At 39.7% G+C, this 288,358-nt stretch overlaps 7 protein-coding genes across 12 annotated transcripts in view; 4 read left to right on the top strand and 3 right to left on the bottom strand.

Annotated features, from left to right (window-relative positions):
• The window catches only part of FUT10 (fucosyltransferase 10), an 18,726-nt gene extending 14,375 nt beyond the window's left edge, over window positions 1-4,351 (bottom strand). The window contains exons 1-3 of one of the 3 annotated variants that reach the window (XM_067463978.1): window positions 4,197-4,351; window positions 1,267-1,320; window positions 760-1,056 (exon numbers count right to left, since the gene is read on the bottom strand). In XM_067463978.1, coding sequence (XP_067320079.1) covers window positions 760-840 — 81 coding nt within the window. In that variant the 5' untranslated portion in view covers window positions 841-1,056; window positions 1,267-1,320; window positions 4,197-4,351. The remainder of the gene's footprint in view (window positions 1-759; window positions 1,057-1,266; window positions 1,321-4,196) is intronic. The other 2 variants (XM_067463977.1, XM_060763683.2) reach the window with 2 other exon arrangements.
• A 9,377-nt stretch (window positions 4,352-13,728) lies between these two features.
• On the top strand, window positions 13,729-32,493 carry FNTA (farnesyltransferase, CAAX box, subunit alpha). The gene is made up of 9 exons (XM_060763684.2): window positions 13,729-13,917; window positions 18,073-18,158; window positions 18,814-18,928; window positions 19,167-19,271; window positions 20,680-20,806; window positions 21,370-21,518; window positions 22,945-23,007; window positions 28,661-28,832; window positions 31,769-32,493. Exons 1-9 carry the CDS (start codon window positions 13,784-13,786, stop codon window positions 31,898-31,900), a joined length of 1,083 nt encoding a protein of 360 aa, XP_060619667.2. The 5' UTR covers window positions 13,729-13,783; the 3' UTR covers window positions 31,901-32,493.
• A 12,962-nt stretch (window positions 32,494-45,455) lies between these two features.
• KCMF1 (potassium channel modulatory factor 1) lies at window positions 45,456-94,872 on the top strand. Its single transcript, XM_067463976.1, has 7 exons — window positions 45,456-45,986; window positions 75,210-75,377; window positions 82,385-82,524; window positions 89,127-89,227; window positions 90,182-90,357; window positions 91,366-91,648; window positions 94,236-94,872. Exons 1-7 carry the CDS (start codon window positions 45,971-45,973, stop codon window positions 94,495-94,497), a joined length of 1,146 nt encoding a protein of 381 aa, XP_067320077.1. The 5' UTR covers window positions 45,456-45,970; the 3' UTR covers window positions 94,498-94,872.
• Window positions 94,873-110,890: 16,018 nt separating this feature from the next.
• Window positions 110,891-180,446, bottom strand: HOOK3 (hook microtubule tethering protein 3). Of its 2 annotated transcripts, XM_060763686.2 has the most exons (22): window positions 180,139-180,445; window positions 165,608-165,693; window positions 154,579-154,651; window positions 151,609-151,659; window positions 149,973-150,105; window positions 146,052-146,119; window positions 141,622-141,684; window positions 139,298-139,381; window positions 136,642-136,805; window positions 135,686-135,826; window positions 129,293-129,494; window positions 126,542-126,652; window positions 125,434-125,521; window positions 123,789-123,858; window positions 122,543-122,683; window positions 120,587-120,674; window positions 117,416-117,450; window positions 116,380-116,462; window positions 115,086-115,186; window positions 113,973-114,077; window positions 112,819-112,890; window positions 110,891-111,206 (listed from the first exon to the last, which is right to left on the bottom strand). In XM_060763686.2, exons 1-22 carry the CDS (start codon window positions 180,193-180,195, stop codon window positions 111,066-111,068), a joined length of 2,157 nt encoding a protein of 718 aa, XP_060619669.2. In that variant the 5' UTR covers window positions 180,196-180,445; the 3' UTR covers window positions 110,891-111,065. The 2 variants fall into 2 exon arrangements, with proteins under 2 accessions (XP_060619669.2, XP_060619670.2); XM_060763687.2 differs by lacking the exon at window positions 141,622-141,684 and having other exon boundaries at window positions 180,139-180,446.
• Window positions 180,447-180,504: 58 nt separating this feature from the next.
• Window positions 180,505-210,512, top strand: RNF170 (ring finger protein 170). Of its 2 annotated transcripts, XM_060763688.2 has the most exons (9): window positions 180,505-180,660; window positions 185,398-185,473; window positions 193,145-193,250; window positions 193,914-194,057; window positions 194,837-194,912; window positions 196,931-197,039; window positions 197,824-197,897; window positions 202,085-202,189; window positions 203,375-210,512. In XM_060763688.2, the coding sequence occupies exons 4-9, from the start codon at window positions 193,921-193,923 to the stop codon at window positions 203,642-203,644; spliced, it is 771 nt and encodes a 256-aa protein (XP_060619671.1). In that variant the 5' UTR covers window positions 180,505-180,660; window positions 185,398-185,473; window positions 193,145-193,250; window positions 193,914-193,920; the 3' UTR covers window positions 203,645-210,512. The 2 variants fall into 2 exon arrangements, with proteins under 2 accessions (XP_060619671.1, XP_067320076.1); XM_067463975.1 differs by lacking the exon at window positions 185,398-185,473.
• A 36,423-nt stretch (window positions 210,513-246,935) lies between these two features.
• LOC132768087 (transcription factor Jun-like) lies at window positions 246,936-249,032 on the bottom strand. Its single transcript, XM_060763689.2, has one exon. The coding sequence runs from the start codon at window positions 248,842-248,844 to the stop codon at window positions 247,771-247,773; it is 1,074 nt and encodes a 357-aa protein (XP_060619672.2). The 5' UTR covers window positions 248,845-249,032; the 3' UTR covers window positions 246,936-247,770.
• Window positions 249,033-259,002: 9,970 nt separating this feature from the next.
• On the top strand, window positions 259,003-267,989 carry THAP1 (THAP domain containing 1). Of its 2 annotated transcripts, XM_060763690.2 has the most exons (4): window positions 259,003-259,312; window positions 264,186-264,381; window positions 265,977-266,015; window positions 267,427-267,989. In XM_060763690.2, the coding sequence occupies exons 1-4, from the start codon at window positions 259,242-259,244 to the stop codon at window positions 267,820-267,822; spliced, it is 702 nt and encodes a 233-aa protein (XP_060619673.1). In that variant the 5' UTR covers window positions 259,003-259,241; the 3' UTR covers window positions 267,823-267,989. The 2 variants fall into 2 exon arrangements, with proteins under 2 accessions (XP_060619673.1, XP_060619675.1); XM_060763692.2 differs by lacking the exon at window positions 265,977-266,015 and having other exon boundaries at window positions 259,008-259,312.
• The last annotated feature ends 20,369 nt before the right edge of the window (window positions 267,990-288,358 follow it).

Below are 288,358 nucleotides of genomic sequence, written 5' to 3'. Positions count from 1 at the left end.
ATAACACTTCAGATTGGAAAACTCAAATTTTTCCCACCTGGTAATTTAGAAAAGCTCATAAAAAGGATAACCTCTGAAAAGTTTGTCCTATCTTATTGCATCAGCTCATCTCTTAATGAAATTCAGAATGTGACAAGAAAGAACAATTCAGAATTGCAGATCTATAATCAAGGATTGAAGAGTTGGCAATTTCTGGCTTTTGTGGGATTGTAACTCCTATGATACCTTACCGCTAGATATGTTAGCTAGGATTAGTGGCCCTCCAACAAGATGTAGGGGATCGCAAGTTGTTTCCATCTGGTGTAAATGCCCCAGTCTTCCCACATAAAGGAAAATGAAACCCTCTATTGATATTTTCAGTGTAGACATTGCATCAATGTTATTTAACACTAAAACCCAATTGTAAGGGAAGACCTTCAAAAGGAAACAGATACCTGAGGGCAGTGGCTGAAGAACCAATATTCGGATTTAAAAAACCACCATCCTGTAGCCACATTAGCTAGGGTATCTGGGAGCTGTCGTCCAAAAAAAGTACTAGTCCCAATTTATGAGATAAGAGAAACCACCATAAATTCTGGCATGCCAAAAGAGGATATATTGGAGAAGAAAGGGAAATCTCTGATTTCTTCTTGTGTGTTTTGAGAGGCCATATGCAGAAACCTTTCCCTTAATGTCAAGGATTATATACTGCAATCCTCACCCTCCCCTTCCCTCTGATAGTACTTAACTCATATTTGTTGCTCTAAGAATCTATAGTACCTGGAGAGTAACCAGAAGAAAAAAGATGGCCATCAGGCAGAAACAGGATGCCCAAAATCTCTTCTTCCGGATGGCATTCATGCCTGCTCTTCCAGCATACAAGGCACATGCTGCTTCTTTGGGTTATTTAACATATTCCACAAATGGTTCCATAGATGTTCTGGTCCTTCCCAATTGTGATCAGTGATCGGGGGGGGGGGGGGTCATCAGGGACAGTGAGCCAGGCTTAGATCAATTTCTCAGCTTGCAGTAGCATGGTTCCTTGAGCCAAAGACTTCTTGGTGGTGAATGCATCTACTAAATCAAAACACATAGTTCAGAAGTAGGTTTTAGAGACACAGTTGAGATACCTCTACTTCATATGAAGGAGACAGATTAGATAAGGCTATTAATAAACATATACGGTAAATAGAGGAAGCCTAATTGATGTCTGGAACAGGTACAAGTTATGCATGGAAACAAAACACCTCTATGGCTAAGAACAATAGACGCTATTGTGAGACTCACCTGTACAGATGATGTAGGAACATACAGTTAAGTATTTTCCAGGTTCAATGGACACTGAGGGGGAAAGATGAACTGGGTATAAAGACTGGTTTCACTATCACCAATTATACAAAAGTTTTTAAAAGGACAGAAAGAGGGGATTTGCCTAAAAAAAATCAGAACTAGAAATTATACTAGGCTAACCATCCCCTGCCATGCATTGCTGTGATCCAGTCTGTGTATATGTGTTTTGTGTGTGTATATATTTGTGTATATGTGTGTTTGCGTATATATGTGTGGTTTTGTGCATTCATTGTAATGTATTTTGTTTTTTAGCTTTTTAAGTCTCTTCTGCTGTGTTTTTCAGTGTTTTTATGAGTGATGGTCACTTGTTGGCCTGATATGTGTATTATCTCCAAATTTGGTGTCAATTCGTCCAGTGGTTTTTGACTTATGTTAATCCCACAAACAAACATTACATTTTTATTTATAGAGATAAAGGGAAAAAATTTAATAGCCAAATTGTACAAAGATATCCTATGTTACAACCTGAAAGATAATCAAGTAAAAACTTCCATGATTTTATGGGCAAAAGATCTAAGGAGAGGTATAGATTTTGACATTTGGGAAGACCTGTGAAACAAAATTTACAGTGGCAACTTCAATTAGAGATTACTTGTATAAAATGTTCTACAATGTTATACAACCCCAGCTCTCCTAGCCAAAATAAGATAACTCAAAATCTGGATCATGTTGGGAGGTGTAAAATTAAGAAAGAGACCTTTTTCACGTATGGTGATCTTGTGAGTTGGTGCAGGTCTATTGAAAAAGAATTATAAAGGTAACAAATAAAATGATCCATAACAAAGTTAAAAAAATCTTTCTGAAATTTTCACCACCAGAACTTTAGCAACACTTTAGGAGCAAATTGGTGGTGATGTGCCAATTAGAGATATTCATAGATAGATTAGAGTAGCCGGAAAGAGAAATGTGCCTATTAGGCATGGGTAATCCATGGTTCTAACTGGTTCTAAAGTATTTACAAAACTGGGGGTGCTGGTGCTTTGCTTCTAAAGTGTTGCTAAAGTTCTGGTGGTGAAAATTTCAGAACTCTAACAAAACTTTCAAAATGTCGTTCTAAATGGCAGTTCCTAATTAGTTCTGTCATAAAAATTGCCAACAACGAAATAATAATGAAATGCTGCCGCCTGTTGTACCAATTGAAATTTCCGGGCCGTTTTCAAGGGCAGCCCCACGTAGAGTGCATTACAGTACTCCAATCTGGAGGTAACTAAGGCATGGACCACCCTGGCCAGATCCGACTTCACAAGGTACGGGTGCACGAGTCTTAGTTGTGCAAAAGGTATATTGTGTCCAAATTTGGTGGCAATTTGTCCAGTAGTTTTTGAATTATGTTAACCCTACAAACGAACATTACATTTTTATTTGTGTAGACATATATAAACTAGCCGTCCCCTGTCACGTGTTGCTGTGGCCCAGTCTGGTGATCTGGAAAATAAAGTAATCAGAAAGTGTTGGTTTCTAATATATGTAATTTCTTTCTGCTTGTGGGTAAACAGTATTTCTTGCTGTTTCTTTGTCAGTGTTGATGTGGAGATTGTCTGGTTTGCCTACTCTGGAACATGCAACATATCATTGTCCTTCTTTAAGGGTCCTTTTCAAATCTATGATACTATATCCCTCTGTGTGTGAATCATATCTATCTATATCTATTTTTTGTTGGTCATGGGGGTTCTGTGTGGGAAGTTTGCCCCAATTCTATCATTGGTGGGGTTCAGAATGCTCTTTGATTGTAGGTGAACTATACATCCCAGCAACTACACTCCCAAATGTCAAGGTCTATTTCCCTTAAACTCCATCTGTGTTCATATTTGGACATATGGAGTATTCGTGCCAAGTTTGGTCCAGATCCATCATTGTTTGAGTCCACAGTGCTCTCCGGATGTGGGTGAACTACAACTCCCAAACTCAAGGTCAATGCCCACCAAACCCTTCCACTGTGTTGTGTTGGTCATGGAAGTCCTGTATGCCATGTTTGGTTGAATTCCATCTTTGGTGGAGTTCAGAATGCTCTTTGATTGTAGGTGAACTATAAATCCCAGTAAGTACAAATTCCAAATGTCAGGGTCTATTTCCCTTAAACTCCATCTGTGTTCATATTTGAGCATATGGAATTTTTGTGCCAAGTTTGGTCCATATCCATCATTGTTTGAGTCCGCAGTGCTCTCTGGATGGAGGTGAACTACAACTCCCAAACTCAAGGACCCTGCCCACCAAACCTTTCTAGTGTTTTCTGTTGGTCATGGGAGTCCTGGATGCCTCGGTTGGTTCAATTCTATCATGCTATTTGATTGTAGGTGAACTATAAATCCCAGCAAGTACAACTCCCAAAAGAAAAAAATCAAGTTTTTGAGTGAAGGACATACATTGAGTTGTTAGGTGAGTGCTGTCCAAATTTGGTGTCAATTTGTCCAGTGGTTTATGAGTTATGTTAGTCCCACAAATGAACATTATATTATCTATATCTATATCTATAAACACACAGAGATGTATGTATGTATGGATGGATGGATGGATAGATAGATAGATAAGAGATATATATAGATATATAGATATAGATATGGATGGTATCCTTGAAGTGATATACACACACAGATATATCTATATCTCTGCATCACCCCCCTCCTCTTGTATCCCTGCTGTTAATGTAATCTCTGCTGGGTTTCAGACCTGAATGGACCTTTCATAAAGGTCGCCTTTGGGGAATTTTAAAGGAACAGGCACACACTTCAGGATAGTGGGGACTCTCTCGCCTTCCTCTCTGTCTCTCTCTCTCTCCATCAAACATGCAAAAACCGTATCTTGCAACGTCCTAAAAGGAGACTTATTGATACCTGATTATTAATGGATTAGGGGGAAAACATACTCACCCCAAAGCCCTGTTCTTCTTCTCTTGTTGTTGCTAAGAGGGGGCTTCTTTCCTTCTTTATTTATTTTTTACTTTCAGTTTGTACTTATTTTTTTCAAGATCGGGATAAAAGCCGGAGCGGATTCCCCAGCTTCTGGGTCAAAAGCATCCCAGCTAGAGGAGCCATTCCCATATTCCTCTTTCCACGTTTTCACGCATCCCACTTCCGAAAGGAACAGAGGAGCCAATAATTTAGGGAGGAGGGATGCCCAAAAAGGGTGAGGAGGGGGGTTAGGAAAGGAGGTATTTTGAAAGAAAGTTAGTCTAATGCGGTTGGGAATGCCTTTTGGAAAGTCCAGGGCGGGTGGGTCTGAATCAAAACAAGGGCACAAGGGGAGAGGGAAGCAGATGCAGTGAAGGAAATCTTCATCTCCAGGCTCCTTCCCCCTTAAAGGGCGCCTTAAGAGAAGCCTGTGGCTTTAGGCAGGGCGCCTGCTGCATTATGCTAAAGAGGGCTGCCAAATTGGGAAGGAGCTGCGTCAGAAACTTCAGCCTTCCCAAGCTATCAGCTGGATCAGGAAGAAGTAGATCATCACCCTATTCCAGATCATCTTTATCCTTAAGATACACTGATTTCAAATATCTTGCTCAGTTTGCAATATACCTAATACAGACAGATTTATTTATTTATCGAGTCGTCAGCAACCAGTCAATTATATTACATTTCTAACAGAACAAAGCAAACAAACAAACAAAATACAAAATACAGAATACAAAAGAGTTTGGTAGTTGATTAGATGTCCTTTGACCAGTATCTGGCCACTTGGAGTGCCTCTGGTGTTGCTGCAAGAAGGTCCTCCATTGTGCATGTGGCAGGGGTCAGGTTGCATTGCAGCAGGTGGACAGTGGTTTGCTCCTCTCCACACTCGCATGTCGAGGATTCCACTTTGTAGCCCCATTTCCGAAGGTTGGCTCTGCATCTCGTGCCAGAGCGCAGTCTGTTCAGCGCCTTCCAAGTCACCCAGTTTTATCTGTGCCCAGGAGGGAGTCTCTCATTTGGTATCAGCCACTGATTGAGGCTCTGGATATGAGCCTGCCACTTTTGGACTCTCGCTTGCTGAGGTGTTCCAGCAAGTGTCTCTGTAGATCTTAGAAAACTATTTCTAGATTTAAGTCGTTGACATGCTGGCTGATACCCAAACAGATGTCTCTGCCTTGGTCCTTTCACGATTGGCTGCTACTTCCCGGCGGATGTCAGGTGGTGCAATACCGGCTAAGCAGTGTAATTTCTCCAGTGGTGTAGGGCGCAGACACCCCGTGATAATGCAGCATGTCTCATTAAGATCACCTGGGAAGGAACCCCACTGTTTTAGTGTGATGAGATGTGTTCCACACTGGGCATGCATACTCAGCAGCAGAGTAGCACAGCGCAAGGGCAGATGTCTTCACTGTATCTGGTTGTGATCCCCAGGTTGTGCCAGTCAGCTTTCATATGATATTGTTTCTAGCACCCACTTTTTGCTTGATGTTTAGGCAATGCTTCTTGTAGGTAAGAGCACGGTCTAGAGTGACTCCCAGGTATTTGGGTGTGCTGCAATGCTCCAGTGGGGTTCCTTCCCAGGTGATCTTCAGAGCTTGGGATGCTTCTCTGTTCTTAAGATGAAAGGCACATGTCTGTGTTTTAGATGGGCTGGGGATCAGCTGGTTTTCCCTGCAATAGGCAGTAAGAGCACCTAGAGCTTCGGAAAGCTTCTGTTCTACCATCCCAAAGCTCCTAGCTTGAGCAGTGATGGCACGGTCATCAGCATAGATGAAACTCTCTGTCCCTTCTGGCAGTGGCTGGTCATTTGTGTAGATGTTGAACATGGATGGAGCAAGCACACTCCCCTGAGGCAGGCCGTTCTTCTGTTTCCGCCATCTGCTTCTCTGGCCCTGGAACTCAACATAAGTCAACATAAGATCAACACCAATCAAGAAGATCAACATCTGGCCAGGAAACTAAGATGGATCCAGGATGGAAGACGTATCATTAATTTACAACTTTGGGACTACATCAGCAGAATCTACATAAATAAAAATGTAAAGTGGGATTAACATAACTCAAAAATCACCAGATGAATTGACACCAAATTTGGACAAAAATGGCAGGCTAAAACCCGGAACCTCAGTCCATGGCTGATACTGCATGAGAAACCCCTCTCTGGGCACACAGAAAACTGGGCAACTTGAAAGGCTTTGAACAGACTGCACGCTAGCACCACAAGATGCAGAGCCAACCTTCTGAAATGGGGCCACAAAGTGGAGTCCACAACATGCGAGTGTGGAGAAGAGCAAACCACAGACCACTTACTACAATGCAGCCTGAGTCCTGCCACATGCACAGTGGAGGACCTTATTACAGCGACACCAGAGGCACTCCAAGTGGCCAGCTTCTGGTCAAAAGAAATTTAGTATAATGCCAAGTTTTTAACTTTGTTTGTGTTTTTTATATACATTATAATGGTATTCTCAGCTTCTGACACAATAAATAAATAAATAACCCAGTGGGTTTCGGTGGCTGAACTGGGATTTGAACCCTGGTCTTCAAGAGCAACTGCATTATGATATTGACAGAATTTATTTTAAATGTCTTTCCCAAAACTTTGCAAAATCCTATGAATTTCTAACCAGAGTCAGTCCTGCTGTCATCAACAGGATGAATGGTTACACAAGAATATTTAGGCTCACACAGAGTTTGGGGGGTTATATTAAAAGTGTTTAATTGTGCTATAGTTTCGCTCCCAATTAGTTACCATTGCAGTTGCCTTTTAAAAGGAAGAAACGTTTTTTTCCTTGTTATTTAAAATCACTTTGGAAAGGTACTGTGAAAGACCTTGTTGCTCCATAGCTTGAACAGTTGGGCTCCTGTATTTTCAAGCAAGCTTTTACAGAGGAAAGTTTTTAAGATCGAGTCAGGGGCCTTGCGTATTTTAAATTGATTTTAATTCTTTAATTGTTTTAATTATTTTAAAATAGTACTAGGTTACATTGCATTTTAATGTTTATAGTTAGGTTTTTAGTTAGTGTTTAAATATTGCTTTGAGTGTCTTTTAGAGAAAAAAGTGGTATATAATAATAATAATAATAATAATAATAATAATAATAATAATTCACCTTCCCTGTTGAGATGCTTCCCTGGATCTCTACTTGAGCCTCAAAGCAATCCCTATGTGGATAATTTGATGTATTATTCTGTATGTTTGCTTTGGAAAGCATGGCCAGACTCTCTATAAAAACTTAATAGGAAGAGCCAGATACAGTTGTAAAGATACACAAATAGGGCTGTATTAATACACAATTAGATTGCTCATTAACCCCTGAACAATATAATTATTCATTGCTTTCTAAGATTGTATTCAGTTTTTTCCCTCTAGCTGCCTGTCCTATCAATATTACAACTTTCCCCCTATCACTCTGCAATCTTTTTCTTATCTCTAGGCCATCTTTCTCCATTTGCCTTCTGTCAGAGACAAACCTCAATTTATTTATCCTTTCTCCCTTCCTGGCATTCCTTGAGCTGTGATTGGCTGGCACCAACCAAGCTTGCCCAGGTCCTCCCTTCACAGGGACGCCTCTTAATGAGGTCACACACTACTCAGTAGTAGTTAACTAGCTAAAACAATTAAATCCAGGCATCTATGTGTCATATTGTTATTCTAATTTGCATTCTAATTATGCACATTTATCTCCTCTCTCTCTCTCTCTCTCTCTCTCTTTCTCTCTCTCTCTATATATATATAATCTATGGAGCCACCAGTAATGCAGCAGGTTAAACTGCTGAGCTGCTGAACTTGCTGACCAAAAAGTCAGTGGTTCAGATCTGGGGAGTGGGGTGAGCTCCCGCTGTTAGCCCCAGCTTCTTCCAACCTATTTATTTATTTACTTCATTTGTATACCGCTCCTCTCAGCCCTTAGGCGACTCGGAGTGGTTTACAACAATTCAACAGTATACATAATACAGTTAATAAGCATTTAAAACAATAGCATCACAATAAAAAAAATAGCATCAATACAAAATTACATCAGTATAGCAAATCCATCAGGTCTCATCACTAGAATCAGTATCCAATCTCGTTATCCATTATTCCGTGTTCCAATAATCAATCCGTCACACTGCTTAGCCAAATGCCTGTTCGAACATCCAGGTCTTCAGTTTCCTCCGGAATACCAGCAAGGAGGGGCCCGATCTAATATCTGCAGGGAGAGCATTCCTCAGCCGGGGGGCCACCGTTGAAAAGGCCCTATCTCTCGTCCCCGCCAGGCGCACTTGTGAGGCCGGCGGGACCGAGAGCAGGGCCTCCCCAGACGATCTTAACGTCCTAACTGGTTCATAGGAGGAGATGCATTTGGACAGGTAAGTCGGGCCAGAACCGTTTACGGCTTTAAAGGCCAATGCCAGCACTTTGAATTGTGCTCGGTAGCAAATTGGCAGCCAGTGGAGCTGGCGCAACAGAGGAGTTGTATGCTCCCTGAGTGCTGCTCCTGTTAGCATCCTGGCTGCCGAGCGTTGGACCAGTTGAAGCTTCCGAGCAATCTTCAGAGGCAACCCCACGTAGAGAGCGTTGCAGTAGTCTATACGGGATGTGACTAGAGCGTGGACTACCGTGGCCAAGTCAGACTTCCCAAGGTACAAAAACATGCAAATGTGAGTAGATCAATAGGTACTGCTCCGGCAAGAAGGTAACGATACTTCTTGTAGTCATGCCGGCCACATGACCTAGGAGGAGTCTACGGACAATGCCAGCTCTCCAGCTTAGAAATGGAGATGAGCACTACCCCCCAGAGCCAGACACTCTTAGACTGACATTAAGGGAAACCTTTACCTTTATATCTCAAATCTATTTCTCCATGTCTTCAAAACCAACCTCAGCTAAGTATAGCATGTCTCCTTTGAATAAATGCTTGGAGGAGGTAATGGGCTAATGAGGAAAAACAAATTGAGACTGAACCCAGACAGAGGTGCTCGCCACTAAGGGTCCTAATCTGGGAGTGGAAGCATGTCAACCAGTTCTAGATGGGGTTACACTCTCCCTAAAATACACTTCGCAGCTTGAGAGTGTTCCTGGATCCATCTCTCCAAATATCAATCCAGATAGATATGACGGTCAGGAGTGCTTACTACCAGCTTTGACTGACATGTTAGTTGTGCCACTTCCTAGATTTGGAGGACCTAAAGATGATGGTGGATGCACTGGTAACCTCAAGGTTGGACTCCAGCAATGTGCTTTACATTGGGCTACTTCTGTACCAAGTTTGAAAACTCAAATTAGTCCTGCTTTATATTCTGGGATTTAGGTCTGTGTGGAAGGGCCCTAAATTTGTGTTATTAAAAGCGAATAGAAAACTATGTAAAAGAGAACATATGGGTCCCTAATATAGCACCATAATCATAACACAATTTAACAGAGGTTGGGAAATTTTTGCAGTTAATTGCTGTTACTTTTACAGTGTTATAATTTACACAAAGTAAATAGCCACATTATCAGATGTGCGCATTGACTTTGGATGCAGCATCGATGAGAAGATATACACCTTGGAAATTTTTATTACAGGTACCTCTAAAATATATTTTAAAAATAAACAAAATCATTGCTTGCTACATCAGTGAAGTAACTTAGTCCCCACTTGTTAATTATTGAGATGCAACATAATTCTCTTTGTTACTTAAAAGTTAACATGTAACAAGAGAATAGATTATTAAATTGCTTACTTCAGTGTTAAGTATCTTAGTTATTGCAATAGTTATTGTATCCATGGATCCTCCACAAGTAACTAATTCTTTTATAATGAGTTACTTTAGCACTCTGGGGTTTCCAACCCTGAAGATTCAATTACTATGACTGTGGGCCCTTCCACACAGCTATATAACCCGGGATATCAAGGCAGAAAATCCCATAATCTCTGCTTTGAACTGGGTTATCTGAGTCCACACTGCCATATATTCCAGTTCAAAGAAGAAAACATGGGATTTTATTCAGCTGTGTGGAAGGGGCCTAGAACTGTGGATCACTATGCAGTTAGATATCTGTGTTGCTTATTCAAAATATATGTTACCTTTAGATTGTGGAATGGATTATCCTTGAAATTATGATCACTTAGCATGTTTGATGCTTTTAACAAGAATATGAAAACACAAACACATTTTTCATTTGGTGTTTTGATTTTTATAACAGTTGTAATGGCTTTACTGTTTTAAATGGTTCAATATTGCTTTGTAGCTGCCTTGATCACTATTTCTCAGTGGAAAATGAGACAGAATATCATCAACAAATGTACTGTATACCATTTTATTGTCTGTCATACTGAAGAGAGTACCTGGGATCCTATCATCCTAAATGTGTCATCCACAATCATGCATCTGTACAGTTAACCTTTACTTCTAAATCATATATGGATAAGTCAAAAGTTTTGGTTCCCATAGAGAATAAAGAACTTTCTGTAAAGAAAAGAAATAAGAAAAAAAACCCGAGATAATTATTATTGTTGAAGATAATTTACTTTTATTTTTTATTTTACATTATATCATTTGCTATTTGATATTACATCGGTGGTGTGATTTTTAAATGGGATATAAACCAAGTGACTTGAGCTGCTGTGCCATCCAAAGGAATCAAGTGGTTACTACAATTCTACTATGGTGGTGGTGGAATTATAATAAAATATTATTCATGCAGAAGGTGTTGTAGTCTGTAAACAGTGAGCTCTTCCCCATTGTACTGCTGAGGGAAATATGTATCTGTAAAATGCATTGTCACAATGGACAGTCAGGTATGTTAAATATTAAACACTGGTTCCTTTAAGACTTCAAAGACGGAGGTGGCTCAGAAAAGGGGGAAACAATTCAAAGGTTTTTTTGGCTCAGGTGCCAAACTCATGCCCCATCTAGACTACCATATAATGCAGTTTGAAACTGCATCATGTGATCCATTTAAACTCATAATGCAGTTCAGTGCAAACTGCATTATATAAGACTACACTAACCATATAATGTCGTTTCCAACTGCATTATATGTTACTATAGATGGGGCCTAACTTGAACAGAAATTAGTGCTATACCTGGGCTTTCAGGAGGGAGGATTAGGAGTGTGATTTCCTGCTCTGGACTCACGTATTAAAGTCCATTTATTACTCTTGTTCTTATTCTATATTTTAAAGAGGTGAGCCTAAATGCCCAATTTTCTGTGACTTTTCTTTGTCCCATATGTCTGAGGAGGGACAAATTTAGCAAAGATAGCTCAGATAAATCCTGTCATTCCACATACATTTAAGCTACATGTATGGGACCTGTATAAATAGGGGATAGGCACCAGACTTTGGACTTCACAGTCTAGGGGCGTGTTTCTGCATCACTAACCCATTGCCATTGGAAGTTGGAACATGCTGGTATAGCACATTTTCACATTACAGGGTTCCCCCTGAAAGCACTGAAAAAACACAGATTACACTTTCACCTCATTGCACCAACCCATGCTTTGTCTTCCATACATAAACATTCCCTCAGGGTAACAATTATGCCATTGTGTTGTTGAAGCTTTCATGGCCACAATCACTGGGTTGCTGTGAGATTTGGGGGCTGTATGGCCATGTTCCAATAGCAATTTAACATAGTTTGGGGCAGTCACAAAAATTAACCTGATCCCAGGTTTTCTGCTTTAAACCGGGTAATATGAGTCCACACTGCCAGATAATCTGGGATAAACAGAAAACTTGAGATCAGATCCTAGGATATAGGGCCTGATGAGGGGCCTTTCCACACTGCCCTATATCCCAGAATATCAAGACATAAAATTCCACAATATCTCCTTTAAACTGGGATTTATTTATTTATTTACTGTATTTTTACCCCGCTCTATCTCAGTCCCGAAAGGGACTCAGAGGGGCTTCCAAATAATTCAAAGCCACATTAACATAAAACAAACAAAATACAATATACATTGAGTATTAAAAGCATGGAAATCATAAAGCACTGTCTGGAAAGGCCTGTCTGGAAGGGCCTGCAGTTCAACAGGAAATAACACTTTCTAACCAGGAACAGAAAATATTTCAAATTTTGTTACATAGTGTTATATGGCAGTGTAGCTGAGACTTCTCTCTGCTTCCAATTTAAATAATAAATAATTGTTGTACCAACAGAGGTATCTCTGTTATTACTTATGATGCTTGTTTATTATTGTTTATAATGACGCTGTTCTTATGTTGTTTTAATATTTTATTGTTGTGTTTTTAATTGTATGTTGCCTTGGGCTTGGCCCCATGTAAGCCGCCCTGAGTCCCTTTGGGGAGATGGAGGCAGGGGAGAAAAATAAAGTTCTTCATTTTAAATATAAAAATATGTTAATTTAAAAATTTCTGAGTTCACGTCCCTGTTTAGCGATGGAAACGTAGTAGGTGACCTTAAGGGTGTCACACTCTCTCAGCCTCAGAAGGCAAGACTCTTCTGAACAAATTGTGGCAGAACTGAAATCACGTTTTGTGTACAAATTGGAAAAAAAACCCACTTGGTTCTCATTTGAGCTATTTGTTGTCCCCAGAGAACCTCTAAGGGCCTTTCCACAAAGCCATATAACCCAGAATATAAAGGCAGATAATCCACATTATCTGCTTTGAACTGGATTATCTGAGTCCACACTGCCACATCATCCAGTTCATTTTGGAATTTATACAGCTGTGTGGAAGGGGCCTGAAAAGCCCTTCGAACAGAGAAGGAAACGGTTAAACTGAACTGGATTAAATGGCAGTGTGGACTCAGGGCCCTTCTGCACAGCCATATAACCCAGAATATCAGAGGTCCTACTGGTCAGTCGTAAGGCCGAACAGGGTATAGGGTTACAGCCTGTGTTAGACGGGGTTACACTCCCCCTGAAGACGCAGGTTCGCAGCTTGGGAGTGATCCTGGACTCATCACTGAGCCTGGAACCCCTTGTTACAGCCAAGGATAAATAAATAAAATAAATAAATAAATATCAAGGCAGATAAACATAGAATCATAGATTTGGAAGAGACCTCATGGGCCATCCAGTCCAACCCCCTGCCAAGATGCAGGAATATTGCATTCAAAGCACCCCTGACAGATGGCCATCCAGCCTCTGTTTAAAAGCTTCCAAAGAAGGAGCCTCCACCACACTCCGGGGCAGAGAGTTCCACTGCTGAACAGCTCTCACAGTCAGGAAGTTCTTCCTCATGTTCTGATGGAATCTCCTTTCTTGTAGTTTGAATCCACAATATCTGCTTTGAACCGAGTTATCTGAGTTGTCATGCTGTCTGCCAGTTCAAAGCAGATAATGTGGGGTGATATAGCTGTGTGGAAATATATCCTTAAAACTTGACAGTAAGGAGAAAAGGATTCAGCTGGGAGCCGGAAATGGTTTCTACGGTCTCTCGCTAGAGCGCAGTAGGCGGGGCTTAGGCGGAAGCGCCAATTCCACCTTTAGGGCCGCGCTCGACTTCCGTATCTGTCTTCTGCAGCGGGAGGCGGGGTTTGCTTTCTGTCCTCCCATAGGCCGGCGGTGGCTGTCTGTCTGTTTCTCCGTCTTCCGGGTTGGGCAGGGCCAAGGCCGAGGAGGGGCGACCATGATGGCGGACGAGGAGGACCAGCGGGAGACGGACCCTCGGCGGGAGACGGACCCTGAGGCCGGCGGGGACAGCGAGCTGCTGGAGGCCGGGGATTGCCTGCCCCTTGAAAGCGACGGCTACCTGCTCTACAGGTACCCCCGACGGCGTGGGTGTCTCTGTGGTGTTTTGTGGAGTTGCCTCCCCTCTTCCTGAGAGAATGAATGCAGTTTGAACACTGTTTAACTGCCCTGGTTCAAGGGATGCTGGGATCTGTAGCTTGCTTACTTACTATTTACTTAGGCCACCCAGGGATAGTCTTCCAAGGTCGGTGTCCTGGCGGTGGGTCCGTAGGTGACTCTGGAGCCCTATTCTTGATCTGCATCTTCTCCCACAGTGAGGGCATTGGTTTCCAGGTGGAAGGCGGTCTCGGTCAGGGTTGGCTTGATGCGCCTTCTTCTTGGCATGTTTCTGTCTTTCGCCCTCCATTCATGCCTCTTCAAATTCTACAGCACTGCTGGTCACAGCTGACCTCCATCTGGAGCACTCAAGGGCCAGGGCTTCCCAGTTCTCAGTGTCTATGCCAGAGTTTTTAAGGTTGGCTTTGAGCCCATCTTTAAATCTCTTTTCCTGCCCACCAACGCTCTGTTTTCCGTTCTTGAGTTCAGAGTACAGCAACTGCTTGGGGAGATGGTGGTCGGGCATCTGGACAATGTGGCTGTTGGACAACATGGAGTTGATGGTGGAGGACCATCGCTTCAATGCTGGTGGTCTTTGGTTCTTCCAGCACGCTGACGTTTGTCCGCCTGTCTACCCCAGATATTTGCATGATTTTCTGGAGGCAGCACTGATGAAATCGTTCCAGGAATTGCATGTGATGTCTGTAGACCAGGGGTCCTCAAACTTTTTAAACAGAGGACCAGATCACAGTCCATCAAACCATTGGAGGGCCGGATTATAATTTGAATAAACTATTAATGAATTGTCGAAGGATTTCATGGCCGGAATCACTCAGTTCTTGTGGGTTTTTTCGGGCTATATGGCCATGTTCTAGAGGCATTTCTCCTGACGTTTCGCCTGCATCTATGGCAAGCATCCTCAGAGGTGAGACCTCACCTCTGAGGATGCTTGCCATAGATGCAGGCGAAACGTCAGGAGAAATGCCTCTAGAACATGGCCATATAGCCCGAAAAAACCCACAAGAACTGAGTATTAATTAATTCCTATGCACACTACACATATCTTATTTGTAGTGCAAATCCCACATAAAAGCAATACAATGGCACCACGAGATGCAGAGCCAGTCTTAAGAAATGGGGCTACAGGGTGGAATCCACTGCATGCGAGTGCGGAGAAGAACAAACCACTGACCACCTGCTGCAATGCACCCTGAGCCCTGCCACATGCACCATGGAGGACCTCCTTGCAGCAACACCAGAAGCACTCCAAGTGGCCAGATACTGGTCAAAGGACATTTAATCAACTACCAAGTTTGCAAAATCTGTGTTGTTTTTTTTTGATCTGTTTGTTTTGTTTTGTTAGAAATGTAATACAATGGTATGGTTGCTGATGACACGATTAATAAATACAATGACTAAAATGAAGAACAATTTAAAATATATATAAATTTATTAGTATTTCAATGGGAAGTGTGGACCTGCTTTTGGCTGATGTTGTGTGCTTTCAAGTCGTTTCAGACTTAGGTTGACACTGAGCGAGGGCTGGGTAAATGACCTTGGAGGGCCACATCTGGCCCCCGGGCCTTAGTTTGAGGACCCCTGCTGTAGACTGTCCACGTCTCGCAGGCGAATAGCAGGGTTGGGAGGACAGTAGCTTTATAAACATCCCTACTGATGTCCTGGTCCTCAAACACTCTCTGCTTCATTTGGAAAAATGTTGCACTCACAGAGCTCAGGCGGTGTTGTATTTCAGTGTCAATGTTGACTTTTGTGGAGAGGTGACTGCCAAGGTAGCAGAAATGGTCAACGTTTTCTAATGTTACACCATTAAACTGTATTTCTGGCATTGGAAAGGGATTGGCTGGTGACTGCTGGAACAGCACTTTGGTTTTCTCAATGTTCAGTGACAGGCTGAGCTTTTCGTATGCTTCTGTGAAGGTGTTTAGAGTGGCTTGTATGTCTTCTTCTGAGTGTGCACAGACAACGTTGTCATCAGCATATTGGAGTTCTATATCAGATGTTGTTGTAACTTTGGTTTTGGCTTTCAGTCTGCTGAGGTTAAATAGCTTACCGTCTGTCCAATAGATGATTTCCACTTCAGTGGAATAATAATAATCTTCCTCATTTCATCCTGTTCACATATTTATACATGGCTATCATGTCTCCTCTCAATCTTCTCTTCTGCAGGCTAAATAGACTCAGTTCTTTAAGATGCTCCTCATAGGGATTCATGGTCTCCAGACCTTTGATCATTTTAGTAGTGCTCCTCTAGACACCTTCCAGCTTGTCAATATCTCTTTTGAACTGTAGTGCCTAGAACTGGACACCATATTCCAACTGAGGTCTAACCAAAGCAGAATAGAGAGGCACCATGACTTCCCTCGATCTAGACACTATACTCCTGTTGATGAAGCTCAAAATCCCATTGGCTTTTTTAACTGCCAGATTACACTATTGGCTCGTGTTCAACTTGTCCACAAAGACTGCAAGATCTCTTTCGCATGCACTGTTGTCAAGCCAGGTGTCCCTTGTTCTGTATCTTTGCATTTCATTTTTTCCGCCTAAGTAGAGTATCTTACATTTGTCCTTGTTGAAATTCATTTTGTTAGTTTTGGCCCAGCTCTCTAATCTGTTAAGACCATTTTGAATTCTGATCTTGTCCTCTGGAGTATTAGCTATTCCTCCTAATTTGGTGCAATCTGCAACTTGATAAGCATGCCCTCTAAACCTTCATCCAAGTCATTCATAAAGATGTTAAACAGTCCTGGGCCTAGGACTGAACCCTGTGGCACTCCACTAGTCACTTCTTTCCAGGATAAAGAGGAAGCATTGGTGAACACTTATGGAAGAAAAATGGTAAATAAAACCAAGCACTTTGAGTACGCTCAAGGAATGTACATTTTTATAACTTTCATTGTGCTTGAAAAGCAAAAACCAGTGTTGAAAATGGGCACAGTTAGAACAGAATTCTGGTTTTTGAAAGTAAAGTAGACTGAGGAAATTTGGGAGGTCAGGAATGCATCTATGCTATACAATCGATTCAGTTTGACAGAATTTTGACTGCCATGGTACAGTGCTATGCTGTTTTGGGATTCGTGGTTTATGAGGCACCAGCACTTTGGCAGAAGAAGCTAAATACCTGGTAAAACTATAGCTCCCGTGATTCCATAGCATTGAGCCAGGGAAAGTGGTGTCAAAATGAATTCATTCTACAATGTAGTTTCATACTGGATCATAAGACAGGAATTTGCTGGAAAAAAACACAAAAGCTGAAGCATGGAGTTTTGGGGCACTTCTACACTGTAGAAAAATTACAGTTTGACACCACTTTTACTGCTGTGGATGAGAGCTATAGGATCATGGCATATGCAGTTTTACAGGGCCTTCTCTGTAAGTAGCCATATCTTTGGAAGAGCCTTCTCTGAGGTGGGAGCTCTTCCTCTTAATCCCAGATATGTTTACCAGGATGGGAAAATCACATGCAGGTAAAAACCACTTCAGCCGGTATAACTGGTAGCAATCAATGCTATCTGCCAAAGGGTTTGCCAACATTGTGTGTCAGGTTTGGGCTGTCTTCTTCCAAATTATACATCTGAGATTTTTCAAAACTAATTTTCGAAAAAGCATTTACCAGTTTTATTAGCATGTTAAACTTTATCAGCCTGGTCCACATCTCAGTCTTATAGGTTGTTTCTGAAAACTTATAATGTAAAAAAAACAGGAGACAAGAGATTGCTACTGCTACTACTAATACTAATGGTAATAACAATAAGTCACCTTTCACAAACCAATGTTTTATCAGGCGAGGATCAATGTTGATGTTTTATACTTTTTTTTTTATCGATTACATTGAATTGTTGACAAAACTGTGAACTGCCCTGAGTCCCCTTTGGGGTTGAGAAGGGTGGTATATAAATACTGCAAATAAATAAATATTGTCTGTGATAGGGGTTTCTTATAAGGACCATAAGGTCAATCTATGACAGGCTCACTTTAAGATCACCATGAGTTAGAAATTATTTGAAGGCACACAAAAACAGCAACAAAAAATTTAGCTGTGAAACAGATCTAAGTTTCTACTCAGTAGTCTCTTCTTCCATTAATATTTTGTTAAACTGTGTTTTTTTACAGAGACAGGAAGGAATGGGCTGACATTGAACCAGTTCCTCAAGATGACGGACCACATCCAGTAGTTCAGATAATATATAGTGAAAAATGTAAGTTGTGCAGTTTGCAGTAAACATGGAATAAATTTGAACAAATACAGTCCTCAACTTACAGGGCAAGAGAGTTAAACTGTCCTTAGCGGAGGCTTGAAGGAAGTGAGGCAGAAGTGGCATTGTGTGTTTAAAAAGACTTCCAGGCAGATAATGAGAATGGACAGAGTTGTTCTAAAAACCTCTCAACTTTAAAATAACTTAGGGTGGAAGGATTAGAGAAGCAAAGATTACCACAAGACATAAGAGCAGACCTAGGATGCCTCTACACTGTGGAATTAATGCCGTTTGACACAACTTTAACTGCCATGACTCAATGCTATGGACTCCTGGGAACTGTGATGTTAGAAGATCTTTAGCCTTCTCTGCCAAAGAGTGCTGGGGCCTAACCTCATTACGACTCCCAGGATTACATGGCACAAGTGAGGTCAAAGTGCATTGATGCCATAGTGCAGATGCATCCACAGTAGGCCAAAACTTTATTTCTAAAGTTAGAAAGACAGTGAGCATGTACTAAGGAAACAGAACAAAGACAAAGTCTGGTGACTAAAGATGTCAGTGAATTTAGCTGTAGTTTAGGACAGAAATTTAACAGCCAAGATGTGATAGAGAAAGGCCAGAGAATGTTTGCTGTAATGCCATTTTCTTTATCTAGTTAAAGATGTATACGACTACTTCCGAGCTGTTCTGCAACACGATGAGAGAAGTGAAAGAGCTTTCAAGTTGACAGGGGATGCTATTGATCTTAATGCGGCCAACTACACAGTATGGTATGTTCTCATATTATGTTGTGCCTTTTTAATATTATTTTTAAGAATTCCTTAATCTGTATGTGCCTTTAAAACAGGAAATCGCCAGTACTAATAAGGCAAGCAGAAACTTTCCTGTTGTAATATTTTGCTTGAATTTATATTATCTGCAGAATTTTGTCCTGTGCCGATACATGAAGAAATTGTGATGTAGCTAAGCGTAATGTGGGACACTCCCTCTCTTCTCTATTATCTGTAGGCATTTCCGTAGGGTTCTTCTGCAATCCTTGAAGAAAGATCTACATGACGAACTCAATTACATTACAGCTATCATTGAAGATCAACCAAAGAATTATCAAGTCTGGTAAAGTCTGGCTTCTCTTGATGACACAAGATATTCTTGTAAGGAAATCCATAATGCTTTGGGATGATGATGCTCTTGTATTTATGGGAACATTGAAGTAGGTTGAGTCTCCTTCATCCGGTATTCCAAAATACTCCAAAAATTGAAACTTTTTGCCAGCAGCCATCCATTTCCACATTTGGTGAAAGGTGGCTATTCATAAGTCTAGTGCCAGCTGTGTTTTTCCCAAAAGAGCACTGATGCAGGAGAAGAGAGAGGAGGGGAAGAGAACCCAGTTTACAGCAGATCCCTGTAAAAAGCAAATTTCCCATACATTTCCACACTCGGCATCTGCCCAGCCAATGACACTACATGATGGAGCCCAGAAACCAGCCACAAGGATTAGTACGAAATTGTCCCAGTGGCTGTTGCTGGGATCCAGTCCAGAGGAAATGAAAGAGACTCATGCTGCTTTGCTAAAAGGGCAGAAAGTATTCTGTCAGCTGGGATACTGTCTAGGGCACCTGGTTTTTGCCAGGGCCTTGTGTAAGTAGTGTCCTCCCTCTGTCCCCCTTTGACTCCACTTAGTTCTCCTTGAGGAAAAACTCAGTGGAAGCTGGACACATGAATAGCTCCTTTTCCCTCATCCACCTATATGCAAATACAGGAATTCCAGAATTAAAAAAAAATCCAGGCACCAAGTATTTTGGATAAAGGAGAGTCTACCTGTATTCAAATGAACGTTAAAAGAGTGCAGTATTACATTCCTGTTAGGAAAAGCAACAAAGAGGGGAAACTGAGAGAGGACAGTTGAATATGGGTATGAACAGTGGTAAAACCTTCAATAAATAGGACCTTTCAGTGAAGCACTTGAGCATTGCCACGAGATATGAGATTAAAATGATAGAGCGACAGTGGGCAATGATCAGCCTTTCAGGCCAACAATATATGAGAAGGGAACAATGTACAGTGGAGTAAGAGGCAGAAGAGTCAGACATTTCCTTTATTTCTTTATCTATTCATCTATATTTACTACCAGCCTCCCCTTGCAGCTCGAGGTGAGGTACAACTTAGTTAAAACCATGAGGTAAAAAAACACTGTTAAAATATGTATAATAAATGCACACAGGTAAAATGCAGAGTAAAACTTACCAATAAAATGCAGTTTAAATTCACAAGTTAAAATTGACTGGGTAGGGCTGCTGGAAAAGAGCAGTTTTCTCTTAAATTCTGACAGCTGATTTAGCTGTTAAATCTCTCTACAATTACCGGTAGCATCACTCTTCAAGTATAATTTCTTGAACGTTTTCATTTTCTGGCAAATATAGTCATATCCTCCTTAGGAGAGTATGCCAATGTTTTTTTAAAGAGCAAAACAGATAAGCATGGACAGAATATGTTTTTAATGAGTATTTTCTTAATTTTTTAGGCATCACAGACGGGTGCTGGTGGAATGGCTGAAGGACCCATCTCAAGAACTGGAATTTATAGCAGACATTCTGAACCAGGATGCCAAGAACTACCATGCGTGGCAGCATAGGCAGTGGGTGATTCAGGTATGTTGATGCTGCTCTTAGCAGGGAAATGGTTGCCATTGTATGGATGGGATGCATTTATGGAAGGAAGGAAGGCTTTTGCACTGCCAGGAGCTCTGAGAAAAGCAAGTGATAAGGCTGAGAAAGGATGAGGTTGGGATAATATGGTAGGTAATCCGGTTACCAAAAATGTCAGTCCCAGTTGTGTCACATTTTCTGAGAGGGATGAATGGCAAACATTCAAGTTGCATGCTAAGAAAGGAAACTGCTTGAACGCTGTCTGTCACCCAGGTTCTAATGTTGGGAATTAAAGTTTATTATTTCATAATACTTCATACAGGTCAGCTTGTTTGTCATTTCACATTGTCTTATGTATGGCCCCCAAGACGCTGCTTCATGTGCTTCTCTCATTTCCTTTTAGTTACTTCTCATGCATTTCATCTCCAGCTTCAAAATATGGATTTGTTTTCTGTTTTCACGCTCTTGCTGTAATTTCAGTTATAGTTAGCATGTGAAAAATGAGGCAATTTTCGTAATGTAATGTACTTCCTCTTATAGCATTTCCTCTTATTTTGGGTGTCTAGGAATTTAAGCTATGGGATGATGAACTGGAGTATGTTGAACAGCTCCTGAAAGAAGATGTCAGAAATAATTCTGTGTGGAACCAAAGATACTTCGTCATTTCCAACACAACTGGATACAATGATCCTTCTATTCTCGAGAGAGAAGTCCAGTAAGTAACCTTCTACTTGGCTTTGTCTACTGCTGTTTACTCTTTCCGAAACAAAAAGAAATGCATCATGGATCTTCTTCTGCCTCTTGGTAACCTGAAAGCTAGGCGGAGGTGCTGCATACTGTGCTCTTGCGTAATAGTCAGTTTTCAATCCTTAATTGGCACCAATAGAAGAGGTATCAGAAGACATAGAGAAACCACAAATTTAGCTTTTAGTTTTCTTTTATGGCCTTACGTTTTTGGTACAGAATCAGCTATCCTAAAATGACTTGTTTGACTCCAAAGTCAATGTGGCCAACTGTTGAAGGTCCTTTAAAATGAGTATCCCCCAAAATTCAGCTGGTTTTATTTTGGTCCTCATGGGAACAATTCTTCATATACAAACACAATAAATGAACACCACACTGAGACAAAATTGTTTATTTAAATCAGGGGTCCTCAAACTTTTTAAACAAAGGGTCAGGTCACAATCCCTCATAGTGTTCTAGGGCCAGATTATAATTTGAAAAAAACATGACTGAGTTCCTATGCACACTGCACATATCTTATTTGTAGTGCAAAAACACTTAAAAACAATACAATAATTAAAATGAAGAACAATTTTAATAAATATAAACTAATTAGTATTTCAATAGGAAGTATGGGCCTGCTTTTGGCTGATGAGATAGGATTGTTGTTGTGTGCTTTCAAGTAGTTTCAGACTTAGGTTGACCCTGAGCGAGGGCCGGGTAAATGACCTTGGAGGGCCGTATTTGGCCCCCGGGCCTTAGTTTGAGGATTTAAATATTAGTTTTCCACATAGCATACCTTATTAGCCTGCATTCCTGGAGTTCCAGGTCTCTTTTCTCTTGTCAGCTGTCAGCCATGTTGAGATTGGTTTTTTACACTGTAGTGATGTGTTGGGGATTGTGGGAACTATAGACCAAAACATGAACTTTCTGTAAGGGGGAGCAGCGCTTGGTAGACATAGCAGTCTTCCAAAACATCCTATGCCTATGGAGCACATGCAGTGGAAAGCCAAAACTGACCTTCTGTTGCACTCGATTAGATGGGGAAAAAGAAAGAATGGAATCATAAATAGAAGTGCTCTGAACTATATTATAGTCTTAACTGTTTATTTCTCTTTTTTGTTTTAGTATATCAACATAGCAGTATAATTCGACAAAAGCATACAATGCATAGCTCTAATTTTTATTTTGAAAAACTAGAACATTTCTAGTGTATTTGCTTTGGGTTTGGCCCACATAAACTATATTTAGGAAGAATTTGTTCCATTATGGAAATTGATCTATTACATTTTTCAAATCTATTGAGTCTACTGCTTTTGATGGCTATCCTATCTGGCAGTCATTTGAAACTGGGAATATTTTGACCCATGTAGAATATGGGCTATTTCTTCATCAAACACTTTGTTCTCCTTTTTCAGATACACTCTAGAAATGATCAAGATGGTGCCTCATAATGAAAGTGCTTGGAACTATTTGAAAGGGTAAGAGGCCATGTGTTAGCAGCTCTAAAGCACAGAAGATAGTGCAGAATGAGGTACTGGGAATAAAAGTCAACTTCTAGATACCGGTTTTAAACTTTCAAACAAGTTTCTGGTTCATTGAATTTTTAAAAGATTTGTTTCAAAGTATGCGAGTTGAATTTACCTGAAGCCATAGAGAGCAAATGGGATTATTAACCAAAGACTCTCCTCATAAATGCACAGCAGAATAACTCAGCAGCGGCAGCATGACCCAGTACCAGTAGCCCAAAGATATAAAAAGAACAAAAACATGCAGACCAGTGTTATCTCTTCCTTAGGAGGCTTTTCTTTGTAGTAGAATAATATGGTTGCACTATTTACAAGATTTCCGTAAGACAAATAAACAAATACATAGTAGTTTTACACGCAGCAACCTTCGCACTGGAGCTTTCTCATATGAGTCTTCTCTCATGCAGAGGTTTACGTACAGGCTTCGGCTTACGCATTCTCCTCAGGACGACACTAGCTATGGTCCACTGATTCTAACAGGCTTCAGCCTACTAACCCTTTCAGTGCTTGACTCGCATTTTTGTAATTAAAAATACCTAGTTAATTTTTAATATTTCTGACAGTCAGCATGGAAGTTGAATAGGGTTTTCTGTGGTTTGGGTGCCATGTCTTCCTTAATGACCCAGGGTGGTATTATGTAAAACATGAGGAATTAGTTACTAGTGTTACATTGATTCCTTACATTTTCTCCCATGCACTCAAGGAGGCATATATGGCTCTTTTCCTCTCTACTTTGTTGTCACAATAGCTCTTTGAGGTAGGCCAGAGTCAATGACCGGCCCAAGTTCACTCAGTGAAATTCATGGATTAGTAAAGACTACAGCCCAGGTTTTTGAAGTATCAGTTCAGCCCTAAGACTACTCAGGGCCCTTCCACACAGCTAAATAACCCAGAATAGCAAGGCAGAAAACCGCACAATCTCTGCTTTGAAGTGGGTTATCTGAGGGCACTTCCATACAGCCCTATATCCCAGAATATCAAGGCAGGAAATCCCACAATCTCTGCTTTGGAGTGGGTTATCTGAGTCCACACTGCCATATATATGTTCAAAGCATATATTGTGGCATTTTATTCATCTGTGTGGAAGGGGCCTAAGATAATTTATAAGATACAGACCTTTTCTTTTTTTTTACATTTTAGGACTCTTTTATTTGGAAAAAAAAACATCTGGGAAAATTCATTAATTTCTCTTCAGTTCTGTTCACTTTTTGTGTCATACTTTATTTTATGATGAACATACCTTTGCTCCTTTTGCTATATAGGAACTGTGTAAATTACTAATAGTATGTAAATTGCCGTGACCCACAGAACACAAAAAGTCTAAAACAGCAGTTGAAGTACAAACTGAAGGTATTTTAATGTAAAACAAACTTAATATGGCACTTAAAAGTCAGTGCAAGCAGTTCAAGGAGCGTTATCAAACAGGAACACAAAACGCTAGATAAGCAGGCTTGAGTTGAGCCAAAAAATAACAGAAGATACGAAGAGCAAGAAGCAAAATACAAAACAAACAGTCTTTAGACGTTGCAAGGCATGAAGTTGAATCCAGGAATACAAACGCGTAGTCAATCAGTCCAGATGGTCAAGAAGCCAGAAGTACACTCACGAACGAAGGTTCCAAGGTCCGAAGCACGGCAGGGAAGCAGGATACTGGAATCCAAAACAAGATTAACGGCAGACAAGAACACCCAAACAACGCTTTGTCGTCTGCAAAGGAGTAGGTCCCAGAGAGCTTGTTTTATTCACTATCCGAAGAATGAGATTCATTGCTCGCATCTGATTCTGCTCCCGCAGCTGAAGCATCTATACCACGCCAAGCCTGCCACCTTTGATCTAGTGCCTGATCCTGCCAGTCAGTACCCTCATTCCCATTATCCCTAAAACCTTCAAAGTCATCGCTTGATGTTGCTTCATTACAAATGTCTCTGATGTTCTGAACTAAGGTCCAGTCCACAGCCTCCTCCATCTCATCCTCACTGTCACTGGAGTTATCTGCTGTGTCCCTAAGTCTCTTGGACATAGTGTCACTCTCACTGCCAGAGTCACTAGCCACTCTCTTCATTCCCCTGTAATCTACTTGCAAAGCCTCCTCTGGCCTGAACCCTGCGAAGCTTTCTTCATCAGAGGAAGCCAGAAAGATGTCTCGAATACGTTTCAGCTGGCGCTGATTCTCCTCTGATTCTGCCTCACTCCTTCTTCTCCTTCTACTATCAGTAGTAGGTAAGGTCTCAGAAAGCTGACTCACCACATAAATGGTTAGTTACAAAAACAGCTGCTCAATTAAAGGTTTGTGTGCACCACTGCAAGTATCTTCATTGTAAATTAATTATTTTGTTTCTTTTTTTAATGTTAAAAGTAGCACAGGCACTCAGAAGTTTTGGAAATCTTACTGTTTGAACTGAATAATATAATAATAAAAAACCTTTATTTATATTCTACCCTATCTCTCCTAAGGGAATCAGAGCTTATTCCAATCACAGAAAGGCAATCATTCAGTGCCTGAAAAGGCTCAAGGCTTAACTTCTCCAGCTTAAAATATATCCCCAAACTTTGGATATCTTATCATAAGTCTGCATTGGTTACCAGTTCAAGTTGGAAAAAAAAAGATTCCGCACAAGTAGTTGAACATTTTATTTCACTTAAAGAAGTATGGGAGTCTGTAGACACGGGTCAACTTACAACATTTTGTCTTCACTGTTCATACTTGTGACTGATTGAGAAGCATGAGATTGTGTGAAATTGAAATAAGCTTAGTAATGAGTTCATCTGCTAGTGTGATACTCTGTGCTAGAAAGTCTCAGCACTCGTCTCCTTACTTATATATACTTCACTTACATATAAATACACACACACACATATACATGCATGTATATGATGTGGAAACATTTCTGAAAAACTATAGCATGAAAAGGGACTTTTTATTGATGACGTACGGTTGGAAAACCAGCCTTTGTAGGACAGACTTCTACAAAGGTTAGACGCTATCACACATAAGGTTATCTTGTAAAAATATGCAGGAAGATCACAACATGGGATAAATCTCTGGCCCTGCTCTTTGTGTGCAAGTTGTGAATATATGCTATTTATCACCAGATACTTTTCTTTCACCTTTCCTGGTTGCCTTCAGAAACTCAGGGTGCAACTACACTGTAGAATTAATGCAAGTTTGACACTTTAACAACCATGGCTCAGTGGTATGGAATAATGGGAGATGTAGTTTACTGAGGCACCAGCACTTCCAGCACTTTTGGGCAGAGAACACTAAAAACTTTGTCAAACTATAATTCCATGATTTGATAGCATGGTAGCATTGAACCATTGCAGTAAAACTGGGGTCAAACTACATTAATTCTCCTGCATCACCATAGTACAGCAGAATTATATCCTATTTAGCTTCTCGGTCCCGTTTTGCTGTTATTGCTTTTCTTTGTTATCATTCAGACAAGAGGATATTCAAGGATCAAAGATATCCTGGCTGAAATGTAGCGTGGGCTTATAGATAAAATTGTACTTAGTGCCGCAATATTTGCCACACAGTTTTAACTGCAGAAATTGTAGGGAAAACTCTAACTGTTTTAATAAACAAGACTCTAATTCTATTGATTTCAAGGGTCAAAAAGAGGATTCCAGAATTTACCATGACAAATTATCTAGATGGAAAAAACCAAATATTAATCCAAACAACAAATTTGTGTAATTTGTTTATTGTCAAAAGCATTGCATAAATTAAGATAAAGCTGATAAAAATAGAAATAACACAAGTGGCTAAATATATTTTGACCAAAAACAGGCAACAGCGACAGCTTTCTCTGTAGCCTCAAGCAACTCTTCCTCTGTACATGTGGCAGGACATTGCCGACAAGCATACAGATGTGGAGCTGTCTGTTCTGCTCCACAGTCACACAAGGTGGAGGATTCTTCTAGGTAGTGCCATTTTGCCAGGTTGCCTTTTGATCTGCTAACTCCACTTCTGAGTCAGTTCAGGGACTTCCAAGTTGCCCATTTTTGGTTTGCCCCTAGAGGCAGACCCTCATGGGGAGCCATCCAATTGGGATTTCCTGGTTTAGCTGCCCAGAGGGATAATCTTGCTGTTGCTGGGGGAACGTTAAGAGGAGTGGTAGTTTTTATGAAGCTTTCCCTTCATCTGAGTCTACTGGGCAAAGGCTGGTAGCCATGCAGTGGGTGACTTTCACAGTGTTCAACCTTATTTCTCTCACAGTTGGCAGCAACTTCCCATTACACATTTGGGGGGGGGGGGGGCAATGCCAGCTAGCTTGTAGAGTTTATTAACAGATGTAGGTTTAAAACATCCTGTGATTATTCTGCATGCTTTGTTCAATGCTATGTTCACTTGCTTCACGTGGGCAGACCAGTGGTAAACAGGGCAGCCATACTCAGCAGTTGAGTTAGACAAGGCCACGGCTGATGTTCTTATTAGTTTTTGGTCTGCACCCCATGTGCTGCCAGTAAGTTTCCACTGGATGTTATTGCGTGCGGCTACTTTGTGCTTGGTGTTCATGCAAAGTTTGCTATATGTTAGTGTTCTATCTAAGGTGACACTGAGATATTTAGGATGGAAATAATTTTGAAGCTCATGACCTTCCCAAGTAACTTTCAATTTTCTGTTGGCTTCATGGTTCCGTATGTGCAATGGTATGTGGCAAGATTTGGGACCCAAACCTGCCCTAATTGGAGGCTACGAGAACAATGCATTTGATTTTTGAAAATATTTTGGAGATGTTAAGTAAACGGATTCCACATTATAGCCTAGAGAATTCTGGGTTTAATGTTCATTATATTAACCTTACCTCCACTTTAAACCTGCCCACCTGTACAAATCTTGTTCAATATTTTATTAACATGGGTATATATTTAGTTTAATCTCTAGGAAAAGAGTTTAGACAATATTGAAACTACAATTTGGAAAAAAGCTGAAATCTACTTTATCTGCAATCATCATTTCTGATTCTGTTTCACAATTATAAACTTTCTCACATTATTTTATGATTTTTGATATTTCAGTGAACGTGTGTATGTTAATACTGCTCAGCATAAATGGATATAGGATTTGTAGCTCTCAAATTCCCATTTTTATCTTATTACCAGTGGTTTTGGAAAGGGGATCCTTAATCAATGCTTTGACTTTTCAGCACTGATTTTCTGGTCGCAATTGAGGATTTTCAGGCTATAATGAATGCATTCTGCTATCCTTCTGGCACATGAAGGCTTGTATTTCCTTCCTTGTCATTTTATCTATAAAACAAAGCCCCCAGTGGTGCAGTGGGTTAAACCCTTGTGCCAGCAGGACTGTTGACTGAAAACTCAGCAGTTCGAATCTGAGGAGCAGGGTGAGCTCCCATCCATCAGCTCCAGCTTCTCAAGCAGGGATATGAGAGAAGCCTCCCATAGGATGGTAAAACATCCAGGTGTCACCTGGGCAACGTCCTTGAAGACAACCAATCCTCACACCAGAAGCAACTTGCAAAAAAAATCTATGATTATAGGAGATCTCCATCTCCTATCAAAAATGTTGAGTTTATAAGCATAGGGACATGGAGTGTTGAAAGTATGCACATTCATTGTTCATAGCTGTGTTTTGTTTTAGGATTCTGCAAGATCGTGGCCTTTCAAAATACCCAAGTCTTTTAGAACAGCTGTTGGAATTGCAACCAAGTCACAGTTCTCCCTACCTGATTGCCTTCTTGGTGGATATATATGAAGATATGCTAGAAAACCAGTGTGAAAACAAGGAAGAAACTCTCAACAAAGCATTAGAGGTTAGTTGTTTTACAAGTTGCATAGCAGGCCTGTTCTCCTTTATAGTTTGCTTGGTGCTTAACTCATTCTCTGTTCTTTTATAGAATTAAATGGCAGAAATTGAGAAATGGGCAGCCTGTTTACTGTGATTTACAGGAAATTGTGATATATCAGACAAATATGCCATTTTAAAAATAATATCACCAAATGTTAACTCTCACTGAATCTATAATTATAAGAGGATGTCTATGAAACTTGAAATGTATTGTGCTTACTAAGGATGCTCTAGGAATTTGTATCTTACAATTATTTGGGCTTTTGGAAGCATACTAATTCATTTAAATGTGTCTTGTGTTTGAAATTTGCAGACATATCTTCAAGTCACTGTGAGAAAAATTACTTTGCTTACACATAACATTGCCCTTAATAGTCTGAAGCTGGGGAAGGTTTTTTTTTGTTTTTGTTTTTTGTAAGCCTGCTATAGCTTATTACCCCTTTTTATGACTATGATGGGAATCTTAACCATCATGGCTTTACTCAAACAGGGAAGTGTGTTCAACTCTGATTGCTTCATAACTTTAATGTATCAGACTAAAGGCTATTCAACCATCGCAGAGCCATTTTTTATGTCACAAAAGAAGAATGAAGAGAAATAACTTCAGCCCAAAATGCTTTAAGATGAGAGTTACAGGTCTGAAGGAAATGATGTCATCCTGAATACTTATGTATAAGTCTAGACATTTTTGTCAAAAATCAACACACACAAAAAAAAACCTGAAACAGCATTATGTTTAGCTGTTCAGCTCAAGGGCATTATTGCTGCATGCATTTCTCTCTCTTTTTCAGTATGTCATTTCATGTACTTTGAGTTGCATCTGATTTTCATATTATGCATAATATAATCTCCACAACCTCAAGTCAGTCAATGTCTGCATTAGCACATAAGTAGCAAGGTTTTCAAAGTAATCTTCCAACATAGTTATCTTCCTTAGATTGAGAGCCTTGTGTTTGCTAATCAATACTAAAATCAATACAATGCTAAAAAAAATTGAAGTATTGATTTTTGAGTATTGACAATAGATAATAAACAAACCTTTGCTGAAGAACTGAATCATTCAGGATACGTTAGAAAGCTGTATTTATTTAGTGCCCATTAAGAGGATTAGGTTTGCCTTTTATCCTTCTATGCAGATAATTCTGTATTTCAGTTGCTTTGCCAAATCTTAAAAGCCAGGCAGAGCTACTCTGATCTATTTAACAGAAGGAGGAAAGCCTTGTTACATGTTGATATAACTCTGAACCAACTTACCTTGTACTCTACAAGTATAATTCCTTGTCTCCATGTACATGTAATGAAAGGACAGCTTCCTGACTCCAAGGGACTTACAGTCTAGTAATCAACAAAACAGATATAAGAAGAGGAATGGATATGGAGTCAAGCTTTCAATTAGGAAAGAGCACAGTTATTCCAAATACATATGCTTAAATTTATTTATACATTTAAGTAGATGTAATACTAAAATTTGCTGACTGTAATAGGTGTGAGATAGGAGGTAACTTTTTTAAAAAAAATACTAGCCCATATAAAAACTTCTTCCTGGTTCAACTAATACATCGGAACTATGGTAAACTGGGCATTTGTCTCTGATGTGCTAGTTTATTAACATGCATTGGTTTTTACGGGAAGAGTTTTCAAAAATATGAGCCTAAGTTCGTCACTCTGTCCATTCATTAATGCCGTTTCCCCAACCTGGCACCTTCCAGATGTACTGGAGTACCATTCCCATTATTCCTAGCCATCTTATCTAGGGATGAGAGTAAGAGCGCAGCACCTTTTGGAAGGCATTAGAGGGAGAAACTGTCATACTGCAGGTTTAGTAGTTTTCGGGATGATTTAGAGGCAGCTTTAGTTCAGTTAACATATACTAAGTACTACAGTTATAGTAGTAAGTACTATAACTATTGCAGCAACCTACCTGAGGACACTATTGTGTACTGTCCAAAGGATTCATTTCTACAAATTGTGGTATAGTAAAAGAAGTGTACACAAGTTTAACCATTAAATTGTATATGCTTTCACTGAAAGGCTTAACTTGGGTTCTGCTACTGGAAAATTAAAATACAGAGGCTGTGTGACTGCCAGTAATTACTCTAGCCCAGTGGTTCCCAACCTTTTTTTGACCAGGGACCACTTTGACCAGGGACACTCTCCAACATTAATACCAAAAGTGTTACAAATTCATTTTTGGTCAACTTTAGATTCGGTTTGGCTATTTGGGGTGCTGACTCAGAAAATTGCATTGGATAGACCACATCAGCTCTAGTTTCCGATACAGAGTATATGCCATCCAGTAGTCACCATCTGCTTCCCCACAGAAAACCATATGTAATAATCTACAGCTGATGGGGACTATCCAGTGAAATTTTCTGAATCAGCACCCCAAATAATCCCAGGAACAGGCCAAAAAATGAAGACACCAAGGCACCCCCACTTCCATGGAACTGATGGAGGAGGAGAAGCAGCAGTCAGGAGGCTTGTTGTTGTGCCTTTTGTGGGTAGTCAGCCTCTCCCCTCCCAACATCCCCATTGCCTTGGTGCTATAAGAGGGTTTTATGAGACCAGTCACTCTCATTGGAATGGTTTAATGGTGAGGCCGCAGACCATATTTTAGTTCTTGGGGACCACTGGTGATCCACAGACCACAAGTTGGAAACCACCGGTCTAGCCAGTGCCATTTGTTGTAACTTCCTTGTAACATGAACCTGTGTTCTTTTAAAAGTTTGGTACACCATCCAGAAATGAATTTCCCAAAATTAAAAACCTACATCACTTGTAAAACGTCACTGGTATATAGAGAGCACTATGTACCAAAAGTAGTATGACTGTGTATGTACAGAACTCTATAGTACATATATGAAAACTACAGTGTTTTAAATGTTTACTCTTTTTCTACAGTTATGTGAAATCTTGGCTAAAGAAAAGGACATAATACGGAAGGAATACTGGCGATACATTGGAAGATCCCTTAAGAGTAAACACAGCCCAAATGAGGAACAGAATGTGCCAACTGAAGGCGATCAGCAGTAACTTCATATTAAGAAGAAAGAACATGGCATACAGTTCTGTGTATATTACACAAACTTTGAGTGGGGGTTCTGAGGCAGACAGTTAAACAGTGTTGTCCCCTTCTCCCAAAACATGTTGTATTTATACATTACCGCAGAGGTATTGCTCCTAACTACAGAGAATGCAAAGCGTTCTATATAACATACTGACCTGTGGTTACTGCTGCTATAAAGGTTACCTATGGGGTGGTCCAAAGCACTGTGCATTTGACAAACACTTAGCAATTACTTGAACTGTACCAAATAAAGGAATTGTTTCTCAACATTATATAAATAATGCTGTACTAGCAAATTAATGCCCTAAATCAGTTCCCGGCCTTGGCCTCCATAGAGTGGCCCCTGTCCTCATGAAGCAAGCGCATGTAAGATTCTGAATGTATTTGAGTTGGATTGTAGAGACCTTGTGTACAGTGGATACATAGAGTAACTTAATTTTAGTTACTGTAAGGAAGGTATGTAGTTGTGTACTGGAGCAGCTATGCAACACTGTGTTTCATTGAACCCAACTAATGCTACCAATAATTTGTAATAAAGACATAGATACTTGTACAAGGACCGGATGTATGTTTTGGTACTGAACTTTCTAAAAATCTTAAAGCAGGTTGGCTATTGTACAACTCATGGGCATGTGGCCCTCTGAAGGTTCTCATGTGGCACTTACCCAGCACTTGAATTCCCAGTTTTTTAAAGTTTGCTTTCCTTGTTGGAAAAAGATACAGTTAGATACTCCTGGCCACAGCAATATTAGGTACAGAAATGTCTCCAAGCCTTTTGAGGGAATGCAGCACCACCCAAAATATTTTTAATTCTTTTCTGCTCTTTAAAAATTGGTCTAAAGCCGTGGTTCCAGATGTTTTGGACTTTCAACTCCCAGAATTCCCTGCCAGCTTAGCAGCTGTTAGGAATCATGGGAGCTGAAGTCCAAAGCACCTGAAGGACCAAAGGGTGGGAACCACTAGTCAAGACTAAGCCTCAGTTTCTTAATCCTTATCCAGACCCTTTCTGATCCAGCTATTAAAAATTTCTACAAATGTTTATGGTATCACTTAATCAAGAAATGCTGTGTATCATCAGCATACCCCATAACTTCATGCAAAAAAAATATATGGGGGAAATAATGAGTCTGAGGAACTCTGTAAACTAATGACCAGAAATCCAAACAACACATGAAACACAAAACAAGATCATTGAACCCAATAGCAACTATTGCCCATGGGGACAGCATGATCAAAATCAAATGCCACTAAGATATCAAACAGAATCAAGTGAAATATATTCTCCCTGTCCAATTCCTGACATAGGTGATATGGGCTGAACCTGTCATATTACCACCAGTTTCTCCAAGATCTTACTTTAAAAAGGAAGCCCATAGTTATCAGCTGAGTTATCTATGCTAGCTGCTTCTAGTGAAGGTTTCTTCAACAGAGGTCTTGAATATATATATCAGAGGCATTAAAACATCAATCAGTTGGCTAGCCTTCCCACGTAGATCTTACCAATCAAGATGGATTTGGGAGTGATACGCTAGTGGTTGGTCTCAAGCTATCCATGGATAAACAAACTGAAACCCATTAATCAAAAATGGACAATATGCTGTACGGTTCTGTCATGGGCACGGTGTTGTGTAATAACCAATAGATAGCTAACCAGAACTCAAGGAACCAGAACTCTCAAGCATCCAGCAAAAAAAGAGGAAATAAATACTGTTCATATAATAGAGTAAACCGAAAAACTATTACAGTTATTTTTCTTCATTTGCTTTCATTTGTTTTTAATGACTATTTCAGTATTAATATGTCAATACAACGTTTATGGTATGGTATAGTATGGGGCTTAGTATTAGTTTGGCCTAGTCTTAGTAACTCTCAAGCAACAAGAAACTACATTATTCTGGCATCTACCAATCCCCATGTGTTGGTTAACTGAGAGTAAACTATCACGAGGAGAGGCGGATAAAAAATAAAATTATTATCTATATAAATAAAAATGTAAATGTTAGTTCGTTCAAAATCTTAAATCTCCTATAATGTAGCATTCAAATAGGCACATGTTTATACCTACTATTATATAGATGTCACACCTGTGACAGGTTATTTATTTATCGTGTCAGGAGCGAACCAAAACAGAACCAAAAACAGACAAACAAACAAACAAAACACAAAATTTGCAGACTTTGTATTCTATTAAATGTCCTTTGACCAGTAGCTGGCCACTTGGAGTGCCTCTGGTGTTGTGGCAAGAAAATCCTCCATTGTGCATGTGGCAGGGCTCAGGTTGCATTGCAGTAGGTGGTCAGTGGTTTGCCCTTCTCCACACTCGCATGTCGTGGACGCCACTTTGTAGCTCCATTTCCTGTGACAGGTAAAAATATGCTTTAAAAAAAAAAAAAAACCAGCGCCATTTGTTGGACATCAAAGCAACACAGGCTGTACTACATATTTTACAATTCTATTTCAATCTTACCGAATTTAATCAAAATGAAACTAAATCGAAATCTATGAAAATTCAATGTAGTAATCTACATTGAAATGAAACTAAATCGAAATCTATGAAAATTCAATGTAGTAATCTACATTGAATTTTCATAAATTTCGATTTAGTTTCATTTTGATTTAATTGTGTTGGAATTGAGATGTGTCATTTACCATAGTGTTTCTTTCGCCAAGATTTACTGCAGCAGGCAATTAATCTGCTGTGCTAAAGCCCGGTTTGACAACCTCAACGGTATAAATCTAAGCCATTTATAAAGATGCTTTTAGTCCCCTTTGGGAAGATAAAGGTGGGGTATAAATAAAAATAATTAAAATATCAGCTAAAAGCAGGAGTACACTTCCCATTGAAATACTGCTTTGATTATTTTGGTTGAAATTGTTCTACATTTTAAATATTGTATTGTTCTCTTTGGGATTTCTTGCACTACAAATAAGATGTGTGCTGTGTACATATGAATTCGTTTTGTGTTTTCCTCACACTATAGTCCAGCCTTGCAACAGTCTGGGGGACTGTGAATCGGCCCTCATCTTAAAAGGTTTGAGGACCCCTGCTTTAGACACTTTTACTGGAAAGATTTTTTAAAAACAGGCTAAATTATAGCCACCTCTCCGGGATGCTTCAGTTGTGGGTTCCTATTCAAGCAGTGGGCCTTCGGGATCCCTTTCAATATTATGATTTTGTGCATAGCATTGTAATATTATCTTGAACTATAATGCTTTCTCAGCAGGGTCATTTTATGCATTCAGATGGCTGCCCAACCAAGAAAAATTTGGTGGTGCATATATGGAGCAGGTTTAGCAGAGTTTAGCAATGTATATTGGTTCTGTGCATTTTAATATGCATGAGACATTCCAGTATTCAATTTTGCTTTAAGTATTGTGATCCAGGAGAGTTTTCTTCTGTTATCAGCATACAGAAAAGCTTTGAATTATGCGCAGGAGAAGGAGGCATAACTTACGACTTCATAAAAATGTTGGACCATATCAGAATGCATCACCAAATCATGTTCCGGGGGCAGGTGGGTGGGTCGGTGGGTGGGAGTTAAACTCAAAATAGGCTTGCCAACCTCAATGGTATCCATGTATAATCCTGCATACAATTCCTTTCTTAATCTTAGCAAGCAGCATGAAGGTGTAAACAGGTTGTCTCTCGGTTCCTACTTCTACACAGTTGTATAAAATCCAGATTATCTGCTTTGAACTGTATTATATGACTGTGTAGACTCAGATAATCCAGTTCAAAGCAGGCAATGTGGATTATCTGACTTGATATTCTGAATTATATAGCAGCGTAGAAGGGTCCTAGGCAGGCCTGTAGCCAGGATTTTGATTTTTGGGGGGGGGGGGGGGCTGAGTCTGAGTGAAAGAGGGTCTACCCTAGCAAACCTTTTGTATTGTTACCCAATACCCCCATGCATATGGGATATATTGAGTATGGTGATCTGATCATGATATGAATAAACATAACAGTTTAAATAATGTACCAGTAAGGCCTTCTCGTGGAGAATTTCGGGGGGGGGGGGTGAAGCCCCTCGATGTTGCATGTTCCAAAGTAGGCAAACCAGACAATCTCCACATCAACACTGACAAAGAAACAACAAGAAGTACTGTTTACCCACAAGCATAAAGAATATACATATATTAGAAACCAACAGTTTCTCATTACTTTATTTACCAGATCACCAGACTGGGCCACAGCAACGCATAGCAGGGTATTTATTTATTTATCGTGTCATCCGCAACCAGAACATTGTATTACATTTTTAACAGAACAAAACAAACAAACAGATAAAAAAACCCACAAATTTTGGAAACTTGGTAGCTGATTAAATGTCCTTTGCCCAGTATCTGGCCACTTGGAGTGCCTCTGGTGTTGCCGCAAGAAGGTCCTCCATTGTGCATGTAGCAGGGCTCGGGTTGCATTGCAACAGATGGTCTGTGGTTTGCTCTTCTCCACACTCGCATGTCATGGATTCAACTTTGTAGCCCCATTTCTTAAGATTGGCTCTGCATCTCGTGGTGCCAGAGCGCAGTCTGTTCAGCGCCTTCCAAGTCGCCCAGTCCTCTGTGTGCCCAGGGGGGAGTCTCTCATCTGGTATCACCCATGGATTGAGGTGCTGGGTTTGAGCCTGCCACTTTTGAACTCTCGCTTGCTGAGGTGTTCCAGCGAGTGTCTCTGTAGATCTAAGAAAACTATTTCTTGATTTAAGTCGTTGACGTGCTGGCTGATACCCAAACAAGGGATGAGCTGGAGATGTCTCTGCCTTGGTCCTTTCACTATTGGCTGCAACTTCCCAGCGGATGTCAGGTGGTGCAATACCGGCTAGACAGTGTAATTTCTCCAGTGGTGTAGGGCGCAGACACCCCGTGATAATGCGGCATGTCTCATTAAGAGTCACATCCACTGTTTTAGTGTGGTGAGATGTGTTCCACACTGGGCATGCATACTCAGCAGCGGAGTAGCAAGGTATGTGTTGTATATAATATAATATTATATATAATATAATATATAACATTATATTATTATATTAATATAATTATATTATATTATTAAATTATGTTTTATAATAATATACTAACATTATAGTATTATACAATATAATAAAAAGATCCCTACCACTTATGTGAATAAAATTATGGGACATAAAATAATTGATTTGGGAAAAGAGACAACTCTCTGGGACGCCCTCTTAACTTTGTCCTTCAAAGTGAGGGCTCTCTCTACAGCCTTTTCCATTGCAGTTGAAGCCACGCCACTTCCCTTAGTACAAATGGTGACGCTGTCCTGATACGCTTCGGATGAGGTCACACTGCCAGGACTAAAGATGGCCACTTGTTTGTGCTTCGAAAGGGACTGAAGCAAAACATGCCTGCAGAAAAGATGGCAGCCCCCATCGCTCTATGGTTGGCAAAACTGAGCAGAGAGTCACTGTAGGGAAGTGAAAACAACGGAAGGAAGAGGAGAAAGGAGCTGTGAGCAGATTGGATAGTATTTATGCAGAGTCTACATTAAGAGAGATGGAGGAAAGTATGCGGTTTAGAGGAACTGGAGGAGGGAAAAGGGCATGTATTGTTAATCTGAGGCCCCTTCTATACTGCCATCTAAAATCCAGATTATCTACTTTGAACCGGATTAGATGGTGGTGTAGACGCATATAATCCAATTGAAAGCAGATAATGTGGATTATCTGATTTGATAATCTGGATTATATGGAAGTGTAGACGGGACCTGAGAAGCATGAAGAAACTGAAGCGTTGTATAAAGATTTCAGTATAATAAGGGAAGGAAGCATTAAAATTTAAAAAGAAAAGAAAAGGAGCCTAGGAAGAATCATAGAATCAAAGAGTTGGAAGAGACCTCATGGGCCATCCAGTCCAACCCCCTGCCAAGAAGCAGGAATATTGCATTCAAATCACCCCTAACAGATGGCCACCCAGCCTCTGTTTAAAAGCTTCCAAAGAAGGAGCCTCCACCACACTCCGGGGCAGAGAGTTCCACTGCTGAACGGCTCTCACAGTCAGGAAGTTCTTCCTCATGTTCAGATGGAATCTCCTCTCTTGTAGCCATTGCTCCACGTCCTAGTCTCCAAGGAAGCAGAAAACAAGCTTGCTCCCTCCTCCCTGTGGCTTCCTCTCACATATTTATACATGGCCTTCATCATATCTCCTCTCATCCTTCTCTTCTTCAGGCTAAACATGCCCAGCTCCTTAAGCCGTTCCTCATAGGGTTTGTTCTCCAGACCCTTGATCATTTTAGTCGCCCTCCTCTGGACACATTCCAGTTTGTCAATATCTCCCTTCAATTGTGGTGCCCAGAATTGGACACAATATTCCAGGTGTGGTCTAACCAAAGCAGAATAGAGGGGTAGCATGACTTCCCTAGATCTAGACACTATGCTCCTATTGATGCAGGCCAAAATCCCATTGGCTTTTTTTGCTGCCACATCACATTGTTGGCTCATGTTTAACTTGTTGTCCACGAGGACTCCAAGATCTTTTTCACACATACTGCTCTCGAGCCAGGCATTGTCCCCCATTTTCTTATTATCTTAGTATCTTATTACTGCTGCACAATAAATTAGTTACAATACAATAAATTAGTTCGGTCCTGTTAAATATCTTTTGGGATTCTTTAGTCCAAAACACCCGGAGAACCAAAGGTTTCTAACATGATCCTAGGCCCTTTCTACACTGCCAGATTATCAAAGCAGATAATCCATACTATTTGTTTTGAACTGGATTGTATGAGTCTACATGGCAATATAATCTAGTTCAAAGCTGATAATCTTGATTTTATATGGCAGTATAGAAGGGTTCCTAGAAGTTGGAAGAAATGAACATTTCACATACTATTTTATCTTTGAAAGGAAAACAGCTGTAGGTTTGGGTTACACTTTCCTGATATTTGCATGATAAAAACATGGCATAGACCAGTGGTTCTTAACCTGTGTGTCCCCAGGTGTTTTGGCCTACAACTCCCAGAAATCCCAGCCAGTTTACCAGCTGTTAGGCTTTCTGGGAGTTGAAGGCCAAAACATCTGGGGACCCGCAGGTTGAGAACCACTGCTCTTGACACTGAAGTGTACACTTTTACAATTTGGAATGTATGACTCATAAACTTTAGATTGTAAAACATAGGTTGCATTTTATAAAGCAACATTGTTAATTTTTATAAAATTGCAGAGGCCAGTATGGTATGACAATTTGAGAGGTTGGCTATAACTCTGAACCCTGTTTGCCCATAGATGCTCACTGGGTGACTTCTCTCAGCCTTAGAGGAAAGCAAAGGCAAACCTTCACCATCTCCTCCTCCTTCGAGACAACCCCCCTCTAAACAAATCTTGCCAAGTAAATCCCACAAGAAGATCTCCTTACAATTGCCATATGTCAGAAATGTTTTCAAAGCACATCATAACAACAAATAATATAATGCAATTTTATCATTCTTTATCATTCTTATGGGGAGGGGGGGGGATAATCCCAGCAATAATCAACTGGCTATCTTATATGACAGTAGGAAAGGGTAATATAAAATAATTGGAATGGGAGAAAGGCATTTTGATTTGCACATAATTCTGATTTGCAAAGTTTAAGTAAAATAAATATAAAAATAACATTAAAACACAGACTTCATGGGATACCATTGGTGTAGGCTTCCTCCCCTGACCTAAGTGTAAATATACGTAATTTCATACCAATTTCATACAGGGTTATTCACACCATTGTATTTCCATGTATGGTTGTGAAAGGTGGATAGTGAAGAAAGTTGACAAGTGAATAATAAACAAATGGAAATGTGAAGGGGAACTTTATGGATACCGTGAATTGTAAAGACAAATACATGTGTCTTAGAGTAAATCAACACTGAACTCTCCCTAGAAGCCAAAATGACCAAACTGAGGCTATTATACTTTGGCCATATTATGAAATGACGCAACTTTGTGAGTTGCAATAGGAAAAGAGGAATATTGCTTTACAGCTGGATAGGCTAATTCAAGGAAACCACAGCTCTGAGTTTATTGAACTAAGAAGGGCCATTGATGGCAAGGTATCTTGAAAATCTCTTATTCATATTGTTGTCATAAGTTGAAGCTAATTTGATGTCGTATAAGAACAAATCCTAAAATCAAGAGAAAACAAGAAATGCAATTCAAAGTAAGTAGATTTACCTACCAGTAATATGCAGATTTCATCTGGTATGTGTGTGTGTGAAATCAAGTGGAATCTTTAAGACTAGGCAATTTATTTTTGTATAAGCATTTGTGGTTTTCAAAAGCTAGTACAATGTTTTGTAACTAATTGTCAGTGAGAGTACATGGGTCTTCCCTTATAAGGCCTTCAGTCCATGGAGAGATCACCTGGTAGTATAACATCTGCATTCTAGAGTATTTTTCAGCAATCCAGTTTATCTGGAGAGAGGATGCAAGGGACTTTCTCCTAATGGAGATATGGCACAAGTAGAACTCTGTACTTGGAATGGAAGGAAATCCAGAAGACAAGCCTCTAACAATTTTATTCACTCTCTGTAAAACAACAGCAATTTAAACATTCATTTCCAGAAATTTATGTAAACTATAGCAGTAGTACTGATCAATTATCAGTGTTCTGTTTCAAATGCTGAAAGAACATCTTTGCCAACATCGAATTAAAATGTACTTGTTCAATCTGTGTTCTATGTGGTCAAATGTGTTACTCTGCTAAGTGATGTTATTATATATTTATCGTGTCAGCAAATTGAGAATTCTGTATCAGAAGCAGAAAAGACAGTTTGGAAATGTTTTCCAAGTTTCTGGGTCACTAAGGGATCCAGGATCTTCTCTTGGAACACACTAAGAAACTGAGAAACTTGCTTCTTCATGTAACCTTTTCCTTTATATTTATTCCTTCCTCGGAGAGTCTAGCAAAAGTAGGCATTGCTTCCTTTGTATAAAAAAATGTATTAAAAAACCACAAAGTTAAAAACTTGGCATTGTGCTAAATTTCCTTTGACCAGAAGCTGGCTGCTTCAAGTGTCTCTGGTGTCGCTGTAAGAAGGTCCTCCATTGTGCATGTGACAGGGTTCAGACTGCATTGTAGTAAGTGGTTTGTGGTTTGCTCTACACACTCACATGTCATGGACTCCACTTTGTAGCCCCATTTCTTAAGATTGGCCCTGCATCTCATGGTGCCAGGGGGCAGTCTGTTCAGTGCCTTCCAAGTCGCCCAATCTTCTTTGTGCCCAGGAGGGAGTTTCTCATCCAGTATCAGCCACTGATTGAGGTTTCGGGTTTTAACCTTCCACTTTTGGACTCTCGCTTGCTGAGATGTTCCCGCAAGTATCTCTGTAGATCTTAGGAAGCTGTTTCTTGATTTAAGACATTAGCGTGCTGACTTATATCCATACAGAGGCTGGGCCGGAGATGTCAATGCCTTGGTCCTTTCATTACTGGCTGCTACTTCCAGACAGATGTTGGTGGATGCATAAATGAAATATGGTAATATAAAACAAAACTAGAAATTGCCGTGGAAAAATAAGATTAATAATTATGGCATTGAGAATATTTTGTCCATGCTATTATACACATGTATTTTCTCTGTAGTTTTATCACTTCAGGGAAGTTCGAACTAAGGATTTCTCATATCATGTCTCTGCTCTAATGCTACTTATATTCACCCCGTTTCTCAATCTAGTGCTCTTCAAATGTGTTGAATTACAGCATCCATCATTATGTGCTGAAGAAATGTTTTATCCTGTCACCTTTGTATAAGATGGACGGGCAATTTGTGCCTGGCATTATTTCTATACGAACTACATTTCTCAGCATACATTCCAGGTATCCTCATTAAATCTAATGGGCACTGCAGTCCAGATCTGGAGAGACAAAAGTTGCCCATTCCTGCTTTATAACAAGGATCTTGGGGGACAGGCAGACAACCTGTTTATGTGGGCTGCATCCACTCCTCTAAGATATCCCTCCAGAAAGTTATTTTGCCACAGATTTATGCCCAGATCTTTTGTGGTGATGCTGCTGGCTATTATGGGGGAAAATCTGGACCCAGAGCCTCAGATTAGTGCCTTTGGGCATACGCAAAATAATTAGAATATATGTGTCTTGTTCTTCCCAATAAGTCGGCACTTTAATCTTTAGCTCATTCAATAAAGTCTTAATTGATTACAAATAATAAAAAAATGGAAAAACAAATTTCTCAATGGAGCCCCTTCCCACTTTATTCTTATCTCTTGTCTGAGAATGACAACTAGCTCGATTGCTGGTTGAGATTGTGTCAGGAACAAAGAAGTGCACAGCATCTTCTGTGGCTGCAATTTTCCCTACCTGGATAACTTTATACATAATGTCCCTCTTTTTAACTGTTGTCCAATAAACGTATACTAATCATTACAATGTTTGGAAATGAACAAGAGATTCTGGGCCACATATACGTGTAGTCTAGAGAAGAATATCCAAGAATGAGGCGTCTGGTTTGTTAGCTCAGATGAACCCACTGGGACTTGAATATAACTTTGGGGAGTCCTTCCCTCCTGAGGATACAGATATTTCTAGTTTAGCTCTCAGTCATAAGATAAGATTTTGTGAGTTTAAACACATTATCCTATTCCCAGTGTGGGAGATTCTGGTAAGAGAATTCGAGGACAGAAATGCCTGTGGTTTTGTGGGTGGGAGTGGGGGGAGCAGAAACAATTTCAGAATAATATGAGTTTGAGAGGGAAAGCACACAGCCCTACATCCCAGGATATCAAGGCAGGAAATCTCATATTATCTGAGTGTGGACTCAGATAACCCAGTTCAAAGCAGGTATCGTGGGATACTCTGCCTTGATATTCTGGGATATGGGACTATGTGGAAGGGCCCCCAGAAGCCCAAGCCTTTCTGCATCTTGACTTGAAAATCATAATCCCCACTGCCTTCCTCATACTTCTGTGCTATTCTCACTATTGTATAATTGGGATGTGTGAGGCCAAAACTATCGCCTGGAGAATTCAAAGACTTAGCCATCTAAATCTGGAATATCAGTACACAAAGTGATCTTTGAGTTGAGGCGGAGACAAAGAATTTGGCAAAATAAGGTTTTATGAAGAATTGCGTACTTGCATCAAAAATTGAGGTCCCATCTACACTGCCATATGATCCAGTTTCTTGATGCAGATGGTCTGCTTTAAACAGGACCATATGGCAGTGTAAACTTATATAATCCACTTTACAGCAGATAATCTGCACTCAGAAACCGCGGCCCCTTCTACACAGCTGTATAAAATCCACATTGAACTGGAATAAATGGCAGTGTGGACAGATAACCTAGTTCAAAGCAGATATTGTGGATTATCTGCCTTGATCTTCTGGTTTATATGGCGGTGTGGAAGGGCCCTGGATAATATGGCCTAAGCCAGAATCCACAAGACAGAATGATAGCAATTTGATACATTAGCCATCAATGGATTCTGGGATGTGTTGTGTGAGGCACTGAACACTTCTCTATCAGAGGGCCCCTGGTGCCACCAAAACCACAAACCCGATTATCCGATAGAACGGAGCTGTGGCAGTTAGTTGAAAAGTGGCGCCTTCCACCCTGCAGTGTGAATGATCAACTACTTCTTCAGGCTCCTTCTACACAACTGTATAAAATCCACATTAAACTGGATTGTATGGCAGCGTGGATTAGCTGCCTTGATCTTTTGTCTTAAATGGCTGTGTGCAACGGCCCTCAGATAACTCAGTTCAAAATAGATACTGTGGGTTATTCTGTCTTGATATTCTGGGTTATGTGGTATGCGGAAGGGCTCCGGATGATATGGCCTAAGGTGGTATTCACAAGATAGAATGATAGCAGTTCGATATATTAGCTGCCAATGAATTCTGGGATGTGTAGTTGTGTGGGGAACTGAACACTTCTCTATCAGAGAGCCTCTGGTGTCACTACAAACCCGGAGGACAGAGCTGAGGGCCCTTCCACACAGCTGCATAAAATCTCGCATTATCTGCTTTGAACTGGGATATGTGGCAGTGTGGACTCAGATAACCCAGTTCAAAGCAAATATTGTGGGGTTATCTACCTTGATATTCTAGGGCAAACTAAGGCCTGGGGGCCAAATATGGCCCTCCAAGGTCATTTACCCGGCCCTCGCTCAGGGTCAACCTAAGTCTGAAACGACTTGAAAGCACACATTAACAATTCTATCGCATTAGCGAAAAGCAGGCCCACACTTCCCATTGAAATACTAATAAGTTTGTATTTGTTAAAATTGTTCTTCATTATTATTATTGTATTAGTTTTAAGTGTTTTTTTTTTCACTACAGAGAAGATATGTGCAGTGTGCATAGGAATTCATTCATGTTTTTTTGTTTGTTTTTTTCAAATTATAATCCGGACCACCAACAGTTTGAGGGATTGTGACCTGGCCCTCTGTTTTAAAAGTGTGAAGACCCTTGCTTTAGGGTTATATGGCTGTGTGGATGGGCCATGGGATAAACAAAAAACCTGGGATTAGATCCCTGGGATATAGCCTTTGAAGACTGCTTGGAAGCTTCAAATAGTCCAACGAGAGGCTGCCAGTTTAATAACTGGGGCGGCATACAGAGAGCATACAACTCCCATGTTACGCCAGCTCCACTGGCTATCAGTTTGCTACCGGGCACAATTCAAAATGCTGGCTTTGGCCTATAAAGCCCTCAACGGCCGCAGCCCAAATTACCTGTCCAAATGCATCTCCCCCTATAAACTATCAGAGATTAAGATCCTCCGGGGAGGCTTTCTGTCCCGCCATTGTCACAGGCACAATTGGTGGGGACGAGACAGGGCCTTCTTGGTGATTGCTCCCCAGCTATGGAAGTCCCTTCCTGGTGAGATCAGGTCGGCCCCCTCCCTCCTGTCCTTTAGAAGGATGGTAAAAACTTGTCTGTGGGACCAAACTTCTGGGACAGGGCAATGAAGCGGCTGTGGGAAAGATGACAGGGCCAATTGGATTTGATGCGGATGGCTAGGACGGTTTTAAATGGTATTTTAATATTTTGATCAATTTTTTTTAATGTTTATGTATTGTATGTGCATCTGTGTCCCGGCATTGAATGTTTGCCATGTATATGCTGTGAGTCCCCTTCGGGGTGAGAAGGGCGGAATATAAATGTTTTAAATAATAAATAAATAAATAAATAAATATAAGACCTGCCATGAAAGGCCCTTCCACACAGCAGTATAACTTAGGGCCCTTCCACACAGCCATATAAAACAGAATGATCAAGGCAGGAAATCCCACAATATCTGCTTCGAACTGGAATACATGGCAGTGTGAACTCAGGGCCCTTTTACACAGCTCTCTCTTTCTCTCTAGATATATATATATGGATAGATTTCAAAACGGTCGCGAGGCAGGCCATTGAGGCGCGCGCCGTGCTGAGGGAGCAGAGGAGGAGGAGGAGGAGGCGGGAAAGCATTAGGAGAGAGAGGAAGCGCGAGGCAGAGCGCGAGCCCCCTTCCCTTCTCCTCCTCCCCCCTCCCTTCCCCTTTGAGCGATTTCCTCTTCCTCTGGGCAGGGAGAGAGAGAGAGAAGGAGAGGAAGCTGGGAAAGAGGAGGAGGAAGGGGAGTAGGCCTTGGCGGCGCTGCTGCTGTTCCTCCTGTGAGGGAGGGGAAGTCAGGGACGAAAGCGGCCGCCGTTGTCGTCGTCGTCGAGGAGAGGCGGCGCTTAGAGGAGCTGCTGCTGCTGCTGCTGCCGGCGGAGTCACCGTGGGAGGAAGGGCCTTAAGGAGGGGACCCACCGCCGCCTCAGCCGCCTCCTCCTCCTCCTCCTCCCTTGGCTTCTCCCCCCCCCTCGCCTCTCGCGCGCCCCTCAGGAGGGGGCCCCGGCCAGGCCAGGCCAGGACGGAGGAGGAGGAGCAGCAGCGGCAGCGGGAGGAGGAGGAGGAGGCGGCCAAGGCCCAGGCCGGGGAGGGCGGGAGGGAGGAGGCGGGGACGGGGGGGGAACTGGAGCCCGCGACGGGCCTGGTCTGGGCCGGGCCGGGCCGCTGCCTCTGCTACTACCACCGCCGCCTCCTCTTCGTGAACTAGGATGTCCCGACATGAAGGTGAGTGGCTGAGGGAAAGGAGGGAGGGGGGCATCATGGCGGCTCCCTGCGCGGTTTCGAAGCCCGGAAGGCGGGCCAGGCCTGCTTTGCCTCGTCATGGGCCAGGCCTGGGTGTCCGTTACGGCTCCCCTCCGCCGAGAGCCAGGCCTCGGCCGCCCTACTGGGCCTAGGCCCCGCCCTGCGGTTGGGTTGTGCGCTCGGCCTGGCTCTCCCTTGGCCCTTCTGGGTTGCCGTGGCAGAGGAGGAGAGCCGGGCCTAGCCGGAAGAGCCGTGGATTTATTCTAATTTCCCACGAAGCGGGTTGTAGAGGGACGTGGCCCCGCACGTGGAACGTAATTTCGGTGGGGCGCCCAGAGGAAAAGTTTGGCCAGGCCGATTGGAAGTGTGGCCCCTTCCACACAGCTGAATAAAGCCCCACACTCTCTGCTTTGAACTGGAGTGTATGGCAGCGTGGACTCAGGGCCCTTGCACATAGTCCTATATCCCAGAATATCAAGGCAGAAAATCCCACAGTATATGCTTTGAACTGGAGTATATGGCAGCGTGGACCCCGGGCCCTTCCACATAGCCCTATATCCCAGAATATCAAGGCAGAAAATTCCACACTATCTTCTTTGAACTAAATATATGGCAGCGTGGACCCAGGGCCCTTCCACACAGCCCTATATCCCAGAATATCAAGGCAGAAAATCTCACAGTATATGCTTTGAACTGGGTTATCTGAGTCCAGGTTGCCATATATTCCAGAAAATCCCACACTATCTGCTTTGAACTGGAATATATGGCATCATGGACCCAGGGCCCTTCCACACAGCCCTATATCCTAGAATATCAAGGCAGAAAATCTCACAGTATATGCTTTGAACTGGGTTATCTGAATCCAGGTTGCCATATATTCCAGAAAATCCCACACTATCTGCTTTGAACTGGAATATATGGCAGCGTGACACAGGGCCCTTCCACATAGCCCTATATCCTAGAATATCAAGGCAGAAAACCCCACACTATCTGCTTTGAACTGGAATATATGGCAGCATGGACTCAGGGCCCTTCCAAATAGCCCTATATCCCAGAATATCAAGGCAGAAAATCCCACAGTATATGCTTTAACTGGGTTATCTGAGTCCACGTTGCCATATATTCCAGAAAATCCCACACTATCTGCTTTGAACTGGAGTATATGGCAGCGTGGACCCAGGGCCCTTCCACATAGCCCTATATCCCAGAATATCAAGACAGAAAATCCCACACTATCTTCTTTGAACTGGAATATATGGCAGCATGGGCCCAGGGCCCTTCCACATAGCCCTATATCCTAGAATATCAAGGCAGAAAACCCCACACTATCTGCTTTGAACTGGAATATATGGCAGCGTGGACTCAGGGCCCTTCCACATAACCCTATATCCCAGAATATCAAGGCAGAACATCCCACAGTATCTGCTTTGAACTGGGTTATCGAGTTCATGTTGCCATATATTCCAGAAAATCCCACAATATCTGTTTTGAACTGGGTTATCTGAGTCCACACTGCCATATATTCCAGTTCAAAGCAGATAATGTGGGATTTTCTGCCTTGATATTCCGGGTTATATGGCTATGTGGAAGGGACCTGTGTTTGTTTACTTGAGCGGGAGATGTAATGGGGAGGCAACATGGGGTGCACACACGTCTAGATGGGCTCTCTTGTCATTGTGCTGTTGGAAAAGGAGAGCAAGTCCCCTTCCACACCACTGAATAAGATCCCACAATATCTGTTTTGAACTGGGTTATCTGAGTCCACACTGACATATATCCAGTTCAAAGCAGATAATGTGGGATTATATTCAAATGTGTGGAAGGGGGCTTTGATATATAGCACTGTGGACTCGGGGGCCCTTCCATACTGCCATATAACCCAGAGTATCTGCTTTGAACTGGGATATATGGCAGTGTGGACTCGGGGTCCTTCCACACAGCCAGATAACTCAGTGTATCAAGTCAGAAAATCCCACAATATCTGCTTTGAACTGAGTTATCTGAGTCTACACTGGCATATATTCCAGTTCAAAGCAGAAATGTGGGGTTTTATTCAGCTGTGTGGAAGGGGCCTCAGATAACCTGGTTCAAGGCAGATATTGTGGGTTATTCTGTCTTAATATTATGGATTATATGGCATGTGGAAGGGCTTCAAGATGCATGTTGACCATAGCTCTGGGTGGGGTTGAGGTACGCTCCCGGGCGAGGCTGGGTTGGCAGCAGTGCAGGCCAGAGGACTTCGAAGTGTGGACGTGTTGGTGTGACAGGGCGAAGAAGGTGTGTCAGGATTTGTGTTGGGAGTTGAGGGTGCTTATAGCAGGAAGTGAGCTTCAAAGAGGAAGTTTAGGGTTGGGAAGAGATTCTGCATATGTTCAGCTGTTTATATTAGGAACGAAAAAGTTGTGTAAAATATCATTTAAGCTTGAGAAGGATCATAATGCAGAATAGGATCTAATAGTTGATATACTGTATTTCTTTGATTCTAACAACCTCTACACACCAAAGCAAGGATCCACTTTAAATCCAGTGTCTGTCTCCTGCCTGGCTGAGGAGTTTGAAGCCCCCCCCCCCCCTGAACTACAAGCCCCAGAATTCTGCAGGAGGCAGAAACTGGATTTAAAGTGTATCCATGCTCTAGTGTGATGAGGTCCTAAGATGCACTTCCCCCACATATAAATATTTCTAAACACAAGGTGCATCCTAGAAATGCAGATTCATTTGTGTGTGTGTGTGTGTGTCTGTCTATCTATCTATCTATCTACAACTCAGGGATTCTCTCTCTGTGTGTATAGGCAGTCCAACTTACATCTGACACATAGTTAAGAACAGAGGTGAGACAACAGGAAGTGAAAGGAATCGACCCCTAGGAAGGGAAACTTACTCCTGAAAGAGTTACCATGGGTACAAGTGTCTCCACTGAATCTTTAGCACCAGCCCTTGTTTCCACAACAGGCCAAACCTTTCAAAATCCAATGATCACAGGGACAGAAAGTGAGTTGAAATCATCTGAACAGAAAGCAAAACAAACATCATAGTGGTGTTAACCTTTCCCTATGTTTCCTAAAACTAACAAAAACAATACTTTAAAAAAAGAATCTTTCTATCTTGTTCATTTCATAGGGACTGCCTGTATGTGTGTGTATATATTCTGTTGATGGTATTGACAGTGTGTGCTTTACATTCAGTGGTGTTTTAGCACTGAAGAAATAGTTATTCACTGATTTGTATTGTGTGCTATGATCTTAGTACATTTCCATGTGTATTTACTACAAGTGAGGCTTGAAGTTAAATTTTCAGCAAGTTAAAATATATTTTAGTCTTATCGATATGGCTGAGTAAACATTTTACCATAGACATTGTTTTACATGCTCTTTCCAGAAGGTGCTTTTTGACATGCAGGTGTACAAGGTTGATACTTTAGAATTTTTATCTTTTCCTAGATATGTAATGCTCACTATCTTTTGCCTCTCACAGTTTGCAGTGTGACAAAAGGCAGCGTAGAAGATAGTTCATTTTTCCCTGTATATAGTGTGTATTGCTGACACTGAATTAAATGTTCAGAAAACAAAATGAGAGGAATTGAAGGGTTGAATACAGTATGCATGATAGTAAGAAATATTGAAATCATGTGTGACTTATGAATCATTTGATCATTTGGGGTATGATATATGATAGTTTAGTAAAAGAGGTATCTCATAATCTTTTTAACATGATTTCATCAAATTCTGTGGTGGATGAAGTAAAGATTATTGTCTGAAGGACGGGAAATATTGTTGAAGTACTCATTCATAATGATGACACAAGAATGAAAGGTCAAGGAAAGAAGTGGGGAAGTTGTATTCCTCTATGATTTTCCAATATAGTCAGGCCTAACGTATTGACTGAGGTTGATAAGGGTAGTGAGTTCTCAAACTGTATTAAATGGTTAGTTCAGATGGAGCCTTGTACATAAAACTTTTGGGTTCTCCTACACCTGGACTGGGGAACTTGTGGCCTTCCAGATTTTGACGCTAGCTTCAAACTCCGCTGACTTGATAACTCGCACAAAAATACATGAAAGAAAGCCCTTAATGTGTGTCAGTGCTCTGTGTTTTGTGTACTCACTATCTAGGCCTCAAACTTGTTCCAGGATTTCTTATTAATCACCTACCTAGCAAAATCACTTTCTTGAATACAATTTGAAACTGCATTAAATGGTCAGTGTAGCTGGGGTCCAAGTTAACATTGCTGCTGAAAGTTCAACTTTGGGTTGAACCTCATTTTACATCAGAAAAAAGTATACCCGAAAGCAGCAGATCCTTGCAGATCTTGAAGCTAAGCAGGATCAGCTTTAGTTAATACTTGAATGTGAGACCACAAGGCGGTAGTTCAGAAGAAGGAACTGCAAACTATTCTTGAAATTCATGTGGCTGGCATAAGTCAACTGACAATTTGAAGGCACATACATGCACACTATAGCTTAGTGCATTTTAATATCTGGGATATTATTAACCAAAGGAATATGCTGCCACAAGATGTGCTGATTCCCACTAGCTTAAATAGTCACAGTTATTATCCATGTTGATAACTAATGTCGCAGTTATTATCTATGATGATAACTAATGTCACAGTTACTATCTGTGATGATAACTAAGGCTAAATCTACACAGCCGTATAATCCAAATTATCAAAGCAGATAATCCACATTGTTTGCTTTGAACTGGATTATATGAGTCTACATTGCCATATAATCCAGTTCAAAGCAGATAATCTAGATTTTATATAGCAGTGTAGATTCAGCCTAAATGGAACCTTTCTGATCACCACAGAATACCATTTGTCAGGGACTAAACAACAAGGAAAGGCTAAGGCCTTCATGTTTGTTGGCATTTGGAAGAAAGATACTATGCAAGTTGAATACTTGTTCTGATCTTGCAGTTGCTGTTACGTTCTTAGTGAAGTGAACATCATGGTATTTTACTGTTGTCTTTTTTTGAAGATGAATGACTCTTAAATTGTTGTTTAAGAATTGCAATCAAGTTGTGTTCAGACTTAAAGCATAATAAGGATCCATTATAGTCATGCTGATTAAAATTATAAAGGAGACTTGCCAAGTACTTTTGAGGTTTATATGTATCCTGTAGATGCCAATTCTTCAAAGTCTGAGAGCTTTCCTAGTAAATAGCTGTAATAACTGATTTAAAAGGACATTTGCTTTAGAATAGGGTCTTGGAGATACACAGAACATGCAATCAGCAGACTGTATAACATGAAGTTGGTTTCATACCTTGCAAATTTCTATCATTTTGTAGTAAGATTCTTCATATATTTACTTTAAAGGTCCAAGTTGGCTTCATTCGTAGGATATAAATGGGAAGAAGTTATACTTTTAATTAACTACTCGAATCTCAAATGGGATGTTTTCAGAAAAGCATGTTAGAAGTTACATTTTTTCTGGTGAATTCTACAAATTATAGGTATTTCTCTAAAGTGTATTACATTTTAATATTTCATATGTAAATAGTTTGATTTGTCTTCTCCCTAAGGGCCCTTCCACGCACCCTATATCCCAGAATATCAAGGCAGAAAATCCCACATTATCTGAGTGTGAACTCAGATAACCCAGTTCAAAGCAAATATTGTGGGATTTTCTGCCTTGATATTCTGTGGAAGGGCCCTGAATTGACGGAAAGAATGGTAACATCCCCTCAAACATACTTTGGATGATTCTTTTGCTGTATCCATTGGTATTTTTGTTTATTAAGTTTACCAAGTAATTACATATACGTTTCGAAATTCTCCAAATAAGGAATTTGAGTAGGTAACTTGGACATTCACAAGTAGCTGTCTATACCCTGTCTGTTGTGCAAGTGTCATCCTTAAATGAATAGTAAGGTAAGTGATACAGATGTCTATCCTCAGATTGGAGACAATATAGTTTCTGTTTATTAGACAACTGAAGTTTGTAACTGAAGCCAGGAAACTTAAGAGTGAATTATATCAGAAGACATGGGTACCAGAATCTTACTACTTAAGAGATGGTGGGGGAAATAATAGTACGCAGAAAAGCTTTTCGGTTCTCCTGGATAACAAAAGCTTATGGACTTAGAATGCAGCTAAGTTAGTTTGTAGGTCAGGGTGGCAAGATCTGACACTCCAGATGTTGTTTAACTGTGACTTCTGGTCTTCCTAAATATTCACTGGATGTGCAGGACTGATGTGAGTTGCAGTCAGACAACATCTTTCTTACTGTACTTGTTGAACATATGTGTTCCAGTATAAAATGTTGTATCATCAAATACTACCGCATATTGACAGCATATCATCTTGACCCACATAGCCACAGAACCAATACTTGAGTTTCTCTTACCCATGTCCAGGGAGAAACAGTCTCTCTAGGAATTTTCTAGGTCCTTCAGGTGATTATATGATATGCTTTATGACTGAAGTTATCATGGATTTGTGTTGGAGAACCTAGAAAATTCCTAAAGAGAATACATCTCTGAGAATCTCTAGATCAGGCATGGGCAAACTTCGACCCTCCAGGTGTTTTGGACTTACCTCCCACAATTCCTAACAGCAGGTAGTTGAAGTCCAAAACACCTGAAGGGCCGAAGTTTGCCCATGTCTGATCTAAATCCTCCAATGTAACTTTATGATTTGCTACCACTAGAAATAAGCTACAATCTTTTTTCAATACTAAGATGTCATCGATTGTAGTGCACACACTAATTTCAGCACCACCAACAGAAATAAAACGTTTAATACCTTTTATAAAAAAGCATCCATGATTTTAAGATGCACTCCATTTTCAGAAATATTTATATGGGGAAAAGGTGAGTCGTAGAATTGAAGAAGTAGGATGATTTCGTGACTTAATGGCCATATTTGCATTTTTACGTAACGTGTCTGGCAGGAATGTATCTCTTATAGATTCAGGAGTCATACTGTGTACTTAATAAAGTAATGTAATTCATTTACGCAGGCTGCAGTGATTAGATCAAAGTTTGTTGGGCTTCCTTTTTGAGCTATGGAGTTTTGGTACTGGATTGTAAAAGTAGTTTTCCAATAAGTTGGCTCTGATGGAATTTTGTGACAAATCTTCATTTTAGGAGTGCATAATTCCCACTAAGATTTTAATTCATAAAAGTATTGATGCAACTTGTTTTATTGACTGGGACCAATCCAACTTTTCAAATGGCCAGAATTTTGAACAAATTTTTTTTGAACAAATTTAGTCTTTATTCTCCTGTAAACTTCGGAGCTTGTGTAGGTGTGCTGGGGTAGGTGCACAGCTCGTTCACGTTTTGCTATTAAAAACCTTTTTGTTTGCGTACTATTTTGGCACCAATGTAGACTGATATATAATTTAAGAATAAACATGGAATAGGCATATGACACGTGTACATTATTGTATGTGTTTGGGGGGGGGTTCGTGTCAGGAGTGACTTGAGAAACTGCAAGTAGCTTTTGGTGTGACAAAATTGGTCATCTGCAAGGACGCTGCCTGCATGAGAACCTGGAGCTGACAGACTGGAGCTCACCCGGCTCCCCAGATTCGAACTGCAGACCTTTCGGTCAGCAGTCCTGCCGGCTTGAGCGTTTAACCCATTGCGCCACTGAGGGCTCCATGTGTAAATAACTGCCAAATAATTAGTTGTGACATTGCTGATAGATCATTCCAAACATGGTACACTTTTTACTATTGAGTCAATTAACATGCAGCATGAGACCAAAAATTAATTAAATCCAGTATTTTGTTTTTAACAGTGGCTACCTAGATGACCTTGGAAAGCTCAAGGTATAATGTGGAAAATGAGTCCTTGATATGCACAGGTATGCTGCATCTGACCAGAGAGGTTCCATTTTAGTTCTTGCCATAAATGATTAACCAAAGACCTTTACATCACAAATTTCTAATTCTATTGTAAATTTGTTGGCTTAGTCAGTGGCTACCAGATCTTGGAGTAGTGATTTTCTTTTGCTTGCACTGATCTTTAGTTTAAGCATATGTACTGCACTCACAGCCTGCTGTGAGTGCAGTACATAATGAAGCCACCTCCCCTCTCCCTGAGTTACTAAACTGTTGCAATGAATGAAAGACAGTTGTTTGTTTATATAGAGCCATCAATGTATGTAGCGTTTTGCAGAGTGCAAGAGGACAGGTCATTGCATCAAGAGCTTGTAGTGGACAGTTTAACACGGGAGAGACAATAGGGGAAAAGAGAATGCAAGAGTGAAAGGAAAGGATCTGTATTATTTTAGCTTTACACATGGAGATCTGTTTGTAACCTGTAACAGTCATGAAAAAGGGAGATTGTGCTGAAATGTTTACCGAGAACTTGTGAAAGGAGAGGTGAAGGAAGAAAATGGTGACAATATTCGGTTATGAAAAGCATCATGAAAGAAAACGGCTAAAGTCACTTAAAGGCTGGGAGCAGGAAGAGTTGGTAGTGATGGTTTTGGGTCAACAAAGAGGGAGGGCCAAAGGTCATGGCATCTGTATATAGACATTGTGGGGAGGTGAAAACTTTGAAGAACTTTGAAGGAAAATTTGTACTATATATGAGAATGGTCAGGAAGATAGTGTAGGATTTTAGAAGTGAAGGCCCTTTACTTCTCTTTCTTGCCATCTTCTTCCACTTAGCTGAGAAACAAGATTAATGGAATAGAGAGAGAGCTCTCAGACAATTAGTTTAGCTTACATTGTTAGGGAGATGTCAGAGATCAGTACCTTGAAGCTGATCTTAAACACTGCACAGATGTGGAATGTAATGGTTCTTGGGGTAACTTGATACTAAATTAAATAGGGCTTTATAGATCAGTGTCATGCCTTTAAAATAAGTCAGGAACCATGGGCAAATATTTTAGATGAAATAATATATTTGTGTGTATCGGTCTTGCATCAGTATTTCCCATGTATTGAAATCTTGAGTTTTTTAAAAAGGCACCCCCCACATAAAGAACATAAGTAGTAATCTCATTTGGAAGTAACAGAGGTATTGATAATTGATGTTATGCCCATTTTCTCTGGTAAAGGCTATTGTCAAGTATATAACCAAAGATGGTAAGAGCTAATTTTCTATCACCTGTGTATCCATAGGGAGTGATGGCTCAAGGAGTACAGAGAAGCTGCATATTGAGTGGATAAGCAGGGGAGTGTAACCCTACCCAAACAAGATTAAATATTGTCACCTAGATTTCTGCAACTTCTGACCAAAGGATCCTGTATCTGTCTGAGATAATAATATCCCTGGAGCCCCCGGTGGCGCAGTGGGTTAAACCCCTGTGCCGGCAGAACTGAAGACCGACAGGTCGCAGGTTCGAATCCAGGGAGAGGCGGATGAGCTCCCTCTATCAGCTCCAGCTCCTCATGCGGGGACATGAGAGAAGCCTCCCACAAGGATGATAAAACATCAAATCATCCAGGCGTCCCATGGGCAACGTCCTTGTAGATGGCCAATTCTCTCACACCAGGAGTCACTCCTGACACGACAAAAATAATAATAATAATATCCCTGCCTTAAGTGTGAGTTGTTCACAGTCTTTCACTTCTGAACTGATTAAAACACTGGCTTCTCGCTTCTACCTGACTTACTGAAAAATTGAAACAATGAAAGATGAATGGTGACCTTCAGCTTGAGTGTCATTTTGGTTGGGTGAGAAATATATGATTCCCTAAATGGGTTCAGAGGGGAACTTCCATCTCTGCTAGCCAACATAACCATTGGTGAAGTATGGTGGGAAAAGGTGGGGAATGAGAGAATCAAGTTGTTATATCCCATGGAGATTTTCTAATGCACGTAGTCACTACATCTATTTTAAATGGATTTGAATCCATAATGTCTTTCTATTTACCACTTAAATTGGGGAACTGTATTTGTTGGTTTGTTTTCAGCTCTTTGTTTCACTAACATTGACTTTATCTTTTCCCCTAATGGATTGTGCATACATATTTTAAGATATTTAAAATGGCGGTGGTGTCTAGGTCGGCCTTTGCACAATTAAAGCTTATGTGCCAACTGTACCCGTTTCTAGAGAAACCAGAATGGTTCACAGTAGTACACACAATGGTTGCATCCAAACTGGACTATTGTAATGCACTTTACATACGTAGGTCTGTCCTTGAAAAGTGTTTGGAGACTACAGTTCATACAAAGATCTGCAACCAGATTGGTAATGAGAGGTGGTATTGGAGCACGCTACACTGCTCCTGAGACAGCTCCACTGGCTGCCTATCCATTTCTGGGCTGGTTCTCACCTATAAAGGCCTATACGGCTTCAGTCCAGCCTACCTGGAATACCATGTATCCCTTTATACTCCTGGTCGCAAGTTGAGGTCCAGCGAGGAGACCCTGATTGCCACTCAGTACCATTCAAAAATGTGTTTATGCAAAACGATAGAAGGCTTCTTCTCAAGGACAGCTCCAGCACTGTGGAACTCCCTCCCGAAGGACTAAGATCAGCTTCAGGAAGGGGATAAAGACCTTTCTTTTCAAGAAGGCCTTTAAGTAAGACATGAGCCATAGAAATTGATTGAGTTTTAAGGTTTATGACTATTTATTGAGGGGCTGATATGGGGGAGATGGAAGTTGGGTTTTATTGTATATGTTTATTTGGTTGTATACTACATTATTGGTTGTATGCTGCATTTTAACTATTCTCAATTCACTTCTGACACGATAAATACATGTATCGTATATGTGTTTTTAGTATGTTTTAACTTGTACATTTTATGTTTTATTGTTGATACTGTGTGTTTATATTCTGTAAACCTCTTTGGGTCTGGCCGCGGAGAAAGGCGGGGTAGAAATATCTTAAATAAATATTTCAAGTAAGCTTTAAGAATATACCAAGGTCTTTTATTTCCACTTGAGTATACATATTAAGTTAGGTTTCAGCCTCTTTGCATTTATATCTCAGTTGTCTGTTGTTTGTGGTACGGTTTGAGAAGATCTTACTGGAATTTTGCAGTCTGCTTGGGAATGTCTCGGTAATTTGATGTCATTACAGATTTGACTATCTCCATTATAAATTAAGAATTGAATGAATGAATCAGATGAATTCCACTGTCTCCGTGTATCTGTGGGGTCTTCCAAAATGTATTAGTCTTTATTGAGACTAACTCGTTAATCTATCTTGTGTTTTGTTGTTGTTGTTGTTTTATCTCTTAAGAATATTCATTTCTTCATCTCACAAGTGATAGATTTGTTTAGCAGTCTTTAGTAATCTCAAGCATATAATATGTACCCTGCTTCTATACTTGACACTTTCGTAGAACTCTATAAGGACTGTTGAAGTAGGACTTCCTGTTATAGGCTGCTGCTGATTGTTTCAGAAATGTATTGTTCTGTATACAAAAATTCCACAAATTTCTTTATAATTGAGCCAGGCCATTGGTCTTTCTAGCAAATATTATTGCTGGCAGGGACTTTCCTGGATTTCAAGCAGAATTATCCCATAGTCCTTCCCTGAGATGCTGAAAACTGTACCAGAAATATGCATGCAAAGCTCATGTCTTGGAACTAAGTTGCATCCCATTTTCCACTAATTTATTTGATTCTTACGCAACTTTATCATATTTGCTCTCCAGTTGTCCTTTGTTCGTTACTTCATTTTATGTTAAAATCTTCACCACTATCTTTTTGGTAAAAAGGAAGGTTTTTGCCACTAGTTACAATTGTTTCATATTTCCATTGTGTTCAGTTAAAACTATCCAATCTTGGTGATTTGTTACTTTTAGTATGTCATTGCTAAAGTTTCATCCTGTATTATCTCCGCATGATAGAGATCTTCAGATGCATTGTTTGAGCAGTGTTTAATCTGTGACAACCTTGATATTGAGGTGAAAATTGATGTAGTGAGTTTTGTTTATCTTCTTCAAAGTTTTCCTCATTCTTTTTTTAATCTCTTGGGCCCTCTTTTTCTATTAGTTTTCTGCTTTTTTGAAACTTAATTCACAGGAGAGCTTCTTTTTTATTCTATCACCAGCCCAAGTATGTTTGGTGAGGGTATGGGAGAGCATTCTTGGTAGCTTTTTTCAAGCTTTTCACTATTCTCCCATGAATGGCTTGGTTGGCCCTCCTGTGATCTGTTTTCAGCAGCAGGCAGATTCTTAGAGAGAAGTTTCATTTTCATGGGGTCTTGTGCCCCTAACCCCTGTAAATCTACTTGTAGGATACTTATTGTATCCTATATCTGTATGAGTGAATTCAGAATGGTAAACAAATATGTGACTTAGTGTTATTGAATAAATAAATAATAAACTTACAAATGCAATAGGTTATCCACAAGAGTTGAAACATACCTATACTGTAATGAAATTCCTTTGTTTAAAAAACATACATTTTGTATATGGCATGAAGCAGCAGTTTTGAAATCTGTCAGATTGATTGGTAGGGCATCCTACAGAAGCAACTACTGAAATATTTGACCTTGTGGCTTCATGAGACTGGGATCTGAAGTAATCTCCTAGGTGATGACCGGTATGCATGAGAATAAAGATCTGGGAGAAAGCCACGTATAAGGTGAACAGTTACATTTGTTCCCTTCCATGCTAATGTCATCTTCTTGAGTTGATCTTACAAACAAACCAGAAGCTACTGTAACTCAAAACAATTATAACATGGTTAAGAACCTAGTTGCATGTGCAAGGTGACGTGCCCCTCAGCCCAAAGAACAAGACACACACTGAATGGGGAACAAAGGCCGCAACTTGATTTATTGGTTACAGCTGGAGCCAGTGAAACCAAGAGGGAGAGTCCGATGTAGCTGGGTACTGTCCTCAACCAAACTGGAGCTGAAATGACCAAGATTGGTTGCTGCACAGGCATCTGTCCAATGTTGCTCCGGTTCCCTGTGCAGCCTGCCCCTTGCACAAGGTCAGGAGAATCCATCCCGGGAAGATGGCAGGATACAAGAGTGAAACTGGATGTCAACAGCCCCACAGGTTTTGCCAAAAGAAGGATACAGCACCAGGAGAAATACAAAAGGGTGTATTAGGCGGGAAGAGCTCAAAGGCACAGCTGGACCTGGATATAAACCCGATAGGTGGGCCAGGGGGAAGAGGTGTTCCCTCAGGTTTGCCCCCACTAGACAGTCAGATTGAACTGAGGAGGCCCACTTTGATTGGCTGTCACCTTCGTGCTCTCCAGCCAGGTGTGCAGGGAGCCCTGGGAGATAGGAGAGTTGATGGAGTGTCATGCAAGATTGCGGGCGGAGGGCTGCACCCACTCTGCAACTGCCCTGTCCGGTAATTTGGGCAAGGAATTTAACAAAGTTTGTAAAACTGCAGTTTCTGAATATTTTTTCCCAGAGTTCACATTTGTCAGAATGAACTGACAAATGCACTGAAGCTGGAAAAAGTTCTATGTAGCAGTTAGTACTACTTGTGTATCTTTAACATAAATTCCTTTTCAAGAGTGTAACCAAATATGAACTTAAGCTTTCAGAAGTAGAGCGACCCTATTAAAGAAAAAGTTCATTCAGTCCCAAACCAGGCACTTTATGAGTGTACAACTTCTCACAATTAAAGTTTAAGCTTCTTTTTTACCATCCAGTCCCTTACATGTTGGAAATGATTTTTATCAGTTGGGGGTTGAATTGCCAACTCTTAGTTTAAAAAGTTATTTGAAGGAATCAAGATGAGAGCAGTGAACCATGTAATTACATAGTGAGTAGTTTCCTTTTAGAAAGTAATTTGTGGTTATGGCAGACCACTGGGGGAGATCATCCGGAGTTTTGGGGTGCGATGTCACCTGTGCGCAGATGATGTCCAACTCTATCACTCCTTCACACCTGCTACTAAGGAGGCTGTTCAGATCCTGAACCGATTCTTGGCTGCTGTGACTATCTGGATGAGGGCAAACAAATTAAAACTGAATCCAGTCAAGACAGAGGTACTCCTGGTCAGTCATAAGGCCGAACAGGGCATAGGGTTACAGCCTTTGTTGGATGGGGTTACACTCCCCCTGAAGACACAGGTTTGCAGCTTGGGTGTGATCCTGGATTCATCGCTGAGCCTGGAACCCCAGGTTTCGGCAGTGACCAAGGGAGCATTTGCACAGTTAAACTTGTGCACAAGCTCTCCCGTACCTTGGGAAATCTGACTTGCCCATGGTAGTCCATGCTCTGGTTACATCCCGTATAGACTACTGCAACATGCTCTGCGTGGGGTTGTCTTTGAAGACGGCCCGGAAGCTTCAAATGGTCCAACGAATGGCAGCCAGATTGCTAACAGGAGTGGTGCTCAGGGAGTGTACAACTCCCCTGTTGCACCAGCTCCATTGGCTGCCAGTTTGCTACCAGGCACAATTCAAAGTGCTGGCTTTAGCCTATAAAGTCCTAAACGGTTCTGGCCCAACTTACATGTCCAAATGCATCTCCCCTTATGAACCATCTAGGACTCTTAAGATCATCTGGGGAGGCCCTGCTCTCGTTACCGCCTTCGTCGCAAGTACATTTGGCAGAGACGAGAGACAGAGCCTTCTTGGCAGTGGCCCCTCAGCCGTGGAACGCCCTCCCTATAGATATTAGATCGGCCATCTCCCTTTTAACATTCCGGAAAAAGTCAAGATGTTGCTTTTTGAACAAGCGTTTCCAAATGCAGAGTAACTGACATAGAAAAATGGAATGAAGACAATGAGATTGGACTTTTTAAACAAGGCAACACTATACATTTATATTTTATTGATAGGTTTAATTTTTATTATATGTTATGTTTTTAATTGTATTGTAAGCATTGAATTTTACCCTGTTAACTGCCTTGAGTCTCCTACGGGTTGAAAAAGGCGATATACAAATACAGTAAATAAATAAATAAATTTAACACGTTAGCAAACTACTATTAGAGCATGCTAATGTGCTCCAGAACACTGCTAAGACCTAGTTAAAAATACTTGTAACTATCAAACTTCAGTGAGAAGCCTTTTTTAAAAGAAGCAAACAATGAAAGCCTTATTCTTGAACCCAATTACTGTTTTATTGAGGAAGACTGGTCTGGACTAGGCTGAATGCCAGCAGGCCAAACTTAACTTCCTTAGACTACCTGAAGTTACCTACTCCAACACATGGCTTGCTGTCATACATTTGATAATTTCTCTGACCTGGTTGAACTGTTGTGGATGGACATGAAACTCATAAAGTATGTGCAAAAGTAGGTCTTACTCTTGAAATGAATGAAACACATATTTTTGGATTGGGACTGATAAGCAATTATTTAAAGATTCACTAAATGATTTATTTTTAATTGAACAATTGCTACATTACAGTGCTATTTAACACAGTGGTTCATGGCCTGGTACACTACTCTCAGTCATTTGCTGCTGTATGATTGGGATTTTCCCATTGTTTCAAATCTTCAGTGTGTGTTAGTGGAGATATAGTGCTACTTGATTTCTTGATAGTAATCAGAAGATGGAGAGATACTGTGGGATTTTGCCACTCTTCCCCTCCAACGAAAATGCCTTCCTGTATGTGTTCAATTACAGACACAACAATCTCTGAAAACAAAACTTCTTTTTAAAAGGTGTTTTTATGTCTGCTAGCCCCTCTTTTTTAGAAGGTTTTTTTTAGCAGCATCGCTATCAGGAGAATGGTGTAAGAAGGCTGGAGAATCAACACTGTTGATGGATTGGAGAAGCAGATCTGATAAAAAGTGCAATAAAACTTGAGCTGGGAAATACGAGGGTTCTACTTAGCCAGTCAAACTGTAGTCATGTGTGTCTCCTTACACGCAGGTAAATAGCAGCTACCTTTGGAATCTCTTACTGATCAGGTGTGAATGACAAAACATGGGAGTTGGAGAAAGCAATAAGCCCATTTCACCAGCTACCTCCAGCATATTAAAAGCAAACAAACTCTTAGAGCTATACGTTTTGCAAATAGAATGGAAACCCTAAGAAAAGTGAAGGCTAATGAAAAGAAACAAATTGTCCCTGAATGCATTTTGGAAGAAGCCTTGAAGTGGCCTCTAGAGGATTCTGAATGTTTTTGTTTACCCAAACAATCCTTATCTTATCTGATTGTTTTATTTCACATGTGCGTATCTTTAGTCCTGAATAAAACATTTCCTGAAATGCATTTAAGCTACTCTTTTCCCTTTTGTTTTTATGGTGTACCTGTCCTTATTTTTTCAATGCTATTTTTGTCTCTGGTAAAGAAGCAAAGGCCAGGAACATACCATCTTCATTAACTGAGATATACCTTTGTAGTTAAGGATCAAGCATTGATTGTTGTTAATCACTGTTAATTTGAGTTTGATCCCTGAAAAAAAGAAGTTTCACACCCTGATAACAAATCTCAGCTTGAAACCAAAGCCTTATATTTTAATATTTATCTGCTCATTTGAAGTGGCTCAGGTACTGGAATGTTTGCACAGAAATTGGTCATGTTTACAGTAAAAATATAGAAAAAAATTGCTCAAAGTTGAATTTCTTCCTGATGCATTATCAACTTTTCTAGATAAATAACTTTAAAATCCAGAAATATAGAACTGGTTTGGGTAATTAGTATGTCTGCTTATTAATGTATTTCAGGTCCTTTGCTTGTGGACTGAGAAAGGTACTGAATATGATAAAAGATGGAGCTGTTACTAGTAAGGAAAGATTGCGTCTTTAAGACTGTTAAAATTAGGGAGAAAACAAGGAGAGTGGATTGTGAAAGAGGTGTTTAAAATTAAGCTTGGAGTGGAAATACTGAATACAGAGAACTTCACCCAGGTTTCATGTCATTAGAACAAGGGATCATTTAGTGAAGCTAAATAAATGAAAGTATGTCTGTAGTGCATAACTTAAATTGTGGAATTCATTATCACAAGATGTAGCACCCTAAACAACTTTGAAAAGAAATTAGACGGCATCCTGCAGAGTGTAGGTTTTAGTGGTTTTAATTACAATAGATGTAGTTTATATTTTATCAGAAGCAATGTTATTCTGTACACTTGTGCTGGCAAACATGAGTAGGGGGCTTCTGGTGCACTCATATTTGTCTTGTGGCCTTCCCATTGACATCCGTTTGGCTACTGCACAGACATAGTTCTGGGCTCGATAGCCATTTTGCACTCATGAATATTATGTTTTTCAAATGCTTCATTATGTGAAAATAAACAGATTTCGCCTTTCTATTTAAAAATGGACTTGCCAACTACAATTTTGCCCTTGCTCGGTTTACATTAAGCTTCTGGTTATTTTGTTTTGCTGCAGATATAGACAATACTATTACAATCTATTTTCATGTAGAACCTGTTACTGTGTGGTCTGTGGGAGGCTACTAGATCTATAAGAAACTATGGAAGCTCACATCAACTGTTTTTTTTTGGGTTTTTTTACAAATTGAAGTATTTCACATATTACAGAAAATCATTTTTGTAGCAATAATATAAAATGTCTGCAATACAACTTTATATCCTTCCTCGGTGCAATCAGTGACCATGTGCATTCTTCTATTTTGATCTTAGCTTTACATGTTTTCTTTCTCAATTATGTTATAATTTAAGCTTCCTATGGTTTCTTTTCATAGGTCTGCTGACTCTGTCCTTCCTTTTTCTTTTCTAGGCAGTTTAGCCAGTAACAGTTAAAAATTTCTGTGACAATTACTAACAGGCTTTTTAATCTCAATATCTCTCAAAATATTCACTGCTTTGCATTATGTGTAATATTTTAAAATTAGGTCAATATTTTAGTTTAAAACTTATGTTCTTGTAAAGCATTCTATAGATACATACACTTTGAGGTTTCTTTAAAAAATGATACAAGTCAAAATTGTCAAAATTGTTCCGTGCAGATTTTTAAAAATGTTTGAGGTAATTCAGTTATGTGGATTATTTGTTTCTAGAGTTGAACTTACATAATGGTAAATTATGAATTTGTTGGGGTTCTGATCACTTTCCTCACTTTCTGGAAGGAACACTGTTCAGGCTTCCTGGTTTTTCCCATCTTAAGATCTTACTATCTCAGAATAGACAACATCGGAAGCGAAAGGAAGTTGTAAACGGAAAGAGGGTATTCCTTTGTTTTAGTTGGATATACTTTATTTCTAGTTTATTTCTAGTTTTTTCCCAAAGCATCTCTTGATAAATCACATGTTGAAGAAATACCTGAAGATAGGTTCAAAATAAGCATTATGCTCATACAGATATTTAGGAAGCTCATGACTAAGCACAAGAAACAAGTGAGAAAATGTTGACAGCTGTAAAGTGGGAGTTGGGAGTTGAGTTACTGTTGTCTAGAAATGAAAAGTAAAAAGTGATGTGGTTGTATGTTCAAAAGGATAAAACATACAAGAGAACAAAGAAAATAGGCCTTGAATTGCTGTCCTCTGATGTGGAATGGACAGTTGTCATAACAAATGTATCTCTACTATGTATTTTCATTTAAGGAATGTTATGAGATCAAGCAGGATAGATGTATGTCTAAAAGTTTTAACGTGTGTCGGTCTTCTTACATAAAGTCCCAAGAGCTTGGAAAGGCCAAGGATGTTCATCCCATGCTCGGTTTTACCATTGATAATGTTGTATACCGCTTTGAGTCCTCCTAGGGGTGAGAAAAGTGGTAAAGAAATGTAATAAATACATAAATAAATTGGGCAATGCAGTTTCCCAGTTTAGATCAAATGTTGTGTCGAATTATCACCTTAGTTGAAGTACAGTAACAGCAAAGATAAACAGGGCATCTCTGTGTGAAAGAGTTCAGTCTTAGCATGGGCTACATAAAAGATATGAGGCATATTTCAAAAATAAAAATGTATAATAGAAGCTGAAGATATTAAAAATGGGCTACTTTATTTTGCACAACATGTAAGGATTCTCCCTATAGATTATCTGGTGGGTTCATTCAAGCATCTTCATCATGTTCTCAAGTCCCATCAAGTTTGCAGACTACACCAAATTGGGAGGGATAGCCAATATTCCAGAAGACAGGAGCAGAATTCAAAACAATCTTGACAGATTAGAGAGCTGGGCCAAAACTAACAAAATGAAGTTCAACAGTGACAAATGCAAAATACTCCACTTAGGCAGAAAAAAATGAAATGCAAAGATACAGGATGGGGGACAGGGCCTGGCTCGAGAGCAGTACGTGTGAAAAAGATCTTGGAGTCCTCGTGGACAACAAGTTAAACATGAGCCAACAATGTGATGTGGTGGCAAAAAAAGCCAATGAGATTTTGGCCTGCATCAATAGGAGCATAGTGTCTAGGTCCAGGGAAGTTATGCTTCCGCTCTATTCTGCTTTGGTTAGACCACACCTGGAATATTGTGTCCAAATCTGGGCACCACAATTCAAGAGAGATATTGATAAGCCGGAATGTGTCCAGAGGAGGGCGACTAAAATGATCAAGGGTGTGGAGAACAAGCCCTATGAGGAGCGGCTTAAGGAGCTGGGCATGTTTAGCCCGAAGAAGAGAAGGCTGAGAGGAGATATGATAGCCATGTATAAATATGTGAGAGGAAGCCACAGGGAGGAGGGAGCAAGCTTGTTTTCTGCTTCCCTGGAGACTAGGACGTGAAACAATGGCTTCAAACTACAAGAAAGGAGATTCCATCTGAACATGAGGAAGAACTTCCTGACTGTGAGAGCTGCTCAGCAGTGGAACTCTCTGCCCCGGAGTGTGGTGGAGGCTCCTTCTTTGGAGGCTTTTAAACAGAGGCTGGATGGCCATCTGTCAGGGGTGATTTGAATGCAATATTCCTGCTTCTTGGCAGGGGGTTGGACTGGATGGCCCATGAGGTCTCTTCCAATTCTATGATTCCATGATTCTAAAATGCACCCATCAGAAGTCATGTAGATACCACCACTGAGTGACTTAATTTAAAACTGGCAGCTGTGTTGATGCAAATGCTTTCATAAAGTATCATACAGTCATGTCACAACATGCTATCATGGGTTCCTTCATCTCTCACTAAGACAGGTTGCAGATAATCAAATAATACAGAGAAGCTATACTCAATGGCTGCTGTTTTTTGTCTTTTGATTTCAAATTGGAAGAGCAAAAATGAAAGGTCTGGCAGTAATCTGTCAGATTCCTTTAGTCTGTGATGAACCTCTGATTAGTCCAGTGGTTCTCAACCTGTGGGTCCCCAGGTGTGTTGTCCTACAACTCCCAGAAATCCCAGCCAGTTTACCAGCTGTTAGGATTTCTAGAAGTTGAAGGCCAAAACATCTGGGGACCTACAGGTTGAGAACCACTGGATTAGTCCATCAATTTGCAAAGGGAAAAAGGTCACCAGTTTTTCTAAATTTAACAAATAAGTTGCTAAGAAAGCCAGCTATATAAAGCCTTTTGGATACTAAGAATGCTCATGAAGGTAGCATGGTATAATCTGTTTCTCCTTCACCAACTTTATTTATTTATTTATTTACTTCCTATATTTGTACCTCGCCCGTCTCCCCCTGAAGGGGGACTCAAATCTTTCCAAATCCTCTGTAGTCTGGCATGAAAGACTATTTAATGAGTAAGGTGCAGTTCTTAGCTGTTATTAAACACTGAGTGTCATTAAATGTCATGGTATCTCAGTGCGCACTTGATTTCTGCATTGTCTGCTAAGAGGAAAATGTCATTTTTTCTATGGTATCCTCTGTAGAATATGTTTGGAATTGCAATAGCTCCTATTTAATAGTTTGGCTAGAAACATCAGCACATACTTTCCAGCAACATAGTATCAGAGATATGTGCAAACACAGAACTGCATATACACAGTCAATGTGAAATACTTTCTGCTTTCTAGAAACATTTTCTTTGCAATTTCCAAATCTCTACAGTGCCATTGGCTCGCATTTGACAAAGGATCTTTTCTTAGACCCTCTGCGTAATATGATGGTGATTTAAAATATAGAATTCCCTTTCCAGGGAGTTCCCCAGCCAGGATGCCAACTTATTTACTATCTGGCCAAGAAAATTGCAGCCAGGTGAGATATCTTATATTCTGTAGTACTGTTTAATCAAATGCCTACTTGAATTAACTATAGGAGTAAATTTCAGAGGAAGAAACTGGCAAAAACCACTCTGAGTATCATTGCCTGAGACAACCTTATGAAATTTGCAGGGTCACTATAGGTCAACAGCAACCTGAAGGCATGCATACCCATACACCCATTTTAACATACTATATTAAATTACACCTCTTATGGGTACTTCATTTGAGGCAGACAATAAATATTATTTCTCTAGGCCTTTTTGTAATTCATATTTTGTTAGTAAACAGACATTTAGAAATTCTACTTTCAGAAAGCTACAATTATAGATATGGTTTAGCACAAAATTCTTCCCATTTAACTAGATCCATCTTTCAGTGCTGTACCCAGTGAAATGATTTCTTTCTATTTGTGGAGTGTCTTTGTAGATAATAAAGTATTCATGTTAGAAGACCCAATTATAGTGTTGAATTAATTAAACCTGAGTCAAAAAGCAATTTATTAGAATTCAGTTTTTCTGTTGTTAAATTCTTGCCAGTACTAAGAAAAAAGTAATATTTTTGTTCTTTTAATACTCTTCTAATTTATAGAATTTGACACTAGGTTGTGGATACCTACAAAGACTATATCTGTTACCTATGTTCAGAATGTCTTTTGAACATGGCAGAAAGCTAAATGGTCCCTACAAAAACACGAACACTTAGTTAAAGAGCATTCAAGTCAAAGATTGATCCCAGCTAAAATAGACTCATTGAATCAGTAGAATGTATGTAAGTGTTGCCCAACAATTCAAAGTGGAGTAAGTGGGATTGAACAATAGCATTCAGGCAATAAAATATAAATTCAGTTTTTTTCTGAGTTTTGATTCACTTAATGCAGCCATCTGTTAAATCTAAAACAATACAGTTACTTTACTGATAAAAGCTAAGGAGAGCATTTGGGAGTTTCATTGTATTTCAGGTTACAAACCAAACACATTTAAAGCCAAATTTATAATGATTCATCTTGGGGGATTTCTATTCAAATTGGAACAAAATGGGGTTGCTCCTGTTACTGATATCTATCTATCTATCTATCTATCTATCTATCTATCTATCTACACACACACACACACACACACTATACATAATCTAATGCATAGGGTAATATATAAACATTTATTGGGGCGCCACAAGAAACCTTTGCTTCAAAAAGGGCTCCACAGCTGAAAAAGTTGGAGAACCCTGGCCTAAACATTGTCTTTATAGTAGAAGTAGCCTCCATATTGACTTGTTTCCATGCTGTATTGTACATTTTTATTGATTTGAAATTGGTTAAAGAGGAACAGATATCAGGAATTAAGTGTTCAGTGCTGCAGTGGAGTCCCCAAGGGTGCAAATGAAGGCTGGTGCTTTTTAGCTTGTTCAGGAATGATCTAGAGTTAGCGGAGAGCAGTGAAATGCAAAGTGACGAGCATTGCAGTGAAAAATATTTCATGTCATATGTGCTGATTGTTCTGTGGCTGACTTGGAAAAGTATTTTAGGGTTGTGGATAGCTTGATGAAAATCAAGTATGTGGTGGCTCCAAAAAGATAGATTTCATGCTTCAAGTCACTAAGAAAGGAATACAGAATAAATCTGGAATTATACAGAGTTGATATGGAGCAATGTGTCTTTTTTTAAAAAAAAGTGTTGCAAATTTCACTATTCTGAGTCTGTCAGTAGTTCTTTTTCTATGTGGTCGATGTAGGTTTGACTACACAAAATACTAGTTGTTAGACAACAGGAAGTGAGAGAAGTCTACCCTTTGGAAGGGAAATTCAATCCTGAAAGAATTATGTGGTAAATTTATTTATTTATTTATTTATTTAAAACTGAAGCGTCCCCATCCATTCTTGTTCAACAAGCCATTTCTTTTCAAAATCCAATTATTATTTTTTTAAAAATCTGAACTTTCGGAAATTTCCGAATAGCTTTATTAATGACGGAACTATGGCTCTGAACTCACTGGGTGTCGCACTCTTTTAGCCTCAGAGGAACGCAGAGTTAATTCCCGTCAAATCAATTTTGACAAGAAAACTCTATGATAGCTTTGCATTAAGTGCGAAACAATTTGAAGGCACACAACAGCAACAAACAAAATTAATAATTAATTATACCTTCTTTGAGAAGTGAGATGCTAAAAACCAATTGTGGCCCCAAGGGGCTTAGCATACCTAATTTCGGCCCCTTTCCTCTGACAAGTTGTTCAGGCCTGTTTTACAGCAATCGTAAAAATGTTTCAATATGCTGAAAGGGCAAGATTCAGTTTACTGGCTGATAAACAGAATCTTAAGACCTGCCATTGAGAGATGTTAGCTGGATGTGTAGATTTGACTCTGTTTTGGAATGAGGACATGTTGAGTTGCTAGTAATTGTGCCTGCCTCAAACAACTTGTTGTTTTGCTTTGGCAACCAACACACATAAAATAGGCTGGCAGTCCTTAGAAGATACTCTCAAAATGCTACCCAAGAAAAGGCAAAAGGCATGCATCCACCACCCCCACCCCCAAAAAGAAGCAATCAGTAAAGCTATCCTCAACTCCTTCTCTCTCAATCCAATGCTAGTGCCTGCCTGCCTGTCTTCAAAGCTAGCTCACTGAACCCAGCGCGGAGCTCCATCTGTTCCCTTTCCCTTCCCGATCACAAATGGAGGGGAGCAATGGCTGCAGCTCTGCCTCCCCCCATTTCAGCCCCGATAGACTGAGAGGAATGGCAAGAATATGGCTTCACCTCCCGGTACTCCTTGGTTGCTCTGTGAATTAAAACTGTCACAAAGAGTTACAACATTAACGTAACTTATAAAAATAATACCAAGTTTTGATTCTTAAATTTTAGGTGTGGACAACACCTGCACGTTGGATATTGTATCATATGCATGGATCTAACCAATTAGATCCGACTTACAATGGAGAACAAAAATTTTGTGCAGCTCTAATGGACACCATCACAGTGTGGTCTAGATTCCAGGGACATGCTTTTGTTTGTTCATTGAAAGCTCAGGTTCTTAACAGTTGTTAAAGCTACATTTATTTGTTATGTCATTCTTTTTTCCAGTCTATTTTACCAACATTAATTTCTAAGCTTTTGGATTCTTAAACTCTTTGTTGTTTGAATCTCTTGCAACACGTGACTGTCATCATCTTTCAAAATAGCCTTTGGGTGGGTGGAGGCTGTTTCTTCAATTTGGAGAGTAAACTGTTTTGAGTCTCCCTTGGGAGAAATAAAGTGGGATATAAACAAATATAATAATAATAATAGTAATAATAATAGGTGAGCAGTGGATACTGTGCTATGATAATATGTATTGGCATCTATTGTGGTATACGGTAGAGTTACCTATTACCTGAACTGTCATTTCAAAGACCCTTACTCTGGAGGACCTAGAAAATAGCTCAGCCACTCTGGACCTCCAGTACAATTCTATGATCACCTTCTGACAGAAAATCCAGTGTAAGTTGCCCATACAATCACACTGGATACATAGAGAGAACACTTCTTTAGGCATTTCTAGATCTCCAAATCAATTCTGTGCTGTTTAAAGGTCTTTGTGTACAAATGAAATCACCTTCAATGAGCTCGTGTAATAAGTAGGTCTGCCCTCTTCATATTTCTAGGTCCCTAATTGTTCTCCGTTATCAGCATAGAAAAGAGACCCCAGTTTTGCTCAGAAATGTGTGAGAGGTAGCATCATTTGGAGTTTTCTTTTCAACTAGCTACTTCTCTTCCAATGTACCACATTTTCTGGAATGAGCCAAGTTCATTCCTTCACAGCTGTTACTTTATTACAGGAGAACCTGTGCTAGAGTTTTGCCATGCTGCTGTCTGATTTCACCCCTCTCATGCTGGTGTTTAGCTCATCCATAATGCAAAAACAAACATTAACTTTGCAAAAATAACATACTTATGTTCCTATATTCTCCTTATCCTCTAGCACAGTGGTTCTCAACCTGTGGGTTCTCAGATGTTTTGGTCTTCAACTCCCAGAAATCCTAAAAGCTGGTAAACTGGCTGGGATTTCTGGGAGTTGTTGGCCAAAACATCTGGGGAACCACGGGTTGAGAACGACTGATCTAGCATGACTATGAGGAGGAATTTGGAAACTTTGACTCTCATTTTAAGTCAGATATGGTAATGGGATGGTGCCTAAACTTGGTTGACCTTCTTAAGTGGGAACAACTCAGTTTTAAATAGTAGTTTGTGTTGCTCGTTTGTTTTCTAACAGCCATTGATAAAATTAACCAGGTTTTGAGTTTTGCATGACCTGCTTTACTGGTTAAGCCTAAAATAAAAACTTCTAAACCCCCCACATCTTAGCATGGGAGTTGGGGGGGGGGGGCAAGCAAATCTAAGATTTGTTGGTGTTGAGTGCCTTCAAGTCATTTCTGACTTCTAGTGACCCTAAGGTGAACTTTATCTTGATCTTAGGAAAGCTGGTTTCAGAGTGAAGTAATCAATATATCTGTGTAAAATTCCAACTAATGGGCATTTCAATATTTGCATAGCATGGCAGTTTATAGGTACAGTACATTATCTTGAAATTATAACATACTATTCTTGCAGATAGGAAATGTGCATTTGAAATAGCACTTCGGATCCCTTTACACTCCTTTTAAACTAGTCACAAAGTTCTGATGCTGGAATTTCTGTCTGTGACAGATCTATGAATAAAATTTCTGTTACACAGATTTTTGAATGGAAGGTAGAAATACCATTTCTTTGCTAGATTTTTTGGTAAATAAGTTGCTTATTTCTATTGGAGAAGCTTTGCAGGAGGTTGTGGGAACTTGTTCAGAGTCATAAAAGGGTGATTTGTGGAATGTTAGACTGCCAGAAAGATCTGAATTGTTTATATTAACACCCATTAAAGTGCAGGTTACCTGACATTTTGATACTAGATTAACTTCTTACTCCTTGACCAAGAAGATCTAGTGAGTGCAGCTTGTGCATGAGTCAAAGATATGGAGGGGACAGTTTTCTACAACTATATTTTTCTGCATTAACTTTTCTAGACTTAGAAATACATTATTTCATAAATCTAATTAAGAACATAGTGAATACACACAATAAATGACAAATTAGGTAGTTGGAAGAGGTACAATAATTGTCAGATCTGAAGTCAAAGTTAAAATTAACATTTTTAGACTATTACTAGCCGTCCCCTGCCAGGCGTTGCTGTGGCCCAGTCTGGTGACCTGGAAAATAAAGTAATGAGAATGTGAACGTTTCTAATATATGTGATTTCTTTATGCTTGTGGGTAAACAGTATTTCTTGCTGTGTCTTTGTCAGTGTTGATGTGGAGATTGTCTGGTTTGCCTACTCTGGAACATGCAACATATAATTGTCCTTCTTTAGGGGTCCCTTTCAAATCTATGATACTATATCTCTGTGAGTGTGTGATCCATATATATCTTATATCTTATATCTATGGCAGGATGGCTCTTTGTCAGGAGGGCTTTGATTACGTTTTCTTGCCCTGGTGAAGAGAGTTGGACTGGATGGCCTTGAGTATTTTCTGTTGGTCATGGGGGTTTTGTGTGGGACGTTCCCCCAATTCTGTAGTTGGCGGGGTTCAGAATGCTCTTTGATTGTAGGTAACTACAACTTTCAATTGTCAAGGTATATTTTTCACAAACTCTATCTGTGTTAATATTTGGGCATATGGAATATTTGTACCAAGTTTGGTCCAGATCCATCATTGTTTGAGTCCACAGTGCTCTCTGGATGTAGGTGAACTACAACTCCCAAACTCAAGGTCAATGCTCACCAAACGCTTCTAGTGTTTTCCGTTGGTCATGGGAGTCTTGTGTGCCACATTTGGTTCAATTCCATCATTGGTGGAGTTCAGAATGCTCTTTGATTGTAGGTGAACTATAAATCCCAGCAACTACAACTGACAAAATCAATTTTTGAATGATGGTCACTCCTTGGGTTAGTAGGTATCTTGTGGTCAAATTTGGTGGCAATTCGTCCAGTCGTTTTTGAGTTATGTTATGTTATGTTCGGGCTGAGAGTGGTGGTCAACAAATGCAAATAATAAATAATAATAATAATAATAATTACATTTTTATGTATATAGATTCCTAGGGCGCACAAATATTTATGCACATAGTTCTTTAGCTATTATGGTAAAATAATCATATTTAACACTGTTTGATGACTTCCATCATGAATAATCTATATAATGTAATTGAAATGTATGCTGTTGAATAATCATGTCTTCAAATACTTCTGTATACTCAGTAGTAGCAGCAGCACTAGTTTTTAAGCTCTACATTTAGGTGTTAAGTTTAAGCTACAGTTGAACCTCTACTGAAGAGTGTTCAAAGAACACCCCAACCTCAGGCTTCACTTTGACATAAGAGATGCCTTTTGAGTCAGGAGCTAACGACAGTGGGAGCACTAGCGTGAGAGTACAGGGCTTTAAGGCTTCAAGGGAGTAGCCTCTATGCCTCATGCACTCGTATGCTTTGGGAAATGCTGTCTGCTTTGCTCTTGTCTGCTTTGAGAAACTTTGGGTTAGTTGATTTTGTGTGGTTTTTATTCCTGGTATGTTTGGCTTCATGAAGAGAGGGAGAGAGAGCAAGAGGGAGGAAAACTGGAATGAGTAAATTATGAAGAAAATGAGGTTTCTTTCTCTTCACTTTGTTCCATGCGAATGTACAGGTTTTGCCTTGGTGGTACTCTGTCCAACACACATTTTGTTGCCTCAAATTTGCTTCGTTGCCACAATTTTGTGCTTCTACCATTTTAAAGTCAATTGTTTTTTTATTGTTCCATGTGGATGTGCATTTATACATTATTTGTTATTTTTAGAGTACATTTTTTAAATTTCAAAAACATGTAACAAAAAAGTGGGGGTTCAAGAGGCTGGAATACATTAATAGCCATTCTCTTTGAGATAAGAATGTTTTGACTTAAGAGCCCAGTCTTGGAATGAAATAAACTCTTAAGCCAAGTTATCACTGTAAACCAGCACTGCAGTGTGAAACCTCTTTACATCATTTTTTTCTTTAAACTCAGTGGGTTTATTCTATAATATGTGGACAAATGTGCACCCTGTTCCATTATAAGTACACTTAACTGAAATCTATTTCATCCCTTTTTCAGTTCAGCTACTTGCTATCATTTATTTATTTATCTTGGAGGTTTTTAATCTATACAGTTATCATGAAATTCGTTTTGTTTGCTTATTTGAAAGTAATATGAATATTACACCATAAGAATGAAATAAAATCTGAAATTTGCAGGCAGCAATTTGCAGGCAGCAAAGTGTGTAAGCTCCCACCCTCTCTAGAACTCTTAATTATGATGCATGGTAAAAAAAAAATTAGGAGGGAGTGACAAGAAGCATGTAAGTAGAAACGTTTGGTTATAATTCTGCAATTAAACTCAGTTCTTTACTGGAGATTGCAGTTTAGGTCACGCGGTATTAATCAAAATTTTGTTTTAGGTTTTGTTAAATTAAATGAAGGTGTAATAGAAAAATTTAGTCTTTGTTAAAGGGCAGTAGAACATTTTCCAGAAAAAGATGCACAATTTGTAAATGACTCTCTTGCATAGCTGGATGATTTGTGTGTGTGTGTGTGTTTTTTTTTATAGGATGCCAAAATAGTTCTTGATTGTTTTCTCCTCAGGATTTTCCCAAATTAAAATAAGGCACATAGTACTGTTGTTAATAGTGAGGGAAACTTCTTGTTAGTGGAAAACAGGATTCTGTATATTGGAAGGTGTACCAGAATATATCATTGATATTTTGCAGGTGAAATACAAAGCAATTGTAAATATATTTTGGTTTGTTCTACTTTAAAAGTGTAAATGAACCGCCAGTAGGTATATTTTCAACCTTCATGTCATGTACATTTGATTCCCAGAAAAAAAATTCTCATAAGAACCAGGGGCAGTATTCTTTGTGCAGTGTTTTTTTAAATAAGAAAATAATGATATTGTAGCAGAGTATAGCGGGAAATAGTATGTTAAAAAATAACTAGGCCCATATGGAAAAACAAGCTTGCATTTTCAGGTTAAAGAATAAAGTATGGCTTAAAAAATCAAAAGTTTTGTTTGGTTTTGTTTACATATAATAATGATATCAATATATTTTTTAATTCAGGTTAAAATCACCCCCCCCCCCTTCACTAGTACAGTAACAACAATCTATCTATCTATCTATCTATCTATCTATCTATCTATCTATATAGCAGTTAAAGTCATAAAAAAGATGTGGGCATTTCCAGGTAAAGAGCTTCTCACAGAAATATTGTATCATGTAGTTAATGAACTTTTGTTTGGTTACAGGTGTCAGCTGCGATGCATGTTTAAAAGGAAATTTTCGAGGTCGCAGATACAAGTGTTTAATTTGCTACGATTACGATCTGTGTGCATCTTGTTATGAAAGTGGTGCAACAACGACAAGGCATACAACTGACCATCCAATGCAGTGCATACTAACAAGAGTAGATTTTGGTAAGTAATTCTTGTTTTTATTTGGCCTGTATCATAAAGTTGCAAAATATAATTTGGGGTGTTTATTAAACTAATCATGCTCATAAGTCTCTTTCTGGTGGATTATGGTTTAAGGTGGTCATCTGATGGATATTTATTTGGAAGTAAGGTTAATTGAACTCATAATTCCGAGTCAGTATGGCTAAAAAGATGGAAAGGGCAAAAAAGTGTTTTTGTAAGGAGTTGCAGTAATTTGCAAGCAAAGCAATGTGCTTACTTAAAATGAAAATTTGATTATACTTCTTTGCTCTCCTGTCTTCTTCTTGAGTTGTGATACTTTTAATTTTCAGAAAAATTCTAAAAGTTATGTTAGGAGATCAGTAATACCTTGTGCCTTTTTAGAAGAGGGAAGAGAAGTGTGGCAGGTGAAAGTAGAGTGTTAACTCTTAAGGGTGAAAATTGATTCAAAATGTAAGGTTTTAAGAGCAAAGAAAAAACAGTGAATTGACAAAATAGTACATTTCAGAAAAGTATTGTCACTTTTACAAAGAAAACCAAAGATTGCAGTGGGATTTTTTCCTGTTGTTACTACTGAAAGAACTGAAACCTTTCCAATACCTTGGAGACACCAGATTTCATCTGAGAACCACATATGTAGGGCTGATTGGGGTAAATTGTAGGGGTGATAATGAAATATGATGTATATGCTCAGCTTGATCAGTTTATCAGTTTTATCATGTCTTATCATATTTATTTACTGTATTGTTATAAGTGTCTTATTTTAACTTACTACGTGGAGTTTGATCAGGTCTTGTCAGGCCTTGTTGTTCTGTTTCTTATTGTGATATGGCCTAAGGGCTAATCAATAAAATTACTACTACTACTCTCCTGTAACTTAAAACAATTGGAACTGGTTCTACCCTCTGGCGCAGTAGAGAACAGGCCTGCCCTTCTTTTCTGTGACAGCTCTTGGACTATTGAAAGAGAGCAGTTGTGCCACTCTTTATTCATTTCTGAGAAGTATTGGTTTTTGACTTCTGTATTCTGTGTTTGCCTATAATGATTATTCAACTTTTCAATATTCCTAAAATGGAGATTTCTGTACTGTAGGAAGTCTGATCATTATTTTTTCATAGTATGTTCCTTATGTATACCTCTGGTATGTGTGTTTAGTGTAGCTCAGGGAATCGTCTTGAGCCCCTATATCAGAGAAAGGAAAGGTTTAAATACATTTAAAATAAAAATAAATCTGTGCTAGTGATGTGCTTAAAATTTGGATGAGGGTAATGGAGAGCAAGGTTGGTATCTCCACACAGCCGTAGAGTGTAGTGAATGTAGTGTGGTGGAGGCACCGTCTTTGGAGGCTTTTAAATAGAGGCTGGATTGCCATCTGTCAGGGTGCTTTAAATGCAATTTTCACCTGAACATTTCGAAGTCAGGCACCAGGTAGACAGCTCCACCTCATCAAGGCAATGCTAAGGATAGCTAATGGTCACAGAGAGCTTTTAGTAGAAAATACATACAGTGTAGAAAGATCTATGGTTGTCTAGTCAGTGGTTCCAAAACGTTTTTGGTTATGGAACCCCTTCAGAAGAATTTTCTCCGTGGAACTCCAACTCTGCTTCTGACTTTACAACATAACCCTAATTCTTTTCCTAAGCACTGTGAATCCATAAGGTTCTTCCTTCTTTCATCTACTTCGATTGTCTGGGTGTTTTGTATAATGTAGGTTCGTAAATAAAGAGGTTCAAAAATTCCATTTTTAAAGCACAGGTACATTTTAATAAGATGTTCATACTCTAGCACAGACTATTTAGGTTTTTCCCCCTGCAAAACCCCTATTATGTTTTCCTGGAACCATAGAGTTCCACAGAACACAGTTTGGAAAGAGCTGGTCAGCTCAGAGGGCCTTCAGGGGATATGCAACCAAGTGAATCTAGGAAGGTCCTTCCAGTAGGATAGTGGAAAATGTAATAACATTTAATACTCTCAACTTTCAAATGTCTTTTGAATCTGTCTTTGCATTTTGACATCTGTGAAGTTGAATTTTAACACCTTGAAACTAGAGAGTCTTGATTGCTTATGATGGAAGAGATGCCCACCCTTCATTTTTTTCTAAATTGATAGGTTTTTGAAGCGAATAAAACTACCATCATTTGTGGTTTAATGTTGGGTGTGACTCTGAAAGCCAGGGTTTGAATGCCTTCTCAGCCATGGAGACTCACTGGGTGACTATAGGCAAGTCACAGTCATCCAGCTTCAGAGAAAGGCAAAAGCAAACCCATGCTGAACATATCATGCAAAAACAGCAACAGAAAACACCACAATAAGTTTGCTTTTGGGTCACTATAAGTCAATGATTTGAAGCAGCACAGCAACAGCAGCAAAGAATTAAATTTGAAATCCTAGTGCTTTTTGCAGAGCTGAGTGGAGAAATCTCTCAAAACAATTGGTAACATAGACAAAACATTATTTTAAAAACTTGTTTTACTTTGGGAAAGTAAATATGTATGGACTCTCATCAGTTTTATGTGTGCCCTTGTATTTGTTGTGAAATTGAGTGATGCACATCATTATATGCTGATATTTTTCTTTGTATATCCTACACTATACATCAGAGTTACTCAAAGCTTATAAAGTCAGAATTGCCTCCCACCCTTCCTCCACAGTAAACTGCTAGTTTGGCTATGTAATCTTGTTCTTTTTGGTCTATTTAGGATTGAGAGTTTTGAAGGTTTGCAAATAATCATTTATCATCTGTCTCCTGCAAATTAGAATATTCTCCAGGTGACTAAACCCAATACGACTGTAAATTAGCAGAGAGCTGATTTTGTTTTATAGGGACCAAGAATGCCTTCAGTGTGACCACACGAGTTAATGGAAATACATGTTGTCAGCTGGGCCAGTGGAATTTCTATGGGATAGTAATTACCATGGACTTATTTAACGTACTGTTTTAGAGGGAAATATTTTTGCTGGAACTAGGGGTTGGCTTATTCATTCTAAAATCTCCTAGGCTGCCTACCAAATATTACATTTTCTTCTGGCTCTGCAGGAAGATATATTCTGAAGTTTGCTTTTGGTTGTGTCATTATTATTGAATACATTGTTTCCCCTGATACTTCTGTTTCACTTGAAATATTTGGATTTATTAGTCAGTTTTCTCAAATACTGATGTAGTAGTATCTTTCTTTAAGGTGCCTGAAATAAGAAAAAATAGTAGCTGTGTCTGTGTGTGACTTGTTTTAACTGTTTGTTTAGATGACATTTTCCAAGATAAGGCCTTCTTTGGTAGGGTACTTCAAATTAATTAGGGATGGCCATTGGCTCTGCCTGAATGCAATTTAAGGGTAGCTGAAATGTTGACCCAGACTCAAGAAGGTTCCCTGGTTATATATGTTCTGTAGATGTCCTAACCATTGCAGCATTGACAGAAAACCCCTACTGGGACAAACAAAAAGTCTTTTCGGAAGAATCAACCAGATACCTGTGGAAATACCATAATAAAGACAGAAGTACAATAGTGTTCTTTTTCACCCCTGGTTTTCTGAGTGCAAATTGCTAAACCATACTAATCTTTCTAAACCCAGCAATTTTACTTCCCAGATCAAATGTTAGGTGCACTCTTGAAACAAAAAAAAAATTGTTCATAGCAGCAGTTCTTGAGTTATCATCTTGTCTCCACCTCAGCTGTCATATACAATTATTTGTTTGGGAGGGAGGGAGAAAGAAAAAGAAGATGCCACAGAGTTACTTCTGAATATTGTGAGGTAGGGTCTTTATCATACTATTTCCTTCCTTAACTGTCATTCATGCAATTTCCCTAAAAATGGCATGCATTCCAATAAACACTGTCTTATTTCTGATGTTTCATGTAGTCGTACCGTATATACCCGAGTATAGGCCGAGTTTTCAGCCCCCTTTTAAGCCTGAAAAAGCCCCCCTTGGCTTATACTCAGGTGAGGGGCCCAGTGGGACCCTGACCCCTCCCCACAGAAACCCACGTCTCCTTTCTTACCTCCTCCCTTGTCCTTGCGCGCCTTTCCCTCTCTCTCCCATACTCCTACATGCCTTCTCCTCCTCTTTGGCAGAGCGATCAGCTGGGTTGCCCTGCTGAGAGCTGAAGAAAGACCTGCTCTCCCCAGTCCTCCCCAGCTCAGTTTTTCCCCTTTTCCAGTCCCATTTTCCCTCCCCAGTCTTCCCTTTTATTTTCAACTACCTCCCCTTTTCAATATTATATATATTTACATTATATATATCCACTTTTATCCAGTTATGCATTTATATTATATTTTTATATATCTCCACTTTTATGTTGCTCTCTCTTTCTATATATATATATATATATATATATATATATATACATACACACACACACACACACACACACATCCACTTTTATGTATATTATATTATATCATATTAGAGAGAAAATCTATATATTATCTATATATAATTTCCCAGGGCAGCCGAGGTGAGGAGGCAAACGAGGACTAAGCGGAGGAAGGAAGCATGTTCCCTTTGCTGTAGGGCAGGCACGGGTGGAGGATGTGTGCCTGTAAGAGGAAGACTTTGGGGCTTCTACCTTATTGAGTCTGGGGCCTCCTTGCCGCCTTGCCGCCTCCTCCAAGTAGCCTTCACCTCCTTTTCCTTCTCCCTTTTCCTCCTCCTCCTCTCTGCCTTTTTTGCTGCACCGCTTCACATCCTCCACCCGCACACATCTGCAGCAAAATGGGTCATGCCTCCTTCCTCGCCTCCACTTTTCCACCCCCCTTTACATCCCAACCTTTCCCAGTTTCCAGCCCTCCTTCCTCACCTCAGACATTTCCCCTTTCCCAGCTGTCTCCTTCCCACCTGAATTTGTCCTACTTTTCCAACTACCCCTTTTCTACCTCTTTTTCCCACTTTTTCAAACACCCCTTCCCATTTAAACTTTTTCTGTTTTCCAGTCCTTCTTTCCCACCCCCTTCCCAATCCAGCCTTTCCCACTTTTCCTTATTCATATACACAGAGCATTTTCCACAAAATGTATATCATAGTCAGAATTAACTATGGTGATTATAGGGTTGTTGTTGTTGTTAGATTTATATTTTACTCTATGTATTAATTATTATTACATATACTATTATTCTCTATATTGTTATTACATTTATTATTTTACTCTCTTATTATTGGAAGGATACGTAAGCACATTTACATTGATGAAGGTTAGAATAAGGATTTAATCAGAGTTGGAGAGTCTTATCTTAAATTACAGTTTTATGTAAATATTCAAAAATATTTAAGTGACTGATGCTTCAATTAATGTACTTTTATCAGTATCTATTTTTATTTTGAAATTTACCAGTATCTGCTGCATTTTCCCTCGGTTTATACTCGAGTCAATATGTTTTCCCAGTTTTTTGAGGCAAAATTAGGTGCCTCCGCTTATATTCGGGTTGGCTTATATTACATTATATATGGTAACATTTCTATCTTAAAAGGCACCATTTGTGAGTATTACCGGTAGTTCTTCGTGTTTAGTGGGTTTTGAGGAAGGTTATTTTTTTTGTTGTGAGAAGAAGTTGCTGTGCCTGCCTTTTTTATTCAATCTTCCTTATTTTGACAACATTACTATTTCTTAGCAGTTACAGATATAGACCAAGATAAGAAGATGTGGCTACCAATTACAGAGTAATGTAGAGTCCTTGCTGTGGGGAGAAGGATGGGTGTTGGTTCACTCATCACTTCCATATGTTGGTGTCATTACTTCTGAGATTGATTTGGGGGGGGGGGGGGGGGCTACGCTTGGTCATTACATTGTGCAGCAGCCATAAATGTGAATTTAAAAAGTGTCTACATTGTAAGTTCATCTGACAACACCATAAATACTGTTTGTTTCGTGGGAAAAGTCACTAAGTAATGAGGAACCATGTTGAGGAAAATACAGCTGGGACCCCTCCCCCTAATATAAGCTGTTTGGTTGCAACAGGATTTCTGGGGCTCGTTGGCTGGCTGTAACTGTGGTTTTAATGTTGATCCTGACATACTGCTTTGGCACATTTAAAAGGCAATGAGTGAGAAAGGGGGAGTTCTGTGGTGTATATTTCCAGAACTGGCTTGTTTAGCCCAGTGGAAGGTATGCCTGACCTTAATTTTCAGGCCTTATCCCACCAGGCATACTCCTGCTCTACATTCTTTTCAGTGTAGGACTTTTGGATGATCTAAGAATATCATTCTGTTTTTGATGGGCAACTACTGTTTTCTGTACACAAGCATTATTTTACTGTCACTGTACTGTTCATGTTGTAGTGAACAGTTATTTGTTTTTCAGTTTCTTAACTGTTTTCTGGTGGGTTCATTTATTTATTTATGCATATAGCTGCTTTGCCAGTTATATAAACTCAACATGTGTAAAATCAGGCGAAGGAAACAGCCCTGCTGTTGCTTTTGGGATTCAGAATGTGTGTTATGTCTTCAAGATGTTGTAATGGTTGCTAATATGAATCTGGTTTCCATGCTGACAGACATAGACATGTTTTAAAGCATTAACCTTCTTAAGCTATTTGTCATTAAGATTGTTTTGTGCAAAATAAGAATTCAGAACCTAAAATACCACTATTTTCTGATTTCTTTCCTAAATTACAAACATTTCAAAAACTTTATTTGACTAAACTGTGGAATTAACAATGTATGGAATTAGGCCACATCAGAAAGTTTAGTGGCATAAAGTTAAAACGTATAAAGAGGACATTTTAGTTTGTCTTAGCATAAAAAGTAATAATTCCAGACACTGTGATTTAATATAGGGAATTATGCATTGTTCCAAATTTCTGTATTAATAGCTCTATTTAAAACAGGCATAGAGAAGCTGGTGCTTTTCAAAGAAATGTTTGAGATGACAACTGTAAAAGGTTGGCTATATTCATTGGAGATGATGGTATTTGGAGTGGTTCAAGGTGTCTGTGCTTGATTTAGTTTCTGTATTTCAAACGTTTGTAGCCTTATTGCTTGTGGGTAGAGTCCTAATGTGTTTCTTTTTCTTCCAGATTTGTACTATGGTGGAGAAGCTTTCTCTGTAGAGCAGCCACAGTCTTTTACTTGTCCTTATTGTGGAAAAATGGGTTATACGGAAACATCTCTTCAAGAACATGTTACTTCAGAACATGCAGAAACATCAACAGAAGTGGTAAGTTTCAGACTTCCTTACCAACAAGATCAGAAATATTTCAGAAACTTAAATGCCATTCATACATTCTGAATTAACATTAAAAATTCTTATATGGTTTGGATTGGTAACCATTGTGTTGTCAGTGATAGCTCTGTTTTCAAGTTTTTCATGATCTCCTTTACAGATAGTAATATAAGCATTAAATTCACCTTTTTTATAGCACTGATAAAGAAATGCAAGTTTCCCAGGTCTGTATGCATGTGGACAGATACAGTTTTTGCATTAAATAAATTTGATACCAACTCCCTTTGAATTATCTCCAGATTTTGTTAGATTGTAGATCATGCATGAGGCAGTATAACAATATTTGGGGAAGATTTTGTGCATTTATTGTTCTCAGCAAAATATCAAAATATTTGCAATCAAGTGTATCTTTTGAGTATGAAGCTTTTCATTAACAACATTTTGGGTCATTTGTGATTTCTTTATGGAGATATTCAATAGATAACTCAGTTCATTGATTTACCAAGATCTCTAATTCTGTCGTCTTCTCTAAATCTAGGCAATTTTATAAATGTATGTGTCAGTGGTACCATACTTTTTACATGCCAAAAACACAAAAACAAAACCTAAGGCAACAACAAACAACTAATCTGTACATAGACATAGCACAAAAAAATCAGGGTTTTTTTTTTTTGCCACCCTCTTAGATGCCCAGAGTGCTTCTACCACCCAATCCACCAAGCTACTCCCTTAATTCTCTGTTGACTTGTTTTGTGAATGTAAACTACAGGGCTACAGATGTTCATCATTGTCATTCTCTAGAAATATCTCTGTGACCACCTGTTACCCATGGGCACTTTTGAAAGTTTGATGGTGTTGGAAAAAATGTTGTATATAGCTTGCCAGTATTATGTGTGGTAGTAGATAATCCATTCTTCCCCAAAAGCAGTGATTCTAAATCTTTGGTCATCCAGGATTTTTGAACTTCAGCTCCCAGAAGCCATAACTGAAAGTTTGGGAATCACTGCCTTAACGCAGTCATTTTACTTTTGGATCTGTTTTGCAGCTCTGTTTTAGTAAAACTTAATGTGGATTCCTTAAGCATGAAATCTGCCCATTTTCATATTAATGCTAAATAATATGTGTAGTTTTTATTACATGTTTTTATTGTATATATGACATTGGAAGAAACATTAACAACCTCAGATATGCAGATGACACCACTCTGATGGCCGAAAGCGAGGAGGAGCTGAGGAGCCTTCTAATCAAGGTGAAAGAAGAAAGCGCAAAAGCCGGGTTGCAGCTAAACGTCAAAAAAACCAAGATTATGGCAACAAGAATGATTGACAACTGGAAAATAGAGGGAGAAACCGTGGAGGCCGTGACAGACTTTGTATTTCTAGGTGCAAAGATTACTGCAGATGCAGACTGTGGCCAGGAAATCAGGAGACGCTTACTTCTTGGGAGGAGAGCAATGTCCAATCTCGATAAAATAGTAAAGAGTAGAGACATCAGACTGGCAACAAAGATCCGCCTAGTCAAAGCCATGGTATTCCCTGTAGTAACCTACGGATGTGAGAGCTGGACCTTAGGGAAGGCTGAGCGAAGGAAGATCGATGCTTTTGAGCTGTGGTGCTGGAGGAAAGTTCTGAGAGTGCCTTGGACTGCGAGAAGATCCAACCAGTCCATCCTCCAGGAAATAAAGCCCGACTGCTCACTGGAGGGAAAGATACTAGAGACAAAGTTGAAGTACTTTGGCCACATCATGAGGAGACAGGAAAGCCTAGAGAAGACAATTATGCTGGGGAAAGTGGAAGGCAAAAGGAAGAGGGGCCGACCAAGGGCAAGATGGATGGATGGCATCCTTGAAGTGACCGGACTGACCTTGAGGGAGCTGGGGGTGGTAACGGCCGACAGGGAGCTCTGGCGTGGGCTGGTCCATGAGGTCACGAAGAGTCGGAGACGACTGAACGAATGAACAACAACATGACATTGTAAGCATTTAATTTTGCCCTGTTAACCATCTTGAGTCACCTACGGGCTGAGAAAGGCGGCATACAAATACAATAAATAAACAAACAAACAAATAAATAAATGTAAGATAAAGTGGCAATATTTATTTATTTATTGTATTTATATATTGCTTTTCTCACCCATGGGGGGATTCAGAGCGGTTCACAAGGTAATCCATGGCAAAATGCATGGATTTCATATATCAAATTAACTACATATGACAATAGAGTAGAACTATAAACAATAATCACAACATAACATAAAACATTTAAATTGATCCTGAGGTTATCTTTAACTATTATTATTATTACTAGTAATAATAATATTAGTAATAATAATATTATATTGAGTATATATATAATATTGCTAATATTATAATATAATATAATGCTAATAATAATACCATTTAATAATTTTATATTTCGTATTACATGTAATATTACTAAAAATATTACAGTATAATGGTATAGTACAATATAGTAATATATAATACTGATATTGTGCTATGCTAATAATATCATATATTGTATATATATCTTGTAAGCCGCTCTGAGTCCCCTTCGGGGTGAGAAGGGTGGCATATAAATGTCGCAAATAAATAAATAAATAAATAAATCTATTTCCGTATTTCCATACTACTGTCATTCATCAAATACCTTCTTGAACAACCAGGTCTTAAGTTGTTTCCTAAATGCTATGAGGAAGGGGGCTGATCTAATCTTGATGGAGAGGGAGTTCCACAGCCAAGGAGTCACCACCAAGAAGGCCCTGTCTCTAGTTACACCCGCGAAGGCAGCAGGACTGAGAACAGGACCTCCCTGGCAGATCTTAGTGTTCTAGCTGGCTCATAAAGGGAGATGCTTTCGGACATGTACAATAAGGAGAAATGTATATTATTTACTTTGAATGACTTCTATTTCCATATAGATAAAAAAATCAAAGAAATGTATAAGATATTTAAGAACAGGAATAGGCATTAGTGGCCACCACCTCCCATTTTACCTCACTGCTGGCTGTGATGGCTACAGCTGATAAGAGTTATATTGCAAAAACACCTGGAACACAGTTGTTCCCTGCTTTAGGTGTTATCACGTTCCTAAAAATATACATATTAAACATTCTGGTAAAATCTATCTGGTAGTCTTTCATTGTAAACTGCTGTGGAATGTTTAAAAAATGATATGAAATAAATTGATACAAAATGGTATTTAATAAATAATAAGTTTTACAATCGTGATAAGATGACAAAAAGGAAAAGAACATTGGAATACAGTGTTGTGGTACTACTATCTGCTAGCTTACTATGGACCCCTGTCAGTCTCAGTTGGCCATAGGATAGGTAATTTTGATTATAAGCATGTTAGCAGCAAGTTAAAATAGTATAATTCATATGATGTTCAACTGCAACTGTCATTAGCTGCAAGTTGCCCACATTTGCTTTAAATGGCAACTGTAATCATGTAAACATGTACTGTGCATACCTAATAGTTAAGAAATGGGAAGCATGTCTTTTATAGTGAATTCTTAACACAATCTCTCTTACACATTGGAATTTATTCCATAGTTGTGGCCAAGTTAGTTTGATTCAGCAAAGTCTCTTTAAAGGCTTGAAAAAGTGAGCTGTAGTTTATAAAACATTATGCTAAATGAAACTTGCTGATCTTTAAAGTGTCACTACAAGTTTTATTGACATTTGTAATTGCAAATCTTTTGAATGTGCGCTTCAGATTTGTAGAATATGTTTTTATCTTTTATTTAATTAACAATGTATGTACATGTGTATAATTATAATAAAGGAGTGTCAGAACGAAAATGGCCTAAAGCACACATATGTTTGTGTTCTTAATTGGAACCCTGCATAGGTTAGCATTTGTTCTTCCTGATTACTCAGTTAACATTTTATTTGACTAATTTGCAATTTAAACTTTGCAGTCCCACTGATCAATAGTGATATAGTTCTGGTTAACTCCACTGGATGGCAGTACAGTGTCATGGAAGTTAAATAGTTTGCAAGTTTGTATTGCTGTCTTTTGTAGTTGTGCTTACCCAAATATTCTGTTTTCTATAGTATTGTTCTTGCATTAGTGATCCTTAGTGATCTAGTAGCAAACCCTCCTTTCTACATACTTTTGAGAGGCATTAGATAGCCATATCTTTGTTTAGTCCTACTCAAGACTTTGGCCTGCAAACTATTTGTAGGCCTCCAAGATTTGGCAAAGGCATTTAGAAAGCAAATCCCGTATACCCTGTTCTTGTTTAAATCCAATCCCCTTTCTTGTATCTTTCCATTTGGTGACTTCCTCTTTTTTCTCTTGGTGAGGCTGGACTGTTACTGTGAAAATGGAAATGGAAGCTGCCTGGAAGTGAAATTTCACCTTGTATATAATATTCATATGCCGTCCTGCCTCCTCCCCTTTTTTTGGAGACAGTGATGTAATAAGTTTCTTGAAGCCAATTTCCTGGAGATGATCCAAACTAGTTTTATATAAATATGAGATCTTGCACTCATTTGCATTGGCATGTCATTTTTAACACAGACATCCAGAGTTTCATAAGATTCAGTCTTTCACATGTACAATTAAAAACCTGATGGGTATAGCCATAAATGAGATCTTATTTGCATGGCAAGGAGAAATCTGGTCTGGGATTTGTATACGACAGGATAGATGTATTTCATTAATATCTATGCTAACTGAGAATGAGGGAGGTTGTAGTCTAACATTGGAAAGGCACCAGGTTGTATTATAAAAGTAGATGTGTGTGTGTGTGTGTGTGTGTGAAGTAGTTATTCAAGCCATAAATTGTAGTACAGTTTATATTTCCATTGGGCTTGCGTGATTTTGATACTGCTTAGGGGAGAGTATCTTCATCACTGAATGGGAAAGAGAACATTTTATTAATAAAGGACTCTGCTATTTGTGTCCCAGAAGCCTTTCCATTGTGTTTTGACTTTTTAAATTCCCCAATTATTTGCCTATCTTTTTGCAAGGATGTGTTGATGAATCAAATGGGATATTTATAATTGTTCAGGTGAAAGTAGCAGCAATACTTAAAATTCAGTACTTCAAAGCAATACTGTCTTGGCTCCCCCTCAAAGTTGAGATTAGGGCACTGTAGAAACACCAAATATTCCAACATTTCATAGAAAGGTTATTCTTTTGCTATAAGCCTCTGTTTCAACTAAAGTTGAAGTGTCGCTCTGAATGATAGTCTTGGACAGCCTCCTATTGCCCACCAGATATGTTGTAATACATCTTATACATATTTTAGCACCAGTGTTTTCAGACTGGTTTAGACTCAAAAGAGGGGCTTTTCTGCATGGAAAAAATATGCAGTACTTATTAATAACTTCAAATGTATTGAGCAGGTTTATTTCTCTGCAAAAGGTTCAGGGTTGTATAGTTTCTTGTTAACAGGTAATAAACCCCAGTATCTTTCACAGCAGAGACATATGTTTTTCATGTACCTGTGGTAAAGAATGCAAAGGGAAGATAAGTAAATAATGAAAGTGAAGTATGAATCAGATCTTCTCATTTTAGATTAGTGGCCACCCAATGCCTTCTGTGCTTGCTAGCCCAATAACAGTAGAAAGTGTAAGGCATTTGCTTCCCTTTTCACATGTTCCTGGAAGGAAGAAGCAGCTGACATGTTTTGCTCCCAAAAACGAAGGCCTTCCCACCTGAAGGATTCATGTTTCTTTGCTTACCTGAAGGAGAATAGAAAATGAGTCTATGTGTTTCCTCTGACATCAGAAGATATATTTAGAAGGAGTTGTCCCAGTTAACTGGGTTGATCTTCTCTGTCTCAGGGTTCCACGTAATGTAGTGTACTTGTGTAGTAGGGATTCTCCTTTTCCTTTCTGCCCCCTCCAGAAACTTCCCTGGGGTTCTTCTCATCTTCCAGATCTTCCAGGAGAAGCGAAATCTTTTTCTCACATTTTCTTTTTTTGCTAGCAGATGAACACTCTTGGATTCAATGCCTTCTCTTTAGAGTAGATTTTTGTGAACCTAGAAACCAAAAAGACGGCTCTAATAAGGAGTGAAATGCCTTTATCGTTCTATCTAGACCTTTAAAAAGGTGCCCCTGACATATAACAAGACTAGATAATGGAATACTCATGGTAGATTACTTATCTTCCATGTTCACCATATAAGTAAAACAACATAGCCTCCCCTGCCAAAAACAAGCAAATTTAAAACATGCACATGTGCACATACAGTGAAAGGACAAAGTAATGCAAATAAAAAACTTACAGTACAATTATAAAACATATCTGGGTAAAATACAAATATATTAAAGGCAGTGCTAGTTTTTTCAAATTGCAGTGACTTCCCCACAGTATCTGGGTAGTTGGGAGAAATAAAGTACTATTGCAAGTGGAAGGTTCTGATGAATGAATGTGGGATTTGGGCATGCCTTCCCTACATTAATTAAAAGACTTCCCAGTATCCTGATCGTGAACTAGAAGATGAAACTGAAGGAGGCTGTCTTGATTCCTGGCTGCAAAAAGTATTTTGTGTTCTCAGATGTGTTCATTCCCAGTGGTCAGGTGTTGGTATTGAAGAATTTTGCTCAAGGAGGTTTTCTATCTTTTATCATTTCAGATTTGTCCAATATGTGCAGCATTACCTGGTGGAGATCCCAATCATGTTACAGATGACTTTGCAGCTCATCTTACACTGGAACATAGAGCTCCTAGAGATTTAATATCCTTTCTTAAGCATAGTGGTTGTCTTATATTCTTAACAGCCATATATATTGATTCTGAAGCAGGTGTTTTGTTTAAATTGCTATATAGGCCACAGTATCTGCAGTTGAACACACAATATTAACTGCTCTAATTACAGCTGGCATAAAGTAGTAGAGCTTATTTTCTTTTTCTTTAAAGAAAAATGGAAATTCATTCAGTCTCTAAATAATAAACCTCACCTCACATAGTGGGAATAATTGTAATCGGAAAATATTCACAGGAATAAATTTCTGTATTTTGTAAATCTGTTTTATAGTTATGTGTTTTTTTATTTTATATGTTGATTTAACGTATTTTATGTATTGTATGACACTATCATGTGCTATTTTGTAAGCCGCCCAAGTCCCTTTGGTAGATGGTGGCAGGGTATAAATAAAGTATTATTATTATTATTATTATTATTATTATTATTATTAATGCATTCTATTGAATGTATGTTATTGTGCTCTTTCTGTCTGCCACATTATACTTTGTTGTGGGCTAATATTACAGAGTTGTCACTGGAGCTTTTGAATGAAAAAAATCAGTTTTAGCAATATTTGCAATTATTTGATGCCTCCTGCTTGTTAATGGGGTTCTGCTTGAACTCCATTACAGGACATATAGAAGAGCAGCTCCATGTAGCAAAAGAGTGAATTCAAATTTTAATTTGCATTTGATACATGTGGTCCTCTCGCAAGAAGTGTACTTTATAATGATTAGATTATTGAACCCCCAAGTATCCTTAAAATACAAACGGATTGGAAGCAAAAGTAATAACATTTCTTGGCTTCATTTTTAAAACGTTAGCATTACAGGGCGTAAAGCAGACCTAAAATACACGAAAAGACCAGTTCCACATATACAGTTGTTTTGGTTTGCAATACTTTCACTTTTGATGTTCAGGTTTTTCCCTTAACGTCTTGGTTAGGATGAATCCAGCGGTGTTCGGCATGTACGTAGAATGTTTCACCCAGGCCGAGGTCTGGGTGGCCCTCGCGCACGTAGATCAAACATGCACTTTACTAGCAGTTCCACTGGTGGGTTTTCATCTTCGCAGAGTTCATATTCTCCAAGCAATAGGGAAGCCATGGATCCTATAGCTGGTAAGATTTATGAATATTTATGTCCTCCTCTTTCTTTGTGAATCCTGCAAAATGCATTGCTAAAACTAGGAATGTGTTTTAGTTAATGTTATCTTTCTTCCAGAAGAGGGATGGGAAACATATGACCCACAAATTATGTAGAATTGCATCTCCTTTCTGCCCTACCATTGGCTGCACTGCCTAGGGCTGATGGGAGTTGCTGTCCATGGACAGCTGGTGGTCTCCATATTCTTTATCTTTATTACCTTTAACACATTTCTTTTAGAAATTGCTATAGTTCTGCAGCCACGAATTGCCACTCTTGCCACTTGAAAGGGCGAGGCATCGAGTTTCAAAGGATTACTAATAGGTGCCTCTCCTAGCGCACAAACTACCCCTAGCATCAGTCATTTGCTTGACGGCAACCCCACAACATAAGGCCTAATGAGATATTCCCTCATTTGTTTCAGGCTCAAAATCGTCTGTAAGAATTGATAACTTCACAATCAGTTAAACTGTTTGTAACTTTTTTGTATAATTGTAACACGTTGCCACTGTGAAATATACTGCTTTGGAATCGGGTTCATCATTTTGAAACTCCCCCCTCCCCCCCCCCCTCTATATATAATCTGTTACAGTGGTGATTTATTTGGGTTGATTGAATAGGAAATAGAGTACTTCAAAAAGTTCCATTATTCCTTTCTTACACACAAGTCAGTGTTACAATTTCACAATATGTTAAGCTAAAATGCCATGGGGCCCCTGAAGCAGTATTGTGTTTGGGTTGCTGTGAGTTTTCCGGGCTTTATGGCCATTTTCCAGAAGCGTTCTCTCCTAATGTTTCACCCACATTGATGACGGGCATTGTCAGAGCTTTTGTGTCTGTTGTATGAAATGCTAGTAAAATGAAAATTCTGGGAGGAATGTATTAATTATGGTAATGAAAAGTAAGTTTATTTGTGCAGTGAGTTTGTGATTCTGGATTTGAATGTAATTCCTGTTTCTTTCTCTTTTTTTCCCTGTTGGCAGAGCTTTTATCTCAGTTGTCTGGCGTGAGGCGTTCTGCAGGGGGACAGCTCAATTCCTCTGGCCCTTCTGCTTCTCAGTTACAGCAGTTGCAGATGCAGCTGCAACTAGAACGGCAGCATGCACAGGCGGCACGGCAACAACTGGAGACGGCACGTAACGCGACAAGGCGCACCAACACTAGCAGCGTCACCACCACTATTACACAATCGACAGCAACAACCAACACGTCTAATGCAGAAAACAGTCAGCAAGCTATCCAAAACTCTCAGTTCCTCCTTACAAGGTAACTCATTCTAAAGGTTCGGTCCCTCTTCATGCATTCAGCTCTTTTTTCACTTAAGGCACTTATGATGGCATTTGCAGTCTGCATTTTCTGATAGCACGCTGCTTTTTACAACTGGTGTTTCATTTCCCTTTGTCAGAGGTGATAATGGAGCTATGATATGCAATTTTATTTTGCAGTTTGTTCCCAAGTTAGAGGTGAACCAGAGGTTAAATGTACACTATGTTTTGTTCCCATGGATAAATCCACTAATTAACTGAGCAGTCCAAAGGCGTTTAATGTTTTCAAGAACACTGAATGGGCTGAGAGTGGTGTGTAGTTAACCTATATTTGGTTTTATCGCTGGAAATTAAATCCTTCAGATACATTTCTCTATCACTTTTGCAGTTGAATAATGGATTTTAAAAGAAGTGTGTTTAACAGAATCTCTAGGAAATGACAAGTTAAACTAGGCATGGACAAATTTTGGCCCTCCAGGTGTTTTGGACTTTAACTTCCACAGTTCGTAAAAATCTGTAAACTAGCTGGGATTTCTGGGAATTGAAGTCCTGGAGGGCTGAAGTTTGCCCATGCTTGAGTTAAACTAATAAAGAGTTTGCATATACAGTATAAAACTTCTCCCTGCCCTCCTTTCTGACACCTTCCCAATGCTTTAATTCATATACTGAAAATGTCACTGAACCTTAATCATGTTAAATCATGAAGGATTTTGCAACCCCAAATTTCCTGTAAAGTGAGCCAAACTTAGCCATGCGTAGAAGAGACTTGTTGAAAAGTGATATGTGGTTGATTTACCTGATGTCAGTGGATGTTGCTGTGGGCTTTTCTGTAGTTTCCGATTTATGTTAATCTTAACCTGTAAATCTGTCAAGAGGCTTTCTTAACAAGATTTATTTAGAAAATCTTTGTCATTGCCTTCCTCTTACCCTCTTATGCAGAGAAATTGTGTCTTGTCTTGGTATCCCAGAATCCTAGTCCAGCCTCTTGCATCCTAATCTCCTGCCTCTTGCAGTGCCCTTCCGTATTTTTGTCTATAGTTGTGGCGTTACAAGACATTATTCTGCTCATACAAAGGTTACTCTTGTTTTAGAGAGAAAAAAATCTCCAGACTCTGGTGTGAACATCTGAAACAGAGCTTATTGAGAAGTTTGATCTTTTTAAATATGGGATTGAATTGTGGTAGTGTTTTCCTGTCCCAATAAAAGAGTAAATGAATTTAGCAAATCTACGATAGTTGTTGAGAGTAGTATCTCCATTTCTAATTCATTTCCTGAAAAATAGCAACTTTCAGGCCAGCCTTAACAAGCTCAAACAATTCCTTTTGCATTACATTTCCATTTGATCCCACTGATTACAATTATATTTCTAAGCTTGTGCTCATGTTATGTTGGAATGGATGTTGGAATATAAAAACGTGTGCCATAATAAGTAAGCCTTTAAGGTGCCACAAATATAATGTATCACTTTAGCACTTTTATTCCAAAAACTTACATTTTTAAAGGTCAAAATGTCTCTCATTAAAATATTTGGAACTAATATAGGATAGTCTTCACTCGAATCAAAACAATAGCTTTAATTTAGCTCAGTGGTGGCTCCCAGAGAAATCGGTCTTGATCTTGTCTACTGAAGCCCTTTTTCTGGAGGCATTGCATTTAGATAGTGTAATCTCAGGCCTGTTATCGTTCCCATCAGTACACACATTTGCAGACGTATCTTTCTTAGCAAACTGCAAATTTTATAGCAGTTATTTGAAATGGTTTTGATTGGGTAGCATGGAAGAAGCATTCGGACAGCTGAGCTCAATAGTAGTGGCTCCAAATTTTGTATATAGGCTTTCCCCGACTTACAGACATCCGACTTACAGTTAAGAATGGGGGTGAGACAACAGGAAGTGAGAAAAAAATCTACCTCTAGGAAAGGAAATTCACTCCTGAAAGATTTAGTTTGAAGAAAAGGTGTCTCCACTGAAGCTTTTTCAGCAATCCTTATTTCCACAACAATCCACAATTTTCAAAATCCAGTTGTCATAGGGACAGAAACTGAGGTGAAATCTTCTGAACAGGAGCACAGACAGCAAAATAAACACCACAGGGATGTTAGCCCTTCCCCCTTTGCTATCCAAAGAGATAGATACACACACACACACACACACTTATTGTGTGTGTGGCAAGAGTTACACTTAATACAAATTCTACTTACATACAAATTCAACTTAAAAACGAACCTACAGATCCTGTCTTGTCCATAACCTGAGGACTGTAGTCATAGACAAGTAGTTATTTTTACCTGTCATTGGAACCTTTCCAACTTATAATCATATGAATTTCAGACACGGGAATAGGATATTGGGTTTTGGTAACTTTTAAAATGTTTTCACGTGTTACAGGAGTAGGGAACAAATGCAAAAAAAAATTAGCAGTATGACACACACACACACCCCGCCCCCCCCCCCCACACACACACAAATTTCTCATGCAATGATGCCTCCTGCAGATGCTGCCTGCAGTTTGGTTTTGGTTTGGACAGTGTCTTTTTTTCCTTTTGTGAATGTTAGCTACATTCTCTTCCGCCTTCCCTCCTTGTGCAGGTTGAACGATCCCAAGATGTCTGAAGTCGAGCGTCAGTCAATGGAGAGTGAGCGGGCCGACCGCAGCCTGTTTGTTCAAGAGCTTCTCCTGTCCACTTTGATGCGGGAAGAAAGCTCCTCCTCTGATGAGGACGAGCGCGGGGAGGTTGCTGATTTTGGTGCTATGGGCTGTGTAGATATTATGCCTTTAGATGTTGCTTTAGAAAATCTAAATTTAAAAGAGAGTAATAAAGGAAACGAGCCTCCTCCACCTCCTCTTTGATGACATCCCACTTCGCAGACAATGTCCTCTGTGCTGTATTTGCCAATGAAAGTGGACAACAACTATCTTGGGTTTGTTTTGGTGATTGTAATTTCAGGTCTGTCACTCTTGTTACATTGTGTACATTCAAAGGAAGAGAGAGAAAAAAGATATATATGATAATCATTTCCACTTAAAATAATTTTTACTTCTAGCAGGTAAATGTAGGTTTCAGTGCAGAGGGGACTCCTCTGTGCCCTGTACTTTTGACATGCAAAAGGCTCTCCTAATACTCCACATTCAAACTGAAGAGGAAAAAAATGAAATCTCTAATGAAGCTGCTGTGTGTATTTATGAATATTAATGAATAAAAACTGCTTGGATGGTTTACCTTTACTGCATGAGGTTTTTTGCAGCGTGCATGAGTTTTAGTGACCTTGTCATTTAAAATAATTTAAATACAAGGATAAAACTATAAACAACTCCCTCTTCCCCCCAAAAAAGCTTTCCAATTATTCAAAGGTTACAAGACAAAGAAGTTAGTCCTCACTTAGCAGCGTGTGGCCATCAAGTAGCTTTTGAATAATGATGTCTGTCTGAACCACCTTTTTGTATGTGCGGTTTGCACATCATGCAAAATCTCTGCAGTGGGACGGCTTGTCGTTTCCAGGGTGTGGTGTTTTGCTCGGTGTGACCCTTATGTTGCTCTCTTTAACCATCACACATCCACATAAGAGTTTCAGCCTGCTTTTTATGTATCTCTAGGAGACACAAAAGTAAGGCCACTGCCAAAACCTTCTGGCAAAGGGGCTTTTGTGTGCCCTATAATCAAAATATACTTGTTCAACTTTGTTTAAAGATTTTTTCTTTTTGTGGTTGTTTAAAAAAAACATTTTCAAACTGTTAAAACATGTTTTATTCAGGTGTAGATGATTCATTTATTCACTGTCTTAAAAGAAAACAAAAGTTAATCTGGATTATGTTGTCTTAGTTTTAAAACATTCACCGTCTCAATCATATGTTTTGAGTTATTTATGTACTTGCTTCCTAGTTTGCAGAGACTTGTCAGTATCAGGAGAGCTTGAGAAGGTGACTTCCCAAACTTGTCAGTATATTACAACTGCATTCTTAATGATAACTCTAGCACCTTTTTTATTTATTATTTCTTCTTGATTTTTTTTTCTGGCATAAAAAAGTAAAAAAGCCTTTTAATTGAATCATGCCACCTACATGCCTATACTATTAATCCTGTATGTATAAAAATGTACAGTGTTTTTGTGCATAGACTTTCATAATAGCCCCAAGGCAGGGACAGGAGGGGTTTTGGTTTTTTGGGGGGAGGGGGGTCTGGGTGGCAGGGAAGGGAATGTAAATTTAGACTATAAAGACAAAATTGCACACAGCTTCTGATTCAATCTAAACTAGGCTTTAGACCATAATCATGTTTCGCTCTGGCTCTCACTCTCTTCACCCCTTTTCCCTCTGTTCCCCTTCCACTTCTGCCACATTACAAGCATCTTAGAATAAAATGTCATACGTGGAACAGCAGGGTGGGGTTTTAAAAGAACTTTGACATGGATGCTAATCTAAAATGGCTTAAAAACCCACCTGCAATTTTTAATTTGACTCCATTTATTTCTATATAAAGTACAATACTAGTTTCTCTTTTTTTTCCTTTTAGTCTCTGCAACAGAATGTTTGAAGGGGGTATTCTACACCAACCCTCTGGTTACTTTGGGAGTTAAATCCTAGTAGGGATTTTTTTTTAATTGTTGAGGATTTTCAAAACCAGTTTTCAAACTGTAGTCTTTTCAAACACACCTGCACATTACAATAAGACACACAGTTCAATAAAGCATTTTGAAGACTGTTGTTCACCTGATTCTTCTTTTTTGGTGGTGTGTTCTCCGGACCAATTGGTTGCTGAAATGAATACCTGCAAGGTTGTAATGAAGTTTACACTGCAGCTATCCAGGACCCATTTCACATTACTTTAAAATGTACTTCTATTCTCCGCCTGGGGAAATGAGACCTGCATGGCGCTTGAGAAAAAAGGAATAAGGCAAGAGGGTAAGATGTACAACAACAAAACTTTATTACGGTCCATGACCAGCACAAAGTGGGTAAGATGTATGTTTCACCTGTACCACTACTATGATGCTGTGGAATCACTGGCTGCTATCCTTGAAACCCCTTCCCTAAAGAGTTTGATGTCATTATTGGTGGTGGGAGGTATTCTTCATTAACAACTAGTGCACAAGATTTACAAATACGTTAATAAGCAGAAAACCCCATAATGGTGAAATGGCATAAGGCACTGTGATTAAGGTGTAATAATAACAGATCATCCATCCCAATAACAGACTATAATTGGATTCATCTGTTGGGAAAAAAACGTAAACAAGTAATCAGTGACTTCCCAAGGCAGAGAGTTTCAAAGATGAGATGTTAATAGTCCCTAGGCTATGGTTACTACCCAACTGGCCTCAAAAGGGGATGATAAACAGATTGTTCAAGGGGAATGTGGAGGCTGAACCAGTATCTTATGCTGAAGAATGCTCTAAATTGCAGGCTAGTATCAGGTGCTGCTCAGACCTATTTACATTGACTCTTGAGAAAAGTCTGCCAGCAAATTTACTTCCCCAGTGCATCTTTTTGCAACAACCCATGTGCCATTTTCAGCTGAGTATATGGATGTGCTTGGTAGCAAGGAACAATGGGCAAGAAATAATTATACCACACGGTGAGAATAATCCAGGATTGTATGCTGTGGTACTGTAAACCACAAACCAGAGAAATTTTCTGGTGCATTTAGACAACACTGGCTAACACAGAAAACTGGATTTAGGGATTCTCTGGGTACTGCCTTTGGTAAGCATATAGATTGCTTCTTACTGACATGATGCCTAAATTTTATTGTTAAGTAATAAACAGATAGCCTGGCCAATGTTATATTTTTGTATTGACAACAGTTACAAGCTGTCTTACACAGAGTGGGGCTTCCAGAAAAATTACTAAAGTGCTGTTAGTGGAATTACTAGTATATGCAATTTTGAGGATTTAGGCTCAAACACTTTTGCAATTTCTGTTTGTGAAATAATTGTGACTCATGTTCCCTACCACAATGCATTGTAATTTAAATGTTGCACATCCTGAAGTCAGTTGTGACCTGGTGACTTTTTGGTAGAATGTCTTTAGAGGAAGGTCTGTCCTTGTCTTCCTCTGAGTGGGATAGACTCAAAGTCATCCAGTGGGCTTCCATGGCTAAGTGGGGATTTGAACCCTTGTGTCCTAGTCCAACACCCAAACCATGCTGGCTTCCTATAATTTACCACTCATTTCACATTTTATGTTTAATTAGGAATGGGAAATTTTAGAATGGAAAGGGATAGTCTGAACAATGTAAAGGCATCCAAGATCCAATGCGGTAAACTATGAAGGAGCAGCCCTGGTTAGTATTTGAATGGGAGACTGGAAACAAGTACTAGTTCTATAGGAGCTGGCAAAACCACTTCTGTGTATGGCCTAAGAAGTTAGGCAACTTGAAGTTACACACAACACAGTGCTAGCTGGTAAAATATGAATACTGTTTTAAAATTGGCAACAATTTGGGGATGATTTAGGTCAATTGCATCAACACAAGTGTTTGCTAACTTACTTTTGCACTGCTATAATCTTTGACTTGGCAGAAGGAAAAACATACGTACTGTTCCTAGGTTTTAGATGTACAGCCCATCTCTGTCTCAACTTATTGCTCCTTTAATCTGGGCATGGGACCTAGTTATTTTAAACCATTTATGTAATTAATATAGCTTTAGTTAACATTGAGCAGACTTAATACAGACTTGGGCCCTGGAGATAGCCAATTTTATCTTCATGGCAATACCTTTTGGAAACTTGACCAACATACATTTTTAAAAGCTTAGTAGTCACATAGCCATCATAGAATCTGAGTTGGAAGAGAACTCATGGGCCATCCAGTCCAACCCCCTGCCAAGAAGCAGGAAAATTGCATTCAGAGCACCCCCAAGAGATGGCCATCCAGCCTCTGATTAAAAGCTTCCAAAGAAAGAGCCTCCACCACACTCCGGCACAGAGAGTTCCAGTGCTCTCACAGAAAGTTCTTCCTAATGTTCAGGTGGAATCTCCTTTCCTGTAGTTTGAAGCCATTCTTCCGTGTCCTAGTCTCCAGGGCAGCAGAAAACAAGCTTGCTCCCTCCTTAAGATTTGCCCTCACATCTTTATACTGGCCATCATGTCTCCTCTCAGGCTAAACATTCCAAGCTCTCTAAGCAGCTCCTCATAGGGCTTGTTATCCAGGCCCTTAATATTTCAGTTGCCCTCTGGACACATTCCAGCTTGTCAATATCTCTCTTCAATTGTGCTGTCCAGAATTGGACAAAGTATTCCAGGTGTGGTCTGCCAAGGCAGAATAGAGGGGGAGCATGACTTCTCTGGATCTAGACACTAGACCCCTATTTACGCAGGCCAAAATCCCATTGGCTTTTTTAGCTGCCGCATCACATTGTTGGCTGTTACTATTTTGGATTCAACTATCCATACCATTAAACCCTCCCTTCAACACCTGGTTTTGAGCAGTCCAAATACTTAGTAAAGTATTATGAACATGATTTGATGCATTTGAAGAATTACCTCAAGTTATTAACTGACAGAATGTAAACTGCACAGCGCGTTGTTCAGCTTGGCCTGGCAGTTGCGGAACTGCTGGGAAGTTTTCTATTGACTTTTTCTATACAAAGTTGTATGGACAAAAGTTACTTGTCATCCAAAAAAGGAATGGTGGATTTTGCAAAATTCTTGCGCATTACATGAATACTACATCGTGATTGCAGCAAGCTTCAAACTGATAAGATTTCCATGCTTTTTTCCAAGCAAGTGCATACAGAATGTAAAAGGTACTTTCCAATTAGGAACTAATTCAATGAGGAAGGAATGCAAGATAGAATTAGGAAGCCTGTGATGCTACACTTTGTTCGATATGTAAAGAACCACTGCCTCCAATAAAGAGTTTGTAATGGAGGGATCTAGTTGGGGCATAAGATAGAGAGAAAAATGGATATTAGGATTTTTAGGTAAAGGTAAAGGTTTTCTAACATTAAGTTCAGTCGTGTCCGACTCTGGGGGTTGGGGCTCATCTCAATTTCTAAGCCAAAGAGCCAGCATTGTCCATAGACACCTCCATGTGGCTGGTCATGTGACTGGCATGACTGCATGGAGCGCTGTTACCTTCCTGCCGGAGCGGTACCTAGTTATCTACTCCCATTGACATGTCGAACTGCTAGGTTGGTAGAAGCTGTGGCTAACAGCAGGAGCTCATGCCGCTCCCTGGATTTGAACCTGCAACCTTTAGGTTAGCAAGTTCAGCAGTTTAGCAGTTTAACCCACTGCGCCACTGGATATTTACTTAGGAGTAAGCATACATCAACAATAGCTCATATGTTATTGTATTTTCTCTTTTTGCTCGAGATGGGCAAAAAAGATGGCATGTGCAGTTTCTGATGTATAGATGCTTTCCACATTTGACTATAAAGACGAATATCAAATGGTGTATTAACAGTGTGAATAAATCATTTAGATGTCCAAGGTAGGGAAGCTAACAATGGATTTACAATTTGATTCTCCTAGATTCATGTAACTAATGCAAAATTAGAAATGCTGCAGGGCAAGCGATTCTCACAACTTCCTATTACAAATATGGTTCTAAAGGTGCTCCTTGATTTCTGATGTTATGTGAACACCAAAAAATGTTCAGGTTAGAAATACGTATTATGGAAAAGGTTGTGCTTGTTCCATGGAGATCAGGAGAGTCTTTGGCCCTGGGCAAGTTGCTATTTTTCAGACTGCTTCTCAGGGCCGTTGTGAAGAAAAATGGGAGAGCCACTCCAACCATTTGAGAAGGCTAGGAGGAACAAGTGCCAACTGTGTAATAAGGAAACAACACCAATTTTATATAAGCCTTTATTTACAACTTGTTTAACAACTGTACACTAGTTTTGTAGCCTTGGAAGCATTGTCTTTTAAACGGGAAAAACAAAATGTCTGAACTTAAAACCGTTATTACTTTCTTTGTGTGTATATATACACACATGAATAAGTATTAAAACCACTACCATGATGATATGGTAAGAAATCATATGCAAGAAGTGAGGGTTAATATTTGGTACTCCAGAAGTTCTCTTACAGAAAAAAAAATACCACTGGCAATTTCACAAACAGTCATTTTGGTAACCAATCAACACCTAGTTTAGGACAGTCAAACAAGTTGCTATTGCAAAATGAAGGGGAGGGAACTGAATGCTACATAAACACAGTTAATTGATATGCTTGAAAACATGCTTAGCATCTCAGAATATCGCAACAGCACCACGACTGTGATGCTAAAAACAAAACCTACACTCTCAAAAGTCGGCCAGCAACGCCTACTGAAAGTTGTAAGCCCCAAATCTCACATTCCTCTACTCCACCTAGTGGTCTACGGTGCTTTGGCAGGCAGATCCTAAAAGTACCCAACCTCAGGCCAACTTGAACATCAGGCCACGTGTGCTCCAAACACACAGGCAAACACGCAGACACACACAACAAAAGCCTCCAGGACAGCTACAAGGCAATGCCTTGCCAACATCTAACAGATATGACTATGCAGGGGAGGCAAAGGTGTTTTCTTCAAATACATAGTTGGAGGTAGGCTAAATAATGAAGGCAGCAGACACCCCCTCCCCTTCCATTGTGAGTATCTGGTACGTAACAGCCCAGCTAAGGAGCTTCAATACTGAATGTCAAACTCAGAAGACAAAACCTTTTTCGACTACCAGGTTCAGCCAAGCGCGGTCGCCTAAATTTGCCAAACTAACTGAGCCAGCAACCAACCAGTGATTCCACTAGCAACCTCTCCCCAAAGTAAACATCTTCGTCTGCAAGGTATCCCTACAGTCTAGGTAGCAATAATGAAGCCCATTTGTCCCTGGCTCAACCTGAGCACTCAGAACAAAAGCAGCTCGGCCCTTGGCTCCTTTCCTCCATACACCTGCAGTTGAGCGAGGCGCATGGACAGGGGAGAAGACCTGCAACATTTTGCTCTGCTTGTCAGGGAGCAATTTGCTCAGAGCTACGAAAGACCTGGATGAGAATTGATTATGTAGGAAGGAGGCCATGACCCAAGTAATCTATTCTGAATTTCATCACACCGTATGCTCACAACAAAAATGAATGGCTTCATCTGGGCATACATCAGTGCTTAGTTCCAGTTTCTTCATCTTAAACTGAGCATTTGAACCTGGGGCCCTCCAGATCTTGGAAATCTACAACTCCAAGTACTTCTCACTATTGACTTGGCTTGCAGGAACTGTTCGTCTAGTTCAATAGCTGGGAGGCCAAAGATTCCCCAGCCCTAATACGAATCTTATGGCTTAGAGGTAGAAGCAAGAACTTCCAAGGGAAATCCAGACTCTGCTCCACTTATTGCAATGAAGGAGATAAGGGAATGGGACAGATTGCCTGGCCTACTTTCCAGCTCTCCCTCAATGCAGTCCTCTCATAAAACTAGCACTGTCCAGAATGCTTTAAAAGGCTCCTTCCCAAACTCTGTGGGATGGAAAACGTAACAGTTATGACACAAACACGTTCACAAAACAATATTCCCTCAGGTTGTCTATCATACTGCCACATTTCCTACATCTGCCTCGACACAAAACGGAACCTACGGCAACACAAGCAGATACATAAAGAGCATAAATGAAAAAGAGCAGCTTTAAATCATAGAATAATAGAGTTGGAAGAGACCTCATGGGCCATCCAGTCCAACCCCTTGCCAAGAATCGTTTTAAAAGGCAGCACAAAGCATTCCAAGTTATACTGTCAACATATTGTACATGAAGAATAGCGCTATTTCATAAAGTAAAGAAAGACACATTAGTGCAATCTGAAAGGAAGTTAACAGGGATGAAGAAGAGGGAACTCGAGATAAACGCAGGTAACTCAAATAGTAATCGACTAAGATGGTATCGGGGATAACACTGATGTCAAGGAAGAATGCTCCTTTTGTATTAGTGATCTCCATTCAAGTTCCTTTTTAGAGCTGCTTGTACAGATATACAGAGGTGGGGAAAGAAACCGCTAAGGGTAATGCACAAGTCTCTTAGAAGAGATGGGGAAAATGCAAAGAAGGAAATCATACACATTAAGACATTATGCAACATTAATAAATAAAATATTGCATAGGCGTCAAGGCTTGGAGTTTTAAATTAAAAAAAGCAGCAGGGGTCAGGCACTGCTCCCTATTGGTTTCCTCCAAGAGAAAACCCTTTCTTGGCTTTGCTGAAATTAAAAAGAAAAGGATAAATACAAACATACATACATACACTTACATATATATATATATAGCATTGGACAACATGGCTCCCTTAGTGCACTTTTAAATCATAGCAGTAAACAAAGGTGCATTAATAAAACACATGTTAAGTTTAAATTGTTCTAGTTTAACAAACTAGAGCTGTTGCAAAGCTTGCATGTTAATACTGTTGATAGAAAGAATTGCATGTGAAGCGGAATAGCAGTGGCAAGAAAAGTTAACATTAAGTGCTACAGGCGCTTCACAATCCACCCAACACCTTTTCCTAGATTTTGTGAACATGTTCTCGTTTCAGGTGGTCAGCTGAAACATTCACACCTACCTCTAGCAGAGAAGAGCTCTTTGCCCCACCCCAGCCATTCCACAGATATATAAACCCATTGTCCTATTTCCAACAGACCTCACTACCTCTGAGGATGCTTGCCATAGATGCAGGCAAAACGTCAGGAGAAATGCCTCTAGAACATGGCCCTATAGCCCGAAAAAACCCACAAGAACCTAGTGATTCCAGCCATGAAAGCCTTCGACAATACAATGTTCTCGTTTGCTGCCTCTGAGGTTTATTCCTTTGGAAGGGAAAAAGAGAGGCAGCAAGGTTGCACCCAGACATAAGCATCCTTGCCAGCAAATCCTCTCTCTGAAAAACAGGCCAGGAATTTTGTGGTGACAGCTTTATATTTCCACAGGGGGGAAAAAAGTGGACTGAATAGCCCTTGTTCGATAAACAGTGTGACAGGCAGGACAGCCTCGCTACAAGTTTAAAATCAAGCGAGGTTAAGCTGTCCTCATTGCTGCTTAAAGATGGCAAAGAAAGGAGGAGGGAGAAAGAAGAAAGGAGGGGGAAACCATCAAGACCAAACCATTTAAGAAGTCTGAACAGTTTATAGCGTTGAACTACAAAATAGCAAATTTTATAAGCTATAGATTCCTGACAATAATGGAACAGGTTCAATCAATGTAAATTAATGCATTAGGAGTTGGAAACAACTTTGCTAATAAATCCTCATAAATAGCCAGCTAACATAATACCTTGTACATAACTCTACCAGATAATTCGAAGGGCCATTCAATTTACCCTATATCAATGGTTCGCAACATGTGGGTCCCCAGATGTTTTGGCCTTCAACTTCCAGAAATCCTAACAGCTGGTAAACTGGGACTTTTTTGGGATTTGCAGGCCAAAACATCTGGGGACCCACAGGTTGAGAAACACTGCCCTATATACGCATGTATAAATCCAGAAATGTTAGTCAGCAAATCAACTGAATTAATTTATCTACAGTCAATGTAAGTAATGTGCCTTAACTCTTACTAAAAAAGAAACCATCTCCGCTGAGAAGCGTGACAAAAAGCAACAGCTTAGTCCATCCTGGGAGAATCAAAAAGACGCACCAACCCCCGCTACCTTCTCAGCCATTGTGCCACTTCTGAACTTTTTTAATGCCTAGGAGGGAAAATGGTAGCAGTATTCAGAAGTGGTCTCAAGTTGGCATTGATGCTTTGCCCTCTCCATGGAAAGCCACTGGACTTATCCACGGTTCACATCAATCTCCATAATTTTGCCCCTCACTTGTACACAAGTATATATGGTAAATCTTCCTGCCTGGTTGCTCTGCGGGGATCCTACCAGGCATGTTAGAGTTGGCCCTTTAACACACCAACATGATTTTAATTCATCTAGAAGAGGCAGAAAAAGACCAAAAGAAAATCACATTGAGGCAGAACGTTCCAATGTTCCATGTTGTGCTTCTTCCACAATAATACTAACAAGGGCTACTTCTTTCTACCTACATTCAAGGCCTTATCTCCAGTTAAAGGAGCTGCAGTGGCACAATGGGTTAACCCTTGTGCTGGCTGAACTGCTGATCTGAAGGTCAGTGGTTTGAATCCCATCTTTCAGTTCCAGCTTCCCATGCTGGGACATGAGAGAAGCCTCCCACAGGATAGTAAAACATCCGGGCATCTCCTGGGCAACGTCCTTGCAGATGGCTAATTCTCTCATACCAGAACCGACTTGCAGTTTCTCAAGTCGCTCCTGACACACAAAAAATCTCCAGTTAAGGTTCTGCCCAGGTAATGTTTTCAAAAGGTTTAGCTCAAACTGACATTTGCTGCAGTATAAGAGTAACACTGCCTTTCAACACAGCAATTATCATGGCAATAGAAGGATGAACAAATTTATTATGGCAAAAGCTTTCATGGACTAACATGGTCCATTTTAGAAAATCAGTGTATGAGACCAAACCAACTTAAGTTGGGCTTCAAGCTAGAATCTATATATAGACATATATATAGAATCTTATATATAGACGGTGAAGTTGGCCCTATTGGCTAGAGGACCTGAAGAATTTCGTGAGATAAAACCTGGACACTCCTATGTAAAATCAGGCTGAAACAGAGTGCTCATCACCATCCAGTCTGCCAATTCTTTCTGCAAGAAAAAAGGTGGGGCACACAATCTCCTGGCCCCCAGTTTGGCCTACCTAGATGTGACAATTCATGGGTACAAGACATGGCCTCATCCGCGGGGTGCTCCCATTCTAGCTTAACAACCATAAAAAACCAAAATGAATTATTATTTTCGAGATTGCCTGATCAAAAAAGACTGAATATTTTCCTCTAGCCTAATAAAACTTCCTTTAAAAAAAACAACGCTGCCTTTCTGCCAGCAGAGGCCTCATATTAAAGAACGCAAGCAGAAATATCACACATTTAGTGTGCCTGCATCTTGCAAAATAAGATCAGCTGGCATCCTGTTGATCCATTATGAAGGCGTACAAATATCAGGTGCTGCAGGCTATATTTCAGGGGAAAGCAAGAGCAAAACCACCTCCAACTTCTCCTTCCGTAGAAAACCCTGTAAAAATCATGTGGTTACCTCAAGTTGATTCATGACTTAAAGGCACATACATACACATAGAGATTAGTGCCACTGCAACCAATGTAGGATTGCAACCCTTATTATTATGACTTGATGACTGTATTTCCAATACCTAAATGTAATTATGCACAACATATTTCAATATCCAATTGTAATTATGCACAAGATCCCCCAGACCAGTCTTCCATGCCATAAGAAATATGTTCAGTATCTCAGGGCCCTTCCAGACAGGCCCTATATCCTAGGATCTCATCCCAGATTTTCTGTTTATCCCAAGGTATCTGGCAGTGGGGACTCATATAATCTAGTTTAAAGCAGAAAATTTGGGATTATATTCTGGGATCTAGAGCCTGTATGGAAGGGAGCTCAGAACAAATTGTGAGGGTTGAGAAGAGACTGGTCAAGATGGGGTTGCCAATTCTGGTGGAAACAGAGGGACCTAACAGAAGTACATAACTGGATCCTAGCCTGTGCGCTGCGTATATTAATTTATATTTACCTCTTCAAGTATATTATTCAGTGGAACAAAATGAGAACATCTGGGAGGCAAACATAAGTAGGAAAGAAATATTCTGGAATATTTACTGGATTTTAAAGTTATATACTAAAATTTCAGGAAATATAATTCTTCAAAACCTAACATATACCAAGTAAATGTACTTAGCATAAGTACAAGATTATTCAACCAGTTTACTATACAGCAAACCCAAGCCCAAACTGCAACAGAACTATTACAAGACAGGTAATCAACAATTGTTCAAACGACAAGTCTATCCAACTTAAGAGATACATTGAACACATCTAGTATTGCTGAGAGAATATGCTCCTCAATATGCAAGGGACAAAAATAAGAAATTCTCTATTTTTACAACAGTAGCCATTGCACTTGCCTGGCCTATTTTAACCTATAACCAAAAATTGTTGGGTTTGAATTTCCAAATGAATTTAACAAATCTAAATATATCAGGCCTAAAGAGAGATCAGAATACAGCTTGACACTGAAATCCACAGATTTCCAGCTTAGGATGCATATAGTTGAAGGAAAAAAACCACAAATGTTTTATTCCATTAAGAATTACTACAAATGTATACATTTGTAAATGTGCACACAGCATGTTTTCTGGAAAAACACATTGTCTTCTAAATGCATACCAAAATCTGTGCAGATTTTGAAAAAAAATCAAATTTTGCATGAAGACAGAATGAATTTTAATGTGGAAAAGTTCATCTGTCCATCCCTAGTCAAAATACACTTTTGACAAAAAGAACAAACTACTAGCCATGGTGTTATCAGAAGAAAAAGTTGTGAAATTCCTTTTAAAGTGTTTATGAACCGGTTCCACTCCACTTAAAAGTTTTTTTCTTTTTGCCACAAAATTAGCCCACAAGCCAGATAAAATCTGTCTCATTTCTGTCTCATTTCATTTGGAAATTAATAGCACTTAATTTAGTAAGAATTAATATCCTATTAATTTCAATACGTCCTTAAAGAGCTACTAACTTTTTCTGGATTTCTTCCTGATGATTAATTTTCATGCTTTTGTATGATCTTTAAAAACCACAGTTCATTTCTCAAGCCATCAAAGTAAAAAACAAATGGCACATTTATGTGGTGAGACCATGACATCCTGCAATGCTGGATGTTGTAATAAGATGGCCCTGCCATTTCCGGTACAAGAAAGTAAGAAACCAAAGTCAAAAAAACTATCTGCTGACATACTCAGTGAAAAATACAAAATAATGATAAACAGAAATAAGCCGTGGAAAGCAGACAAAGTCTTCACACTGAAAAGACAGCCAATAAAGGAACAAAAAAGAAGGCATCGGGGGGAAAAAACAGAACACCGAAGTTGTTTCTCAATTCTCTTTTAGGCAAAGAACAAAAACAGTGAAAAATAGTTTTGTCAGAACAGCAGAATGGTCTGGAGGACAAAAAAAATATTCATTTTTTCTCTGGGCAATCATCTATATTTTTATATATTTGCATATAAATGCATGCAACTGGAAAAAACTAAGAATGTTACACTTTCTCTACAACTACATCAGTCAGTTCTTGGAATAGTGGGTGCCGTATGTATTGCCCTAAACAAATATAATCTTTATGTACTTTCATGTCACATTTAGTTGCTTATCTACACAAAACTAGCCTACAAGGCAGGCATTTCTGCAATTTTGAACCCAATCAGCTGTAAGCAATTTCCCCAAATTTCACCCATTCCTTATGCACAGGTTTTTCTCAGCTTAAAAAAATGGCTGGGACCAAAAAATGTCATAACAAATCTACTGATTTTTACTACTTGGTTGTTTGTTTGAGCCAAGCAAAAGTGAAATCCTCCCATTATCAGTAGGCTCGTCCCATTTGGGAGGAATCAACATTTCTTCCAATTGATCACTTGAAATTGTGTTGGAGTCAGAAAATGTTTACAATGCCTTCAAAGCAATTTTATAGAAAGAAGACTTGCTTTTAAGGTGGAGGACTTTTGGCCAAGATCAAATATGTAGAAAGGAGACCCTTGGAGATGAGGCTTAAGATTGGCAGTTATTCCTCCTCAAGCTGCAAATTCCTTGATGGAATTGATTTGCATATAGGGACATGATGCCCCATCGAGAAATATTGCTAGTACAGTACAACCCCTCAACCCCCATACCTGGCAAAATCTGTCCTTTCTAGGAATTTCCTACATCTTTCAGGTGATTCTATGGTATGCTTTCTCCAGAAGTCACCATAAACTTGCAATGTAGGACCAGGTACTTCTCTAGAAAACGCCTTTGTCCTCTAGGGCAACTCTATGGAAACTTCCAGTGGAATTGATTAATTTCAACAGAGTTTGTTGTTATTGTTTCCTGTTTCCACAATAAGTTCTGGAATTGTATCTATATATTAGGCATGTGTATTCAGACTAAAAGGGATGCCATTTTCCGGTCTATTTTTGTCTCACCCCTCATTTCATTTACCAGAAAATTACCCAAAAGGGAGGGGGTGTTTTCTGTTTCATTTGGCAGAAATTCAACCCATTGATTACAATGGGAAACTTTAAAAGCTCAGCTTTCAGGCATTTAAGGCCTATCCGCATGAAACCTACCTCAGTTATAGACCCCATTTACAACTGTGGACCTGCCAAGTTTCAAAACAATTCACCAATCTACTGATTTTTTTAAAGAATTATTTTAAGATTAAACCATTACATTTGAGAATTGTAGTTGCTGAGAGACACATGCTCCAAGAAGAACTTTCAACAGCCACCCTATGCTACTGCTATTGGGAAAGTGAGTTCCCAGGGCCCTCTCTGGAGGAGGTAACTTTCGAAGAAAAAAACAGAGGAAGTTTCTCCTGCCAGGGAGAGAAAAAGATGCCACAGATCCCCCTGCCTCAGGTATTTTGTGGACTTAACTCTTTCCGAAAATATTGTCTCTCTGAATCTGTTTAACTGGTCTTTCCTGTCTCTCTCCCTCTGTTTTTGGAATTTAGACTAAAACAGTTCCCCAAAAACTACAAATCTTTTCATTAATAGTGATTTGGGTCCAAGTCTAAAGTATATATATATATACAAAACTTCACTTTCAAGTCTTCTTTCTCCTGCTCCTAATTTGCTATTTCATGGGAGAAACAGAAAGTAAACATTTATCTGCATACTAGGGAGAAATCTGGCCTACTTCACTAAACACTGAAACCACACTTACAGAGGGCCCAAAGTTAATGCATTTTCTTTAATCATTACTTTCCAAATAACTTTAATCAAAAGGGTAGCGGCGAAAAAGGACAAGGTTACGATTTCTTTAATTAATAGGATGTAATGTGTTGGTTTGCAAAAAAAAGTGGTATGTTAAACACTTTATATCTAAATATAACATATTCCAGATGTGCTTCCAGGTGGAAGGCATCACTGCTATCCTTTCCCCCTTAAAAGGCTCTTAAGAATACTTTCTAAATGTCAACATGATCATACAATTTGTTTTTCTGGAAAGTTAAGACATAATAAAATATTTCTACATACAACACTTTTCAACAAAACCTCCCAGTTACTGTTAACAGTGAATTCGTATGGAAAAAGCTCGAATAATCCCACACTTCTCAACCATAAATGGTTTGCTCTCTAGAGCTCAGTACTTGGCAAGATCAGAAATTGAAAGGCTAACTTTACTTCGTGAGAAAGATCTCTAATTGCACAGATTGCAATTTGGCACAAAAGGACAGCAGATTCTCATGTCAAGTTCAGCTTGTCTGGAGGCACTGGTTACCATTTAAAGGCAATTGGTAAGAGTCCTCCTTACTGACCTATCAAAACACAGTCTTCGGTGGTGAAAAACAACTTATAAGCAGCACCCATCAAAAATGTTTTACCAAAACCAACGTGCTATCTCGGGGATGGGAAACCAAAAAAACAAAAAAAAATCTACATGGTTAATCATGTTTACTTTCCCCATTTGTAGGATTGGCTACACATTACAAGGCATATTACCTGTGCCCACATTTCCTAAAATTTCCAAGCAGGAGTGGGTTAGGATTATGGAGCACGGAGACTGTTGGCTTGCCAGATCCTTACTTGCTTAGAATCCAATGGGAAAAAGAAAAGAAGCACTAGCCATGCAAACAAATGGGGGGGGGGGGGGAAGGTTGCCACTTTCCATCTTAAGTCCATACCAACCGAAAATGGAACCAGAGCTTCCAACAGTTTAAACCTGCAGCAGCAGAAAGATAAGCGAGATGGGCAAACAAGGACACAAAAAATTAGGCTGCCTCTCTAAATTAAAGCTAAAACAAAGAATAACCACAATCTAAGGCAAATTTGTGATCACACGCTAAATCAGATAGGTGCAACCTCGGCCAGCATCCAGACCTTCGCAATGAATACATTTCACAATCATCACTGTTGCAAATCGCATTACATAATTTAAACAGTTCAAGAGAAGAGTGAGAAAGAGAAGGCGAATAATTCCCTTTATACAATGGCAGCCTTTGAAAGGATGGCAATCTCATTCATCGACAGGACCTCTAAGTCTGATATCTAGCCATCCTCAGATTTCAGATGAGAGATTGATAACTCATACAAGCATAGCAAGGGAAGGGAGGATTTCCATTTCTGCACCTCACCAGGTGTTTCCCAACATTTTGGCACAATAAAAGGCAAAAAGAAAGACTCCAAAAAAAGAGAAAGCGAAGGGAATTTAAAACATAGAAAAACTTTTCTTTTTTTAAAAAAAACCCTTCCTGATATGAGAAGTTAACTGTAAGAGACAGAAAGGATGCTGGCTAAGTCTCCTGAAATGCTGTAACTTGTAACAGAAGTCGGTGTTGATCCCAGGATGGCTTCCTTTCAAAAGGCAAGGCAAGGTCGGCCTCTACCTCGCTGTCGCGGGCTGAACATGGCCAGGATATGCTCTTCTTGTGCTGGTGGCTTGCCTCTGTCTGGCTAGGAAGGACTGTCCTGAACCTGTACTAGCAAGTCTGTCCTCTGCTGCTTTTTTATGGAGAGTCATTCCCTGTGGAGAAGAGGGGTGGGGGTGGGAAACATATTAGGTTTGCTGTTGCTGTTTTTTAAATGAGATGTGCCATTTCCCTCTTGAAAACAAAGGGCCTTCTTTCTGTCCCACCACCCGCTCAAACACAGGAACAAAGCAGAGTGCCTTTTTGATGGAAGCTCCCAGACTTTGAGCTCCCTCCCAAGAGAGATCAGGATGGCCCCAACATGCTTTGCCTTCTTCAAGCAGGTCTAGACAGCTCACCTATCCGAATGTATGTCCCTCCATGACCCACCTCGGAGATTAAGATAGATAGGGAGGCCTTGCTCTCAGTCCCACCTCCCTTGCGACTGGTGGGGACAAGAGACATGGCCTTCTCAGTGGTGGCCCTCTCCCTACGGAACTCCCTCCACAGCGAAATTAGATCTGCCCATCCCTCCTGACCTTCAGGGGAAAAAAAATCTGAAAATATGACTCTGGGATAAGGCTTTCAGCCAGTAACGGGAGTAGTTAAATATGAGACTACAAATTAATATAGTAACGACTCCGACTGGCCCTGAAATACGATTTGGATCATGTTTGTTTTAACTGATGTTTTAATGCTATATTTTTAATGGGTTTGGTTTTAACGTTTTTGTTTATTTACCAATGTATTAATATATGGAATTGAACTGTTGCCTTTGTAAGGCCATCCTGAGTCCCCTTCGGGGTTGAGAAGGGCGGGATATAAATGTGGTAAATAAATAAATAAATACATACATAAAGATGGGCATACAGTGCTAAGGGCAAAGGCAAAACTCACAAATTGTATATCATCATTTACTTAGACATGTAGAACATGCCAAGAATCCATAGCCCATCATTTGTATTATCCTTGGCGATTGCTAAGACCATCCCACAAATGTGGTTAGCCAGACCAGCTGAATTATGGGTAGGGAAGTTGCCGTCCTCCAGAGCACAGCTTCTTAAACTTTTCCACTTACAATCCTTTCCACTCAAGAACTTTTCATGGGATATAGATAGATAAAATAGGTATAAAAATCAAACTTTTACGGATAACAAACCATTTATTTATTTATTTAAAAATAATTCAGCATTTGCAAGACTTGCTGAATAGACTGATTTTCCTTTTTATGAAGTACAGCTGAAGCATTTTTTTGCAGAGTCCACTGTAAGCTCTGCACAACAGATTTGTGTAAAACAGTAATTACATAAAGTTCAGAAACCTTTTACTATTGCCAAATTTTTCAGGATCCCAACACTGAACTAAGGGAACCCCATTTGGGATCGGGACCCCCAGTTTAAGAAGCAGTGCTCCAGAGGATGTTGGACTCCAGCTCCCATCAGCCCCAGCCAGAAAGGACAATGATGAAGAATAGTGTAATCTGTAGTCTAGCAACACAATACCCACCTATTACCAATGAAGAGGATGAAGGCAAGATACGCCGGCTTGCCCAAGGCCGTTTAATAAATGCAAAGAAAGGATAAAGTGATAATGGAATGGGAGGCTTGAGCAGATCAGTGCTACCCACGTGGTGATCCCATGGATCAATGCCAGTTCTTTTCCAGAAAAGAATCAAATTGTTGTCACCATAAGTATATAAAAATGGTATGATACCACTAGATTACTTACCATATTGTACCAGGCACTGACAATGTATTTCTCTTCCATTTCTCTTTGACTCTTCGTTTTTTCAAACTCTTTCTGATTAAGAAAAGCAGTGATAGTATTTTTGATTATTTTATATGCATACTATAGGCTCTTATATAGTGTTCCATGATTAATCGCACAAAAACTGCACCGGTTTTGTTGCAGGAACTTGGGCTGAATGCTGGAAACGGAAAACAACTGACTCCTTGCTTAGAGTCATGATCAATAATTTCTGTATCTCAAAACTAGAGCTCATAGGGAAAATTTGGGGCCATTTTTGGAATCAGCAGGTCAAATATCCCCAGAAATAGGCCTAACATTTGAGGCATCAAAATGTGTGTTGGCCAGCGTGATCGAGTCAGCACAAGATGACGAACATTAATAATTATGGCAGAATATTGCCTATGTTTACCTTAAGGCTGCTACATATAAATTAACAGAAAAGAATGAACAATTCAGCACAAACAGAACTTCAAAACCATAAGCTAACTTTTAGTAAGGATGGGAAGAGTACCTTTGGAACTGAGAGAAAGATATTGTAGTATAGTTTTTGACGACAAACCTGTTTTTTCAGATGCTTGGAATAAGGAAGTAAAACTAAATATATGGAAGTTCATGCTACATTTTCTTTCATTTCATCTCAAAGGTGTTGTAATATTCTTTTGTACACTATTATACCAGACTTTCAATTCGACTCCCATCTTATCACAGAAAATCAAAGGGACCGATTTCTACAAAGCCCTGTGCAGGGTTCCATTGAAATAATAATAATAATAATAATAATAATCATCATCATCATCATCATCATCATCATCATCATCATCATCATCATCATCTTTATTTATACCCCGCCACCATCTCCCCAATGGGGACTCGATGTGGCTTACATGGGGCCAAGCCCGGACAATGTTACAGCAAAATAAAACCAAAACATAAACAACAAGCAACATAATCAAAATTATATAGAAAAAAAGTATAGACACAATAACAAAATAACATTCCAATAAACACAATCACGATAGCAGTGGGAGGGCCACATGTACAGGATAAAATGATTAAAAGACTCTAATGAGATAAAAATAGGAGCAGGTTATTTACAGGGAGCTCATAAAAAACACACAGGGTTGTGAAATTACCTCTAAAGAGTGGAACATCCTTTCACGTTCCTGCAGCTGATTCTTCAGTGCCTGAATCTCAGGCGCTGAGCCCTGGTTCTGCTTGGGATCTAAGGTACGGATAACCTGTAAGAGGAAAGGGGCACACGCTAAACATACAACTTATGCTACCAGCACACAATTTTTTTTAATAACAGGTCAGAATATTTGTTCAAGTAGCTCATCATCATCTAGGCCAGGCATGGGCAAACTTCAGCCCTCCAAGTATTTCTGAGTTCAACTCCCACAATTCCTAACAGCCTACCAAAGTTTGTCCATGCCTGCCCTAGGCTCTCCAAATCTGGCCCCAAAGCAATAGAAAATAGCCTTTTTCTTGTTATCCTTTGGTGGCAAGCTGACTTTTCAAAATTCTAAGGCTCACAGCTTTCAAATGGAGGAGGTGAATAGACAATAGTTTTGTTTATTTACAGATTATTTTAATGATATGTTCAAAACTTCTTTATTATGTTCATTACGTTTTAATGGGAATATTTAGAACCGTTTAGCTATGCTGTCTTGCTTTTCATTTTTTAAGTCACCTTGAGTCTTGATGTCTTGGAGGAAGGCAGGGCAAAAAATAAATATTGTGATGTTGATGCTAACTACCTAGTATTAACATCAGTCCTTCAGCATCTTAGGCAGCAAATGGTCTTCCCCAACAATGCTAGATGACATTCCTTCTAAGAGCTTGATGACAAGAATTGATCCAGGAAATGTATCGACTCTCCCACAAAACAGAGAACCTCTGGACTTGCATGCTCTGTTTTCTATGCACATTCCTTCATTGCATGTGAAGTGAATGCCAATGTCAGGCACTTTCCTGTTTATTTTATGCCAGTCCTCTCCTGGACCTAGATATTGAAACCACTTGCTTAGCAAATTCAAAATCCAGAGATATGGAGGATCTGAAGCGTAAACTTGCAGGATCACACAGTATAAATATTCACTTCAAAACGTGGTAAGAAAATAAAAACACATGGCCCATCCTTTATTTCACCATACAGACTTGTGACTGTGACATGAGTATAGTTCCAATGAAAGCTGCAACTCATATTATCTTACAACTGTCAACCTTAACATAACACAGATACTTACACTTTTAGCTTTTTCCAAGTATTTTTTGTATCTCTCCTCCATTTGCTTCATCTCTTCTTCTTTTTTACGTAAAGCCTCTTGCAATTCTTCTATTTTGAGTGCTTTATAAAAGGGGAAAATTCCAGATTTGTTTCAAAGACATAAGGTTTAGCTAAACATAAAAAAATGGATTTATCTATGGGACAATCTAGATTATTTTGTACAGGCAAGGTACACTGTAAGGGAAGTCAACATTTTTAATAATGGGAAAGATTCCTAGCATCACAGTAATCTCTCTTCCCAAATTTAAACATAATGGTCAAACCAGTCTAAACCACCATATTTTTATTAACATAGGCTCTCCCTAATCCAACAGCCTGAAATATGAGTTCTCTCCTTATTGATAAAGTGATCTGAAAATGCAAACCTTTCTGTAAACCATCTAGACCAGCGTTTGGGGGTCAGGATTCCTGGTGGTTGTGAGGGGGGTTTCAGAGGGGTCACCAAAGACCATAAAAAACATATTTCTCGTGGTCTTAGGAACCCCTTTAGCAGAGAAGGTTAAAAATCTCTCCATCTCTCCTTCTCTTCCTTTTTGGAAACAGTGAATCCTCCCACCAAAAGCTCTCCTTCATGGGAGTTCTGTGTGAGAGGTTTGGTCCAATTCTATCGTTGGTGGGATTCAGAATGCTCTTTGATTTTAGGTGAACTATAAATCCCAGCAACTACAACTCCAACATATCAAGATTTTCCCCAAACTCCACCAGTGTTCACATTTGGGCATATTGAGTATTCATGCCAAATTTGGTCCAGTGAATGAAAATACATCTTGCATATCAGATATTTACATTACAATTCATAATAGTAGCAAAATTACCGTTATGAAGTAAGAACGAAATAATTTTATGGCTGGGGTTAACCACAACATGAGGAACTGTATTAAGAGTCACAGCACTATATCATTCAATTTAATGGCCAAGTTCAATTCCAGATGGTTCTTAAGGGGCACATTCCAGTGGCAGGTAGATCCAAATACAATTAAGACAAAAAAATTAGTATGCTTTTTCTTAAAGGGTTTTTTTTTTATTAATAACAAAAGTTAGCAAGCTGCAAAATGGTGGTGTCATGGGTCCTGGTGAACCTCTGAGATGTGGATTTTGACCCCAATATTCTTAATTTAATGCTGCGAGATGATGCTCCATACCCCACTACAAACCCAGAGCTTCAAATTACTCTGCAAGTTATTTAAAAAGTCAATGACTTTGCAATAGCAAAATTAAATATATCTTATGAGATGAAACAGAACACTACTCACAGCTATTATTGTACCGAGGCTCTAAATCTTCAATGATAGCTCGTTTCTTCTGGAGCTCATTATTAGCTTCATGTAGTTTTTCACTGTCAAAATATAAACAAGTACTACATAAATTCAAAATAAATTTTAAAATAGGAATAGGAAATTGTGATTTTACAATTCTGGGTAATTTCCTACCATAATAAAATACTGAATTTCCCCAAATCGAAAGTGCATTCACCCCCTTTCTGAAGCTTCAATGTTAGGAAAAAACTATTTTCTTAGAATATTTTTTTTAAATCTCTGCCTGTCCAATATCTCTTGTTTATCTGTTTCAATGTGGCTCTTTGAGGCATTATTTTTGTGGTGTGAGGAAGGAAGGTAAAGAAGCTCAATATAAGTCCATTTTATTAAGTCTATGGGCCTGTTGGAGAAGAAGCAAAAGCAGGAAGCAGTGCTTAGCTAAAATACAGGTAAACAGTTGCCTGATGAGGCTGAAATGGTGGGATCCTGAGGCTGGAGTAATACTGCTTCCTCCTCCTCCCTTTCAGAGATAAGATCTAAACTGGCAAATCTAAGGTGCCATAAAATATACAGTGAATCCCATTGTTAAGCCCCTTAAATTGGAAAAAGTGCAGCTTACAGTAAATGAAACACTGTACAAAAACTATCAATAAAATTAAGGCTGCCATTTATCCATGCCACACCTTTTTAAAATTCAAACACAGCAATCATACACACCAGATTCATTAACCCCCAGCCACTCCTGCTAAGTTCACCCTGCCACTGGTATCAGGGTTACTGGGGAGGAGGGAATGGCTACACCCAAAAGTTCCTTCTTGCCCATTCTGTCCTGGCAGGATTTTGGAAGTAACTTTTTATACCACTTTACGATCACTTTATCACAGAAAACTATTTTATATCTGATGAAAAGGAAAATGCCATTTTGAAACAATCTATCAACCCATTGAAAATGTATTTCCAATTTTTATTTGTTTACTTAAGGCATTTATATACTTCTTGTTAGGAAAAAAGTGGGAAACAATGTAATACTTACAGATGTTCATCAAGTTTCTTTTTCAAAATTACGGACTGTAAATGGAAGAAAAAATGATTATTTGGAACATTCCTATTGATGTAGATTGACAATGCTGAGGGTAGAACAAACGAGCATCGTATACTAGATTCTAAGATCCTACAATATTATGTGTTAATAACATATGACAGCTATATGACATTGCATATATTACATATTAATTATATGTACATATTTAAAATATTGTATTGTATCTTTATTGTATTTAATAAATCTATTATTAAATACAAATTTATTGTATTTAATAAATCTATAAAACATTATTTATGTATATGCAGAAGTAAGAATTTTATAGTTTAATAAAGCATTCATTTCTAAAAATTGGTGCATTTATTATCTTTCATACATACACTTAAATAATATACTTGTGAAAATCTCGGAATTTCATCTGAAACCTATTCTACATTCCCGCCTCTGAACCATCTCTGTATTTTTAGGAATTCTTTAATCCATGGATGGTTAGCATGTGACATTTCAGATGTTTCTGGATTGTAACTTCAATAGTGATTTGCTATGAAAAGCTGTTAAGACATGCAGTCCAAAAACCTCTGGAGTCCCACATGCTCTTTGTCCCTGTTTTATGTCTTGAGAAGATGAAGCAATGGTAGCAACTCTGCTCCAACTTGGCACATTGTTAAGGGTCAGGAGAAGTGTTTCCAGCTATGGCTGGAAGTTGCAAAAAGGCAGAAAGGGGTTCTTTACAAAAATGCATTGATTTTGGAATTTTCTGTGAAACCAACTTCACTAGCAAAGTAAACTATGACTTGTTTGTTGTTCACAGGAATAAAGGAGAAAACAGAAAGTGGATTGCAGCATCCAGACTATCATAAATAATTTTAAGAAAACAGAAAAAGGATTGCAAGACATTAAGTATAGATAAAAATTGATAGTAATTGAAGCAGTCCTTGCCAATGACTTCACCTATATTTTTAAATAGTAGTAAATTTTATTGATTATCCCTTAGGCCATATCACAATACCAAACCAAACAAAAAGGCTTGATAAAACTTGAATATACATCATGTTTAAGCATCACCCCTACAATTTAACTCCATTAAGCCTCACATATGTGGTTCTCAGATGTATCACTATGCTTAAAAACAGGGCTGTTTTATGTTATTTTTGGATCTTGGCCACACATAAAATATGTTGTTTTGATGTGGGATTCTCAATAAATTGTCCGTTTGATATATGAACCAAGGTACAAGTCTCTCACTTTCTGGTAAAATTTTCCATCAAATAATGTGTGTGTTATACCCTCAATTTCAGGTGCTCTGCCGATACAAATCTGTTCATTATAACAGATGCTGTTAAATCTCTCATATCTGACCATTGTATCAAGCTGATGAAATCTAGCTTGAGTAAATACCTCCCTAAAATGTTTAGGCATTTGAATTTTTAGATAGTTGGCAATTTTTAAGTGAGCGTGCAGCTCTCTTTCCTCAAACACTGCGACAATGACAGGACTCACAAAAACAGTTGACACGCATTGTCTGTCAACTGTTTGCTAAACGAACAGGTAGCACATAGTAGGTGAAAATGCAACATAAATAAGAACTAAAGTTTTATCCATTTAAACTCAGAAAAAGTCAGAGCCACAAATGGATACTGACTAATTCAGAACAGGGTGAAGTAAAGAGGAAGCCATACTCACAATAGCCTTGAGCAGAAACCCATGCCAAGAGACAAAGACGACAGATTAGTACGAAGCAGAACAGCAGCCAACAGAAGACACAATTTAATACATTTTCAGGAAACACATAGAAAGCAAGGCATTCCCACAGAGCATGCACATTTCCTCCTTTCTGTGCTTTCTTTGCCTTTTAGAGAGTTTCAGAAGGCCATTACAAATGCGTTTCAAGTACATAAATGAATGTCATAAACAAGATACTGTTAAAAACAAAGTACACAAACTAGAATTTCAAAACAGGAAGGCTGCAATCATTGTAAGCAGATGCCATGACAGTATTAAAGTTCCTATATCAGGAATTTTTGGTTTAAAAAAATGTGCAAAAACTACCAAAAGTAGTTAAGATTGATTGGCGTACACCTAATGTTGATATCAATAAATAGATTACAGCCTATTTCACTCCAGTCAAGTTCTTATTTGAATCAAACATTATTACCGCATGGTATCCTTTGAAGATTACAACCAACAGTGATTGTTTGTGCAGTAAATACTTCCAAAACATTACTATGCTTTTTCTAAGACAAAAGGGGGGAAATCATACTCTTCGCCCCTTTCTGGGTGCACACAGTTCTTCTGCACAGTGCATTCACCAAAGAGACAATCATTCCCATTTGTTCTAGTCACCTTACTGGAAGGGAAAAGAATTGTCTAAACTAAAAATTCCCCCTTCCTTTTCTTTCAATCAGGTGGACTGAATTGCTACTCTCAAAGCCCATGATATCTACCTTCACTCAAGAGCAGTGGTTCCCAATCTTTTTTTGACCAGGAATTACTTGACTAGGGACCATTTTGACCGGGGACCACTCTCCAACATTAGTACCAAAAGGGCTACGAATCAGTTTTTGATCAACTTTAGATTCGGTTTGGTTATTTGTGGTGCTAATTCAGAAAACTGCATTGGTGAGACCACATCAGTTCTAGTTTCTGATACAGAGCATATCCCATCCAGTAGTTGCCGTCTGCTCACCCACAGAAAACCCTATTTAATAAGTCTCGGCACTATAAGAGGGTTTCGTGAGACCAGTCTCTCTCATTGCAATGGTATAGTAATGGTCAGACCATGGACCATATTTTAGTTCTGGAAGTCTACTGGTGGTCCATGGACCACAGGTTAGGAACCACTGTTCTAGAGATTGGAGTGGGAATTGCTGAGTTTAGTCTGCGATGTAGGAATTACACCAATCCTACCAGGGATATAAATAAAACAGAGACCTGAGTGCATGATTCAGTCTTGAATTTGCCAGTAACATTCATGTGACTAAACTAGATTGGGAATGAGAGTTTGATTCACCACTGAAACTACTACTACTTCACTTTAACATTTGAAAATAGCAAAACTTGGCAGAAAAAATGGTGTAGGAGCTATTAGAATAGCAAGGGTTAGAATTTATAGGACAACTGCCTCCCACATCCCAAAAACTTGTTATTGTTATTTATGCTTACATCTTCTGCTTTTGAACCTTGCTCCTGTAATGATTTCTGTAATTCTTCAACTTGAGATTGTACTTCAAGCAGTCTCTGATTTACAAGCCTGTAAACAACGAACAACATATTACCTTTTAAAAGCTAGTCTTATTTCAATTCCCCAAACTTAATTTTACAATTTTTAAATTTTGCAAGTTTTGTAGAATTAGATACCTCTCTGCGCTCCTAAGATCTGATATCGTTCAAACAAGAGGCACAATATTTATTTACTTATTATTTACTGTATGTACTTGTTTCTAAGTCAAAAACACTTTGGGAAAAAAAGAAGCCCCAAAACTTTTACACAGGTCAATGCTGGAACAAGGACCCAGTGCGATGGCAATGAGAAGAGGCAGAGAAGCTCCCACTTCATTCCCTCTTCCTTGCCCAAATTGAAGAAAGGCAGGATCCTATTAAAATGGCCACTGCAGTTTCTCTGCAGAGAATCCTGGGAGAGGAATCTTTATTAAAAATGGCCATCATCAGTCTGCTCTACCTCAAATACCCAAAACAATTCTTGAGTTCAGTCTGAAAAAGAGAGGGAAGGCTGTCTTTCTCTGGTTCAGGTAAGAGTGTGAAAATGGAGTAGGAGCTTTTCACCTTGGAGTCTTCTCATTGCCTTCATGATGAGTCCCTAATAAAAGCAAATTGGTTTTCCTTGTTCCTCTTCCCCTCCTCTCCTTTTACCAGATTATATTCTTATTCATTTTCCTTATTTATATTTATTTCTCTATCTATATTTTTATAGATGTAGACATCTTTAGTTTGGCAATGCAATTTGCTTCCCCATCCACTCAACTGCAATCCCTCAAATGAACAGAGTTTCACTTCCTCTTTAACTCTTCTTAAGTATGTTCCTCTTAAGCATTTTTAAAAGGAGAGAAAATACTTCTTTGTTACATGCACCTAACTTCTACCCATGACTTATCCATGGACCATATAAAAATATGTAATTTTGGTCCCCAAACTTTCCCTCCACTTATACGTGAGATCCATTTATATAAGAGAATATATGGTATTTAAGTTGTCATTTTGTCTCTTCTCCAATTCAAGGACATGGTCAAGGAAGGGAGAGAAGGAAAACAGAGGCAAAAAACCTGGCTTTGCAGATTGTACCATTGGGAATCATTTGGTTTCCTGGAACATGGATCTGAGGTCTAATGCAGTTGGGCTTCTGGGAGGAGATGAGTTGCATCTCTGGTCACCAAAATTCGAGAAGGATATTGACAAACTAGAATGTGTCCACAGTAGGAGGACAAAAACAATCAAAGGATTAAAATCCAAGCCCCATGAGAAACAGCTGAGAGAGCTGGATACGTTTAGCTCGGAGAAGTGAAGGCTGAGAAGGGACATGGGAGCCATGGTTAAACGTTTGAAAAGATGTCACATTGAGGACAGTAGAAGTTTGTTTTCTGCTGCTGTAGCCTTATGGTCTTTTCCAACTCTATAATTCTGTGTTTCATTACATAGTGCAAACATAGGTGAATTTCATCTCCATAGCTCCACAATGAACAGAGAAGTTTTGAAGGGAAAATAGAAATATCCACAAAAATGCAAAACAACTTGCCAGGGATAGTTACTCAATCTTGGTACTTAGACACAATGGCCTCCATTCAAATTTTTACTGTTGGTCCACTGTCTCCCTGAGGCAAAAATCCAAGATGTAATAGAGAGGATGAGATGATGATGTCACCATAAGTACTTATGTCTTCCTTTGCAACAAATAATGTGTAATTGGCTGGAAGAAACAAATACTATTTCTGTGTCATGTGATCCATGAAAGATACAGAAGATCACAGCATGTCTTAAAGTAGTGTGTTTCTTCTTACATAAGGCAGGGCTCATATTGTTTGCAAAAGGAAAGCAGTGTCGATAAGCAAGGAGAATATGCTCCCCCCCCCTACCATGTTGAGAAGGAAAATCGCCCCTTTCTACCTGTTTTCTGTCTCCAGTTCATTCTTTCTAAGATTGGCATCATCCAAAAGGCTCTGCAACAAGGCAATCTTATCGTTATCAGATCCTTCTTGGTTAAGTTTTAGAATCTTGTTTTCATGTTGAAGGCGAAGAAGTTTTTCCCTAAAAGATCACAGTAAGAACCATTGGAAAGTATCAATCATGGACTATGACTAACACTGCTATTACCACACAAAATATGAATAATATCCTAACTCTCCTATAACCAAGTGGCTATTTAAAGCCCTGGCTGTAAATAAAAATGATTAAAAAAACCCAATTCTAATTAATATTTTAAAGATATTTTAAATTGAAAACAGACCCAGAAATACTGCTTAACACAAAAACCATTCAGGCAATGCACCCCACAAAGCCTAAATAAGATACTCAAATAACACCTAAATGCACCAGATGCAATCCTTGTGAAGCAATCATGAAGGACTGCCAGATAAAACAGAGTAGAAAACGATCAAAACAGAATAGCAGAAGTGTTTACAGACTGGGCTCACAGTAAATAACAGTAAGGGAGTCTAGTTCACTCCTAACAGGATTGTTTTACAAAAGAACAAAACAAAAAAGAAATTATTAAGTTTGTGCTATGAGAGGCTTAACCTCTGTGTCAAGATAAAGTGAAGAGGAATTCACAGTTCATGGATCCCTGCAGTTCTTTCAAATGGAATTCAAGGGGACATGTACATGCAGGAATACATATAACTTTTTTAAAATATAGAAAAATATCTTCTTCAGTGATCTTTAAATGGTACAACCCCATTTGTACTTTGTCCAGAATCTAATTGGCAGTCAGTGGAATGACTTTAGGATAGGTGTGATATGCTCACTCCTAGATGTTCCTCTAACCAATCTGGCTGCCGTATTTTGATCAAGCTGCAGTTTCTGAACTTGGTACAAGGGTAGCACAATGTAAAGTGCATTGCAGAAGTCCAACCTTGAGGTTACCAGCATATGCATTACCATCTTTCTGGTCCTCCAAATCTAGGAAGGGGCACAGCTAGCATATGAGTTGAAGCTTGATAGTAAGCACCACAAAGTGGTGCACTAACAACATTTCAAAGTGGGAAGGCTGCAGCATTCCCACTGGATCAGAAAAGCTGAAATTATTTATGACATCTTAGAAAAGGTCATTAAGTTACAAACTGAAAAAAATGAGGCGAGTTTGATATAACTGCTCATCTTGCCCAGATAGAAACAGCTTTATGTTTAAGTTTACCTGATTTCAGGGGTAACAATTTCTGCTGCTAAACTGTCAGAGGACTCCTGACCTGCCAGTGGCAACAATCCTGTTTTGGGGAACAAAAGAGAAAAAACTGTTTGGATGTTTAACTTATGGCATGACTAAGCACTTCTGATTTCTGTGCATACTTACCTTGTTTTTTTTTTCAACCAAGAAGTAATTTTTGAAGTTTCTTGGTGGAAAATATGCCACATCCCAGGCTTAAATCAGCTTGGGGAAGGGAGGTACATGCAATTAAGGCGGCTAGTGCAAAAACTTTGTTTTGAACAAAAAAATTTTAAAATATTGCATGTAAAATTACTTTCAGGCCATGTGTATATGGTACATATGAAACATAAATGAATTTTTACATAGAACAGACCTTGAGTCTCCTCGAAGATTGAGTAAATACAGTTGGGCATCCCCTGGACAACGTTTTTTTGTAAACGGCTAATCTTTCCAACCCAAAAGTATTGCTTTACAAATGCAGTGCTTTTGACATGAAATAAATAAGTCTCCAAGGTATTTCATTATGTATGTATATGCAAATCCAGGTATTCCTACATAAAATTGTAAAACCCCAAATTTCTAGTCCCAAGCATTTCAGATAAGGGATACTCAATCTGTACTTTATTCTTTATGGAGTCTATGAACCATGGCAGCTAACAGTTTTAACTAAAAGAAAAATGAGACAGAAATATGGTATCTCACCAGGTAATAATCACACTTTTTAAAAAAGGTTCCAGCTAGATTAATAAAAAGTTCCAGCTAGAGGGCTTCACTCACCTGGGTCTGAGTGAAGCCCCATAGGCAGAATACTATTTTGGGGGCAAAAAAAAAGTGTGTGTGGGGTAACTATTACGTGATGGCAACTATTATGTCGTGAAATATGGCATATTTTTTAAGATGTCATGAGGTATTTATGACTCTCACGATTACTATTCTTTGTCTCATCTTACTATGCACAACGGAGATGAACCCTTCTCATCAATGCACCCAATTCACTGATGACATCAGAAGGAATTATCCTCTACTCTATGAAAGGGGCAGAAGACTGCAGCAAATCTGGGGCCAATTTTCTGTTCCTCACATGCACCAGGAGGCACACAAACAGCCAAAAATACCATAAAAGAAAAAAAGAAAAGAAAAGAAAAGAAAAACACAAACATCAGAAAGCCATCTCTGGTTTTGAAAGTTTTACTGTGAAATCTTAAATAGCACAGGAAGCCCTCATATCCTGCTTAAATGGTAAACTATTGCTCTTGGAGGTTACTGAGAGAAACAAATTTTGAAAAAATGTACTCTGGAGAGTCTAGAAGGCTCAAGGACTGCAAGATCACCCAGCATGTTTGAAGAAGCCCCACTTCTGCTCTGGGATAATTAAAGCAAATTACTCCTATTCATTTATTCCGATGTGAGCCAAAAGGTGCAAAGAGCAATAGAGATGTAATTAAAGAATTATACACATAGCACCGAACAGCCACAAAGCTGGATGGCATAATCATTATGTAAATCTGGTGCTAAAGAGCAGTGCCAAACCTTTTCTTGAACTACTAGAGGAATGATTTTTCAGACATTATAGCTCTCACATTCTTCACAAGATTTCAAAAGAATGGGCCTGTACACGCGACATTTTCTTTACCTGATGTAGTAAGTTGCCCCTCTTGTGCTTGTACACATCGAATCTCTTCAATGGTTTCTTTTAGCGAATCTCTTTCTGTTCTTAAGCGCTAATATAGAGAGGAAAAGGCCAATATTTGATTATTCAACTAGTCAAATTCATGATGCACAAGGCATTATGTCAACTGATGTAATTCTGAGGAAACATATTTCCGATGTGAAACAAACTTCTCAAATGTCAAACCAAATAATATTGTGCAGGGCTCTGATTAATACCAAGGATGTACCAGTGCAAACTATTTATTCATTCATTTATTTAAAGTATTTCTAGCTTGTTCTCCAGGGTGGGATAGAATCAATTAAAATAGCATGTTTAAAATAATTAAAAAATTAAAACAACTTGACATGGGGAAAAATGCAAAAGATGCCTAGATTTCAATAGGCCAAAGCTATGGCATAGCCAGTGAGCCATATCTTCACTTGATGCCAAATGATGTGAATGTCCTAATGGGGTTGCTGCACCTGAGAAGACCCATCCTGCTTTCCTTGATGGCATTTCCATTGACTGGAGAATTTGATTAAAAACTCCAGAAAAAAATATGGGAAAGGGGAGTAGGCAATGAGAGAAACAGGTGAAAAAGCGATGGGAAGTATGTGGGGTAGAGTGAAGTAGTAACAACAGCATGGCTTTGAAATAAGATATTAATATTACCCTCAGAGTAACACTGGGATGATTGACATTTAGAACTGACCATACCCAAGACTTTGGTTTTTAAAAAAGTATTATGGGCTCACTAGATGTTATATGAAACCCTAGGGGAAAGGAATAACTGAATGGCTGAAACGTGTCAATTAGATCAAGATTTCCCCACAGGAAAGAACAGCAGAAATGAAGCATGAAGAATTACCAAAATAATAATAATAATTGCAACACGTAAAAAATATTAGACACAGAACTGGGTCATGGAAACTTTCTTATTTTCCTCAAGAGCTCAGAAAAGACTCTTGGAAACTAAGAAGACAATTAACCACAATACACAAACATAACAAGATAGAGACATGTCATCTGAATTTTAAAATATGACATCAGTTTCAAGATATAAAAAGAAAAGCAATCCTAACATACGTACATCTTTTTCTTTTTGCAGACTGTCTACTTTTTCTTTTAACATCTTGTACTCAAATTCTAATTTGTCAGCTTTCTTGGATTCTTCAGACAATCTATTCTGAAGTTCAACTACCTAAAAGAACAAGATCAGCACATCAATCACCAACATGAAAACAAAAAAATATGAATGTTCCCAACAGCCAACAGCACAATTTAGATATAATAATAAACACTGGTTTATTATTATAAACATTATGACAACTCTCTATCGAATGGCCAACCTTCCCTTCTCATATTCTGGCAAAACATTTGTTAGGTTTGAGTTACACTAGAAACAATGATATAAAACAGAAGTTGTCATGGAAAATTTCAATTTACTGAAGTTTAGGATTATGATGAAAACTGAAACTATTTTTTCCAATTATGATTAGTTGAGACAAATCAGTTTCATAACTAATGATTCAGCAGTTGACTATTTTCAACCAGCCACAGTTCATCTCAATTCAAATATAAACTAAGCTGCTATTCATCTAAACCAGAAGCAAAACCTACTGATTTTTTTAATGTCCTCATCAAAAGAAGCAGAATGGAACTATATGAGCCAGAAACTGACCTGGGTTAATTTTAGTAGCAATAAACAATTACCATTGTTATGTTTAAACAACACCAATGCCACTACCTGAAAAACAGTATGAACTTATTATACTGCTTACATTATTTTATAATCATTATAAGAATTCACCAGTAAAATCCTGCTAATGGAAAAAGCCACTGATTTTCGCTTTAAAAAATAAGCAAAAATATCTATTTTTAGCCAGCCATTATATAACCACTTAACACAACTGTTTGCCATTTTCATTTATTTATTAAGTGAAAATAGTCATTCTACTTGAAATTACTAAACTGTGATAAAATGTAATGACTACTAAGACTGTTGACTCACTAATAAAGGCAAATACAAAGGAAATTGATGTACATGTATTGTATGAATCGAGAAGACCTGAGGATGTATTTCATCTTAATACATCCTCAGGTCTTCTCAACTCATACAATTGGACTATAAGCTTCTTTTACATCTGATGTTTAAAAAATAAACTGTAAGATTATTCAGCTACAACAGTCATTTACTATACATACTTGTGTATAAATCAACTGCATGTTTTAAGTTGAGGGCAGTTCTTTGGGTCCAAATTTATGACCTTTGATATGACACATGGATAGGCCATTCCTCAGAGAGGACAAAGGGAGCCAGACACTGTGGTTTTCCCATCCAAACATTCAAAGAAGTCAGAAGTGGTTTCATAGCAAACAGAGTGAGGTAACAGAGTGGAGGAGGCAAATGATTATTTTAAATTCTCCTGAGATGAACTACGATATGCTATGTATAGTTGGTTTCTTTTTATAACATAATCAATTATTCTTAGCTGCACTGGAAAAGAAAAAAAATAGTAGCATCGTAGTTCCTATGGGTAACCTCATGTTGACCTGTGTTTCACTAATTCATCTTAATACCCCCAGTTTCTACCCAATATTCTGCTGCTACATTGATATCACCCCACTTCTAAAGTCTTTCACTGGCTGTCTACCCTTTTAAACAATCCAGTGTCGGATTCTGGTTTTATTGTTTAAAGCATTTGTGTTCTCTTTTTAAATTAAATTTTATGTATTTGACAGGAATGTCAGTTTTATTTTGTTTCTGTAAATTGATGGTGCCTGAATGAATGAATGACTGCATGACAAAATGCCAATAAAAACATCTAATAAATGTTGCAGAAAAACAATTTAACACCTTGGAGAAAATGAAGTAAAACATGTTTAAAGTTCTTTATGGAAGATCAAATGTTAAAAAAGCTTTCCAACTCATTGGAGGTGTAGCCAAAGTAGGTTCACACAGTGATTAAAATAATTATAGGGAAGACTATAACTCAACTGGTCTACCTGGGTTGTAGTTTTTGTACTGGTGATGCCTTTCTGTGATGTCTTTTCATTTTACTTATATTTCAATCCTGCAATTCTCCAAGGAATATTTTATTCATACGGTTTTGTACATCATACTTTCAGAGTTTATGACTACTCAGGGCACATCTGCACTGTAGAATGGTAGATGTACCCTAAGTGGCCATAAGCACTGAAAGTAAGAAGTGCAACCAGAAAGCTGAATGAATAAAATGAGAACTGCATATAACAACAATAACAACAAAGTTATTACCCGCCTCTCCCTGCAGCTTAAGGCAGAGTATAACATCATTAAAATGAGATAAAACACTATTAAAGCACACAGAACAAGATACACCGTGTTAAAATATAAATTACAATCAACTGATGAAATGCAGATTAAAATTTTGTTATTGAGGAATAAGCAGGATTACAGTGGTTTGACAGCACTTAAACTGCCATGACCCAATGCTATAGAATTACAGGAGTTGTAGTTTTACACATTCTTTAGCCTTCTCTGACCAAGATTGCTGGTGCCTCAACAAACTACAACTCTCATGATTCCACAGCATTGGGACATGTTAGATAAAGTGGTATCAAACTGCTTTAACTTTACAGTGCAGATGCATCTTTAGGGAACTTTACAACTCTTAATAGCCTAAGAGGGCAACTCTCAGTACATTACATCACAAAGAGTATATTTGAGAAAGTGTTTTATGCACATTTACAGTTACCTAAACATTTGCCTGGCTGGGAAACAGAAGAAACTGTAAAGTAATAACCAGTATGTGTCATCTCTGAAAGATGGAAAAGTCAGTCATTCGATTTCTGTGCTCACCTGTCTTTTGTATGTCTCCAGCTGACTGCGGGCTGCATTGGCTTTCCTCAACTCTTCTTCTAAGCTGACAGTGTTTTGCATGTACATCGTGTTCTTCTCCTCTAGGAGTTTAACTTGCCTTCGTAGATCCCCAAGATCTTCCAGCTTCTTCTTGTATGAATCCACTTGGCTTTCTAACTTGGCCACTTTGTCTGAGGAATGCCTAGGAGGAGAGAAGGTTGCAAAAATTCAGCAGTCAAATATCCCCTTCAAATCATATTTTGATGGATTCAGAATATTTATCACAGCATCATAAAGTTATAAGGAGTCACATTCCTTTCCTCCCATTCAAACCAATTATTTCCAGAACATGGATAAGCGTGGCCAGCTTCTTTCAGACAGTAGAAATAAATGCTGCAGTATTATAAAACTTTATTTTATTAAGAGATAGGGGAATCTATCTATCTGTATAACTCATACCTATATCCATATGATTCTTCGTGTTGAGGAATCACGAGTCCCAAATATTTCCCTGTGAGTTTGACAGCAGACTAGGAACCTGTCCAAGATGAGCAATGTTTTCTACACTACAGTGACCACTTTGCCTGCTCCTTCTTTCGCAACCACTACTTTTGTTGCACAGAATGATCCGAGGAAGTCCTCAATGGAAGAACAGGCAGATTTCAGCATGTTGCATTTTATTTATGTATATATCTATGTATTTATTTATTTATTTATTTTGCATATTTGTGTCTTGTCCTTCTCACCCATGAGGTGGACTCTGGGCGGTTTCACACCAGGCAACCATTCAATGCCATCACACAATTTATAAATAACAATTACAAATTAAAACAATTAGTTAAAAATCAATTATTAACACATTCATTTAAAATCACATAAATGAAGGCTGCAAAAGATAAGAGGACACCAATCGTCATGGCATCAATGCTACTGGATCAGAACTTCTTTCTGATGAGTTGGTCGATGTGCTCTGATCTCCACACATAAAACAAATTCACATAAAGGTTTTTTCCCAAGCAAACTAAGCAACAAAAGTGCCATGGCGATCAGAGAGTGGCAACAGGGGCAAGGCTGTGAAATCTGGAAGCCCCTAGCTACAGACCGCCACTTGGGCAGTGGATATGGATTCAGTCATTCTAACCCATTGCCAAGACTCTACCTTCAAAAGACAATCCTAGTTGGTCACAAATAATTGCCTATGATGATGCATATGTTTAGTTTTCAACTTACTCATATTAAAGCATTTATTTTGTCCACACACGTACAGACTCTCCAATTTTAAAATAATAATTTCATTTTCAATCCATATCATGTGTATTGTTAACCATCAGCTCTATTTTTATTTTAGTACACATTGATACACATGCACAGAGATACCCCTAAAATACACAGCTTTCCACTATTATAACACTATTTAATGATTTTTTTAAAAAAAATCAGTTCCTGTTTTGAAAGTGTTATTACCTATTTAATTGTGCGGTACTTACTTTTAAAGTAGCTATTATACTCCAGAAACTTTGTTTTTGTGACTGCCACAAACTATGTTGAATTGGCTGAGACTCTGGGAGCTATTCATTGAAAAACTATAGCAAAATGTGCTGCAGGATATCCCGCAAAAACAAAGTTTTTGCAGTTTAATAAACTTTTTCCATGTTTTAATGATAGAACAAATTAGGAATTTATAACCTAGGAACAAAAATCATGTTACATAGTAATAGTAATAAATGTTACTGATTAGCCCTTAGGCCATATCACAATACCAAACCAAACAAAAAGGCTTGATAAGACTTGATTATACTTTATATAGTAAGTTAAATGAAACACTAATAACAATACAGTAAATAATTATGATAAAACTAAATAGAAGTCGGTTCCCAGAGGAGCTGGCATATGGGAGAGAGCTCCCAAGGATTGAAGGTTTTAAGAATTCATTTTTATTAAGTAACCCTATTGTATTTTATCAAATTTACTTCAATAAGATTCCCCTAAAGATTAGGGCTCAATTAAAAATATTTGAAGCCCATGAAAGGTTTCTAAATTGAGCAATGGGAAAAAGGAAAAAAAAGAAAGCAGCTTCTTTTCCTTTTTCCCAGGTTCACTCCCAGGCTCACTCCCAGGCTCACTCCCTCAGCCAAAACACACCAAACAGCTAAGAATTGAAGACTGTTTTGCATGGAAAGGAAATGTAAGTAAAACAAACCTTACTCCTACGGCTAATAGATTCCACATCTTGGAAGGAGAAACTCAGATAGAGCAGGGAATAGAACAGGTACTGGAATCTCCCTTGCCTACCAGAAAGGAACTGGAAGGAGACCAGGGTCATAAACTGGGAGCCTCGCAGGTGTTGCTACTATATGCATTTAGCCCAGATACCTGCTGCAGAGATCCTGAAATGAAGCCTAAAACTAAAAGGTCAACTAAAAAACAAAACCAGAAGGTGAAGACACCAACGTGGAAAAACTGAACAAAGCTATGCCTGATCACAGCCCAAACTGTAATTTCGATATTTGATCAGCTATCAGGTATAAAAGATAAGCTGAACAAGCTAAAAGGTGATACAGAGACCCTTATGCAACTCAGGTCCTTTTACTACTACCTACATTGCTTGTGGAACAGATGTGCTTGAGCCTCATATTTATGCCCAATGTGCAATTGGTTGAAGAAAATGTTAAAAGACTGGATAAAAAGTCATGTTACACAGTATAATCATACTCAAATGCTCTGATACAACTACACTCAAGCTTGCTCTAAAAATCTGCCTCTAACACAATGCTTTAATTAAACTAAATCCAACACTGTTGCTGCAGAGGCATGTTGTAGCAAGGATGCAAACTGGAAATTAAAGGCATATAGTGAAGCTACGGTCACCATATGAGGAACTGTTACCACTAGGGTGTTTGGGGGGGGGGGGGTGTTAGTTTTTCTTGGCAAATTATCTCCTCCTCCTCTCCCATATTCTTTCAGAAACTGAAGGTTTCTGGATTTACTTCTGCAGAAAAGGCACACACTACAAATTTGGACTGAATTCTTACTGTTTATAAAACAACATCCATGAAAATAAGAGAGACAGACAAACAGTAAGCTGAAACTTATCATAAGGGAGAAAGTGCTCTAAGATAACATAAAAATGGTGTTCAAAATGATATTACTGTTTTCCACTGAACAATTTAGTCGGTAGAATTAGTCCAACGTGCAGCAGCCAGGTTACTAATGGGAGCGGGGTACAGGGAGCATACTACTCCTCTGTTGCGCCAGCTCCACTGGCTGCCAGTCAGCTTCCGAGCACAATTCGAAGTGCTGGTCTTAACCTATAAAGCTCTAAACGACTCCGGCCCAATTTACCTTTCCGAACGTATCCTCCCCTATGAGCCATCAAGATTACTAAGATCGTCTGGAGGGGCCCTGCTCTCGATCCCATTGGCCTCACAGGCACGGCTGGTGGAGACGAGAGACAGGGCCTTATCGGTGGTGGCCCCTTGACTCTGGAACTCCCTTCCACTGGAGATCAGAACTGCCCCTTCGATCTTAACGTTCAGGAAACAGGTGAAAACCTGGCTTTGGGGATTGGCATTCAACGAATGAGCCATGATCCTGTGATATGGATGGATGACGACGAATAATGACTTTGATGACGACTGACCACTGTAATCATATGATTGTATTTTTGCCATTTTAATTGTTTCAATGTTTTAATGTTTTAGTGTCATTTAGAAATATGATGTTTTAATGACTGTCTGTAATATTGATGTTGGAAACCAGCCCGAGTCCCTCGAATGGAGGTGAGAAGACCGGCATACAAAACTACCAAATAAATAAATAAATAATAAATAGAAAAATTATCCCTATAAAAACCTTTGTTAGTAATTTAACAGGTCCTTTGCGATACTGGAACAGAAAAAGGACAAAACTACATCAATTGCAGGACACAGAACTCCACCATATGACTTTCAAGATAATTCAATGATAGGATGCAGCTGAGCTGAGGAGCACGCGCATGAAGAGAGAGTTCTTGAGGTTTGCAGGTTTTAGGATTTTTACTAAGCAGCCCTATTTTATCAAATTTACCTCGATAAAACGAGCCCAAAGAAAAAGGCTCAAATAAAAGTCCTTGGAGCCTATGAAAGGTTTCTAAACCAGTGGTTCTCAACCTTTGGGCCTCTAGGTGTTTTGGACTTCAACTTCCAGAAATCCCAGCCAGCTTACCAGCTGTTAAGAACTGTGGGAGCAGACGAACAAAACACCCGGAGGCCCAAAGGTTGGGAAACACTGTTCTAAAGTGAGCAATGGGAAAGAGGAAAAGAAGGAAGCAGCCTGTTGTTAGCCCAGGTTCACTCCAGCAGCTGAAATGTAACAGTCAAGAATTAAAGACTGTTTTGCATTGAAAGGAAATGTAAGTAAAGCAAAACTTACTCCTACGGCTAATGGATTCAAAACCTGGAAGGGGAAACTCAGATAGAGCAGGGAATAGAACAGATATTGGAATCCCCCTTGCCTACCAGAGAGGAGCTGGAAGGAGACCAGGCATTTAGCCGATATACCTGCTGCAGGGATCCTGAAAGGAAGCCTAAAACTAAAATGTCAACTAAAAAACAAAACCAGAAGGTGACGACACAGACATGGGAAAACTCAACAGAGTTTATGGCAAAACAATACCTGATTACAGCACAAACTGTAATTTCAATATTTGATCAGCTATCAGGTATCAAAGATAAGCTGAACGAGCTAAAAGGTAATATGGAGACCCTTATGAAAAAACACAATTCCAGTCCTTTTACTACTACCTGCATTGCTTCTGGAACAGATGAGCTTGAGCCTCATATATTTGTCCAATGGGCTGAGAAAGAGCAATTGCTTAAAGAAAATATTAAAAGACTGGATAAAAAGTTGCAGCCCCAAAAGAGCAACCATCTAACTTTTAGTAAGATAAAGTCCACAGATAGGATAACTATTAGGAATCTTGAATGTAAAAAAGGTAAAGGTTTCCCCTTGACATTAAGTCTAGTCTTGTCCGACTATGAGGGGTAGTGCTCATCTCCATTTCTAAGCCAAAGAGTAGGCTTTGTCCATACACACCTCCTAGGTCATGTGGCCAGAATGACTGCATGGAGTCACAGTCGGAGCTGTACCTATTGATCTACGTGAGTTTGCATGTTTTTGAACTGCTAGGTTGGCAGAAACTGGGGCTAACAGTGGGAGCTCACCTCGCTCCCTGGATTTGAACCACCAACCTTTTGGTCAGTAAGTTCAGCAGCTCAGCGGTTTAACCTGCTGTGCCAACTTATCCTCTGTTATATCTAACTGTTTATTACAACTAAAGCGGATAGCCCTCAACATTTCTAAGAACAGATATAGCATTGGTTGCTGGAACACCAGGAAAGCAATTAAAATTCCCTGGGGAAACTTCTTCATTGCCAACAGGGGCAGCTAGACCTAGACACTGTTGAATGGCTCCTGGGAGGCCTTAGTCGAAAGTGGATCCTGCTGAACTTCAAACAATCCACTATTTCTAGTCCAATATCAAATCTTTCCCATCAGTCTTTTGTGATAAAGGGATCAAACCACTACTTCCTGATATGAGAGCCCCCAGGGTTGCTACCTCGCCACCAGTGACCCTGAGGAACCAAGAGTGTGGGAATCAATCTGTTTTATTTGAAGAAAATACCCCCACACTAATTGAGGATGCTTTCATTGATGCCTTTGGCTCGTCCACAAGACAAGAGCAGAATAATATGTTGAATAAGTTGGAAAACCTGAAGAGGGACTTGATTACAGCGGTAACAGCAGAAACACAAATAGACCTTGTTTCACCAAATATTGATTAGGATTGTTCACTCACACTGAATAAAGGAATGACCAATTATGAGCAGCCAAAGGAAAGTAGGTGGCATCCTTTCGGAACAATAAAGGATCTTACAAATAAGACATGCAGTTGGGATTTGTGTAAAAAACCAGGAGACAGGAGAGGGGAGCTGTTATGGACACACAGTTAAAGAAGCAGATGCAGACTGATACAACAATCATATCTCCATCCCTAACACTAATGATGTTGAATAAAGCCCCGACAGGACAAAATCAGTTGAAAGCTGACTACTCTGACTATAATTCTCAAGACTAGAGGCAGATAATTTTAGAGCCCTCATTGGATGAGGAGGAGATGGATGCAACTGATCAGGCACCCCTTCCTGATGAGACATTGTGGAACGAGAAAGACCAACAACAACAATTACATTCTCTGGTCGAGAAAGACCAACAACAACAATTACATTCTCCAGTGAAGAAAACTGAACAGCCCCACAATAACTGTGCTTCTATTGGTTGTATTGAATTTCAAGACACAGATGAAATATGCATGAGAAATGAAAAGTACACATTCCAAAGAATCAACTCATTTACCTTAGTACATCCATTTCATCTTTTAGAGACTGGGCTTCTTCAGCTAGATTTGTTAATTCTTCATTTTGTTGCCGCAATTCGACTATCTCTTTTTCAAGCTCTTCACAACGAATTCGATAATCATCCTTTGCTGCTTCTAGTCTACAAGAGAATGCCAGAACAGATTGAACAAAAATAGTCACTCCCCACAAAGAATGACAAATCTTAGTTCTCTACTAGATATCTTAAGGTACTGAAAACAGACCACACAGTGTTTTTATAACAAAACAAAAAACCCAAAAAAAACCTTGAACAACTGTGATCAAAATCCAAAACAGTTTGTTACACAGCTTTCTCTACACTCTACACAGCTGTTGTACACTGACTAATTAAGTGGGACACCAATTGCTTTACTATTTTTAATCTGTCTTAAAGAAGATTTTAATTGGTTTTAATTCTGTTGTTATTTAATACTAGTTCAATCTCGATTTATACCTTCTTAATTACATCTGTTTTATTGCATTTGTCTTTTTTCAAGCTGGGAGAAAGTGGCAATATAAATGAAGCAATAGATAGGCGGATAGATGGATAGCCCATAAACAGACTCCCTCCAAAAAATCTCCTGATTCTCAAAGATTATTCATTCTGAAAAACATTATGGGGATGTGGGAGTACTTTTGCATTTTATTTTGCCTCAATGGTCTTTTTTAGAATTAGGAGGCCAGGAGAAAGCCACTTGGGACCATTATTTAAAAAGCTGGGGGTAGGGACACCATATGTACGGCAGTAGGGTACAATTCTACAAATCTGCGCAGAGAGCTAATGTTGATCATTCAATTCCTGGAAACTGCTCATCACAGTTATATCTCCAATTGTTTATGATACAGACAGATCTAATTAATTTTAATGATCAACAGAAATGAACTAAGCATGAATAGGAAACAGAGACATCTGCAGGATTAGGATTAGCATCTTACCTAAAAGTTTCCTCTTGGAGCTGTTCTAATTGTGACTGTAGCTGCAGATGCCTCCGACCAGCTGGGCTGTTGGGATCTTCTATGGAATCCGACTGATTCAAGCGTTCCATCAAAACCTGGTTCTCCGCTAGCAAACTACTTTTCTCCTCTTGCAATGCAGCAACCTGTTACCAAAATTCAACAAAAACTGACAATGGGCACCTGAGAAAGTACACAGGCATCATAAAGAAAGATGAAAAGAACGAAGTAGCAGCTCAGATTAGACAAGACTAATCCCACATTATCAAGACTAACAGCAGAAAGAAGTGAACAGACAATAGTGTCAGCTATTAATCTGCTTTTAATCTGCTTTTATACCTGATCTACTTGGGAACTGCGATTCCCTTCCTTGGGCACCGATGCCCCATTCTGTACTGTGCTGGTCAAAGACCGTAATAAATCACTGATTGATTGATTGAATAGTGTCAGATCAATAGTATTAAGTCCTATTTGTGTATCTGACTCCTTCCAACAAGCTGAAGATAGATACACCGGATTGCATCTCTTCTGACCAGATAGCTGATCATCTGCAAGGAGTTTATCAAAATTGGATTTTTTTACACAAACCAAAAAAATCACTAGTAGGCTTTTTGACATTCTGGAAGCAATGGAGATTTTGGATGATGTCTGCATGCATTCATGTGGCACCAATTACTGTGTTTTCTGCTGTATAAACTACTTTTTAATCCATGAAAATCTTCTCAAAAGTCGGGTGTCATCTTCTATGCTGGGGTCATATAAAGTCGGGTGTCATATGCTGCAGGCATCCGGGATATCCGGGGTATGGAATAAAGAGACAGAGCGGCGATGTGCCCAAAGAAACACACCTCTTTCACCCGTCTGGCTCAACCTTGTATCCTATTACCGTACTTCCTTCTCTGCCTCTCAAATCTCGCTCCTGAGGACTGTAGTGAAGTGGTGCAAGCACGCATGTGCAAGATCTGAGAGCTAGAGGAGGAGGTATGGTAATAGGAAAATTACCATATTGAGATCAAATCCGATCTTTTAAAAAAATATATTTGGTGTCCATTGGAAGAGGGGTAGTCTTATAGGGTGAGTAGATACCAAACTCTATATTTTAACTGGAAAAGTTGGGGGCCATCTTATATGCCCAGTAGTCTTATACGCCAGAAAAGACGGTACTTCATGTGGGTTTGGTCTGAATCTGAATTTTGTGGTACTGAGATTCTCTGATAGGCAAGGGATGTTTTGTCTATCAGTGCAAGAGAAGCCAATGGTACCAAAGTGTGTGAAGCAATGCTCATAAAACCTGTGAAAAGAGCCATCCTTATTTTGGCTGGTGCGATCAGCCATGTTAATAAACAACTCCTAAAGAAGGGTTTTACGATGCAAACCCCTATTTCAATGGGTTTTGTGGAAAAGTGCTCTGTAATGGGAGTGCTTATCCACAGTATCAGCCTCTCCAATAAAAGGAGGAACTTAGAAAAGTAATCTATCAGGAGGATTTGACCCCCCACAGGAGACACGTGTCTTAAAGTATGTTGTTGGCAGCATACATCAGAGAAGAGTCAAGAAAAAAACAAACTGGAGAAGAAAAAGTAACACATGAAATCCCCCATGATGCAGTTGCAATGGTGTGCAAAGCAAAACTGAGGAAGTTTGACTAAGAACTGGATTGAACGTGTGTGATATTGGGGGAGTGGGGAGTGTGCTTAGCCAAACAGATCTAGCTTTAGATGTTTCCAGAGATAGTTTGTGCAGGTGGAGAATCTCATAGATGTTGTTACAAAACTATGAAGAAGAAATAATATTAATTATAGTACAGAGAGCAACATGTTACCACTTTCACTATAACTCAGATCCATAATACCAAGTGCATTAAGCTATTTGAAATAATCATCATCCTGACCTGGTATAGCATTATGCACTTCAGCTACACCAAACCTGGTGCCTGTCAGGTGTGTTAGATTACATCAACCATCATACATGTCAGCATATCCTATGGTACTGCTGGCTGGATGATGAGAGTTGTACTCCAACACAACTGAAGAGCAGAGATTGGGCTCAATAAGCACACAGGCAGCTCAGCAATGGGAAGATGAACAAGGTACAACATGTTATAAAAATGAGGTAGCTAGCATACAGAGAAGTTATTAAACTTGTGTCAATAGCAAAAGTAAATGCAGCTTCAACAAACACTCAGGCAAACCAGGATATATATAAATGTGTATATTTTAAGTTGTTAGATGTGAGCAACACAGGGTTGATTTCAAATGCAACCAAGGATCTTCTGCACCTTTCCTCCTCCCTGGCTGCCTCTTTTGCAGCAAACCACATTTTTCTATTACTGTTGAAAGTAGTAAACTATGTTTTGATGTGATTGGACAAGTTAGAGAGAAACGTAAAGGTAGTGCACAAGCCATTATTTAAATAATGCTAAAGAATGGCAACAAATAACAATTTCACAATCTTCTTGAATCGGGCTACACTACTAGTTAATGAATACCAATGCTCATGAATACAAATGTCATAACTGTAAATTAATGAGAAATCAATCTCTATGGTGAGTTCTATATTATCTTTATATTCTATATTCAGATTCAGAATTCAGAGTATCAAATCAGACTTAAAGATTGCTGTACAGAAGTCTTCTTACCTGCATATCCAGTTCATGGCATCTCTGAGCAATTTCTTCTTTGGTTGATAATGCTTCATTTAATTCTTCTGTTGTTTTCTTTAACTGTGTTTTTAAATATAACACAATTTCATTTACTGAAATCACATAATGATCAATTTCTCTATGGCTACGTTCCAAAGGAATTATTCATGCATGGGAAAGGAATTGTACATGCAGCCATAGTTAACTCTGATAGTTTATCTGCAAAATCTCCCAGTCCCAAAGAGACACAGCATTTGCCTCTTAGGTGCTGACAAGTATTGAAAAGAAATGTATGACACCATCAGGAGCATACATTGCCCATAACTGAATGATTTTTTTAAAAAAATTAAAGCACATAGCTGTAAGATCAACTACTGCCATGGCGCAAACACAAATGTAATCTATAAACAAGAAATAGATAACATAAAACACAATGGGCCCCCCAAACTATAAATACCAGAAATAATGTTTTGCATATTTCAAACTTTCTAAAACCACTTTTCTTTACGAATGCAAGGAATAAACTGTGTCCATTTCAACTATTGTTGTTTTTTGTTTTGTTTTTCTTTTTGTTTTGTTTTTTGCATACAACACAAACAACTGGGAAATGAAACACAAGGAACACATAACAAAGGTAAAACCTGCCAAGCTCCACGGTTCTATTCCTATTGAGAATAATACTAAGCCGATTATATTTAGAGGAAGAGGCAATCGCTTTCTTCCAAGCTGTATTATTTGTCTATCTACCTCAACAAGGTTTCCTCGAACAGTAGCAGCTCTACAGTGTTTCAGGAAAGTGATTCTTTTATCAAAACCATGGTTCCTGATCTCTTTTTACCAAGACACATCTCAAACGGGGATCCCATGCATAAAAAGAACATTGTCTGCTACCAAGAGATTTCCCCTCCCAACGTATCTTAACATGTATGTATTCTTATTCTTAGCTGGGGGTGGTGACAGCTGACAGGGAGCTCTGGTGTGGGCTGGTCCATGAGGTCATGAAGAGTCGGAGACGACTGAACGAATGAACAACAACAACAACAACATGTATTCTTATAAGGGAGCAGCATTTATTGTAGTTATGACAGCCATACCCTTTTCCTCAATACATTTACAAAATTAGCAAAAAATATTTGAGAATGGATAGTCACAGAATGTGTGCTGGTATATTTGCGCCTAAAAGCTGCTATGTGTGATGGCCCAAAAAACTTGGAATTACAAATAACAATTTCAGGGTAGCTCCATTGTTCGCATGTTATAACTGGTTTGGTTTATTTCTCTCACTCAGAGGAAGGAGGAATACAATATCCAGGTGCACGTGCCCCATTTCTTTTCAGGTATCAAATAACCTTTGTAGTTGGGAGAAGTTTATTCCACAATTAAAGGACTGAGATATTAACTAAAATATGTAGTCTAGATATATTCTATTCTAAGTGAACATCTTAATTACGTAGCATAAGCTTCATTTCTTTATAACAAGCAAGTGTATGTTTACACACATTTTATGAGTTACACACTTGTTGTAGCTTGCTGAACCTGTTTGTTCAGCAAGGAGGGAAGGAGAAATTTGCAATAGGTGAAGTCTGAAATTTGACTGGATGAGTATCAGAAACACTGCTTCTTAAATTTAATACCCCCTGCATTTCCACCCTTCTATTTTTTTTTAGCACAGAGAAAGCAGAACATGCTGTAGAACAGTGGTTCTCAACCTGGGGTCCCCAGATGTTTTTGGCCTACAACTCCCAGAAATCCCAGCCAATTTACTAGCTGTTAGGATTTCTGGGAGTTGTAGGCCCAAAACATCTGGGGACCCCAGGTTGAGAACCACTGCTGTAGAAGAAAGATTCACTTTGATCACAACTTTGGAAATCAGGTTGATAAAAATGATGTGATATTCTGCTGAATTTATTCTTTAATGGCAACATTTCTGAACCTTTTATATTTTACATTTAATAGTCGGCCATCCACATTTGCAGGTTTGTCTTTTGTGGATTGGATTAAAATGTTCTCTCTAGAAATCTCAAGGTCCTCCCATGAGATTCTCTGGTCAATTACAACAGACAATCTAAATATTCTAAAGATAAGTGTTTTCTCAGATTTTAAAAACAAGATTAAAAATAATGTTTTACAGCAAATGTGGAGGGCTGACATTAGTACAGATTTGTTTGCTGCTTATACTGAAATTTCTCAAAAGATATTTACAGATATGAATGTGAAAATGCAAAGAAAAAGGAAAGCTCTAGTTCAATTACAACTGTCTAGAAAAATGGCACATTGAGCTTCACTAATGAAAGTAAGAAGAAACATCTGGTGTTAGATACCTGACGATCAAGATCAACGTAAGCATCATTTCCAGCAGTGACTGGAGATTCTTTACTCATCAACTGCAATTAGATTACACTGGATTAGAGAAAGCAAAAGGTTTATTTGTATTCGTTAACGAAACAGGGCAATCTAAAATACAAGGAATCTTAGGGCAAAATCAAGTATACAAAAAGTCAGAAATAATCAATCAAGAAAGTAACTTACATTGACTAATTGGTTCCACAGTACAGTAATCCTTTGCATAAATTTTGAGGGAGTTGAGGAAAGTGGGCAGGGGTAACACCTCTGCTGTTGTTAATGCCATGAACTCTCAACATCTTACATTTCATGTCACTATTTAGGCCCTAAATGAACTTTGTATATTTTCCAGACACATATATATCTTTCTTTGAACACAGAATGTTCAAAATTGCGTATATGTGTGTAAAATAAATGTCACAGTCAAAGTCCCAAATTTATGTAGTGTGCTGAAAAAAGCTGAATAGAATCTTAGGCGACAAGATCCTAAATTAGAGACATTTCTAAATGTTTGGATAACCAGGTTGTCAGGTTCTGTTAGCAAAACACAAGTAGGTAACTTATCTATATATATAAATCTGTTAGGTTGGTTCAACCGGACAGCAAAACTCCACAACCCCCCAACGAAACTGTACCAAAATTGCCATGCCCATAACACAACCCACAAGGTACAAACATATCTACTCAAAATGAAAAACAACACAACAACACACTCACAAAACGGCAAAACAACAAAACTCAAAAAAACCAACGAAACTTAACCAAAATTCCCATGCCCATAACACAACCCACAAGGTACAAACATATCTACTCAAAATGAAAAACAACACAACAACACACTCACAAAACGGCAAAACAACAAAACTCACAAACCCCCCAACGAAACTTAACCAAAATTCCCATGCCCATGACACAACCCATAAGGTACAAACATATCTACTCAAAATGAAAAACAACAACACAACACACTCACAAAACAGCAAAACAACTGAGCATGCGCATTGGTGCCCAGCCGCAAGTTCCCTGGCGCGCGCACACAGTCTTCCGGCCAACGTTCCCTCTGCGGAAGCCATGCCCACTCCAAGCCCTGCCGCGGCGCTTCCCGCACACACCCCCGCCGCACGCACACACACAACCCCACGCTCCATCACTCCCCCCACCGCACACACACACACAACCTCATGCTCCATCACTCCCCCCACCGCCACACACACACGCGCAACCCCACTCCCCCCCACTGCCGCACACACACACGCAACCCCACTCTCCATCACTCCCCCCGCCACCGCACACACACACAACCCCACGCTCCATCACTCCCCTGCCCCAATCTTACCTCCTTTTACTTCACGCCACCTCCAAACCCCACCCCGCCCCTTCCCACCCTGTCAAAATCCAGGAAAGACAGGAAGGAAGGAAAGAAGGAAGAAAGAGAAAGGGAGATAAAGAAAAGGGGGAAGGAAGGAAAGTTAGAGAAAGAAGGAAGAAGAAAAGGAAAGAAAAGGAAAGATGGAAGGAAAGAAAAGAGAGACAGCAGAAGAGAAATAAAAAGGGGGAAGGAAGGAAAGAGGTAGAGAAGGAAGAAATGAGAGACAGAGGGAGGGAAAGAAAAAGGGGGAAGGAAGGAAGGAGAGAAGGAAAGGAAAAAGGGAATAAAGGAAGGAAAGAGGGAGTGAAGGAAGGGCGAAGATGTAGAGAAAGAGGGAGGGAAGGAAAGAAGGAAAGAGAGAAGGAAGAAAAGAGACCAGAAGAGAAAGAAAAAGGGGGAAGGAAAGAAGGAGAGAAGGAAAGAAAAAAGGGAATGAAGGAAGGAAAGAGGGAGTGAAGGAAGGGGGAAGATGTAGAGAAAGAGGGAGGGAAGGAAAGAAGGAAAGAGAGAAGGAAGAAAAGAGACCAGAAGAGAAAGAAAAAGGGGGAAGGAAAGAAGGAGAGAAGGAAAGAAAAAAGGGAATGAAGGAAGGAAAGAGGGAGTGAAGGAAGGGGGAAGATGTAGAGAAAGAGGGAGGGAAGGAAAGAAGGAAAGAGAGAAGGAAGAAAAGAGACCAGAAGAGAAAGAAAAAGGGGGAAGGAAGGAAAGAGATAGAGAAGGAAGAGGAGAAGGAAAGATGGGAGGGAAGGAAGGAAGGAGGGAAAGAAGGAGAGAAAGAGGGAAGGTTGGCCACAGCAACGCGTGGCGGGTAAAGGTTGTTATTTCTATGATTATTATGATGCTATTATTCCTATGAGACCCTTTTAGGGGGAATGGGAGAGGTGTCAGGTCCCAGAGGCAATGCACTGCATTATTGTTATTGTTATGATGGTGGTGAAATAAAAGGAAATAAAAAGAGAAAGAAGGAAGCAAACAGGGAGGGAAGAAAGGCAAAGGAAGAAAGGGGGAGGGAATGAAGGAAAGAGAGAAGGATGAAACCAAGTAGTGAAAGAAGGAAAGAAAGAAAGAGGTAGAGAAGGAAGAAAGGAGAGAAAGGGGGAGGAAAAGGGGGAAGGAATAGGTAGGTACCTCTCTTTCATAATAGTCCAGATATCTACCTCAACTTTGATAAGTTTTATTATAGGCCACAGCAACGTGTGGCAGGGCACAGCTAGTAACATATATTGGTGAATGGGTGCACAGATGTGATGGCACATACATTTTTAAATGACTCTGAAAAATAACATGAAAGACAAAGGGCATCAGGACAATGTGAAATGTGAAATTCTGCTCAGGCATTGTGTAAAATGCCTGGACATCTTTTGTGCTTGATTTTGCATACGAAAACAGAACTCAAAGAGAGGCTAATCCTAAAATATTTATGTTTACTGCCCAGTCTTATGTGTGTGTTAATCCAAGGGTATATGAACAATTGCTAAAGCAGACCCAACCTTAGTTTCTATAATTAATTCTTTAACACAAGATCCTTTCTAATTTTCTTATCCAAATGCGTATCTCAAATTAATTGGAAAGCAGGTTACCAATGATATGATGGATACCGTATATTTGTTTTGGTTTTTTTTTTTTAAAGAGCATCATACCTAAGCATATTCAGTGATCTTATTGAGATTACCTAATAAGACATTTTGCAATATTTCAATATAAGGCTGTATTAAACCTATATTTGAGTCCAGTCAATGATGCAAGGAGTTTTGGATGAAAGAATCCTTCATAAACAATCTGTGACTGGTTTGTCTTTCTTTAATTTATATCCCACCTTTCTGCTTGCACTGGGCCCAAGACAGTTTTCATTGTTTACTACTAGATACTGCTATATATCAGAAGCAAATTAAAAATATGTTATGCTCATGAGTTTCACAATACTGATTCTTTTTATTCCAAACAATGATTTTTTAACCCCTCATCTTCTGGTATTTTTAAGTATATGATTGAATAAGTATTTTTCAATCTGCTCTGAGTCCCCTTCGAGGTTGAGAAGGGCGGAATATAAATATGGCAAATAAAATAAATAAATACTTTTCACAGCATCTTTTGAGGTTCACTGCACTGTTGAAAACTGTAATTGGTTCTCCCTGCTTCATTTCCCTCAAAAAGTATTTTCCTACTTCCTAGTTCCCACAACATTTTTACTTTTTAAACTGTATAGCTGAGAATAACAACCTTCAACACAAAATGGAAGGGCAGTACTCTGAAATTATAATACTGAAAAGCACTTTCACTTTTTCCATCACCAAATGCATTTCAGATTGCTTCCTTCACATTCTGCTATAAAGAGAGCAAGCACAAAACACACAAAGCACTGGTTTTCGTTCACCCAATTATATGCCTCGCCCTTATGCTGAAAAAAAGCCAAGGAGTCAGTGAACTTCCTTACTGAGTCATTATTCAAAAATGCTTTCTGCAATAGTAAGAATAGTTTCACAGCCCTGAAAGTGTTCCCACATTATACCCCTTTTTTCTAGGACTGCCATCTTTTGCTCATTCAATTTCAGAGAATGCCTGTTATGGCAATGTTATATTTTGTCATTCTCTGCATAACAACATCGCAGGATTGCAGTAGATTCCTGTATTGTCAGGCTATTGAACCCAAAGGCCTTTGAGAACCTTCCAACGCTAATTAAATTAGTTTTGTGGGTTGTGCCCCATTTGTGATTTTTTTCCCCTTATGAAAAAATAAAAGCATACATTCATCTTCCATCATATGGACAGGCACAGAACTATCTTACTCTTTGGAGCTTTATACATTTCAGTTGTCTACTTTCCTTTTTGTAAGTATAACCTTTAGCTTGATTCCTGCTATTAGGGAGCGAAAAACTAAAGAAAAGTGGAACATTTGATTAAATTTCTGTCCTACATTTAATTTTGCCTAGCCAGAGAGCAACAATGCCTGAACATCAAATACCACATCTTTTCTGAGAATGGCTTCTTTCTGCTAAACTGAAAGAGGCAACTGCAATATGCCTTTCTCCAACTCCTTACCTCCTGAATGGCTGTCATGACAACATGTTGGACAGACTCCTCCATCATCATGATGGTCTGGATATACTCTGTAAGAGACATTTTAGCATGCAATCATTCATAAGGCTAAACAGTCCCAAACTTCCCAAAGTATAAAAAGATTCATTTTTAAAGGTACACTTTTCTGCTAGCTGTAAATGAGCCAAAGAGTCAAGGGATTTTCACTTTGGTAGGATTTCTTTTGTTCCAGAATAAAGGGAATTTATTTTTTGCACACCTGTGACACAGTACACCACTAGTCAAAATTCTGCATTAGTAGCTTGAAAAATCAAATACAGGAGTGTGAGATAAATGCTGCTTAATTTTGAGAGATCTCCAGCCACCTTGACTGAAATTAACACTTGCTCAGTAAATTTTCAATGCAAAGAAAACTGATCTTCACTGAGAAAATGGAATAGACATTAACTAGGAAGAAGCTTATAGAAAGCAAATGAATATGAGTCAATCTTGAAAATACAGTAGAGGAAACCAGCCCTGAAAAGTGAACCATTATAGATATAGAATAGATATTTACACAACCCAGATTTGGAAGGAAAGTAACTATTATGTAAGTATGCACTCATGCTTTGAACACACAAATTTAATTGTTGAAAACTTTTTTAAACCTTTGGAACAAAAAATTATTTCCGTAGCTTAAAAGATGCTCTACTAAATATGTTTTAAACAATCACTTTCACATTCCCTTACCTACAGTAGGGTTGCTAGCATGATTTAAAGGACTAGTTCCAGGACAGATGGAAGTACTCCGTCGTAAAATCAGTCACACCAATAATACTGAAGAAAAAGTCAATGTATGGAAGGATGACTCTACAGTGCTTTCTTCAATTCAATGGGAAACTTTTCTGTGTACAGCCTACGTTAAGAGACTGAAGCAGTAAATGTCTCCCATGAGAATGTATGATATTTTAGCATTACAGAACCATCATACCTTTACACTACATCTTACTGGTTTGCTTGGCATAATTTACTGACCTGAACATTACTTTCTGAATTCCATCAGCTTTTCATCAATGTATATATCCTGTTTGGACTGTGCTCACCAAACACAGTCCAAAGTCCAGAAAAGAAGCCAGGTATTTAGAAACTTGCTATTGTTGACTTGTTGTCTAACCTCAAGACTCTTGTGTGTTTACAAAGTAAAGTCTCTTCAGGTTCACCTCTGCATTGAGACTGGATGTCACCCTCCTCCAATGCGTCAGATTTTACATGAAACACTACAAACAGGCCAAGGTACACCTTTAGCTGGGTGAGTCAAGAGATTTTCACTTTGGTAGGATATCTTTTGTTCCAGAACATGAATATGTGTCATGCTTCTCTATTTGTTTCATAGAATATGTGATAAACAATACTCTCTCCATGAAGAGCTAGTCAAGGTTTGTAGCATTGTTTCTTTCCTTTAGTTTTGGATATTTCCAAAGGATATCTTTGGAAACAGTGAATGTCTACACTTATTCCTATACTAAAATAGTGAATGTCTACACTAATTCCTTCTGTCCCATAACATCAACATCACCAATGGGTCCTTCTCCCATGGGATCAAATGAACATGTACTTGCTGTTCTCTTTGCTTTGAAAAGGGTGTGGGGATTATTTTTCCTCTGAGCTTTTCTGCACAATATCTCAGCCCACAAATTTGCAAATATTTTTGTCCCAACATTTTACACTGTAGAGCCCAAAATTAACTCAGTGACTAAATGCAACGTATTTGTTTGAATGACTTTTATCACAACAGGAGTTTGAGGGGTTTTTTTGTCTATAAAGAAGCTGCGTCGCAAGCGCATTTGGTAGGGACGAGGGACAGGGCCTTCTCTGTGGTAGCCCCCTGACTCTGGAACTCTCTCCCCAAGGACATCAGACAAGCCCCAATGTTGGCAATCTTTAGGGAGAGCTTGAAGACCTGGCTGTTCCAGTGTGCCTTTCCAGAATAGGAAACTCCTAGCATCATGTCCCAAATGCACTTTATTAGAGATTTAAGATTGTCTGCACATTGCACCTACCTCTAAAAAACCTTTACATTTTACCTGTCATGTCCAGCACTTTTAAATTTTATTCACTACATTTAGCACGGCCTTAGTTTTTAAATGCATCATGGTGTTATTGTTTTAATGTTTAGTGTTATTGCTTTAATGTTTATTGTTTTGCTTTACGAGTTTTATTGTTGTATTTGTTATGCTGTTGTTTTATTGAGGCCTTGGCCTTTGTAAGCCACACCATGTTCTTCGGGAGATGTTAGCGGGGTATAAAGATAATAATAATAATAATAATAATAATAATAATAATAATAATTGTCCATGACTGAGACTCATGAATACTGTTTAAAACTCTCAATATGACAATGTCATAAAATGCCTATTTTGTACCTTTAGTCAGGAACAAAACACAACTCTGCAGTACTAAACTATTCCACATATGGTAGGATGAGATATGTCAAAGTAGCTAGAAGTATTTTCTATAATTGAAAATTAAAAGAAACAGGTGTACCCTATAAAAACACTATTATTCTGATACCACTTATTTAGTACAATGCTTTCTGTTTACATCTTGACCTTGGCTTTTTGGAAGTGAGAGTTCTGCACTCTGGGGCAGATGAGTAATAATACAATAATAAGTAAAAACCGGTCAATGGACTACCCACATACAAGAGGAAGTTAATTACATGAAAGACATAGTGTCAGTCGTAATTGTCTAAAAAGAAATGTGGGCAGAGAGTGAAGCAACAGTATTTCAGATCAAGGGTATGGATCACAGAATACTGAAACAGGCCAATTATGTAAGCCACTTAAATGTTCCTTCTTGATCAAAAGGCAAGATGGAAAATTGATTAGAACAAATATTTAACATTCTTTTTAAAAAATTCTAAATCTCTGAGGCAAATTAGACAGTACATATTTGGGCTTTACAGAAAGGAAAAGCAGCACTTTGATATCAGATTAGAGACTTAGAGCGATACCAGAGTTAACACTACATAGTATGTAAGATGCAAACAAAACATAGGTTTGGATGCCATGCTTTCTACTTTCTGTTCCTGAATATATGTTACAGTAGTCTAAGCATGATGCAATCATGACACTGGTCGCTTATAAAAGAAGGGACACTGCTCACACATTAAATGACTTTGGGCAAAATACTCCTGACTGCCACCTCAATCATCTATGTGCAGAGCTATATCCAAAGCATCTGAAAGTTGAGATATCCTTCAGAGGACAGTGAACTTCAGAGCAAACTGTACTCCCAAACACAAGTCTTTTGTCTATCTTGAGTCTCAGTTTAGTTATCCACATCTAATCTGTCACCACACCCAAATAGCAAATCAGGACCTCTAGTCTAGGACTTCTTAAATCTTTTTTCCACTTGCAACCTTTTTGCCACCAATAATTTTTTATGTGACCCTAGGTATATAATAAAATAGGTATATATAAAAATCAAACATTTACTGATAATAAATCAGCATTTGCAAGGTTTGCACACAGGTTGATTTTCCTTTTTGTTGAAGTGTTTTTTGCAGTTCATTTTAAACACTGCAAGTAAGAGAACATGCTTATAATGATGTCATAATTTGCTCTATTTTACATTTGTCAATCTCCGTAAATTCCTAAAAATAAGTAGGACAAGAAAATAGCAAAAGTCACCGTACACTAAAACAGTCAATAATGTGAAATATACATCTTTTGTACACTATCATTTTAGGTACTCCATCATCCCACAATGATCTTGCTCATTTTCACACGATCATAGAATTAGAAGACCACACGGGCCTTCTCAGACAATATACTCAATCAAGACCCCGGAAATGCATTGTTGTATCTGCTCATGTTGGCATGGCCTCAATATTATATTTTTGCAGTTTGAATCATGTATCTTTAAAATTAAAGTTATGTTTACCTTGTTTTTGTTCGCAGTTTACAGCACACCCCAAAATAAGCTGAAGCATCCTTCCAAGTTCAGCAGCATCCGAGTGTTCCCCAATCAAGTTGACATCAGGAAGGATGAAATCATTTATTTGTTGCCCCAAAATCTGCAAATAGCAAAATATAGTCAAACCAAAAATGCAGCTGTTTCACACAGGTGAGTCAATATCTGGCATATTTTCAAGTTAGAGAGCCAAAGTAATAAAAGATAAAGGAATGGGTGGCCCTCTAATTCTCTACTGAACTTTAGCTTTCATCAGCTGCAGCCAGCATGGCCAGTGGTCAAAAATTAGGTAGTAGTACATTTAGAGCTTTAGAATTAAGCTACCAAACTCCAGATGAATTGTATGGGAAGGTACTATATGTGATTGAACAATAGTCTGGGAACAGACCTGGACATTTTATTCTGCACATATATCTTTCAGATGGGAGTTCACCTCTGATCCTTCCCTTTCTCTCTCACTCAGGTAGGCAGTACACACATCATTACTAGTCATGCCATGCTCTCATTTGGCCTTCAGATGTTTAGTTGTCAGCTAAAGACTCCAGATGACATAGACATGCTTCTCTTTCCACCCATGAGCCAATGTTGCTTTATTCCACAGCCATGATATAATATCCATTGAAGCCCACTGAGCTGGCTAGTTCAGTCTCACCTAAGATGCTTCTCTACAAAGGAGCCACTAGAATTTAGCTGAAGCCAAAATTGTTTCTATCTAACATATGAACAAACAGAATCCTTTTGGCGAAGACACCATTTATGCATAACTTCCTAACAAAAAGTGATTTCTTTCAAGGTTAAAATAAGCTACCACTAACAAGCACAACAATCTGCTATCACATTGTTAATATGAAACTGATCACATTTGAATATGCAATTAACATTCAGGGATGGATTGTGGTTTTCCCATAATCCTTTAGCACCCTCCATGTCTATGGTTTCTGGAGGCTCATTTGGAAAACCAAAGATACTCCAGTTTGATTTGGATAAACCAACATTAGTATGCATTATTTTTAGGGGTTGGGCATTGCAAAAGGAGAGAGGATGAATAATCCCGGTGAAATGTGGAATCATTCATCCCCTCTCCTCTTGTAATCCCAACCCCTAAAAATAATGCAGACGTTCATTATTGGATCCTTGCCATACTTCTCTCCAAAGCAAACTGATTAAAGTCACATATTTGTTATCAAAAGCCTTTCCAGAAGTGTTAAGACTATACATGAAATATATGTATGATGAAGAAATTATGTCATGAATGAAGCATCTATTGCTGATTAAAAGCAGACGAAGATGCCAACGAACCTTGGCAGGACTTTATAAACAATGGAGAAATATTGTCGAAGGCATTCATGGCCAGAATCACTGGGTTGTTGTAGGTTTTTTCGGGCTATAGAGCATGGCCATGTAGCCCGAAAAAACTTACCACAACCCAATGGAGAAATATTCATTTTCTATATATCTCTATAATATTAGAAAGAATGTCCAAAACCTTTATAAATCAGCTTCTTGTACTAAAGATCTGCACCTTGTTCATATTACACAAATAGAACGATGAAAAGTATGATGAAATTGAATCAAGCAGACTAAATCCATAAATAAAAGCCCTTACCTCATGGTTGTAGTCCAAAATTCCTTTTAATATTTTCTTCAGGTTGCTCACCTTTCAAAAGAAAAGGGGAAAAAATAAATATACAGGAACTGGGGTAGAGATTATAGAGAAGCCCAACTGCACCCCAAAGTCTGCACAAGTTCTTATTTATAGCTAGAAGCAGAAATCCCTGCTGTTTAAAGCAGCTAATAATTAAGATCACAAAATTATGATTTTGTAATTACATCATTTTCTGATTTTCAGATTTCTCTTCTTATAGTCTTGGAAACAGAAAATAAACCGACATGGGTACTACTTACACCAATGGGTTTCTGATTTGGATCTACATTCTCATGTGCTTTCCATATATAATAATGATACTCTCTGCAAGTCGGAATTGAAAATGTATTTTTGTCTTATGCTGTGAGATATATAGACAAAAGAAGTTTCTGAACCATTTTATGGCGGTATCCACTTGTCCAAACTGACAGCCTCAGAAACAGCTTCTAACATAGCAGAAAAAGCTTCACCAGATTGTGGGTGGGAGACCAAAACATTCCTGTGCACATAAAAACTAGACATGCTCGAAACCACATGACTACACCACAGACTGCATATTAAATACAAATTTATTTCCTTTCTATTCATTTTGTTACAATTTTTGAACCTTTCCTAACAAACTGAAAGATGTAAGATGTAAAAACACGATTCCCCCTCACCTCTTTTAGTTTTTTCGCATGCAACAATAGAAACCAACACTTAACCTTACTTCCTTCCTTAAACACTTTCCTAGAATTGATACTCTAGGCCAGGTGTCTGAACCCATGAAAGCGGATGAAGTATGATTTGTCAGTGATATAAAAAAGTTCCATTTGCTATACAATTAAGTGCAAACAATGCTGAGCATATTCATTCAGGTATACACATAGAAAGAAAAGGATTCATTACCAAACTCATAGAAGTATCAAGAAGGATTTAAGGAGCATAGCTCAAAAAGAAAATATTGATTACTGAGAAATTTAGACCACTCAGTTTCATTTGTCTTAAAGAAGCAAGCTGCAGTAGCTAAAATCTGAATCATTAAATATTGCGCACATACAGGAAGCTGATTTTGTCAATTCATTTATGACACATGAATGACAATAACACATGAATTTATTGCTAGCAAAGAATATGTTCATGAACAGCATAAGATATTAATGTCCAGTTCATCCATGATATTCAATGAGAGCAACAGTCCCATACATTATATTTTTCTGGATAAGGAGATGCTATTCAACCATGTTAATTTCAGTACTAATATTGTATTATGCGTATCTTAAGAGAGAAACAAATATCTCTCTTAGGATATACTACTCCTGTGATTCTTCAAGGAGATAAACAATACTTGAATTATATTAACATGTCTTCATTTGATAGAAAATATATACAATTCTTTTTAATCATCCTATCAAATTATGTACTTAAATATTCCAAATTATTATGGACATTTAGAACATGTAAGCAAAAGAAGCATTTATCAGAGCTATACATTTTTATTTTGTTAAGGAAGGGCCAAACATTAAAATTATTTATCAGTAACATGTTTATTGCAATCTACTTTTACATTTGTTATTGCTTATAAGGACACAGGCGTGTGGTACAGATAGGAGCCACCAGGAACTGTGTAGATCAGTCACAAATCATCACAACGCCAGATTATTCACAGGCAAAGAAAAAAGTAATTAAAAATGTATGACATTATTTGTGACACCAATCCCACAAAGAAGAAATTGAGCAAAGATTTCAGCAAGCACATTCGAGACTTCTAAAATCAATAAATGTGGAATGATGACAATAAGTACAGCAGTCCTTCCCATTGCTTGATTTTATGTGGCCAAGAGGAATCTGGGATTCAAGAGTGAAGCTCCCATTTTACCTCTAGATCATCAGGTTAGACCTCAATGAGATGAAAAGATTCCAATAGGAAAATTGGCTTTCCCTTCTGCAAAAATGCACTGCAAACATAAAGGAGATTAATTTATACTTCTTACTCATGATGTACAGTGATAGTCAGCAAAAAAAAAAAAAGAAAAAACATTAAAAGGCCATTTTTAGTGGGAGAAATGGAAAGAGGCAAGAAAGATCTTCACACAATAGAGCTGCTTCCTCTAGATCAGTGGTTCTCAACCTGTAGGTCCCCAGGTGTTTTGGCCGACAACTCTCAGAAATCCCAGCCAGTTTGCCAGCTGTTAGGATTTCTGGGAGTTGAAAGCCAAAACATCTGGGGACCCACAGGTTGAGAATCACTGCTCTAGATCCATGGTTCTCAACCTGTGAGTCTCCAGGTGTTGTGGCCTACAACTCCCAGAAATTCAAGCCAGTTTAACATCTGAGGATCCACAGGTTGAGAAGCACTGCTCTAGATTGACAATTGGGTCCAATAGGATGTTTGGATTGGGGAGAAGAGATCGAGCATTCAGGCCCCCTGTTGTTGAAGCAGTGTGTGACACATATTCAGCATTAAGTGGCATTCGTTTGAAGATAACTATGATTCACCAATATCTGCTTTGCTTCTAACTCACACTGTAATTGATAAAAGGAACTACTATAAGTTGTTCTCATTAAATCCACAGTGCAAGGTATTAACCCCTTTTTTCGTGTTGGGGACAGATATGCTAACACAAAATTTTAAACCAAAAACGTAAGTACCATATAAGTGAATTGTACTGAAATGCCACAGAAAAACCAATAACAGACAGAGAATAGGTGGAAAATAAAATGGCATAGTTATGGAGAAAAAAAGTCTCCAAAACACATGAGGTTTAAGAAGGAATTAGTTACTATGCGTTTATTTCAGCTTGATCTTTAATTCAAATTAATGTAATTATTATTTCAATCTGTAGCCCACCCTAAGCATTTTAAAAGGGCAGGCTAAAATCCCACATGCACATTTAAACTGCTATACCTTTTGACTAAAATGTCAATATTATAATTGTGCAATTAAAATACCTTTAACCTCCAATTGTCTCCTACTTCTGTTTTGATTCTGTTTAACCAGTTTTCATCAAAGTATGATGGATCTCTGAAAAAAGAAGAGCGAAATGTTTGTTGCGAATATTTCACCAAACACACTTATTTAAAATGAGCTGCTATTCAATAATTTTTCCCATGTACTTGCCAGGATTATATATCATGTGCTAGACACCCGAAGATTCATCCCAAAGTACTAGATCAGAGCTTTCCAAACTGTGTGTAGCAAAACATAATGAGAAACCCGAGTCTATGTAAAATAAGAAATACTGTAAATCATATATATTTCAAATATAAATGAAAGGTTTTCATGAATTATGTTGTGTCCTCATACATTTTGTTATTACAGTTTATATATGTGTCTTTATCTCTTACAAGGGCTTGGTTTAACCTCTGGTTTGCTAGCAAAACTGAATTACTGTGTCATGAAATGATGCATGTCCAAAAAGTGTGGCACAAATATGGAATGTTTGGAAAGCTCTGTACTACACTCTTAACTAATTTTCTATAATTTCATTATCACCTATAGCAATTGTTTTCAAACCAAGGAGGGATGGGATTCCTCACCAAGCCTGTCATGTATTTCAGTAATAGTACTGTAAATATATGAATACCAACAATTTTGAAGTTGTCTTACAATGCCCTGGAGGACAGAATTACTGTGTGTGTTGCAGGACATACCATTTCCTGGAAGGAGGCTGAAGTAGCCCAGCAGACATGGCCAACACCCAAGCTTGCCTAGAACATTTCCTAAGATCCTCAACTATGCATAGAATTTCCACTGAGGACAAGCAACAATGATTTTATAAAGCAGAAAAACTGGTTTTAAAAGGTTCCAAAAGCTATAAAACATTGGGGATATATGTCTTCCAATAATGTGGTTTGCAACTCTAAATAAACCTCTGAAGATGCCAGCCACATATGCAGGTGAAATGTCAGGAGAAAATGCTGCTAGAACATACCCATACAGCTTGGAAACCACACAACACTCCTTCTAAATAAACCCTGGCTAGTATAGCCAAGATGGTGGGGGATTCAATACAAAGACATGGAGAATCTTATGTCCCAATTTCTTCTGTAAGATGTGGGGATGGGGCATGAATATGTAAACGATGTATTTCACTCAATCAAGGAATGTGGGGTTTCACAGTCTACACAAAGATTAAATAATTCCCATTTTACAATTCAAAGCCTTTCCATTTCATTTAATTAACTGTGAAACAATTAGAAAGAACTTTATGTTTCATATCTTCACACTTCACTGCATCTAAACATTAATTTTCTTGAAAGCAATCGGTAGACTTCAAAGTACCATGCAACTAATTCAGTAAGACCTGCATTACTTGAAAAGTTGCATCAACCCACTCTCTCTTTCCACACCAAAATACTTTTAAATGTCAAGGGAGTTTCGAAAGATCTTTCTGAGCACTTCAGAATCAAATTCTGAGTCTTAGTTTTAGCTGGATGAATGAATGAAAAGTAGTAACAATTAATCTGGGATAACCCAATCTTGTGAACAGCTATACTGTATATTTTATTTCCAAGTACTGTAATAAAAATAAAAATAAAAATGGCAGCAAAATTTGAAAGTTGCTTTTGTAGAGGCCCTCAAAGGAACATTTAGTGCTGTGCAAATGTGTGGTTGCTACATTTTCAATATCCATTCTCCTGATTATCTAATTTTATTTTATTGATTTAGATACTTCTGCTTATAATGCAAATATTTCCAAATATTTTCCCCAGAGCATTTAAGTAGAACTCATATAATCTTTCCTCCTAAGCTATTCAAAGAATGTATGTTTGTTGCTAGTGCCTGCCTGTACCATTGTATAAGATCAAATGTAATACCTCTGTATAAGATCAAGTCTAATTTCTGTTGTCTTTATGCAAAAATGTAAACAATTCAGTCTAAATTCATAGACCTAAACCCTACTTCCAGTAAATTCACTGAATAAACAGAACTTGCATGATTCAAATTCCAAATGACTCAATCATTCTATTCTAGCTGGGACTAATAACAGGATTTAGAAAAATTATTTAGACCAGAAATAATGTACCTGCCCACATGTTAGAATCATAGAATTATTATTTTGGAAGAGACCCCGTGGGCCATCTAGTCCAACCTCCTGCCATACAAGAAAAATACAATCAAAGTACCAGACCCTGTTTAAAAGCTTCCAAGGAAGGAGCTTCTACCACACTCTGAGGCAGAGTTCCATTGCTGAACAGCTCTTACATTCAGGAGGTTCTTCCTAATGTTCAGGTGGAATCTCCTCTCCTGTAATTTGAATGCATTGCCCCGAGTCCTAGTTTCCAGGGCAGCATAAAACAAGCCTGCTTCCTCTTCCTTATGCATTATTTCACATATTTATACAGGGCTATAATGTCTTCTCTCAACTTTCTCTTCTGAAGGCTAAACATGCCCAGTTCTTTCAAGATGCTCATCATAGGGATTCATGGTCTCCAAACCTTTGATCATTTTAGTTGCCTTCCTATGGGCGCCTTCCAGCTTGTCAATATTTCTTTTGAACGGTGGTGCCCAGAATTGGACAGAGTATTCCAAGTGAGGTCTAACCAAAGCAAATTAGAGGGGCACCATGACTTCCCTTAATCTAGACCGCATACTTCTTTTGATGCAGCCAAAAATCCATTGATTTTTTTTAGCTGCTACCTCACACTGTTTTTGGTTCATGTTCAACTTCTTGTCCACAAAGACTCTAAGACCTCTTTCACATGGACAGTTGTTGAGACGCCATTCTGTATCTTTGCATTTCATTATATCTGTCACGGTGTAGGATCTTACATATGTCCTTGTTGAAATTCATTTTGTGAGTTTTGGCCCAGCTCTCCAATCTGTTAAGGTAATTTTGAATTCTGATCCTGTCCTTTGGAGTATTAGCTATCCTTCCTAATTTGGGAACTTGATAAGCATGCTCTCTAAACCTTCAACCAAATCATTTATAAAAGATATTGAACAGTATTGGGCCCAGGACTGAACCTTGCACCACTCCACTAGTCACTTTTTTCCAGGATGAAATGCAACTATTGATGATCACCTATTGTTTTCAGTTGTTTAACCAATTACAGAACCACTTAATAGCATTGCCTAGCCCACATTAGAGTAGCTTGCTTGCAAGAAGGTCATGGGGAACTTTGTCGAAGGCTTTACTGAAATCAAGATATGTTATATCCACAGCATTCCCTGCATCTACCAAGCTTGTAAAAAAGATATAAGATTAGTTTGGCATGATTTGTTTTTGAGAAATCCATGTTGACCTTTATTAATCACAGCATTCCTTTTTAAGTGATTGCAGCCTTCTTCCTTAATGATCTGCTCCAGAATCCCTCGCGTACTGATATCAGGATGTTTGGGTCTTCTTTTTTCCCTTCTTGAAGATAGCGACAACATTTGCCCTCCTCCAGTCTGCAGGGACTTTTCCTGTTCTCCAAGAATTCTCAAAGATTATTGCCAATAGTTCTGAAACGACTTCTGCTAGTTCCTTCAATACTCTTGGATGTAGTTCACCTAGCCCTGGAGACTTGAATTCATTTGGAGCAGCCAGGTATTCCTGGACTATTTCCTTACCTATTTTGGGTTGCATTTGCCATATTACTTCTTTGGCTTCATACTGGTCAGGTTGAACTTCAATCTCCTTTTGGGAGAAGACTGAGTGTCATCTTTATTCCCTTTATGAAGGTCTAACAGTGCTTTGCAAACTTTTAGAACCAGGGATAGCCTTTTCTCTCAAATTATAATCAAAAGCACACTTCAGCCATACTGTACAACCCTAAGAACAACTCACCCACGGAAGATTTCATCCCTCCTTTGTTTCTTGCATAAGCCATTGATTAGTGTGTCAGCATGAGGCAAGACCAGGACACTGACTCATGCAGAAAGATACCAAGCAGTCTTTTCTGCAGTTGAGTGCTGTGAGCTCAAATAAACCTTTGATTTTTTTTTCATTTTATTTCGATTGGCATGCTAATACATCCAGACAAACAGATCACGAATTATTGTTCTAACACCTACCTTCCTGCTGTCATGCCTTTCTATTCCTATAACAGTTTTCCCCAAACTACTTGACTTTTGAAACATCAGTGTAAATTATGCTGCTGTGCTCTAGAGACATAAGATAGTTGGAGCTGCCCATTCCCTCCTTTGTCTGCTTGCCTCTTGGCTAGGTCCTCTCTGTGATACTTGTTTGAGTTGAATAGGCAGAAGGAAGAGTTATTTGGATACAGACAGGAATACTTTTTAAATTTGTATATAAGAAACTTTTTTTGTTTGCAGGATTTAAAACACTGTGAAGATAAGCAAATTTAAAGTATCTATTTTGTGTACACTTTTCTTATGCCAATTTCTACTATTGAAAGTTAGCAATTATGTTACTGAGCCAAACTTGATGCACGTATCCCTCATGATCCACCTTAAAAAAATCCTGACAGGGTGGGGACTTTTATATCGATGTCTTTTCTAATTAAAATATGTTATGTAATTTTATTCCTTTTCATTCATTTTAAAGTTGGAGCAATTGTTTGAGAAGATTATGAGAGTTGTCCAGCCATATCTGGAGAGCAGAATCATTCTCACCCATGGTCAAATATCTGTCCCCCTTTGCTAGGCAAGCTGGGGATGATGAGAATTGAAGCCCATCAAAAAGGCTAATCCGTCTGTTCCGTTATGGGGAAAGCCACAAATTATAGCCAAACCAGATCTGTTGCTGATGAGAGTTGAAGCCTGGCCAGATGTGGGACTGATAGAAGTTGCAGCTGAACAGACCTAGGGCTGATGGGAGTTGCACCCTAACTAGGTCTCAGGGGATGATAGAGAATGATGCAAGCTGGAATTCAGCTTCATCCAGAGATGGAGCCCAACCAGATCTAGGATTAATGGGAGTTGAAGCCAGACCAAATCTGGAGCTGATGAGAGTTGTAGCCTGACCAGGTCTTGAACTGATGGGACTTGAATCCCATCAGCTGTACAATTTTATAAAAGTTACCATTTGTTTTATATTGGGACCATTCATAAAAACTGGAAATCAAATAATGAATAATACTAATAACTAACATTACAAAATGCTTAACCTCAGCAACACTGTCCCTTTTCTACATATCATTCTGAGACAAAGTGGCATTTACAGATATTTTTAAGTGAGCTGGAAAACTTGTTTTCAGGGTTGTTTTTCGTGTCAGGAGCAACTTGCAACAGAGCTTGCAGTGTTATGATCAGACAGTTTTGTAAAAACACAGAATGCTTCATTAAAGTAGACAAGGAAGAGTATATCCCCAAGATGCAAATTAGAACACTTACATGCAACACATTTTAAAGAAAGAGTTTATACAATTAGAAAATAGCAGAAGGCCAGCTACATATATCCCTGCAAAATCAGTTGGATGGAAGGAATGAAGGACGATTATAAAATGCTTAATACACTTCAAAATAGAATCACACAAAAACTGTCACAGGTAAATATGCATTTGAACACATGTGCAGTGAAAGTCTTGGGCCTAAATCCAGTAATTAGTTTTCTTATAATAGACTTACTAAGTGAGTAAATGTAACTTATGTAAATGCTAACTTACTAAGATTCCATTGATTATGTGGATTTATCTATTTTGGACTAGCAACTGGATCTAGGCCTTGAATTCTACAACTTTTGGGGATCTAAGAACCCAAAATGTCTCAAGCCTAAACCATTTGAAGATACTTTCTGAGTTTTATTTTCATTCCTTTCACTGTAATAACAGTGTTTTAGATGACACACATACCAATAGCACACACAAGTCTTGTAGGAAAAACATTCACATTTGTTCATGGATAATAAAAATAAATGAGAAATAGCAAGAATATAATAAGAGTGCCTCCGAAAACAAGCAGATTTTTTTTCCTTTCCACACAGCAAGTTATAGGCTGTCTCTCAAACAGAGACAAGGAGAGGCACAAATAGCATAGAATTTCTTGTTCCACACAAGCACAATTCCCCTGCAGACGTCCTTTTAAAAACTGAACATTGCCCTCAGTTCCCTGACAGGCAAGCATTTGTTCTCAAGACCAAGATAAAAGAAAATGAAAAATAACAATGAGATGGCCTTTTTCCTGTCAAATAAATCAAAAATTTTCTTTTCTTCCACTAAACAGATATCTTAAAAACCAAGTCAAATGATGTTTCTTGAGAATTCTAACCTTTTATTTTGCCCCCAGTGATAAAAAAATGAGGGGGGTTTGTCTGGTGAACAGGGCCTTTGGGGTGTCTCTCTGGTGTAGAGAAAGTCAACATGGAGTAGACTGGTCACACTGTGAATGCCCTATCACTATCTCCTGAAGCAGTTACTTTATTCCCAGCTCAAAAACGAAGAACGGAATGTCAGTGCACAGCAAAAGAGATCTAGAGATGAGCTTAAAAAAAACCTTGAAAATGTGGAATAAACACTGAGAACTGGGAAGCCCTGGCGCTCTAATTGGAGATTAGCTGTTACCAACAGTGCTATGGGTATGAGGAGGCATGAAGAGTGGGCAAAAGAAACATGCCAAGAGGAAGGTGCATCAGAAAACTCTTGTCAGGACCACCTTCCATCTGGAAATCTATGTTCTCATTGTGAAAGCCTATGCGGATCCAGAACAGACCCACAATCAAGACTCTACCCTTGGAAAACAATCATACTCAACCTCAAGTGATAGTCTATAGTAGTAATAGTGGTCTGTTAGATGAAGAATTTGGAAAGCCAGGGTTAAAATCTCTGCTCAGCCATGGAAATATATTGGGTAATCTTAGCATAGTTCCATTCTCTCAGCCTTAGAGGGAAGCAAGGACAAGCCCCTTCTGAGTAAATATTGGCAAGAAAACTGCATCATTTGTTTGCCATAAGTCAGAAATTACTTGAAGTTACACAACAACAACTCTGGTATGGAAAGACTGTGTGTGAGTGTGTGTGTGGGAAATGTCTACAAGTATGTCTGAAAAATGGGGAATGGGTGGGTGTTTCTTCCATCCATTCAGTTAATCAATTCACAAAGTAACTTAAATCTACCAGCAATTGAAATGAAGCAACATAGAAGCTTGATTTCTGGACGCATTTGGAAGGAATATATTCTTGGGGTGAGGGATGGAGAATGGACTGCCAAGCAGCAAGAAAATATTGATTCATGGAAGCAGCTTTGCATATGGCAGGGAAGTGACAAGAACTTAGGATTTGAGAGAAGCTGAAAAGACATGACAATTCTGTTTCATCTCCACATTTGCCAGTCCCAGGAAAGAAAAATAAACAGGAAAATCAATTTAAACATTATGCACAAATAGAGTATTTATCCATTATTTTGTTACTGCCTATCTTATGTACAATTATTCAACCTGAAGCATAACTGCTTAGCAAAAATACTCTTGACCCCTGTACGTCATACAAACAGGATTGATAACTACAACCTCCTATCGCATTTCAATGATGCAGTACCTCTGCCAATATCCTACTGTGTATGTATGCATCCTTTTTATACAGTAGCAAACAGTGATCTTTGAACTTCCACATATGCAGCATTGAAAATGACACATTTTAGTTATGAAGAAACGAAATTTCTGGAAAATTCTGAGTTTAGACATTTGTTGGACACCAGGTTCACCTCAAAAGTAAATTCTGTATACTCTTATTATCAAAAAGAGAAAGTGCTGCGCTTACTCTCAAATTGCACAAGTTGCTACTTTCAAAGTAACATAATAAATCCATGCTAGAGGCTTCTCCGAAACACAACGTATGTAATTATCATTTATTAATTTTAATATCTATATAACTATTAGGTCCCACAGGTTCATAAATACTCCATATTTCTAAGAAAGAACCTAGGCTATACGATGATTGTATTATCTGACAACTATCTGAAATAGTTGTCAGCCTGTTTCCAGGTCCAATTCAAATGGATAATTTCAGTCTTAAATGGCTTCCTATTGGGTTAACCAAAGGAATGCATACTCCAGAAAGTACCTATCTGTGCCAACTTCATCTCAGACGTCTCCCATGTACCCCTTTAAATTTAGTGGTAGCAAATGGCTATGAGCATAAGGGCTTTTCTGCAGTGGCAACTATTCTATAAAACACCTTCCCCAGAAAAGCTCACTTGTTTGCTTGGGTACCCAGTGAATACTTATTCAATCTTTATGGCTTTTTAAGATTTTGATTTTTTTTTTTCATCTGCCTTATCTTGTGGTTTCACTTTTGCTTTGCATGCTATGGTGTTTCTACTTTTCCTGTTGGTTTTATTATGTTCATTCTGAAGGCTTGTATAAAAATATGTTCTATACATCATATAGTAACCATTCTTAATAGAAAAATCAAAAGTTAAAATAAATCAACAGCATTTAGTTGGCACTTCCTCCTTCCCCCACTCACTTCTCCAATCTTTCATTTCTCCTGTGTTTAGAACAGTGGTTTCCAACTTGGGGTCCATGGAACACCAGTGATCCGCAAGAACTAAAATATGGTCTGCGGCCTCACCGTTATTACACTGTTGCAACAAGAGCGACTGGTCTCACAAAACAAGCCATGGCTTGTTAAATATGGTTTTCTGTAGGAGAGCAGATGGTGACTACTGGATGGCATACATTCTGTATCTGAAACTAGAGCTGATGTAGCTTACCCAATGCAATTTTCTGAATTAGCATGCCAAATAACCAAACCAAATCAAAAACTGATTCGTAACCTTTTGGTACTAATGTTGGAGAGTGGTCCCTGGTCAAGTGGTCTCTGGTCAAAAAAAGGTTGGGAACCACTGGTTTAGAATATAGCCTGCTACATCCTTACACCTCAGAAAATAAATACAAATGTATATTTGGTAGCCATGTTTACATAAAGTTATAACATGGAGGTTAGAACTGTCACATACAGTCACCTCTGCTATGAGAGCATACTGATCTTCAGCCATAGATAAGATTTTTATAGATAAGATAAGATTTTTTTTCATCTGTCTCATGCAGTAAACTTCCAGGATTTAATAATTAACCCGAATGCTTTAAGGCTGATATTACTACTGGAGCACCAATATTCAAGTTACTGTGAGTTTGATCAATTTTATCCTTGGCGTTCTTAACTTGATTTTCATTAACCAAGAACTTCTTCTGATTTCATATACCACACACTAATTGATAAGAACTTGAAGTCATGATGTATTTTTGAAGCCTTAATATAATACCAGGACAAAGCTATTCATAATCTAAGTTACAGTTAGTGAAGTATAACCCAGTTCTGTGAATAACAGGATAGTTGAGATCACAGATGGGATGTCAGGAACACCAAGAGAGAGAAAAAAACTTCTCCAAAAACTGGTTTGGTTAGTTAAAAGAATGAATGAGCTAGCTTCATTTCTATTTGTGGAATATTGTGAAGAAAGCACATTCCTGGTTCGTGTCAGTAATTTTTGCATTCTTGAACAAATGTAAATTGCTTTCATGCAATATGTCTACAAAATGGTGGGTTTATGAATGAAAGTATGAGCCTAACATTGTACTGATGCAGAATGGATGCATCTATGGTAACTGAACCTTCCCTTCATAACCAGGTTTGTTCCATTTTATTTTGCATTGGCCCTTGCTGCCTTTTACTCTTTTCCTACTTTAGCTACAACCTAACTGCAACTGCATCATTTATTTATTTATTTATTTATTTATGAACTTTCTATGCTACCTTTTTCCAGTCCTATTCAAATGTACCTCATTCATGAGACCAAGAAATTCAGGGAGAAGCAAAGGGTAAACAAGTCGGCCTCTATCTATGACTTCTCTGTCCCTTCACTTAGGTATGCCAGCTGCATATTTAGCAAAATGGTGTCAGTGGAAGACAGATTATTAAGTCACAAAGGCACCAGTCATTCTTGAAAGCAAAAGAATTCAGAGTGATCTCTCAATGTAGTTTGAGATGACAAGAGCTCCTTTACCGATATTACGTTGCAGAATCATAACAAAGTCTTTTCGGTTTCACTCTCTCTTATGATTTTAGATTCTTTCCATGCAAAGTTGCTTAGAATTAGAAAGTGGTCAGAATGAGAAGAACAGGACATTACTGCAGACGACTTTATGAATATTTCCATTAGTTAGATTGTTCAAAATGTGCATCTTCAACATCAAAATGTATAATCTCACTACAAAACCTAGAGAATATGCTATTTAGCCATCTTCAAGTAACTGAATGTCCTCAGAACAGCTAGACGTAACACTGCAGGAAACAGAGCCTCTCTGTTTATAAAAGAATGCACATTACGCAAGCAACAACATTTTCTCCAACACTGCCTTGACAGAGCCATGACACTGAGAGTCTAACACTGCTTTCAATAAAGGAAGTCATTACCAACATGATTCAGGAAGAATAGCTGTAGGGAGATGCAATTAAACAGACACTCAAGTCATACCAATCTTGCGGTTCCTCCACGACAGCATAATTTACTGAACATGCAAACATATCTTTATTATGGATGATTTGCCTGACTAGACTCAAGGGGATAAGAGGCCCATTCCTTCCTTCCACTGCTTTTTCTTGTGTCAATTTTTAGATGATTTCATATTTTCATCTAGCTTTTTCTTTATTTGTGTGTCTTACACTAGAAGGAACATTGTGCATTAATTTTACCCTATCAAGTTTGTTAAAAAAATACCTCTAGGCACAGTTATTCAGATTAATATTAAAGTGATGTATCCAAAGGACTTCAATGAATACTAAAATTTTACTCTTGCCCTCTGACCAAAATTGAGTGTTAACATAAATGCCCTTCCAAATTGTATGTCTCCACTGTGAAGAAACACTGATATTGATAGTGGATTTCTATAATCAAATACACATTTGAAATTATAATAAGAACATTTACACAACATATTTTCATTTTATCATGAAATGAAATGTACTAGTGAGTACCAAGCATAAGTAAGATAAAATAGAATAGCATTTACTCATGCGTTTTGGATTCTTGGAGTTATCTATTAAATCTGAATAAGACAAATTATTTTCAACAATGTACAAAATGTTCTCTTACATCTTCTGAAGGACTTGAGCCATCACAACTCCGCTGGTTAAATCTTCTACAGTCTGGCATGGTGCTTCGATGTTAAATGTTTGGATCTGAGGAAGAACACAAATTTAGTCAGGTGACATTCACTACATCATGCTAGGTCATTTTGAGATTTCAATATTCATAAGATATTGCCCAACTATAAAATGTAGTAGAGAGAAATGACAAAAGTAAACACTTTAGCCTCAAAGAAAAGATGCCATGTCACAATTAGTACCAAAATTATACATAGAAAGCAGCTAAGTGTAGTTGCTGTAAACCAAGAAGGCCCTGTTCTTAGTACTGACACTGATGTATATCATCTTTGGACCCTAAAAACGGGATCTGCCTGACGTTTCTACTTTTAATCACACTTTTAAAAACTGTACAATACTAAACATGCAGCTCTGTCTTTATTACAATGCTTTCATAGTAATAAACCCTGTGATTTAAAAAAAATATGTTCAATATCTTGGAGAAAATCTTCAGAGGTCGAGGATGAGATGTTTACAGAAATGGAAGCACTTAATAGGCAAGCCCTTTGCCAATCTCCCCCTGTTGAGTGAGGTTTACTATATTTTGTGCTCTTTGGCAGTAGCTTATTTTTTAAAAAAAAAAAAAATCTAGTTGTTATACCTATTCTCACTTCACTGCCATTTAATGGAAAGTGTCTGCAGAATCTAAGGTTCCTTGCTTCCTTCACTCACATGAAACATAATTTGACAATTCATAAAACTGGAAGCACATTGGTCCATGTTATTCTGTTACCAAGTAGGCTTTCTGAACAAAAACTAAACAAAAATTGCTTCTCTTTTCAGAAAATGAAAGCCATTTTTGAATACAGTTCAACTATATGCATCCTCAACGGTTTGTTGTTGTTTTTTAAGCAATAGAAGGTAATGGTTCCCATACTTGAGATTTTCTCCCTTATGAGTAAAGTATTTATGCAATTCTTCCTTTGAAATAGGAAGCTAACATCCTGAAAAAAAGAACAGGAATACAATCTAGGCCTGTCGAAGTTCATCCAGGTGCTACATTGTTTCATATGGAAAAAATTATTTGCAGGGCAAGTCTGTAGACATACAATCCACCCTAACCAGTTCTCAAAATGTTTACAAACGAGTTAAAGCACTTGGTCATGTTTTATGAGCAGCTTAACTCGTGTTCTTGCGTAAGTAATAAAAACAGAAGAATCTTTGGATGTTTCAATAAGCCAACCCCACCCTGCTAATTAATTATTCCTCACCTTGGACAAAAACATATGACTGGAAGTTTCCTGTCAGTTTGTCACTTTTGACAATGATAAAATAATTTACATTTTTAACAATACAGATGTTCCTGTCAAGGAAAGTGTGTTGCTATTTTATCTGTCAGACAATATCAGATGAAGTAGAATCAAGCGCATAAAAACTGTTTTGCTGTTTACGATGTAACTCATCTCAACAATTTTGAATGTTAAGTTATTTCTGTTATTTCCTACTGGCTGGCCTGGAAGGAAGTTCCTCAGGATACGTATTATATTTTACAATAATAATTACAATACCAATCCCCTCATCCAGGACTTATTGGGTCTATTCAGACACTGCAAATTTAATACAATAATGCACAATTTATTAGCACATTCACAGGATTATTCCCTTTCCTTGTGATGTTTGAGTACTTGCTGGTTAAACCATAGTTTCTTGTGAAATCTGAATCAGAAGGTATGATTTTAGTTATTCATAAGAACAGGATATTAAGCCATGGTTCAATATCATGGCTTGCAAGGATTGCTTAAACCACTATTTTTCAATGTGGATACCATAAAAATATAAACTGATTAAGCCCCAGAAATGCTAGATTAAGTTGCAAATGAGAGGAAAGCACACAAACAAAAGAATAATTATGTCACAGAAAAAGGATTTATCAGTCTAGGAGTTCTGATAAATGAGATCCCGGCTTGTTGTTAAGGGAGTTTCTCTTCTCTTTAACCAGAAAATTATTGTAAAAGACAACTTTCAAGTTTTGTTTTGTTTTTTTACTTTTTAACAGGAGCACACTGACTATGTGGTGGGGTAAATACAAATTCAAAAGAAAGCTCTACTATATTCATGCCATTTCTCTTTTTTGGATCCCTAACAATTTCCAAAAAAGACATGGCAATGAAATAATAAATTGTGTTGTCGAAGCTTTCATGGCCAGAATCACTGGGTTTCTGTGAGTTTTCCACAGCCATATATATACAGCCATATATTATATATAAACCTCATTTGTCTAGTTTCCAACAGACCTCACAACCTCTGAAGATGCCTGCCACAGATGTGGGTGAAATGTTAGGAGAGAATGCTTCTGGAACATGGCCATACAACCTGGAATACTCACAGCAACCCAAACAAGAATTTCTTTTGCCCTGGTTAAGCCTAAAGTATTCTCAGGAATTAAAGAGCTACAACAGAACATGTCTGTTACCAAGAAATATTATACATCGTTTTTCTAAAATATCACAGCTTCCAAAAGAGTACCATAAGTACAGCAGAACACCTTTTCTTTCTTTCTGCTTAGGAAATATGTATGCTAATATTGATTAAGTGTTCACCAAACCATTCATTAGATGTCTGCAAAGCTTTTGCAAATGTAAGTTCTAATTGCAGCCCATGTAGTACTTGATCTTTAAATATAGTTGAACTACTTTAACTGAAACATATATAACCTTTTTTTAAAAAAAATGTTAATTTTGCAAAATAAGATAGAGAAACTTTCTCCAAACATTATGCTTCAGTTCAGAAACAATACTATTGTTCAGATATGCCAGGAATTATTGTGCATTGTATTGTATTATTGTTAATAAAAGCTTTTCTCATTTGTGGCTGTTAATTACTAAACACATTCTGTTCCACAAATCAATAAACTATTTCCCTAATGACTTTTACCACTTAGAATCGACTGGTTTTTAAAAAGCTATAAAATTAGTTCTGCAAGGATTTATCATAGAGAAAAAATGTCCTACAGATTTATGACTTTTCTAAATGCTTTGGTTCTATACAAATAGCAGTAATGAGGAGCTCTCTATAGAGATTTTAGTTACACTGATGAGTCAGTTATGGGAATCATTACAGTCATATCAAAACCTGTCAGATTAATGAATATAGTAGTGATATGTAGGATCAACTAACCAATCAAACTCATTGACCATTTACAAACATATAAGGTAACTGAAAGATGAAATTTGTTCAGTTCTTTAGGCTCATTGCAGGACAGACAATATATGTAATCTTCAGAACTTTCCACTTCAACACTCCCCATTGCTAAATATCATCCATGCTTTTGTAACTATACCCCATGGATCTATCTTTAGTAATGACTTTAGCCACGGTAAGCATTGAGAAGCAGAATTACCTTGCTAAGCTAGTGTCTTCTTGTTCCCTTTCAAAGTGTCAAATATGACCTGCAAACTATCAAACTGGGGCCCAAAATAGATGACAGTTTTAGGGATGGGGTGATCATTCATCTGACAACCTCTAAGATTTTAAAAAACCTAATATTAACCTCATCAACAAGATATAGATTAAGATTAAAAAGTTATTATTATTCTATTCTTGGAACTGCAGAATGTTACTTCCCCAAAGACACACTGAGGCTTAACAATAAACATTTTATATTGATTGCCCTTTAATGGTAAGGGTTAAAGTGGTATGAAAATATAATGTCCATGTTTCTGCTGCTCCCTACAACTTCGTGTAATCAATCATCATCCTTATATACATTGAATTGTAAATTAACTAGGTACATTTAAAGCTCATGAATTTACCCTTCCAGAAAGTTATGCTATTTTTATTGTCCGGTAAGGACAAAGACATCAACATGTATGGGATACATCTTTCTACATTACAAATGAGAAAAGCAGATATATGAAGCATAAGAAACAAGGGCAAATGAGATAATTACCCAATTTCTTTGATTGAAGATATACTTTTCCTCATATAAACTTCCCTTAAAACAGGATGCATTGTAAATCACAGGTGCTTTTCATATAAACCTTTTTTTTTGGCAGTACTGAAATAAGTATGGATTTTACAATAGAAGAAATACAGTAGAGTCTCGCTTATCCAACCTTCAGTGTTATCCGACACTCTTATCCAATGTCCCCACCCCGCTTTTCCTCCAGCATTTCCCCTTTAAAGGCCATGTTTTTAGTTTCCTTCTTTCTTTCCCATTTTGGCCAGTACCATTGTGCGGACTCCAAATCAGGAGCCAGAGTATAATGGTTCAGCCTCTCCTTCCCCCTCTACAAACACAGCAATGGTCCAGTCCAAGTTGGAAGGAGACGCTGTGGCTACGCGTGAGTTTGTAGGAAATATGGGAAGAGAAACGAATGAAGGTGGGCAGTTGTCTTGAGGATTCGTGTAAGTGTGCTATCTACCTTTTCATTATAATTCCTTGTTTGTTGCTCTTTTTTCCATCAGTAGTGAGCGAGTTCCCTCCTTTTGTCTGGAAAACTAAACAGAAGGAGAACTCACTCACCATTGATGTCTGCCAGGATAGAGATATGTACTTCAACTCCCAGAAGCCTTCATATTATCCAACATTTTCATTTATCAGACGTCCTGATGGCCTGTTTATGTTGGATAAGGGAGACTCTACTGCATTTAAAAATACTATAAACTGGTTGGTAAAAATCAAAGAAGTATAGATGGATACCCTATATGCCAAAGGTGCTAACTTTTGCTTTCGCAATGTAGAAAATAGACAAATTATATAAACAAATTCTGTATCCCATTTCACTTTGGTACCACCTTTTTGTAGGTGCATGTCTTCAACATAGGATGACTCTAAGTTCAATCTATCACAGTGTTTTCTTAGCAAGATTTGTGCAGAGGAAGACTGCCTTTCCCTTCCGCTGAGACTGAAAGGGCCACATAGTACGAGTTCCAGTTCTAGGAGCAAGAGGGATAGCAAATTCTTGCTTACCGGTAATACGGCTGTGTGGCTTTAATTTATAATTACTTCATATAATTGTTTGGTTTTAATTATATCTGTTCTGTACTCAATTTTAACACGATTAATGTGTTTTTACAATGTCTTACCATGTTTTAATTATATTCTTTTGTACAATCCCAACATAGCCTATTTATGTTTCCCAATATAGTGTGCACACATCTTTCTTTATGTGTGAAAGATCTGTGTAATTTTTGCATTGCTTTATGGTTTGCTGTAATAAAGACATTGTTTATGTTGATGTTGACCTAGTAGATTTCACTGCTGAGCAGGGAACCCTAGTTTCCAGAGTCATAGTCCAATGCTAAAAGGATTACATCACACTGGCACTTCTTTAATTACACATTTACTCCTGAGGCTTGAATGTCAAGCTCCAGTGCATATGAGGGAGTGGATTACAAACCACAAATGCTCATGTGAAAATCCAAAACAATCAAAGAATGTGCAACTTTATCCATTTTCAATTATCCTTGACTATATTCTTTGCCTTTTGGTTTTTAGCAAACTTGCGTTCCGAAAAAGATATTCAGTGCTTCTCACTTCACTACTTCAAAAAATTATTTCTCTGCTCCTGTGTTTGCCTCATTCATCTCGTATACTTTCTAATCTTTCGTCTTTAAAAACAAATCTCTGCAGAGTCCAGAGTATAAAAGGACACATTCACACATGGATCCATATCCATCTTACACATCCACATAAAAAGAGTCACACTCCTTTCTCCACTCCTGGAAAAAGATCTCAGATTTTCCCCACTCAGTTCCTGCATGAATGATCCTGTTGCAAAGAATGTTTGCATGTTAAAACTTCCAAAAATAATTACTTTACATTGAATAGCTAATCAGTACCCTAAACCACAGCTTCTTAAACTCTGGGCCCTGATCCCAGGTGGGGTCCCCTTAGCTCAATTTGACAACAATAAAAGGTTTCTGAATGCCACTTTCACACAAATCTATTGTGCTGTGTACACAAATCTGTTGCCCACAAAAAGAAAAATCAGTCTATTAAAGCAAACCTTGTAAATGCAGATTTATTGCTAGATTGTTTTTAGCTTGAAGGTAATTTTATGTAATAGTTTACTGTAAGAAACAAAGTTGGTGTATATTAACACATCAGAAAGCAAAAGTATCACTATCTCAGGCACCCATGTGTATGATTATGGAATGTATTGGAATTCCAGATAAAGGATGCTCAATGTGTACTAAGAAAACAGATTCAAACTGTCTGTGGCACAAACCTATCAACTGCTACAGTGCCCAAGAAGTAAGGGAGGTTTCTTGGTCTTTCTCGAAGGCCTCACTCCAAGTAGCCTATAAAATGTAGCAAGACATGTGCATATAAGTGACCCAGCTGTATTTCCAATACATTTGCTTGGTATCATCTTTGCAGGCACAATTTAAATCCTTCGGGCCTTAAAAAATACTGGGCCTGTCTGATTAAAATGCCATGCTTTTAATTATCATTTTTGCTTTAAAATTGCATCCTACTGTGTTTGGGTGTGCTCTTTATGATCTGCATGCAGTTTTATTTTATAGAGTATTTATATAAATACAATAATACATTATTTCTATTTTTCTTAAACGATCTATAGAATTTCTTATACGACAGCATTAAGGGAACCATGTGAATAGTTAGGTGAACTGCCTTTCAAGTCATTGGGTCTTGAGTGGGGAAAATCCTGTTTTTCTTGGATATTGTTTTGATTTCAATTTGTACAAATCGGAATATAAATCAAACAATCCTAACTTCCAGAAGTGATCATAAGGGAAAAGATATTTTCTGAGATCAGCAGAACTCTAACTGCTTAGGTCTGCCGAAAACCAAACACAGCAATTTCAGAATAAACAACTCATGAGCGTATTATCTAGAACAGGGGTCCCAAAACTCAGGCCTCTGGGCCAGATACGGCCCCCCAAGGTCAACCTAAATCTGAAATTACTTGAAGGCACATAACAACAACAATCCTAATGAACTTGACTATCTCATCAGCTAAAACCACGACCACGCTTTCCATTGCAAGACTGGTAAGGATATGTTGGTTAAAATTGTTCCTCATTTAAAATATTGTATTGTGCTTTCGTGGTTTTTTGAACTATAAATAAGGAATTTATTCATGTGTTTTAAACAATAGTCCACCCCCCCCCCCCCCCACCCCAAACAGTCTCAGGGATCATGACCCAGCCCTTGACTTAAAAAGTTTGAGGACCTCTCATCTAGAACATGTCAACCACAGGTTTGGTTGCCTTGGTGGATGATATACGCAGAGAGCTAGACAGAGGGCCGTTTCCATGTTGGTACTCCTAGACCTCCTGGCAGTTTTTGATACCATTGACCATGGTATCCTTCTGGGCCAACTCGCTGGGATGGGATTGGGAGGCACTGTCTTACAGTGGCTCTGTTCCTTCCTGGAGGGTCATTCCAATCCCTGACCACTGTCCTGTGAGATTACTCAGGGTTCCATTTTGTTCCCCATGCTGTTCAACATATACATGAAACTGCTGGGAGAGGTCATCTGGAGTTTTGGTACCACCTACTCCTTCCCACCTAAAGCCAAGGAAACTGTCCTGACACTAAAGCAGTGTTTGTCATCAGTAATGGACTGGATGTGGGCAAACAAACTGAAGCTTAATCCAGACAAGACAGAGGTGCTTCTGGTCAGTTGGAAGGCAGATCGGGAAATACGGATCCAGTCTGTGCTGGACAGGGTTACACTGTCTCTGAGGACACTGGTCCGCAGTTTGGGGGTCCTCCTGCACTCAGCATTGAACCTGGAGGCCCAGGTATCTGCAATGGCCAGGAGGGCATTTTTACAATTAAAACTTGTGCGCCAACTGCACCAGTTCCTTGAGAAGCCGGATCTGGCCACGGTGGTACATGGCTTAGTTACATCCCGTCTGGATTACTGTAACGGTAGGCTTCTAAAGAAAAAGGTATTTAATATCAAGTCACAGGTCGCTACAGTTTTTAGTTTTGAATACACTTTTAAGGTTTTTATCTGGTTTTTTTAATAATAATTATATTTAATTCTGTTATAATATTTGTATATTTTAAAATTGCATTGAAATGCTTTCACTGTAAGCCACTTTGAGTCTCCTTGTGGAGAAAAAAGTGGGATATAAATAAACATAACAACAGCAGCAACAACAAGCAAGCAAGCAGGCAGCAAAAGTTTGAAAGGAAAATTTCCAGACAATTTCAGAGGCTGTATGATAAAAGAGCATAGTGATCATGTCTGGAATGCTGCAAAAGCAGCCACCCCAAGATATTACACTTGCTACACACTGACAACAGCCAGCTTCAACAAATGCACAGCTGTATTTATATATTACAACATGATAGCAATCTGGACTGCAGAAGTCATGATGTGTTCATAGGCCAGTCATTCCCACCCTGCTCCTTTCTTACACTCTGGGTAAACAAACTGGGAAGTCACTGAATCCTGGTCTATAAAGAAGCAATTACCAATTAACCCTTTATTAAATGAAATGGAAAACTGTGATTATTTGTAACTTCCTGGTTTCTTTGCCTGCCCAGGCAAAGGAAGGCTCAATCAGGTTACATGCCCCAAGACACCACTCATGTAAATAATGGTATATTAAGCCAGAACTGATAGCTTTATTGTGATGTCTAATTATGAGCACAGAGTTATAAACATTAAAATGTGGAAAGGCAAGTCCAGCAGTGGACGTACCTTATGCATCTTGCTTTTTCATTCATCAGAGTCCAAACTGTTCAATATACAGCTGTTAAAATGAAAGTTCAAAAATACTGCCTTGTAGAATATGGCATTTATAAATTACAACTATAGTCTCACTCTCCCATCCATCCCACATCTGCAGATTCAAAGTTTAAGAAGGCAGCTTTCCCCCCAATTTTTCTAATACAGTTTGAGCATCCCTTATTTGAAATTCTGAATTCCAAAATACTTCAAATTCCAACATTTTGCACGCAAGTGGCTGAGATAGTGATGTCTTTACTTTCAGATGCTTCGATGGGCACACACAAAAATTATTGAAAATATTGTGTATAAAATTACCTTCAATCTATGCATATAAGTTGTATATAAAACAGAAATGAATGTATTGTTTAGACGTGAGTCCCTTCTCCAAGGTACCTCATTACATACGTGCGTGTGTGTACGTACACAAATACTGCTATTCCAAAATTCCAAAAATCTAAAATCCAAAACACTTCTGGTCCCTAGCATTTCAGATAAAGGATAAGAAACACTTAAATACTGTACCTTAAATTAATCAACCAATTTGAAAACAAAACTTCACCCAGGTACCAAGTAGGTATTCATGTGTCACACTACTTGAAAAAATATAGGATCACTTAGCTAAGGACACAGTCCAGAGAAAAAGCAAGAAGATTCATGTGTATTAGTTATTAATGGGGTTTTAGTATTGTACTGTACACCTCTGAATATACGGTACCTCTAAAGTTCAGTGTTTTATAGGCTATCCTCAGAAAGTGAAGTTCCAGTAACAAAACTAGTCACATGTGCTCACAGTACCTTTGAAACTAACAGATAGAAAGAAGTTTATAGCATAAGCTTTTACAGATTCAAGTCTACGTGGTCAGATGCACTTCAGAACTTCTTTCTCTCAAGGGAGCTATAGATTGTTAAAGTGATGCAGAGCCAACCTTAAGTAATTGGGCCACAAAGTGGAGTCCACGACATGAGCGTGTGGAGAAGAACAAACCATAGACCACCTATTACAATGCAGCCTGAGTCCTGCCACATGCACAATGGAGGACCTTCTTATAGCAACACCAGAGGCACTCCAAGTGGCCAGCTATTGGTCAAAGGACATTTTATATAATACCAAGTTTTTAAACTTTGTGTTTTCTCAAACACATCACAACTGATACGATAAAAAAAAATGTTGAAGTCCAAACTTCTCAACAAAAAAAGAATACCTCCAAAAATACACCAGTGGTCTGAGCAAAGATGAAGTAGGTTGAAAAAAATAATTTTGCCTACCCTCACTCAGATTATATAATATCCCTGTATATTTTTCTACAAGGCTTCATGAACAGCAGCAGAAGAAACCAGCTACAGGAACTCTGCTTCTTGTGTGCACACACTGGGCTCAATATACTGGAGTAGCCACAACAACAATAGAATACAGTGTATGTTCAGACTTATTGTCTCTTTGCAAGGGTCTCTACAAAATACAGAGAAGCACAGATCCATAAGAGTATTTTCCATATATCCCTCTGTATGACACATGCCAAGAAATAACCCTTTGGAAATAATTCTCTTGTAGTAAATATACTCTGTATATTTGTGAATGTGCGTATCTATCTATCTATCTCCATCTTCACACAGATTATCCTCAAAATTGAATGCAGGAGACCTACTAACTTTGTTCAAAGAACACCAATAACAGGAGCATGTTGGCAGATTTTCATTTACCAATTTATAATTGACTTGAAGAAGATCTCAAACTATGTTTGGAAACCATAATTAGAAAAGTGTTTTGTCTCCCCCAGATTAATACATTGTAAGAATAAACTCCCAGGAGGTAGTAATGTCATTCTATGGCTAAAACACAGATTCCTTTGACACTAGTCTACAATGGATTAAAAAAATATATGTTTAAATACGAATTATATTCCATAAACATTTACTTCCATGATTTATAAACACTTGAAAAGTGGAGGAATAGATTTAGAGAAACCAAACACATTTAAAGAAAGGTATTGGAGATATTTGGAGCAAGGCTGCATAGATAAAGATTGTGAAATAACAAGGTCAGGACTTTAAAAGTGATCTATCATCTAACATGAAAGATACCCAAGGACAGAAAGATAGATGCAAATAGCACAGTTGCAGTTTTTACACACATCAGAAAAGCCAACCTCACTTCTTCGAAAAGCAAACCAGTTGTAACTTCTGTATTTTCAAATACAGATAGACTATCCCTTCTCCAAAATACTTGGGCCAGAAGTAGTTTGGATCTTGAATTTGTATGGGCTTCAGAATATTTTGTTGTTGTTCTCCTTCCAGTCATTTACGACTTATGGTAACCTAAAAGCGAGTCTATCATGGAATTTTCTGGAGCCAAGAGTGTGTGACTCAGTGCCAGAATGGGTTTCTATTTATGAGTGGGTATCAAAGCCTAATCTCCAACACTCAAACCATTATACCATGCTGGCTCTTTAGAATATTTGCACATGTGGAAAGTTTTTAAGAATGGGCCTGGGAGTGCTGTATGGGGGTTTGAACTGCTTGTTACTTGTTTTAATGAGATTTTAACTAGGTTGTTTTTGAAACTGTAATATTTAATTCTATTTAATTTTTTATATTTTGTAGATTTTTAATTTGTATAGTTGTGAAGGCTGTCAGCTGGGTTGAATCACAGTCAGACTCCTAGTTAAGAACAGGGGGTGACACAACAGGAAGTGAGAGAAATTTGTCTCTAGGAAGGAAAATTCACTCTTGGAAGAGTTATCGTGTGGAAAAGGTTTCTCCACTGAAGCTTTATCACCAATCCTTGTTTCTACAAAAGTCAAATTTTGCAAAATCCCTTGAATCGGGAAAGGCGAGGTTAACTCTATTACTCATTTCCACCTAATGCTAAGGGAGCCATTCAGATCCTAAAGCAGTGCCTTGCAGCTGTAATGAGGGCTAACAGACTGAAAATCCAGACAAGCCAGAGGTCCTCTTGGTCAGTTCTGGGACCAATTGGGGTGTAGGGTGGCTACCTGTGCTCGGCGGGGTTACACTCCACCTGACGACACAGGTCTGCAGTTTGGGTGTCCTCCTGGATTCAGCACTGATTCTTGAAGCTCAGGTGTCAGCGGTGACAAGAAGGGCTTTCGCACAATTAAACTTGTCCACCAACTACACCGTACCTCGAAAAATCTGATCTGGTCCATGCCTTATTTACATCTCGGATGGATTACTGCAATGCACTCTACATGGGGCTGTCTATGAAGACGGTTCAGAAACTGCAATTAGTGCAGAGAGTAGCAGTTAAATTTCTAAGGGAGCTGACTATAGGAAGCACAGTACTCACTTGTTAAAACAGCTCCACTGGCTGCTTGTGAGTTTCTGGGCCCAATTCAAAGTGCAGGTTATCACCTACAAAGCCCTTTACGTCTCAGGTCCACCTAATTTGCTTGACCGCGTCTCCCCCTGTGAACCAACTCAGGCCTTAAGGTCCTCTGGGGAGGCCCTTCTCACAGTCCCACTGTGGGAATGAAAAGAAAGGGCCTTGGCGGTAGTGGCCCCCTGGCTTTGGAATTATCTCTCTAAAGAAACCACACAGGCACTAACTTAGTAAAGAATTAAAAACCTGAACATGGAAGCTGGCTTCCGAAACCAGTGGATTAATTTTCATTATGATGGTGGTCTTTTAGCCTTGACAATCAATACCTATTGATTTTAAATTGTTTTGCTCCATAGTGCAATATAATAAATAATAATAGTAATAATAATAATCTTTATATCCTGCCACGATTTCCCAAAAGGGACTCGGGGCAGCTCACAAGGCACTATAACTGTAGTATATAACATAAACGGTACATGAATATAAAACAGTATCATATAAAGTTATAAAAAGTACTATTAACACATAAAATAAAATAAAAACAAAGTTTAAAATGCAGACCATCTGTAGTTAAAACTAGCTGCTTCAAGTTACAACTAATGTACCAAAGTTGTGGGCCAATTTGAGCCTACTCAAGGCCAAAGGCCTGCTTGAAAATCCATGTTTTAGGCTGGATCGGAAGGAGTCAAGGGTGGGGGTAACATAATTTCTTTTACAAGGGTATTCCAGAGCTGGGGAGCCACCACCAATAAGGCCCTCTCTCTCATCCCCACCAACTGTGCCTGTGACAGTGGTGGGACCAAGAGAACGGCCTCTCCTGCCAATCTCAAAGACCATGCAGGATCATCATCATTTAATTACTTATTAATCGCCCTCCATCCAAGATGCTCTAGGCGATTTACAAGCTAAAATTGTAAAGGATAAAAATACATACATACAGATATTGATAAAATTAACAAAGATCAAAAGCTCTAGTAAAAAGCCAGGTCTTAAGTAAAAGGCCCTAACTCACGAATGGCTCTCACATAGGGCGGCAAGGAATTCTACAAGGCAGGGGCAGAAATAGAAAAAGCTCTGCGTTTGGTCCTTTCCAAGTGCACTTCTCTAAGACCCGGTATATAAGTCACGTTGGGATGGTTGTTGCGACCTCCGATGATGGGAGAATGAGAGACGGTCCCTAAGGTATGATGGACCCTGGCCGTAAAGAATTTTAAAGGTCAGAACTAGCATCTTATACAAGCCACGGTACTCAATTGGAAGCCAATGCAAATGCCACAACACTGGTGCTATATGGCATTTCATGGGTGTTCTTGTGAATAACCTGGCTGCCGCATTCTGAACAATACGGAGCTTTCGGGTCATAGACATCAGAAGGCCAACATACAGGGCGTTGCAATAGTCCAGCCTAGACGTGACCGTGGCATGGATGACTGTTGCCAGAGCCTCATCAGATAGGTAGGATGCCAATTGCCTCGCTTGTCGTAGATGGAAAAAGGCCTGTTTGCTGGCAGCAGTGACCTGAGCTTCCATTGTCAGCTGCGAATCCAAAACGACACCCATGCTCTTAATGGTAGGTGAAGGAGATAGGGCAGCACCCTCGAAGGTGCAAATGGGTCAGACCAATCGAGCGGCCATGCCAGAGAATCTCAGTCTTCGCCAGGTTCACCTTCAGTCTACTAGCACGTAGCCAGTTTGACAGAGCCTCCAGACATAAGGTGAAATTATCTGGTATTGACATTGCTCCAGGCACCAAACGCAGAAGGAGTTGGGTGTCATCCGCATATTGATAGCAGTCTAGGCCGAACCTCCGAGCCAAACTAGCAAGGGGTCTAACATAGATGTTGAAGAGAAGAGGGGAGAGAATTGCACCTTGGGGTACCCCACATAGGAGGGGAGATCTTTCAGAGACTTGATCCATATACTCCACGCATTGGCTCTGGTTTCGGAGAAGTGAGTCGAACCAAGATCACAGAAAGAGATGAAGTCTTGAAAATAGGTAGTCTCCCAAAGCGTATAGGTCTTTACAGGTCATACCTGAACCCTGAATTGAGCCCGGAAAATTGTCAGAAGCTGATTGAGTAGGGGCACAGTATATTTCCTATAGTTAGCCCTAGTTAGTAATATGTTTTTAAACTCAGTAGTTTTTAACCTGTGTATTTATTTACTGTGGTATCATTTTTTTAAAGATTATAATTATTGGTGAAATATGTATGTATACATACACACACACACAAACACATTTATAAATTTCATAAATCAAAACATAGGACAGAGCCGTGGCAGTCCCAAGCGGTGTCAAACTGGGTTAATTCTAGAGTGGAGATGCCCCAAGCCACTTCCACGGGATTTAGGGGCACAAATAAGACACTTAATGGTGAGAGGGGGAGGCCTACAAAAGGAGGCGGCAGCAAAAGGCAGGCCGCAAATAATCCTGACAGGAAAAGCAGCGTCGGGGCCTAATCACGACCAGACCTCGGCCCTTACCCAGGTGAGCAAGCTCTCCCCGAGCTCGGCCCGCTCCAGGCTCTCCACGTTGAACATGGTGCCGTCGAGGGAAAGAAGGAGGAGGAAGGAGGCCTCGGAGACGGGGAGAAGTGGCAGCAGCGGCGGCGGCGTCCAGGCGAGGCCCTCCTCTCTCTCTCTCCGGCTGCCTCCTTCCTCGCTCCTTTCTTCTTCTTCTTCTTCTCCTTCCCTCCTCTTCAGAGGCCAGGCCGGCCGAGCCGGGCCGGGCGGCTGTAGAGCGGCGCAGACACGTCACCGGGATCCGCCCGCGCGCTTCGGAGAGCAACGCGCATGCGCCCGCTTCGCCCCTTCAGTCAGTCAGAGAAGGAAGCAGAATGCGCATGCGTCCGCATCGCCCCTCAGAAGAAGCCGAGTCCACCACTCTGCCCCGCGCATGCGCCCGCCTCGCCCCGTCCTTCCGTCCGTCAGTCAGTCAGTCAGAAGGGAGGGAGGAGCGGAGCAGGCCTTGCTTGCGGCACTGGCGGAGGTACTTCAGGAAAAGAGGTACTGGCCGGCTTCCCCTGCTATTGGTTTCAATGGCTCCCCCTGCTCCTTCGCCTTTCTTCCACTCAGGACCTTCGCTGTGGGAGTGCAGCTGCGTCTACATGCAGCTGTGCTCAATGCTGTCTTATCCTGGGACTGTGCAGTCTGTGGAGGCCTCATGAGTCCTCTTTGGCAGGCAGGGCTCAAGTCCTCTTAAACTGCCCAATCCCTTGCTTCCATAGCATTGGGCCTTGGCTGGCAGTTCAAGTGGGGTCAAGCTGCGTTCAGTCTACAGTGTGGACCAGGCCTATGCAAACTTGGCCCCTCCAGGGGTTTTGGACTCCAACTCCCACAATTCCTAACAGCTGAAAAACTTTGAACGTTGGTCGACATGAAAAGAGATTTAAAGATGGGCTTACAGCTAACCTTATAATCTAGTAACCCATAGGAGCCCCCGGTGGCGCAGTGGGTTAAAGCCCTGCACTGGTAGGACTAAAGACCGACAGGTCGCAAGTTCGAATCCGGGGAGAGGCGGATGAGCTCCCTCTATTAGCTCCAGCTCCTCATGCGGGGACATGAGAGAAGCCTCCCACAAGGATGATAAAAACATCAAATCATCCAGGCGTCCCCTGGGCAACGTCCTTGCAGACGGCCAATTCTCTCACAACAGGAGCGGTTGCTCCTGAGACGACAAAAAAAAATTTAAAAATCTAGTAACACTAATACATTAAATATAATGACTACAGATCTGGCCAGGGTGGTCCATGCCTTAGTCACCTCCAGATTGGATTACTGTAATGCACTCTACGTGGGGCTACCCTTGAAAACGGCCCGGAAATTTCAACTGGTCCAGTGGGTGGCGGCCAGGTTGTTAACTGGTGCTCCTTACAGGGAGAGGTCAACCCTCCTGTTTAAGGAGCTCCATTGGCTGCCGTTCATTTTCTTGTCCCAATTCAAGGTGCAGGTGCTTACCTAAAAAAGCCCTAAACGGTTTGGGACCCGCCAGGCCCGTAGCTAGGATTTCGTTTCGGGGGGGGGGGGGGGCTGAATTTTTTTCAAGGGGGGTTTCGGGGGGGGGGGGGGCTGAGTCTGAGTGAAAGAGGGTCTAGCCTAGCAAACCTTTTGTATCATTACCCCAATACCCCCATACAGATGGGATATATTGAGCATGGTGATCAGATCATGATATGAATAAACATAACAGTTTAAATAATGCACCAGTAAGGCCTTTTTGAGAACCACCATGAGAATTTCAGGGGGGGCTAATGCCCCCCGAGCCCCCCCCCCCCCCCCGGCTACATGCCTGGGACCCGCCTACCTGCGTGACTGCATCTCTGTGTACGAACCCACACGTTCTCTTCGTTCATCTGGAGAGGCCCTACTCACGATCCCACCTCCATCGCAAGCGCGATTGGTGGGGACGAGGGATAGGGCCTTCTCGGTGGTGGCCCCTCGACTCTGGAACTCGCTCCCCAAGTACATTAGGCATGCCCCAACTTTGGCAGTCTTTAAGAGGAGCTTGAAAACGTGGTTGTTCCAGTGTGCTTTCCCAGAATAAGGAAACCCTAAGCAACATGTCCCTATTGCACTTTATGAATGATCTAGGATTGTCTGCTCGCTCCATCTCTCTCCAAATACCCATCCTAGTTAGATGTCACCTTGTCATGCCCAGGATTTTTAAGAATTTTAATTATTAAAATTGGCCCGTCATAGGTTTTTGATGCGTCATGGTGTTACTGTTACTGTTTATTGCTTTGTTTATAAGTTTATTTATTGTCTGTATTGTTGTTTTTTTTACTGATATATTTGGGCTCAGCGTCTTGTAAGCCGCACTGAGTCCTTCGGGAGATCGTAGCAGGGTATAAATAAAGGTTTGTTATTATTATTATATATAATATTATATAATTACTGTTTTATTATTGTGTATTTATATATTTTAAGTTTTAATGCGAGCCGCTTTGAGTCTCCATGTGTAGAGATGAAGCAGGATATAAATGAATAACGTTCCAACTGGAGCTCAGCTGTGACCAACAATACTGTGGAATTCGAAGAAGCTCAAAGAGTACCTAGTAGCACAATCTGATTAGATAATAAACATCTATTGTCTGTGTGCATTGTAAATATTGAAGTAGGGTTTACTCCTGCAGTAGTAGTAAGAATAATTTTATTTCTTACTCGTCTCTCCTCGAGGTGGGTTACAAAATAATAAACACATAAATATTGTAGAAATACTACAATACACGCATTAAAATGTATTTCTATAAAAACTACATATTACAGTGTATTTCTATAAAATACATGTTAAATACACAAAGCATTAAACAGAGCACATACATTTAAAATTCATGCAGTACCTTCAGCATTAGAATATAAAATATGTAAGGCTGAGCAAAGGCAGATAGATGCTTTTGAACTGTGGTGGAGAATTCTGAGAGTGCCTTGGACCGTAAGAAGATCAAGCCAGTCCATACTCCAGGAAATGAAGCCCGGCTGCTCCTTGGGGGGAAGGATATTAGAGGCAAAGATGAAGTACTTTGGCCACATAATGAGAAGACAGGAAAGCTTAGAGAAGACAATGATCCTGGGGGAAAGTGTGGATATAATTGTCCTATATCCACAGATTCAACTAACAATGGCTCAGAAATATTCAGGGGAGGAAAAAAAGATTCCAAAAGTAAACTTTGGGTTTTTCTGCCTGCTGAGTGCTGTGCTAATGTAATAATCGCCTCCAACCGTTTCACAGATCCTTAGACTTTCTTTGGCACTTATTTGAGTTGTCAGGCATTTAAAAAAATAAGGAATTGCATTTGAGCACTCACAGGGCATTCCAGAACTAAACCCCAGGAGATACCAAGGGCCTACTGTACTTCAAAGGAAATCGTGATCATTTGTCCTTTTGCAGTGTTGGAATGCATATGAAAACAAGAGTATTTTGTTGTTGTTTGGGTAAACTATTGTGTGTCGGTTGTGTATGTAAACATACCTGCTCAGGTATGAGTAGGGTTGCTAGAGTGGAAACTGGAGACAGCTTTTGTGCTTTTCAATTGTTTAAGAAAGGAATTCCAGATAACATTGTTCATCCCAACCAGATAACAAGCCACACCTGTCGAAAATCCTCGTCTATACAACCATCAGTATAGCAGCCACCTCCAGTTTTTAGTCTAGCAACCCTAAGGATGAACACATCAGTGTGGTCTAGGGGTTCGAGCATTGGACTGTGACTCTAGAGACCAGAATACAAATCCCCATTCAGCCATGAGTGAGCCTGCACAAATTGCACTCTCTCAGCCCAAAAGGAAGGCAAAGGAAAACCCCTTCAGAACAAGTCTTACAAAGAAAATATTGTGATAGGGTCCCCATTGGCTGCCATAAGTAAGAAATGGTTTGGAACACAACCCTAGGTTTGAGGGCATGTCTAGAGGTGGAAATGGTATGAGGTCAAATCTGAATTGTGAAATTCCCTCAACTTTTGATTCCCCTCCCAGTAACTTTCAGAACATGTCTTTAGGGAGGCGTTACCTCTGTAATATGAGTACTCTACTGTACAGGAATCTGCTTTATATGAAATAAAACCATTGGCTAGCCTAGCTCCTTATGGAATAGTAGTGGGACTGTGAGATTTCAGACAGGGGCCCTCTCTACCTCTCTGAGAGATACCAAAGATTTCATCAAGGGCTTTGAGCACCCTAAGCCACAGAGCCTGTATCTTCTTTCTCAGGGTTGGGATCTGTATTGGATCCAGATATTGTCACACCAACAGCTGTAGATCCTAATCATTATAGCTTGGGATCAAAGTCAGCCACTTTAGAAACTGCAGCCCAGCCACATTTGAGAGCTATATGTTCAACAGCAATGAAACTTGTATTACAGATTAAGCTAGACTAAGGACCCTCAAACTTTTTAAGCCGAGGGCCAATTCATGGTCCCTCAGATTGTTGGGGAACTGGATCATGAAAGAACAATACAATATTTAAAACGAAGAACAATTTTAACCAATAATGGGAAGTGTGGGCCTGCTTTCGGCAGATAAGACAGCCAAGTTAATTAGGACTATTGTTGTTGCCTTCAAGTCGTTTCAGACTTAGGGTGACCCAAAGTTTTGGGCAGGGGCTGGGTAAATGACCTTGGAAAGTTGCATCCAGCCCAGGGACCTTAGTTTGGGGACCCTTGATCTAGACTATATATATATATATATATATATACACTTTATTTTAAATTTGTAGCATATTTTTCTTTATATTTATCTTTTGTTATCCCTTTCTCTCCCTTTGTATGGAGAGAAGGCTAAAAATCCAATTTAAAAAATCCTCCCCAAAGTCGTATCCCAAAGATTCACCTCTTCCTGAGTTCAATCCAGCTCCTGTTTCATAATCTGAATCCCTCACATTGTAAGATCCTCAGGTCCTGTTTTGGGAGAAAGAAGAGATATAAATCAAATAAGTCATACTACTTGTATATCTAGTTTATATCCCCCATTTGGACTAGTGGCAGCATCTCTCCAGAGTCTCAGGTTAGCGGTCTTTTTCATCTGAATCTTTTGACTAGAAATGGCCAAAAGTGAACCCAGGACTTGTTGCATTCAGTGTGTGCAGTCTATCACAGAACACAGTGGATTGGAAAACTTGAACTGCATCAGCTCCACTGACATTAACAATTATTATCCTTTTAAACCTCCAGTTTATTCCAATTGAAATTGCACAGAACAACTTTTTTCCTGGCTAGATGGCAGCCTAACTTGATCTGTTCCTGTTTCTCTAGTGACCTTTACATTGCTTACCTTGGAAATTATCATCTGGGAGTTTCTGCAAGAGCCAGTTCAGGAGCCAATGCAAAAGTGAGTAATCCTGTCTCCCAACTTCATGGCTAGAGACAGCTGCTTCTGCTCATATTGCTGTTTTCTTTGCTCTCTCTCTTTCTGATTCAGTTGATTTCATCTTCTCCCACAGAAAATCATTTTCAGTTTATATTACTCTATAAAGCACAGATCATACTATATCAATAAAAGCATGTACTGAACAGCTGAGAAACGCTACTTTTTCCGCCTAGGTTTTGAGTCTGATGTAATGGCTAAAATGGTCTTTCCCGTGTGTCCTTTATTGCAGCCATAAAATATGATAACTTGGAGATTAATCGTATGAAGAGAGCCAGCATGGTTTGAGCACTGGACTTGGAACTCAATTGTCAGAAGAGTAAAACAGTGGGAAGAGGTCTTCAAGGAGACAGTGATTAATGGGGAATTACGATTCCTGCTCTGTTCAAATAAGCTATTATCTGACTATGATTCATTTTGAATTCATAGGTATTCTTTGTGGGGTTGATACATACAGTTTACACATCTCTTGCTTTTAGAGGGTTTAAAACGTATTTTCAACTTAGATTATAGCATTTGCATATAGTAACATTCTAGGTCACTTCTATATCAGGAGGCATTTATTCTAGTGAAGTTTATGGCATAATACATTCCTTAGTCTTGTGATGCACTCTTTCTTCCTTAGTTCCTTTCTTTATTTTGTTTTCTTAAGTTGACTAGCATACCTACTTTTCTGACATTCCTGATGAGAAGAGTACTATGATGAGTTAACTGAATACAATCTTGATGGCCTTTTTATTGTTACTGTGCATATTGTGCTACTTTATTTGATTTATCTTAATTTTTAATTGTTTTAAATTGCATTAATGTATATTATCAAATGGTATTACAAATACTGAGACATTTCACAACATATTACACTGATATTTTAAGGCTCTGGTTTTGTGTCCTGTAGCATCCTGTGATGGAAGGGTTAATGTAAGTCTTAGTTCTAAAGGGTTGAGTAATCTGTAAGTAAGAGTTCATGGGTGAAAGCAATTAAGGGTGGAGGTATGCAAGAGATAGGTTGCAGCTGCGTGTTTCAAGATATAATGAGCTATCCTTGGGACTGATCTTTGGGAGAGAAGTATTTGTCTTATTTTGGTGGTAGGTGTTGCTAGTTTTCTCCCTGGTCTCTGGATTTTCTGTATCCTGACCTCTTAGAACCCTGGAATTTTGAATCTCTGGACTGTCTTTGGACTGGGTGTTTCAATTGATATATAAGATAGTACATTGGGAGCTCCCGGTGGCACAGTGGGTTAAACCCTTGTGCCAGCAGGATTGCTGACCAAAAGGTCAGTGGTTCAGATCCTGGGAGTGGGTTGTTGCTCCCATCTGTCAGTTCCAGCTTCTCATGCAGGGACATGAGAGAAGCCTCCCACAGAATGGTAGGTAACACATCCGGGCGCCCCCTGGGTAACGTCCCTGCAGATGGCCAGTTCTCTCACACCAGAAGAGGCTTGCAGTTTCTCAAGTCGCTCCTGACATAAAAAAAAATGGGCCTTTGATATCTACTTGGGCTTGGTTCCAAGATCCCCCATGGATTCCAAAATTTCTGAATGCTTTAAGTCCCATTATATTCAATGGCGTTGTAAAATGGCGACCATTATATAAAATGACAAAATTAAGATTTTGCATTTTGGAATGTGGGCAGGGGTGGGGTTTGAAACTATGGATTCAGAATACTTAGATAGGGAAGGCCGTATTCTTGTTAGTGTACTGTTGAGGGAGGGATTTTATGTGGGGGGTTTTTTAAAAAAAAGAAAACTTATTTTTTTGTTTTTGTTTTAAGACTAATCAAGCATGGCTTGACTGATTCCAAAATTATGCTCTAACAACTCAACAACTACAGTATACGTGAAATCTCAAACTACTTACATTTTTCAAACTGCTTACATTTTTATGTATTACTTAGGAGATACAAGATATGTACAAATATTGTTACAATTTAGAACTTTTTTGAATTTTTTGACATGAAGTAGAAGTTTAAAAAAATCAGCAAATGGTTTCTGGGCATTGTCTATTTTGAGAGCATGGGAGCTAAAAGAAGATACTGTACTGGAGGGACCATTGATATGTGTATATTTATGAATAGGCAGGTGTTCTGCACTTCTTTTTAAAACATTACATCATGTATGGCCAGATACTAGAAAAGTGGTAAAACAAAACCGTTGGCAAGTTCTTTTTCTTAAATATCATATCTATGATTAGTCAATGGTTGTGACATATACAAAGCTTTAAGTATTCAATTACAGGTGAACACAATGTCTTCCAATCACCTATATTTTCAAATAGTATGTTTTATTTTTCATGGTATATGATTGCTTAAAGCGACCTGTTTCCTAAGATCATGGAAGTGTTAATTCTTTAGATATGTGACATAGCTCTACATAGTGTTCACATGGTGTGTTTTCAAGTGGAGTATGTTTATTTTTACCCTGAAGAAGTATTAATTTTTTGAAAGATGAAAGATTTAGTTAATGTCTTTAGGGAAAATTGCACAATACAGTTTTCTTGCATTCATTTCACAGATGCAAACAATACAAAAGCCAATTAAAGTGACTTTTAAACAGAAATGGCCTTTTAAACAGAAATTAGTTCCACAAATGCAGACTAAGAGCCAACAGATCTCCAAGACAGCAGTACAAAAGGGTAACATGTAATGGAAGAATGCCCCATTCCTTTGTGCATGAAGAACAGAAATTATGATTTTATAGTAACAGTGTAACAGTGAAATCCCAGATGTAAAGACATTGATTTACTCCAGCTTACTCCCATGTAACTGTCCAACTTTGACATTTACTTATATCCAAAGAAATGTGGTCCAGATTTCCTTTTATTCTGACTGCCTCATTCCAATTATTTATTGTATTCAATCAGGCACTGGAAGACAGTCTTTCCGAACCTTGCCATGTGGCAACATTTCAGGTTTTCCCACATGAGAAACATTTAACCAGGTCTTTACAGTGTCTCAGAAGCTATCTATTATCTGCACTAACATGTTCCTTTATGAGTTAACATTCAATGCTCTTTTAAAAAGCTGTACTCAGATGAATAAAAGCCTCTGTTGTAATTAAAATGTAGTTGTTTAGTGGTACAAGTCTGAAGGATTACTTATGGAGAACTTTCTGCCCTTGACCCAAAAAAATCAGTCTTTAAAAATATTTTTCTGAAAGCAAGAAAATTCTTTTTTGTTTTTGTTTTTTGCCTTTCTACTTTGTGACCTAATGTGTTAATGACGGTAAATTCTAATTGTAGTGCATCCAGGTCTACCCCCCTTTTATCAGCACTTAATAATCTGATTATGCATGTGTACTTGAGATGCCATTGCTCCTGATCCCAGCTGCCCCTCCTTGGGTATATAGTTTAATCAAGTTATGGTAAAGAGATTTTGACCTACACAGCCTATGTACAGTCTGGATGTTCCCTGTTTTTTATTATGCTTACCTTTGGTTAAATAAACAAAGGTAGATCCTCTCCCCACATAACATTATTTTTGAGTGCAAATCCGTGTACTAGGCCTATTTACATCTTGTGTTACGGACACTAAGTAGATTGGAACTCAGAGTTAATTAGGGTGTTTACCTAATAAGCATGACACTGCCAGTTTAAACCAATCTAGGTTAGCTCTAAGTGCGTTGCACCATTTCTTCCAACATAACCATATTAGGGCACCATAGCCCTGTTAGGTTCAATGCTTGTACTTTGAAGCTTCCCTCACCATCATCACAGTATAGCTATCCTCTTTCACACACTTTGTTTAATCTCCATTTCATCTTAGAAGGTACAAGAAGTACTGTGACAGGAGCACATATGTGAGTCCCTTGACTCTTGGGAACATCCTGTGGCAGCCATGGAGGTATACGGCAGTTCATAAAGCTCACAGGGTGGTATAATATTAAGAATATTCCTATGAACATAATGTAACAAGCCACCTTATGCTGAATCATTTCGTAAAAGAATGATGTTGTCAATGATTGCTAGTCATTATGACTATACATTATGGATCAGGGGCACTGTAATATTTGTTGGGGATCATGAATAAGAAGATGCTGTTTTGTTTACATCAGACATTTGTGCTTTCCTTAGGCATTCTGTTCGTCCACTGGTTTAAATATATATGCTCTTATATAGTGCTTTGAAAGCGGTTTTCCTTCTTCTTGGCAGGGGGTTGGACTGGATGGCCCAGGAGGTCTCTTTCCAACTCTATGATTCTCTTCATGTACTCTTCATATACTTTTATGATCTGACCATTTATCCATCTAACTTAATGTTGCCAACATATTGACATTAGAGCTTTCCCAACTCTCTTGGAGGTATCAGGCACTGTACCTGGAGCCTTCTCCATGTTGACATTCATTTTTTTCAGTACAGTTGGGCCTCCACATTTGGGGGTTGTACATTGATTTGATTTTTATGCTCTAAGAATCTCTAGATCCTCTAGCACAACTCTGACTAAAGTTGTCCATAGAATTTCACAGGAAGACCTAGAAATTTGTTGCAGGAACACTTTTCTAAGCACTTTGAATGCCTTCAGTGTGACTCTGTAGTCAACAACCAGTGGAAGGTATCCATTCATACAGAAGGATGTATAGCTTCCTAGAGAGGCGTTCTCTCAGGTTTAACAAAGTATTCTTCAATTGTCATTTTTTCCAGTTTTATAGTGATCCTGTGCCCTTATACTAGCTTACTTTAATGGAATTTGTAGCTTCTAACAACATCACACTTCTGTGTATTTTGTGTAAATTTGAGAAATCTTCTAATTATTTACTAGAAACTCAAATTTGCCTGTGATAAAATGAACAAAAGCATATGTTGCAAATTTCTTTTTCTAAATTCATCTCAAACATTAGGAAGAACTGTATTGTCAAATGATTTCATGGCTGGAATCACTGGGTTGTTGTAGGTTTTTCGGGCTATATGGCCATGTTCTAGAAGCATTATCTCCTGACGCTTCGCCTGCATCTATGGCAAGCATCCTCAGAGGTTGTGAGGTTGTTAGAAAGAACTTCATGACAGTAGAGCTCTTTGGCACTGGAATATGCTTCCTTCTTATCTGCTCTTTCTCTGAAGGTTTTTAAACAGACTGAATGGCCATCTGTCAGTGGTGCTTTTATTCTGTGTTCTTGCATGGCAGGGGGTTGAATTGGATTGCCTTGGTGGTCTCTTCCAACTGTATGATTCAAAGAAGTTACATAATTTCTGTATCTTTTTTTATGCTGGAGCAAGCTAATATACACCATGTTAATCTGTGGTTTAACATCCCCCTTCAACAATTTTAGCCTAATCTTAGAGCTTTTAATGAGATTTCAAGGACTTAATATGTTTGTAATTATGTGTATTGTATTATATATGGTTTACTTAAGTTATTTTATAATTTATTTGGTTGTTTTTGATTTGTTTTTGTATTATTGTTGGCATTGAATGTTTGCCACTGTGTATTTTATTGTGAGCTGTCCTGAGTCCCTTCGGGGAGATAGGGTGGGCTATGAATAAGGTTTCATTCATTCGAGCTAGCATAATTCAATTTTGAAAAATGTGGCTTGTTGTGGAAGCAAGAATTTGTGATAAAGCTTCAATGGAGACACCTCTTTCCCATTATAACTCTTTCAGGAGAGAATTTCCCTTCCTAGGGGTAGATTTCCCCTCTCTGTTGTAACTCGAGGACTGCCTGTCTATGTTTATAATTATGGCCTTATACACTAACTGAAACAAACAGCAGTCCAACTTTATAATCTTACATTTCAGACCTGTACAAAATTAGTGAAAAGATTAACATCCTCCCAAAACGATATGTTTATTTCAAACTATACCAATTTTAATAAATGACAACTACTTTAAAATTGGAACAAGAACATCTTAAAGTTTATCTGGAACGGGAAATAATACACATAAAATTAAAGTATCAACAGGATGCAAAAGGGGTGGGGGGAATTAGTGCTCCCAAATTTGAGTCTACGGCATATTACAAAGCAGAAGCACTATCTTGGGTTAAAGAGTAAAATCACCTTAGAAAACAAAAAAACTGCTAATGCTGGAAACATATGATCTGAAATCTGGGTGGCCTGCCTATTTCAGTATACAGAAAAGAAAAAATGGACACTAATTTTAATAAATATATGATAAGAAATAATATTTTAAGAATATGGATTAAACAAAGTTTCAAAATATACTTCAAAAATCCCAAATTGGACATCACCACAGGAAGCACTGTACAAATTACAACACAAATATATATCCTGGCCGACAGAAAACCTACTGAAAACAGGCAATAAAAAGGAACTATTACAATCCCTATCGGAACTCCAAAGCTATAGGCACTCGAGTGCCTGGTTCTAATATTTTCAAATTTATCTGAGATGGCAAGATAATCAAAAGTGGGTATTCAAGAAGCTGATACAGAATTAGATCAACAACTGCAAGGAAAAGACAAACTGATTGCTATAATCTACAAAGTATTATTTAAAAATCACACAGAGGAGAATCAAGTAAAAGACCACATGATTAAATGGGCACAAAACATTGGACATATGGTAATATTGAAATGAGTACATGGGAATACATGCAGAAAAGAGGGATAAATTTCACCCACAACTATGGCCTCCATGAGGATTTTTATAAGGTAATGTATTATTCATATATGCCAGAAAAACTAGCTTAAAATCCAACCTAAGAGAAAGAATATTTGCTGGAAATGTAATGCAGCAGTTGGCTCCTTTTACCATATGTGGTGGCTATGCCCACAAATTAGAAAAAGGACAAAAATACACAAAATAATGGAAAATATATAAAACATGATTTTTAGAGCCCGAAACCTTTTTAGTAGGTCTCATTCATAAACAATTTTTAAAAAATGAAATAATTTTTCAGTAAATTGTTTCAACAGCCAGGATATTATTTGCAAAATATTAGAGACAAACAGACAGTGCCAACAGTGGAAGAATGGAAAATGAACCTCATAGAAGTCTCAAAAATGACAAGCTGTCCAGACAACTGCAGAATCAGGATGCAAATATTTTCAAAAAAGTTTGGGAACAATCAACTATCTACTTTGAAACTCTAAAAATAACACAACTAGCTTCTTAAATTGAACAAATTCATTGAACTGACAAAGGATTCAAGTTGAACAACAGTAGTTGGAAAGAATATTCCAATATTATTGAGAACACAAGGTGGAGTTGTCTGTACCCACGAACATCAAGTTAACTAATCAGGAAGAGGTCCTGGATAAACTTGATCTGATGGAACTAAAGGTTAATGAAAATACAATAAGAAACAGAAGGAAGATGTAGAAGAAGGAGATTTTAAATCCTATCTGGTAAAAAAATGATAGCAGGCCTTGTTGCAGAAAAAGACTCAGATGTGATTTGCGCAACCATCTCAGTGGTGTACAAGATCAACCCATGAACATCAAGTTACCTATCTTCTTTTCCATTCCTAATTTTTTGTAAATATAACAATATACTGAAAAATATTTTTAAAATTATGTCACATTGTTAACTACCTCAGTTTCATTCCCAAGAAGAAAGAAATGTAATGGTGATTTAATTTGATTAATTTTATGTTGAGCTATGTGAACCTATCTGCAGATATGGAAATAATTTAAATCAAAATGATGTGTTGAAGTGAAGATTGAAAAATGTTCCCTTCTTCTAGAGCACATCCCAGAATTTCTCAGCCCCTGAGTGTGTCAAACATTTCCTGTGGATCGGAAAAGAGTTGTATGATGACATGGTGCTGAGTCTTCCCATTTCCAGCTGAGGTAAATAGAATAAATGGATGCTGTCTGGCTTATTAGACTAAATAAAAGATTTGGACTTTTTGCATGTTTATAGTTATGTAATTTGGGACTGGCAGTGTTATCTCAAAAGTAATTGCTATAAAGCAAAATGGATTTTTAGTATTTTTAATATTTGGTTGCAACATAGCATTGAATTGTATCCCTCCTCATTCTCTGTCATGAGTTTCTGGCAGCAGATTGGGAGGAATGGGAGTATGAGTACTTCTAGGACACACTGCCTATCCACTTCTGAGTATGTATTTTTCATTCCTACTTTCCAGTAAGAGCACATTTGAATCCAGATTGTGTTGGCCACACTATATGGAATATTAAATTCTGCCACAGTACATCTTTACAAGCACTGAGGTGTCCCTCCTTTAGTATGTGAAATGCAGGTAGGTACATTGGTATGAAATCCATTGGTGATATGAATGTCAACTATGTGTCAAAGCACCAGTGCTTCCCAAGATGACCAATGCAGGGGAGCCATTTTTCCCAGTGTGCCATGGAATAGTACCATATTTGATAGGACAGAGTTCGAAAACTTATTTCTTTTGTTTGCCCTTTTACTTGGAAACTTCAGGAGAAGAAAAAATGTTTCTTGTGCATACATAAATGTCTGTTTATGTGTTTCTTTGGTTCTAGCTCTGGAATGGCCAGCCAGAAAACAGAAGTTCAGACTTTGATATTATATAATGATTCAATGATAGAGGGAATAAGTGACCAAGTTCTGCTGGCAGTCGTGCTAGGCTTCACATTCATTGCTGCACTGACATATATACTTTTCAGGTGAGACATAAGTAGAATGTGGCAAAAGATTTTTATAGCAGTATATATTTAAATGTGTATATTTAAAGTAAACGCAGATGCTTTCTGACCTTGGGTCAATCACACTGCGTCAGCCAAATATATCTCAGAATATAGGTTATGATAAAACTGGGATGCGTATCCCTGTACATACATAAGGTACGCATATCCACCATGTTTAAAATGAGAAGAGATTGATGTTTTAAAGAAAGCTCCACACCCTAACCTGAAGAACTAGTTATTGGGGTTTACCATTTTAATTCACACTTACACTCGCTACTTTTGATTTTTAATTAAAATAATAAAACCATTATACTGGCCCACACCTGTTGTGTCTTCCTATGACTGCTGCTAAATCTGCAAATACAACTTTATCTTTTTAATAATCATAACATTATTTTAACTGAATAAAAATAAATGCAGATGTATTGTTGGATATAAGGCTTAATTACTAAGATGGAAAAGATAATGATACTTATAGCTAAAGTGGTTTCTAAAAAACATTTTAAAAATATACCCTTTTTCTATGCATGGAATTTTGCTCTGTAATTTAGTCTGAATTTTGTTGTGTACTTTAATCTAAATTTTGCTTTGAACTTTAGTCATATGAAATAGCATTCTACAGAACATGATAACATTTTACCAAATTAGAATACATTGGAATTCTGAATGTGATAGACAAACATCATTGTGTCTGAATTTGCTCTTGAACTGTTTTTCTGTTAGTATTAGCTTTCACTTTGTTTGTTTTTTCTCCATAGAAATGGGCATCCGGATATTCATCCAGAAAATCAGGAACTAGTGAGAGCTGTTAGACAGCAAATACAATCAGAGCAGGTGTGCTATTCTTTTCATTTCATGTTTGCTTTCATTTTTTTCATAAGTTGCATTTATTGCAAGTGATCTGTCAAACTATTTTCAGTACATAATTGCATGGTGGGTTTTGTATTCTTTATTTGCTTGTGCTCAGATCAAATCTGGTTCTCATGCATGGATGTTAGAGGAAGGAAATCATGCTTCATGTGCTGACTGTGAAATAGTTTAAGAAAATTGTGCCCCTGTTCTCTTAGGTTTGGGTGTGATTGCCAACCATATGTATCCAAAGAGGTACACCCTATATATGCAAAAGGAAGATATCAGAAGCTTTCAGGAAACGGAGCTTTTAAGGGGAACTCTTACTAGTTCTATGTGAAGAATAATTTAATAATATAATAATAATAACTTTATTTTTATACCCCGCCAACCATCTCCCCTAGGATTCTCAAGGTGGGTTACAAGGGACAAGCCCAAAAGATTATAAATAAAACACAGACAATTAAAATCATCGGATAAAATATAAAGCAAACACAATAATAACATCAAAAAATATGGCTGAAATAAAGGAGCATAGCTGAGATTTAAAATAAAGGGTTCATCCTCAATCCTGCAAACTGGAGATACCAGGGATCAAGCTGTGACACTATGCATGTATCTTTATGGTGTAGTAAAACTGAACAAAATACAGTATTGTAAATACAGGGTGAGGCAGCATAACTTCCTTTTTTCAAAACTTAATAAAACCCATTGTATAATCAGAATTTTTTTTTATAATGTAGGCGCATACCTAAAGTTTTGTTTTACGTAGTTTTGAAGATCAAATTAGGTAGGCGACGTCCCCCATTCTCCATACACTGAGTAAACCGATTTCTGGCATTTGTCATGACTCTTGCCAGCACAGCAGGCATTATGTTGGCAATTTCTTCCTGGATGTTGGTCTTCAAATCTTGTAGGGTCCTTGGACGGTTCACAGAAACATGGGATTTCAAAAAAACCCCATAGAAAAAAATCACAAGGGGCCAAATCTGGAGAGCGGGCCGGTCACTCCAAATCCGCTTGAAAAGTAGGCCTCAACGGCAAAAGCACGCTCCTCACTCTCCCAACGCATAATGGCGACTGAACTGTGTCAGCACAAAACTTTATACTCCTGCCTCTCGAACGAGACCACTAGTGCTCCGCTACGGCTTCAACCGACTGAATGGCGCGCATTTAAAAAAAGGAAGTTATGCTGCCTCACCCTGTATTAAAGTATTTTCTCTTTAAAAAATCAGTAGCCCAAAGAAAAAGGTCATGAATGATTTCTGAATGAGACTTTAGTTTAGCCAAGTACCTTTAAGGAAAGTATCTCATATATCTCATATATACACACACACACACACACACACACATATATATATATTTTAAAGATATATTTTAAAGATCTAGTTTTTTTAAATTTTGAATGGTTTTTGGTTTATATTGGAATGTGTTTATAAAGGTTGTATGTTATTGATGTCATGGCCTATGGCTAGTGCAATAAACTTTATTCATTCATATATATATATATATCTCACTATGTAACAATTTGAAAAATTAAAAATTAGTTCCTGGTTTGAAAGGGTTATTTCCTGTTTAATTCTGTGGTGCTTATTTTGAAAGTAGTTGTTAACTCCAGAAACTTTGTTTTTGTGGCTGCCGCAAACTATGTTAAATTGGTTGAGACTATGAGATATTAATTGAAAAACCAAAGCTGCAGGATGTCCCTCAAAAAAACAATGGCGTTTTCTGCAGTTTAATAAACATTTTTCCATTTTTTATAGAACCAATTAGGAAATGCCAATTATAATCATGTTACATAGTGTAATCTGGAAAGTCTGATTCTTCTTATTCCTAATGATACATTGTTTATCACTTATGTAACTCCCTATCACAGATAGGGGAAAGTACTTTTATCTTTTATTTGATCATACAGACCAGCTAGGTGTGAAGTTTCTAGCAGGTAATTTTGTTTTGTGACATTTGTTTTGTGTGAATAGCTGCCATTTCTCCTTTTTTTCCAGGACAATGCAGTTAGCGATAGACAACGTTTCTACACTGATATGTCCTGCCCAGTATGTCTGCAACAGGCTACTCTTCCCACTGAAACAAACTGTGGACATCTTTTCTGTGGTATGCAACAAAACAACCACAGGCATGCTTCTACATCATCTTTAAACTATTTTTCTGGTTGCTGTGAGTTTTCCAGGCTGTATAGCCATGTTCCAGAAGTATCCTCTCCTGATGTTTCACACACATCTTATTTGAGAATACAGAAATGGTGGACCACTCTAACAGCTACCATGTCAGACTACACAGAGAAGCCATTGAAATCCACAAGCATGACAATTTCAACAGAAAGGAGGAAACCATGAAAATGAACAAATATGGCTTCCAGTATCAAAAACTCTAAAACCAGAACAGTAAATAAAGAACAACACTCAAAATCCAGGGGAATTCCAGACAAGAAACAATCAGGGCCAGTTAATACCTCCCAACAAAATATCCTCCCAGGCAGGGATCAGCCTGTCTTTGAAGCTTCAAGGCCATTCAGTTCTAATCAAGGAGGCCAGTCGCAACATTCACACTTGCCTCAAGCAGACAAGAGTTTATTATCCCTCCCTGGAAATTATTCCACAGAAATATAAACCCCACTTGCATAGTTTCCAATAGATCTCGCAACCTGAGGATGCCCATCATAGATGTGGGCAAAACATCAGGAGGGAATGCTTCTGGAACATGGCCATGCAGCTCAAAAAACTCACAGCAGCCCAGTGATTCTGGCCATAAAAGCCTTCAATGACACATTACTTTTTTGTAGTTGACACTATTTTTCATATGTATATTATAGCTTTTTTAAATTATAAAATTGGATAATGTATGTTTAAGTACCCAGTAATGATGATATTTTCTTTAGGTCCCTGCATTATTGCATATTGGAGATGTGGATCATGGCTAGGTGCAATACATTGCCCCATCTGCAGACAAACGGTAAAAATTTGATAATCTAATATCATATTCAAGCCATAGTTGTAAAAATACTGTCCTTAGTTTTGTTTTGAATAATAGGTTGATGGTAGATTTAGGAATCTCATTTGTTTTTTTTTAACTTGCAGTTTTAAAAAGACTTGCTTATAAATCTAGTTGGTAGTCTGAACTAGAGTAGATCCACTGAAGTAAAAGGGCTTATGTAACAGATTGGCCTACCTTGAAGGGCTGGTGTGTGAAGGGCTGCTATATAAAGGGTTGGATGTAAAAGGCAAACGTCACGCCTAGCTTGCTAAAGCTAAACAGAGCTGAGGGGTGGAGCAACCAGGCAATCTCTAAACCAGAAGTGTAGCCTGATTGGCTGATGAAATTGGAGGGAAAAGCTCAGTAGCTGGAGATGGGCAGAGCCTGAAACCAAAGGAAGAAGACAGCAGCCATTTTAAGATCAGTTAGGGATTTGGTGGTGAAGAAGAAGGTTGAGGAGTTTGAAGGGGGGAAAGAAGAGATTTGGGAACTGGTTTTGTTATATGAAAGATACCTCTTCGAGGAATGATAGTTAATAGGCCTCTATAGTGTTTAGAGTGCTGTGTAGGAAGGAAGGGAGATTTCAAAAGGTTTTAAAAGATTCCTGTTTGGATTTCTGTGTGTGGAACTTTGGTTTAAAGAAACTTAAGATAGAAGTACCATTCTTTTTTTTTTTTAATTTTTTTTATTGATTTATCACAATTATTACATACTGTTGCATTTTATACATCAACCTCTTTAACATATTGTTTTGTTGTTTTGCTTTGACATTTCCTCCCCTTTTCTCTTTTTTTTTTCCCCCCTTTTTTCACCTCTGTGCTCCCCTCCACCCGTCTCAAGCCACATTTTTTACATTTCATCTGTCCAAAATTTCATTTCTTCTTGTGACGGTAATTTTCCTTCCTTATTTTTTAATCCATTTACCACAAATTTACCCCATATAGCATCAAAATCACTTTGTTTCCATATACCTTTTTTAACCTTTAATATACATGTCAGTTTATCATTTAATGCCATTTTCCATGCTTCCTTGTACCACTCCTCTATTCGTATATTCATTTCTTTTTTCCAATTCCTTGCTATGAGCAGTCTTGCTATAGTTAGTAAGTTTGTTATCGCTTCTTTATCCTCCTTTTTCAGTTGCTTATTGGTATATAATGATAATAAGGCTATACTAGGACTTTTGTCTATTTTCATATTCATTATGCTTTCTATTTCTCTAAATACTTTCTCCCAAAAATTATTTACATATTTACATTGCCACCACATATGTATATATGTTCCTGGTTCTTTACATCCTCTCCAACAATTTGTTGAATTGTTTTTATTCATATATGCTATTCTTACCGGTGTTAAGTACCACTTCCATATTAACTTGTAATAATTTTCTTTAACACGTATCGATAGGTTTTTTAAATGTCTTTGTCCCCATAACTGTTGCCACTCTATTTCACTTATTTTTATCCCTAAATCCTCTTCCCAAATCTCCTTAAGGGTACTCTTTTTCGTTTTCCCATCCTTCATTTCAATTAGTATCTTATAGATTTTGCTAATTATACCTCTCAAGTTTTCGTGCTCTTCTACTGCCCTTCCCTTCTGTATTATTTGTTCAAATTGCATATTGGAGAAGTACCATTCTTTGTAACAACAAAAGCCTGCCAAGTTATCTGCAACCATTACACTTATTGTTTAAAATAAACATGTCCTGTTTTATTCCAACTGAAGTCTGTGTGTGGCTTTAAAACATTTCTGTAAAGGAGGTGGGCTATAAAAACAATAAATTGGTGGCAGTGAAAGTATTCATTAAATAATTGGAAGGAGCAAAGGCAAAATATAATATACAGTGGTAACTTCAAACTGTCGGGCTTGTGTGAGTGAGGGTGTGTGTGCACTGATTCCCTCACGGCCTGGCCTTGGGCCAAGCCTTGTTGTTTGCCTTTTGTCCTCCATCATGTGTGTGGTGTGCCTGAGGCAAAGTCTGCCTACTGTCCCTTCATCGTTCGTTATAATTGGGGGCAGTTTGTTATAATTAGTGGCACCTGGTGGGCTGATTTTGCTATAGCTTACATAAGTGTCCAACCATCAAAGAGCCTGTTGATTTAGTCTTTCTATTCCGGTTGGAAATAAAATCTCAAGTTAGTTTAACTTTTGGATGTTAACTTTTAATACATTGCATTTATCTGCTTTCTCTACTTATGTGTGCCACAAAAGGGTACATTTAAAGCCTAGTAGATAAGAACTTGTGTTACATCTTCTGCTGGGAATAATGTTTCATTATAAATGTTACATAAACTGTTGTAGCGAAAAGATCCGAGAATCCAGGTAGCATTTTGCTACTTTTATTGTTACAGATGTATTCATTATTGAGAGCAACATAAGTAGTCCCAAAACACATTTTTACATCTTATGCTGGAATGTGTCCAGAGGAGGGCGACTAAAATGATCAAGGGTCTGGAGAACAAGCCCTATGAAGAGCGGCTTAAAGAGCTGGGCATGTTTAGCCTGAAGAAGAGAAGGCTGAGAGGAGATATGATAGCCATGTATAAATATGTGAGAGGAAGCCACAGGGAGGAGGGAGCAAGCTTGTTTTCTGCTTCCCTGGAGACTAGGATGCGGAACAATGGCTTCAAACTACAAGAAAGGAGATTCCATCTGAACATGAGGAAGAACTTCCTGACTGTGAGAGCCGTTCAGCAGTGGAACTCTCTGCCCCGGAGTGTGGTGGAGGCTCCTTCTTTGGAAGCTTTTAAACAGAGGCTGGATGGCCATCTGTCAGAGGTGCTTTGAATGCAATATTCCTGCTTCTTGGCAGAATGGGGTTGGACTGGATGGCTCATGAGGTCTCTTCCAACTCTATGATTCTATGATTCTTGTTTTGTTTAGGCTATAGGTAAATGCTACTGTACTCTCTTGAACCAATGTTGGACATTATTTGAGGCAAAACACCTGGTTTTCAAATTATTCTCAGAGTATTGCAATGTGCTATGTATTGAGCTTTCTTTACATTTAATTTACTCCAAAACAGGCCAAAGTAGACTGTTAATTTGCTGTTGAAGCAATCATATTATACCAGTATTTCATCAGCTCTTATTCCCAATCTGGTTCCAGGCTCAATTTAAATTTACCCTGAGCGAGGGCTGGGTAAATGACCTTGGAGGGCCATATCCGGCCCCTGGGCCTTAGTTTGAGGACCCCTGCTCTACGTAGTTTGGGCTAGGTACATGACGGAGCATATTTCCGATATGTACCTATGTGAATTTAGGGTTGTTGTCTGAGTCTTTTCTACCAAATGAGGCAAAGCAGCTGACACAAAGCGAGAACATGATCATTCCCAGTTGTCACTTAGCTCCTCAAAGAACCTCACTGGATGTCCATATGTAGTATTTTCAGCATTATCTAGAAACTTTAGTAACTACGTTTCAATAATTTTTTAGATCCCAGTGCTATATGATTTAGTTATTATAGATCCCAATGCAGTTAATTATTCTTTACTGTTGTTTTTGTGGCTGTTTTATTGTTGTTCTTGCTTTCTTTATTATTGTGAAGGTATAGAGCAATGGTTTCCAACATTTGGTCCTCTGGATGTTTTGGACTTCAGCTCCCAGAATTCCTGACAGTTAGTCAAGCTGGCTAGGTATCCTGGGAATTAAAATCAGAAACACCTGGGACCCGTTGGTGTCCATCATCAGCCACAGATCTAGCTCCATGCAGTAAATAACACTATGTAACAAAAATGGAATATTTTTCTGTTCCTGGTTTGAAAGTATTATTTTCTGTTTAATTGTGCGATACTTACTTTGAAAGTAGTTGTTATATGTCATAAACTTCATTTTTGTGGCTGCCATTTTTAACCTTTCATATGCCATTTTTAACCTTTTGTGCAAATTTCAAAAACAAAGTTTTTTGCATTTGAATTAACTTTTTCAATGTTTTTATGATATAACCAATTGGGAAATGAAATATAATCCAGCTACAAAACTCGTATTACATAGTAATGTCTGTACTGTGCATTCAGCTTGGAACTTGGGTGTAACAGGCTTAACCTTTCAAAAGTCTATTGTAATTTAATTATGATAATAATAATGATAATAATAATAATAATAATAATGCCATTAATGTATTAAATTATTGGTTTTCAATTGGTGTTGGTTATTTTCTGCATTCAGGTGACTTTATTTTTACCACTCTTCACTGAGGGGCATGAGGATGCTACACAAGTGCTTCAGGATGTCAATGATTATAACAGGAGATTCTCAGGACAGCCAAGATCAGTAAGTGTGGGAAGGGGCTCAGCAAGATTGAAATTCTTTATTCCATTTATTGTGGCAAGTGCGACAAGACTCTCTGGAGAGCATGATGAACCCCTGAAGATTATGATGGGGTGAGCTCCTGAGGTGCACGCAGCACTTCAGTATCACAGGGCAATGCAGCTGTTGGATTTACTGTAATCCACGTCCATAGTTACAGGATTAAATTCCCTGTGGGGAGCACTTTTGCCATTTTAAGCCCACGTGAGACCATTTTCAAATCAAAAAGTGGCTAGAAATCACTTCTGGCCAGAAGTCACTTCTGGTTGACTTCAAATTTTGAAAAAGGTCTTTCTTTGGCCTAAAATGAGAGGACATGGTCCTGGGATGAGAGGACATGGTCAAAAAGCCTCTGTAACCTCTAAAATGCATTGCGGTGTAAAATGTAGAATAAAGTATTATCTTTTGGACCTCTGGGATACTGTGATGGCCACAGAAATGGCTTCTTCCACATCTGCTCTAGAAAGTGTGAGGAGCATTTCTGCCATGTTTTGGTTCCATCCTTGGCCATCCTAAGGTCAAGATATGACTTTTTTAAAACAGGAAATGAACAGAAAGTGACTTGCACAGTTCCTTCTTTTTAAAAACCCTTTGTGGCTTTCAAATGGCTCAGGAAACTCCCCAAATGTGGCGAAAATGCTGCCTTTTACCTTAGGGCAGTGGTTCTCAATCTGTGGGTCCCCAGGTGTTTTGGCCTACAGTTCCACATAAATCCCAGCCAGTTTACCAGCAGTTAGGATTTCTGGGAGTTAAAGGTCAAAACATCTGGGGACCCACAGGTTGAGAACCACTGCCTTGAGGCATTTAAGCAGAGAAAAGTTGATTCATTTTGTTTTTCAGGAGTGAATGCACCAGGAATGCAGTCCTCCAAGGTCTTCTGGTGGGTGGGTGGGGCGGGGGGGGGGGGGGGAAGGCTAAAGTGGCCACTTCCACAATTTCCCATCCCTGGAATTACTATAGCCAGTCTGACCTGGAATTGCTATAGCCATGTTATATGTGCAGCATTTCAGTTTTTGTCTACATTAGTTTGCTTGTGTATATGTTTAAAACAACCCTTTTAAACTAATAGCCAGTCGTAATCAATTGGGATACTCTGTGTATTGTGTATAACAAAAAAAGCCAATTTTTGACTTTATGTATCCTCTTCAGATTATGGAAAGAATTATGGATTTGCCGACACTGTTGCGCCATGCATTCAGAGAAATGTTTTCCGTCGGCGGTCTCTTCTGGATGTTCCGCATCAGGATATTCCTCTGCCTTCTGGGAGCTTTGTTGTACTTGGCATCTCCCTTGGATTTTCTACCTGAAGCTCTGTTTGGAATTCTGGGATTTTTAGATGATTTCTTTGTGGTCTTTCTGCTACTCATATATATATCTATCATGTACCGAGAGGTGGTAACTCAGAGGCTGAATCGATGAAGACAAGTGTCAGTGAGTAATATTCAGGACCATTAAGGGCAGGGGTGTTTTGCTAAATGAGCCACTATGAAGAAAAGCATCTTGACACACTTTCAGTTTCTGCTGTTCAATCGCTCCTAGCCAAACATCTTATGCAAGCATGAAGAATTGAAATCATGGTGATTAGCGAACTGGAATTTCAGTGTGTGTGTTATATAAACGAGACTTAATTCAAGATATAATACATGCCTACATATGTTTACAGCAGATGAGTATTTGTATATTAGTCAAGGTACTGATAGTTTTTAAAAGGGATTTCTTTGGGAATGTTTAACAAGAATAGTATTTGAATGAGCTGGATACGTACTTAAGGCTCTGTTCAATGTATACTTTCATATTCAGTGTACACTTTTAAAGACTCCTTCGTTTTTCACCATGGGCATGAGAGGTTGTTTGTTCATTTGAATAAAAAAGTCCGACGTCTTTGCCTGCACAGCTAATGTTCAAGCAATACAATTTTCATAGTTAAGCTTGGACTGTGACATAATGTTGCACAAAGGTGGTAAGCACAGCATTACTTCAACTCCAGTGATGTACAATTATGTGGAGTTTCTCTCTGTCTTTGTACAGTGGGATATGCACTGCCCATAGCTGAGAGACAGATCTTGAGCACTGTTTGCTCCATCGTTAGTAATGACACGTGCTATGATTTTGCATTGCAAAGTTGAACACCTTTGGGTGCAGGGGAATGAAAGCTAGTTCAGTGAGCTAACAGAAAGGGATGGCCAGCTTGTGACCTAAATGTTTTTGGAATACAACTCCCCACTTATCCATAAAGATAGGCCACAGCTGCTGAGAATTGGAATTTAGCATCCGGAGCTCAACAGGTTACTCAGCCCTGGTTAGAAAATACTTGATTAAAACATGACAGGGCCCTGTAATCACAGGCAGTACTAAAAGAAACATTGACTGTCATTGATATATACCTTAAAGGGAGGAAACTGGATTTTAGAGTGAATATGCTTGAAAGAACATTGGTAATTGGGACCATGGACATCTGTCAGAGAATTTTGCTTCAGAAAAACCTGTTAGAATGATAAAATCCTGAGAGTTGGAAGATTCCTCGTGGGCCATCCAGTCCAACCCCCTGCCAAGAAGCAGGAAAATCACATTCAAAGCACCCCCGACAGATGGCCATCTAGCCTCTGTTTAAAAGCCTCCAAAGAAGGAGCCTCCACCACACTCTGGGGCAGAGAGTTCCACTACTGAACAGCTCTTACCGCTAGGAAGTTCCTCCTCATGTTCAGGTGTAATCTCCTTTCCTGTAGTTTGAAGCCATTGTTCTGTGTGCTAGTATTCAGGCCAGCAGAAAACAAGCTTGCTCCCTTCTCCCTATGACTTCTGCTCACATATTTATACATGGCTATCATATCTCCTCTCAGCCTTCTCTTCTTCAAGCTAAACATGCCCAGCTCTTTAAGCCACTCTTCATAGGGCTTGTTCTCCAGAGCCTAGATCATTTGAGCCGCCCTGCTCTGGACATATTCCAGCTTGTCAACATCTCCTTTCAATTGTAGTTCCCAGAATTGGACACAGTGTGATTCTAGGTGTGGTCTGCCAAGGCAGAATAGGGGAGTAGCATGACTTCCCTGGATCTAGACCAGGAGTCCTCAAACTAAGGCCCGAGGGCCGGATACGGCCCTCCAAGGTCATTTACCCAGCCCTGGCTCAGGGTCAACCTAAGGCTGAAATGTCTTGAAAGCACACAGCAACAACACCATCAACCCTATCTCATCAGCCAAAAGCAGGCCCACACTTCCCATTGAAATACTAATAAGTTTACATTTGTAAAGATTGTTCTTCATTTTAATGATTAAATTGTTTTAAAGTGTTTTTTGCACTAATAAGATATGTGCAGTGTGCATAGGAATCAATTGATTTTTTTTTTCAAATTATAGTCTGGCCCTCCAATAGTTTGAGGGACTGTGACCTGGCCCTCTGTTTAAAAAGTTTGAAGACCCTGATCTAGACACTAGACTCCTATTTATGCAAGCCAAAATCCCTTTGGCTTTTTTATCTGCTGCATCACATTGTTGGCTTATGTTTAACTTGTTGTCCACGAGGACCCCAAGATCTTTTTCACACATACTGCTGTCAATCTAGGCGTTCCCCATTCTGTATCTTTTATTTCATTTTTTCTGCCTCAATGGAGTATCTAGCATTTGTCACTCTTGACCTTCATTTTGTTAGTTTTGGCCCAGTTCTCTAATCTGTTAAGATCGTTTTGAATTCTACTCCTGTCTTCTGGAGTATTGGCTATCCCTCCCAATTTGGTGTACAAGTAAGGAAGCTTGCTTTTGTATGAATATGCATAAAGCCAGGCTGCATGCCTTCTAAACATGCCACGTGATTGTCCTGGAAAAAAAAATCTGAAAAAGTCATTTAGTTAGATTGACATAGTGGTTAAAGGAGGAGATCAGGGGGATAAAGCACAATAGGAATGTCATGATATGTCATCAAGATCCCACCTATTCATCTACTCAGACACTGGTGCACTGAGTAGGGGAAGAGGAAATAAAATCTAAATAGACTTTTTAGGGCGGTATTTACAAAGCTTACAAGACCTACTTTCAAAATAAGAATAGATTGTATAAACTAAGACAGGCATTGTACATAATGCTCCTGCTTTCTCATCAGCCATAAAGTTTATTCTTTAGTTCTTGATATCTGGCAAACTCCTGCTTGGGGGTATTTATAGGGGGAGAGAAAGAGGATTTAACTTGTTGCTAAGATACATAGGCCTTAATAAGAGGTAGTTAATGGGATTTTCTAGAACAGATATTGGGTCCTTCTTTTTGAATGTACTCAATAGTGGTTAATATTAGCAATGCTTTTAATCAGAAGTTCAATGCCGGTTTTGAATAGTGCTTTAAAGTGGTAAGTTGGCTAGGCTTAACCACTTTAAATGCAACTCTTAAATCATGTGTAATCATGAAATGAAATTCATGTCAAATAAAGGGATGTTGCCCTTTCCTGCCAATGACATAAAGGTGGTTAAGGAAGGACAGCAGAATGTGCAATTGTCTTTTAATACTAACTTTTTAAAAAAAGCAGCAAGGTTTTCAATTTAATTTTTAAAAACCCTAATACACAGCAGTTCTCTTTTTTTAAAAAAACTACTTGAAAATACAGTATTTGGTCCTTTTATATTCATTGCAAGAACCTTTTTAAACAATCCTTTTGTCATCCATGCCTCTGTTTTGACATAAGGATTCTGAGTGCCAATACACAAGTGTATGCTCAAATGTATGAGTCAAGTGCATTTGACCAATACCTTGCGTAAAGTTAGTTTGTGTTTCTCTGTTTTGATCAAGGTCTTCTGTATGAAAAATGCTTCCATTCCCACAAATGTTTAGCATGTCAGTACATGCAGTCTTAAATCTTTAAACTACAATAATCATAAATAGTGGCTTGGGGTGTGGGTGGGAGTTAAATATTTGACTTCCCCAACCCAGTCTGAAGCTTATGACAATTTGTTTCTAGATCTGACTTTTTTAAAAAGAAAGTGAAATGGTGACAGATAAATATACTTGATTTTTTTTAGGTTGCCTCCTTTTTGGTTTTGTCATCACTAGTATGACCCCTTGATGGCACAGCAGGTTAAACCACTGAGCTGCTGAACTTGCTGACCAAAAGGTTGGTGGCTTGAGCTCCTGCTGTTAGGCCCAGCTTCTGCCAACCTAGCAGTTTAAAAATATGCAAATGTGAGTAGATAGGTACCGTTCCAACAGAAAGGTAATGGTGCTCCATGCGGTCATGCCGGCCACATGGACTAGGAGGTGTCTATGGACAATGCCGTCTCTTCGGCTTAGAAATGGAGATGAGCACCATCCCCAGAGTTGGACACAACTAGACTTAATGTCACGGGAAATCTTAACCGTTTTACATCAATAGTAAGTTGTAACAATTTGTTACTTCCCTGTGTAAGTCTTGTTTGATGTTTGGCCAGCCCAAACCCTTCTTTGGAGTTCTAGAAGGGAAATACAAAGGGTAAAAGAAATAAAGCACCTCAGTCAAGTATATACGATTGCATAATAGGTTGTTTTAGTCTTTGATCGTCTTCCAAAGCCTTTACTGTACATCTGAAAGAGTTGTTGCAAAAGTAAAGATCAGGTTAAACCTGCTACATAATGCCATCTGTACTTTTAGGTGGCTGCATATTCTTATGCAATGATGCCTATGTTTTGAACTTACAGGATTTCCGCTGATTACAGTAACCAGAATTCTTTCAAAACCTTAGTTTTTTTTCCCTTGAGGTCTTACCAGTACCATCAGGGAAGCTTTAGGATGTCTACCATACCAGAGGTAGTGTGAATGTACCCGCAATGTTTTCTTTACTACTGATGAGTCAGCAGTGTGTGATAAAGGGAAAGATAAATGCCATTGAGCCAAGGGAACCTCTGAGGGTTGGCTGAGTGCTTTTGAGGTTTTAAAAGTCTTTAAAATTTGACAATATAGGAAATCATGTTCTTTGCAACCATAGGGCACTTTGCAGTTTGCCAACTAAATTTGGCAACAAAAGTATTACTTTAAAAAAATGAAAAGGAAGTCCCATATGGCCCATTTTTCCTGGCTTCTGGGATAGTAGAATCAAAGATTTCAGGGATGTGCTAGGAATTTCTAATTTAGCAAGGAGAGAGGTGTCATTTATTGCCAGTATAAAGATTCCTATTCATCCTGGATTCAATTAAAATCCTTATCCGTTACTGAAGCGAGATGAAAAATGGATTTGTCCAGCAGCAGTGTGTTTTTATTAGTCATTCCTGTTTGTAATTCATAATATTTTGGGGTAGCTTGGTTTTGATCAAGCAATTAATGCCCAATTGTTTTTCAGAATAGCCGTTCCTGGTAAAGATTAAAACAGCTAGAAGTAGTTGGTTATGGAGCAACACAGCTGGCAGCATGTTTAGGTTTTTCTTCTGCGTCTCAATATGGAAACCCACACAATGAGCACTTGTGCTTCAAAGGTTAGCACACTCCACTGTTGACAATGCTCTGATGCCCCTTCTACATAATGTCTATATTCCAGGCTCTGATCCCAGATTATCTGCTTATCCCAGATTATCTGGCAGTGGAGACTCATATAATCCAGCAAAGCAGATAGTCTGAGATCAGATCCTGGGAATATAGAGCAGTGTAGAAAGGGTCTGAGAGTTGACTTCAAGACTCTGCAGTCCACTGCAGATAAGTATTCATGCCCCTTGTGAAAATAACAGTAGGATGGCTTATTCTGTGTTTATTTCCAGTTCTTATTCTGCACTCACACATATCCTTCATTGTTAGAATTATTTGCCTTTGTAAAACGGACATTTCTTCTTGACACATTCACAATTATTTACATATACCAGAGATACCTTGTTGATTCTTTTTCAGCTCACTTTTGTATTTAATGAATGCTGAATGTTGCAAAAGTTTATATTTCTTTTAAAAAACTGGACTAATCAGTGTCTTATAGTATGGAAAAGGTCATAGGACCTGCTTATAATCTCAGTTTGCTTCCAACAAGGATCTGTGGAGGATAATTACTGGATGCTCTCTTGTTTTTCAAATTACTCTTCAGCCTTGATGGATAATGTTTGGACATAAAGCACCTGAATGTACTGCACACATAACATTGTCTTTATTTCCTGTATTATAATATGCTTCTCATAATGGTATCTAACCATTGTCATTTCATTAATAGACGTTAATGTCTTTTAGATAACAGGGATCATTTCAACTCCATAATCAGATACTGTATTGCAGTCGGGTGATACAGCTGTCCAGTTTTATTTTAAGATACTTTCCATTCAGATTATTTTCCAGTATTAACTTTTAAATGTTTTCTCAATCAGAAAACCAATTGTTTGCAAACTAACTCCATATAAAAGAACTGGATTAAAGTAATAATGATGTGGGAATGGCAGCTATCATTTCTGGAAAAACTTGCTATATAGATAAGAGGAAGTCATGGTCTATTTTTTCCTCTTCCAGTTTCCCAATTATTGGTGTTCTGTATAGTAATCCAGGTATACATTCAACCCTCTTATATCCATAGATTCAACTATCCATACCTTGAAAATACTAAAAGAAATGCAAAAAGCAAATCTTGGTTCTGCCATTTTATTAAAGGGACATCTTATTACTACACCATAGTATATAATGGGACTTTAGCATCCACAGATTTTGGTAGAGGCTGAGCATCTCTTATCCAAAATCCCAAATTCTCCAGAATCATCCATATGGATAGCTGAAATGGTGGGACATTGGCTTTCTGATGGTTCAGTATACCCAAACTTTGTTTACTGCAATAAAGATTTTTTTTTTAAAAAAAATGTGTATCCAGTTACCTTCAGGCTATGAGTATAAGATGCATAAGAAATATAATTTAATTTTCGTTTTTAGATATGGGTCTCATCTTCCATATAACTCATTATGTATATGCAAGTATTCCAGAATCTGAAATATGGAGCATTTCTGCTCCTACGCATTTTGGAACCAACCCCCAACAAAGGTCCACTGTACATTATTACGTAATGCTTCCTAGTTCACACAGAATAACTTAAAGCAAGACTACCATCAGCAAATTGCTATTGTCAGTGAAAATGCCATGTGGTAACTATCAGCACTGGACTTTAATATGAGAAAGAAGTTGGTGTAATCCTATTATACTTTTCTTTGAATTAAATTCCACTGGAATACTTTGGATATGCATAGAGTTGCACTGTTAATGACTGGATCTAGTGTGAAAGATCTGTGGGGCTACATAGTGCATGCTACTATAGCTCTTTTCTACTGAAATAAAAACTGGCTCAGGTTTATTAATAAACAGCATCTGACATAAGATAAATCTATTTTTCTTTCTTTCTGTACCTTTGTAACATTACCATCATAGGTTTTGTTCCCAAAAATGTTTTATGACATTAAAATTTAAAACACATAAAGGTGTTTCCTTTTTAAAACAACTGAGAATCTTTGAATAACATTCATTCAAGTTTGAACCTATCAGCAGCTGAAAGAATAGCCAATGGCAAGAAGTGATAGGAGTTGTTCTCAATCCACAACTGAAGAGCTCCCAATCTTGATGATGATGATGATTGTTATTTATTTATTTATTTACTTACTTACTTACTTTTCTAATGTTTTCTCCCATGAATGGGACTTAAAGTGGCATACAATATAGAAGAACAATTACATCATTTAAAAACCGTCATCCCACAGCCCAACATGTGGACAGTAAATCAACCAACCAACAAATCAACACATTGCATAGACCTAAAATTCATAAATATAAATAAGCAAAATATAATAATGCATATATCATTATTTCAAAGCCACTGAGGTTATCCTAACATATTAAAACATTATGCTAAACATTAAGTTCAGAGTTCCATATCTTTGGCCATATGAACCTTGAGCCTTGTCAGTGGCTGCTATTGTGCGTTATCGGGGAAGGCCATATATTGGGGCCGGGGTTAGCACAGCAGGCTAAACTGTTGTGCTGTATAAAAATCCTGATGAATGGAAGGTCAGCAGTTTGAACTCAGGTTGGGGTGAGCACCCATCATTAGCTCCAGCTCATCTACCCACCTAGCAGGTCGAAAGCAGAAATGTGAGTAGCTCAAATAGGTGCCACTTTTAGTGGGGAGGTAATAAAGGCATCCTTAAGGACATTGGCCGGAGGATGGAAGATGGGAGCGACAGCACCCCCCCCCCCCCCCCCCCCCCCGTGGCTGGATTCGAGCACAGCTTCCAAGATGCCATAAATAAGATGGGGAAAAGATGCCTTTCCCTCTGTTTGTGTTGTGTGTCCTTTGTGTTGTATGTCCTTGTTAATTGTACAATCGGCATGGAATGTTTGCCATATGTATGTTCTGTAAAGCCACTCTGAGTCCCCTTCAGGGTGAGAAGGGTGGGGTAAATAAATAAATAAATAAAGGCCAGCTTCCATAAACAGGATGCAAAAGGCCAATAATGAGGGAGCTGAAGAGCTGCCAGGCTACCACCAAAAAGGTCCTCTCTCTCATTCCCCCCAACTGTACTTGTGATGGTGGTGGGACCAAGAGGAAGGCTCATGTAGGCTGATAGGAGGAGATGTGGTCCATCAAGTAGGCTGGGCCTATTTGAGCTACATAATAAATTTTGGGGATAAAAAGGGATCATGTCTGTCCTGATGCCCTCTTCAAAATCAGTTCACTTATATGCCACAGAACCATTAAAAATGGAATGTTACTATGCGTGTAATTAGTATAGTGCCAGAAAGAGAAAGTAGGGGTATAGACAGGGTTACCCAGAGTGTCCCTAACTTATTTAGACTGATAATACTGGAAGGACATACATTCTTTCCCATCTCATACATTCATGGCTAGTTGTAGCATCCTAGCTGTACTTCTCTTTATAATTTTTTTTCCTAAAAGGGAGCATAAGAGCCACCTACTCCAACCCCCAGCCATACAAGAATACACAACTGAAATGGTAATGAGAGATTGCAATCCAACATGCTTTAAAAGGCCTTCAATGAAAGTGCTTCCACTAATGCCTTGAGACAATCTCCTCCACTACTGAACAGTTCTTACATTCACAAGGATCATTCTAATCTCTTACTTTACTTAACACTGCCTTTTCACTATCTCCATGCACAATCTTCCACAAATACCTAATATTGGCCAGAAATGCTTTAAAAAGAGGGACATGTTCAGGGTGCAAGCCCTCCTAATATTGCTGGGACTGTCATTCCCAGCATTGTTCACTATTGGCTATACTGGGAAGGGCTGCTAAAATTTGCAGTCCAACATCTAGAAGACCCAATTGCAGTTTGGGCTATACTCTTACTGATATGATTCCTACTTCAGATAGTTAAGCAGATGTAAATGAAGAACTAGAACTCTACCCAAAGAAACAGCCTCTTAATTATTCATAAATAATAATTAAATTAATAGGATATTGTTCTCTTCCCCTTTCTGTTTGGGAAGATGCTGTTCTAGCATGTTCTTTACCTTGTCTGCTAATAAGGTTCACAAGATATATTCTGAGCCATTTCCCCCTGAAAATATATCTGTTTTCCCATTTAAACAAATAGTAGAAATTGTGGCCTTTTACATTTTACCCTCTTTTTTCTTTCTGCTTTAGTCTACAATCACACTGTTAGTCTTGTAGACTACCTAGTCCTGCTCTACTTGGTTCAGAAATTCTGTAATAGGAGTATCCTTAATAAATGGCTATTGAGACCCCTATAATACTGGTAGGTGGCTAGTTTACTACTTACGTGTTCCTTCTAATGTTCAGAAATATATAATCCTGTGTCTCAAGTCTGTTAAATTGAGTTTGGGCCACTAGGCAAACTCAGAGAAATCTTGACCATCTTCGGATGTTTTAAGACTGCTCTCCTTATACATTTTTAGAGCTTAAAACAGGCTAGAGAAATGCAGAGTAAGCCAAATTTATATTAAACCTGAAGGTCATTCAAGACCCTCCTGTACAAAACTGCAAGAGGCTTTTGGTCACTATCTTAGGATGCCACTACATTATTTATTTACAGTATTTGTATACCTCTTTTCTCACCCCGAGGGGAACTCAAAGCGGTTAAATTACAAGATCTATTATCACAGTCACATACTTTTCCAAACTTCTTCTAGTTTGACCTTAACAGATTACCTTCAACTTTCTCAGTGAATCTGTCGTTCATACCCCTGTACAAAGCTGATTTCATATACTTTAAAATTGACACTCAGAACTGGACATAGATGCTCTGCATGGGTTTTATTTAATCCAGGCTCAAAGGGAAACATTGCTTCACAAAATTTGGAATTTGTGGTCCTATTATTGCTACCTAAAGTCACATCAGAGCCAGCATGGTGTGGTGGTTTGAGCAGTTACTTTATTCTCAATTTAATAACAGAAAATGGAATGTTGATGGACAACAAAAGAGATTTAAAGGTAGACTTAGAGCTAACCTTTAAAAATGTGGTAGAGTCTCGCTTATCCAACATCAATGGCAGAATGTTGGATAAGTGAAAATGTTGGATAATAAGGAGGGATTAAGGAAAAACCTATTAAACCTCAAATTATGTTGCGATTTTAATAAATTAAGCACCAAAAATCATGTTTTAGAACAAATCAACAGAAAAAGTAGTTCAATACATGGTAACATTGTGTAGTATTTACTGTATTTATCTATTTAGCACCACAACAGTCAAGGGTTTTTTCTTCCTTCCACCCTGGACATTATTCCACTGGTAAGTATACACTCCACTTCCCTCACCTGTGGATCCGTGCAGGTGGCAGACTGCATTGGATAATACAAAACGTTGAATAAGTGAAGGCTGGATAAGCAAGACTCTACTGTATAAACACCAAGAAGCACTGGCATTCGAGCTTTGTAACTGGAGGTTAGCTGTTACCAATGGTGGTATAGATTTTGAAGAGGCAAAAATACAGGACAAAAGGAAGAAATGAGCAAAGAGGAAGGCACATCAAGCAAATCCTTGTTATCTGGAAATCTGTGTGCTCAATCTCAAAGATGATGATGATTCAGAATAAGCTTTGACAGTGATTTACAGATCCATGACCAAGACTCTACTTCTAGAAGACAATCATACTTGCCAGCAACCCATGGTGGTTTGAGCATTGCACTAGTACTCTGGAGAACAGCATTTGAATCCTTGTTAAGACATGGAAACACACCTTGGATAAGTACACTCGGGTAAAGCTAAACAAATTTTGCCAATCAAACCCCATGATTGGTTTGCCTTCCATGAGTTGGAAATAGCTTGAAAACCCACAAAAACATCACAATAGTGTTTTTGCCTTAATTTGAAAATTTGGGATTGAAAGGAAAACCTCAGATACCAATGAGCTTGGTTCAAATCCTTACTCAGCCACAAAGTTGAAAAAAATTGTTATCCTTACATGCCACACTGAAGTTTATGTATTGACTTATGTCTTAAATAGATATACATAGGAGTGCACTTTGCCTTTGACTAGTTACCCTGCTTCTACCTAATGTACGATGCTTGTAAGTTTATAAATTGGTAACCCTCTCCCTGCAACCCTATAATTTTCCAGGGAGAGCTGGAAAAATAATATTTTACAAATGTCCCCTTGCCCAACGCCATTAATTGCAGAGAAAAGGAAAAACACAACACAAAGCTGACTAAACTGATCATCCCATGAAAGGAACATTTTCCAACTTAACTGAAACTTTTATTTTTAAGGGACATGGCTGACAATTTGGCTCTTATTTTTTTCCGCCTTTTATTTTTTTAGCATCTCTTAATTATTATTTACAACAGATTTCATTTCATCTAAAAATGAAATGTTTGTGCCTTGTTTCATAAGGAGACGATCTGTTTTTGCCTGGTGAGCAGATGCTTAATTGGTGGCAGATCAGGAGAAGGAAGAAAAAAAGCAAGTGCAAATGGTAAACGAATGGCTCATTACTGGCAGGTGACTAATGAGTAGTAGTGGGTATATCAGGTGTTACTAAGAGTTTGGCTCAAATCGGTGGCACAGAAAGCTGTTGTGCTCTGCTTGAAACATATGTTGTGTTTTGGATATCAAGTCTTATCTCTCCCACTCTTCCCTGCAAATTTGGGCTGCAGTCAACAGAAGAGTTGCCGACTGACCAAGACTGGGATTGAAAGTATCTGGGCTCTAGTCCTCGAGAGAAACAAAGCTCATGAGAGCAATCACTCAGCTAATCTAATAACACAGCTCAGTGAGGATAAAGTGAGATGGAAGGTATTCTTGTATACCACCTTGAGTTCACCAGAGAAAAGGCAAGATATAAATGGAATGAAGGGGGATTTAAGTTTCAGTGGTTTTAGGAGAGCAAAATCCACCGTTTATTATTTGCCTTTGGACATATGCATGATTTTAATGGCTAAGGGGGAGAAACAGGAAGGAGCCATTCCTGTATCGTATATTTGTTCCCCTCTCCTTCAGTTATAGCTGTGGTTCCCAACCTTTGGTCCTCCAGGTGTTTTGAACTTCAGCTCCCACAATTCCTAACAGTTGGTAAGATGGCTGGGATTTCTGGGAGCTGAAGTCTGGAGGACCAAAGGCTGGGAATCATTGAGTTACAGAGACAATAGGGCTGGTCAGGATATCTAGTAAAATGTAAGGTAAAGGTAAAGGTTTCCCCCTGACATTAAGTCCAGTGGTGTCTGACTCTGGAGGTTGGTGCTCATGTCGTTTCCTAACCCGAAGACCTGGCATTGTCCGTGGACACCTTCAAGGTCATGTGGCCGGCATGACTACATGGAGTGCCGTTAGTAAAGTATAAAGCAGCACAATTATCAAAATGGAAAAAAAACCCTAAACGTGCATCTACGAAGGTTGAATGAAAAGTAATGCCTCCACCTTCGTCACTTGGGTTTGGATGGGAATATTTTAATAAATCAAAAGCAGAAATAATCCTTAGAATGTGCTCTTTAACTACCACTATTCACTTTCCCACATAATCACCAGACAATTGGATACATTTCTGCCAACAATGAACAAGTTTTCTGAAGCCGTCACGGAAGAAGTTGACACTCTGTTTCTGCAACCAGCGTCTCACAGTTCTCTCAACATCTTCATCAGAAGCATAATGATGTCCCCACAGATTTCATTATTGGGAACAGATGGAAGTCAGATGGTGCTAAATCTGGACTGTATGGAGGATGTCTTATAGTGGTGAGATCCAGTCTCTGAAGTTTCAAGTCTGTGCCCTTTCATTTCAGGCATCAGTATCCTTGGGTACCCATCGTGCACAGATCTTCTGATAGCCAAGCAAAGCAATAATGTGACCCATATGTTCTTGTGAAATACTGATTATGCTTGAAATTTCTTTCTGAGTGATATGACAATCATCGTGAATCAATCTGTCAGTCTTTTGCTTGTGAAACTCGGTGGTTGCTATAACAGGACATCCAACTCTTTGTTTGTTACGTAAGTCAGATGTTTCCACCTCAACATCTTTTGTGAGAGTGCTTTTGTGCAGACCTAGGGGAGAGGGTTGTGAAGGACCCTGTCCTGCATTTATTTTCCAACCCCTCTATTTATTTTTCAAAGAATGCTCCTAGTAGGAAATGAAATCCAACATGTTTGTTTTGAGTTATAAGTACTGTTACTGCTGCCCTAACTGCAAATGAGCAAAAATAAAATAAGCCTCCAGAAAGTGTGCAGAAATGGTTTCTGATTGCCTGGGTGTAACTCCCGATTGCTATCAGCATGTTGATGTTGCCTGCCAAAAAAGGCCCTCCATCCTTTAGAATTTGCTTCCCCCACCAACACAGATATAAAATAATCTGGAGCCAATCATTGTCTGAAATATTTGCTCAGTTGCTCAGATACCTGTAAGATTAAATAAACAGTGTTATCTGGTATTATTGTGATTAGTTTTGTCAGTCATGGGGACAATGAATAGAGATAACGTTCGCTTTCTGTGGCGATCTGTGGACAGGCTATCTGGATTAGTTTCTACCTCTGTAGTATAATTAAATTTCCATCGGATGAAGATTGGCTTCTTTCTGCATGGGGTTTAAACTACCATTGCAATCAGTGGCGAATTTGGTTTAAAAATATTGGAACTTTTATTATATTTTCAAGTTATTAAACAGTCATTAACATTTTTAACATATTGCCTAATGATTAAAGTGGGCCACTTGCCATCGAGCAAGCTGACACCCTGGCCAGTCCTGCATTGGTTGCAGTGACTGGTTGTTTTAATTTGATTATTGTGCTTGTTCTTTGATTAACATAGAGCCTCAATTGTACTTTGCATTTCTGAGACCTCATCTGAATTGTTCCCTTCCATCTGGACTAACAGGAAAGATGATCACAAAGGTACTGCTAGTCTTCGGGGAGTATCAGTACTCCAATGGTAATAGCATATTCTGCTTCTTCCAAGCCAGCTCTAGAAACACAAGTCCTTCTCACCAGATTCAAAAGTGTTGAGTTCAGCCTGTGATTGTGTCTAATGATCAGGGTACTCTGGATGTTGGGAGTGACAATGAGATTCATGTATCTAATGATGTTTAAAATGATGTTGCTCTAGACTCAGAGAATGACAATGAGATTCCTGTTCAAAGTTACTTTTCTCATGAAAATGTTCCTGAAGGGCTTGGGGATGATGGTATGGTCCCTGGAAGAGGGCCTGAATTGCTACCAGAGAATTCCCAAGGCTTTAAGCCTGAGAAAAGCTCAGCACCTGGGCCAGCTGCAGAAATTAATGATCCAGTAGATAGGAAAAATACTTTCAGTCAGCACAGACAAGCAAACCAGTCTCTCAGGCGCTCTGCCAGAGTGAAAGAGAGATTGATAACAGAGTCAAGACTGAAACAAAATCAGTTCCTGGGCACTTGAGATATAGAGTAGATTGGAGATAAAAGTGCCAAGTACAGAATCTGTAGCCAGATGAAGCAACGTTGGAATTGAGTCAAGACTTCTTCCCAGGTCCCTGGTAAACTTGCCTTCATTAGATTCATGTGCTAAGTGCTTTGTTTGATTTATGATTCAAGTTTTGGGATTTTACCTTGGAAGTTTCAGTATTCATTTTTCATGAACTCTGATGGACTAATTTCCTGGACTATTTGTTTCTACTTATCTTTCTACCTAATTGGATTTACCTATTTTTATGGAAATCGCTTCTTGGCACATAATCAAATGGGACTCACTTTTACGGAAGGTATCTCCAACTAGTTACCGCCCAGGGGCAGCTCAACCCATGATGCAAAGTAAGCATTTGCAGTATAGTTGATTTTGCCCAGGGGCGCTCTTGAGGTGCTCTTGGGGGAAAATAGACCTTGACATATGCGAGTTGTAGTTACTGGGATGTATAGTTCACCTACAATCAAAGAGCATTCTGAACTCCACCAATGATGGAATTTAACCAAATATGGCACACAGAACTCCCACGACAAACAGAAAATATATATCAGTGATTGGCTGGGGGGGGGGGGGGCAAAATACTGTTTGCTTACCATTGAAAATTACCGAGGGCCGCCTCTGCTACCGTCCTTTAGATTTGCTGCCTGGGGATAATGAGACTTGTAGGGCATTGGCTCAGAAAAGGTTGTCTAGTTAATCAGTTTTCAGTTTCCATGAAACAAAGGCTTTTAGCTATGAAGCTATACAAACATCCAAAGAGATAGTATCTCATCACTTGGTGATGTCATATGAAGCATAACTCTATTAAACTGCTTTCCACTCATTAGTTGCAGGAATATATTCCATTTTCCAAGGTTGGGCAGGCAGGCCTTAGTGGAAACTCATATACTCTGACCCAACGAAAGGGCTTTATCCCTGTGTAAAAGCAGGCTAGTTTAAATATTCAAGTCTCTTTTTATGCCCATTCATATCCCATGACTTATCCTCATCACAGCGCTGCTCACCTGGCTGGATGGACTTGCTTTCTGGTGCAGGTGCGCAACAATTTTGAGAAACTGTATCCTAGGAATGCTATTACAATTGGGCTGGGGACATGGGTACACTGAATTTCTTGTCTGGGGATTCAAAAGATTTTTTTTTTATAACATTGTAAATCTTATAAGCACAACATCAACAGCTGTTGCAAACTACAACCTTAACTCATTTTGCACCCAACAGTAAACATCATAGCACATGGTGGACATCCACAAAACCTACCCAAATGTAAACAAACATGTTGATCTCTACCATCTTAACAATCCACAGCTCTACTTCTGTTTAACCTGTTGCACCACCCCCACATTCTAAATATAATACTCCAGCAGCGTCCAAACTGGCTGAAAACAGAATATTTTAAACAATAATTGTAAAACATCAGGTGAGAGCAAGCCTGAGAAACTCTAATAAAAAAAGAATTCAAGGCACAATCATGCAGAAGACCTTGTTGTTTCGGAATGAATGCCTTGCCAACAACAGTTACAGTCATTCTTAGGAAGAGAGACAGGAATGTGAAGCATGGTGCTCTTTTGGATATCTTGGACTTAGATCATTAGGACTTTCGAGGTCAAGCATTTCAATGCTGCTATTTCATTAGACTGGCCTGTAATTTCAGTATGAGGCTGGCTGCTGCAGCCTGCTATAGTTTTATGATTGTTTTTAAAGGGTCACCAACATGCAGCATGTTGCTTTTTAAAAGTAATGAGATCACAGAATCATAGAGCTGGAAGGGAGTACAAGGACTAACCCAGTCGAATCCTCTGACATTCAGGAATACACAATCAAAGCAATCCCAACAGATAGCCATCCAGTCTCTGTTTAAAAGCCTCCAAAGAAGGAGCCTCCACCACACTTCGAGGCTCTTACCAAGGTCCGCCCTGAGTCCTTTTGGGGAGATAGAGCGGAATATAAATAATAATATTTATTTATTTATTTACTTACTTACTTCACTTGTATACCGCTCTTCTCAGCCAACGGCGACTCAGAGCGGTTAACAACCAGTATCAACAATACAGTACAAAATCATTAGTCATTTAAAACAGTAATATCAATTAATTAACATCAGGACATCAATACAACAATACAGGAAAACAGCAATCCATCACGTCTCATCAATAGAATCAGCATCCGATCTCGTTGTCCATTAATCCATATTCCAATAATCAATCAATTGCACTGCTTAGTTGAAAGCCTGTTCAAAGAGCCAGGTCTTCACTCTCTTCCTGAATGCCAATAAGGAGGGGGCCGATCTAATGTCTGTAGGAAGGGCATCCCACAGCCTGGGGGCCACTACTGAGAAGGCCCTGTCTCTCGTCCCCACCAGGCGTGCTTGTGAAGCCAGCAGGGACCGAGAGCAGGGCCTCCCCAGATGATCTTAACGTCCTAACTGGTTCATAGGAGGAGATGCGTTCAGACAGATAAGTCGGGCCAGAACCGTTTAGGGCTTTAAAGTAGTAGTAGTAGTAGTAGTAGTATTCACACTATTAGTAGTAGTAGTAGTAGTAGTAGTAGTATTCATACCATTACAACACGTCAGGGGTTAGCAAAGTTCTAGAATAAACTACAGGTGATGAATTCCTCATAGATTTCATATGGTGAAATTCAAAGAAGTGCTGGCAATCTGCTGATAATAAAGCAATCAAGATTGGGAAGGTGAATCAAATTGGAGATTAGTCACTGAATGAGTGGGTTTCGGAGAGGAGTGGAATGAGTCTCAAAATGTAAACTAGCTTGGAGTCCACCCACAATCCCACCCTCAGAAAGAGATGTGGGGTTTTTTTATTTGCTAAGAAACAGATAAGAGGTAAAATGACTGGTTCTTCACCAGATTTTCTGCAGCTACAGGTCAGCCTTTTCTGTTTGTCTGAAGAATTTCAAGGGTGCTCAGATTAAAATGCATGCCGACAGAAAAGACAGAAATGTTCTGCTAATTTGTTCTTAACATGACTAGTTCTTTACCCAAAATAATTCTGGATCCAAACTTGGTCATGCTTTTCCATTAAGCCCTTACATGGGGTAGATAAAATTCTGACTCAGTCAAAAGTATTATCTGAAATCCAAAGCCCAAAGTTGGAACCCTAAGAACAGGGCTCAGATAAAGGATCTTCCGGTGCCCTGCTCAACTTCAAAGCAGGAAACACACCCAACTGGGAAGCTCTGCCTGACTTCCCTTCTTCCCACCAACACACAAAAGGCACAGGTCACCTAGCTTCCTCATCAGCCAAGCCAAATGGTTATATCACAGGTCAGAATGCATATTGTCAATCGGATCACACAGCAGCACAATAAATTCCATCCAGAAGTGAGCCAAGTCCAGCACAACAGCCCTGCTCTCCATTGTCCCATCAAGGAAATCTCATTATCCCAGGGCCACTCCTCCCTGATAGCGATCACTGACCACTATCTGCCCATTTCCCCTCCCTACAGACACAGCTCTCCTACAGACACAGCTGATACTCAAATACAGATTATGGACCACATCACATAAAAGTGGGAAAAGTGGAGAAAGATGGTAAAAATTGAGGGAACTGTCTTCTTTTGTTCCTTAATGTGAAGTCCATGTCTTTCCGTTTTCAGGGATAGCTTCTATCCAGTTTCTCTCCACCTTCTATCATTGAGAGTTAGTTAGCACCTGACTCCTGAAACGAAAGTCTTCCTTGATTTTCCTGTGCTGCTGCAACTGGGTCCCACTGGCAACCACTGGAAGTGGCCTTGTGTCATTGATGGCCTCTATTGGACTCTTTTTCAGCAGGGCAAGGAAACAAAGAGAAGACTAAGAGAAGGTGACTGAGAAAGTCCATGAAGTTTCCCACTATACACACTCCACCAATCACAGTTCTAAAACATGACAACAATGAATGTACTTCTAACCAATGAGAACTGGTTTGTAATTTATACCAATCAGGACAAAATGACTATCAAATACGGGTGCATGTGACCAGGAGGGTTACCAGTTCTGAGAAATCTCTCAGGGTATCCTTTTTTGATCAATGAAGCAATGAACCTCTGATTCTGGCCTCATTGGAGCTGGCATGCTGCAAATGACCCAGAGTTCGGGAAAAATGAAAACAAGATGCTGCAGCCTCTTTGGGCTTGTGTGTTCTTCCCCATTAATAACATTTGCCATCTTGACCACACTCTGATGTTGCTTGACCACACACGTCCTGGCTTTCATCCATGTTGAAACCAGGCAAAGACCGTAATGATCCAAAAAGCTATAGACCAATCTCCTTGTTATGCCATCTTTACAAAGTTCTGGAGAGACTTATTTTGCATAGAATTATGGAAAAAATAGACCCATGTCTGATTCCACAGCAAGCTGGCTTCAGGAAAGGCAAAAGCTGCACATCGCAAGTGCTGAACCTGACTCAGCACATAGAAGATGGCTTTGAAAGGCAGCAGATCACAAGAGCTGTCTTCATAGACCTGTCAGCGGCTTATGATGCTGTAAACCACCGCCTCCTCCTGAGAATAATGTATAATATCACAGAGGATTACCACCTCACCCGCCTCATAGGAAACCTGCTACAAAACAGGAGCTTTTTTGTTGAGTTTCAAGGCCAGAGAAACAGATGGTGGAAACAGAAGAACGGCCTGCCTCAGGGGAGCGTGCTCGCTCCATCCATGTTCAACATTTACACAATGACCAGCCACTGCCAGAAGGGACAGAGAGTTTCATCTATGCTGATGATCATGCCTTTACCGCTCAAGCAGGGAGCTTTGAGATGATTGAACAGAAGCTCTCTGAAGCTCTAGGTGCTCTTACTGCCTATTACAGGGAAAACCAGCTGATCCCTAATCCATCTAAAACACAGACATGTGCTTTTCACCTTAAGAACAGACAAACATCCCGAGCACTGAGGATTACCTGGGAAGGAATCCCACTGGAGCATTGCAGCGCACCCAAATACGTGGGAGTCACTCTGGACTGTTCTCTGACCTACAAGAAGCACTGCCTGAACATCAAACAAAACGTGGGTGCTAGAAACAATATCATACGAAAGCTGACTGGCACAACCTGGGGATCACAACCAGATACAGTGAAGACATCTGCCCTTGTGCTATGCTACTCTGCTGCTGAGTACGCATGCCCAGTGTGGAACACATCTCACCACACTAAAACAGTGGATGTGGCTCTTAATGAGACATGCCGCATTATCACAGGGTGTCTGCGCCCTACACCACTGGAGAAATTACACTGCTTAGCCGGTATTGCACCACCTGACATCCGCCGGGAAGTTGCAGCCAATAGTGAAAGGACCAAGGCAGAGACATCTCCAGCTCATCTCTTGTTTGGGTATCAGCCAGCACGTCAACGACTTAAATCAAGAAATAGTTTTCTTAGATCTACAGAGACACTCGCTGGAACACCTCAGCAAGTGAGAGTTCAAAAGTGGCAGGCTCAAACCCAGCACCTCAATCCGTGGGTGATACCAGATGAGAGACTCCCCCCTGGGCACACAGAAGACTGGGCGACTTGGAAGGCGCTGAACAGACTGCACTCTGGCACCACGAGATGCAGAGCCAATCTTAAGAAATGGGGCTACAAAGTTGAATCCATGACATGCTAGTGTGGAGGAGAGCAAACTACAGACCACCTGCTGCAATGCAACCTGAGCCCTGCCACATGCACAATGGAGGACCTCCTTGCGGCAACACCAGAGGCACTCCAAGTGGCCAGATACTGATCAAAGGACATTTAATCAGCTACCAAGTTTGCAAAATTTGTGGGGTTTTTTATCTGTTTGTTTGTTTTGTTCTGTTAGAAATGTAATACAATGTTCTGGTTGTGGGTGACACGATAAATAAATAAACCACCTCACCCGCCTCATAGAAAACCTGCTACAAAACAGGAGTTTTTTTGTTGAGTTCCAGGGCCAGAGAAGCAGATGGCGGAAACAGAAGAATGGCCTGCCTCAGTGGAGCATGCTTGCCCCATCCATATTCAACATATACACAATGACCAGCCACTGCCAGAAGGGACAGAGAGTTTCATCTATGCTGATGATCATGCCATTACCACTCAAGCAGGGAGCTTTGAGATGGTTGAAAAGAAGCTCTCCTAAGCTATAGGTGCTCTTACTGCCTATTACAGGGAAAACTTTAAGAAATGGGGCTACAAAGTGGAATCCACGACATGCGAGTGTGGAGAAGAGCAAACTACAGACTACCTGCTGCAATGTAACCTGAGCCCTGCCACATGCACAATGGAGGACCTTCTTTACTACACCAGAGGCACTCCAAATGGCCAGCTACTGGTCAAAGGACATTTAATCAACTACCAAGCATGCAAACTTTGTTCTTTATTTGTTTGTTTGTTAAAAAATGCAATACAACTGTCTGGTTTGCTCCTGACACGATAAATAAATAAATAAATCCATGAAATGTTGGAGAGTGCTCTATATTCACAGGAATGTTGGGAATGTAGTGGGGCTTTTTAGAAATCATATTCCTAAGTATTGACTCATAGTCGCACCACCCATATCTCAAGCTTGGCATCCTTTACCCCGTAAACAGGAAAAAAGTTTCTCCTAATGAAAAGAAAAAAGAATGTGCACTCAAGAAAAACACTGAGAACAGAAGCAAAAACAAATACTTTGGGAACAGACAAAGAATTTGGGTTCCAACTTCTTGGCTCTAAGAGCTGTTCAGTAATGGGACTCTCTACCTCGACGTGTGATGGAAGCTCCTTCTTTGGAAGCTTTTAAACAGAAGCTGTATGGCCATCTGTCAAAGTTGCTTTGATTGTGCTTTTCCTGCATGGAAGAATGGGGTTGAACTGGATGGCCTATGTGTCTATGATTCTATTATTCTTCTACACTCCTCTCAGATTAAACCATACCATCAAGCACCAGCTCTTAATTTTTTGGTTTCTTTGGATAAAATTGACCCCTCCATATTAAATGGATTAATTAATCTAACAATTGATTAAAAACTTAGTTATGATAGAAAGATTATAGTTATGAGAGGTTGATTATCATTCTGGCCATTGAAAAATCGGGCCAGAAGTCTCTTGGTCTCAAAATATAAACACAGAATGTGGAAAGTTAAGGTAGAAATTGTGTGGAATGTAATATTTTAAAAAATGTGCCAGCCCATCTGTGGCTAATGTAAAAAAACTGAAAATGTAAACAGATGACACATTGTTTATTGTATGCCATGTGAGTTTTCCATCTGTCATTGGGAAAGCCAATTCTCCTTAGTGGTAGCTCTCGGTACTTAAGATACTTAGGAAATAAAGAGAGAAACATTTCCCCAAACTTTGGAAAATGTTTTTAGGCATAATCCCTTTTTATCTTCACAAAAACTCCCATATTTGACCAAGTAATGTCAGGAATGAAACACTTAGCATGACTCAAGGTGAAAGGGATCTGTAATAGCAAGGAAAACAGCTCAGATTTATCTGCAAGTTATCCAGGAATAGGAACCTGGGCGATAGGCTTGCTTCTGTGAATAAGCTTTGGCATAGGCTACATGCCATTAACAAGAGGCTTGATGTATAGGCAGGAATGTTATTCAGTGACAGAATATATACCAGAGTTTAATCCCTGGCACCACCAGACAGGATAAAGAAAGATCTCCCTGAAGAGAGCTTTAGAGAGTTGCACCTAGTCAGTATAACCTGGATAGAGAAACTTTGTTAAGAGATTGCAGTGTTGTTTCTTAAAATGAACTAGTTGTTACTCTGATCACTAAGAGTAATATAATTCAGCGTAAATGTCACATTAGCTTGGGGTGTCTAAACAACGCACCCAGGCCAATGCAGATATACCTGGAATAAACCATTTAATGTGGTTTACACCTGGGTTCTTTTCCCCAGCCATCATGACCAATGGTCGTCCCCCCAAAAAAAAAGTAACTTCACTAGTTTGTTCCTCTGCTTTAAGGTAAAGGTAAAGATTTTCCCCTGACATTAAGTCCAGTTGTGTCTGACTCTAGGGTGTGGGGCTCATCTCCATTTCTAAGCTGAAGAGCCAGCGTTGTCCATAGACACCTCTTGTCATGTGGCCGGCATGACTGCATGGAGCGCTGTTACCTTCCCGCCGGAGTAGTACCTATTGATCTACTCACATTTGCATGTTTTTGAACTGCTAGGTTGGCAGAAGCTGGAGCTGCTAGCTACTTGGACTTTTTGCAACAGCCTTCAAAGTATTTGGGCATGTTAAACCCATTAGATAGATAATGGGTAACACAGCCACCTGTAATAAATTACCCTGTGAAGAAGAATGTGGGCATATCAAAGTTACATTTGAAAAGTAACATAATGTGAGAAAATGATGTAAATGTGGGTGTGTGGTCAGTAATGTTCTCTACTTACTTTTTAGGACATCTTTCAAGGCATTTTGTGCGGCATCTTTCAATTTTGACACCATCCTATTATGAATCTTCTTCCCCCACTGCCAAAAATAATATATGAGTAATGCAACAATTTACCCAAAAAAAGCAGCCATAATGGCAATGGATCACTTTCAGTAACAAGTTACATAACTTCTATTTTCAATATGTTATTTTCTATCCCTTGGGCATTGTCACCTGATACAAAGTTTACATTCAGTTATTGAGACTCTTAATAGGAAGAGCGGTAAGCCAGATGGCGTTATTTTGCAATATTTTGGTAAATATAGTCAACTTCAGGAAAGAGACAAGGTCAATCATGCAAACAAGTACACGCTGAAGCCTCTCTCCATCTTGAATCCTTTTTATGAATTCTCTGCTATAAAAGATAGAGAATTTGTGGATGTTGTAAACCATCTTTCAATGCCTTTTTAGTCTAATTTTTAAGAGTGATCATCTTGTAAATGTTTGAGATGTGTTATATTATGTTTATTTAAGTTTAATTTTGGGTTATTTTTATTAGTTTTATAATTTTATATTGAGATTGTTTTACTCACCGTTTTGATTTGTTATTTGTTGTTTTTGGCATTGAATGTTTGCCACTTGTTACTTTTTCTGGAAAGTGCCCCTAGTCTCCTTGGTGAGATAAAGCGTGTTATAAATAAATTATTATTATTATTATTATTATTATTATTATTATTAGATGCTGCTGAACCAAATTTTCCGTCTTCTTTCATCACTGTTTCAGCTGTCAAATCTACACAGTAGAATTGATGCAGTTTGATACCACTTAAGCTGTTGTGGCTCAATTCTATAAGATCACGAGAGTTGTAGTTTTACAAGGTCTTAGTCTCCTCTATCAAAGAGTGTTGGCATCTCACCAATCAATGAGTAAGTAGCTTAAACAAAGTATCAACCTAACCAAATTATAACCAAATGTGATGAAAAGTTTTTTAAAACTCATACTTTCCATGTTATTACCATGTACACTGTTCTTATGCACATTAGCAAAAAGCAAAGGGCCATTTGCAGAGGTTTCAAACCTCCTACGGTGATGGTGATGGTGCAAGTTGTGTTATGCATTTTCAACTCCAACTTATAGCAACTCTATCCCAGGATTTTCATCAGGAGATTTCTTCAGAGGTTTTCTTTTGGCCTTCTTAGGTTGAAAGAGTGTGACTTGCTCAAGCTCAACCATGACTAAACAGGGCACCTGTCTACCTCCCTGGCCTCCGCAGACCCCTGCAGAGCCTCTGGAGCCATGCAGGCAGCAACAGGCCAGGAAGACAGGTCTTCCCGCAGCACCTCATGCCGCCACATTTCTGGAGTCTGTGGAGGCCAGGGAGGCAGGCCATCCCCTCCGTGCTTCAGGCCGCCACACTTCTAGGGTCCCTGGTCTCCACTGGATGTGAATATTTTATATTTTATATTAATATTTTCAAAAACCTGCGAAACAGTGAGTCCGCTAAAAGCGAACCGTGAAGTAGCAAGGGAACACTGTACATAAACAGAGGCAAAGCTTCCCCTTTCCCCCCATTTCCGGCATCTGGGGGACTGTGCTTGACTCAGCCATGGGGAGGTGGTGTTGTTCCATTTTTCCACACCGAGGAGCCTGTTGTTGATGGATGCCTTGTCTTCTTTTTTACCTCCCCGTGAAAGCGGTACCTATTATTATTTTATTTATTTAAAACATTTATGGACCACTCTAACAACCACCATGTCACACTACACAGAGAAGCCATTGAAATCCACAAGCATGCGGACAATTTCAACAGAAAGGAGGAAACCGTGAAAATCTACAAAATCTGGCTACCAGTATTAAAAAACAGCAGAGGGAAAACAATCAGGGACATCTAATCACCTCTCAACAAAAGATTGCTTCAGGCACTGCCAGGCCATCAAATGCTAATCAAGGTGGTCAGTTGAAACATTCACACCTAGCTACAGAAGACAAGAGTTCTTTGTCCCACCCTGGTCTTTCCACAGATATATAAACCCAATTTTCCTAGTTCCAACAGGCCTCACAACCTCTGAGGATGCTTGCCGTAGATGCAGGTGAAACGTCAGGAGAGAATGCCTCGAGAACATGGCCATATAGCCCGAAAAAACCTACAACAATCCCATTTATACCCTGTCCTTCTCAACCTCCAAAGAGGGACTCAGGACGGCTTTCAACAGGCAACCATTCAGTGCTGACACAGTATAAAACATATCATAAAATACAACCATCTATATATATAAATTTGTTAGGGGCATCCAACGAGGAAACAAAACTCAAAAACCCCCCAACGAAACTTAACCAAAATTCCCATGCCCATAACACAACCCACAAGGTACAAACATATCTACTCAAAATGAAAAACAACACAACAACACACTCACAAAACGGCAAAACAACAAAACTCAAAAATCCCCCAACGAAACTTAACCAAAATTCCCATGCCCATAACACAACCCACAAGGTACAAACATATCTACTCAAAATGAAAAACAACACAACAACACACTCACAAAACGGCAAAAGAATAAAACTCAAAAAACCCAACGAAACTTAACCAAAATTCCCATGCTCATAACACAACCCACAAGGTACAAACATATCTACTCAAAATGAAAAACAACACAACAACACACTCAAAATGGCAAAAAAACAAAACTCAAAAATCCCCCAACGAAACTTAACCAAAATTCCCATGCCCATAACACTACCCACAAGGTACAAACATATCTACTCAAAATGAAAACAACACAACAACACACTCACAAAACGGCAAAACAACAAAACTCAAAAATCCCCCAACGAAACTTAACCAAATTTCCCATGCCCATAATACAACCCACAAGGTACAAACATATCTACTCAAAATGAGAAACAACACAACAACACTCACAAAACGGCAAAACAACAAAACTCAAAAATCCCCCAACGAAACTTAACCAAAATTCCCATGCCCATAACACAACCCACAAGGTACAAACATATCTACTCAAAATGAAAAACAACACAACAACACACTCACATAACGGCAAAACAACTCAGCATGAGCATTGGCGCCCAGCCGCAAGTTCCCTGGCGCGCGCACATGCCCTTCCGGCCAACGTTCCCTCTGCGGAAACCATGCCCACTCCAAGCCCCGCCGCGCCGCTTCCCGCACACACACACACCCCTGCCGCACACACACACACAACCCCACACTCCATCACTCCCGCCGCCGCCGCACACACACACGCAACCCCACTCCCCCCGCCACCGCACACACACACACGCAACCCCACACTCCATCACTTCCCCCGCTCCCGCACGCACACACGCAACCCCACTCCCCCAGCTGCCACACACACACATGCAACCCCACGCTCCATCACTCCCCCCACCGCCGCACGCACACACGCAACTCCACTCCCCCCGCCGCCGCACACACACACACACAACCCCACGCTCCATCACTCCCCCCCGCCACCGCACACACACATGCAACCCCACGCTCCATCACTCCCCCCGCCACTGCACACACACACGCAACCCCACGCTCCATCACTCCCCCACCCCAATCTTACCTCCTTTTACTTCACACCCCCTCCAAACCCCACCCCGCCCCTTCCCGCCCTGTCAAAATCTAGGAAAGACAGGAAGGAAGGAAAGAAGGAAGAAAGAGAAAGGGAGGTAAAGAAAAAGGGGGAAGGAAGGAAAGTTAGAGGAAGAAGAAAAGGAAAGAAAAGGAAAGATGGAAGGAAAGAAAAGAGAGACAGCAGAAAAGAAAGAAAAAGGGGGAAGGAAGGAAAGAGATAGAGAAAGAAGAGGAGAAGGAAAGATGGGAAGGAAGGAAGGAAGGAAGGAAGGAAGGAAGGAAGGAAGGAAGGAAGGAGGGAAAGAAGGAGAGAAAGAGGGAAGATTGGCCACAGCAACACGTGGCGGGTAAAGGTTGTTATTTCTATTATTATTATTATTATTATTATTATTATTATTATTATTATGCTATTGTTCCTATGAGACCCTTTTAGGGGGAATGGGAGAGGTGTCAGGTCCCAGAGGCAATGCATTGCATTATTGTTATTGTTATGATGGTGGTGAAATAAAAGGAAATAAAAAGCGAAAGAAGGAAGCAAACAGGGAGGGAAGAAAGGCAAAGGAAGAAAGGGGGAGGGAATGAAGGAAAGAGAGAAGGATGAAACCAAGTAGTGAAAGAAGGAAAGAAAGAAAGAGGTAGAGAAGGATGAAAGGAGAGAAAGGGGGAGGAAAAGGGGGAAGGAATAGGCAGGGACCTCTCTTTCATAATAGTCCAGATATCTACCTCAACTTTGATAAGTTTTACTATAGGCCACAGCAACGCGTGGCAGGGCACAGCTAGTATATATTAAAACAGTTATAAATATACATTAAAAATAGTTCGCCAGGTTAAAATCATCATCCAAATCAGTCCATTGCAGTCTTATCTTCATCAGTAAATCGGTCTATTCTGCAAACGCTTGATCCCATAGCCAAGATTTAAGATTCTTCTGGAAGGTCAAGAGGGAGGAGGCAGATCTAACCTCATTAGGGAGGGAGTTCCACAGCTGATGGGCCACCACGGAGAAGGCCCCACCAAATGCGACTGCGATGGCGGTGTGATGATCTTAAGGTCCTTGGTGGTTTGTAGAAGGAGATACATTCAGACAGGTAAACTACTCACATTGCTGTTTTTGAACTGCTAGGTAAGCAGAAAAGCTAGGGCTGACGGCAGGAGCTCACTCCACCCACGGCTTGAACTGTCAACCTTCCGGTTGGCAAGATTTTCTGCTGTGCTAACCGCAACCCCTAATTGCCTATTAAGGTCATTGAAAACCCCCATCCACAGGGTACATAAATTAACTAGTGCTGATGGCCCACCTATATGCCAGTATAATGCATACAAAGAAATAAGGTCTCATCGCAAAGGTTTGGATTTGGTCTTAGGTCAGCCTACAGTAACGAGATATATCCATGCAAGATTCTGCTGCTTTGGGCACGTCTCCTTTGCAAATGGCTTTTCCGGGACTGGGTTCATTCTCACTGCCTCCACAAGCAGAGCCTTGTCTCCTCGCAAACTGCATCTCCACCCTGCCCAGGACAACCTTCAATTACCTGCCAAAGCACTTTATGGGTAAATATTTGTTCTGCAGTCCCAGACACTACCTCATTCCTGTTTGACCAAGATCTTAATTCAGGGCTTTGAACATTGTGTTTAGCCCATCAACACCCTGAGGTGCTTTAATGCAAATTTAAGTATTTAGAAACACAACCCGCTGTGTGTCTACTTCTGTGTGCATTTTATGATACTTGATTCTATTATTTTAGGACTGCGGAGACCACAGTACTCGCTTGAATGCTACAGGTGTTAAATTATGATGTTGACATTTTCTGTTGTAGCAACTGGTTATTACACTCATCTGGATCATTCTGCTTAACTTGTAAACACCTGGGCTTTTATGGATTTGTGGCTCCAATGATAAATCTGACAAGATCAGCTTTGGGCAGCAATGCTGTTAACAATCAAAGGTGACAGCCCTGAAATGATCTTGTCTCTAATTCACGTGTAGGACTCATCTAGTCCTCTAGAGACTCCAGCCCACAAAGCGCCCACTAGTCTTCTCAGGCTGGATCTACAATGCCATATGGATTCTAGAGACCTTTATTCATAAGATTTTGAATAAACCAAGAACTGTTGCATTTTTACTGCTATTCAAACTGGCTCATATATTAATATAATATATTATAGTATTACTATATTACTGATGTGCTGTGGTAATAATATAATATATTGTATACCCATATAATATTGATAATAATATTATAATGTAATACAATATAATACTACTACTAATAAAATATAAGAATTATATTTTTATATTACATGTAATATTACTAATAATATTACAGATAGTGATATAGTACAATATAGTAATACATAATACTAATATTGTGCTGTGGTAATAATATAATATATTGTATACACATATAATATTGATAATAATATTATAATGTAATACAATATAATACTACTAATAACAAAAAAAGAATTATATTTTTTATATTACATGTAATGTTACTAATAATATTACAGATAGTGGTATAGTACAATATAGTAATACATAATACTAATATTGTTCTGTGGTAATAATATAATATATTGTATACACATATAATATTGATAATAATATTATAATGTAATACAATATAATACTACTACTAATAAAATATAAGAATTATATTTTTATATTACATGTAATATTACTAATAATGTTACTGATAGTGGTATAGTACAATATAGTAATACATAATACTAATATTGTACTGTGGTAATAATATAATCCGCATAGTCAAAGCCATGGTATTCCCTGTAGTAACCTACGGATGTGAGAGCTGGACCTTAGGGAAGGCTGAGCGAAGGAAGATAGATGCTTTTGAACTGTGGTGCTGGAGGAAAGTGCTGAGAGTGCCTTGGACTGTGAGAAGATCCAACCAGTCTATCCTCCAGGAAATAAAGCACGACTGCTCATTGGAGGGAAGGATACTAGAGACAAAGTTGAAGTACTTTGGCCACATCATGAGGAGACAGGAAAGCTTAGAGAAGACAATGATGCTGGGGAAAGTGGAAGGTAAAAGGAAGAGGGGCCGACCAAGGGCAAGATGGATGGATGGCATCTTTGAAGCGACTGGACTGACCTTGAAGGAGCTGGGGTGGTGACGGCCGACAGGGAGCTCTGGCGTGGGCTGGTCCATGAGGTCACGAAGAGTCGGAGACGACTGAACGAATGAACAACAACAATAATATAATATATTGTATACACATATAATATTCATAATAATATTATAATGCAATACAATATAATACTACTACTAATAAACTATAAGAATTATATTTTTATATCACATGTAATATTACTAATAATATTACAGATAATGGTATAGTACAATATAGTAATACATAATACTAATATTGTGCTGTGGTAATAATATATTGTATACACATATAATATTCATAATATTATAATGTAATACAATATAATACTAATAATAATACAATATAATAATTATATATTTCATATTATATGTAATATTACTAATAATATTATGGTATATTGGTTTAGTACATTATGGGAATGTATGTTACTAATATTGTGCTATGGTAATAATATAATACATTGTATTTACATATAACTTCTAAGCCACTCTGAGTCCCCTTTGTGATGAGAAGGGTGGAATATAAATGTCGTAAATAAATAAATAAATAAAATCCAGTTTCTGAAATCCAGATTATCTACTTTCAACTGGATGATATGAGTACACTGCCATATAATTTAGTTCAAATCAGATAATCTGGATTCAGAAACTAGATTATATGGTAGTGTAGATGGAGCCTCAGTGGTAAGAGGTGGTGTGGAATCTATGTCAAAATATCTAGGACATAAATTCCCTGCCCAGATTTAACTGTATTGAGGATTTTGACATCTACATGACTAGATCCTGCTCTTATTAGTAGCATCTGCTAACGCTGAGTATTTTATGTATCTGTTTGTGTCATTCACCTTAATCATAAATCAATCTGGCCAGGCAAATAAAATTACAAAGTTACCAGTCCTTTTGATGCCAGTTTGCTAAGAATGACATAACAACTTGGAAAATGAGAGTGAGGGCATCTTGAAATGTTCAGTGAGCAGATTTCCTCTACCTGATCACCTTGAAGAAAGCAAGATGAATGAGACATCACCAACTCAGGGAGTGAGTATGTAAGAACCATCTGGTTTCTTTTCTCAACTGAATACTGACAATTTGCTTTAAAGTTGTTGAAATAGTTTTTCCTTCGAAGATAATTACTATGAAATGAAGAGCAAATGAAGAAATCAAGATGTTGATTCTGGGTTTCTGACCTAAATTATACTTGCTGTTCTTCCAGCTGGGGTGTAACCCAAACCTTTATAGTTGCTATTGTTAAAACACTCTTTACATTTTGATATCTCTATCTACATGCCCATCTGAGTGGGCGCTTCTGAATCTGAGTGACAAGATTGAAAGCATGACAGCACTTCTAACGAAAGCTATTATTAGCTGTGGATAGAATTGGGGGCATAAAAAGTAGGGGTGGAACGCTACTGAACACCATTATAACCAAGCTAAACACAACCTCCTGGTTATGCATGGTGGCCCTCAACACGAGAACTTGCTAAACATTTGCCTCCTTCCTGTACCTTGGGCTTTACTGATACCTACCTTGATCAAGGTGGCTAAGGAAACCTATCTATACACATGATAAAAGTAAATATATATGTGTGTGTGTGGCTGGAATGCCCACTTTCACAGACAGGCTCCCACTTCCACAAACAGCTATGATCCCCACCTATGAGGACCTACCAAAGGCCTTCCCTCCAATGACACTGCAGGTTATAGCAAGCGCCATGAACATGTACAATCTCTGCCAGTGTCCTCCACAAACACCATTCTATCTGTCTGTCTGTCTGTCTGTCTGTCTGTCTGTCTATCTATCTATCTATCTATCTATCTATCTAATTATTTACGACATTTATATGCCACCCTTCTCACCCTGAAGGGGACTCAGAGCGGTTTACAAGATATATATACATACAATATACTATATTATTAGCATAGTACAATATCAGCATTAAACACTGCTTTATTGTACTATACCAATTATGTTGTAATATTATTAGTAATATTACATGTAATATAAATATATAATTACAATATAATATTATTATTACATTATAATATCATAAAGATTAAATGTATATACTATATACTACCCACCACTCAAGCAAAGGCTTTCATACAGGGACAATTTCATCCTAGCTTTCATGTGTTTCCTCCACCACAAACATCTCAGTCTTTTTTACTCTCTCCATTGGAATGGAATTTGCATGATCCCGCCCACTACCTTTTCCATAACCTCTTCCTACTCTTTTCTATGGTGCACAACAAACAGAGCAGAATTGATCAACAACTGAACATACTGGAGGGGGTTGGGGGACTGACTCAACATGATGGAAGTTGTAGTTAACCCTCCAACAAGCACTGTGACCCCCACTGAAAATGGACCTGGACCACATTTGGCACACAGAGCCCCCATGGCCAATGAAACATACTAGAGGCATTTGGGGAAAACTGACCTTGATTTATAGGAGGTGTAGTTCACCCACATTCAGAGAGCACTGTGAACCCAAAGACAGATGGATCTAGACCAAACTTGGTATGCATACTCAATAAGCCCAAATATGAATACTGTACTGGTGGGCTTTGGAGGGAATTGCCCTTGTCATTTGGATGTTATAGTTACTGGGATTTAAAGTTCACTTGCAATCAAATTGCACTTTGAATCCCACCAAAGATGGACCTGGACCTAACTTGGCACACAGAACCCCCATTACCAACAAAGAATAATGGATGGCTTTGGGGGAAATTCACCTTGATTTGGGGGAGTTGTAGTTCACCTACATCCAGAGAGCACTGTGATCCCAAATGGCGATGCACACATGCCTGATGTACCCAAATTTGAATACTGGAAGGGTTTGACTTTGATTTTTGGTTGTAGTTCACCTACAACCAGAGAAACTGTGAACCCCACCAACAATGGACCTGAATAAAACTTGGCACACAGAACCACCATGACCAACTGAAAATAACTTAAGGGGTTTGGGGGGAACTGGCCTTCATTTCTGGAAGTTGTAGTTCACTTACATCCAGAGACACTGTAACCACCACCGATTATGGATCTGAACCAAACTTGGCACACAGAACCCCCATGACCAACTGAATCTACTGAAAAGGGTTTGAGACGACTGACCTCCCATAGTGGATGCTGTAGTTCATCCTGCAGCGAGACCCCACAAACCCCACTGATGATGCATCTAGAGAGTTAACTTGCCCACTAATGGAGTTTCAGGGGGTAAACCTGGTATGATGCGAGTTGTAGTTCACCCACAACCTTACATATTTTATAAAATAACCCAAGCAACGCTGGGTACCCAAGCTAGTAATAAATAAAAAAAAGAACTATTTTAGGGACAAAGGTGCTTGGGTGAATCAATCCTAGGAGCCCTGGCCAGAATAAGAAATGCTGTAGTGAGAAATGTTGGGAATTACTCTCCAACAAGGTCTCATGGTTTCCACCCCTGGCCTAGATTTCAGAGTCCATGTTTATGGTATTTTATTGAAATTAGTTCTAAAGAATTAAAATATTATTGACCTCTAAAAGGGTAATAGTGAATGTAATAGTACGACTTCTGTGCTTTTCTTCTGCCAATGTTTTATAAAAATGTAACTATTGAGATTAGGATCTAAATCCCCATTTGGCGACTTTGGGCAAGTCACAGTCTCTCAGCCTCAAAAGAAGAAAAAGGCCAACCCCCTCTGAATAGATTTTGCCCTTCCAGCGTAAGTTGGCTAGGAAATGGAGGCACTCAACAATCAAGGTTTAAGTTACTATTTTCCCTTCAACAGGACAAAATAAGCGACAATAACAACGAAATGTTATGAATATAAAGCCATTTTAATGTTCTGATATTTATATCAAATACGCAGTCAAGTATTTATACATACAATATTTTAAAAACTTAGTTTAACACAACATATACAAAATTGCACATAGCAGATTACAAAGTCATAAATGTAATCTTTTTTTTCATGTAAACAATTTCAGCACAAGAATGATCTACATTCCAGAACGCCTATAACTCTTTTTAAGAATATTCACTTGTCTGTATTCATCATCCTAGTTACCAAGTGATAAAACCAGAAAATGTCCATGTTAGCCACTGCATGCAGGGCCATCCGACTTGGATACACATACAAGGCAAGCCGCCTTTTAGTCATAAGTGCTTAACACAAAGATTGGAGATCGGATCCTATTCCCTGATAAAGGGCCCACATTAGCTTGCAATGGTAGCAGGATTGAAATTGCCATCCCAGGATCTCCAACTGCTATACTGCATAAAATAATACACAAGTTCAGTTAATAAGAAAACAAAGTTTCACTGCCATATGGCAGTAAAAGCTGGGAATATCTTTCAACCACTAGTCAAGTAAAGAGGTATAACGTTTACCTCCTTAATCACACAAACAAACACAAAACCAAGCTGTACATTTAGCTAAGTTGCTGCTTCTGAATTTTTAAACAAAGTTTTTTAAAGTCAGCAATACGTATTTCTAATAATTTCTTGCTGTAAGCATCATTGATAGTAATGCTGGAAATTCACAATGGGCATGCTCGGATACATTTTATTAAGTCCTGTGTTTTGTGCATGACATATTCCACCTCCTTTTAAAATTTTCAACATGAGAACTTGCTAAACACCAAAATAATGCAAAGCAGAAATCCTGAATGAGATTTACTTATGCAGAATTGTATTTGCCATTTTAATATGCACCCCCACTCAAAATTTGGGAGCTCAATTTGATCCCATTCTAAATAATTTTGTGTCATCATCAGCAACCTTAAATCCCGATCTGTAAAAGTAAAGAAAAACACTCAACATTGGTCCCAATATATAGTTTTGGAGGATCTTACTGTTCAAATCTTTTACTGCAACTGAACATTTGTTCTATTTTTTTATTCAACTACTTTTTCTTAGTTCTCCTTTGATATAGTTGTTGGTTTTGGAGTCATTACTAAGCAACTTCATTGCCAAGATAACAGAGCACTGGGCAGTCGAGAAGGCAAGCCTTCTATATTCATTCATTTTTTGACTTAAGTTAGTGGTTGGACGAATAAAAAATCTGTGGTTTTCCATGTGTTTAGCCAACATACCTAGTGATGATGGATGATAGACTTTGTGATCCAACAATATTTAGAGGCCACAAGTTCTCTACTTGTGGGTTATGCGATTAAATTGGCATCTATACAATATTTTTAATTATGAAAACAGTACTTTCTGCTTATGACACTAAAGAAATTGCATAAACATCTTGCCTTTACTGAAAATTAGCTACGAAGGTAAATTGTACAGCTGAAAAACATGTACTCCCAATCTGGTTTTTTTTTTTACTATAAATAGTAATGTTGCAACATTATGCCAACACTTGCATTAAAACTTCAGTGGAGAATTTCTCAATTGTTAGATTAACACTACAAAATCACAGCAGTCAAGCCATAAATGGGTTGGGGCAGTTCAAAAAGAGAGCTAGTGAAGGTGTCATTTACAAACTTTCCCTCTTATGAAAAAAAAAAGTCCCCAGTAATCAAAAACAAAAACAGAGAGCACCTTAGTTTTAGAGACTAGATCAAAGCATGAGCCAGATTTTAGATATCAATTCCATGCCAACAGGTACTGGTCTGACAGCCGTGAAAGGGATATGTTTTAGATGCATGCTTATTCAACTGCACACGATGGAGTCACTCATCCTTGAATTCAACTGATTTTTTGGAGATCAAATCTGACACATCCAAGCTATCTAAAACCTGGCTCAGAGAAACACCTGCTTTTGGGAAACTGTCAAGACGCTGCTACCCATATCTTACATGAAAAATTGTGTGGCTGTGAAGAATCGTGACTAAACTAATAACCACAACCTTCCCCTTGAATTCTGGAGCATGGGAAAGCCCTTTCTACCTTAGTCTTCACACTCACTGAAGTCCATGCCAGCCCACAAGTAACATTAAAAAAAACCCAATTGGTGTATTGGATCCAGACCTTGTCATACCTACAGCAAACCCACTGAACTAAGTAGGTGTGACTGAAATCCAGCCGACTTCAATGAGCCTACTCTACTCAACTTTATACAATAATGTATTTTCCCCTTCAGGGAATTTCAGATCTATTTTTTGCACTGGTGGCTGTACCTTGGACATTATGACACAGGATTTTCACAAGCTGGATACACAAATTACTATTCTAAAATTTCAATAAAAGTTAAAAATAACACTTCCGCCGTTGAAAGACTTTTGTTTGCATTGTTAGCATTGGCCATTTTTGTAAAGGGGAAGGGAACTGGGGTGGGGTGGTTTTTCATATGATGGGAAGAATAGGCTTTTGAAACTGCACACTAGGCAACTGCTCAGTAAATCTAACTACGGTACTGTCTCGTCTGAAGAAAACAGGAGAAAGGGTGGATGCTGTTAATTAAGAACACGAAGGGATTTTACTTCAAGTACCATGTAGGTACAGTAAAGAAATATCACATAAATAAATAAGGTTAAGCAAGAACCACCTGTTGTTACATATTCATGACAAACATGAGTTGGGTAGTTTTGGTTTAGATTTCAATCCCATCTCACTAGATGACCTTGGTGGTCACAATCTCTTGATCTAACTTCAAAGGGTTTTTTTAAAGGTGAAGAATGATTTTTTCCCCTCCATGAATGCATGTTAAGACAAGAAGTCTCTTTGCAGCGTGCCATAAGATTCTTGAAAAGATTTACCACGAGATTTTGTAGAACCCAATCTGCTTCTCATTAAGAGCTCAATGCTAAAAGTTACAGTAGTTTCCCGTTTCGACAGAGAGTACCTACCTACCATGCCAGCACATAACCTATCATAAGGCAACATTTCAGGCAAATGCCAGCATGTAAAATCTTAAGTGATATTTAGGACTATTTGTCATGTAGTATATTTAGTAATTCATCATAGATAGATTTCGTGATATAAATTTAATTTAGCAGTTAGGAATCCTACAACAATACTGTATTATAATGAATGTGATAAAATCCAAGACACTTCTGCAAATAATTGATAAAGGATATTTATGACTGTAATTCATGGAATGTATCTGAAATGACCTAATACATGATTTAGTTAGCAGACACAAAATGTGGTGCTTAAGATATCAGCAGAGAAAATAGTGATGATTTAACATGATCAACTATTCCCACAGCAGCCTTTTAGAAAAACAGAATTATTTGGCAGAGTTCCCAAAATGTGTGTCATCTCAATGAAATTTAGCATCAGCAGCAATGTTGTAAATTTTATATGAGTAGATCACACAATTCTCTTTGCCATCTTTTCTCAAAACACCGAAATGGTGTGCACGACCCCCCATGCGTTATGATGATAAATTGTCAAGAGATTGTGATCTAATAACATATTTACACCCAAATGTTCCTTAACCTTGTTTTATCATATCAATATTATTACCAGTATATATTTAATGATGGATGGTATGAAATATATTTGCTCATTATAAATAATTTGTATAATTGTTAATTTAATGTATTCAAGTAATTCAAGGTATACTGTATCTCCAGACACTGATGACCATATTGTGTACACTCAGGGGTGAATATAGCAAACCTTACTTCTGACTCAAGGACAAAGCCTTAGAAATAACTTTATGCTTAGCTCTGAGTAAAGCAGGCATCTGCATTCAGTGTCAAACTATTAATCTATACTTTCCTCCAAATCAGGCATAGCTATTAAATGGCAATTTAGTATAGCTATTGTATGATAACGTAGAATTGCACTAAAGCTCTTTGAGAACACAGTCGTTCTGGGGCTCTTGAATCCAGAAGCAAGCTATTGCTATTTCCATTATTGGGTTTTGGCAGGTCTACTTTGGGTATAATGCAAAACGTTATTTAAACATTGGCAAATGAAGAGCAACAGATAACACAACATTCACAATGACCTTACAGAACAGGCCTCATTCTCTGACTAGAAAAAGCTGTCATCCTCTGTGTAAAACTTTACAAGCAGAAAAAATAGGGTCTCTATCTCAAACAAATATTTATTACTCAGTTCTTGTGGGTTTTTTCGGGCTATAAGGCCATGTTCTAGAGGCAATAAAATATTTATTACTTAGCATAACAGGTTTTCTGGTTAGCACCCTGATCATGTGGGAAAGACATTTTTAAAATGGACTGAAAACATATATATAGCAAGCTGAACTTTATAAGTAGCTTGAATTTACAAAGCATTTCCTTCAGGCTTATCCCAACAAAGTTAAGATTTGATCTGCCCTTCATCCCAAGTTTTCCAACTTTGCCAACTCAAAATTTCTAGGATTAAGTATTCACAAAAAATATGGAGTTTTAAATTGAAAATATTTTCCTTCCACTAAACTATGCTGTTTTAAAATAACTGCTGCATGTCATTAATTGCTTGACAGTATCCAAATGCTGGATTAGAAGCATTTGTATTAATAATCAATTAAATTATACTTTGTGATACAATAAATGATTCACATTAGAGAGAGGTCTCTACCTAAGTTATAAATTACCAAAGAGGATTTAATATATATATATAAATAAGAGCTAAATAGAACCATCCAAAATACCATTTTTAAGCATGTGAGCTATGCCATCTCCTCCAGGGCAAGCTCAATATTTAATAGTAGTCTTAACCAAAATGGTGTAATGAAAGATGGATGCAAATTTGCAGTAGAAAGCAAGAAATTACAAGCTTCACTTATGTCCATATGAGCTTCACAACTCCTTCCTCTCCAGATATTATTAAAATGCATTCTGGCAGTAATATAAAGAGCCAGGTCATTTTCTGGCAGAAGTTAAACGTTTTTCTATCCCACTGGTTTCAATGGCAGTGTTAAGCACATGTTTAAGACCCCCTGACTGTAATTAATCAAACTTAAAGGTATTTGGCTCTTGCTCCATATCTAAAGAAATCGCTTAGTACTGATTTGTGTTCAAATACTTCCGAATTAAAACACCACAACCTGCACTTTCCACACTTGGAAACAGTTCAACACTGGTTAAAAAGAAAAAGCACCTTCACACTTAATTGAACTATTAAAGCCAAACATTGATTTCTCACAGTCGAAGCACAAACTTGTAAAAAGCATACACACCCCCCCCCCCAAAAGCTGTCTATAAATAATTTTAAACAACTCTTTTGCTTCTAACCCTGCCCAAAAAACCTATTGCAGCTAGTGAGTACATACCTGAACTTAGGCTTCCACCCAATGACCAAAGCCTTCCAGAACCAAAACAATATGCTTAAAAGAGGCATCGGGTAGGAGTTGCCACACATCATCACACACCAAGTTAGTAACAAATTAGTCAGCCCCTTCAACCACACAACCATGTGAATACCTGGGTGTTTATATGGGCTGTACAAGTATACAAGAAAACCAATGGACAACTCTCACTACATAACAAAATGATTTAAAATCCCACAAAGACAACCTGCTTCACTGTTAGAAGGCTTTGCAACAAATCAACAAGGGACACCACTTAAATATGAGAAAGTAACTGAGGAAGGTGGATCCAATATGGAAAGTGTAAACACCACAGATATTTCAAAAAGCACATGATGCTATGGGCCAAAATATGTGGTATGCATTCCTGCCTATTGCAAGAGGCGTAATTCTCATGATAATAACCTAATATAATTTTCTGAACTCTAACCACTGGAATACTATGATCATTCTGTCCCATTTCTCTAAGCCTGAACCTGCTTTCTTAGTATTAAACAACAGAATGGAATCCTTTTGGCACATCAGTCATTCAAACTCTGTATAAAAATGTAATAGCCCCTCTAGTTCCATAGAGAATGTCTTTTATACGAGCTATCTACTTTGCCTCATTGATCAAAATTAAGTCTATGAAAGTCAACACCTTTGTTACACTTTCACCAGAAGCAACTTGAAGTTTCTTAAGTTGCTTCTGACATGATAAAAAAAAAAAAACCTGAGAGCTATGCTTACGATCTCAACTGTACTCCCAACTACATGAAAAATATTATGAATTATGAAAATATCATGAATAGAAATTTCTCAAGCAGGATCAGCAAAAAGGATAGGAAAAATGTGTCATGCTGGGGACATCTTTTGTAGGATGTCTTCTATCAAAATTTGCAGTACTGAGTTTTTAAAAAGTCCTTTTTCAATCACATAATGAATTCTGTTTGCTCTCAGAGCTGAAGGAAAAAGAAAAGAGAAGTGAGAACATTACTCCACAAATGAATAAGCATCACACACATAAACAATAAGAACAATACACAACAGAACTAAAATATTAATGGAAGAATTTTCAGTGAATGGAAGGTACTCTGGTCAATGTGTCTTGAATTTTCTTCTGAGTTTTACTTCTCTATTCCTAAATAGCCACACTGTATTCTTTGAGCCACACTGTATTTTTTGATATCTCAAGTAATAGTCCTAGTAAAAAAAGACCTTAGCTGTGAGTTCTATTGGACATAGAAACATATAATTCATATATCTGTAACAACTGCAACCTTTGTCTCTCTACCGCCTTACAAAATAAGCATTCACTCAGCCAAAACTCTTTCTGCAAAATATATATTCCAAAGCACTGTTCCATGGAGCATAAGAGGGGAATCTGGAAACAAATTACAGGACATAATAAAGCTGCCTTTGGAGAAGCATTTAAAATAGGGGTGGGCAAACATTGTACCTCCTGGTGTTTTGGACTTTAACTCCTTGCTTCAGGCCCTTTCCTCCCCACCCCCCAAGCTGCTTAAGTGGCTGAGGGGAAAAGGTCTGAGGCCAGGAATTGTGGGAGTTGAAGTCCAAAACACCTGGAGGGCCAAAGTTTACCCATGCCTGGTTTAAACTAACACACTTTGTTGGAGGTATACAAATCACATTACAGACAACAGTTCCTTTTCTGATTTCACTTTAAATTAAAATCCAGCCAATACTTCCAACTCGTTTCTTAAAATGCTAAAAAAATTCCCTTTCCCCTCCCACCCTGAGAACTATAGAATATTTTACAAGCGAACCAACAAGAAAATAGCTTATATGCAGATCTTCTGAAAAAATACAATTGTACACATTTCTATGAGTTATTTAAAACATAGTATAACTGAATTGTTACATTTTGAAAACCCTATCTGAGCCTTTTTCTGCATAGCACATAAGTCACTGTAACTCCACAGAGAGCAATTTAAGCTGGAATGTACACAGTGAAGAATAAAGCAATTGATATCTATTCTTTGAAAAGCATTTTCAAAAATCATCCTGTATGTTAGAAAAATAAAACAGACTGTCTAAAATTTCAATAAATAAGCCTACAAATGCCCCATCAGTTGTGCTGGTACGTACACACACACAAATAACATGGAGCTTATAAATCTAAGGAATTTTTCCCCCAACAATACTAACTGTTAAATAAATATTTTCTATGTGGCACGCCCACTTCTGTTGCTTATCTTTAGAACCGCACATTCTTAATAGACCAAGTCAGAAAACTGAAATCAACCTGCAATTTAAACCGTTTTTACTGCAGCTTTGTCACTTCCAGACTTTCGGTTGCCTCCTTCAAAGAAAAAATTACAGTGCCACATCTTCTATAATATATACAGCCTAACCCTAAATGTTTGAAATGCTGGGTCTCAAGCCTTCAGCAACTTTAGAAAACATCTACAGCAGGAAAATAACACATATAAGACGCTTTGGATCAGAGCTCTCTCAGATTCTTGAGAAGCATATCACAAAATTATCCAAATGCAAAACTGCAGGGACTGTTAATTGACAAAAATATTAACAATCTGTTGAAAAGCCTAACAATTTGCCTGACATACAAGTGCCTTATCATGTTACACTGTCTTTAAAATAATCCACTCCTTTACTTCAAAAGGAAAAGAATCAATAAATAAGACTGCAGGTCCCTAAATACTGGCGTTTGCAACAATCCCTGCAATTTTTTGCAAATGGAAAAAAAGATTTATCGTCTACCCACCTTCCACCAAAAACAAACAAACAATATAATACAATACAAGAATCTCTAAAATGTAGTAAGTCTTTAACAAAGATAACTTCTATTCACACCATTAGCTCAGGTGGCATCTCTGAAGCAATCTTTGGACTTTCAGCGATAATATGCATGTTTGTGTGTGACTGAAAAGTAGGTCCAAGACAGGCAAAGAAAAGCAGCCAGCAAGTTTTCCAAATTGGAGCCTTTCCAAGATTGCAAGCAGCAGAAACAGGCGGGCTACCTGACAAAACCGGGGATGATCCATTGGCCCAGTCTGACCCCTGCCCTTTTCCCCTAGAAACCTATAACCACTGTTGTCACAGCAGGGATTTCTGGCGATGTCTGCGTAGAGTAGTTTGATGGATGAACAATACAGTTCTTGGGAATAGCGCCTTTCTGGAATGGATGAGACTTCCACACTTGAAGACATAATAACAACACTATGTCACGAAATTTGGGGGGAAAAATCTGTTCCTGGTTTGAAAGTGTTATTTCCTGTTTAATTGCAGAGTGCTTACTTCAAAGTTGTTGCTATACTCCAGAAACTTTGTTTTTGTGTTTGCCACAAGCCTGTATTGAAGTGGTTGAGACTTGATGAGATATTCATTGAAAAACTAGGGCAAAATGTGCTGCAGGATGTCCCACAAAAATATTATTTTTGCAGTTTAATAAACTTTCCCCATTTTTTATGATAGAAACAATTAGGAAATTACCTTTATATCTCTGGACCAAAATTTGTGTTATAAATAATAATAATAATAATAATAATAATAATCTGCCTATAGCCTCTTTCTTTCCCTTGAGGACTGGAGGAGACCATGACTCCATTTACCCACAAACTGTGCGAAAGAGGAATAAAATTTGCGTTACATCGTGTACTATTGCCCCTTTCTCTCTCTTGAGGCCCAGAGGAAAATGGGATTGTTTACCCACAAACGGTGCGAAAGATGAGGAACAAAAAATGTGTTATAGTGTAGTAATAAAGAAACCTGCCTATTGCCCCTTTCTCTCTCCTGAGGACCAGAGGAGACTGAGACTATGTTTACTCACAAACTGTGTGAAAGAGGAACAAAATTTGTGTTACAGTGTACTAATAATAAATAAATAAATGCCAATTGCCCGTTTCTCTCTCTTGAAGACTGGAGAAGACAATGACTCCATTAACCCACGAAGAGTGCGAAAGACGAGGAACGAAATCCATGTTATAATGTAATAATAATAATATGTAACAATAACCCTGCCTATTGCCCCTTTCTCTCTCGAGGACCAGAGGAGGCCATGACTATTTACCAACAAACAGTAAAAAAGGTGCGCACCAGTGGTTTGAGTAACCACCCTCAGAGTTTGTGTGTGCAGAGTGAAAATACTTTGGGACACCAGTTTGCAACTGTGTTAAGAGCAGAGCAGTCGGGTGCTGTGCCTCCAGAGGAGTTCCTTCTTCCTTTTCAGAGTTCCTTCTTCCTCTTCAATTTCTGAACATTAGTAACATGAGGAAGAACTTCCTCATTGTGAGAGCAGTTCAGCAGTGGAACTCTCTGTCCTGGGAGTGTGGTAGACGCTCCTTCTTTGGAGGCTTTAAAGCAGAAGCTGGATGGCCACCTGTCAGGGGTGCTTTGAATGCAATTGTCCTGCTTCTTAGCTGAATGAGGTTGGACTGGATGGCCCAGGAGGTCTCTCCCAACTCTATGATTCTGGCTGGTCTACAAAAGCACCCAAAAGCCTGTGCAGAAGAGTGGGTCTCTCTGCTCTTGCATCCCTCTTCAGAGTTCCTTCCTCCTCTACAGAGTTTCTGATTTGCCCACAAAAAGACCCAAAGGGCTGTACAAAAGAGAAGGCCTGTCTGCTATTGCCTTTCTCTTCAAAGTTCATGGCTGGCCCACAAAATTACCCAAGCAAAAGAGCAGGACTCTCTGCTTTTGCCTTCCTCTTCAGAGTTCCTGGTTGGTCCACAAAACACCCAAAGGCCTGTGCAGATGAGGAGGCCTCTCTGCTCTTGCCTTCCTCTTCAAAGTTCATGGCTGGACAACAAAATCATCCGAAGGCCTGTGCAAAGGAGAAGGCCTGTCCGCTATTGCCTTCCTCTTCAGAGTTTCTGATTGGCCCACAAAAGCACCCAAAGGCCTGTGCAAAAGAGAAGGCCTGTCCGCTATTGCTTCCTCTTCAAAGTTCATGGCTGGCCCACAAAATCTCCCAGAGAGCTTTGCAGAAGAGGAGGACGCTCTGCTTTTGCCTTCCTCTTCAGAGTTCCTAGTTGGTCCACAAAGCACCCCAAGGCCTGTGTAAAGGAGCAGGCCCATCTGCTTTTGCCTTCCTCTTCAGAGTTCCTTCTTCCTCTATGGAGTTTCTGATTGGCCTACAAAAGCAACCATGGGCCTGTGCAAAAGAGCAGGCCCCTCTGCTTTTGCCTTCCTCTTCGAAGTTCATGGCTGGCCCACAAAGCACCCCAAGGCCTCTGTAAAGGAGCAGACCTCCCTGCTTTTGCCTTCCTCTTTAGAGTTTCTGATTGGCCCACAAAAGCACCTCAAGGCCTGTGTAAACGAGCAGGCTTCCCTGCTCTTGCCTTCCTCTTCAAAGTTCATGGCTGGCCCACAAAGCACCCCAAGGCCTGTGCAAAAGAGCAATGACTCTCCCCTCTGACTCCTGAGGGGCCTGGGTGTCCCCTCAGAGCCCCTGGTGGCTGGCCCTCTTTTCCCCCGTCCTCCTGGGCGCGCTCTGACGGAAGGGAGGGAGGCTTCAGCAGGCCTCGGCCTCGGGGCGCGCCTCGGGGGCGGCGGCGTTGGCGTTGATGGGGCACCCGCTGGAGAGGTGGCTGCGGACGCGGCCTTGGAGCTGGGCCACCTGGGCGCGGAGGAGGCTGGCGGTGGCGGCCAGCTCGGCGTTCTGCCCCTTCAGCGCCTTCACCTTCTCCTCCAGGCGGGCGATGCGCTCCAGCTTCCGCCGCCGGCACTTGGAGGCCGCGATGCGGTTGCGGAGGCGCTTCCGCTCGGCCTTGAGCCGCTCCTGGCTCTCGGCGTCCAGCGGGGACAGGGAGGACGACGGCGGCGGGGGAGAGTCGCCTGAGGAGAGCGGGAGAGGAGGAGGCGGAGGAGGCACTCCCGGCGAGGCCTCGGGCACGGTCTGCGGCTCATCCAGCGCCCTCCGGGAGAAGAAGGCGGACGAGGCGGTGGTGGTGGTTCCCGAGGGAGGAGGAGGAGGAGGGCTACCGGGGTCGAATCCGCCCAGAGTGGTGTAGACGGCCTCCTGGCGCGGCGGCGGCGGCGGGCACAAGGAAGGCGAGAGCGGCGCGGGAGAGACGCCGAGGAGCTGGTTCTGCTTGTGGAGGTCGGCCAAGGCCTTGACGAAGCCGTCGGCGAAGCCTTCCTGCTCTTGGGTCACCGCCGAAGGAGGAGGAGGAGGAGGCGGCGGCGCGGAGGGAGGAGGAGGCCGGAACAAGAGGCCGGGGCTGGCCGGGGAGCTCAGTCCCGGGAGGAGCAGCTGCTCCAAGTCCGGCGCCGCCCCCGGCAGCTTCAGCAGGCTCCCCTCAGGCCCCGGCAGGACAGGGAAGCGCCCCGCCGCCTCTGACGAGGAAGCGCCCCCGCCTAAATCCGGCTGCGTTGCAGTCCGAGGCAGCACCTTCTTGCTTGCCACCAGGAGCAGCTTCTGTTGTTGTTGCTGGGTGCCGCTCTCCTCCTCCTCCGCCGTGGCCGCCTCTCCGTTGAAGCCCGGCGGCAGCTGCACGAAGTCCGGGAGCAGCTCCAGCCCGTCCTCGCCGTAGAAAGGCGCCACCTCCATCTTCACGGCCACGCGGGGGCCCGGCTGGCCGCTCATGCTGGGCCCCCGCAAGCAGGCAGGTCAAGGAAGTCAGGCCAGGCCGAGCCGCGCGCTCCGGCCTCGCGGCATGTTCCGACAGCAGCAGCAGCAGCAGCGCTTCCCTCTCTCGCGCTCGCTTTCCCCTCCAAAGACGAGGAAGTGACGTCAGGCCGCCCCGCCTTCGCTGGACCACCACCACCACGCGCTGCAACAGCGCCCTCTAAGGGCTTCATCACAGTGGAGCATTTCCATACTTCAATCCCCTTTCAAGAACAATTTATTTTATTGTATTGTCGTGTCAGGGTTAACCAGTCAATTATATTACATTTCTAACAGAACAAAGCAAACAAACAAACAGACAAAATACAAAATTTGTGAGTTTAGTAGTTGATTAAATGTCTTCTGACCAGTATCTGGCCACTTGGAGTACCTCTGGTGTTGCCGCAAGAAGGTCCTCCATTGTGCATGTAGCAGGGCTCAGGTTGCATTGCAGCAGGTGGTCAGTGGTTTGCCCTTCATCTTTATTAATGACTTAGATGAAGGGTTAGAAGGCATGATCATCAAGTTTGCAGATGACACCAAATTGGGAGGGATAGCCAATACTCCAGAGGACAGGAGCAGGATTCAAAACGATCTTGACAGATTAGAGAGATGGGCCAAAACTAACAAAATGAAGTACAACAGGGACAAATGCAAGATACTCCACTTTGGCAGGAAAAACGAAATGCAAAGATACAGAATGGGGAATGCCTGGCTTGAGAGCAGTACGTGTGAAAAAGATCTTGGAGTCCTCGTGGACAACAAGTTAAATATGAGCCAACAATGTGATGTGGCAGCAATGTGATTTTGGCTTGCATCAATAGGAGCATAGTGTGTAGATCTAGGGAAGTAATGCTACCCCTCTATTCTGTTTTGGTTAGACCACATCTGGAATATTGTGTCCAATTCTGGGCACCACAATTCAAGAGAGATATTGACAAGCTGGAATGTGTCCAGAGGAGAGCAACTAAAATGATAAAAGGTCTGGAGAATAAACCCTATGAGGAGCGGCTTAAGGAGCTGGGCATGTTTAGCCTGAAGAAGAGAAGGAAGCCACAGGGAGAGGAGGGAGCAAGCCACAGGGAGGAGGGAGCAAGCTTGTTTTCTGCTTCCTTGGAGACTAGGACGCGGAACAATGGCTTCAAACTACAAGAGAGAAGATTCCATCTGAACATGAGGAAGAACTTCTTGACTGTGAGAGCCGTTCAGCAGTGGAACTCTCTGCCCCGGAGTGTGGTGGAGGCTCCTTCTTTGGAAGCTTTTAAACAGAGGCTGGATGGCAATCTGTCAGGGGTGATTTGAATGCAATCTTCCTGCTTCTTGGCAGGGGGTTGGACTGGATGGCCCAGGAGGTCTCTTCCAACTCTTTGATTCTATGATTCTATGATTATCAGTCTGGAAACGCTGATAAGTGGAGCGGGAAATTTTCACTCGCATGCTTTTCTGATCTGTTGTCAAACATTTGGGGATCCACTTTGCAGAGAGCTTCTTCATGTTTATGGATAATGACACAAACACGTTCATGAGAAATCCCCATGATGTCTTCTATTTCTTTAGCTGAAATTCGCCAATTCTCCAGTATGAGGTTGTGCACAGCATTGAAGATCTCTGGAACAACAACCACTCTCGGTCGTCCAGGATGTTCCTCATCGCTGGTGCTGAAGTGGCCCATTTTAAATTTGGCAACCCAGTTCTTAACTGTAGAATATGAAGGGCATTGATCCCCAATGTCTGCGACATATTACTATGAATATCCTTCGTAGACTTTCCTTGCAGAAACAAGAATTTTATCCCTCCTCAGCTCTCATTTGCTGTAAATATCGCCTAAGACTTTGCCATTTTGTTTTCCCACGTGCCTAGATCACTGTTGCCGTAAGCTACAATCACAAAATTTTGCAAATATATATGAGACACATAAGGCTTTCATGTGATGTAACATTCATTGCGATAGATAGAAACAAAAAAAGAACACAAAGCCAAAGACTTATCAGCAGCCCCTCATACACAAGATCTGCCTGAACTCCCATAAGTGAGACTCTTTCCCTTGGGTGGAGTAGCCTGCCTTGAGCTACCTGTCTGATCAGTGTCTGTAGCTGGCATGGGGAGGCCTCAGTCAACCAAATGGCTTGGGTTGGCCCTGACGTCCCTGCTGGCAGCTTCTTTTTCCTGTTCTGCAGATCTGGAAATTCCACTTCGGTTTTAACTAGCCAGGAAAAATGAGATGTCAGAACTTACTGTGAATATTCATTCTTGGATAGGAGGTGAAGCAATCCACGCACTCTTGGATCTTATCCATATTCCAGCAGGAGTTCCAAATTCCTTTTCTGTTAAAACCATCAATCTCTCTACTTTTCCCCCTCAGATAATAAGTGTTGCCTACAAACCGAATTATAATTCCCAATACATTGAACTCAATGTCACTGTCAAAAAAAATCTATTAAAAATGACAACCACACATTGGCCAGGGTAGATTGCTCCTGATCATTCAACTCTTTATGTACCATATCCCTCTCTTTTGGGACTCCCTGCACTCTCATGCCACAAGACTGCACAGAGAGGGCTCTTTCCACCAATCAGAGCCTTGGTTAAATTCAACACACCTCCTGTTTCCAGTGCAGCAGCCTGAAGTAGTCATTGCTGTTTCCTCTGCATCTGAACTTCGATTCCCTAACTGAATGTGCTTCTAATATTAATGCTTAAAAACTCTTTTGGCTCTTTAAAAATAGCCTCTTTTACAGAGCTTTTTTCTCTTGGAGGAAGCATGCTGTTACACCTTTCATCTCACATTGGATGTCATTTTTTAAAAAATTCAGTTTCTTCTCCAACACCAGAACCACACTGGTCTCTCTCTCTCTCTCTCTCTCTCTCTCTCTCTCTCTCTCTCTCTCTCTCTCTCCCCCCCCCCCCCCCCAAACCATCATGTTTTGGTTTCCATTATCGAGACTAAAATGCCTGCCTTTTCCTTTGGAATAGTAGCAGGAACAGGTTGCTTACCTCTAACTGTGGTGCTTCAAAGTGTGCTCTCACACAATTAGTCTGGTGCCTGCACAGACTGTATAGCTTGGCATGAATACCTACTGTGCATGTGCCAGCCAGTGAAGCTACTATGTCCTCAATGTCATGTTTTCTGCTAAATTACAGGGGCATGAGAGAAAGTAGGGTGGGTTTATGGGAGGGCACAGATGACTACTCAAAGAACCAGTGTTCTTCTTTTTCATGGTCTTTGTGCCTCATGTTAAGTGGATGATCAGGTCACTGAAGAACTGATGAGAGGACAGCACATCTGAAGCTTGCTTCTGCCTCAGATCTACAATGTAATGCTGGATGAACATGGATGGCTATGATAAGACAGCAGCCTTGCAGGTAGTGGAATGCCATGTAGTAGACCTGACAAAGAAGCTACTGCTCTAATGGAATGTGTATAGAGACCCTCTGGAACTAGACATTAGGGCCGTGCAAAGCTTTGGAGGTCCATTTAGTAATTCAGATTGTATGATTCATTAATAAAAAATCTCTGAATTACTAATTGGAACTGGACCCCTCTGAAGCATTACGAAATGAAACAGAAGCCTACAAAACATTTCACAGAAATTAATAAAGATTTGTTGCTTCAGAGTGTGTTCAAGATGTGTTTTTTTCAATGTAACATACTCCATAATGGTCTGGAGTGGGAGGGGGTTGATGTAATTTACAACAGCTGCATGCTGTTTTTTTTCCTTGTTGGCCAATCACATGGCTTTCTGCAGAACTGATCTCCTCCCCTCGGCATCTGTGTTTCATGTAAAATCCTTTAAAAATTCCTAAAAATCAGTGGATGATTGAAACGTTCTGAAATTTGGCAAGATTAAAATCTTAAATGTTGCCTACAAGTGTGCCAAGGTTTATCCTGATTGCCTGATGGCTTGAGGGGGCGGGTTACAGCACAGTGAAAACATATAAACATAAAATATATACAATAAATTACTTAGATAAAAACACATAAATATAAAAAAATTTGCACCAAACCCAGATACAAAATTGACATATAGTAGAAATAGAATGTCAATCAAAACTTATGATTGAAAGTTGACTGGGTAGGCCTGCCGGGAGAGATGGTTCTTCAATTGCATTTTAAATTCCAACAACTGATCTAGCTGTCAAAGCTCTTCTGGCAGGCTATTCTAGTTATGGAGCAGCTGATGAAAAGGTTCTCTGGGTGACAGTTGCCAGTCAGGTTCTGGATGGTTGGAGTAAGTGTCCTCCAAAGGACCTCAGTGTCCTAAACGGCGGATTGTGCAGAAGGCACTCCTGTAGGTAACCTGGGCCCAAACCATGTAGAGTAAGAAGAGAAAGCAGAATGTAAAATCATCTTGTCACAAGGGATGCCCGAATGGGCAGAATACTTGAGACATAGTCCAGAAGAATTATTGTGAGAACGTAACAATTTGTGGCAATGTTCTGCCAGGTGGAATAATGAGGGTTGAGCATGAGGGCCAAAGGTAGAAACACCATTGGGCTGATTGGTAGTGCAGCATCATCCCAAACAGGAAGTCAAAAATGCAACTTCTGGTCCTCAGGGACGTTTGGGAGAAATGCCATCCCTTTTTCCCAAAGGATCCTATGGCAGGCTGACATGCAAGTTCATCATCCAGGTTTGCTACTTGTGCCCTGGTAATCTTGGTACCGTCATATCCTTTCCTTGATATGGTTGCAGAATTTGGTATACATATTCTGGATAGTGAACATATTTTAGTAATCTCTAACTTGTATTTCCTTTGTTAATTATCTGGATGGTTGCCCTTGGAAATGACTTGGAAGCTTTAACTGCTGCAGATAGTTTTAACAGAATATAACTAGTCTAATGAAGCCACATTATTCTATTTAGAAAGAACTACACTGGATGGCTATTCCTCTTAAAGCCTACTTCAGATTGCTTTTATAACCAATAAAGTTTTGCTCTAAATGGTGTCAGACCCAAATATTTGAAGAAGTACCCTTCCTTAGATTTCCTTAGCTATGACAGCACGCTTGGGTTTATTATAGGTTTTTCTGCCTCTCTGTAACTTCTATGAAGGACATTATTGTAATGCATATGCATCCTGAGTAGTTTTCAATTACAGACTTAGTCCCATTGATCTTTAAATCAATGGGATTTAAGTTAACTGTAATCTATTGTATGAAGGATAAATTAGAAATAATTAAATATGTGATCAACTATTAAATGGTCAGATTTATTTTTCAAGGAAGATAACTCATAAACAAAGTCTAACAAAGGCACTTCTGGCCATAGCAGCTACCTTGGTCTCCGGGAACAACACTTCTAAATTATAAATCTTATCCCTTTGAGCCATGCCCAAGGTGGACTGTATATCTATATAAATAAAAATGTAATGTTCATTTGTGGGATTAACATAACTCAAAAACCAATGGATGAATTGACATAAAATTTGGCCACAATACACCAACTATACCAATGTATGTCGTTCACTAAAAAAAACAAAAAAAAAAAACAAAACAAAAATAACCGGAGAGAACTTAAAACCCCCACAAAGCTAAATGACTATACAGAGCATGCGTTAAAACAACACCCGCACCCCTCCCTCCTGCATGAGGAAAAAAAACCCAACAGCTTAGAGATAGGTGGCTTGACAGAGGGAGGGAAAGGTGGCCCATATAGCTCTCTCGCTACCCCCTGCCTCTCTCTTCCCAAAGGATTGAGAGAGAGAGAGGGAGGGAGGGAGGGAGGGAAAGAGAGAAGAGGACACCCTCCTCCAGATCCACCCCTCCCCTTCCTTTCCTTTCGCTTCCCTCTTGGCTGCCTGGGACTCGGGGCGCTTGGGTCGGCAGCATGGAGGCGCCTCCACTAGGCTGCCGGGAACTCACACGGGAGGGATTGTGTGTGTGCGCGTATGTGTAGGCACACACATACCTATATGCACACATATCTCTACATATTTCAACTCCTAGAAAGCTCACCCATAATGAGTTATGGGAAGGAATTCTGGGAAATGAAGTCCAGTATTCAAAGAAAGGACAAAAACAGGGAAGGCACGCACTGTGAATTAGGAAAGGCTGTCCAGGAAGACACAATCAAAACACTCCCAAAAGATGGCCATCCATTTTTACTTTATAGCAACCCTGGGCTATAATATCTACAATAATAATGTCTATATATCTATCATAATATTATCTATACGTCTATAATAATATATATATGTCTATGGTATCTATATGTCTGTAACAATAATATCTACAAGTCTATAACAATATCTGTACGTCTGTAATAATAATGTCTATATGCCCATAATAATATCTGTAGGTCTATAATAACATCCATATGTCTATAATATTATCTATCTGTCAATAATATCTATACATCTATAATAATAATACCTGTCTGCCTATATCCGTGACTATAATAATAATAATAATATCTATATAGGTATAATATAGGTATATGTATACATCTATAATAATAGCTATATAATATCTATAATAATAGTAATATCTATATGCCTATAATAATATCTATCGGTCTGTAATAATATCCATACATCTGTTGCCCATTTTTGCTCAAAAAATATTTAGCCCTGTGCTCCTTCTATTTTTTACTAGTTTTCTACTAATTTATGCAATGCTTTTGATATGAAATAAATAAATAAATAACATCTATAATAATAATACCTATATGCCTCATAACGCGTGGCTGGGTACAGCTAGTCAGACTATAAAACTGTATTTCAACTTTTTTTCTAGACTGGATTAAACCACATAGGTTTTTGATGTATTTGCATACCGCCTCTGCAGCCCTTAGGGAAGAGCAATGTCAGTACATGCCACGCAGCAGGTGCAAGAGGTGGTAAACTCATGTATTTTTTCACCAGGTGCACTTATTTAATTGTTGCTTGGGAAAATATATTGAAACTATGGTTGACCAAAATGCTTACACCCTAACCCTTAAAGCAAGATGAGGGAGCTACGCACACTGATTCAGACAAATTTCTACAGTAAAAGAGGGTGCTGCTCAGCTGTACACATAAATAAAAATGTTATGGATCTGTTTCATTTCTTTTGATGGCAACACATGCAAGGCAACCTCTAAATATGAATAGCAAGTAGATGCTGAAGAAGCATAGCAGATATTGTCATGATCTGTGGGGGAGGGGAAAGCTGATGGATATGTCAAAAACGTAAAAAAATGTTATTCTCTTCCCATAACATATACTGTTGAAGGTGTTTCTTCAACAGTATATTTTCCACTGGACAATGCCTAGTCATTTGAAAAATCATGTTATCATCTTTTTTCTCTTTAAAAATGAGCCTATATCGAAGCCAGCAAGGTTCCTCATTACTCAATTGTCCAATGCTTTCACTCTATCTGTAAGGTGTTTTGTGGGATTTTTTTTTTAAAAAAGTCAGGGCATAAATGTGTAAACAAAGATTTTTTTTTTGGTCGTGTCAGGAGCGACTTGAGAAACTGCAAGTCGCTTCTGCTGTGAGAGAATTGGCCGTCTGCAAGGACGTTGCCCAGGGGACGCCCGGATGATTTGATGTTTTTATCATCCTTGTGGGAGGCTTCTCTCATGTCCCTGCATGAGGAGCTGGAGTTGATAGAGGGAGCTCATTCGCCTCTTCCCGGATTTGAACCTGCGACCTGTCGGTCTTCAGTCCTGCCAGCACAGGGGTTTAACCCACTGCGCCACCGGGGGCTCCTAACAAAGATTATTAATATTATTATATATATACTCTACTTTATATTTCCCAGAGGGGACTCAATATATTCATAAGCAAGCATCCTGTAAAACCAGGAACGGGGAACCTTACACTGAGATGCCAGACCTTCTCGTTCCAATTTTAGTATATGTGCTGCCGAAGCGAGCACGCCAGACCTTCTCCAGGAGATCTTTATGCAGTGGTTTCCTAGATTTTGCAATGGGTTGCCATTTCCAAATGTACTGGCTCTCACACACAAATGAGCCAAGAGTGCATTGTGTGCACAGTAGTGATGCATTCAGACACCATGTGAAATAAATGTCTCCCTACCTTGTTTCCATCCTATGGGATCCTTGTGTCTGTAGTCTAGTTTAGCCTGAAGCTAAACTCTTCGCTGGACAGCTCCATTTAACTCATCTGAACTACAAACCTAGATCTCTCTATTGCAGCAAATTCCAGAGAAATCCCAGTCATGGCAGTCAAAGTGGACTCAAACAGAGTTAGTGCTTCCCTAAGATGCCTCTAACAAGGAGATGCTCATGATAATGTTTTTATGGTTTTGTACAATTTTTATATTTTACACAAATGTTTTTCACAATATTTGATGAGACATCAAATGTTGCCAACTGTGAACCGCCCTGAGTCGGTAAATAAATAAATAAATCTAAACAGTGGCTTTAATGCAGTTTGACACCACAAGTGCCATGGCACAATGAGATGGAATTGTGGAAGCTGTAGTTTTGTTGTTGTTCATTCGTTCAGTTGTTTCCGACTCTTCGTGACTTCATGGACCAGTCTACGCCAGAGCTCCCTGTTGGTCTCCACCACCCCCAGTTCCTTCAAGGTCAATCCAGTCACTTCAAGGATACCATCCATCCATCTTGCCCTTGGTCGGCCCCTATTCCTTTTTCCTTCCATTTTCCCCAGCATCATACTCTTCATATTCATCATACCACAGTTCAAAAGCATCTATCTTCCTTCGCTCAGCCTTCCCTATGGTCCAGCTCTCACATCCGTAGATGACTATGGGGAATACCATTGCTTTAACTATGCAGATTTTGTTGCCAGTGTGATGTCTCTACTCTTCACTATTTTATCTTGAGCTTGTTTGGAGGGTCTAGCAGGGGAGTGCAGCTATCGTAAACCCGGGACTGAAGACTGGAGACCTCGGTACACTCCTTCTATACCTGGGACGTTGTCCTCTTCCACCGAGCGCACAGCGGTGAGGGAGGAAGGGGACACCCGCCTAGCCAGCCAGATCAGCCGAATCAACCCTGGCAATCAATGGGGTGACAGATGTCGCAGTCAGATCGCCCTCACATCCTCTTGCCCTGACACGACAAAAAACAAAGCAAAACACTATTTTATCTCACCAAACGACATCTCCAATGATTCTGCAGCACTGAGTCATGGGAGTTTAAAGTGGTATCAAGCTGCATCATTCCTACAGTGTAGATGCATGCCCAATAACTTGTTAGTGACAGAAATAACACTCGGCAGCCATGATACTAACAGGAGCGGAGCGCAGGGAGCATACAACTCCTCTGCTGCACCAGCTCCACTGGCTGCCGATTTGCTACCGTGCTCAATTCAAAGTGCTGGCGTTGGCCTATAAAGCCCTAAATGGTTCTGGCCCAAGCTACCTATCCGAACGTATCTCTGCCTATGAACCCACCAGGACTCTAAGATCTTCTGGGGAGGCCCTGCTCTCAATCCCGCCTGCATCACAAGCATGGCTGGCGGGGACGAGGGACAGGGCTTTCTCTGTGGTGGCCCCTCGGCTGTGGAACACCCTTCCCATGGACATTAGATCAGCTCCTACGTTAATCGTGTTTCGAAGAAAACTAAAAACCTGGCTGTTTGAACAGGCATTCGGATAAACAGTGCAATGAATACGATGAATATAGGAACGGAATTATAGACGACAAATTGGATCACGATTCTAGTTACGAGACGTTAATGTGTTGTTATTGATGTGTCATTACTTTGTATATTATGCTCTTAATGGTTTTTAAATTGTATATTGTTATGATTGTCTTTTTGCTCTTGTTGTGAACCGCGTTGAGTTGCCTATGGGCTGAGAAACTGCGGTATACAAAGTAAGTAAGTAAATAAATAAATAAATAAAAAGACACTTGCAACTCAGTCCTACACTTATATAGAAATAGAGAAATACAAATATGTTCACCGTCTCAAGCTTCGTTTTAAAACCGGCCTAAAATCAGAAGCAAGGAAGGGACAACTTGAAGTAAAGCACTAAGCCAGCGCTTTCGATCAGGGTAGTAAGCCACTGCGCATGCGCGCGCGCCTCTTGGCGGGCCCAGGCGCCCAAATGCAGCCCGTGCGTCAAAGCCCCGAGCGCCGCTCTCATTGGCCGGGCCGAGCAGAAGCGAGGCGCACCAAAACATCGCGGGGAGGGACCAATCGCCAAGCCTGGCGCCGAGTTCTCGAGAGAGTTCGCCTGAAGCTGGCACCGCCATGTTGGAGTAGGGAGAGGCCACATCCCGCTGATGTCGTCCTTTAGGGTTTACCAATGTTTATTATTTTTTCAGAGAAGGACGCTAAGGCCCCGCTGAGGCCCTAAGGGCAGGGCGGCGCGGCCTATCCTCCTGTTGGCCCATTCCTGCCGAAAACGGGAGCAAAGCGGTGGCGGCCGAGGATCCGTGGCGAACGGCAACGAGAGGATGGTGCAGTCCTGCTCTGCCTACCGTTGCCGGAATCGATACGACAAAGAGAAGCCTATCTCTTTCCACAAGTGAGTGGGAGGGGCGGGGGCAGGAGAGCTCGCAAGGAGAGAGAGAGAGCGAGCTGTCCTGCCTTGAAAGGGAGGCGGAGCCAGAGCGCATGCGTGGACGAGTGCGCGCGCACGCTCCTTAGAGAGGGAGGGGGGTGCCTCAAAAAAAGGTCTCTAAGCAAAGAAAGCAAGGCTGGGGTAGTCGCGCGCGCACGCACGCACGCGCACCCCCTCTTTTTTTTCTCTCCCTCGCGCGCGCAGGCTTTCAACAGAACCGTTGGGACTGAGGCTTGACTTTGAGGCCTTGGAACGCGCGCCCGTTTCAACCGTCGCCTGACTGACAGTGACGTCGGAGGGCTGTCATTTTGTTTTCAAACTGGTCAAACGGAATAGTCTCTTGGTCATGTTGCTTCAAAGCTCCATTTGTTTTAGATATTTGGCCAACTGTCAGAAATTCATGCAGGTGAAGTCCAAAACACCTGGAAAAATCAGGCATAATGGCAATCATGGACTCATTCCTTATCAGGATAAGCCCTAAAAAAGGTGAAGGGCAAAATATGTACATGTCGCATGTGTGATATATTGTGGGATGTTAGGGGATTTCATGGTGTAAAATGAAGGCACCATCCATGACATCGGTGGACTTGTTGGTAGTCATTCAAGTATTTATTTCATGTCAAAAGCATTGCATAAATTAGTATAAAACTGATAAAAATAGAAGGAACGCAAGCAGCTAAATATGTTTTGACCTTACTTACTTAGGCAATCCCTCATAGTCCGAGGATGATGGTCCTCCAAGGTTGGTGGGTCTGTAGGTGACTGTGGAGCCCGATTCTTGACATGCATCTTCTCCCGCAGTGAGGGCATTGGTGGAAGACTGTCCCGGTTGGGGTTGGCTTGACGCACCTTCCTCTTGGCACGTTTCTCTCTTTCACCCTCCATTCGTGCCTCTTCAAATTCTACAGCACTGCTGGTCACAGCTGACCTCCAGCTGGAGTGCTCAAGGGCCAGGGCTTCCCAGTTCTCGTTGTCTATGCCAAAGTTTTTAAGGTTGGCTTTTATTTATTTATTTATGTATTTACTGCGCTTATATACCGCAATTCTCAGCCCAAGGGCGACTCATTGCGGTGTACAACATGAAAAAACAAGTGCAAATTACAAAACATAGTGCAAAATAATCTACAATTCATCATTATCAGAAAAACATCTTATCAAAACATCAACATTACTACCAAATTTCTACTACATTCCGAATCGTCTCATCGTCAACCCACAATCCGATATCATTTCCGTTGTTCCATTCCTATGGTCAAATTACCAGTCATTGCACTTCTTGGTCAAATGCCTTCTTAAATAGCCAGGTCTTTAACTTCCTGTGGAATATCAACAGGGAGGGGGGTAGCCTGATGTCCACGGGAATGGTGTTCCACAGCCGAGGAGCCACCACCGAGAAGGCCCTATCTCTCGTCCCCGCCAGCCGTGCCTGTGACGCAGGCGGGATCGAGAGCAGGGCCTCCCCGGAAGATCTCAAAGCTTTGAGCCCATCTTTAAATCTCTTTTCCTGTCCACCAACATTTTGTTTTCCGTTTTTGAGTTCAGAGTAGAGCAACTGCTTTGGGAGACAGTGGTCTGGCATCCAGACAATGTGGCCAATCCAGCGGAGTTGATGGTGGAGGACCATTGCTTCATTGGTGGTGGTCTTTGCTTCTTCGAGCACACTGACATTTGTCCGCTTGTCTTCCCAAGAGATTTGTAGAATTTTTTGGAAGCAGCGCTGGTGGAATCATTCGAGGAGTTGCATGTGACATCTGTAGATAGCCCACGTGTCGCAGGTTTATAGCAGGGTTGGGAGGACAATAGCTTTATAAACAAGCACCTTGGTATCCTTATGGATATTCCATCCTCAAACACTCTCTGCTTCATTCAGAAAAATGCTGTATTCGCAGAGCTCAGGTGGTGGTGTATATAAGTGTCAATGTTGACTTTTGTGGTGGCTTTTGTGGTGACAATTTCCGCTGCCAAGGTAGCGGAAATGGTCAACATTTTCTAATATTACACCATTAAGCTGTATCTCTGGTATTGGAGAGGGATTGACTGGTGACTGCTGGAAGAGCACTTTGGTTTTCTCGATGTTTTGACCAAAAACGGGCAACACCAATGGCATTGTCTGTGTTGTTGTTGTTTATTCGTTCAGTCGGTTCTGACTCTTCGTGACCTCCTGGACCAGCCCACGCCAGAACTCCCTGTCAGCCGTCACCACCCTCAGTTCCTTCAGAGTCAAGTCAGACACTTCAAGGATGCCATCCATCCATCTTGCCCTTGGTCCACCCCTCTTCCTTTTTTCTTCCATTTTCCCCAGCATCATTGCTTTCTCTAAGTTTTCCTGTCTTCTCATGATGTGGCCAAAGTACTTCATCTTTGCCTCTAATATCCTGCCCTCCAAGGAGCAGTCGGGCTTTATTTCCTGGATTATGGACTTGTTGGATCTTCTCGCTGTCCAAGGCACTCTCAGAACTTTTCTCCAACACCACAGTTCAAAAGCATCTATCTTCCTTCACTCAGTTTTCCCTGTGGTCCAGCTCTCACATCCATAGGTTACTACAGGGAATACCATTGCTTTAACTATGCGGATCTTTGTTGCCAGTGTGATGTCTCTACTCTTCATTATTTTATCGAGATAGGTCATTGCTCTCCTCCCAAGAAGTAAGTGTCTTCTGATTTCCTGGCTGCAGTCCGCGTCTGCAGTAATCTTTGCACCTAGAAATACAAAGTCTGTCACTGCCTCCATGTTTTCTCCCTCTATTTGCCAGTTGTCAGTCAGTCCAGTTGTCATAATCTTGGGGTTGTTTTAATGTTTATTTGCAACCCAGCTTTTGCACTTTCTTCCTTCACCTTGGTTAGAAAGCTTCTCAGCTCCTCCTCACTTTCGGCCATCAAAGTGGTATCATCTGCATATCTAAGGTTGATAATGTTTCTTCCAGCAATTTTAACCTCAGCCTTGCATTGGTCAAGCCCTGCAAATCTCATGATGTGTTCTGCATACAAGTTGAATAGGTTGGGCGAGAGTATACAACCCTGCTGTACTCCTTTCCCAATCTTGAACCAGTCTGTTGTTCCATGGTCAGTTCTTACTGTTGCTACTTGGTTATGATACAGATTCCTCAGAAGACAGACAAAGTGATTTGGTATTCCCATATCAACAAGAACTTGCCACAATTTATTGTGATCCACACAATCAAAGGCTTTAGAATAGTCAAGAAAACAGAAATAGATGTTTTTCTGAAACTCCCTGCCTTTCTCCATTATCATGCGGGTATTGGCAATTTGGTCTCTCGTTCCTCTGCCTTTTCTGACCCCAGCTTGTACATCTGGCAGCTCTCTCTCCGTGTACTGCTGAAGTCCTCCTTGCAGGATCTTGAGCATTACTTTACTGGCATGTGAAATAAGTGCCACTATACAAAAATTTGAGCAGTCTTTAGCATTTCCCTTTTTGGTATGGGGATATAAGTTGATTTTTCCAGTCTGATGGCCATTCTTGTGTTTTTCATATTTGCTGGCATATGGCATGCATCACTTGACTAGCATTGTCTGTAGCCTCCAACAATTCTTCCTCTGCACATGAGGCAGGGCATAATGGACAAGCATACAGATGTCTGTTCTGCTCCACAAGGTGAAGAATTATTTTAGGTAGTGCCATTTTGCCAGGTTGTCTTTTGATCTGCCCACTCCACTTCTGAGTCTGTTCAGGGACTTCCAAGCTGCCCATTCTTGGTTTGCATTTGGGATTTCCTGGTTTAGCTGCCCAGAGGGATGTTCTTGCTGTTGCTGGGGGAACATTAAGAGGAGTGGTGGTTCTCATGAAGCTTTTCTTTGATTTGAGTCTATCGGGAGGAGGCTGATAGCCATACAGTGGGTGGCTTTCACAGTGTTCAACTTTATTTCTCTCACAATTGGCAGCAACTTTCCATTGCACAGTTTAAGATATCCTATGAGTATTCTACATGTCTCATTTAGAAATGTATTCACCTGCATTGTGTGGGCAGATTTATGCCAGACGGGGCAGGCATACTCAGCATTTGAGTAAAACAAGGCCAGTGCTGATGTTTGTATTAATTTTGTGCCTGCACCCCATGCGCTATTAGTAAGTTTCCGCTGGATATTACTTCGTGCAGCTACTTTGTGCTTGTTGTTTGCACAGTACTTCCTAAATGTTAGTGTTCAAGATATTTAGGATAGGAAATGTGTTCAAGCTCTTGGCCTTACCAGGTAACTTTCAGTTTCCTGTTGGTTTCACAATTACGTAGATAAGTGATTCTCAACCTGTGGGTCCCCAGTTGTTTTGGCCTTCAATTCCCAGAAATCCTAGGAGCTGGTAAACCGACTGGGATTTCTGGGAATTGTAGGACAAAACACCTGGGGACCCACAGGTTGAGAATCACTGATGTAGATGGAAAGCATACACTTTTGTTTTGGCTGGGTTAGGCTTCAGGTGGTTATCTTTGAAGTAGCTGGAGGGATCTTTCAGGGCATAAGTAAGTTGGTTTTCAACTGTTTCAAAGTTTTTTGAGTGTGTTTTTAGGCCAAGGTCATGAGCATATATAAAGCTCTTTGTGAGTGATGGTTGTGGCTGATCATTAGTAAAAATGTTAAACAAGGTTTGTGTAAGAGCGCTGCCATGACCATACTTTTACCTCCTCCAAATACTTTTCCTGTCCTGGAACACCACATAAGAGAAGCTGCAGTTTTCTAGGAGGGTCTGGATAGTTTTTGTAAAATTGTTGTCCCGGGTGATATGGTAGACTTTATGCAGCAATTTCCTATGTTGCACTGTGTCATAGACTGCCATAAGGTCCACAAAGACCACAAAGATGCTCAAGGTATGTTTTGATTGCAGGTTTCCTCTCACAAGGCCCGATCTCTGCAAGAAATGGGAAGCTGCAGTGAGAAGAAAAAATTTCAAACCAACAAAGTATAGCAGCATTTGTTCTGAACACTTTACTCCAGATTGCTTCAAAAGGGAATGCAACAACAAGCTCTTAAAAGATAACGCTGTGCCGACAATATTTTGCCACACAGAAGTAAATGTGAAGGTAAGTGAAGTTGATGGCCTTTAAAAGCTGTTATTCACAGATCTGTTTATATATAATCAATAGAGTATTATTTCTAAGCAACAGATACTGTGGTGAGAGGAAAACAGCAGTGTGGAGGTTGAGTTATTTTCCAAACTGAATTGCCTCTTTATAACATTGCCATTTTCTCTCATTAACCAAGCAGTTTTAATTTGAAGTTGCCACCTTCAAATGTAACATAGAACAGAGGCAGCAATTCTAAATGGGTTGAAATATAGTTTACAGCACAGGATATACATTTACTGGTCTGCCATCCAAGTACTAACCAGGGCTGACCCTTCTTGACATCCAAGATCAGAGTGGATCTGGTGTCTTTAGGGTATTTAAGCTTGGAACAATGCTCAATGAAAGATAGAGGCCCCATATAAAATCCAGATTATCTGCTTTGAACTGGATTATATGGCTATGTAGGCTCATATAATCCAGTGGATTATCTGTTTTGATTATGATCTGTTTTGATTATTATATGGCTGTGTAGTAGGCTCATAATCTAGTGGATTATCTGTTTTGATTATGATCTGGATTATTTGTCAGTTTATTTATTTATTTACTTACTGTATTTGTATACTGTATTATACCGTAAGCGACTCAAGGCAATTAACAGGATAAAATTCAATGCTTACAATATCATAAATACAATTAAAACATAACATATAATAAAAACTAAACAAACCAATAAAATATAAATTCATAGTGTCTCCTTGTTAAAAACGTTACCCGGTCTCATTGTCTAGTCGTTCCATTTTCCTATGTCAGTCACTCTGCATTTGGAAATGCTTGTTCAAAAAGCCACGTCTTGACTTTTTCCCGGAATGTTGAAAGGGAGGTGGCCGATCTAATATCTATCGGGAGGGCGTTCCATAGCCGAGGGGCCACCACCGAGAAGGCTTAGATCCTGCTGGTGACTACTCCACTCCTCCTGTTTTAATGTATAGGATGAACAGTTTAAAGGAGATAAGATAGGAAAGCTTCCCTTTAACTAATCCCATTTTAAAGGGAAACATTGCCATATCTCTGTAGTGACATCTTGTAAGCCAATGCTGAATCACATAAATGATGAGGAATTTCTCTATTATTATTATTTTTGGCCATCATGCCAGAAACAGCTGCATATTAGCACATAATAACCTTTCAAAAACATTTTTACCATCCCTCATTGCCCTTTTATTTGTCTAAGGGCCCTTTCAGACAGGCCCTATATCCCAGGATCTGTTCCCAAGTTTTCTGCTTTAAATTGAATTATATGAGTCCGCATTGCCAGATAATCTGGGATAAACAGAAAACATGGGATCAGATCCTGGGATATAGGGCCTGTCTGGAACACCTGTAGTGATGGGAAGAAGCAGTGCCACGTTGGAGTAGAGCTTGTGAAAGTTACTCTTAAACAGTGAAAAATAAAAGGATACATGTCCTGACTTGATTTGTGGAATTGGAAGAGATGGTCCTTCATGTTTATTTGTTTGCAAATGAAGCCTTGTGAAATGTGCTTGTTAACCAATCTATTGGCATCATAGTTAGCACCACAATATTCTGCTCTTTTACCATTTTTTTACCAGGCTGATTTGGGAGACTGTGAGGAACAAGTACAGGCGGAGGTAATATCATATGCAAGTATATACAGGCAGTTCCCAAGTTACAAACATCCAACTTAGAAACGACTCATAGTTAAGAACAGGGGTGAAACAACAGGAAGTGAGGGAAATCTACCCTTAAGAAGGGAAATTCACTCCTGGAAGAGTTATTATCATGGGGGGAAGGGGTTTCAACTGAATCTTTATCACCAATTCTTGTTTCCACAAGCCACATTTTTCATAATCCAATAATCATGGGGACGGAAAGTGAGGTGAAATCTTCTGAAGAGGGACACAGACAGCAAAACAAACACTGCAAACTATATATGTTGGCTGGAGTTACACTTAAAATGTTTAGTCTCACATCCAAATTCAATTTAAGAACAAAGTTACAGAACCTATCTTGTTCGTAACTTGGGGACTGCCTTTATTTCCCTTCAGAAGATTGACTTTAATCTATATAAACATATTGGAGACAGTAATACTATTTCCTGATGCTTTTTAATAGAAACATTGCAGCAGATAAATGTTCTGAATTCTTTTTCTAATCTTAAAGTAAAATGTATTGATTTAATGTAATTTGGGGTTTTAAATATATATACTTGATTGCTTTAATAAATGGGAGTGTAATCCTGACCCCTTATAGTGGGTTAGGGTGGCACATGGCATTCGAAGTTTTGTGGAGTTTGTTTGTAAAGCCTCATTTTAAATAGTTAGAAAATGTAAGCAACTGCAATAAATAAATAAATTCTGCATTGAATCCTGCAAAGTTGCCCTTTCAAATCTTTTAAATTCAAGCCCACTGAATCTCATGTTTTTTTAAAAAAATGTTGAACATTCTTACAATCCCAGGCCTGTTGGAAAAAATTAATCTTATGTTAAATGAAGTATTTGACTGAGGTTTAGTGGTGTTAATGGGCCATATTTTTCCCATATTAAAATATTGCTTATTTGCTGCAGTTTGTACACCTTGATTTGTAACAAACGGGTGTTTCCTTTTTAAATACATAGCTTTTAAAATATCCCATTTCTGAAGTTCAGGGAAAATGTTTCGAAAACAGTGTTGGAAGTCATACATGTGTATCATGTTTCCCTCATCCCCATTGTTTATGTTCCCTAAACTCATACCTGACTTCCTTTCTTTCAGCTGTACCAAAGATACAAAATGTTTGAAATTAACTATTAAATGGCTCAACCTTCTCTAATCTTATACCCTCTGAATGTGTTGGACAACAGTTCCCCTCAGCTCTAGTGACTATGTTGGATCAATGATGTTGGGAGTTATAGTTCCACAACTGTTCAGTGTGAAAAAGAGTAGGATTATAATTTTAGTCAGATGGGTTTTGTTGAAGTAGAAAACTGCTATGGTTGTTGATTATTTTTCCTTATCCCTTTTACAGAATAAACAATGTATTTTCTTGTCTTGCTGTTTTAGTCTGAAGACAGCCAAGAACCAGTTGCCATACAAGCTCCTTCTTCTCCTTCACCTCCACCACCGCCGCAAACTAACCCAAGACTAGTAGACCCAAGCATTGGATTGTTAATGCCCCCACTCCACACTCCCAATAATATTGCTGTTTTTTGTGACCATAACTATACTGTCGAGGATACAGTTCATCAACGGAAAAGAATTCAGCAACTGGAAGAGCAGGTGGATAAACTGAGGAAGAAGCTTAAAACTGCGCAGCAGCGGTGTAGGCGTCAAGAGAAACAGATTGAAAAACTGCGGGAGCTTGTTCAGTTTCAGAAGGAAAAAGATGCGTTGTCAGGCAAAGGTGGCTATGTGTTTCTTCCTAATGACTTTTTTGAAATTGTAGAAGTACCAGCCTAGGAGGCTAAGGTCTATATTTATGGGGCACTGCCAAATTTAGCCTCGTCAGACTAACTCAAGTTCAGTTTTAAAATGAAATGCTCTTTAAAATGAAATGCTCTTTCTGTGTATAAACTATTTCACCCCAACAGAACAATAATAAAAATACTATATATATTGTTTTGTCACTGTGCTTCTTGACCTTTTTTTATGATGTGAAGAGGATAACTGTGCAAGTGACTCATAAATACCTTTCTTTGTATCCAGTGGGGCTTACTGTCATGTAAATGTGAATGTATTTCAGGTCCTAGGTTGCTAACCTGTATGACCTGGAAATAAGCCACACTATAGTGGAGCTTGCTTATAAGTAGAGATGTCTAGGACTGATCTATTGATTTCAGATAATGGACCAGAATGCAACACAGGAATGACTGTTCATCCATAGTAATCATATTAATTTATTTTAGTATCTATTTTGCCCTTTGCGACAATTCACGGTGGACAACAATGTGTAAGATGTGTTTTTTGTTCTTTTAATGTTATTTTGATAATATTGTTGTATATGTTTTGATTTTATTGCTGTATTATGTTGTCCGGGCTTGGCCCCATGTAAGCCGCTCCGAGTTCCCATCGGGGAGATGGTGGCGGGGTAGAAATAAAGTTTATTCTTCTTCTTCTTCTTATTATTATTATTATTTATTAAGATGTGTAAGATTGAATTTAGAGTGTGGTACCATTGGGAGCTGGTGTGATGTAGAGTACTATGATAAGTGAGCGATTAAATTTGGAGCGATAAAATTTTTACCTTGACCACAGATTTACTTGAATAGCTTCATGCACTGTCTCAGACATTTCTTAGGCCTTGCTGCTTGGTTTTGGTGCATGGGTGACACAAACAAACCCCTTTGATTGGTCCACAAAGGCATGATGGAACAAAGGAGAAAAGAAAGTATCACTGGCTGAAGTCAGGGAAGTCAAAATTAGCACCAGTAGTATTGCCCAAGAAATAATGGCATTTCGGTAGTGATGCTACAGCACTAGCATTGATGCTTGAGTAGCTCATCTGACAAGAAGGGCTGCTGTGTTTGCAACAATTGAAGTTTGGGACAACTGCTTATGAAGGTATGAATGATACTTGCTTGGCCTTGATCAGATATTTGGGATTATAGTCCTTTAATGAGAAGTTGTGAAAGGCACATTAGGGATTTCTGCAGCTCCAAGACTGCCCATTTGAGAGGTAGAACTCCATGTGTAATGGGTGTCCATGTGAAGTGATAGGACTCATCATTTAACATTATAGCCAGATAATCCTGCATTTGGTATTGAAAGTTGGGTAGATTTTAGGTAAGTACCAGTACTGTTGGTAAGTACCAGTATTGATCTATGTCCTTGAATCTCATTGAGTCCCATTTTTCAGCATAATGATTATGCTATTCTGGCATGTGGTTTTGCCAACAGTCATATATTTGCCTTGAACAAGGAAAGGGAACTGGTCAATTTTAGGTGAGCTCTTAGGTGTTATGAAAATGCACCTGTCACCCTCTGTGATCATCTCACTAGTGAACTGTTATATATTTCTCCACAGCCTGTCAACATCCTTTGAAACTTAACATTTTGGCTTAATTAAATTCATGTTTTCAATTTTTGTGGTGAATAGCTCTTTGCCTTTGAAAAGATTCTCCTGTTTTGAGAGGCATTCGGCTACACTGATAGATTTGGAGATTCTGGTAAAGAAAGAAAACAAAAACAATTTGATATGTACCTGAATTAGCCAATGAATTAATTCTTGTCCTGTATTCAAATTCTCAATACATTAATGTCAGCTTGTGAGAAAAAGCTTTTCATGAGCCATTTAGGTTCAGATAAAGCCCCCCCCCCCCCTCCAATAGTTTAAAGCTGTGCTGCTCAAAGTATTGGCTCATAGAAACCTGTTCCAATGGGCAAAAATATGGAATTGGTCCTTGGCACATATGAGCTGGAAATAAGCAGTCTCCTATAGCTTGAGGTGCATTGGTTAATATTGTATGAGATACAGATAACTGATATTAATTCAACACAATTTATTTTCTAGCGTACCCTTCTCTTGGATAAGTAAATATTTGTTGAATATGCAAATAGCATCCTTTACCAATGAAAGAATGCAAAGAACATTAATATGAATACAGTGCTATTGGACAGTTAGATTAACCATGTATTAGGACATTAATTCCCAAACAAAAAAAAGTGTGACCACTGTTCTCATGGCTATTGTAAAAGGTTGTATCACTTCTGTTGTGGAGTGGAACAAGAGGAGCATTGATACATGTAAATTATGGCCCCACCTACACTGCTATATAATCTAGTTCAATGCAGACTGAACTGGATTATATAGCAGTATAGACTCATATAATCCAGTTCTATTCAGTTCAGTATGCATTATATGAGTCTACAGTGACCACATAGAGCAGTTCAAACTGCATTATGTGGCAGTGTGGATGGGGCCATGGGCAGCTGTTCTCTTCTTTTTGCCAGTTTAGGGTGAAGGAAGTATTATCTGGTCTGTATAGTTATAGCCTTGATTTTCTACATGTTCTTTCACTGTGATGTTCATGTTCTGAAGCTGATGTCTCCTGGTTCCTACAACAGAGTTTTACAGAAATATCCTAAACACTACCTTGACTGGAAACAAACACCTTTGTGAATTGATTGTATCTAAAGTTAACCTTATGTTGAGGATAATTTCAATATATATTCAAAATGTATTTACTGAGCAAAAAGCACTATCCAGCCATTTTAAGTTGATCCCACAACAAAAATTAAACGTAGGAGAGAATAGCTGTCTGAATGTTGCTAAGGAAGTAGTACATTGGATGCTCTCCAGATGTTGGATTGCAGCTCTTCACCATTAAATAATAATAATTATTATTAATATTAATAATATTATCCTGCTTTATCTCCCCAAAGGGGATTCAAAGCGGCCTGACATGAAAGCATTAGTATACATCATAGTTAAAATCCATCAAAACAGTTAAGAACCACAGTAAACGCTGACTATATCTTAAACACCTTCATCTTTAAAAAACTGCCTCAATAACATGGTTTTAGCCTGCCACCAGAAGGACAGCAGGGAGGGGGCCATTCTGGCTTCCCTGGGCAGGGAGTTCCTGAGTTGTGGAGCAGCCACCGAAAAGACCCACTTTAGTACCCATCAACCGAGCTTGAGATGGAGGTGAGACCTGTCAGGATTTATTGAGGTATTATATGTATTAGGTGTATGAGTCTTAAATGTAATTCTTGTGTAGCAAATATGGGTGCCACTGAGATGGAGGTGAGACCAAGAGAAGGGACTCTCCTGAAGATCTCAGGGCCCGGGCAGGTTCCACATAGAACTAAAGGTTTTACCCATGATGTCGCTAAAACATAACTCTGGCCAGTTCTAAAAATGTTTTTGTTGTGTTTTTAAAGTTAAAAAAGACAAACAAGAAAAGCTTTGCAATTGTGGCATTTGAGGAATGAACCTCAAAGTAACCTCCTTTAAAATTAGGGAAGGACAAACCCATATATGGCCCAGTTGTGGAATGATGATGATGAAGAACCCAAATGAAGTGTAAGGGAAAGGACAAAACCATAAATGGCCTAGTGTGCCACACATACAATGTGAAGCTAGGAGAAAGCTGAGATGGCTCAGGCCCCATCTACACTGCTATGTAATCTAGTCTCTGAATTCAGATTATCTGCTTTGAACTGGATTATATGGCATTGTAGATGGAGCCAAAGTGGATGAATCTTGTCCAATTGCTCTTTACTACAAAATGTGAGTTTTATTCCTTTTACTATTCCAGCTCAGTGTTGCTGAACATTATTTCAAGAAGATATTTTGCAGAAATAAGGATAATGTTGAGGAGTTGTTTATAAGGTAAGATCATAGGCATCAGACCGGCACTCACTGTATATTCTTAAGGTACTATCATGCAGCATAGCAATCTATCTGCTTTAAGTACAGTCAAAAAATTGATGGTAGGAACTAATGTTTGAACTCTAAATTGTGTGGTAGGACATTTTAAAATGTTGGCCATTGGGAAACCCAAGGCACTATTTTGATCACACTTCAGAAAATGATATTGGCACTGTTCTTAAGCAAAATACATTGGGAAGTTGTAACTTTTCTCCACAGGAGACACACACCTCCCTTGTTAATGAATTCACCACAGAAGAAACAATGCAACAAAAAGAACTGTGCTGTCGTGCACTGGGGCTATGACAATGCCTGTTTACAGGACGTGCTTTCTGTATGCCCAACGGGATGCTGGGCTGCCTCAGCTAAAGGGTCCCATAGGTTTCCCCAACACAAAGTTCTGTAGAGGCTCAAAATAGGTTCAACAAAGTTCTTTATTAAGGCTTAAATCTTCGAACAAACGAATTAAATGCTTTATAATCTTGAAAAACTAGTAGCTTTCTCGATTTACCAACAAGGGACAGACAACTGCTTGATAAACTGTTCCTATCTTCTTAAGGGAAACCTTCCGACCCTTCCTTGGGCAATCTTTCTTTACCCTGCTGGCGTGAGGCCCCAATTCCTGGCTCCAAGCTGCATTATGGATAGCCCGAGTGGTGTCTTACCAGGCAATGGTTGCTGTAGATGTGCCAAGCTGGTGTCCAGATTTGCCCCACAAAGGCCGTGGAACCATTCCTTTATTTTCCAGCAAATCTGGCTGTATTCCCCCAGCAAAGCTGTGGAACTGTAACCTTACTCCCCAGCAAAGCTGTAGAGGTTTTCCTTTTCCCCCAGCAAAAGCTGTAAGAAGTGAAGCTTTTTGCAGGTGGGACAGGGAAAGCCCACACGTCCTGCTGTAAGGCTCCAAACTGTGAGACTGAACTAAAGGTCCCCCTTTCCCTCCAAAACTGGGGAAAGGGGTGGATCTAAAGGCTCTAACAATGATTGATAGGTTGTTGGCCCTATGACTGCAACCTGGGGAAAACTACCCAATTGCAAAATGCATGGGCCAAATGGATTCATGCAAACTAACAGTGCAAGAAAAAGAAATTCAGATCTCCTGACACAGCCGTGCCAGCACAAGAACATATATGTAGTGTTAGATGGCCCATTTGAATGTGAAGTTAGAATGTTGTACTCCCCTGTTCCTCCAATACCTTTAATTTCTATTGGATGACCCAAGGCCACTGTTTATTGGTCCCTGCAGCAGTAACTACTTTGAGAAGAGCAGTTTGTTAAATACTAATTTTCTTTTCAGTTTCCTATTATATTAAGAAAGCTGTACCAAAATACTCTTAAGAAATAAAGGATATCCATAACTTCCCCAGTGGTTAAAATTTGTTCCTATAATAAACATTGAGTCCTATTTGATCAATCGGAGCCCCCGGTGGTGCAGTGGGTTAAACCCTTGCACTGGCAGGACTGAAGACCGAGAGGTCGCAGGTTCGAATCCAGGGAGAGGCGGATGAGCTCCCTCTATCAACTCCAGCTCCTCATGTGGGGACATGAGAGAAGCCTCCCACAAGGAAGATAAAAACATCAAAATCATCCAGGCGTCCCCTGGCAACATCCTTGCAGACGGCCAATTCTCTCACACCAGAAGTGACTTGCAGTTTCTCAAGTCGCTTCTGACACAACAAAAAAAAAAAAAAGATCAATCAACCAAAGATTTAGTTGATTAATCTTCTGATTCAGCCAATTCTATTTTGCAGCCCTAATTGTGACTATCAGACCACAATTTTAACAGTGAAGATATTCTTTTTCAATAGGAAAACAATCTAACAGACAATGAAAATTACTTTCTTTCTCATTCAGAGAGCTTTCAAAGAAAGTGTGGAAGAGATATTTATAGCAAGAGTGTAGCTTCTTTGCTCCAGAAGAACACAAAAGAAATACAAACACTACAATGGAAGAAGATTTGGAGTACTCAAGTGAAGAATCGGATGTGTTTTCTCATGACAGTGATCGTGAACAAAATGTTTCCAATACAAAAAAAGCTAACAGTTCTTCACAAGATAATGCAAAATATCTGAGGGATAGATATAGACACATACGCTTCCCAACCTCAACTTATTCTTATAAGGATGATCTAAGGGCAGGTTCTGACCGAAGAAGGAATCCTCACACTCGCAAAAAAACACGTTTTGTTCATCAACAGGGAGATCCATACCATTCTCAGAGTGACAGTAGTGTAAGTGTGGATGAAGTTATTAACCTGATGCCCACCTACAAAAGAAAGACACGCCAGCAGCATCAGCAGGAAAATGAAGCAGCTATCACAATCCAGTCTGCCTGGAGAGGTCATCAAGTTAGGAGGAACATTGACGCAATAAATGAAGCGGCTACCAAAATTCAGGCAGCTTTCCGAGGCCATGCAACACGGAAAGAACTTCCCTTGGGACTGAGTGGGTATGCCAGAACTGACAGACCAAAATTCCAGAGGAAAGCAAGAACTGAAAATGAAGGCGAGTGCTGTCCAGAGCTCCTAAGTTGCCTCCAGAAATTTGGTTTGGCATCTGGAACAGACACTGAGAAACAGAGCATCTTCCTCCCAAAAGGCAGACCAAGGAGCTGTCCCAAACATGTCATAGAAGACTATCCTGTTTTGAACCCCAAAGTATCCTTCTTTGAAATCAAGTCACCTCTCAGACCCAACAGGGAAGTCTTCACATACAGATCTTTAAATGTCTTTGCCCAGACGCAAAGATACCAGGCTGCTGCCACTACAATCCAAGCTGCATGGAGAGGCTACCAAATTAGACAGAAAATCCCCATTAGGCCTTTTTCTTCTAACTTCACCATCAGAAAAACCTCTTGGAAACATACATTTGCAGGGCGTACTCTTGAGGCACATGAAATCCATCAGATCTTTACAAGACCGGTGCTGAGAAAGGCACCACGCATCCGAAATATTAACATTCGTACAGTGGTGAAGGGTGCACCAGCTTCCTCCCAAAAGCCAAACGTATCTATTCAAGTTTTGAGCCCTAGAGGTGTGGTCCAGGGATTTCAGAGAGACATGAGCAGAGGTGCGCAGGCGCTCTACACAGTTGAAAGTGAAAATGCTACAATACCATCTCAGATCTTCATTCACGTCAATTTGCAGAAGGGAAAGGAAGTCCTCCCAAAAACGAAAAAGAAGAAGTAAACATTCTGAAGAGGTCATGCAGGAAAGGCTGTCTAGTAAAGATCATTCTAAGAAACTGAACATAAATTGAACTGTGATTGGAGCTGCAAAGACATTCACTCTCTGTCTACAATTAGGATAGTGGCTATTTGATTTGCACAAACGTATAGCTCACCAAGGGCCTCAGGTTGTTATAAGGCTGTTTTGTCTAACAGACGCAGTTCCTATCTTTGAAGAACTACTTTTCAACTATAGCTCCCAGAATCTCGGCAATGAGATTATCGGAATTATAGCCCAAAATATTATTTTCCCAAGGCTTGTGCCATATTTTCCCCTGACTTCCTTTGAAAATGGAGAGAATACAAATATAAATAAACATCACATGTAGGATTGATGATATAAGGTAGGCCTGAGCAAGCTTTGGTCCACAAAGCCAAATGCAGTCAATTATTCATTTATATACTGGCATGCCTTATTTATATATTTGATTTATATTCAACCTTTCTCCCGCGAATGGTACTCAGTGTGGTTTACAATAAGACAGAATAAGTACATTTATAAAGTGAATACAAGTACAAATATTAAACATAGTAAAAAAATATAAAAACACAGCATCCACCCAGTTAAAAAGACCTTTCCATAGAAGGAAGATTCGTTACCCAAAGGGTCTGAATAAAAAGTACTTGGCTTGTCTATGTGACAATCAGGGAAACCTTGTGGCAAAGGTGGTACAGGTTGTGTATCCCTTATCTGAAATGCTTGTATTTGCATATAGGTAGGTACATAATGAGGCAGCTGGGAGATGACACTGAAGTCTAAACATACAAATAATCCATGTGTCATAAACAACTTATACATGTATCCTGAATGTAATTTCATACAATATTTTAAATAATTTTATGCACAAAACAACATTTGTTTACAATGAACCATCAGGAAGCAAACTTCACTATTTCAGCCACTATCTCCACTCACTATCTCCAAATGGACAATTTTGATTTTTGGAGTGTTTTGGAATTCTGGATAAGGAATGTTCAACCAGAAGCAGAGAAGATCTTCCTTTGAAGATCTTAGAACCCATGTAGACTTTATGGGAAAATACATTCCTTCAGAAATCCTGAACCCATGTCAATATCAGGCTTCAGTCTAGTAATAAGCAGTTCTTCAAGTTGTTCCTGCAAAAAAAGCAGTGAGATTATAATAACAAGGGAATCCTTTGTGCTCTTTCTCTTTTTGTGTCCTTTCTAAGTAACCTTAGTTGAGTCTTGTTGCAACATTTTGTACTAGGTGAAGTTTCAGAATGTGTTTCAAAAGCTGCTCCATATGCAACATGTTGCAGGAATGTTCCTGTAGAAACTTAGAACTTGTAGAAATTATTTGCAATGCAGAACTGTTATCCATCCCCACAATGTTGTCAAAAACAGGCTCCCAAAATGATGAACCCCATAGCTTGTGGCTCCATAGGGATGAATTAGGGAGCTCTAGTTGACTTCATTCCTAGTTTCAGACTATCATTTATTGAACCCGCTGGAATGTTGCACAAACATGCTACACACCTCAGATCTCAGGCTACACATTAGTTAGCACAATCCTTCACAATACCCCAGAAAAGCATACAGAACATACAATGGGCTTAAGAGAGGGCCACTGAGTCTGTTTTTCCTGATATGATCTGATTTTATTCCTGGGAATTGAACCCCTTCCTAGGGATCTCCATTGAAATTGCCAACACTGTGAGCACCCTTTTGTTTACCTTACTGGCACCCATTTTATTGACTAGAGCAGAAACATCAAATCCCATTTCATCCCATTACCTCTTGTCCCACCACATTCATTTTTGCTCATACCCCCTCTCCTGGGTCAATTGATTAATGGACACAAACCTTCTAAATAATCCAGCGACAGTTTCTTGAATTTCCTGCTACAACCAGGACCAACCAGGAATGATATCAGACAGAATCTTGGAGCAATCTGGAAGTGGATCCTAGTCTGCATTGAATAGCAAAGTGCTATGAATAAACCTGTACGTTTGGAATTGTGGCATGTCAGTTTTTTGGAGCACTGCCTCTATTGACATCCTCTTTGGCCATCAAGAATAAAGCTTCTGATCATTGCCTTCAACCCATCTGTGTCTCATCAGTCATTCAGAGTTAGACACATTGGGTCCTAAATCTGTATTTCTTGTGGTAGCTGAAATCACATAACAACTATTCCAAACTTCATAGCAGCCATAATCCAGGGTGGGCATTACTTCTCTGAACATCCAAGAATGATATATACATGGGGAGTAGCAACATCTCAAGGCCTAAATATCCTAAAGGTACCAGATCCTATCTGATGTTGGAATCTTTGCAGGGTTATTTTGACAGTAGACTGCTAATGCATTCAGCAACTGTTGGCGATATTTCACAGGAAGGAATAGACAAAACACCTCTGAGTATTTCTTGTCTAAGAGATTTATGGGATTGCCATATGTCAACATGTGACTTGAAGGCAAATATATACACACATAGGGTGGTAGAAGTAAGGGATGGATTATCATGCCACAGATCACAGAGAGATGCTGCAAATATTTCAGAATTCCACTAGATGTCCCCATTTTCTTTTCTAGTAGCTAAGCTGATTACTTAAGAGTTCCTTTTTCAAACTCTAAGCATCTAAGCATATCCTCTGATGGGTTTATTAAACTGTAAAGTGTCAGAAGTCTTTGTTTTTCTGTTATGGACACTTTATTGTGCTACAATGATATCTACTGGGGAGAAGACCTGAATGAGAGAAAACAAACAACCAAAAAAAGTTGAGGAGAAAGGAGGAAGGAACATTGGTGTAAGAAAATAATGGATATGAACAATTCAGGAAGAGCATTTGACATTTGATTGACAAAGAGATACTTTTTTGGGTGATTCTTGTGTAACCAATTTCTCCTATCAGCACCCTGTATGATGGGGATCTAGATTCATGAGTCAGTGGGAAGACTAATCCAGTGGTTCTCAACCTGTGGATCCCCAGATGTTTTGGAATTCAACTTCCAGAAATCCAAACAGCTGATAAACTGGCTGGGTTTTCAGGGAGTTGTAGGCCAAAACACCTGGAGACCCACAGGTTGAGAACCACTGAATTAAGGTGGAATGATAATGTTTTGTGCAGTGACTTCAATCTCCTTGAGAACAAGGAGCAATTTTTGGGGTGCAAAAAGCAAGAATTAGGATCAATTTGACGCAGGGTGAAAAGCAAAGGAGGAAAGTTTAAGGGGGGACTCAAATGAGTACATTGTTAACATTGGGCTTCTAAGTAATAAAGATTATCTAGGATGACCACATCAGAATTATCTCAAGATTTTAAGGCCAAAACCTGAGATCTTGGGATGCCTACTTGTGATGCCATAGGAGACAGGCCTGTGCCACATTACAAAAGAGATATTAGAAGAGGGAACCATTGTCAATTATGTACGATACATCAGTTTCACACTATATGTCATTCAAATAAAGCATACCACAACTAACAAATGAGGAAAACACCCAAACACCCACACATGTATACACCCCTAGATTAGAGAAGAAGGTGTAGAGAGCCTAGCCCGAAATATGGCTAGGATTTCTAAGCCACAGACTCATAGCCAGAACTCTTGTTTTTGGCTATGAGTCTATGACTTGCCTTAGGAAAAGTTGTAGGCCTCAGAAGGAGTTAGAATTGCCATTTCAGGATCATCCCAGGTCCTGCGGTTTCTAAGCCAAAACCTAATAACTATGGATAGTCCCTAGTGATGTCATTAAGTGTCATGAATAATGTACACTTGGGTATTCAAGCGCATGTGGGAAGAGGCTTATTTTGCTATTTGGAAATTGAGACAGAAATCTTAGCTATAGGGGTTAACTCCAGATAAGGGGAAATGTGGGCTTTTTTCTTCCTCACCAAATGAGAATCGTGGGAGAAAGGAGATTTAATTTAGCCAATTTCCCCTTAGTCAAGGGGTAGATACAGAGCTGAGTAGAAGGTAAGTCCTGACGTAAAAGTGCCTGGGAGGGAAGAAAAACCTAGTGAGATTCATAGGCTCCCCTGAGAGACTTTGCAGGTTGTAGCAAGAAATCAATTAAGCTTTAGAAATTGTAGCAAGCTAGTGCTCTTATAGCTGAGCTGGAGATTTGCGCACAGTCCTTTCCTTTTGCCCGAGGAAAAGCAATTGGCGAATTTGTATGCTTTTCTTCTGGCTGGAGATGACCCATGAAAATTGCAGCCTCAGTTCCAAGTCTTCAGATCTGGCAACTCTGCTTGTTGAAGCAGCTGCTAAATAATAACCGTGGTAAAAAAACAAAATTTATTCAGATGCTATTTGCTATTCCCTTCTTCTTATACTGAAAGACTGTGACTTACCCAAGGTTGCCCAGTGGCCTTCTATGGTTTCAACTCTGGTCTTTGAGAATCCTAGTTCTAGACTCAAATCCCTACAACATGCTGGCTCTTACTTTTATTGTTTTGAAATGTGTGTACATCTATATATATAAAAATGTGGTCATCGTCGTGAGTGGCTTAAAAACGAAAAAAATACAGGACCAAATATCACCAAATTTGGCCTCGAAATGCCTCATACCCCAAGGTATGACCAACAATTATAAAAATTAAAAGAAACCACCAAAACAAACTAACCATTTCTTTAAAAAAAAAGGAGAGCATGCGCACAGGGGTGGGGAGGGTGCACGCGTGCAGGATAGCTCCTCCATTGTCTCTCTCTCTCTCTCACCTCGGCTAAACAGTCCTCCTTGCTTTGGCCACTTGCTTTCCCCACCCCCATTGGCTTCTCCTTCTCATCGCCGAAAGAAGTAGCAGCCGGGAAGGGAGATAGGAAGGGAGGCAGGGAGAAGTCCCGCTGCTCAGAGGGAGGGAGGGAGGGAAGGAAGGAGGGAGCCCCACAGGGGGCTGCTGTGCTACTAGCAGTGAGGGCAGACCTCCGTGTACATTGCTGGCAGCTCCAACAGTGCAGGAGGGAGTTGGTTTGGGGAGAAGTGGGCCCCGAGCAGCCGTACCAAATTGAGCACTCCCACTCCCTTTGCTGGTAAAGGTGTGTGTGCATGTGCCTGATACAGATTATTATGAAACTGAGGCTGGCCATCTGTCAGGGGTGGTTTAGTTGTGCTTTTCCCATATGGCAGAAGGGGCTGGACTGGATGCCTTTGGAGGTCTCTTTCTACCCTACTACTCTATTATTAACCAAAGTCTGAATGGCCACCTGTCATGAGTGCTTTGTTTGTGCTTCTCCTATAAGGTAGAAGGGGCTGGACTAGATGGCCCTTGGAGGTCTCTTCCCTCCCTTCCCATCCCAGCACTTTCTCTTCTGGGCTTGGTGTCACCGCCAAAGGGATCCCTGCTTGTCACAGAGACAAGAAGGTGAGCAGGTCACTGAAGCCCCACAGGGAGAGAGAAAATGACTGAGGGAGAAAGGAAATATTTCCAGCAGCAGCAGCAGCAGGAGGAGGAGGAGGAGCCTGGCAGGTCAAGGCCACCCCTGAGCATCAACAGAGTGCCTCAGGAGAGTGGTGCATGTTGGTGGGGGCAACTTTACAGCCCTTGAGGCCTTTTACAAAGGGAAAGGAAGAGACACCCCTGTAGAATTACAGGCAGTCTTCAACCTACAAACAAGATCCGTTTTCTAGGTTTGCTCTTTGGTTGCATTCTATCTAAGGCCCCTTCCACATACCTGATTAAAACCCCACATTAACACCTTTCATATGGAATATATGGCAGTGTAGACTCAGACAAACCAGGGCCCTTCCACACAGCCCTATAACCAAAATATCTAGGCACAATAACCCACAACATCTACTTTAAACTGGGTTTTCAGAGAGCCCTTCCACACAGCCCTCTATCCCAGAATATCAAGGCAGAAAAATCCCACATTATCTGAGTGTGGACTCAGAAAAACCAGCTCAAAGCAGATATTATGAGATTTTCTACCTTGATATTCTGGGATAGAGGGCTGTGTGGAAGAAAGAAAGAAAGAGGTAGAGAAGGAAGAAAGCAGAGAAAGGAAGAAAAAAAGACAAGGAAGGAGAGAAGGAAGGAAGGAAGGAAGGAAGGAAAAAAGGGAGGAAAATTTGGCCACAGCAATGCGTGGCGGGTACAGCTAGCATCTTATATTGTTGCTTAAGTATGGCAGGTAGTTGTTTTTTAAAAAACTTTCTATCATTAGAATTTTATATGCTATTTGTTTGAATGTGTGTTGTGAGTTTCTAGACTGATATGAAAACAGAAATTCAATGAATGAACAAATGAATAGCTGGAGAAAGAGAGGACTGTTTTCCTAATGCAATTGTTGCCTCAAACAGAGTTTTTCTCCCCCAGCAGCAATATGGAGATGAGAAACAGAAAGTAAGGAGATGAAGTCTTCCTTCCTTGCTTTGTTTTGATCAAAATGCTCTTCCTTTCCTGCAGCATAAGAGTTAGAAGCAAAATCCAAGGATTTGTAGGTTTTGTTAAAAGAATCTTGCACTAATCTCCATGTAAAATAGGGACTTTAGCTTAGTGGAGGACTGAAGCTTTGAATGAGAAGGTTTGAGCCAGTGGAGTGGTGATTCTGCTCTGGATTTTACACTGAGGGGCCTTCCACACAGTCATATAACCCAGAATAACAAAACAGAAAACCCCACAATATCTGGTTTGAATTGGGTTATCTGAGTCCACACTGCCATATATCCCAGTTCAAAGCAGATAATGTGGGATTTTATTCAGCTGCGTAAAAGGACCTGAGATTTTAAGGAAGTGCTGAACCTAGCCGGGAGGTAGAATTCAGCACTCTGGATAGTTCCCTTAAATTTTTATCTAAAATCTTGAGAGAATTAGCTACCCTACTGAGATGAAGGCCCTCAACTACCACTAGTCCCTGTTTGTATGTTGCCACCTTCCATTTAAAAGATCAGGGCTCCTTTGCACACTAAACGGTGAATATACTATAATTCCACTTTAACTGCCATGGAAACTTCCTGTGGAATCATGAGGCTTATAGTTTGGTGAGGCAATGAAGGAGTTCCCAGCTGAGAATTCACAATGTTCCTCCTTATACTGCAACTCTCAGGCTCCATAGGATGGAACTATCTATATAAATAAAAATGTAATGTTCATTTTTGGGATTAACGTAACTCAAAAATCACTGGACACATTGCCGTCAAATTTGGCCACAAGACACCTACTAACCCAAGGAGTGACCATCATTAAAATGGATTTTGTCATTTAGGAGTTGTAGTTGCTGGGATTTAGAGTTAACCTTCAATCAAAGAGCATTCCGGATGACTTCCGGTTCCGGCCATGGCGGGCAGCAGCAACAACGCGGAGCTGCGCCCCTAAAGAAAGGCAATCCAGGGGAATCCCTGGAGTACTCACCCCTACGACCATCAGAATAGGGGGACGTGAAGGCCAGTACACCATTGGGCCAGGAAGATCGGAGATCCGGAGGACCGGAGCACAAGGGAGTGCAGACCAGGAGGCGGAGGCGGAGGCGGGTGGGCGAGCGCTGTGAACGCCGCCGCCGCCATTGCAACACCCAAGACGCGGAGCCGTGGAAACCTTTCAACCTGGCTGGGGAACTTGGCCACTGAGGAGCGGCGAATATCGTTGCTCTGCCGTGGCTGGGCGACCCTGCAGGGCTGCCCCCGGGCCGAGCTGCCGCTCTCGCCGCTTTTGCCGCCTGCCACCTTGCTGCTGGAGCCGCTGGAGCCGCCATCTTGGCGCCCACTATTGGGCTGCTTGCTGCCGCTACAGAGGCCGCCAGACTGTGGGTGGATTTCTGGGCTGTTTGTCGCCCCACCGCCGCTGCCGCCGCCACTGCTGCCGCCGCCGCGGCTGTTTGGCTTTGTACCACCGCTGCGGCCACTATTCGAAGATCTCCGGGCTGTCTGTCGGCCCATCGTCCACCACCATTGTCACCGCCGCTGTTGCCGCCGCCGCTGTTGGCTTCGTAGGGCTGGTGAGTCGTTGAGCTGCCTGCCATTTGCGGCCGCTGCTGCTGCCGCCGCCGAAGCCGCCGAAGCGCTGAAACGCGGCTGAACTGCTGGGCCGGGGCGGGCGCTGCCTGGCGTCCGGCTTGACTGGCTCGCTGCTGCGGCCTTGTTTGGCCGGGTCGCCGCTGCGGCCTTGTTTGGCCGGGTCGCCGCTGCGGCCTGGGCGTGGTCCGTTGCGGCTGCCGCTGCTGCTGGGCCTCGTGGGCCGTTGTCGGGCTTCTTTGGGCGCTCGCCTCTCCGGTCACCATTGCCCTCCCGCAGCCGGACCATCGCGGAGCTGCTGGGCTGAGCCGCCTGCTGCAGCCCCTTGGACGCCTCGCCTCTCCATCGCGATTGTCGTCCTACTGTCATCACTGCAGCGACCGGGGGTGACCTCGCCAGTGCGGCCGCCTTCCATCGCGGCTATCGCCAACTGACCTGCCACCTTGCCACAAGATTGTGGCCTAATATTGTGTAGACCTTTGTGCTCAGATTGTGTAGCCCTAATATTGTGTAGACCTGTGTAAACACCTGGCGCTGGCCTAATATTGTGTGGTCCTTGTGTTAATATTGTGTAGATCTAATATTGTGTAGACCTCGAGTTGGCCCATGTAGGTTTTTGGGCCGGCCTCCTCTGCATTAGTACCAACTAACTGGTCGGAAGGAGAGACCGAGTGCTCTACTGAGCAAGTGTGAATAACCACCTATGCTGCCCCACCCCCGAGATATCAACTCCGGAAGCCTATCCGCTGATTTACCAACCGTCTAAGTCCTATTGGGGTCATAGCAATTTTAGTTAATTACCACCATTATCGCATAATGGGTAGTCGTATAATTATCAACTAGCACTGTCCGGTAGTCCTGTTGTCATTGCTATCATTGTAATAAGAACGATTTAGAACACCCAGGCGCCTGCTATTTGCTGCTAGATTGCATCAGCACTTTCACCCCTTCCCTATCCCTCTGTGCCGCACTTTTACCGTTAAGTAGAGCACTTTAGATCTAGCACTCATCAATGTGTGTCGAATGTTGAATGTGTGTTGCTGCTAAGAGATTTACGATCATTCTTGATTATTGACGGACCTTCCCGATATTCTTGCACTTTAAGAACTTAAGAACTTCAAGAATTGGCACTTTAAGACCTGCACTTTAAGAACTGGCTATATCGATACCACCATCCGAATCGCCGCTACCCATGTGGCCCCCTGCCCCCCTTTGGATACTGTTTACGCTGCTCTGGTGTGGTGGAGGGGGCGGAAGAAGAGGTGGCCCGGAGCCTGGGATTGAGAGTGTGGTGGGGAGGGGGGAGGAGGGGGAGGGGGGATGCTGGCAAGAACTAATAAGGTTAACAAGCATAGGAGAAAATACTCTTATGGCTCATAACTGCGGCATGGAGGGGGGGAGATGTTCCACTAGCCGAGGGGCCCCCATAGAGGTCGTGGTGGGAAGGAGGAGATGCGGGAGAAGGAGACCACGAATTCGGCCTAATTCGGACCGCTTTTCCAAATTAACTATTCCCAATAGGTCTCCTAAGGGAATTTGGTGTAACCAGGTGAGCGGGCCCTCCGGCTTGAAGGTGGTGTTGTTGAACGCCAGGTCTGTCAACGGAAAAACAACTTGGATTCAGGACTTAATCCTGGAGGAGCGGGCAGATCTGGCGTGCATCACGGAGACCTGGCTGGATGAAGCGGGGGGCGTAAATCTCTCCCAGCTTTGTCCTCCAGGTTTCTCCGTGCAACACCAACCTAGAGCCGGAGGACGGGGAGGCGGGGTCGCAGTGGTCTACAGGGATTCCATCCATCTAACCAGGAGCCCCATCCCGCAGACCACAAATTTCGAATGCGTCCACCTGAGGGTGGGTGACCGGGACAGAATAGGGATTCTGCTAGTGTACCGTCCACCTCGCTGCACTACAGTCTCCCTACCTGAGCTAGCGGGGGTGGTCTCGAGCCTGGCTGTGGAGTCCCAACGGCTCCTTGTGCTGGGGGACTTCAACATCCATGCCAAGGCAACCCTCACAGGTGCGGCTCAGGACTTCATGTCTGCCATGGCAACCATGGGGCTGTCCCAACAAATAACTGGCCCCACCCACTGTGCTGGACACACATTGGACTTGGTTTTCTGTCAGGGATGGGAGCAGGGTGGCGGTGTGGAGGAGTTGTCCATCTCTCCGTTGCCATGGACCGACCACTTCCTGATTAGATTTAGGCTCACTGCGCCCCCTACCCTCCGCAAGGGTGGAGGACCCATTAAGATGGTCCGCCCCAGGAGACTTATGGATCCGGACGGATTCCTGATGGCTCTTGGGGAGTTTCCCGCCACCGCGGTAGGTGATAATGTCGAGGCCTTGGTCGCTCTCTGGAATGGGGAGATGACCAGGGCCATCGACAAGATCGCTCCGGAACGTCCCCTCTCAAGTAACCGAGCTAAACCAGCTCCTTGGTTCACTGAGGAGCTGGCAGCGATGAAGCGAAGGAAGAGGGTTCTAGAGAGCGTGTGGCGATCGGACCCAAACGAGTCAAACCGAACACGGTTTGTGTCCTTTTTGAGGGCATATGCCGCGGCAATAAAAGCCGCAAAGAAAACTTTCTTTGCGGCCACTATTGCGTCTGCAAAAAACCGTCCGGCGGAGTTGTTCCGGGTTGTCAGAGGTCTTTTAACTCCTCCCACGGGTGGGAGCCCTGACAACTCGGCAGCGCGCTGTGAAGCATTTGCTCGGTTCTTTGCAGACAAAGTCGCTTTGATCCGCTCTGAGCTGGACGCCACATTAGATGCAGTCTCCGTGGATGTGACACAAGCACCTGCTTGTCAGTTTTTGTTGGATTCTTTTCAGTTTGTGAAACCCGAGGATGTGGACAAGATACTTGGAGGAATGAGGCCCACCACGTCCATCCTAGACCCCTGCCCATCCTGGCTTCTTAAGGAGGCCAGAGGGGGATTGGCCCAGTGGGTAACGGTGGTGGTTAATGCCTCCCTTCGGGAGGGCAAAATTCCAGCGAGCCTAAAACAGGCTATTATAAAGCCGCTGTTGAAGAAACCATCACTTGACCCCACTAAATTGGACAACTTTCGGCCTGTTTCCAATCTCCCCTTTTTGGGCAAAGTCATGGAAAGCGTGGTGGCCTCACAACTCCAGGTATTCTTGGGAGACACGGATTATCTGGATCCGGCACAGTGTGGTTTCAGACCGGGACATGGTACCGAGACGGTCTTGGTCGCCTTAGTGGATGATCTGCGCCGGGAGCTAGACAGGGGGAGTGTGTCCCTGTTGGTGCTCCTGGACCTCTCAGCGGCCTTCGATACCGTCGACCACGGTATTCTTCTGGGGCGCCTTGCAGGGATGGGCCTTGGGGGCACTGCTCTGCAGTGGCTCTGGTCATTCCTGGAGGGTCGCACTCAGAAGGTGTTATTGGGGGACTCCTGTTCAACGTCGCAGCCGTTGACCTGTGGCGTTCCTCAGGGTTCCATCTTGTCCCCCTTGTTGTTTAACATCTACATGAAGCCGCTGGGTGAGATCATCCGGAGTTTCGGGGTGCGGTGTCACCTGTACGCAGATGACGTCCAACTCTGTCACTCCTTCCCACCTGCTACTAAGGAGGCCGTCGAAGTCCTGAACCGGTGCCTGGCCGCTGTAATGGTCTGGATGAGGGCGAACAAACTGAAATTAAATCCAGACAAGACAGAGGTACTCCTGGTCAGTCGCAAGGCCGAACAGGGTATAGGGTTACAGCCTGTGCTGGACGGGGTCGCACTCCCCTTGAAGGCGCAGGTTCGCAGCTTGGGTGTGACCCTGGACTCATCGCTGAGCCTGGAGCCCCAGGTTTCAGCGGTGACCAGGGGAGCATTTGCACAGCTCAGGCTCGTGCGCCAGCTGCGCCCGTATCTTGGGAAGTCTGACTTGGCCACGGTGGTACACGCTTTGGTCACATCCCGCCTCGACTACTGCAACGCTCTCTACGTGGGGCTGCCCTTGAAGACGGCCCGGAAGCTTCAGCTAGTCCAGCGCGTGGCAGCCATGTTGTTAACGGGAGCTGGACGCAGAGAGCATACAACGCCTCTGCTGTCCCAACTCCACTGGCTGCCGATCTGCTACCGGGCCCAATTTAAGGTGCTGGTATTATCCTACAAAGCCCTAAACGGTTCCGGCCCAAAATACCTTGCAAACCGCATCTCGGCCTACGAGCCCACGAGGGCCTTGAGATCATCCGGGGAGGCCCTTCTCTCGGTCCCGCCCGCCTCACAGGCACGTCTGGCGGGGACGAGGGAGCGGGCCTTCTCGGTGGTGGCCCCCCGGCTGTGGAACACTCTCCCTGCTGAAGTTAGACAGGCGCCCTCCCTGATGGCCTTCCGTAGGGGCCTAAAAACATGGCTCTTCGAGCAGGCCTTCAATTGAGTATAGTTAATTGACACTGGAATGAATTAGGACTACGAATTTTGGCTATGACCCCAGGACTTGACGAAGCGGATTTTTAGTATAAGTATATGTAGTGTTGTATTTGTCTGGTTTGTATGTCTAGACTCGCTGTACACTGTCTTCTTTGTTGTTGTTCACCGCCCCGAGTCGCCTTCGGGCTGAGAGGGGCGGTCAATAAATGCAATAAATAAATAAATAAATAAATAATTCCGAACTCCACCAATGATGGAATTGAACCAAACATGGCACACAGAACTCCTATGACTAACAGAAAACACTAGAAGGGTTTGTTGGGTATTGACCTTGAGTTTGGGAGTTGTAGTTCACCTATATCCAGAGAGCACTGTGGACTCAAACAATGATGGATCTGGACCAAACTTGGCAGGAATACTCCACATGCCCAAATGTGAACATTGGTGGAGTTTGGAGGACATAGACTTTGACATTTGGGAATTATAGTTACTGGAATTTATAGTTCACCTACAATCAAAGAGCTTTCTGAATCCCACCAATGACAGAATTGGGGCAAACTTTCCACACAGAACCCCCATGACCAACAGAAAATACTTAAGGCCATGCAGTCTAACTCCCTTCACCAGGGCAAGAAAATGTAATCTAAGCCCTCCTGACAAAGAACCATCCAGCCATAGATATAGATAGATAGATATGATTCACACACAGAGAGATATAGTATCATAGATTTGAAAGGGACCCCTAAAGAAGGACAATTATATGTTGCATGGTCTAGAGGAAGCATCCAAACAATCTTCACATCAGCACTGACAAAGAAACAACAAGAAATACTGTTTACCCACAAGCATCAAGACATTATATATATTAGAAAACAACACTTTCTCATTACTTTATTTTCCAGATCACAGACTGGGCCACAGCAACATGTGGCAGGGGACGGCTAGTGGCAAATAAAATGGAATCATCTATTTGTCCAGCTATATAAAAGTCAATGTATGTCTGTCCATTCATCTGTCTATCTGTTTGTACCACAAAGGCTTTTGCTAGGTGGTGTCAATGGATTGATTGTTATTATGTGAACGATTGCCTGTTATTAGGTGAAG

This window comes from Anolis sagrei, chromosome 2 (genome assembly GCF_037176765.1).
Source record: "Anolis sagrei isolate rAnoSag1 chromosome 2, rAnoSag1.mat, whole genome shotgun sequence".
NCBI classification, from domain to species: Eukaryota; Metazoa; Chordata; class Lepidosauria; order Squamata; family Dactyloidae; genus Anolis; species Anolis sagrei.
Note: the sequence above shows the minus strand (reverse complement) of the source record. Positions and strands in the feature narration are given on the sequence as shown.

What these genes read in the sequence shown, in the direction of transcription:
- FNTA (XM_060763684.2), top strand. Translation starts at nt 13,784, where the DNA reads ATGATGGCGGACGAGGAGGACCAGCGGGAGACGGACCCTCGGCGGGAG. An exon ending in GACGGCTACCTGCTCTACAG is followed by an intron (nt 13,918 to 18,072) that starts GTACCCCCGACG and finishes GTTTTTTTACAG; the next exon opens with AGACAGGAAGGAATGGGCTG. An exon ending in GATAATATATAGTGAAAAAT is followed by an intron (nt 18,159 to 18,813) that starts GTAAGTTGTGCA and finishes TTCTTTATCTAG; the next exon opens with TTAAAGATGTATACGACTAC.
- KCMF1 (XM_067463976.1), top strand. An exon ending in ACTAACAAGAGTAGATTTTG is followed by an intron (nt 75,378 to 82,384) that starts GTAAGTAATTCT and finishes TTTTTCTTCCAG; the next exon opens with ATTTGTACTATGGTGGAGAA. An exon ending in CATAGAGCTCCTAGAGATTT is followed by an intron (nt 89,228 to 90,181) that starts AATATCCTTTCT and finishes ACGTCTTGGTTA; the next exon opens with GGATGAATCCAGCGGTGTTC.
- HOOK3 (XM_060763686.2), bottom strand. Translation starts at nt 180,195, where the DNA reads ATGTTCAACGTGGAGAGCCTGGAGCGGGCCGAGCTCGGGGAGAGCTTG. An exon ending in GAGACAATTGGAGGTTAAAG is followed by an intron (nt 151,660 to 154,578) that starts GTATTTTAATTG and finishes TTCTTTTGAAAG; the next exon opens with GTGAGCAACCTGAAGAAAAT. An exon ending in TCATGACAGCCATTCAGGAG is followed by an intron (nt 141,685 to 146,051) that starts GTAAGGAGTTGG and finishes ATCTAATTGCAG; the next exon opens with TTGATGAGTAAAGAATCTCC.
- RNF170 (XM_067463975.1), top strand. Translation starts at nt 193,921, where the DNA reads ATGGCCAGCCAGAAAACAGAAGTTCAGACTTTGATATTATATAATGAT. An exon ending in CTGACATATATACTTTTCAG is followed by an intron (nt 194,058 to 194,836) that starts GTGAGACATAAG and finishes TTTTCTCCATAG; the next exon opens with AAATGGGCATCCGGATATTC. An exon ending in GCCCCATCTGCAGACAAACG is followed by an intron (nt 197,898 to 202,084) that starts GTAAAAATTTGA and finishes TTCTGCATTCAG; the next exon opens with GTGACTTTATTTTTACCACT.
- LOC132768087 (XM_060763689.2), bottom strand. Translation starts at nt 248,844, where the DNA reads ATGAGCGGCCAGCCGGGCCCCCGCGTGGCCGTGAAGATGGAGGTGGCG.
- THAP1 (XM_060763690.2), top strand. Translation starts at nt 259,242, where the DNA reads ATGGTGCAGTCCTGCTCTGCCTACCGTTGCCGGAATCGATACGACAAA. An exon ending in ACACAGAAGTAAATGTGAAG is followed by an intron (nt 264,382 to 265,976) that starts GTAAGTGAAGTT and finishes TTTTTTTACCAG; the next exon opens with GCTGATTTGGGAGACTGTGA. An exon ending in AGGAACAAGTACAGGCGGAG is followed by an intron (nt 266,016 to 267,426) that starts GTAATATCATAT and finishes TTGCTGTTTTAG; the next exon opens with TCTGAAGACAGCCAAGAACC.